At 37.9% G+C, this 288,358-nt stretch overlaps 7 protein-coding genes and 3 gene segments (V, D, J or C); 2 read left to right on the top strand and 8 right to left on the bottom strand.

Annotated features, from left to right (window-relative positions):
• Positions 1–347: 347 nt before the first annotated feature.
• Positions 348–102,816, bottom strand: cacna1aa (calcium channel, voltage-dependent, P/Q type, alpha 1A subunit, a). 4 transcript variants are annotated; one of them, XM_073813988.1, is made up of 48 exons: positions 101,084–102,814; positions 88,864–88,969; positions 88,521–88,660; positions 77,379–77,470; positions 75,908–76,060; positions 75,624–75,811; positions 71,847–71,950; positions 71,247–71,362; positions 70,921–70,977; positions 70,475–70,549; positions 68,531–68,737; positions 68,185–68,297; positions 67,779–67,891; positions 67,264–67,395; positions 66,965–67,037; positions 66,760–66,877; positions 66,593–66,660; positions 66,190–66,296; positions 64,666–64,716; positions 64,041–64,173; positions 63,458–63,960; positions 62,767–63,104; positions 62,524–62,662; positions 62,266–62,395; positions 62,030–62,089; positions 61,270–61,376; positions 47,620–47,719; positions 44,975–45,135; positions 44,754–44,894; positions 44,235–44,436; positions 43,864–44,028; positions 43,202–43,312; positions 41,895–41,978; positions 38,077–38,193; positions 37,895–37,960; positions 37,703–37,800; positions 37,469–37,619; positions 37,221–37,348; positions 33,769–33,865; positions 23,134–23,248; positions 22,766–22,873; positions 19,923–20,026; positions 15,541–15,650; positions 13,701–13,836; positions 12,255–12,371; positions 7,014–7,215; positions 6,636–6,868; positions 348–5,939 (listed from the first exon to the last, which is right to left on the bottom strand). In XM_073813988.1, exons 1-48 carry the CDS (start codon positions 101,353–101,355, stop codon positions 5,331–5,333), a joined length of 7,050 nt encoding a protein of 2,349 aa, XP_073670089.1. In that variant the 5' UTR covers positions 101,356–102,814; the 3' UTR covers positions 348–5,330. The 4 variants fall into 4 exon arrangements, with proteins under 4 accessions (XP_073670089.1, XP_073670090.1, XP_073670091.1 ...); XM_073813989.1 differs by having other exon boundaries at positions 12,255–12,368; positions 101,084–102,812; XM_073813990.1 differs by having other exon boundaries at positions 6,636–6,865; positions 12,255–12,368; positions 101,084–102,810.
• A 4,263-nt stretch (positions 102,817–107,079) lies between these two features.
• Positions 107,080–109,875, top strand: alkbh7 (alkB homolog 7). 2 transcript variants are annotated; one of them, XM_065255687.2, is made up of 5 exons: positions 107,080–107,470; positions 109,093–109,137; positions 109,252–109,425; positions 109,506–109,630; positions 109,729–109,875. In XM_065255687.2, the coding sequence occupies exons 1-5, from the start codon at positions 107,189–107,191 to the stop codon at positions 109,847–109,849; spliced, it is 747 nt and encodes a 248-aa protein (XP_065111759.2). In that variant the 5' UTR covers positions 107,080–107,188; the 3' UTR covers positions 109,850–109,875. The 2 variants fall into 2 exon arrangements, with proteins under 2 accessions (XP_065111759.2, XP_065111760.2); XM_065255688.2 differs by lacking the exon at positions 109,093–109,137.
• A 298-nt stretch (positions 109,876–110,173) lies between these two features.
• On the bottom strand, positions 110,174–116,095 carry gtf2f1 (general transcription factor IIF, polypeptide 1). 2 transcript variants are annotated; one of them, XM_073813994.1, is made up of 14 exons: positions 115,861–116,095; positions 115,309–115,338; positions 114,880–114,929; positions 114,520–114,592; positions 114,231–114,424; positions 113,649–113,819; positions 113,335–113,540; positions 113,031–113,184; positions 112,872–112,930; positions 112,668–112,799; positions 112,462–112,535; positions 112,231–112,372; positions 111,987–112,119; positions 110,174–110,860 (listed from the first exon to the last, which is right to left on the bottom strand). In XM_073813994.1, the coding sequence occupies exons 2-14, from the start codon at positions 115,318–115,320 to the stop codon at positions 110,656–110,658; spliced, it is 1,605 nt and encodes a 534-aa protein (XP_073670095.1). In that variant the 5' UTR covers positions 115,321–115,338; positions 115,861–116,095; the 3' UTR covers positions 110,174–110,655. The 2 variants fall into 2 exon arrangements, with proteins under 2 accessions (XP_073670095.1, XP_073670096.1); XM_073813995.1 differs by having other exon boundaries at positions 115,309–115,366.
• A 4,542-nt stretch (positions 116,096–120,637) lies between these two features.
• Positions 120,638–141,416, bottom strand: ighd (immunoglobulin heavy constant delta). Of its 2 annotated transcripts, XM_065276322.2 has the most exons (14): positions 141,215–141,416; positions 140,729–141,028; positions 140,346–140,642; positions 139,954–140,241; positions 130,911–131,216; positions 130,528–130,824; positions 130,140–130,427; positions 125,383–125,688; positions 125,000–125,296; positions 124,613–124,900; positions 124,015–124,341; positions 123,608–123,925; positions 123,111–123,401; positions 120,638–121,039 (listed from the first exon to the last, which is right to left on the bottom strand). In XM_065276322.2, exons 1-14 carry the CDS (start codon positions 141,276–141,278, stop codon positions 120,876–120,878), a joined length of 3,831 nt encoding a protein of 1,276 aa, XP_065132394.1. In that variant the 5' UTR covers positions 141,279–141,416; the 3' UTR covers positions 120,638–120,875. The 2 variants fall into 2 exon arrangements, with proteins under 2 accessions (XP_065132394.1, XP_073670093.1); XM_073813992.1 differs by lacking the exon at positions 120,638–121,039 and having other exon boundaries at positions 123,271–123,401; positions 123,561–123,925.
• Positions 141,417–143,760: 2,344 nt separating this feature from the next.
• LOC135766894 (Ig mu chain C region membrane-bound form-like) lies at positions 143,761–148,481 on the bottom strand. The segment is given in 5 exon segments: positions 143,761–144,350; positions 144,551–144,859; positions 144,952–145,275; positions 145,998–146,303; positions 148,344–148,481. Coding segments are annotated over 5 exon segments (1,347 nt in total).
• Positions 148,482–179,587: 31,106 nt separating this feature from the next.
• Positions 179,588–220,485, bottom strand: LOC135766833 (sushi, von Willebrand factor type A, EGF and pentraxin domain-containing protein 1-like). The gene is made up of 30 exons (XM_065276310.2): positions 220,355–220,485; positions 218,090–218,377; positions 216,852–217,043; positions 216,060–216,251; positions 215,790–215,981; positions 214,974–215,165; positions 214,702–214,893; positions 212,723–212,917; positions 212,445–212,636; positions 210,628–210,828; positions 210,359–210,550; positions 209,319–209,510; positions 209,050–209,241; positions 207,336–207,530; positions 207,066–207,257; positions 204,350–204,541; positions 204,083–204,274; positions 198,312–198,506; positions 198,038–198,229; positions 196,892–197,083; positions 196,609–196,800; positions 191,244–191,438; positions 190,975–191,166; positions 185,583–185,774; positions 185,296–185,487; positions 183,758–184,084; positions 183,366–183,668; positions 182,973–183,275; positions 181,830–181,984; positions 179,588–180,400 (listed from the first exon to the last, which is right to left on the bottom strand). The coding sequence occupies exons 1-30, from the start codon at positions 220,371–220,373 to the stop codon at positions 180,389–180,391; spliced, it is 5,844 nt and encodes a 1,947-aa protein (XP_065132382.1). The 5' UTR covers positions 220,374–220,485; the 3' UTR covers positions 179,588–180,388.
• Positions 220,486–237,661: 17,176 nt separating this feature from the next.
• LOC135737775 (immunoglobulin heavy constant gamma 2-like) lies at positions 237,662–244,412 on the bottom strand. The segment is given in 6 exon segments: positions 237,662–237,966; positions 238,439–238,593; positions 239,535–239,837; positions 239,934–240,233; positions 240,332–240,877; positions 244,371–244,412. Coding segments are annotated over 5 exon segments (1,284 nt in total).
• Positions 244,413–258,667: 14,255 nt separating this feature from the next.
• LOC135766847 (uncharacterized) lies at positions 258,668–265,489 on the top strand. Its single transcript, XM_065276329.2, has 15 exons — positions 258,668–258,844; positions 258,920–259,034; positions 259,129–259,218; positions 259,897–260,292; positions 260,464–260,568; positions 260,701–260,933; positions 261,022–261,200; positions 262,000–262,093; positions 262,177–262,412; positions 262,733–262,847; positions 263,647–263,764; positions 263,852–263,943; positions 264,347–264,464; positions 265,121–265,222; positions 265,288–265,489. Exons 1-15 carry the CDS (start codon positions 258,773–258,775, stop codon positions 265,464–265,466), a joined length of 2,244 nt encoding a protein of 747 aa, XP_065132401.1. The 5' UTR covers positions 258,668–258,772; the 3' UTR covers positions 265,467–265,489.
• Positions 265,490–271,167: 5,678 nt separating this feature from the next.
• On the bottom strand, positions 271,168–279,930 carry LOC135766908 (uncharacterized). Of its 3 annotated transcripts, none has more exons than XM_065276424.2 (10): positions 279,769–279,930; positions 279,157–279,205; positions 277,760–277,954; positions 277,450–277,612; positions 276,878–276,979; positions 274,888–274,995; positions 272,811–273,209; positions 272,296–272,363; positions 271,834–271,877; positions 271,168–271,396 (listed from the first exon to the last, which is right to left on the bottom strand). In XM_065276424.2, the coding sequence occupies exons 1-10, from the start codon at positions 279,903–279,905 to the stop codon at positions 271,339–271,341; spliced, it is 1,323 nt and encodes a 440-aa protein (XP_065132496.1). In that variant the 5' UTR covers positions 279,906–279,930; the 3' UTR covers positions 271,168–271,338. The 3 variants fall into 3 exon arrangements, with proteins under 3 accessions (XP_065132496.1, XP_065132487.1, XP_065132502.1); XM_065276415.2 differs by having other exon boundaries at positions 279,145–279,205; XM_065276430.2 differs by lacking the exons at positions 279,157–279,205; positions 279,769–279,930 and adding an exon at positions 278,037–278,083.
• A 1,927-nt stretch (positions 279,931–281,857) lies between these two features.
• Positions 281,858–288,358, bottom strand: part of LOC135766935 (Ig heavy chain C region-like) — a 76,437-nt gene continuing 69,936 nt past the window's right edge. Inside the window, 4 exon segments of the C gene segment in view lie at positions 281,858–282,972; positions 283,068–283,370; positions 284,566–284,859; positions 285,012–285,305. Of these exon segments, the coding sequence occupies positions 282,617–282,972; positions 283,068–283,370; positions 284,566–284,859; positions 285,012–285,273 (1,215 nt within the window).

The following is a 288,358-nucleotide window of genomic DNA, read 5'->3' on the forward strand; positions in this document are numbered from 1 at the left end:
CAAGACACCTAACCTCAGGGTGTCTTATGTCCACTCCTGTGGTCTGATCCCTAAGATGTATCAGATAAGGACTGAATAAACAAAAACCTTTCTGTAAGCATTTACGGTCAGAAAAGAGCATTTGAGGTACTAATATGCACCCTTAAGGTACAAATGTGTACTTTAAAAATGACAGCTTTTGTACCTTTTCTCTGAGGGCAGAATTGTAAGCACACAAGTGGAGATGACACAAAGAGCAGAGTTCATCTTCAACACAACAAATTGTGTAAGAAATAGAAGGAAGAGGTAAAAAGGGATCTTGAAAACCACACGCACACACACACCTAGTCCAACTCAAAACAGCAAAATGGTTCTTGACACTTTTATTTCTTTTTTTTGTGTGTGACATCAGTCATGTTGTGTCCTGAACATAGTGTGAAGTGTCTCTCTTTTAAGTTTGCAGAAAAAATAGCTAGAAACAGAAGAAAGAACAGAACTTTCAAATCACACCAAACTTATTTTCCTCCCCAGGTTACGATTGTATTAGTTTTTTGTTTGTTTTAAAAATAGAGCATAAAGGAATGTATTACTTTAAAAAAGATTGATCTGTACTTGTGTGTTTTTCTACAAAATGTTCCTTTTTTATTCCCGCTGTTGAATGCTGTGGCATGCACATAGCACATGCAGTTCTTGAGGTACATACTTTTCTACACTTTTTTGTATCTGAAGAAAGAAAAGGTCTTTAAACTTTTTTTTTTTTTACAATGTGACGCCCACATTGCTTGATGGCATTGTATTTTTACTTGCCACTTGTTAGCAGAACATGGACTGAGGTTGTTAGTAGTGATGAATTATTTGAACAGACAGTGAGAAATGTCAATGATTATCCAGACTGTTGCTTTTCTTTCCTTTTCTTTTACAGCCTCAGACAAACACGCACAAAGTTAAGAGTACAGTTGTGGACCAAATATTGGCACCCTTGGTAAAAACGAGCAAAGAAAGCTATGAAAATAAATCTAAGATTTTTCTTCTTTTTTTTTTTAATAAAAAGAAAACCACAAAATACAATGTTTTATTGAAGTTAAACAATTGAAATAGGGGAAATATTACATGATAAATAAATGTTTTTCTATAATGTACACTTGACACAATTATTGGCACCCCTAGACATTTTTATGAGTAAAAAAATCTCTGAAGCATATTCCCATTGATGTTTAAATTTTCTTAGCACACCAAAGGTGACTAGAAACATGATGTTGTCAAGCAAAAGATTGTTGAGCAACACGTAGTAGTTGAAAAGTGGCTTTAAGGAAATAGTTAAAACCATAAAAACATATATTTTCACAATCAGGGCAATAATAAAGACGTTTTAATCGACTGGAGATGTTGCAAATCTGCCTGAAAGAGGACGCGTGTCTATATCATCTTAATACTCAGCAAGTAAAAAAAATTGATTGGAAAAAGACTCTCCAATGACCACAGATGGATAATTTCAGAAATCAATTGAATCTTGTGGTCAGAAAGCTTAAAAAATTAAATAAAGGAAAATAGGACCACCATCACCTCAAGTTGTTTCAGACACAGTTTAAAGAAAATCCTCTACTCTAAAACCAAAACAAACTCCAGCACAATACATTTGCATACTGAAACTTTAAATAGGACTGGGTTCACAACCATATGAAAGGAAAAGAGTTTATTGTCAGCAGAAACACAAGATAGCTTTTCTGCACACAGGGATTAAAACGTGCTCCATGTCAACAGTTAAATATACACTGTCAAAAATAAAGGTACAAAGCTGTCACTGGGGCAGTACCCTTTAAAAGTTCCTAAAATGTACCATTTAGCTACAAATATGTATATTTGAACTGTCAATATGTACCTTTGAAGTACTAATATGCACCCTTTGGGTACCAAGGTGTACCTCTTTGAAAGGGTACTGTCCCAGTGACAACTTTTGTACCTTTATTTCTGAGCGTGTACCCCAGAATCTTTACTGTGGTGAAGCTACTTTTATACTAGACGTACTGGACATCAGATACATGGTGTCATGGATTATATATATAAAAAAGATAAAAAAGTAAAAACGTGACTTGCTCTGCTAAAAAACCTTATAACGAGTTGTAGATAAATCTTTCATTAAGAAATTGGTTTGAAAAAAACTCAAAATTAACAAAAAAATGGGTCACTAAGCACAAAATCAAGGTTCTGCCATAGCCATCCCAGTTCCCTGACCTGAACCATACAGAAAATGACTAAAGTGAAATAAAGAGGAACCAACATATAAAGGGTCTGGAGAAATTTTGTATGGAGGAATAATCTAAGATCACTTGCCATGAATTCTTCAATCTCATGAAAGATTATAAAAGCAGACTCTGAGCTGTTATCCTTGCAAATAGAGAAGAAAAAAGGATTCAATAATAAAAAAAAATGATGATTTGATTCTCCCCGCACTTTCAAATATTTTTTAACATTGCATTTTTGTGATGTTTTTAAATTAAAGCTCAAATGGAGAAACATTGTAGATTTATTTCCACAGCTTTCTTTGCTCATATTAACCAAGGGTGCCAATATTTCTGTCCACAACTGCATGAAAAATCATTTGCACTATGAATTTTCGACAAACTTCTCTTGATCCTGTACAAATACACAGACCAACACAGAGTTCACAAACATTTTACTCTCACCTTACTCTCAACTCAAACTTTTTATGAAATGTGTGTGCTGAAATACTTTCAAAACTAAATTTCTGTGTAAAGAAAGCACTGCAAACCAACACATTGCAGCTGCATCATGCACTCTAAATACGACATCTATGACATAGCAAAAAGTGAATAAGGCACTGATCTCAGTAATACATCCCTAAGAATGTAATTCATAGATAAACCATTCAAAAAACGCTTAACGAGGGAGATACTGAACCTGGAGAGGCGTAAATTTGCCAACTGTTTCACTCTTATATCACACAACGAATGCTACATCCAGAATCGAGTAAAGTGTGTGCGTGATGATAATACTATGTTAGTAATGCTACATACACTATAATTTGCACATGCTGCAGGTTATGATGAGTTCGGCAGTGTGTCTGTGTATGCTGGGTCACTCCGCAGAGGACGTGGGCCGAAAACACACAAAGATCAGGGGGACACAAGAGACGAGTTTTGTCAGAAAAGGCCCGGTCATTGTTTCACCCATGCAATTTGATGTTACATGTTTCTGTGCTGTGTTACATGTGCAGTTTGATTGGCTGTGTTACATTTCCTGAACACAGAACAGTGCACCATTTGTGACAGACACATAGTAGTACTCTCAGTGTACAGGTCATTGACAAAAACATAAAACAGAAATATGCGAGACCCACAGTCAGAACCAAGACCACTGGCTGCCCAACAATGTGGATCACAGCGCCATCTGCTGACCAAGTAGAGGTAGTGGAGCTCAGTTATCTTTTCATACTTTTGTATCGAATCAACTTAAAAACGGTGTTAAATATCTTTCTTTTTCTCTCTCTCGATATTATTAATATGGAGCGAGAGAGGAGACCTAAAACGTAAATAATCATCCGCAACCTAAATATCTAAAACCCCTATAAAAATGCATATTATTAGTACGATCAATAACTAATCTCTCCTCTCATTCACTCAAATCCAATTTCTTCTCGATACAAAGTGTTCACAGTTACAGAGACTTGAGATCAGACGGAGCATGCTTTCGAACTGTCATTAACGCTCAGTGATATGGCTGAGAATGGGTTTCCATGGAAACAGCTCATGTCACAGAGCTACCGAAGACATTGGTAGAAGGTCAGATGTGTTCCTGTCAATGGATTACAATCACAGAGCTCCACGCACCATCTACACACAACTCACATGACAACATGTATGGCAATGCAGAGAGCAGCGAAGTCAAACAGGCTACAAAAACAGATAGAAAATCAAATGAAAAACATCATCTTCATCACCGTCATCATCATCAATTATGTGACAATCTTTATACACACATTGTTATTATCAACAAAAAAATCATATCTAAAAATGGAAAGGTTCTCTCTCTCTTCTCGTTCACCCAACCCCCTCTCTATCTCTCTCGCTCTCTGCATTAATACCCTGGAAGACACTTGTAGTGCTCGAAGATGTCTTTTATCTGCTATATGTTTGTGTGTATACTGTGTGTGTGCTACTATATCAGTTTTTGTGCAAGTGAACAAATCAACTATCTACAGAGGAATGTAAATGTCTTTAGCTTAAAAATAATTGTGCTATTCATTTATAATTCATCTTTATTTTTTGGTAGTTTAATGTGTCATTTGGCACAAAATGTGTTTGAACTTTGAATGTTACCAATGGCGTGCAAGCACAACTTTTGGAGAAAGAGATGACAGAGAGTAAGAGAAAGAGAGGGTGGGTGTTGATAGGAGAGAGAGAAAACTTTAGAGACATGACAAAAAAGCCAATGATTTTATCCCCCCTTTCCCCTATTTATCAAAAGTTTCTTCATTTATATTTTTTAACTTGTTTTTTTTTCAATCATGCAGGATTTCCAAGGGATTTATTTTCTAGGAGTTCAAAGTAAGCTGGGCAGTGCAACAGAAGATTCAAACTCCAATGTTTCCAATGAGAAGCAGAAGACGAAGCCATAGAAGAAGAAAGAGTGAAGAGCTATTCATTTTTCGCTCCGGTTTTTTTTGTTAGCGATTCGGCTTTCTTGAGTTTGGGTTCTGAAGTGCAGGGTGGGCTTTCTTAACTGTCCAGGTGAGATCACCTCTGCCCATTCCCAAACCACAACTGGGATACAATAAATAACAGTAGATGATAAAACTCATCAATATTTCCCAGCCTCTGGACTGATTTTTGCAATAAACAAATCTCCAGTCAAGTTCTGCAAAATAAAAAGACAGGTGATCCTTCTTTTTTTTGAGTGTTAAGAGAGCTTCTCATATTTCTAAGATTAGCGACATATCAACATTACGGCCTGTCACTTCGCTTAAGGAGGGACTGCATGAAACGTCCTGAAAGTTCAGACATTCCACCTCCTCATCAAAACATAGAGGATTTTCTTTTCTTCAAAAACAAAAGGCTATTCATCTCCCCAGTCTTCATATTGACAGTAAGCAGTCCGTCCCTTTCAGGGAAACACTTGGCAGTGGAGAAATTGAAAAAAGAAAGAATAAAAAAAAAACATGCCTTGATTTCCCTGTGGACATTCAGAACACTGCCTAGTGTTTCCCTGGACAGCGCAGACTCGAGAATATAGTCTCCTGTTTGCTTTGAGATCTGTTATCCGTATGGCGGCAATCCATGTGGAGGGATCCATTTGATCCCATTCTGGCACCCTCCCTCCCCTCTTCCCAGAGGCTAGCACCAATCATCCTCATCAGTTTCACTGTAAGGTTCATGGAGGCCCTTCCTGGGCCCTCTAGGATGGGGAGGTTTATGAGGTCCCGGGTGTGTGGGGGCCTGGTGGTGTGGAGAAGGAGAGGAGGACCGGTAGCCGTTTGGCATACGGCGGGGATGTGGCTGACCCTGAGGTGGGCCACTGTGACGGGAAGTCCTGGGGGAATGGGGATGAGGGTTGCCCTGGACGGGGCTTTGCTCGTAGGACGGAGGCTCGTGGTGATTGAACTCGTAGTCTTGGTCGTCATAGAAACCATCGCCCTCCATGCCCTCTGAAGGGTCGGGGCCCCAGTGCGCGTGACGGGTGGAACCGTGCTGGGGAGGGGAAGGGTGGCGATGGGTTGGGGCCGGGGGATCGGGGCCAGGTGGAGAAAACCGACGGGAGGTTGGGGTGGGAAGTCGGTTCTGCTGGCCAGGAGGGGGGGTGCTGTTGGGCTTACGGACCACGGGGGAATAGGTGACATGGGGCCGGGGCGTAGCAGGGGTTTGGGGCAGCTGACGCCGGCCGCGTCGGGGCGTGCTGGTCCCAGAGGTTGAAGGGACTGGACTCCCGCTTACTGAACTACTGCCCTACATGAAAATTGAACAAGGCAAATAAAACAGAACCACAAAATTAACCACACGACAAGAAGAAAGACAGTAGAAGATGATGCATAGACACAACAGCAGTCAGGGAGGAAAGAGCGGAGTCGTAAGATGACGAGAGAAAGAGAGAGATCGATGCGATGATGAACGACATGGCAAAACAGTAGAGCAAAGCGACCAAATAAAATAAACGACCAAACATTAAGCAACAAATCACAGGGAAAAGAGAACACAAAAAAGAAAACAAAAAGAATTGAATTCTGTTGCAAAGGTGGAAATATATACTTAAATTTTGCTCTCGACAGTTTCGTTTAACTCAATAACTCAGATCAATTTACATTCACATTTATTCACATGACTGGCATTATTTCTGCATCTGCTGACTATCAAATCACAAATTTAATTAAGTAAAAATAATGAGATGATTTATGTACTGTTTGGAAATCTATGCTGATAGCTACTTTGCAACATGGCAGCTGGTTTTCAGCTGGTTAGTAACTTCAATCATTTTCCAAAAGTCAACTTGATCACACAGTCGATTTGTTTCTAGTTCAATCTTTCAGCTTGGTTGACTTAATCAACTAAAAACCGGCTCCCATGTTCCATAACTACCAGTTCAATTTGGATTTCCAGCAGGGCATGTTGTGTACATGCCCTTTACAGTATGAGTGAATTGCCCACCTGTCTGTGAGTTAGGCACTCTCTCCCCTCACTGGGCGAGCGAGACCAGCGACGGTCTCCCTCTCTTGACTGTCTGTGGCTATATTCGTGTCCGTATCGCTCTTTATCGACAGAGCCGTGGTGATGATGGTGGTGGTGATGGTGTTTCCGGTCTTTGGCCCGGCCCCGGTCCCTCTCCTTTGATGACAGGTCTCCTGACTGTGTGGTGGTGCTGAGGTCTGTACCAAGACCTGCTGGTAGAAATGAGATTATTGTATGCTCCAATAACAATCCATCGTATGGCCCACAAATAATAAGGTTGTAGACGATGCTGGTTCTATCCATCATAATCACATTTGACAGCATAAATTGTATTACAGCAGTGCTTTGGTCTCTGACCTGTGTCGGCATCAGTGTAGCGGCTAAGGGAGCGCTCGGACGCGCGATGGCTGCGATCCCTATGCCGATGCCCATGTCTTTGACCCTCTTCTGGGATGACCCTCTCCAATGTGTAGTCATCACCTCTCATTGACCGACCTTGGCGACCATGACCCAGAGACGAAGCTGAGCGCTTCATAGGACTGTTATCAGTGATAGTCTGCTGAGAGAGCAGGCACAGTGCAGAGAAGAGAGAGAGAAAGGGAGCGAAGGAAAAGAGAGGTTTCTGTTTATTGGAAATGAAAGGATTTGGTAGAGTTGAGAAGGGAGCTTCACTTTTGTGGTCATCAATGTATGACCCTGTTTACACCTGGTATTAAGAACTGTCTTAGGTGATCTGATCACAAATGGTGAGACACATTACAACTTTGACCTGTGTCATTGTATGGTTTTGTGAAGTTGAGTAGGCAGTCCTTCACTGTCTGGGGCTCAGTTATGTATTTCTAACCCTTATCCAATATGCGGTATGAGTGATCTGGTTTTAGACTTTGTTTATACAGCTGTATAATACTTGTGATCAGATCACCCAATATGGATTTTAAGACCAGATGTAAATGTTTGATAAACTTTTGTGTGTGTGTTTAATTCGTTTAGTCTGAGAGTTGGTGTGGTTTGATTGTCTATAGCCAGTTCCAGTAAAATTCGCCATTCACAAAATAAACACCATTCACCATGCAAAAAAGGAGAAAGTGATAGCAGTCCGCTTTATGGAGAGACCAGACAAAGAAGAGGAAGCAAAATGGTTTCAAAAGGTTGGGCCTTACATGCATCCAGAACTACGTCTATTAAAGTAGAAGTAAGTGAATTTGCAACTTTCTCTAGATCTTCGCTGATCAACAAGAGCAAAGAAGATCCCAGAGAAACACATTTCTTCAGCAGTCAGCACGAATCTCTTTTTACAGCCATGCACACCATTTTACAGGCATTTTACAAGGAAGATGTGAGGATGATCCAAAGGATGTGCGGAATGGGCAGGTTACAAAACCCAGACCTTTTGCCAGTGGCGGCTGATGAGTTCTTTTTTTCGAGGGCGCACGATGCGAAGTTCGTCACAACATGTATGTAGCCCGTCATGTGTGTGGTTTGTAATTTCAAAATATGTGTCAAGTGAACCTATGTGCATCACTTGTTAAAATAAGTGCCTGCTGCAGACGCGTCTAAAGGGTTTATGATAAAAGAGACACTCGCATTTGCCAGATACTCGCATAATCTCATGCGTAATCAGAGTTTACTGTTAAGGGAGTGTCTTGCGTGTATTTTGTGAACGTGAGCGTCTCTTATATCATAAAAGGTTTTGACGCGTGTGCAGCAGGCACTTATTTTGACAAAACACATGATGCACATGGTTCACATGACGCAACAAACACATATTTTGAAAACACGCGCAATACACATGACACTACGAACACACATTTTGAATTTGCGCCCCTCGGAAGAGCAGTCACCAGCTGCCACTGCCTTTTACCCTAACCTCATTTGATCCTGCATTTACTGTACGAAGCAGATTGTTCGGACCAAGAGTACAAAATGACACATCCACTCAATCATATTGAGCACTTTGTGTAAAAAACTAAGAAATAAAGATGTACAAATAAATCCACTCCTCCCTTTCAGGCTGATTTACAATTTCCCAGCACCTCACAAAAACGATCAGCACATATTGCACAGTTTTAGGGATGTATAAACCAGAATCAATGTACATATGTATTTGGTTTTTGCACATATTTTGTAATACCCAGAATTATTTTCATATGAACAAACAGATAGGACATTTTATGTGCACATTTATACACAAGTAGTGTTAACACATATGCACACATAACATGCAGAGCACGGATAGCAGATAGAAAGAAGCAGACAAGGAGATATGAGTGATTTTTTTAAAGATTACTTTGTTTTTTTTTTAACACATGCTGCAATTTGGGCAGCATTTTTTTTTATCAAAATAATTATAATACAGAAATAATACTGTAATTTTACAACGCCATAACAACATAAGAGTAGAGGGGTTACAGATTAAAGGCGGCGTGCGTGATTTTTGAAAAAAAACTTTGGAAAAAGGAGTTGGGCCGTCTACCAAAACACTTTTAGCCAATCAGCAGTAAGGGGCATGTCTACTAACTGACATCGTTGCCTGGGTTGCGTATGTGTGGCGTGGGTCTATCAATAAAGGTCCAGATTCTACTGGGGTACGGGCGTGCTGTTTAGGTGATTTCAAATGTCAACATGGCTTTAAGAGATCATGCACCCCTCTTTTAAGTGTAGGCCATTGCAGCCCCCATTAAGCCCTGCTGCTAAAAAATACTGATTAAAGTTCATATACTGTAGCAACAATTTATTGACACTTAGCCAAGGACAAAACAGAGATCATGGTGAAAGAGAGTCAAAAAATAATGAGTAAGAAAATTAGGGAAATATTATCAATGCGTTTATCATTTCAAGATTAGATTATTGCAACTCACTATATTATGGCGCTCAAACTGAAGTCTTCGACAAAAATGGTTCAAAATGCGGCTGCACGAATGCTCACAGGCACTGGTAAATCGATCATATTACCCCAGTGTTAAAATCATTGAACTGGTTGCCTGTTTCTTTTAGAATTAATTTAAAGATTGTATTATTTGCATTTAAATCTTTAAAGGGGCAATAAGTAGGATTTACCCCCATCTAGTGGTGAAATTGTATTTTGCATTCAAACGAACAGTGCTCTCTAGCACCTTGCCTTTCCAAATGTGTATTGCAACTACGGTAGCCGTCATGTAATCACTGATCTCCTTGTCCGTTGCTACTGGTTCACGTGTTCTGAATGAAAAATCGTTGTGGAACCGCGTTGGTAGGTTGGTGCTTTTTGTCCCTCTCTGCTATTATAGTTTGTCAATACGGCAGAACAATATGGAAGCCTCCTTGGACTTAAGTAAAGAGAAGAAATTCTAAGCTTACAAAGAAAAGTCAGATCACTGGCAGAGGTCATTTGACACCAATGAGAACCTATTTATGAATAAAGACATTGATTTTGATTAATAAAACACTTAAAATTCTACTTACAGTCCCTTTAAATGGAATAGCTACATCTTATATTGCGGATCTAATTTCTAATTTAGGAACAAAAGCCAACTAGATCCTTACAATCTAAAGCACAAAAACTTTTTTGTTGTTCCTCGGTCCAAGATGAAATCCAGAGCGTTTGCGCGTTTGCAGTCGCTGATCCCAAATTATGGAACAGCCTGCCATGATATATTTAGGGATACACAGACACCCAGCCAGTTTAAAAGCCATCTGAAAACATATTTGTTTTCTTAAACGTTCAATCATAGAAGTGACGAAGATCTCTTTTGGATCCTAGCTAATATACAATTTTTTATGTTTCTTTACATTTTTTTACTTAAATGTGACTATTTCTTAATATTTGTCTTTATTGTGCTATTGTCTGTACAGAACTATGGTCAACATTGTTGTTTAATTCAGTGCCTTATAAATAAATTTAAAATTTGAATATTGTACATACAGTGAGATTATCTCCCCGGTGCCTTCCTTTCCTCCGTGGCTGCTACCCAACCATTTCCATACAAACACAAGACACACGCAAATGTCCATAGAATACACACACAGAAAGCACATAGGGGCACAAAGCAAATTAACAACAGAAGACCCCAGGGATGAGATTGCATCCCACAGAACGAGACAGTGAGGGCAGGGGTACATGCAAAAGTAAATGATGAGAAGATGGGAAAGCCGGAAACAGAAGAAATGAAAGAGAGATATAAAGAGAGAGAGAGAGAGAGAGAGAGAGAGAGAAAACCTGGTTAGACACAGAAGCAGTGAAACAGAAAAGACACTTACCACAGTAGCACACACACACACACTAAAGGACCAGAGGCACGTGTTAGAAATACATCACAACACACAAAATGACACGGTGAGCTACGGTACAGTGATCACAAGACACAGTGGCCATAAAGTGGTAAACTACAAGAAAGCGCACACATACAGTACACACAGCACGAGACCACAGCAACAGCAAACCATTTTTCCAATGTAAATTTGTGTCACAATAGTTTTAGGTACACAAATGTTATAGCAAGACCAAGTACAACACACACACATATCCTTCAGAAATTTTAACTGAGTAGTGATGGGTTGCCTCCAATTAAAGTGAAGTAAAAACTATTGGTTATAAAGTTTATTCTATGGTTTATGGCTTGAAATAAATCAGCTAAAAAACTTGAACAGATGATACATAGGTGGATATCAATTTGGTAGTTTGGACTTTTAGTTAGTTACTCCCCAGCATTGAAACGCACATGCACACACGCAGCCAAAACTGTACAACCCTGACAGAAATGTATCAAACTTATGCAAAAAGCAGATTTTAAAAAATTATAATTTTAACACTACTACAAAATTATATAAGGCTGCAAATATGGTCAATTAAATTTACTACAGTAGCATTTTTACTGAGGTAGGATGTCAGAAAGTTTAACAAGAATTAAACAAAATTATTAAATAAAGAAAAATGCAAGAGGAAAGAAAAAAGAAACCCATAATAACAGAAAATAGAAGAAAAACATTTAATGTGAGGAGAGCGGTCACTAAAATTCCTTCACCTCCTTACCCAGTGATATAGAGGACATTGGTAGACCCCCTCCTTACAAAAACCTACAGTGGCAGCACCATGGTGCAGTGATGGTATCAAATGGTAATACCATGGTATACTGAAATATACCATGGTACTAAATTCATGTGCTATGATATTTACATGGTACTCCAAGGAGACCAGTGTACCACCAAGGTACATGTTTGAAAAACCAAGGCAGTACCATAGTAAATCCAAACCACTATGACAGTTCCATGATGCCATGCCCAAACACCATGGTATTACCATGGTACATTTTGTTTTTTTTGTAAGTATAATCCCAGCTGTCTGAATGAAAGCATCTTTCAAATGCATAAGTGCATTAGTTAAACCTATCTACGATGTACTGTAACATCATAACTAACATTTCTTGTGAAGCACCCTCACGCATGATTAGTCAGCACACCCTTTTTTGTTCGCTACTCCTGTGACTCATTGTTTTTTAGGTCAATGGGCATAAAGGGCAGCAATGGAAAGTGGGCTGTTTGGAGAGTCATGAGGAAAAGGGTAGGATGAATGTGGGGAAAGGGAAAAACACACATGAAGGAATGACAGGATGAGGCGCTCACTTGGTTGTCTGCTGGGAGTCGAGGCATGGAAGCAGCTCTGCCATGGCCTTCCATCGGCAGATAGTGCTCTGTGTCCGAGAACCCGTCCCGCCCCATCTCTCTCATCTCTACTGTCTGCTGAAACAGAGGGAGACCATGCGTGACTGCCCAGGGACAGCAGGCAAGAGCTGACTGCCAGCGGCCTCGGAGACGGGCCGAAGCACAGTGAATGAAAGGAGAACATTTCTCCCTTCAGCTCTCCCTTCACACTGTAAGGATATGCATGAGAACGACAGTCCTGCACAAGGCTATTTACTACATGTTCCTTAAATTGGGTTTGCAAAAAGTACAAACTCATGCTGTTAGTTAATTCAATTCATGCGGGACTTTGGAAGAAGACCAGGAGAGTGAATTGCATAAACTAAGTACATTAGAGGGTTCTTCTTAGCAAATAGAGATATATGAGATGAAGTAAAAAATAAATACATTGGTATATTATTCGATTAACTTCACTATTATTTTTTTTTTACATCGATCGGCAGCTAAAAAAATCTTAGATTATACTTAGCATGCTGTATCGCGTCTTGTACACTCTAAAAATTGCTGGGTTAAAACATGGACATTTTATAGGTTTATTTAAATCAACGGTTGGGTTTGTGCATACTTTGGGTTAAAACAATCCAGCGTATTAAGAGTGCAGTTTTCTAAGACTTTGTATTGCAGAAACTCTCATATTATTGCCTGCTTAAACAATGTTTATTCCTAATTCCTTGTTTGTAGACCGCTTCAGATAAAAGCATATTCTAAATGAATAAATATAAATTGCTGTCATGAATTTGATGAATAGTTTAGCCGGGCAGGAGGGTCTTGCATCCTGACACTACAATGGCACTCAGGGCTGAGGAAGAGTTGAAACATTCTTCCCCAACAGTTGAATATGGATGCATATATTGAATGATATGAGCGTCACCATCAGAAGCAGACGTGTGAGGATAAAATAATATAAACGACAACAAAAACATAAACTAAGGAGAGTATAAAAATCCATATAATTTAGGTTTTATTCAGCAACAGAGGTAACAGCTTTGTTGCTGTCTGCCAGTGAAATGCACATGAATGAGTTGAAGATAGACCGGCCATTCAGGTTTATAAAAACAAACCGTTCCAGCAGACACCCTTTACAAAGACTGCACATATATAACCACTGTTATACAGAGGCAGAGAAAACATTATTGTAATGTCTTATAGCTTTATGTCACATGCTCTAACAGATATGAACAGATTTACCATGGTACTAAACATAAAACTATACATAGTACTATACAGAGTTTACAATTAATATCTGATTTATTTGATCAAATAAGTAATTTTCACATTAATTTCTGCATTATTACTAGCTATTTCATGTGTATGATTAATTTTATGTAGACTACAAACTATAAAAGAGGCTAGACGGGCTCTTTGTACCTGAGATTGTCTGTGGTTATCTTCTGTGTCATCTGGGTTTTGGCCTTCAGGACTCCAGTTGCCTGCTTTCTGTGACATCTCCTGAGCTCGTGCCGTTACCCATGACTGGCTTGACGGGATCCCTTCCTCAACACCCCTAAAACACACCCACATACATCAGATTACGAGCACTCCAAATTCTTTAAAATTTCAAGGCTCTACACTGTAAAAACATGCTACGGTGCTGCGAGCACTCCAAAATCTTTAAAATCTCAAGACTCTACACTGTAAAAACATGCTACGGTGCTGCATGCAAGTTTAATCAAATTGGTTATGCAAGTCCATTGTATGGAGGACTACAAGAGTCATGCAAAATGTAATAAAGAACTTGAATATTTAATAACTACCTGGACAATAAAAAAATAGCAATTAATACATTTGGTTAAAAATTCATTAATTAATCTATAAATAAATAGACAAAGTTACAAAAAAAAATCGTTATGTAACATTTTATTAGGCAATCAAAACTGAGATTATAAAAATAACCTAGAAATGAAATATTAATCCATTAATAAATAGTTCAAATTAATATAACAATTTAAAAAAACAACATAAAACACTCAATAAGTTCATCATGTTAAATTGCATTTACAAATTCTTAATTAAATAATGGAATTTCAAAATGTATTTCAAAAAGTGATTTAAAAAGAGAAATAAATAACTGGATTTATAAATTGAACTACAAATACAGGTTTAAATTAGGCATTTAAAAGCATTTCCGCTTAACATTTCTGTTTTCATTTTCCCAAAGGTTCTCCTTATTCTTTTTGCTATTCGATTTGCTTTTCGTTTTAGCCTCTCTATTTAGCTTTTCCGTGACTCTTTGGGTCCTCATCCAAGATCTAGAAATCTGTGCATGACGTACAATCAGAGCCAATCAGCGAGCTTGTTACATCCACCTGGCCATAATTTGCATTTCTCATTTGACCATTTGCAAGGACCCAAAGAGTCACGGAAAAGCTAAATAGAGAGGCTAAAACGAAAAGCAAATCGAATAGCGGAAAGAATAAGGAGAACCATCGGGAAAATAAAAACAGAAATGTTCAGCGGAAATGCTTTTAAATGCCTAATTTAAACCTGTATTTGTAGTTCAATTTATAAATCCAGTTATTTATTTCTCGTTTTAAATCACTTTTTGAAATACATTTTGAAAATCCATTATTTAATTAAGAATTTATAAATGCAATTTAAAATGATGAACTTATTGAGTGTTTTATGTTGTTTTTGTAAATTGTTTTATTACTTTGAACTATTTATTAATGGATTAATATTTCATTTCTACGTTATTTTTATAATCTCACTTTTTATTTCCTAATAAAATGTTACATAATGATTTTTTTGTAACTTTGTCTATTTATTTATAGATTAATTAATGAATTTTTAAACAAATCTATTTATTGCTATTTTTATTGTCCAGGTAGTTATTAAATATTGAAGTTCTTTATTACATTTTGCATGACTCTTGTGGTCCTCCATACACTGAACCTACTATTTTATGTTTTTGACTGGTATTTAGTTGACATAACTTAATTTGTTAGGTAAAAGTAAAACAAAAACTTATGTTGATTTTTTTTATAGTGTAGTTTTTCACACAATATTGTTGATATTCATAGTTGTTCTAGGGCAGAAATGACGGCTTATGGAAAATAAAGAAATATTCCTAAAAATAAATCTTAAAAGTAATTTAGAAAGTAAACAGTAGTCACATTTTAAAAAATTTGAAAAACCACTGCTATAAACCTTAAAATGAAAATGAAGAATTTCTTAAAAGACAGTTTAGAAGGTGTTAAATTTAACTTACAGATGATTAGCGGTGTGATTTTGTGTGTCAGGAAGTCCAGTGAGTCCCTGCCCGATGTCCTGGCCCGGAGATGGCGGTTCCAGGCGCTGAAACATTAATGGCGTTCGATTCTGTGTAAGATACAACATGGCCTACAGCTGGTATCAGGCAAGCCGATGGGAAAATGGGATTGGGAAAGAAATGGGATGCAGAACATCCCATGTGCAAATGGGGAGGAGATCCAGCAGCGGTCAATCAGGAGGCATTCCAGGAGAATTGTGGGTAAATGGGTGTATCCTGGGTCGTGCTGAATTCATTTACTTTCATTGTCTTGTAAATGAAAAATGTAAGTGAAAAGCTTCTGTAACCAATTGGCTGCTGAGCAGCAGTGATAAATCTTGGTGTCATTTAGTAGCCCTTGTTAATCAAAGCAGCATTATGTATTGATTCTATAAATATATCTAACAGTTAAAATATTAAACATGAATACGGACTTATGTGGCGATAAAAAGATTAAGGCACACTCATTTTAAAGACCCCATGGTTTGACAAATAACATTTTCTTCGTATTAAAACAGGAGGCTTAAGAGGGAATTTTATGACATAGGCAATAACCTTTAGTTAAAATTCTAATCAAAATGATATCTTCAAATAGCAGGGTGTAAAATTTGCTTAAAATCTTTAAGCACCTGTCTTATACTTTAAGCATTAGATTGGGATAGCTGATTACTATCCAAGTCCCTTTAGGAAAGTTGCGCCACTAGGCGGCCATGTTATTAAAGTCATGCAAGACTAAAGTCCTATCTACTTGAAAGAGAGAAGACCTAACATCAACTGTACCACAACTTTTGTTTGTTAAACTGAAATACGCTAAAACTTAATTTTTAATTAAAGTTATGTTGTTTTCACAAATTCACAAGCATACAAATGCTCTTAAAATACTAAAAGCCAAATTCCTTAAAAACTTTAATTTCATGGGGTGTTTATAGATGCTGTTTTTAAACAAATTTTGTGTGTATCACATTTTTTTCAGTGCTTTACATTTTAACCCTTAAAGCAGCTAATTGGTACCACCAGCCAAACATGACACCTTGAAATTTGAAAAATGAATGGAAAAAAAACCAACCAGTTCATTGAAAAACACAAAAGGGAAGTATGTAAAGGCAGGTTTCATATTTTAAAATCTCATGAGACTTAGCAAGTTGAATGAGAGCTGATAAAGTATAGAGATAATCTATGAAAAACATGCACAGATTAATAAATCAGGTAACACTGCTATCTAGTGGATGACTCTGTGCATAGGCTGGATGTGCAAAAGGTCAGCAAGCTCATGGTATCTGCAAAAACTGCTACATCCACATGAAACGTGATGGGTTAGATTGAACAGGGCAGCTCCAAGTCTAAACAACTGAATCACTCTTTGACTTTCATGTGGATGTAGGGTTACGCAGCAAAACAGATCAGGCTCATGTTGCATCACACATTAATATTTATACATCATCTATGAAAACACATTTACAACCAACATAACATACGAAATTTATTCCAACCTGTCACAAAAAACACAACAGTGATTTATTTGTTTGCCTTTAGGGCTCCACATTCAAGTCTCATTCTGCTATTGATCTGCTGGGATGCTTCTACAGTAAGACATACTTAATTCTGAAGAGTAATGGAAATAATTAAACTGACCCGTCAAACATACTAATATATATTAAATGAGCAGCGAGTGACTATAAATACAACCCCACTTTATAAAACGAGAATTAAGTATGTAAATCAATAATGTTGCAGATGAATTATTGATGTAGTGGCCTGTGTGGAACAGAGCAATCATGCGATGCAATACTTTCTAATTGTAAAAATGTAAAAAACCTTTCACGGAGAAGCCGCTTAAAATACTTTTCAGGTTTATTCTATTACTCAATTCTTTTAGAAGATATGATGTAAATGTTGTGAAAAGTGCTGTAAGCTCTAAATGAGAGGAGTTATGAGATAAGATTTATCCTTCTGCTGAATCAGCTTTGATTAGATATAATGGATGTCTTTAAAGAAGAACGACACGCAATGAGATGTTGACAAGCCCAAGAAAGATCCTCAATAGTGCCTTACTAACAAACACAACTGATGTCCTTTAAACAATACAGTTAGATCAAAAGGCATGTAAGTGTGTCATTTCTACCTTATTCTATAACGGCTTAAAATGCAAATAATACATTTGTAGGCTAAAAAGTGTAAACACTGTGGCACTTTTAAAAATCTTCCTCAGTTTATTCGAGCATCCTAACATTCAACCAATAGCATTAGATCGTCGAGGGGTGGAACTAACTGTACAGCAAAAACAATTTAAGATTACAAATTTAAAATGTATCCATCTTTTTCTCAAACGCAGAAGTAAGTAATGTGACGTATTTCCCTTCCTGTGCGAGACTTCCGGTTCAATAGCCAGCCGGTAGAAAACAGTGTAGTGGGAGCACGCATAAAACATGATTTAAACAGTAAATATTTACTACACCTGCCATGTATGAACCAGTGTGAGGATAAAATTAAGAAATGGCTTGAATATATGAAGATAAGTTCAATCATTTCGTGTTGTTGATCGGAGGTGACGGGTTTTCAATGCGCAAATATAAAAGCAGAGAGACCAGTATTTTTACAATGGGAAAGTCAGTCGAGTGTTTGTACATGAAATAAATCAAATGTTTTTTACTTTTCAGGGGCTGGTTTAAAATGTCACAACTGTCCCTCTTGGCGTGACGTTTTTTTAAACTGCAATTTTTAATGAACTTGTTTATGGCGACACGTTGAGCTTTATGCGGTCCGACACAGTCAGCAGTATCTTTCTCATTTAACACATTGTAAGTTATTTGAACAAACCATAATAAACATATTAAACTACTACATGTATTGAGTATTTTTTTGTTTTATGAAAATATTATTACATCGCTTCTTACGCACTAGGTGGAGACATGAGCTTATGAAATTATTTGTTTACTTTTTAAAGTATTTGCTTTTTCATTTAAAACATAACAAAAGTACACTCAAACACATTACGAACTATTATAAACATTAACTAAGCAGATAATGTCATATATATTCTGTACTGTAATCACATTTTTGTAATAATATATAGTAACAGAACAAAATAAATCAGCATATTTTTATCAGCATAATATTAGTTGTTTTTAAACAATTATTGTATTTATTGTTTAATGGTAGTTTCTATGAAAGGTTTTACTGAATGGATTTGTAAATACAGATCATGAGTGCATGTGCGCCACATACAAATTCAGTTCTTGTGCATGGATTATGGTTAAAGCTGCGGTCGGCAACTATTTTGATAATATTTTTTTTACCATATTCACTGAAACCAACACTATGCTCCGATAGAACAACATAAATTAGACTGTTTAAGAAAAAAACGTGCTTCTAGCTCCACCTAGAGCCTGTTATTTTTTTTGCAAAAATCCACCGCTCCCCGTTCATTTGGTCCAATCAGCGCAGGCCGGTTCATTTGGTCCAATCAGCGCAGGGCTGTGTAAAATCTGCCTGTCAATCACAGTACCTGCACGTGCCACAGATCCCCATCCCCCTTACGCGCGTTACAATATCACGTGCATCCGTCTGAAGTTCACCAGCGTGTTGGATTAAACGCAGCGTAATGGCGAAGAGAACTTTCACTAATAAACTTCCGATTCCTCGGTTAACAACCAGAGCTAGGAAAAAACACCAATGAAAAGAAGGAAAAAAGATAGAAAGCGACCTCGACCGTAAATAAAACTAGGATCAATATCGGACCAGCATTTGAAAGGTGGAGGAATCTACGAGATTTTAAACGGTTCAAGCTGGATGCAGAGCTTGCCACATTTCTTCTCTACAGGTAATCGTGCTTTATCAACCATTGATTGTATTTCGGAGTGTTATGTAAGTAATCTTAGTTTCTTGCTAAGTATGCATTCACAATAATACTGGTGCACACGCGCTGACGAGGACGAGCTCGAGAAGGGAGGTTGCTCGATGGTAGTGGGGGAGGGACATGAAATTGTAAACATTTGGAAACTGTTCAATCCTCCAGAGTTGCCGACGGCAGCTTTAAAACAAATGTTTTGTAGAGATTTACTGCATTTGTATTAGCTATTATGGCAACCCCTAACTGCTTCATAATAAATATTAAACAGCCAGTCAAAACGGCACACTTGTGTCCTTCGCAATAGACTACCATTAGCTTTAGTGGCGCACCGGAAGTCATAAACAAGAAAGCTCAAAGATGGCGGCGCCCACATTTACGTCAAGAAACAGGTGGATAGCATTCAGTGGCACTAGTGCTCAGCTTTGAAATGTAGAGCTCCCTTTTATCAGTAGAGGAGAGTTTGTTGCAGCTTACTGAGAGAGAGAGTTCATACCTGATCGTCGTGAAGAGCCTGCGTCCTTTTGGCTTTACTTTGCCTGTAATACTCCATGATCATCATGGCAGCGTAGATCTTTCCTACTGTCAAGTCTGTTGCTGCTGAGAAAAGGACAAGTTACCCTGCACGATTAGACAAGGTGAGATGGACCCTGAGCAAGAGGAATGGGTGTGAGGAACGGATCATGCACACGACAAACACATACTGTATGCACAAACTAGCATGCACATATAAAAAGTGTCCAACTGAGACACATAGAGCCGAAGGTCTTTTCACAAGCAGACTGATTTAAAATGGTTTAATCGTGCGTTATTTCAAGGCACATTTCAAAGTATTGCAAGGATCTAGTCCTCATCTTGACCTAGTATAGAATAATTAGCTACATTTAAAAATGCCCATTTTCCCCCCAAATCAAAGAAATCAGAAAGCATCCTATAGCATATTTTCTGAATAATATAAAGCATATTTAAATTATTCAGATAATATAAAATTATTCAAAAAAGAGCAAAGCGTGCTCTTAAAACTTTCCATCTGAAGAAGTTACCAAAGTATAACTTCATCCTAGGTTTACATGCCATGCTTAGTGGTGCTTATAAGCCACGGTCACCACCTCTCTGCATAAAACAATAAAGATAACATTGGCATCAACCATTTCAGTTCTAAATTAGTACATGCTTGCTGCAAAACTCCTCTTAAACATTCAGTAATACTACTATAGCAGGTTTTGCCAAAAGCTTAATTGCGTTTATTGTACCTCATGCTTACTTACTAAGCTTCTAGCTAGCATTAACTAGCTAGTATTAAGCATTTACAGCATCAATAGGCTCATAGGCTAGTTAGCATTTCATGTTCGAATATATCTCACCAGCAAGCTAGCACACACATTTTATAGTAAGTACAGTTAGTGGTGCAATAAAATATTCATCAAATAATGTTGTTTAGTGTTTACATACTGTAAGGAATCTGAGAACTCCTGGAGTGAAAAGACATCTATAGAGTGTTGATCTATAGTGAGACACCCCCTGATCTCAGGCACAGTGAGCTGAAGAGCCCACAGCAGGTTTAGTAAAGGTAACATGTCCTCAATCTGTTTTATAAGGCGTAGTGTTGACATGTAGATTCAGAGTTTATTATGCACCTTTTTATGCTATATTTTATGCTTATATAATGCTTGTTTATGGCTATTTTCTCTTTTAAAGTGCTTTTCTATTCACAACCTTGGCTGATCTTGTTACATTGCATCATAAATTGTGGGCGTTTGTGCTATTCCCTGATTTGCATTGTAACTATAAATGCTAATAATAAAATGTTTCCTGAAGCTAAACTGATAGAGCACGACGCAAGAAAAAGTAAGGTCAAGGGTTTGATTTCCAAGAAAAGCAGATGCTAATGAAAATACACCTTGAAGGCATAGTAACTTGCTTTGGTTTAAAAAACAAACTAATCTCAAGGAAAGTGATGTTATAGCCACAAAAAATGTATTTGTGTCTTTTTCATGTCAGTCAGCACGAATTTCTATAAAGAGTTTTTCGTGTCCGTGCCACAACTTTCATTTTCGTGTCATTTTATGTATTGTTTTCTTATTGTTTTTCTTATTTTCTCAACATTGTCATTTGGGGTTGGGGTTAGAATCACTTTCTGTTACTTTCTTATTTTTAGACATCTTAACTTAAACCCCAACTCTAGGCGAGAATAGTTTTAAAAGTAAAATGTAGAAACCAATACATAAAAGTACATCCTAACCCAAACCCCAAATCTAACCCCCAACCTCAAGCGACAATGATTTAAAATAGGAAAAAAGATATGAGAAAACAATACATAAAATTACATGACAATCTATTTATAGAAATTTGTGCTTAGTGACACCGAAAAACATTTGTTCTCAAGGCACAAAAAGGCAGAATTTCGTGGCATGGACACGAATAAATTAATTCTGCATCTAGTTCGCGTGAATGGTGCGAATTGAACGCATGAGTTGAAAAATTTGAACTTTGCACAACGCACAGCATTAACCAATCAGGAGCTTGCTCTAGTAGTGACGTGATTACAGGAAGTGAGTCGCAGAAGCCCCTCCAATGACGCGAATTTCCGTGTGAATGTCTCGATGACTAGAATTTCACGTGCGAATGAAGCGAGTAAACTCAAAATGTTCAAGCGGCAAACTACAAGCAGTACACGTGAATTGACGCCTCAAACGCGGCTGGTGTGAACCCACGGTAAGATTTAGGTTTAGGATTGGGTTAGGGGCATTAATTGAAAATATTTTCTCAAACTATTATTTCACACTATTTTGAGGGTTAAAAAATAGTTAGGATTTGAATTATGGGTAAGTTGGGGTATCTTGATTAAAATGTTGATCCAGGACCAACAAAAAACAGTAAACCAGGCTCACATCTTACTTTGTGAAATCATGCCGACCAGGTGGGCTGTGGACTGAGCGCTGGTTGCAATTCACAATCTCACTGCTAGATGCCGCTAAAAATCTACACAGTGGACCTTTAATAATTCTAGTATTTTCAAGTGTTAATGACGCTCATTTTGTATCTCAATGTCATAGCAATGTTAAGGTCATGGGTTCGATACCCAGTGAACATGGATACTGATAAAAAATTGTTATCTAAAATATAGCTTGAATGCCCTTTAAAGTTCACAAAAAAAAGCGTCTGCCAAATGCATACAGTACATGTATATGTTAAGACTCTACACTAAAAGTCTATTTAGGTGAGTTTAGGCCTGGACCATCAGGGGGTGCAGAGCAGTGAGTGGGCTGGCTGAGAGAAGCTTTCCTTGGGTGGTACAAGAGAAATGTTCCAGAAATACCAACCTCATGGGTAACTTACCCTTGTGGGGCGTCACCAGTAAGTCCAGAGTCTTCTGTGAGAGATTGGGCCATATCGCCATCATCTCCTTCCTTAGTTCAGCATCCATCTGGTGTTTATCTATACCTCCTGTTTACACATCAACATGTGCACACATATATACAGACATATTTCAACAAACACACACGATTTTCATTACTGTTTGAACAAAATAGATTCCAACCTAATGTTAAAAAGAAAATGTATGCACATAATCTAATGAATGCAATAATGCATCATTATCTAAATTGCTAACTGCACATAACCAGATGGTCTGGAATGTTTTATATAAAACAGAACCGAATGAGAAATGAATGAAAAAAAAAATAAAAAAATGAGAGGTGCCAAACCTTCCCCACCCTTGGCGATCTTGATGTCCAGAGCGGTGCGGATTAAGGCCATAAGGGTAGAATTAAAGTGCACTGTGTTGTCATCAGCAACCGGCAGATCCATCCGCAAGAGTCTCTGTGGAAAGCCAATCACGGTTGGTTAAAGGAGGAGTATTGAAATACGGGTATGCTTGAGCCTCTGGGTAGGGTGTGCTTTCGGTGTGTGAGAGGGAATGGGAAGAGAAAGTAAGGCGGGATTTTCAGGATGAGCTCTGTGACTCTTAGTACTCTTTCATTTAGTTGTAAATTTAAAAAAAATGACAAATAATGAAGGCCCAGGCAGCAGGTTAGTGGATTTTTTAGGTTATGTTAATATATTAAAGCATGAATCAGTGGTCTAGATCAGTGGTTCTTAACTGTGAGACATTTAAATTTAAAAATGGATTGCAGGTCCGGTCACATTCAGCAGGGAAACACAATGCTAATTGCAAGTAATAAAATGCAATTAACCATATAATTGTAAAAAGCAAAATAAAATAAGCAAAGTAAAATACCGATATAATCATAGTGAATAAAAGGGCTTATCAACTTTAAGAAGTAACAGAAGAATGATATTACAAGCTGTTGTTTGACATCGCACGTTTTTCCAATTTTTTTAAATGTTCCAAATTATTGCACTGCAAAAATTATTTTCTTACTTATTAGTATTTTTGTCTTGTTTTTAGTACAAATATAAAAAAAATTCTTAAATGAAGATGCATTTTCTTTATTAGCAAAATTACCTAAGAAAATAAGTCTAGTTTTGAGAAAAAACATATACAATTTAAGGGAATTTGTGCTTAGAAAGCAAAAAAAAAATTTAAAAAAAAAATCTGCCAATAGGGTAAGAACAGTTCCCCTTCGAGGGAACTCGAGCTGCGTCGCCGAAGCTACGCTATGGGAACGCCCTCTGCGTGATTGCGTCTGAAGCACGTATGTCAAATCAGTCCAATGGTCAAGTGACACGTCATAGGCGGGTGACGTGGGAACCAGGAAGCTATAAAAAGAGCACCCAGCAAGCCAACTTCAGCTCTTTGTGCCTCAGCAAGCGAGTGTGTGTCATTATCATGTCTAAGTCCAAACAAAGTTTTAAGGAGTGTGCTTCCCCGTGTCCTCGTTTCATTACGAGCGAGGACTCGCATCATCTCTGTGTTATGTGCCTCGGGGCACAACACGCACGATCATCTCTTGAGAGGGGTGGTTGTGCACATTGTGATAGGATGCCGCTCCGTACGTTGCGCTCGCGGCTCGCACTCTTCGAGGAGGGTGGGGAGCCGCGTGTTCCCCACGGTTCTGGCCCCGCTGCTGCCGAGGCAGAGCGGAAGCTGCGATCGTGGGGATCACAACTAGATCTCGCGGACGAGCTTGAGACGGGTCTCCCCCTTTCTCAGCCTTCACCCGCGGGATCTAGTGCCCCGTCTCTGGATTCGGAAGCACGCGCTGCGGTTTCTTCCGCCCAGGGTGGGAGCCCAGATTTGCATTTATCGTCGTCCGAGGAAGTCGATATTATGTCTGTCGACGTGGTGGACGCTGAGGAGCCTTCTCATTCGTCCCCCGCGTTCGATGATTTGATGGAGGTTGTTACTAATGCCGTGGCTCGCTTAAAATTAGACTGGCCGGCGGAGACTCAGAGCGCGCGTCCTCAGAGTATGTTAGATGAGCGCTTTTTAAAACAGAAACCTCAACCTTCGCGGCGCAACATGCCTTTCTTTCCTGATCTCCACAGCGAGCTGTCGAGATCATGGAAAGCTCCGTATTCAGCCCGTGTTCATACCCCTCACGCCACCATGTATTCCAACATTGTGGGGATGGGTGAGCACGGATATTTAACGATGCCCCGGGTGGAGCAGACGCTTGCGAGCTATCTCTCCCCCGCTGCGGCGTCATCATTAAAATCGCCTTCGCTTCCCACGAAACCGGTTAGGTTAACCTCATCTTTAGTGGGTAAAGCTTATAAGTCTGCAGGGCAGGCTGGGGCTTCACTGCATACCTTAGCTGTCTTACAGGCGTACCAAGCAGAACTGCTTAAAGATTTAGATGCCGAGGCGGGGGGTACATCTGATTTATTTAAAGAGCTTCGTCGAGTCACTGATGTGTCACTCAGGGCGATTAAAGAAACTGCGAAAGCCGTGGGTAGATCGATGGGAGCTCTCGTAGCCACGGAACGCCATTTATGGCTTAATCTGTCCGAGCTTAAAACCTCAGATAGGGCTTTTCTCTTAGACGCGCCCGTTGCGCCCTCCGGTCTCTTCGGCGATGCCGTTAATACTGTCGTCGAGAGATTTGCGGAGGCTCGTAAGCAGTCGGCGGCGTTCGAACGCTATCTCCCCCGCCGTGCTCTTGATTATAGGGCTGCTGGGCGGGAGCAGCCATCGACATCATATAGAGCATCGCAAAAGCATAGTGTTGCCACTCGTGGTCCCCCTCAAAAAAACTGGGGTTCGGGCGGTCGCGCTCAGACATCATCCAAGCAGAAAACAGACCTGAGGGCTGTTATTATGGCGAGGAAGGCGTCGGCTAAAAAGAAGTCCTGAGGGACGTAGTGTCATATTTCCGAGGGCAGCCCCCAATCGGGGAGAGCCGGCAGTCACCTCACAACACGGTGCCCGTCTCTCCTCGATGCCCTCGGGATGCCAGTGTGTTAACCCCGCCGCGGTGTGTGTTTCGGGGCACAGCGGCTTCATATTCTTGTGTGACTCGTGCGCGGGGCACGCAACACCTCTCTCCGAGGAGGGAGGCATTAATATCACCCAGGTTGAACCCTGCCAGTTTGGTTCAGGGCACCGGGAAAAGTTTAAGCAGTACACAAAAAGCCAGTCTCGAGAGGCTGGTCCCCCTTATAGAAAATTTGGCAGCGTGGAAACTCCTGCCAAACGTGTCTCAGTGGGTTCTGCAAATAATAGAAAAGGGCTACAAAATTCAGTTTTGCAACCAGCCACCCCAATTCAACGGCGTGTTATCTACCATAGTGGGTGCTGGGCAGACTCTAACAATGGAACAAGAAGTAAAAACTCTCTTGTGCAAGGAAGCCATAGAATGTGTTCCTCCTCACAACAGGGAGTCAGGGTTTTACAGCCGCTATTTCATAGTTCCAAAGAAAGACGGGGGGTTACGTCCGATTTTAGATCTACGTCATCTGAACCGGTCTGTTGCAAAACTAAAGTTCAAGATGTTAACTATAAAGCAGATCGTCACACAAATCAGATCCGAGGACTGGTTTGTGACGATAGATCTAAAAGACGCGTATTTTCACATATCTATCCTCCCGCAACACAGGAGATTCCTGAGGTTCGCCTTCGGGGGCGTGGCTTACCAATATCGGGTTCTCCCTTTCGGTCTATCTCTGTCACCCCGTACATTTACAAAGTGCATGGATGCAGCGCTGGCTCCATTACGACTCCGGGGCATCCGTGTCTTAAACTACATAGACGATTGGCTAATTTTAGCCCAATCAGAGAGTATGGCAGCGCAGCATCGAGATGCTGTGCTGACCCACATGAGAGAACTGGGGTTAAGGCTAAATGCAAAGAAAAGCATGCTCTCTCCAGTACAGAGGACAGCTTTTCTTGGCGTTATATGGGATTCAACGACAATGCAGGCACATCTGTCCCCTGCTCGTGTGGAATCCATTCTTTTGGCTGTAGGCAGAGTGAAGTTAGGCCAGTCACACACTGTAAAACAATTTCAGAGGTTGTTGGGGCTCATGGCAGCAGCGTCCAATGTGATACCCCTTGGGCTGCTTCACATGAGACCGCTACAGTGGTGGCTCAAAACCAAAGGGTTTTCCCCGAGGGGCAACCCGTTCCGTCTGATCAAGGTCACGCGCAGATGTCTTCGTGCCTTAGATCTTTGGAAGAGACCATGGTTTCTCTCCCAAGGACTGATGTTGGGGGCTCAGTTCCGTCGAGTTACGCTGACAACGGATGCTTCCCTCACAGGCTGGGGAGCAACTATGGGGAGCCATCTGGCTCATGGATTATGGGGGGCCAGACAGCTCAGCTGGCACATAAATTGCCTAGAGATGATGGCAGTGTTCTACGCCCTGAGATGTTTCATCCCTCACCTGCGGGGCCATCACGTGTTAGTCCGGACAGACAACACGTCGGTAGTCGCGTACATCAACCACCAGGGGGGTTTGCGTTCACGCCCTTTGTACAAATTGGCGCGGCATATCCTTCTGTGGACACAGGGGAAGTTGCTGTCCCTCAGAGCAGTGTACATTCCCGGGTGTCTGAATCAGGGAGCAGACGTCCTGTCGAGACAGGGGCTGAGGCCCGGGGAGTGGAGGCTCCACCCTCAGGTGGTGGAGTCCATCTGGACGAGATTTTACCAGGCGGAAGTGGATCTGTTTGCGTCCAGAGAGACGACACACTGTCCGCTATGGTTTTCTCTCACACATCCAGCACCGCTGGGTCTGGATGCCATGGTTCAGCCATGGCCGAGGCTACGGCTGTACGTTTTTCCCCCGATCGCTCTGCTCCCGGGAGTTCTGGAAAGGGTTCGTCGCAACAACGTCCGCTTGTTGTTGGTTGCCCCACTCTGGCCGAACCGAATATGGTTCTCGGACCTGGTGTCCCTCCTCGACGGCTCACCTTGGGAAATACCCGTCAGGAGGGATCTCCTCTCTCTGGCGGGCGGCTCGATTCTTCACCCCCGCCCAGAGTTATGGAAACTGTGGGTCTGGCCACTGAGGGGGCCAGACTCATAGAATCTGGTCTCTCAGCTGAGGCTGCTGAGACCATTCTTCACTCCAGAGCTCCCTCCACGAGGAAGCTTTATGCCTTTAAATGGAGAGTCTTTACTTCCTGGTGCAGCAAACACCTGCATGACCCTGTGAACTGCCCAATTGGTACAGTCTTGGAGTTTCTGCAGGAAAAGTTCACCGCAGGGTTATCTCCTTCTACACTGAAGGTGTATGTGGCGGCCATCTCGGCTTACCATGTTCCTTTGGTCGGGCAATCCCTTGGGAGAGACCCGCTGGTGGTTCGCTTCCTTCGTGGCACTCGGAGGCTGAGGCCTGTAGTCCGACCCAGGGTCCCAGCTTGGGACCTGGCCGTTGTGCTGGAAGGTCTGTCCATGGCTCCGTTTGAGCCCATTGAGACCGTTCCAGTCAAGTTTGTGGCACTTAAGACAGTACTTCTGTTGGCAGTCACTTCTCTGAGGAGAGTGGGTGACCTTCAGGCCCTGTCGGTTTCCCCTACGTGCCTTGAATTCGCACCGGGGATGGTTAAGGCTTTCTTGTACCCAAGGCCCAGCTATGTGCCTAAGGTACCGACTAATGTGCCACGACCTGTCGTACTTCAGGCCCTCTGTCCTCCCCCATTTAGGGATAGGAATCAGGAAAAGCTTAACTTGGTGTGTCCAGTGCGAGCACTGGATGCCTATGTTCACAGATCTTCTTTGTGGAGGAGGTCTGAGCAACTGTTTGTGTGCTTTGGCTCGCCCAAGAAAGGCCTGCCGGCGACCAAGCAGACACTCAGTAAGTGGATAGTTGAGACTATCTCTCTGGCTTATGAGACCACTGGACGGCCTTCACCTATCGCCGTCAGGGCTCATTCTACCCGGGGTATGGCAGCCTCTAAGGCCTTGTGGCTAGGGGCTTCAATGCAGGATGTCTGTGATGCGGCAGGCTGGTCCTCTCCGCTCACATTCGTTCGGTTTTACGAGTTAGATGTTGGTGCTACGCCTGGAGCCCAGGTGCTCATGTCTTAAGCTGTGCGCGTTTTTACACACAGACAGGCATTTGGTAGTATGGTGTTTTGGTACATCGTTCCCATAGCGTAGCTTCGGCGACGCAGCTCGAGTTCCCTCGAAGGGGAACGTCTCGGGTTACGAATGTAACCATTGTTCCCCGAGAAGGGAACGAGACGCTGCGTCTCCCTGCCATACTCCCTGCATCCCTGTCTCGCCTTGCTTCGGCACAATTTAGCTGAAGTTGGCTTGCTGGGTGCTCTTTTTATAGCTTCCTGGTTCCCACGTCACCCGCCTATGACGTGTCACTTGACCATTGGACTGATTTGACATACGTGCTTCAGACGCAATCACGCAGAGGGCGTTCCCATAGCGTAGCTTCGGCGACGCAGCGTCTCGTTCCCTTCTCGGGGAACAATGGTTACATTCGTAACCCGAGACGTTTTCTAGTTTTTGTCCTGAATTAAGTGTTTAAGAAAAAGTAAAATTATTTCAAGATTTTTTTCTTACCCCATTGGCGTTGTTTTAGGCACAAATTCACTTAAATTAGATATTTTGTTGCCTTAAAACTAGATTCATTTTCTTAGGCCATTTTGTTCACCAAGAAAAAAACTTGATTTAAGAATTTTTAGATATTTATACTGAAAACAAGACAAAAAATACTAAGAAAGTCATTTTTTGGAGTGTGTCTCATTTTATAGATGTCAACATGGACATGCACTGCAAAAAAGGACTTTCTTGCTTAATATTTTAGTGAATGTGTGCTTAAAACAAGCAAAAATATCTGCCAATGAGGTGAGAAAAAAATCTTGAAATAAGTTTACTTAATTAAAGGAAAATGTTCTCACCCAATTTTTTTGCTTGTTTTAAGCACAAATTTACTTAAATTGTATATTTTTTGTCCAAACACTAGACTTTTTTTTAGATTATTTTGCACATCAAGAACATACATTTTGATTGAAGAAATGTTAGATACTTATACTAAAAACAAGATAAAAATTCTACGTAAGAAAGTAATTTAATGCATTTTGGCCTTATATACACTGCAAAAAATTATTTTCAAGAAAAAAAATTCTTAGTTTTCAGTTTAAATTGTTTAAATTAAGATGCTTTTTCTTAATGAGCAAAACGACTCAAGAAAATAAGTCAAGATGTTAGACCAAACATTTTGTGCATAAAACAAGCAAAAAAAATCTGCCAATGGGGTAAGCAAAAAATCTTGAACATTTTACTAAAACACTAAATTCAAGAAAAAATAGCTTACCTCATTGGCAGATTTTTTAGCTTGTTTTATGCACAAAATCACTTAAATGTGATATTTCTGGTCTAAAAACTAGACTTATTTTCTTGGGTAATTTTGCTCATCAAGAAAATACATCTTAAGAATCTTTTGATATTTTTACTGAAAACAAGACAAAAATACTAAGAAAATGTTTTCTTGAAAATAATTTTTTGCAGTGTAGTATAAAACCACAAAAAAAAAAAAAAAACTTAAAAGAAAATGTAAAAAAAACCATACCGCGGGTTAATTTTCAATAAGAATAAACATGTTTTATACGAAAAAAAGATATAAATAATAATACATTTCAAACTTTGATTAATATTTCTTTTTTATACAATGCTGTTATATCGAAGGTGCCATCTAATAAGTTAAAATCTAGATCCTCAGGCAAAACTCCTTCAGAATCACTGATCTAAATGTCAAAAAACTGTCATGCTGAATATGCTACACACCAAATCTGTATTTGCATTAAAGTGAACACTTATTATTTTCCTGTATAATGAATCTGTATCTGCGCCAGTCAAAGAGCTTTTCCAGGAGGAGGTTCAGAATGCAGACCAGTGGATGAAGTAAAATATTAAAACGGCAGCTGTTACGTAAAAACATCTGTGTTTTAAAGTCTAATTCATCCTCCACTGATCTAGGGAAAGATTAAGATATTCCAAAACACAAAAAGTCTCAATTGCATCGCACAGGGTTACGTGTTACCTCACACACCGATGACCCATGTGCTTTCACGTCATTACCGTACCCACTGCTATGCAATCACCCACATTACTCCACGTTTCCCCTTCCCACTCCATCAGAGAAGAAACACTCACCCTCCACCCCCCAGCACGACAACATTTCCCAGCATGCATCATGCAGTCACATGCATCACAAAACAAGCAACGGAGCAGCCAACACTGAAAGCATCATCTAGTTGGGTCATTACAGCTCATTCATTTAGGTTTAGTAGTGGTTGCTGTCATTGAAACGGAGTCATGGGCTACTGGATAAAACAAAAGCTCGATCCAGATTCTCTGGTCTCTCAATGCAAAAAGATGAGTGCAGGTTATAGATTCAGGTTAGAAGAGCATTCTCCAGAAAAAAGAACAAAAAGGAAATGGCTTGTTGAATTTGATGAGCCCTTGAGAGTGAAAATTCGACTACCTACTGTGTGATTAAGCTGGAGGGAAATACTTAAATGTAAATTCAGATGATAAAACTGTTTCAGGAGAAAAGCAGAGATGAGCACCGGAGAAGGAGTTTTGGATTGGGACATGGGAGATGGTGGTGGCGAGAGAAGATGGGATAGAGATAAAGACGAAAACGATTAAATAACACCAAATTTAAGGACAGCTAGAAAACTAGAAAGAAAAGATCTACCACCACACAGGCTGGTCACATTCATTACAGAGCAATCCTGGGTTTTTGGCCCTACGTTTGTCAGGGAGAGATGGTGAATGCAATGGTCATGGTCAGTATGTTTCACTCCACTGAAGTTATGAGACTGGTAGTGACACAGGTAAAGAAGATGGTGTAGGTGAAGGGGGATCTGTCTGGTTGCACTTTACTAAGGGCAAAGAAAAAAGGAGATCCGATCACAGTGCTTTAAGAAAAACTGTGGTATACAGATCTCCTTTTCTGCACATTTTAGCTGTTGTTCAATCAGTCTGCCATAAAAGCTGTCTAAAGGGTAAAATGTTAGTGTAGAAAGGGAAAGAATGATGATAAAAGGGGAGTCTCTTGTGGGAGGGGCGAGTGACCTGGAAGGCGGGGCATGCAGATGATTGGCAGAATGTAAAGAGGAGGGGCTGGAAACAGATTAGAACTGCATTGACAGACGAAAAAGAAGCGAGAGGATTATTTACAATAATGTGCTTGTATTAAATAGAAAACGAATTTTATTTATTGCCTTAATCCTTTTTTTTAAGAATTACTTGGGTGTTGTTGCATGTGTGTTTGCATACGAAAACAGAGAGACAGAGAGCTGGTCCAAAGAGAAAAAGGTCCCTAAAAGAGCGGCATCCACAGAGCTGAGGGACTCGGAGGGTTGAAGCCCTTAGTCCTTCCAACCACTGCTGCACACGAACATGTGGATGTGTATGCGTGTAGGTGTGTGATGGTGTATACTGCACACGCACATGTGTTTCGGTTTTATTATATACAGCGGGATTCAAAAGTCCACATTGAAATGTGGATTTTAAAAGTTTTGAGATTTTGAACATTTAAAACAATTGTATGATGTAAAAATAAGTTGTACTATTTGTAAATGTAAACAAATTGACATTGTTTACTACTCAAGACAAAAAGATTTCATAAAAATATTTATTTTGTTTACACTGAATCATCCTGTCATAATCTATGCTGGATCTAGTTTTGCACAAACCTGTGGAGATCAGGCCAGTTTATGTGCATGCTGTCATTGAAGGGGAAAAACTTTAATGTAAATTTAAAAAGACATTATGCAGATAATATAATCTGCAATCACTTTTGATCCCCACTGTATCACATAAAAAATCACTACTGTACATTAAAGCCTAAGCATTTTACTTTAATGTACAAGTAAATTAATGATAAAGACTGTGGCATTTCTTTCTTTATGAATATTAAAACACCCTAAAATGTATGAGTGTGATTGATCTCTGGACGTGTCTGTGATTTTGTGTCTTCATACGGTGCAAAAGTGCTGAGAAGGTTTGTCCGTTCCCGCTGCCCTGTGGATCAGCCAGCCTGAGTCTAACACCATCGAACCGGGCCCTGCCACCAGAATCACAATAGCGGCCTCCGTCACACGACGAAGGAGGAAAAGAAGGAGATGAAATAAAAAGAGAAAACACCAACAGTACAGACACAGCGCTGGCCGCTCGGTGGCCCTCTACCTTGTAGGCAACCCGTGCAGGGCACTTCTTCCCCAGGCCTAACGGAGGAGACATGTGCCTGAGCATCTCATACATATCCCTGTAACTGATTCTGCCACTGGGCAATCGAAAACAAAACAAAAAACCAAAGAAAATGTGCATGGGAGAGAGAAGGGAAGAGGAAAAAGAATAAAAAAAAGGAAAGAGGAGGGAAAGGGAGGGGTTGGAGGAGAACAGAACAAAAGAAAGATTATTCGGTTGGAGGAAAGGTGTGGATTGGTAAAACTAGGCTGCCGTAGACCGATGATCGGTTTAATTGTGGATTCAAGGGAGGTGGGGGCTCAAATCAGTCTATGAGTGCGTTCTATGCAATCGGGGGCAGGTTGCATAGAAGAGCAGGGGGGCTTCGTAACAGGCAAAAGTCCCGCTGCTAACAGGGCGTTATAATGGAATTTTATGTCAATGCAGTTTCTGTCCCCCTCCACCCAGAACAATGCACGCTACCGTACCAGCTAGGCCTAGCCGTGCCGTAACAGCAAGCAAAACAAAAATCAAAAAATGGTTGATTTTTTTTTTTTTGGCTGATCTTCTACTTAAGGTTGTTTACTTGTTTCATACACGCTAGTGCGTTTCATGCTCCTGTAAGTGTCGGCATTGTCCTGCACATTCTCATTGTCATATCAGAATGCAAGTCGAAATGGTGAGAGTACAAAAACATTGTTGAAAACAAAAGAAGGTAAGCAACATTCATTGCATTCTGGATGCTAGCAGGTAATATTAATTTTTAAGCGGAAGTCAAACCTTGCAGGCCACCCTATGAGGACATTTCTTGCCTAAGCCCAGAGGGGGGTCGATAACTCGCAATAAACTGTACATATCCTTATAATGAATGCGCCCGCTGTAGGAAAAATACAGGGAAGTTAGAGAACACAACTCAGAGACATTGGCAGGAAGAAGAGTACAAGAACAGGAAGTGAACTACAGAATCACACACATACACATTTTCTTATTTGCTAGTCACACGGAGGTACCCACAAATTTGTTAGCTGCATCTGTTCAGTTCGCACACCTCCTTTTCCCTGACCATTCTCCATTTCATCTCTAAGCTCTTTTTCCCTTCATTCTTCGCTTCCTCACTTCCTTCCTTTTGTCAGATTAATTCTACAATCTTAAAACATTTCCTTTTATGAGACAAGTCTTTAATCTTACACAAATGTTAAGATTCCTTCCTCATTCTCTCTGAATATACGATTGACTTGCTGTCGCCCACATACGTTGCTGTCTGCAGCACAACATTAGGATGACAGGCACTGGAATGCAGATACTAGGAAACTTAGCATGTTCAGTAGGAGGTAAGGGGCTGGCACAGTAAGTTTGGCTTGCAGTATGCAGTATTCCAGTGTGGGAGGACTGGGACGTAGGGCATGTAGGAGGGTTTGGGGGATTGATGGATTTTAACAGAGCTGAGAAGCTCAAATCCATGATCCCTGTCTCTCGGCTGATACTGTGCGATACTTCGCTCTGTTTGGTCCACAGTAGGATACAGCAAAGTCAGGTTCTCTACTTTAAAGATTGTGCCATAGGATTTGGCGGGGTGTCTAACTGAACACATAAGAAAGAGCCAGTATGTTCTGTGATACACTGTCAGAAAAAGTGGTCAAGAATGGTCCCAAGCTGCCACTGGGGCAATACCCTTTAAAAAGGTCATAATATGTACCATTTAGGTACAGATATGTATACATTATTTACATGTATTGTACTAATATGCACTCCAATGTGTTCCTCTAAGGTACTTATATAGACTCTTTAGGTGCAAAGGTTTACTTTTTAAAAGGGTACCGCCCCAGTGACAGCAAGTGACCAGTTTTTTGACCATCTTTGTTAGACATTGTACAGAGTGTGTCTTAAAATGTATGGATATACCCAAATAATAGTGGTCTATTCTATAAGATCATAGTTTGTTACATCTAAACTAGTCAAGTCTGCATTTTATTTTATTTTTTATTTTACTTTTTATTTGCATGGATTTTAAAATATCGCATTGACACATCTTCACTGATATTAGATACTAAAAATATTTTATTGAAAAGTTTGTTGACAAACTTTATTAAAGCTTCCTGTAGCACACACAAATCTAGACTTGAAAATATAATGCAATCCTGGAAATAAACAAAGTTATAGAAACATATACACACATTAATAATCTACATTTTGTATTTTTGTTGCCCCCATCTATACCACCAAAAGTGTATTAATAAAATTAGTTAAACATATAGGGGTGGTTTCCCAGACAGGGTTTATCCTAGTTTCAAACTCAAATGTATGTTTAAGATGCTCTAATTTACCATAATAACACCTTGCACTGATAATCCTTAACATACTGTATGTCCCAAGATGCACACCAGTATTGATTTTTTGTAAGGTATGTTTGTTAAAACTACTTAACTCATACCCTGCCAGCATTTTTTGTGATATTCGCAAAAGTTTCACAAAATGCCTTCCAGGAAAATTTTACTTCTAAAAATATATAAACATACAAATATATCAAATAAAAGAACAACAGATCATCTGCTTTCAAGCAAACAGTAAACAAACAAACAAAATGGGAAAAAAGTTTCATCATATCTTTTTTCTGAGTTTATAAACTATTTTCTTCAAAAATAAAAAATTTTGACCAAAAAGCTAAAATAATAGCATTTTGGTGAAGGAAGTTTGTTAGAGATCAGATTCAGAGCGATTATCAAAACAAATAATTTTTTGCTTCATTTTACAAATTGGGTAAGTGCCATCTAGTGGATAATCGTGGTATTACAGATTACTAGGGATGTAATGGTATCAAAAAAAAAAAAACCACACACGGTACGGTAATATCTCGGTATGATGCCCGATTGCCCGCGGTATGGTAATTATTGAAGCATTTACAGGAGGGAAAAACAAATGAAGACTTGGAAAAACTGCCATAAGTGTTTATTAAACAAGACTGAACATTACAATGTACAAAGTGTAGTGTAGTGTAGTGTTTACAATTTTCATAAAAAGGACAAAAATAATTAGACCATGTAATAAAATAAAAAAGTTTCAGTCCAAATCAGTCAAGTTTTAAGAATTGAGTCACTCCCTCAATTGACCTAGTTTTATTTATTTATTATTAATGCTAATGCTTGGTACTCCTTTAAAAACAACGGTTGTGATTGTAGAATCAAGAAAAGATGATGGGTTTGAAGATGGGTCAATTCCTGAAAACAAAAACAACCCAGTAAAAATGAAAATAGCAGCTTAACGTTACTTATTGTAGCTGGACCTAGAGCTGAGGTCAGCTCACTCAATACAGGGGCGCGTTTCCCAATCGGAAGTCTGCAGCCTCCATAGGTCGCATTTGTAGGCTGCATATGTCATGAAGACCGTCTTATTTCAGAACATTAACATTTTTCAAGTTGACTATTATTCTTATTTAATCGTATATTGTTGTAACACGCTTATGACTTGCGAATGTAATACTCAGTTTACTAAAATACACCAGGCATGTAATGACGGATGCAGCCTGCATATGCGACCTAAGGAGGCTGCCTTCTAATTGAGAAACGGCATACACATTCACGGATTTACTCACACTCATTTTTGTATGTCCATCACATTTTGTCCTTTCTCGTTTCTTGTCGCAGCGAACGCAAACTTTTTCCAAACATCAAATTTAAAATTCGCGTTTCTTTTGCTTCCGCCATTGTCGCTCCACTTGTAGAGAGGCATCAGAGTTGCACGCATGGGATTATGGGAATTGTAGTTCCCGCATCCCTCCACTCGCTTCACTTGGCCGGAAAAAAACTACACGTGTTGCCCGGAAGACCTAACGTTTTACGGAATCATGTAAACCACGGTGGTACCAGGAAAATGTAATTCCGCAATTCCACGAAATGTATAATACCGTTACATCCCTACAGATTACCATAAAAAAACATCAGGAACACGTTTTTTTCAGTCAAATGTTTTCTGTTAATTGACGAGATAACTCGTCAATAGCGGGGAATGAGTTAAATGTCCTCATTTAACTGAGGCCTAGACCTGGATTCATCTAAACCCTTTCTGGGAAACTGCCCCATAGTCATTCAATGCATAGTCATTCAACTTGAATATGTGCAGAATGTTAATCATTTTAATAAATATTTAGTATTTTTACCATTAGTATATACTTTCAGACGTTGTGAGTTTATATATTAAATATCCACACAGACACATACAAATACATCCATACTCACCAAGCGGCAGGATCATACTCCGCCCATATCCTCACATACTCGTCCAAGTGATGAGGACCCAGGATGGAGGAATCACGTGTGAGGTACTCAAAATTATCCATGATCACAGCCACAAACAGATTCAGCATCTATACACATATTAAATGCACGTATGAGCAGACGGATGTACTGAATCCAAACATTAGAGTGCCACCTCTCCCTGCAATCATGTTTATTTCTCTTAAACTGTAAATTTCTGTGATGCTTACCAAAAAGGAACAGAGGAAGATGAATGAGACGAAGTAGAGGTAGGCGAACTCGCTCCCGCATTCTGCCTCACTGTTACCAGAGAGTGGATCACACTCCTTCTTTCCCAGACACGACAGCATGATGTCATGCCACGCCTCACCTGTAGCACTCCTGCAAACGCACAAAGTTCAACAGCACTTATTTAGTGTATGTCACCACTACACAGCGTTGAACAATAATGTGTGCGCACACACCTGAAGAGCAGCATTAGAGCCTGGAAAAACGTCCTGAAGTTGTTATGCTGGTTAATAGCACTCTCTGCATCCTCTTCAATTGCAATGTTTCCAAACAGCTGTTGAGCATAAAAAGCACCCCAACATAAACCCAAAAATCAAAACTCGGCTCGTAACTTCTTTGCATCCTCCCACTCGCTTTCGCACACTCACCTGCATGCCGATAATGGCATAGATGAAGAACAGCATGGCGATGAGTAGGCACACATACGGCAGAGCCTTAACAAATAAAACAAGTTAAAATTAATTCAAAAAGCCAGCAGGAGAAACTGATTACGAGATAAAATTGTGTGATATTAGAAGCATGGGTTTATACTGCTTGGTGGGCATTTTACCTTAAAGGACTGGACGAAGGTCCAGAGCAGGATGCGTATGGTCTCACCCTGCCTGAGAAGCTTAATGAGTCGGGCAGCTCTGAAGAGCCTCAGAAAACTCAGATTAATGAAGTTGTTCTGCAAAGGTGGAAGACAAGCAGACAAAGACAGAAAGATAGAAACACAGAGAAATAGAGAGATATGAAAGGGAAAGACAGATAGACAGAAGAGGGGTAAATTAAGAGGTGTGAAAAAAGAGGAAGGGAGACGAGGTCAGTCGAAATATTTGACAACTAAATAAACAAAGAGAAACCAGAAAATAAGGATCAAACTGGCAAGACTGAACAGGCTCATATCCAATGTTAGAAAGGGGAGGAAACTGAAATAGAGAGGAATGGGCAGCAACTCAGACAAATAAAAAAGAAACTTAAACATCCTCGAGGAAGGGAGTGCACAGACCCTAACGTCTCGCTTCAATCAACCAAATGCACTGATCTTTAGATTTCAGGATCACAGGTCAAGTGGAATCATGCCAACGCACGCTTACAGATCACAATGACCAACAGAGGGCACTTGCAAAATAAAGACATGTGCTGGGTTAAAGGACAGATTTTAGTCACGCTGCTTAATTTTTTTTTTTTAAGTCTTTCCCCTTTTTTCCATGGTTATACAGAAACGCAAATTAATCGATGTGTCAGAAACAATAGCTGGGTCACATCCAAATTTGAAGAGAATTTTTTCAATTTGCAAAAAAATGCAAATTAGGTGGATTTCCTAGTAACCTAGCAACCAAAAGTAAAAAAGACACGCTTAGAAAATAAAGACAGGACTGCAGTTTAGTTATGATTGGGCAAGGTATACATTTACTGGCAGTGCTAAACTGAATGCTTTGCACAGAAGAAGAAATGCAGAATTTTTGATGCAGGCATTAGCAGCAAGGGCATTACGATGACGTCGAGCCCCACATATGGGAATAACAATGTTAGCTGATACAGTCATTCGGCAAATCCGTTTCCATCTCCCATAATACGCATTTACTCTTTATCGCATAAGTCAAATCCACCTCAAGCGTAACGTTTTTGCGAATTATGTATTTTTATTCGAAATTTGGCTTTTACATCACTTGTTTCTTACGTGATACTCTTTGATGCGCATAAATCAGGGTGATGGAAACCCAGCTCCTAAGTGGCCACTTTCATGAAATTTACTTTCTTATTTGGTAGTTTGACCCAAAATAAAATTCTGTCATTATTTACTGTTATTAAGTTATTTCTACCAAACCCATACCCCTGCATCAGTTCGTATTCCCAACGTTTGTTAAGATTAAAGATCCACGGATACAAAATATCTGTGCTTATAGTGATATTCGATTACTTAGAACGACATCTACAGATACCGATATATTTCGAGTTTTGTTTTATACAGTGGCAGCTGGTTATAGTCATATACACCTTTATACTTAGGTCATAGTTTTATACTTCTCTTATGAGGGGTGCGATTTCCAAATATGTGTTCAGAGTGTCATGTGTGTGGCTCGTCATTTCAAAATATGTGTTCAGTGTGTCATGAAAACCATGTGCATCATGCGTCATGTCAAGATAAGTGCCTGCTGCACATACATCGAAAGGGTTTGTGAAAACAGATGCACACGTTCACAAAATACTCGCAAGACACTCACTTAACATTACACGAGATTAAGCGAGTATTTGGCAAATGTGAGTGTCTCTTTTACCACCCCCTTTAAACCGTTTAGAGGCGTGTGCAGTAGGCACTTATTTTGACAAGATGCATGATGCACATGACGCACCAAACACATATTTTGAAATGACAAACCAAACACATGATGGGCAAAAATACATGTTGCGAAGAGCTTCTCATCAAACGCCCTCGAAAAATAAGTCAACTGGCGCCACTGGTTTTATAATACATTTTTAAGCATTATACTTAAAGTAGCAATTGTCTTATTTTCCCCGTGGTGACGTATATCCGAATGAAACGGCTTTTGAGATTAAATAAGGCAGGGCTGGATTTGAATTTGTCCATCGAGATCTGATTGGATCGTTTGAAGTTGGGTCGTGTTGCTAATTGCTAATCGCTGCGATCTTCTCCCAGACCCCGCCCACCTGCCCTACTTATGACCGGAAGTGAAGAGAGATCATTTTAAGGAGGGGAGGAGATTTGCATTTTTGATTAAAGATTATGAGCACACACAAATTTTTAAAAAATAATGAAGCTCACAGATAAGTCATTTGTTAATAATACCACAATATAAAAAAAATACATAGTTTTTCATTTCAATTTCATTGCGACTTTAAGAATATAATCTGCCCTGACCATTGGCTGTTTTCATTTGCCGATACCAATTATAGGCCGATATATCATCCCCAATCCAATATGTGACAAAAAAAGTGTAATAACTGTCCTTTAAGCAGCAGATACAAATACAAAGAAGAAATACAGATTAGAAATTTGGTGAGAGGGATTTAACTCCATCTTTACATTTAAATATGACCTATTAATATCATCTTGGTGTCGCCTGTATGTTTGCGCTTGTGTGTGTTGATGTAATTGTGTGTCAGACACATAACAATCACTAATGTTGTCTGCAAAACAAAGGTTAAATGCAACATGCATTAAGGAAACCTGCAGAGAAACATCAAACATTTAAACTATATGTGTGTTTGATTGTTACAGGTCAATTAAAACTCAGGCATGGGTTAAAGGTCATCATGACTTGATCACATGCATCATCATCATCATCACCATCAGCCACATTTAAGCAGATGCATAAGATGCATTACTCAAAAAAAAAAATTACAAACCATCTACATGTAGATGTTGCAGAAGCATGGTTTATAGCAGTATTTTTGGAGGTTGATTAAACAACCATTGTGATTGGTCAGGTCAGGTCATGGACAGACACATAAGTTTCATAGTGCATTTTGATTGGATGGAGTCATCAGAGGGCGAAGCCGCCATAAAGAAGAGAATAAAGAAAGCATGTAAAGAAAGATACAACAAGACATGAATTATCATTGTGCATGTCATATAACACACTTTTCCGTTCAAGTAACGGCTGATTATAACAACAACATATATGAAATAATACACTTAATGAACTTTCAATGTAGCCTGAATTGCTGTCATGCTACAATCAAGGCATACATTGTTTGTCAAAAACACTTTTCTGGAGAGTTTTAATAAACATCGGTGAATATCGATCCTGCACACACAACCAAAGGTGTGACTATACTTGGGATTGAAAGGTGGATATCCAGGGACAGGATTGGGCCTCAGGCTAAGAAACCACTATCTTAATAAAGCATTTCAATCCATAATTTCTGCTAAAGACCGCATGAAAGGCTTTTAAACTTTTCAGTAACAAATATTTCATCATTTGTGTATGTCAAACATTTAAAACAAATGGCATTCAATTTTGTGTCTGTCCAGCTGAGCTGTTGTAAAACCAGTTAACAACACACATATGTGCTCAACATACACAACATTTTACCAATCATTACAAATGTCTACCTTCACTCACTGTGGCTGGATCTTGAAAACATGTTAATATATTAAAACAAACCAAAAATGCACAACAACTAAACACTGGCGTGTGTCCATTTCGGTAGGTGTGCTTGATCTGGCTTGAAGGGATAAATCAGATCACCAACTGGGACGATTACATAAGACTTCTAGAGTCCTTTCACTTCAGTGAGCATGAAAAGATCCTGCCGGGTTTCTCCGTCACATACGCACACTCACAAGCAAACAGGCAGGATACGCAAAACAAACGCGTACATACGCGCACGCAGATGGCTGCACGTCTGCTACTCACTTACCCCGAGCTCCGTCACCAAAATATCAGTGATGCTGCCAAGTACAGTCACACAGTCGAAGATGTTCCAGGCATCTTTGAAGTAATTCTGTGGTAAAAAACACACTGTCAGTCGAGCTACATGGGGATTACGTTTGCAGGGTGCAACCCACCAACAGATTTATCAGATTTATCTTTACTCTTTCGTGCTAATGAAACTGCTTTTCTTTGCTCTAAACTTATGAAAAGGGTAGGTGTCTAAGGGCTGGTGGCACAGATGGTAAATATGAGGGCCTTTTGTAAGCTGTCGTGTAAGTGCCTGCAGGAAAGAGTGCATTAGGTTCCCTCTCTACACCAGCTGCATGGGCACTGATGCTGAGAGCTTGAGCATTCAGCCTGGCTACAGCTATTTCTCAGTTGGATTATGTGTGTGCATGTGACTCCTTTCCACTATCATTTTATTATATTTTTTTCTCTTTATTTCTCACTTAATCTGTCTTTCCCATTTTCCATCTCTAATCACAGCAACATGCCCTTCATATGCCCAACCTTTATATGTGTTTCATGCCTATCTGACTACAAGCATTTGAAAAGTTCAGATGCAAAACCGCTAAGTGCGTCTGACATGTTTTCTTGTAAATTAGAATGTTTTTATCAGGCTCTTACGTTTAGGTTCAGTAATTTCATTTTTATGACAATAAAAGGTTATTAGATAGTTATTGAAATGCCTTATTTTAGTCATTAATGTCACTTTAGTCATTTCATTGGTATTTAACAAATTTGACTGTATTTCGCTGCAAAACCCTCTAAGTGTTTGCAAGCTTATTTGGCACTTCTAAAAAATTTGCTTGCCGTTATTCATCTAATTCATTTTCGTGCATTTAGAGGACAAGGGCAAAGTCTATGTGGTGTTTAGCAGATTTTGACAACAAATCTGTATTTCTGAATGGTGTTAGGCCGGGATTAAGTTAATTTAAAGCCAAGATATTAAATGATCATATAATACATGCTAAGAGCATTCAGTAAATATCATGATATATTTTTTGACTGAGGTGGCGTTAAGCAGCCTTTTCGTCTGAGACCCTCATTTTTTTACACTGCATTTCACTGCTCCGACCATTTTTCGAAAAATAAATAAATAAATAATAACAATAAATATATATATAAATAAAAATAAAACAAATAACACTTTTTGATATTGTTCATATAATGATATTGTCTATAAAATGCAAAGACATTTATAGAATTTTAAGTGTGGCTAAAATTATTTGGGGCCACTGTATATACAAATATGCCTAAATATATTTAAACATGAAGAAGCTGTACACTCACCATTGCTCCAAAGGCAATGATCTTCAATATGCACTCCATGGAAAAAAGAGAGGTGAACACTATGTTCAGGTTGGCTAACACTGCATTATAGGCATCTGATGCTCCATCATACTAAAGACATAAGATATGTAAAGACATATTTAATGCACATCACATAAACACATAAGTGTATAAACCTCACCCAAATCAAGACCCACAATTTTCGTATGCAAACAACCCACCCACACCCACGCACAAAGTGTAATCACATCGCAAAAGCATAACTCTTAGATAATAAACAAAAGCAAATATGTTCAGGTAGATTTAAATCTACTCAGCTAACCAACTTATAGATAATGGAAGAACCGGTGTAATTACACTGTAATAAGTAAAAGTTTCATCAAAAATTTAAGTTAAGTTGAAAATATATTTAAAAAAAATTATTTTAGGCATTTCCCATTGAAGTATCTTTTTTTTTAAGTTGATCAAACTTTTACTTTTTACAGCGTATAGCAAGAACACATTTACAAGACTATAGAGCATGACTTTATAAAATTGACACAATTAATTGTCAGCACAATTACATTTATCAATGCTTCAAACAACATGCACTGTAGACCTCTAAGTAAAATACTGATTTACATGAATAAAGTGAAATGAACTAAAGTAAAGATCTGCCAAACCTTCATCATAAGGACAATGGTGTTAAGGGCAATCAAGGCCATGATGGTGTATTCAAATGGAGGGGACACCACAAACTCCCACATGCGATATTGAAAGGTTTGCTTGTTCTGTGGCATATGGCGTGTCAGCGGCCTGGCATTGATGGCGAAGTCTATACAGGCTCTCTGCAAATAGACAAAGTACAATAAGATTAGTAAAAGACATGCCTAACGTGATACCACCATACAAATGAGATCTGTGTCCACATAAAAAAGATCTATACTGATGTTTAGAAACATTCTTAAGACTACACACAGTTTTGGTCCTAAAGCAGTTTGGTTCTAACCCTGAAAAATCCTTCAGGACCGGAGCTGAGGAGCCCTGCACTCACCTCATTCTTTTCCAGACTATAGTCCTCCATCATCTTGTCTCCTTGCTCCTGGAAGGTGATAATGATGAGAGCCACGAAGATGTTGACAAAGAAGAAGGGGAAGACCACGAAGTACACCACGTAAAAGATGGACATTTCCATCCGGTAACCTGGGCTCGGGCCCTGATTCTCGTAGGTCGCGTCCACTGAATGTTTCAGCACCCTGAAGAGCAGCGAAAACAGGAGGCATTTGGTGGTGTGCTGCTGTTTATCGAGTATATCAATACATATTCTGTACCTACTTCTGCACAGATCCACCTTATTTTTGAACGCGGAAGCAACTGATGTAACATTATTCCTTTATTCCTTTAAGACTTCAGTTTTAATAACCAATGATTTAAATTTAGTGGCTCACCGAAAGTCTTACACAAAATAGCTCAAAGATGGCGCCGCCCACATTTACGTAAAAAATAAGGTGGATCGCGGGGTTCAAAATCTACATATGTCTTTATTGGATTCGTAATTGAGATGCATACTTACTGCGGCCACCCCTCTCCCGTAGATACGGTGAAGAGGGTGAGAAGGGCCCAAAGCACATTGTCGTAGTGGAAATCGTACTTCTTCCATTCCCGCTTCTGCGCCCTCACTTCGTTATCTCTTTCATAGACAAGATATTCGCCCCTAACAAAACAATTATCATTTCAGAAAAAACATGGCAATTTTACTCTTCGTCAACATTTGTGTAAATCTTTTTTTCTCACCTGCAGTCACGCTCAAACTCCTTAGATTCATCGGTACAGTAGAAGAAACGGCCTTTAAAGAGCTGCACGGCCACCACAGCAAAGATGAACATGAACAGCATGTAGACAATGAGGATGTTCAGCACATTCTTTAGAGAGTTCACTACACAATCAAAAACCGCCTGAAAATACACAAAGCAGAGAAAAGACCAAACAAATTCAAATAAAAAATGCACACAATGCATGCGTTTCGTCTCTACACTGTCTCAGACAATGACATGTTTGTCCTGGCAGCTACTGCAGCTTCACTATGCTTTTTTTCTAATTGAAGGGTAAGCTGTGGACTAAGCTGTTGGTTGCAATTTGTAAACCTTACCACTAGATGCCGCTAAAAAACTCACACTGGACCTTTAACTGAAGCAAAACATAAAGCCTGAATCTAGACAAAACAATTAAAATCTGAGAGAAAACAGACAATACAGATACAAAATAACAATAATAATTTGCTACATTTATATAGCGCATTTTCTTTACATATGAATAGGTGGATTTTTCTCAACCCCCACCAATGTGCAGCATCCACCTAGATGATGCGACGGCAGCCATATTGCCCCAGAACACCCGCCACACACACCAGCTTATTAATGGATTGGAGACAGAGTGATAGCCAATCAGTATATATGGGAATGATTAGTAGGCCAATGGGAAGTTTGGCAATGATGCCGGGGCACTCCCCTACTCTACTCTCGAAAACATCCTGGGATTTTTATTGGCCACAGAGAGTCAGGACCTCCCATCCAAGTACTGACCAGGCTCAACTCTACTTAGCTTCAGGTAACCAGTCATGGGCTACAAGGTGATTTAAAAACAAAGCACGCTCAAATGAAATTGAAATGCTGAACAAAAGTTAATCAGAAATTAGACTGGTAACACTTTACTTAAATGGGTGTTTATAAGACTGACATGACACCTTCATATTCATGACATGACATGTGTCAAGAACATGAAGGAGATTTTATGCACATTTGTGACAACTGTCATTAAGTGTCATTTATTCAATTATGTCATTTTCAATGCAAAGATGACATTGTTTAAAATGTCTTTGTTATGACAACTTGACATAAACCAATACATCTGTCATAAACATGACATAGCAGAATAATTATCAAACTTAAGAAACTACCTAGCTTTATGGATTAACATTACATTAAACTGTCATTTAAATGTCATTAAGTGTTAATACTATGTCAAATAATTTTAAATACCTTAACAAAATGCAACAGACATGTCAAAAGATTATACTCCCACAATACATAAAAAACTAACAGAACTTGTTCTTCCTCAAACAGAGGGTTCTAAAATGTTCTGACAAAGAAGAAAAAAATGAACAAAACATGTAATGAATTAATGTAATGTAATTAACTGTTTTTTCAGCGATATGGACCCAACGCTGCATGGCTTAACCCATTATTGTACTGTTTTCATTTAATTTTAGGTGAGTCAGTCTCTAAATGCAATAAAATAAAATTTTATCAATTTAAATTATTATTATTATTATTGAATGATTGATTTTTTTGTTAAACACATGGAGGAAAGTAAAAAAAAACATTATGAACTGAAGAATATTCATGACGTTGTTATAAAACTATTTGATAGAGAATTAACACTTAATATCATTTTTATAACAAATTATATTTATACCGCTGTAGTTGAGGTCAAGAAAAATATTCATGACGCTGTTATGAAACTATTTGACAGAGTATTAACACTAAATGTCATTTTAATGACAAATTCAATATGTATCACTGTTAAAAAGTGCCAGTTATGTTGTCTTGGTAATGTCAAGTTGTCATGACAAGTTATGATGTATTGCTTAAAGGGATACTTCACCGATTTAGCATTCAGCTTTGTATCTGTAGAAACCCGGCAGTATTACTGAATGACCATGTTTCCCTCCATCATTTCCCCCTGAGAGGAGAGATATCTGCATTTTGGTTCTGCAAAAAAGTCCTCCGATGATGCAAAAATCGTCATATTACATCATCGGAGGACTTTTTTGCAGAACCAAAATGCAGATATCTCTCCTCTCAGGGGGAAATGAGGGAGGGAAACATGGTCATTCAGTAATACTGCCGGGTTTCTACAGATACAAAGCTGAATGCTAAATCGGTGACGTATCCCTTTAATGTCAAGTTGTCATAACAAAGACATTCAAACAATGTCATCTTTGCATTAAAAATGACATAATTGAACTATTGACACTTAATGAAAGTTATCATAAACGTGCATTAAATCTCCTTCATGTTCATGATACATGTCATGTCATAATTACTAAGGTGTCATGTCAGTCTTATGAACACCCCTTCAAGTAAAGTGTTACCATTAGACAAAACACAAAACGCAAATCTACAGTGCTTCAAAATGTACACGTAACAAGAAAGGTAAAAGCTAATAAACAAAGATTTGTATGCCAAAGATTTTAACGACAAAAACAGAGCTGGGAACAGATGAGTCAAATGAAACAAGCAAACAAATAAATCCTTCAAACACAGTCTGAAACCAGACCAAACAATCAGCTGGGGTTGCTCAAATACAGCAAAAAAGCCCACGTAGACACAAACACAGTTTGCAAAAACTTGGTCAACACAGAGAGAAACACACAGTACCTTTAGCTTGGGTAGACGTTTGATGGTTTTCAGAGGGCGCAACACTCTGAGCACACGCAGAGACTTGATAGTACTGATATCCTTCCCCTTGCTGCTTCCTCTGCACATCAACATAGACAAACATTAAACACAGTTAGAAAGTAAAACGACATGGGGTGGTTAGCAACATGGGTAATTCATCCTGAACACACAATTTAGTGGCGAGTTAGTAGCTGAGGCTGTAAAACATGCCTGCTACATTGACACTTGTCATTTACTCTCAGCCAAATCAGTCTCTACTTAATGAGAATGTATCCTGTTGTAAAGACAAGCAAGCCTATCTTACAGAACATACAATAGACACATATTCACATGCTCTCAGACACTTGCTCACAGTGTATTGAAAGCTTGCTCAGAGGATGTAATATCCACTGTATTTTCTTTGCCCATGCTGTAACCACCATTGTACCTCATCTCCAAAAACAAAGAAAAAAAACACTAGCTGGTTTCATTGCATTGCCATGAAAATGGCATGAAACGTAAACCAACAGAGCAGGCATCTCCACTTTGGAAATGCCCAGCCAAACCTCTTTCTTTCTTTTTCTGGGGGTTGTCCATTAAAAAACACATATTAAACACGTAAAGGGTCAGATAACACACATTTACTGACTCTAGAAGGGAGGAGCTCCGACTACAAAAAAAATAATTGTTGCACTTACATTTTGAAGTTTAATCAACTTGAAATAAAGATGAATTATTAAGATGAACTCTTTACTAGTCAACATAGTTGAAAATAATTGTAATATCCAGTTGATTAAACTTAAAAATGTAAGTGTAACAAGGATTTTTTTACAGTGTAGGTATTAGCTGGTCCATTATACCAGCTCTGCCTTTATAATGAAAAGAATCATGCCACCCTACAACTAATACATCTAAACAGTTTTTAGCCTGTTTGTGGGTCATTCCAGTGGTACCACGACCTAACCATTCGCTAGATGTGTGTACTGTACAGCTGTGGATGACTGATGTGCAGGTCAAAAGCAAGGTTAATGCATTAAACTATGTAAATGGACTGTTGTTTATTGATTTACACAACTGCAACACAAGCCTATTCTAGAACAATGCAAGGACGCTTTAACATCAAAACTCATTCCTGGTCCTATTGTGAATACTGATGGTTTATGTTTTTCTAAGAAAATAAATGTCTTAATCACGTGTAATAACTTTTAATTAAAGGGACACTCCACTTTTTTGATATTACGTAGTGCCCAAAAAAAGTGCCCTGCTATTGAAAGATACCAAGGGGACTACTTTCAGGCGCTGCATAATATCATTGCGCCTGCTGCAGCCATGGTACAACAGCAAAGTCCTTGATTATTACGCCAGAATAAGAGTATAGTTCCTAGCCATATCTGCCTAGAAAATCTCAACTTTTAATTTTTCGCTGGTCTTAGTACACGATGTAACTACAGAAGAGTCAAGTTTAAAATAGAAAAATATTGAAACTCATAGGTTATTTTGAATGCGATGCTAATGGTCTAATCAGATTCAATGAATTATGCTAAGCTATGCTAAAAGTAGCGCCAGACCCAGAGATCGGCTGAATTGATTACAAAATGTTTAACTCTAGTGTAGCTGAAAAATGAGTGTCCCTTTAACTTTTCTTCTGAAATGTTTCCCTCTGATCTATTCATCTATCTACCATTAAACGCTTTAGGGTCACTTGAATAGTAAAGTTTCTCTTTACATTACAAAAATTGTATCTAAAGGCATAACCTTAAATGTCTCAAATGTCTTTTGTAGACAAAACTATAATTGTTTAAACATACTAGTTTATTTAAATACAAAATAATAAAGAAGCAGTCCAAAAGAGATTGAGAGTTGTCTAAAGTTAATCTCTTTTGGACTGATTCTTTATTAAGTTGTGATAGTTGTGAAATTTCCAGGATAATGTATATATATTTTAGGCACAGAATGACCATACCTAATATGCTAAACAACTTTTACTTTATTTTAAATCTTTTCAGTATCAACATAATTCTCATAGTTACATCTGGGTAATTCCGTAATTTGAGGAATTTCATTCTAATATGTGAATAATCATACCTAAGTGAACCTAAACTTTAGTGTATCTATTATATATATACTTAAATATATATTATACTGTTTTTATACATTAATTATATTTCCATTCATATTTTGTCCTATCCTCTGTTCAGGTCTCAAGGACAACAGGCAGTGCACATTTCCAGTGCCCGGGCTGAATACTGCTCTCACAGCAGATGTGGTTACACACTGTCAAGCATAAACAAGCGTCCATCAGAGGAAATACTGGTGTGGAGGTGACAGACCCTTCCACCCTATCAGCTGTTAGGACTACAGTACATGAGTAGTGGACAGAGTCTAAATGATTCAGCCTGAGCGGCCGTAACCGGCTAAGACAGAAACAGGGGCGGAGCGATAGAAAGAGATGGTGACTTGCAGACAGACACAGAGACAAATCCAAAAAAGAAAGAGAGGAAAGCTGTGTAACTGGCAGGATAAGCATTAAAAGCGAGGGAAAGGGAAAGCAAAAGATTAAGAGTGAGAGAGAGTGAGTGAGAGATAGAGAGACATTACCCGCTGCCTCCGCTGTAGGTGTGAGCAGTTGAAGAGATGAGAGAGGAATCAGACAGACACACAAACACACAGACAGACATGGGGAGAAAGGGAGTTTGAAGGAAGAAATACATTAATATGAGACACATCTACATCGAAAAGAGAGAAATAAAGGATGCAAAGCCTGTGAATTATTACACCCGTGCATGCCTGCAGAGAAAACTCATGTCCACATACATCTGTTTTCTATTTATAGTACCAACAAGTTTGGTACTATAACTTACCAGCCAACTTACCAATTTATAGTACTTGGAAAACTTTTAGCAATATGTAAACTATACCAGCAGGTTGCTTAAGTATCACGCACACTCAAACTATTTGGGAATGATTCTTGTAAACATGCGTGCCATTCTGCATGTGACTTCATTGCTACAGTATGGTGACAACATAAGTCAGCCATGCTGCCTTGTCATGATCCAGTGCTTTAGAGCTCTTATCGTAACATGGCATACAATAAGCAATAAGCACTTTACCTGCAGAGCAATTGAGACCTAAAGCTCTGCTGGAGTCTGCAGATTTAACACATATCTATTTATTCTAGACAGGTGCTTTTCAAACTTTAAAGGTGCACTCTTTGATATTTGGTTCCTGATATGCTGTTTTACATTAAAAATGCTTTGGTGGTGTAGATGCAGCATGGCACAAAAGTTTTCAGAGTAGAAAAAGTTGTCATTATACTGTAAATGTGAGGTGCCATGAGGTGTCATGTAAAAGAAATAGTTTTTAATTGGCTAAGTTACGTTATATATTCCAAACATATTACTTTTGGGGAAGAAATTACTGAGTGCACCTTTATTTTTATAACATAATTGAAAACAGTAATTCTTTTACAAATCCAAGCTTTTTAATCCAAATCCAACACTGTTCTGTGTAATAAACAAAAAGACAATAACCAGACTCCCAGCAGGGCCAAGTCCGCTTTCAGCTCAAGCAGTTCATGAGAACAATAAAGAGTTTGTCAAATCCAGACAAACTGTGTGCCATAAACACACAAAGACCTTCTGAACAAACATCTTTCTTTAGCAGTGAACTACAGCACAATAGACATTGTCTGTCATCTCTTATAATTCTGAGATGAATCCATCATTAAAGTAAAGCAGCTCAGACTTGAGTGTAGTCTATTTCTATGCCAGTAACTTACTCAAACATGCCTTATTTTACCATGCAGTGCAACTGTCTTATTGCATTGTGTTTAATCAATCCTATAAAGCAAAGCAGGGGTAGACCTGTTTGAAAGTCTACAGTACATACAGCAGAACGGGAGAGTGTACATTAAATGGTCCACCAAGCAAAGCTGTAATAACCATTATTAGAAAGTATCCACAGAAGTCAAGTGCAGATTCAGTTCTGTCTGCTAGAATGTACTGTACAGTACAAAGTGTACTTTAAAAATTAGAAATGTTTGATTGGATTTGCTTTAGTTAACAAAAATGTAAACCAAATGACATCTGTCAACGAGTTTTTCTATTCACAGTATGTTTACAATAACTTCAAACTAACTTTTTTTAGATTAGTTTGTCACATTAACTATGGACATATTCCACTAACGCTTTTGTCTTAAAGGCAGAGTGCACGGTTTCTGAAAAACGCTTTGGAAAAGGGAGTCGGGCCAACTACCAAAACACACTTGTAGCCTGGGTTGCATATGTGTGGGGCGGGTCTATCAAAAGAAGGTCCAGATTCTATTGTGGAAGGGGTGTGTTTGTTTAGGTCAGTGGTCACAACCCTGTTCTTAGAGATCTAGGTTTCTCAATATGCGTTCTTCAGCAATCTTGCGTCCTTGTGTCGTCGCTCTACGTCATCATTAACAGTCGAAGTTCAATTTCAATTCTCAAGAACACAAGTACAGAGGACGCATAAAAATACCCGGATGTGTGTTCTTGATATCGAGGATGCAAAGAGTGCAGAATTGCGCGCTGAAATGTGGGGAGGTCAGGTGACCAGCAGGAAGATCGCACACATCTCAATTCTCACAAGTGCGTTCTGTGTTCTCGCGACCCTTTGAGTTTGTTCTTCTAAGGTCACCTGGCAAGACCAGTCTCCACGAGAATGCAAGTCCGTTCTTTGCGTTCTTAGAAATTGAGAAACAACCCTACTTTCCTGCAGAGTGCACCTCCAACCCTAATCAAACAAACCTGAACCTGCCAATCATGCTTTTCACGGCTACCCAAAAATTGGAGGCAGGTGTGCTGAAGCACGGTTGGATCTGAAGTAGGCAGGAGGGTAGATCTCCAGGAACAGAGTTGGTGACCACTGGTTTAGGTGATTTTAAATGTCAACATTGGCTTTCAGAGATCATGGACCCTGCCTTTAATTTGAATTCTAAAAAATTATATATTTTGTTTTAAATGTGTGCTATTGATACATTATGCTTGTGCGGTCTAACTTTATAATTTCTTCTTGGGGCCACTGTAAGTGTACTTGTAGTGGCCAAAAGTGAGGTCCAACTTTAAACAACTGACATGTTTGCTCTTTATTTATATATTTAATATAAGATGGGTTTAACATTTTGTATGCCTGATGCATGTGTTTGAAGCATAAAACTGAAGCACAGCTTTAAAAAGAATTTAGGAAAGGCTTGGTAAAAACTACAAGTGTGCAAATTACTCTGGACTAATGACTACAAAATATTACCGCAACGGAGGATCAATAGATAAAAGTGTAGCCAATGTATGCTGAGCTTTTAAGGCCTTTCTGGCAAATTATTTAGTACAATAAATGTTCCAAAAAGTTTAGTATTGTGTCCATTTTGTACCATGCACCTAATATTCTGTTGGTTTAATCTAACATGAGGGGGCAATAAAAGCAAATGAAGAGTTGGGTTCCAAAACGTGATAAACGACATTTAAAAAAAAATTAGTTTCCATCAAAATGAGTATTTTATCAGGTCAGCATTAAAAAGTACATTCTTAATTTTACGCAAAATTCGATATCCGCCATGTTATTCTGTCATCTTTTCTCCCTTTTTTCCCAAAACACTATAAACGGCAGTCATCCTTCTCTTCAGAATGCAATAAATCCATTTAACCAATCACAGCGCATCATTAAATGCACTGTAAACAACAATTGCGGGATGCATTGAATACACACAGCATCCATAGTTTTCCTTATCTACTTTGTACTTCGTGATCAACAAACAAACAAAAACAATAATACTTTGATGGCATTGCTAAACCTGTGGTGATTTTCTATGGCAGGGAAGAAACATAAGCCACTCGGGCGACAGAAGAAATGCCGGCTGTTGCTTGTTCTCATACGACAGCATCAAGCTTCTGTCATGTTAACACATTGACCCCAGGGAATCTTATGAAAAACTTGATTTTTTTTACTCAAAGTCAACGAAAATCGAGCAGGACTAAAACATTTTACAGCTGATCGCTGTCAAAAAAGTTCAGCGACGACGTCCCAAGGATAACAGCAGCTATGACAGTGTTCTTAATATGACAAAGTAAGTGTTTTATTAATGCCATTAATGTTTTGATTTTAAATCAGTGTATACCACTACTCAACTAAATGAATAGCAAAGATGAATGCACATTTATATATTGATTTAATAGATTTATAGGATTTAAAAAAAAAACTTGGCATAGATTTATTTCACTTTGCGGAAAAATAATCACTTTTTTATAAATCTTTGAAAATCAAATTATGGATTTGAATTTTTATGTTATTACAGTATAACCTAAAAATGCTATGTGGAAGTTTGTATAGCAGAAAATAGTGGTTTTCATCTTGTCACTTGTCCTTGGTATAGAAAACACATTTTTCCCAAATTAGTCAAAATGGATTTATTGCGTTTTGGAACCAAACTCTTCAAATATTGTGTCGAAGCCAACAGTGTAGGTGGCAGCGTTCTGACGTATACTTTCGGTGCCCCGAGTTTGAATCCTGGCTCGAGGTCCTTTGCCTATCCCAGACCCCTCTCTTCACCCTGTACTCTCCTGTCCTCTCATTACTTTACTATCTATCAAATAAAGTCAAAATGGCCAAAAAATAACTTAAAAAGCAAATATTGTACAAATCACTCGGCCACTACTATATTTGTTTTACAGTTCCTCCGGTTGTGTGCTAGTGTATAGACGTTTCATCAGACGCACGTGCGGTGACGCTATTATGCGTATATGCAAAAAAGCCGATCTGTAGTTAAGATTGCATACATTATATACTACACATTTTACACAGATTACCACACATATAACATAAGCTAAGTGTAGTTTTCATACACTTTAGCTATGATTTGAAATAAGGTAATCTACATGTGGTTTATTTTGCTTGTTATCTGAAATAAACTACTCTAAAAGGACCATGTTGTTATTGATTCTTCGTGAAGTTAACTGACTGGAAGTTACGCTTGTTCCATGAAAGCCATTTGTTTATGTTGTTCCTGCTGAAACCGTCTATAGGGAAGTTCTTCTGGCATCTGCTTCTTTTAAATCTACAGTTACACAGTTCCAGTGCTCTCTCTCTCTCACCAGACAATAAATAACTGCCTAATAGGATCTTGCGTTCATCAAACTGGTGATACACATCTCAACTGGACAGTGCCCTTCTAGGAGGTGAGCAGTGTGATTGGCTGTAATCTCATTACAGTGTTATCTTTCTAGGCTAGAACTCTGTCCAGGCCTAAAAGGACTTAATGTATTCTGTACACAAGCAGCCCCACAGACCGCATCTAAACCGTGTATTCATAGACCTCTGTGTATTCACAAATGTCTCTTAATGCCACTATGAATCACTTTGAGGATTGAATCAGAGGAGAGCTCTGAATCACGTGTATTGAATCACAGGATAATCTGCTGATTCATATCAAAGCATACGTCCACTGTGAGTTGTGAGGTTCATGTAATGTTGCATCGTGATCATTTTTATCTGCTGTAAGTCACACTCACAAGTTGTTTGATAACTCAGACAAATCGAATATGAAGGCCCGATGAAAAAAAAAAAGAAACACACGTACACATAGACACAAATACGTATGTTAACACGTGTAGATGTCCACATACTGCAGAATATACCAAGAGTTGATTTGCTGCGACATAAAGTCACCGCAGCTGGCTAAATAACACGATTTTGCCCTTGGCATGTGTCCTATGTGTGAGGTACATTTGGAGAGACGATCGGAAAGACAGATCAGGCTATACTGTAGAAGGAAAGGACAGGCGTGTGATGAGCAGGACAGGCAATAAGTGCAAACAGAGGAGAAAGAGAGAGAGAAAGAGACATTACCCCTCTCCTTCCCCACCGCCTCCTGCACTGTAGATGTTGAGATGATCAGAGATAGAAAAACAGAGGTGAAGCAAGAGACACAAAACACAGACATGGACAGAAAAAGGCACAGGGAAAGAATGGGGGTTTTGAAGTAGGAAAAACATCGATATGAGACAGAGAAAATAATCACTGGCCTGGTTTCAAATATGTTTATATGTGGACACCTAAACTCTAACAACACACAAACTACTGAAATACAAATACAACACATTTATACAAACGGGGTCTAAAATTAGTCGCTTGCCACACCTGCAAATGGGTGCATGAATTGACAAAATGTCATTGTATATATGCACATATATTTAAAAAAGTCACATATGATTAAATATATTACAAAATATATATTTATAACACTATTAAAAATAATATTTGCTTGCGTTGCCTAGAAAAATACAGGAAAACTGTGCAGTAATTCCATTTTATTTATCCAATTAAGGCAATCTATATAGACATTTGGTGCTTTGCGACTTAATTTTGTACCCTATATACAAAAATACAAAAGAACCATGCAAAAATACATACACAAATGATAGGTCACTCCCTGAAATTGAGTACAAAGTTAAAACACAGACACAGAACATATATGAAAACTGTTCCCACGATCACAGCCAGGGGACACCATAGTCACCCCAGAGCGCCTGCCCTTCTGAGATTTCTACTGCCGTGTGCAGAAAGAGAGAGAGAGAGAGAGAGAGAGAGAGGGAGAGAGAGAGGGAGAGAGAGAGAGAGAGAGAGAGAGAGAGAGAGAGAGGGAGAGAGAGAGAGAGAGAGAGAGAGAGAGACATGGAGAGAAATGGGGAGACTCTAACTTTTATACTAAGGGGTATTGTATTTGTCTAAGGAATATGCAGGCAAATCAAAATGCCATTATTTATTCCACTTATATCATGCAGGACTAAAAGGGTGCCAGTCCAGACAGAGGTGGGATTGGGTTGAACTGGTGGTCAGGGGATCAAGTCAAATAAGCTCCTTTAAGAAAGTCATGCTGGAAAATTTTGCAGTAATTTTTTTTTTTTGGCCGTTAACATGCACCTTAGGAATTTAAAATAAAATGTTGAACTACTTCCTGTATAAACTCTTTCACACCACATTGTTTCTATAGATCATATATGATTTCTCAAATATTACAACAAAACCTTATCGCCATTTAATACAAATTTGACTCATTTTTGTGCACAAAATTATTTATAAACACACTATCATTCAGAAGTTTAGGGTCACTTAACTTAAAATGTTTCTCATCATTTTAAACATCTTTTAATCTGATAATTCTGCACATATGTTTTTAAAAGAAGCCATTAAAAGAGCCCACTTAATGTACCCAAGGTACATTATTACAAATTCTAGGCAATTTGAAAAGTTTAGATTTTTATTTGCTTTAGTCATGTATTGTTACATGTATCTTTTTCTAATTCTGTAAAATCTAAAAGACTAAAATGAGTAATGTCTATTATGTTAAAGTCTGTAGTAGAGAACAGCCCAGTCACACGAAATTATGTACCTATAGTCACGTAATTTTTTTTATTCTTTTTCGTGATACTGTCCTGAATTTCCACGTTTTTTCGTGATCCTAACACGAATTTCTGTTAATGTGTCATTGTCACGTATTGGTTACGCAACTGTATTGTCCTATTTTTACCATTGTCGCTTCGGTTTAGGGTTAGATTTCAATCAAATTACATCCTTACCCAAACCCACCTCTAACCCTAACGCCAGGCGACAATGGTTTAAAAATCAGAAAATATAAAAAATAAATCAGAAAAAAATAGTATAAATCAAAAGTTAAAGTGACATACTAACGCAAACACCAAATCTAACCCTAAACCGAAGCGACAATGATTTAAAAATAGGACAAAACAGTTGAGTAACCCATACATGACAATGACACATAAACAGAAATTCGTGATACGATCACGAAAAAACACGGAAATTTGTGACAGTATAACGGAAAGAATAAAAAAATAACGTGACTATAGGTACATAATTTCGTGAGACTGGGTAGCAGAGAAGCATTCAAGAAAGTTTTTCATTGTACTTTTACACGACACATGTAATTAAGGAAGGACTTTAAGGACTAAATTTGTGTTTGAATGAGCTAATAACTATTAGTCTGAAATGTGAAACATTTTCAATGATCCTAAAATCTAAAAGGTAGTGTGTATTTTATACCTTCATGTGCTTTAGTCGTACAGTAACTGATGTGGTGTGAACAGGTTTTGACTTCATATTAACTTGACGGCATTTCTGATTTTTTATGCTTATAAAATGATAAATGTATGTCTTGTGTATGTTCACACAGCAGCCAAAGTCACACAGGTTGCTAATAAAACAACATACACTGTCAGTTTTAGGTCAATAAATTATGACTAACATAGGACTCTTAAAGGTGCAGTGTGTAAATTTTAGCGGCATCCAGTGGTGAGGTTGCAAAATTGCAACCAACAGCTCAGTCCACGGCTCACCCCACGCTTTGAAACGCATAGAGAAGCTATGGTACCCGCTACTGGAAAACATATAATTGGCGGAGACAACTTAGTAAAAAAAAAATTGGCCATTAAGGGCGTCTGTAGAAACATGGCGGCACAAAATGGCGACTTCCACGTAAGGGGACCCTTTGTGTATGTAGATAAAAACGTCTCATTCTAAGCTAATAAAAACATAACAGTTAATTATAAAAAGGTCTTTATACACCCCTGATAATATAGTTTTGTATGTTATTTAGCAATTCTATCAAGAGATCCTTCTAAAAATTACACATTGCATCTTTAATATGAAAAAAATTAATGGTTGTTCAGGGACTGTAGAGGATAAACATACACAGGACCATATAATATTACCATTTCACAGCATTCAGATTCTGGTATTTTAAGAAGGAAAAGCATTGATCTGGGTTCATATTTCTTCCATTCATGATTGCATTTCAGGTTATCTGCCATGTCGCTTCGATTCCCAGAATCCTCTCACATGCTTCTTACCCTGGATCTATAAAAAGCATTTCACATGCATTTCTTCCACCTTTCTGACCTCTCTCTCACGTGACAAACTCTCACAATCACAGACTTGTATCTGGCCTCAGATACTCAACCTGAAACAATAATTCATTACTATTCCTGTTGCTCTTATCAGCTCTTGTGATTGTTATGATAAACCTCATCCTCACTGTTCATGGTTATCCGATAACACCTGCAGCTCTGTATAGCCTTTTAAAGGATCAGAAATGAGTAGCTAAAGTTTCTTTTTATCAATAATTTCATCCGACCTTAAGAATACCACATCTAGAGTAGATGTTTCAAAAATCTGTCGCCAATGTAATGCAAAAACCTTATATGCTCATTTTACATGCAAAACATTAGCCAATCATAACATGGGTTAAACTAATTTATGACTAGTTTCTGGTGCAAAAACTTTGAATAACGTTTAAACTCTACAATACTACAGAATATGCAGCAGCCTATTGATTATGTGACTCAGTCTGTGAAAACCCAGCCAAAGTCTATTTTTATTTACAGTATTCTACATAATGATATTTTAAACGTAGGTTCGGGAGGATGCTAAACATTCAGTCGTCAATCATCAATAAGAGCGCTACACTCACCTAAAGGATTATTAGGAACACCTGTTCAATTTGTCATTAATGCAATTATCTAATCAACCAATCACATGGCAGTTGCTTCAATGCATTAAGGGGTGTGGTCTTGGTTACAATCTCCTGAACTCCAAACTGAATGTCAGAATGGGAAAGAAATGTGATTTAAGCAATTTTGAGCGTGGCACGGTGGTTGGTGCTCAGTTACTGGGATTTTCACGCACAACCATTTCTAGGGTTCACAAAGAATGGTGTAAAAAGGGAAAAACACCCAGTATGCGGCAGTCCTGTGGGCGAAATGCCTTGTTGATGCTAGAGGTCAGAGGGAAATGGGCAGACTGATTCAAGCTGATAGAAGAGCAACATTGACTGAAATAACCACTCGTTACAACCGAGGTATGCAGCAAAGCATTTGTGAAGCCACAACACGCACAACCTTGAGGCAGATAGGCTAAAACAGCAAAAGACCCCACTGGGTACCACTCATCTCCACTACAAATAGGAAAAAGAAGCTACAATTTGCACAAGCTCACCAAAATTGGACAGTTGAAGACTGGAAAAATGTTGTATGGTCTGATGAGTCTCAATTTCTGTTGAGACAGTCAGATGGTTGGCATAAACAGAATGAGAACATGGATCCATCATGCTTTGTTACCACTGTGCAGGCTGGTGGTGGTGGGGTTATGGTGTGGGGGAGGTTTTCTTGGCACACTTTAGGCCCCTCAATGCCAATTTGGCATCGTTTAAATGCCACGGCCTACCTGAGCATTGTTTCTGACCATGTCCATCCCTTTATAACCACCATGTATCCATCCTCTGATGGCTAGGATAATGCACCATGTCACAAAGCTTGAATCATTTTAAATTGGTTTCTTGAACATGACAATGCCCTGGATGTGCATCCCACAAATCTACATCAACTGCAAGATGCTATCCTATTAATATGGGCCAACATGTCTAAAGAATGCTTTCAGCACCTTGTTGAATCAATGCCACGTAGAATTAAGGCAGTTCTGAAGGCGAAAGGGGGTCAAACACAGTATCAGTATGGTGTTCCTAATAATCCTTTAGGTGAGTGTATAAGCAGCAGTCTCCACACCTACGAACTTGGGGCTTGAGTCCGGCCTTAGGTTCCATCTCCCTTTGAGGACGGCATGCCAAGTTTGTTTACCATTAATTATTAAATGGGCTGGCGAACTCATGCAAAGTCATCTGACATAACATAAACGACATTCTTTGAAAACATAACCTTGATATCAACGTGAAATCAATGAATGAAATCAAACTTTAATGCTCCTAATCTCATAATAAGATGAAACTTTAGTCTGGATTTCATAGACACGGTCACATATTTTCCCACGCTCTCTTATTTACCCCTTCTTAATGTTTTTCTTCATCTCTTGTTGAGTTCCAGCAGGATATGTGTTACAGAAAATTGTTAGTGGAAATACCTGATGGGTGTCTGGATGCTCCAGAAAGTTCTGGGCACTAAAGGGTTACAGGTGCCCAGGCAGGGTCATCACCCTCATGAAAATGGGCCCAAGCAAACCCAAAGGGTGCATGGTGTAGCGGGGTGCAGTGCATGGTGGGGCAGGAAGGAAAAGTCAGACTACTGTATGTGGATAGGGCAAGGGAGGGGCAAGAGAAGGAATGAGATGGATATGCTATACCAGGATATACCAAATGCATAGAAGAGGTAGAGTAATGGAGAGAATAAAAATATGATATAGAGAATGATCAAACACTGTTTACACTGAAAGCAATCGATGACTTAAGCTTGTCTACGTTAGTACCGAAAGAAATATATCATGAAAAGTGTCTGTACCTGAAATAAAAACTGGGAGTGTCAACTAATAGCCGAGCCATGATGTGACACGACGTGATGCACTCTTTCAGATGCGTTCAGTGTAGACAGTTTTCACTGATTATCATGGGAGTGATTTATTTTTGATGTGAAGACACAGTAAAAATAGATTTATGAAAGATGTGTGTGAGATAGAGAGACAGCTGGGCTGTATGAGTAGCAGGCTGGCGCTCCAGGGTGGCAGAGAGCTGTGCTGACTGCATAGGCATTTGACCTGTAGGGAATTAGGCATGGGCAGCAGGCAGGGAAGGAGAGAGGTGTGAAGCATGAGCGCTGGGGCCTGCATGACACTTACGTGAAGGCAAACGCCACCAGGGCACCACTAACCACTATAAAGTCCAGGATGTTCCAAAGGTCACGGAAATATGAGCCTTGATGCATAACAAGACCCAAATCCACCATCTGAAACACAGAAAGTGAAAAACACATGGATTTATTTTAAATAATATCGCTACAAATCGTTTGACCTACACTTTTTTACTGTGCATTCACACTAGACGCAAAAAAGGCTGCAAAAACGTAGTTGGACGCTTAAACATTTTAAATTGACTCGCTTCATTCGTGCGTGAAAGTTGACGTAAAATTCTGGTCATACGAGAAATTGACACGTAAATTCGCGTCAAGGGAGGGAATTTTATAGAGCTAAAATTGACTAATCTTACCAGATTGCGAAAATCTGCCAAAGTTCAGATTTTTCAACTCGTGTGGATCACGCGCCAACGCTCAATTCGCGCCTTCCGCGCCATACGCGCCTATTCTTCGCAGGATGTCTATTCTTTGCAGGATGTCTTTGCATTGACTTAACATGTCACGCGCTTGACGCAATTTCTGAATCTGGTGTGAACACACCATTAGACATATATAATTAAAAAAATATATTTTAAATCCAGTAAAAACCCAGCTTGACCCAAATGAACTTAAAATAAGTCTGAAACCTATAACAAGATAACTAGATATGACATAGCATCAGGTTGACACTAAAGCATAGCATAGAATGGTACAATGTGTAATGTACTGTACTGAAAATTATAACCCAGACAAATTGTATAATGTACCTTAATAAGCATCTCAAAGGTGAACACACCAGTGAAGACATAATCAAAATAACGCAGGACCTGCGAGAATAAAAGAGGGACACAGTGTTAAAAATTCTCTCTTTGAGCAATCAAGATGGCAGGATGGGAGGATAGAGATTTATAATTTTTAATAAGGAAACTAGTATGGTAGACAAACATGGACTAAACCACACAGACATAAATAATGGATGCTAAGATGTGGGAATGTCTCTCACATTGTTTCGGGGGGATTCAGGCCAGACAGGATCTTCAGCGGCCAATGCAATACTGCTCATCGCAATGACCAGCAGGATACACATCTCAAAATATCTAAGCGTGACGATATAGTGACACAACCTTCGAAACCTAAAATGGTCACACAAACACAAGTTGATAAAACAGCCTTGTAAATAACAAAGATAGTACACCAACTTACAAACTTTGTTTTTGTCACTTTGTTTTTCTCACAAAACTTTTTTTGTCACTGTACTCACGGGTTGGTTGTAGTTAAGATGAACATTGAGGTGTAGGGGGGCATGGGTTTAGGTCCACCCTCATCTTTATCATCATCATCATCATCACCTTTGGTATCTTCCTTCTTGGGCAGAGGCTCCGTGTTGGCGTTCCTATTGACTACGGACACGTACATGAGGGAAACATCATAAGAGAGATTAGTAAAGAAACACTGTGGAGCATCCGGAAGGACAATTGTCTCTCACCCCTTTCGTTTCTCTCACCTTGTAGGATGGCGTTACTGGAGGGGAACATGGGCGGCATGTCCAAAGCAGTATACTCAGGTTTCATGCCCATATTACCAGTACTAGCAACAATAGTAGTGTTCGAGGAAGGGTTGATGGGAATGAAGCTGCTCTCAGTGCCGGGATGCACCAGGCCGGCAGTGTGGGCACTGTTGGCCAGATTGAGCAGGCTGTCATGTGGGGTGGGCTGCTGGGTGGCAAGCTTGTTGTTGTTCATGGCATTGTCCAGGTCCTCACTGTATTGACTGTCCTGCCTGGACAGAGTCTTCTGAATGGGGCGGGTTGTGGACAGGGTGGGACCGCCGCTGTGACCTTCCCTATTGAGAGAAGAGAGCAATTTTAAAAACTAACCCTGGGAGTTTACTTAGAATGAACTGTGCAAGTGGATGTGCACTCTGCATTGTTATATCACGTGATTCACTAAAAGAAGTATGCAAATTAGGTATTGGGATAAACACACCCTAAAAAACGGCACTGTATGCAACTTTCACAGTGTATTTAATGATCTTAAGGTGTACCACCAGGGATTTGGGGCAACTCAAGAATAACTAACTCCTACTAGCAGGCTAATACCTCGGAGTTGAATACAATCAACAAATGCGTGTACTTAGTTAACAAGTCTTTTGTAGAAAATAAAGTGCATTAAAGTGGCGCGCTAAGCCAAACTTACTTCCTAGTGCGGTGTCGCACCCTCTCCCCTCTTTCTTTCCGGCCTTCGCCTTCATGCCGATGACGTCTGTGTTTACGCTCTCCTCCATCCGCATGTTCACACTCAGTCCCTCTTTCCCTGCCCTTATTTCTGTGTCTCCTCCCTCCGCCCTCTCCCTCCTCTTCTTGGGCTCTGCGGTGCTGTCGGGCCTGGCTGCAGCGTTCACCGTGCTGATGCTTGCGGTGGGACCCTCGACCGTCCCCCTGGTTCTCAGAGCCCAACAGACTCCGACGGGACCCTGTGGAATCTCCCCGTTCCAGGGGCCACGGTCCAGATCCTCCACCTTCGTTCTCTGCATCATTGAAGTTTGACTGTTTGTGCATGAGCTGATTTGAGCGCTGTGGCTGGCCCTCACCTGGACAGGTTTTGTTTGTGTTATTGTTGCGGTTCTCTTGAGGGTCCACGACCAGCGGGCGATCCAGGTGGGTCTTCATATCAGGACGAATGTGGCGGGAGTACGAGACCTGGGGAACACAATGACAGACCGGGAAGGTGAGAGGAGAAGGAGAACAAACATTTCCTTTACTTCTTTTGTTCTTCCTACCTTCCAGCGATCTTCAGGGTCCAGCTCATTGTAAAGAGCCTCTCTGCTGTTCACCAGCGTCTGCCTTCGCAATTCACTGGTGCGCTGTTCCCATATTGACTTACAACCTTTATTGTTTTTCTGTTGCTCCTTACTGCAGGGGACAGACAGAGAGAGAAGGACAAAAGGAAATTTACAGTAAATCTAAAGTTGCTCATTATCAAAAGGGAGAGGTGAGTTTGCAGCAGCTACCACAGGCTGAAATGCCTACCTACAAGCTACCAACAGCTTTAATTTATTAAAGAGGACGACTGCACCGCTTGGGTCAAACTTACAAAACACACACCCACAAAGATAGAACTACAGTATAGTAATTCTGGGAGTGAACACATCACAGGCGCCCAACCCTTGGAGCAAAGCATGTGAAGAAAGTCAAGGAGCTAGAAGGAAAACAGCAGGAGGTGAGAAGCAGGATGAAAGAGAGACGAGGAGCGATAAACCCATCCCTTAACAACCAGCGACCGGAGAGCAGAGCAGTAGGCAGCATAGAGAATCGAGGTGGAGAAGCACATGTTAAAGGAACTGATGGGAAAAGAGTAGTGGGGAGTTTAAAAAAAAAACTGAAAGAGTATAAGTGAATAAATACCAGTCAAGAAAGTGTTCTGTTGCGTCGAGACGCTCAGAGTTTACTGTCACGCTGAGGAGGAAAACAGCATGTGAGAAACATAAAACAACAGACTCTCTCTCTCTTCTTCACACACCCACTCTACCTTCCAACAAACACATTTACGTTGTGGAAATGTTGCTGCAACGTTGTGTTTCTCGACAGTGCTGATTTCTTAAGTGTTGATGATGTTGCATTTATGTGCTAAGGCTTATACAGCATCACGCAATTATGGATCATCCATACTTTGTGTTTTTTTAATTTGGTGCATTGTATTTTTTACCAATGGCATTAATAAAAAAATGCTTATTTTCCAGCTTCCCTAGAGTTAAACAATTGAGTTTTACCATTTTTGGAAACTTTTAGCATGGCTTAGCATAATCCACTGGATCTGATTTGATCATTTTGCATCACGCTCAAAAATAACTAAAGAGTTTCAATATTTTTTTCCTATTTAAAGGGCACCTATTTCATTGCTAAAAAACTATGTTATTTTGTGTATTTGGCAATGTGTTTGCATGGTTTATGGTTAAAAACACATTATTTTCCAACATACAGTACATTTTTTTGTAGCTCCAGATTTCACTCTCTTCCTGAAATGCACTTACATCACCAATCCCGTACCATGAGTGCAACAGGCGAAATAGTCCCTTGGTAATTTTCAATAGCTGGGGACTAAATTAAAATTGCAACTTCTTAATAAAGATAAAGTCTTAGTCCACAATGTAACTACAGAAGAGTCATGTTTTAAATAGGAAAATAATATCGCAATGATAATCAGATTCAATGGATTGTGCTAAGCTATGCTAAAAGTGGTACCGCCAGACCCTGAGATCAGCTGAATGGATTCCAAAATGGTGAAACCCAATTGATTAACTCTGCTGGAGCTGGAAAATGAGCCTATTTTCATAAAAGTGGAGTGTCCCTTTAATATTTAGATTATTTTAGTTAAGTTTTATTTGGGTTAAATCAAATAATTATAAGTGTAAATATTGGATAGTTAAAATTCAATAAAATGTTGTATGGTTGGTAAACCTTAATACAACACAAGTATCAATAATTATGATGATGCATATATTTATTAATAAGTATTTTGCAACTATTAGTGTAGTAGTCAAGCACTGTTTATGCAGTGCAATAATTTGGTTTATTAACATAACTATAAAATATATAAAATTTTATTATACCATATATCTTATCTTACAAACTACAGAACTTCACTCTAGATTAACCATAACCACCTGTCCGCACTTAAATTTAAAAAATAAACATTTAATGTTGTGCATGCTGTATACTGTAAATGTTGTCAAGCCCCTAAATGAATAGCTTAATGTTGGTAACATATTTGAAGATACACAAATATTTAATCTGGAGAGAGAGAGAGAGAGAGAGAGAGAGAGAGAGAGAGAGAGAGAGAGAGAGAGAGAGAGAGAGAGAGAGAGAGAGAGAGAGAGAGAGAGAGAGAGAAAGAGAGAGAGAGAGAAAGAGAGAGAGAGAGGTACTCACGCTGCAATGGAGAGGTTGGCTGCAGACAGTGGGCTGACCTCAGCAACTTCCTTGGCCTTTTGAAGAGCCATCTTCTGATTGGCTGCCTGCTCTTCCTCCTGCTCATCCTATAAGTGGAATATAAAACAAATGTGGCTATGATGTTAATGGTGTAATGAAGTGTTGAAGAAAGAGAGTGTGAGAGAAACATGATAATTCAAAACATTTACATTAGTTGCTTTTGTGACTAAATAGATAAAATAAAAAGGAGCCTAAGTAAAGTTTATCAACAAAATGAAGAAGGTACACCATAACACTTTATGGGAAAACGTCTAAACACATTTCTTGTTCTTACCTTTCTCAAACTTAAGGGAAGAACATTTCTAAAACGCATCACAAATAAAAGCTATTGTCATGATTTTACCTTGGTCAACTCTTGTGCATTGGCTAGATTGTCGACGGCGATGGCCAAGAATACATTGAGCAGAGTGTCTGATCACAACGGGTTAAGGGAAATCATAACATATTAATTACTCATTGGTATGTCTGTGAACATCCAAAAATTACATGTAATGTCCAATGTTTGGATACAGTTGCCGAAGAGTGTGAGAACTATGAAGAAGACTGAGAAGACCATGCCCTTTTTAACTCCACCCTGAGACGCAATCCCATCATACATCACCATGTTCCAGTCTTCACCCGTCAGGATCTGAAAGAATAACAAATGTTTTATAATCCCAAAACTGTGGAAGCTTAAAGAAAAGAAACGTGTTGTTTGACAGGCACACTTGCTCACCTGAAACACGGTCATTATTGCTGCAGGAAACGTATCAAAGTTTGTTGGTGGTGTGCCAGATTCAAAATTAAACCTGAAGAGAAAGATTTGTAGTTGTATTATTGGTACACATAGTGAAGAGAGGACATCATGGTCATATTGCATTCAGACTACTCGTGCAAAAGAACTGGGGGATATGAAAATATGTATTGATCCATGGCTGTTATAATGTATTGAATGGTAATCACACAATTTTCAACACAGGAAGGACAAATGTTATGATTTCAGTGTCAGATCAATAAGGTTTAAGTTCTACTGACTGTCCTCCAAACAGCTGCATGCCCAGCAAAGCAAAGACCACGATGAAGAGGAAGAGGAGGAAGAGTAAACTGATGATGGACTTCATGGAGTTCAACAAAGACACCACCAGGTTCCTCAGAGATGCCCAATACCTGAGAAAAAAAGAGATGGGAAATACATAAATGAAGGAGTTTACTCCTTATAAGCTTACAAGGTAAAGAGTGCTCAAACATTTTATATTTGGCTCAGCAGTCATTGCAAGGCTCACTAAAGTATTTCACTTATTTAATCCATACAGAAATTTAAGATAGCCTTCAAAATCCTTAACCCAATACTAATTTAACATATATGGGAGATCTTGACAGAACCCCCTGAGAAAAACCTAAGCAAATAAGATGTAGGAATATTCTAAGAAGAAACCTCGCCAATGCATTTAAAGACACTTAAAAATGCACACAGCCCTTCAAGATGAAACTTAATGAACAGTAAGTGAGACAAAGGGACGGACATTGGACTCGAGACACAAGAGACTCACTTGGTCACTTTGAAGATCCTCAGTAACCTGAGAGCTCGCAACACACTGATCCCAAACGAGGTTCCTGGCTGGAGCATAGACCAGAGCACCTCGAAAATGCTGCCACAAATGACCTGTCCCACACAAACACACACAAAGACACGCACATACATACAACACACACATTTAAAGCTCATTCAAGAACAATAAGCCACAAAAACAAAGCACCTTGAACAATGGCCAACACTAAGACAGACTTGTTCTTGGTGGCAGTGATTTATACAGACTCTTCAGTTACACAAACCAATTTTAGAAACTGTATTCACATCAATATCTAAAAGAGGTGTGAACACTTGCTGTAATGCTCAAAAGTGGCACGATTGTGTAAGAGAAGTAGAAGAAGAGAGGAGGGAATAGAGAAACTCACAATGCAGTCAAAACAGTTGAACGAGGAGTGAAAATAAGGTCTGGTCCCCAGCCCATACATCTTAATACACATCTCTGACATGAAGATCCCAAGGAAGATGAATTCAGCATAGTCTGGATGCAGGTGTGAGCAGAGAGAGAGTATGAGAGAGAGAGAAAAATTATACATTTATCAATCTGTTAACTATTTTAGAGCACAGAGAATGAAAAAAACATCACAGATTAAAAATGAAGTGGGGAAACTGATACTTCTATGCCTGCAACAACATGATTGTTACCTTGTTAAGAAGCCCAAAACCCAAAATCAGGGCAGAAAACAGACAGAAAAACAGGGTGGACAGACTTACAGAGAAAGTCAGAAAGCAGGTCGGGTTGGTTGTAGTGCACAACAGCCACGCACAGGGTGTTGAGTCCCACCAGACACAGCACGATCCAATAAAACGCCTGGGTTTTAACTATGTGCCTAATGAAGAATCTCAGTCGTCGCTCTTTTTTCCTGAAGGAGGAGCCCTCCAGTTTGGAGCTCTTCAGACTGCCACGTGCGAACGGAGAACCTGACGGGCAGCAGAAAAACAAAATAAAGTATAAAAGATCTGCCTTAAATGGCATCTCAAAATGGTAATATACTATTAAAGCAAGAAGTTATTTAACTTTCACCCAAAGTTTACAAAAACAATCTACCTGGATCCGTTTGGGGTTAAGAGTTAATAATGATCCCTATACAGTACTGTACACCTATACAATGCTACAGTATCTGTACATCTGCACATACATAAGATTTTATTTGAGAATCAGTCAAAGTAAAATATAATAATTCAATTTATGATGATAAACTTACCATTTTATAAAGTTAATGTAGATAAGGACTGATTATGTGAATCACAAAAAAAATACTATGCTGTTTTTTCAAAGGACTGGGTCATGTGTCATATATTTGGTATTTAAAGTATTTTTGACTTCAAAGACTGTATAATTTCTTTAGCAGTATCCTAATAAAAGTGATTTTATTCTCTTGCAAGGTTTGAACCAGCAACATTTTTAGCACAGATGTTTAAGCACTATGGGGCTCTATCATACAGCCGGCACGACGCAAGTGTCTTTTGCTAGTTTCAACCAGGCGCAATGATCATTTTCACGTTTAGCGCCACGTTGTTTAAATTTTTCCCCCATGGGCGTTCTGATCTAAAAACGAGAAGTGTTCAGGCGCACTGCTATTTTGAGGCAACTAAAATAGACTACGCCATTGACCAACTAAAACCTGGTCTAAAGTCAATGGCGCAATAGTGTTTTTGTGATTTAATAAGCGCGTTAGAAATATGCGCCTATAAACGGGACGACAAAGCGGGTTTGCTTATCACACACATGGATGCGGAGCAGCACAAAAAAGCTTTTAAATATATAAAAGTAAAGCATTCAAATGTAAAAGATTATTATTGGGTCTCTTGGACATAAATGATGACCGATTATGAGACGTTAAAAGGCCTAAAGAGCTGCTTCACCTGCAGCCTGGTAAGTAAATAAATGCTTTGCTTTAAACAAATGCATCTATTTTTAAATGTTTTTAAATGCTACCTTACGGATTTATTGTATATGATGACTGTACCTGTGGATATGGTGAGATGAGAAACATTTTTCAGTAATGCTTTAAAAAAACATGCTGCTGTCCGAGTGCTGAAATGGCTCTCCGCACGTTTGTAAATTCTTTATCTCCTGTTTGTTACAAATGAAGTATTTTTAGAGTACAAACCTTTTCTTACATACTTGTAAATTATTTTTTGATTTTATTGATTAGCCATACATTTAAAGCAATTAAAAGCCTGCTCTTTTTACTTCCATGACTAAAAGAAAACGTCTTTTAAATTTAATCCAAAAAATATCACTTTCAATACAAGTGAAAAACAACACAATTATTTAACATTAATGTTAAACTGGGGGTCTTCATCCTCTGCTTAGTTTTTCAGTTTACAAAGTCCGTCATCTAAATAGGGATTAGACAAAGCGCCAGCTCAACTGGCTTTTAAAGGGGATGAGAGCTGAGACTCTTATTGGTTTATTGCACGTTACGCCCAAAACACTCCCACTACTCATTTAAAAACCATTTTTGACCGTGCACTCGGCACACAAACCCTTTTTCCCGCTGTTAAATTAGCAAATGTCGATTCGGACACGCCCATTTAGACCGTGCGCTGTGCACTTGAGACAATGCGCTTAGATTGTTAAAATAGGGCCCTATGCCTTTATCGGCAAAGAGTATATGGATGTCTTTTAATATGTATGACTCTCATGCCCACCTATATCACCATCTCCATCTTCTGCATCGAGCAGGTCTGTTTTATTTTTCTTGATGGTAGGCCTCCTCCTTGATCCTGTGTGCGATATACCACAATGATTTAAACAATCCACAAATACACTGTCTACAACAAATACAACAACACATAACACCTAAGTGTGATAATGATTCAATAAATAACACATTTTTTAAAAATTGTCAAGGAGACATGAAGAAGAGAAACTGCTAGAGTAATGTACAGTAAAAATGCTCATGAAAACTACATGAACTCATGAAGTATACAATATCACCCCTTCAGCAAGGCCAACATGCTATTGATAACTGACTTCCTTTACAAAGGGAAATCAACACTCTGTCCCAATGAGGGAATTCAGAGAGGTGGGGGGGGTTGTTTGGAGGGTGGAGGGGTTTAAAAGGAAATAAGGATGAAAGAGTTCATGTAAATACCATCAAAGGGCATCCGGTCATCTGGGTCATTATCCTCATCGGCCAGAATCACCTCTTCTATACAGAATTACACAGAAAGATGAATATCAAAGATTGATGTTAAACATTATATGCAACTGTTAACATGGCTACTAAGGTCAGAGTTTGTAAAGCATTGCTAAATATAATAATTTTGAGATTCTACATTTAATTTAAATCAACAAGAAATAAAATCACAAAACAACATGCAACACATTAGCAGTAACCATATGAACAAAAACAAGCCTATGTCTGTATTCATGGCTGTAGCCACTATCTGAAGTATTTTATGGCTCTATGACATTTACCTGCTTTGCAGATCCACTCCAGATATCCATTCAGCTCTCTCTCTATCTGCTGCTGACGCCTGAGTTTTAAAAACTCGCTCCTGTTCTCCACACGCTCCCTCTCTTTGGCAAACTCTCTGTATCACAGAAATAAATTCATAAAGAGTTTGAACAAATATTTAATTTAATTCAATTTAATTGTATCACATAATGGCATTATAGGAGCCATCAGCAGGCTGCACAGGATGTGTGCATGATTCAAATGCCTGTCATTCACAAAATTCTACACAGTCCCTTGCATGTTTGTTCAAGACAACTTGATTAAGCCTTAACAACAACAGTGTAGTTTTTCACGTTTTACAGTGCTTAATCCCTTTTCCAATTTTCCATAGATGTTTTCAAATTCAGTGTAGAAAGTCAAATTTCAGCAGGGCCTATGGCCTTTCTGGTCTCTAGACATCGACTTAAAAAGACCACTAACAGACACACAACTAATGCATATTATAAAATGAATATATTTGCTATTTTCACACTTGTACAGCAAAGTGATCTAAATGGAGAACGTACCACGAGTTCCCCCTTGAATTTGAGAATACAGAATACCTGAGAGAATCTCCTTACCCTGACAGCACACCCAGAACAAGATTGAGCATGAAGAAAGAGCCGATGATGATGAGAGGGATGAAGTACATCCAGTTCCATGCACTCCCTGAAGCATCATTGCTCTGTAATGACAGAAAAAGAGGGCCATGAGAAAGACATCAAAACATCCCTCTAAGGCTGGGGATACCCTGATCTCATGAAAATTCGCACATATTTTAAGATTATCATAAAAACAATAACGAAACCCCACCCCAACTTCGCCCCAACTCCAACGTCAAGTGGAAAAGGCCAGGTTGTCGTACGAATAAAAACGAATTAGCCACCTAGTGATGAAATACCGCATGTTCATCTTGTTTTCTTTGCATTTTCACCCAAATACTTCCCACTGCCTTTTTTGGCGAAAAGTATGAAGACAATACAATCTGTGATTTTCCCTTTTTTTAGCATTCTTTAAACAATGGGTCTCCACCTTTTGTGAGCAAGGACTACCACGATGGATAAAACAATTCTTTTTTTTATATAGCCTAAAACATTTTTTTACTTGTTGATATGTTTTATCATTGTTCAAAATAATAACATACATAAAAGAAGCCAAGCTAATATAAAAAATCATAAATAAATATTAAAATTAAGACCATTTATAGAATGTGCTTTGGTGGGCAACTCGCAGACTCTGTGCAGGCAACCATGTCGGAGATCACTGCTTTAAACGCTGTTTATCTTCTTGGGGAAGCTGAAATCTGACTCTACTAACAGAGGATGAGAGCCTCCATGGCATTACCGTGGCTGATATTAGGACATTGCGTACCATGCAGTGTGGAACCTGAGAGTGTCAACCATCTGGCTGAGACTGCTTCATCTGTGGCATGCACAGCTGGGTGCTCCACACCACTGCATCCTGCCACTACAGATAGGAACAAATGGGCGGCCATCTTGTGTGGCATTGCTCCACTGGCTGTCTCAGGGGAAAGAGCCTATAGGCGGCAAAACCCTAGGAGACCCAGATTGACACATCCCACAAGTAGAGATTTACTGAAGCTGATATTAAAATGTAGGCACATTTGGTGGTTAAGTTTTCATTTTCCAGAGCATTTACTTTTTTTAAGTTATAATAGCACACTTCCTGATCATTTTTAAAAGCCGAAACTGCTGAGATCTTCAGATTTTTTTCTTCTTCACTGTTTATTTGCCCACTCCCATTTATAACTCTCAAATCCCGTTCATCTATGCCTCATATACTTTCTCTGTGCCCCTGTTTCTGTCTACTTTGATCTGCCCTACATCTTTCTTTTCCGCTCATTGACTCTCTGCATGTCTGAGATCTCTGAAAGCCCAAGTATGTACTGCAGCTTTTTTACGATTAAATTTTCATAGCTTTTTTTCTCAGCAGCTGTAAGAATAACTTTGAGTTCAGTCTGTTATACTGTATAGAGACAAGTTCACCAGCCTGCCTGTACTGAGAAGAGAGAGGCTGGAGGAAAAGAACAGGGGAAAAAATAAGGGGAGTTAAAATTAGGGGCGAGATTATTAAGAAGCCAACAAAAAAATTTGAAAGAAACAAAAATATGAGTGCCCAGAAAGCATGACTACTTGTAATATCCTTGTGAACCTATATCCTATGAATTATTATTTTGAATAAATAGGGAATCTTTTTAAGTAGTTAAGTATGTCAAATTATGTTGTATTTATAGTAAATAATTGATTATTTGATATAATCTATAATAGAAATAATCTATAAGTTTTTGTATATGACTTTTGTATTATTCTCTCTTTTTTAGATTCACATTAACATTTTATGAATTTGGCATTTGACACCTTTATACAAAGACTTGCAGTAAGGTATACATTATGTGTTACCTGGAATATGCCAATGGTGTTGTAAATTATGTAGGGCTGCCTAATGATTAGTCATGACTATTTGTTTGCAGAATAAGTTTTTGTTTACATAATTATTATATACAGTACACCAACAAATATTATGTATATATAAATACAAACACATGTATGTATAATTATAAGGAAAAATATATTGATATAATAAATATTTAGATTTATATATGTTATAAATCATATGTAAATAAACAATGTTTATACACATGCAAATATTTCTTAAATATATACATGCATGTGTGTGCATTTATATATATACATAATTATTATACACATTACACACACATTTAATATGTAAACAAAACTTTTATTATGTAATTGATAGTCGCGACTAATCGTTAGGCAGCTCTAAAATGATGTAAATGATGCAAAATCACAATGTGTTCTCTATTTGCTCTGTTTAAATAAAACAGCACATACAACTTTAGACAGGTCTGAATTTTGACCTTAAACAGGAAGCAGAAACTTTCTAACTTTTTCGCTTTGAGATCACATAAATACACCAACAAATTTTTCATTGCCAGATCATTTGATAAAATAACCCTTTAATTCTTCCGGTGAGTCTGTAGTGAATAGATTAACGTGTCATCAGGAATGAACTGATCCAGAAGGGAAACATCATTCAATCATGGAACTTAAACACAACGTATACTTGAGTCGCAGAGGGGTGAGGTGGTTAAACTCAACTCAGTTTACTAAACAGACGTCTCTCTGTTCAGAGTGCACAGGCTGCTCATGACTGATAAGACTGTAAATGCACTGCATTGCTTTTCATTCAAAAGCAGAGATTTTGCTTACTATATGTCTGCATGTATAAAAGGTAAGGTGTGAGGATTAGGTAGATTGGTAACTTTCTAAAACATTTCAAATATGCTGATTCAGCAATCCTCTGCGATGGGGATTAATCAAAACTAAAATATAACCATAAATTCGAGTTTACATGTAGGGCCCAATGGTTTCAAGCCCACCAGAGACAAAAGTAGGTAGATGGGTAATCTCAGCATCACATACGAAACCCACAAACCAACTCTGATCGTTCTCTGTAAATCCCATACTAAGGGTGTCACGATTTCGATTTTTAAATCGAAATCGATCGAAATTAAGTCACAATCTCGGACAAAAAAATGGAATCGTCGATGCTGCCAAGCCCCATGTCATGTCCGGTCGGCACGCCCCTGCAAGTCAACCTCCTCTAATTTAGCAAGCTACAGCCAGTATGGCAATGGCAGATGCAGGAGACACCACACGAGTCTTGACATGGAAAACGGGAAAAAAAAAACAGTGGCACAGCAGAATGGTGTCTGTGACAGGACCGGTCATTTCCTTGAACTGATATCTGTTTAAGTTTCACAACAGCTTATTTCAGTTGCTTATGAGTTATGAAAACAGCATTTAAACATTACTTATTGGGGTATAGTCTCACAATACGACGGTAATAAAAGTGCATTTTTAAGGTGCATCTGACAGGAAGTTTAGTTTAATCAGGTATGTGTGTGTGTGTGTACCATATTTTTCCACTGGCAGCATGACTAACATGGCAGGCCATCTCTGGGTTCAAGGTCAGATATAATATTTCATAAAAGTCTAAAAATGGCATAGCATTTTTTTGTGCTTTAAAAAAAAGTTAAAACCAAGAATCGAATCAAATCGTGACATTAGAATAAAAAATGTAATCAAATCGAGGATTTGGAGAATCGTGACACCCCTATCTCATACTGTATTAAAAAATGTCAAGAACTTGATAAATAACAACCTCTACACTTAATGGTTAGCTTTAAACAACTATGTCCGAGGTACTTAGTAGCTAGTAAACTATGTAACAAACTATCTGAATATGAAATGAAAATCCTCAATGGCATGAGCTGATTCTAAAGGGCCAATGCAAAGTTATGCAGCGTGACTTACATAGTATAGCAGGTCGGTCCAGCCCTCCATGGTGATGCACTGGAAGACTGTGAGGATGGCGAACAGGATGTTGTCAAACTGGGTTATACCATAGTTAGGTCCTAACCAGTACGTCTTACAGATTGTTCCATTAGGACAGAGTCGAGAGGGTGGCGCGACCCCGCATGGAAACTCCTCACGGATTTCATCTAATAGAAACAAACACATTTCTCGTGGTTTTACATTGCACTATTTCTGACATGGAATGAGAGTAAACTAGTAAGAAATACTGTATAACTACTTACCAGTGATGATGTCAAAGCATGTGGTGTGGAATTTGCCTATGTAGAACTCAAGACCAATGATTGCGAACATAAGGATGGCAAAAAAGAGCAGCAGTCCAATCTGCAGCAGAGGGATCATGGCCTTCATGATAGATTTGAGCACCACCTGCAGGCCTGGAGGAAGATGAAATAAACACATTGATGGAGGTAATGTTTGTGGTGTGCTATATTCTGCATAAATACTGATATGCTGAAAGACAAAAAACCAAGGTAAGATATACACTGTGCCCAATTACATACTTTAAGTAAACTCTAATACATTAATATTTCAATAAGCCATCGCTCACATAAAACTGTAGACTCATACATTTGTGACCCATTATCACATTTTGAGATTAGAAACATCAAAGTTTAAAATTTCACATTGAGTTAAATTTTTGTCATGGTCTTACACAGTCAACATTAACAATATTAAGGTTATATTTTTACAGAATGTTTTTTTTTTTATTATGCAGGATGATTTTATGTAGAAAAATCACAAAAAAGACTTAAGATGGGTTAACATTTAGGAAAATCAGTAAAAATCCTAGTTTAAAAATGGCTGAATGTGTATAGTAGTGAACTTATACCCTTATAAATAAAGAATTTGACAAGTAAGGGGCTTATTTCCCAATAACTACCGGCTGCCTCTACATTATCCCGCTTATTACACGGCTACTTGCCACATAAGAAAAAAAACTGGACATGAATATGAATTTGAAACATTTTATTGGCATATTTGTTTTAAATTAACATTTTTATCCTTCCGCGAAACTTTGCACAGATGCATAAAATGATCGTAATACCTTATTAAGATCCTCTGCTTCATACTTGTCTCCATTTTTTCTCTTTTAGCCAGTCTTTGAGAAGTTTTAATGCCCATTCTGTATTTTTTTGTGTGTTGGCTTCGTAGCTGTCATGCTCTATTTTGTCAAGTTCAGTCTCAGTAAGCTGTCTGTGTCTTGTCGTGGTTGTCGAGTGTTTGTCACAAGATGGCGCCAAACAGACAGTAATCTTTATTGATCTTTATTGGCGCAGAGCGATTTTACTCGTGCAAGTAGTCCGGCTATGCGTTATTATTTTGGAGCGGTTATTATTTGAAAAGAACGAACCTGCAAATGTCTCAACTGACCAATCAGAATCAAGCATTCCAGAGAGCCGTGTAATAATTAGATTTAATAAACAAACATTCAAGACACATGAGAGATTTTGTGTTACCCACACTGTGAAAAAATGCAGCATGAAGTTAAAACAACTTGGTTTTGCAAAACAATTCAACATACTATTTTAAGTCTTGACCTGTGAATAGTTGACATAACATAAAAAATTAAGTTAAACAACTTAGTTAAACTAGTTCTTATAAGTTATATTCACATAAAATATATGTTATTCTGACGAAAGTGCTGCATTTTTTTACAGTGCAGTTATTATTTATAACCGTTATAATACTCACTGGGAATTCCAGAAACCAGTTTGAGAGGTCTCAACACTCGTACAGCACGCAGCGTCCTCAGGTCGAAGTCCGACCCCACTGTGGACAGGATTCTTAAGAGACAGACAGAAAGCGAGCAATTCAGGGATAATGCCATAAATGTCCTAAATTGCTTAAAGGTTTTAAGATAGACGATGGAGGCACATGTATGTAGTCACTCCAACCATCAACATTACAGTGTGTAACTGTTATGGACACAATGAAAATAAGCAGTGGGCAGTAATGGTTTCAGGCAGGAAAAAACACACTGGCATTCCTCCCGCAGAGACAATGTCAGAAGTCCGAGCGGGACAATAAAGATAAATGTGAGTACCGCTGCTTTCTATTCATATGACCTTTATTTGTGCTGGAAAGTCACTAGAAACAGATTCTCTTTAGTGATAACATGCAGAGAGGAACAAAGAAACAGATCCAGCCAAATCAATACAGCACGGGTGATAGTGAAACACATGACATGGGAATTTTACATCAGCAAATTTGCCATACACACACAGACACAGCAGTGTCAGTTTTAAAACCATGCAAAGCATATTTTAGGAGATAGCTGATGATCTCAGGAGAGCTTCAATGGACACAATATAGAAATAAGAACCTTGATGCATTTCAACCTGTCCAAAACTGCTCCAGTATGACAGTGGGAACAGTTGACAACCATTAATCAAACCAACCAGATCAGATTAACAAAAAATAATAAAAATATCAAACAGAAACAATGGGACAAAAAACGATTGAATATGACTTATAATGACTTATAAATCTGCCCAAGGCCATTAACAGGGCTCCAGACTGCCACCAAATGGTGGCATTTTGCCACCAAAATTTGAGAGTGTGCCACTGAATTTTACATCCAATCGCACATGTGCGACCAGTCAATTTGACCTTTTTTGTGATGTGACACAAAAGTATTTATTAGTTATACAGTGGAAATTAGTAGAAATGTGAATATTTGGTTAGCATGTGGACTTACAGTGTGTGCCCCTAAATTTTCTGGTTGTGCCCCTAACATTTTCAGTTGGGGGCCACTGTGCTCCTAGTGAAAAAAGTTAGTCTGGAGCCCTGCAACTATTAACCTCTTAAGACCGGAGCTTTGGACATGAAGCAGTGTAATTGTCCATGTTTGTGTACAACAGGTTCCAATTACACAGAATTAAATATGGTGCAAACAAACAAAAAAAATTTATAAGGTTAAATAAAGTTGCTACTTGGATCCTTGGTTTCCTTTTCACAAGAAAAAAACTACAAAACCCACTAAGCAGAGATCAGCAAAGAAAGGCAGATGCAGTATCAGGAAGGATGGGTGATGACTTAGTTATTAAATTCATATTAAAGTAAATTAAAGGGGGTGAACAGAAGCCGAATTAAACAGAAAAGGCTGAGAGAACAGAGCAAGAGAAGAGGAAGTAAAGGAAGTTAGCCAGAGAGGGCCAGAGGATGATGAGGGGTGGGGTGGTGGAGTTGAATGAGAGGGAGAGGAAGATGCTGACTGGATGATTTATTCCCATTTCTCTTCACCTATTTATAGACCTGCAGTCTGCGAGCTACCACTGTCAGCTGTACCTGACTTATTATACAACACTATACAACATTATACAACACTTTCTCTACCTGACTCCATCTCACACACACACACAAATACACGCACGCACGCAAATACAAAATCAAGTATTTAATCAGTAGTGATTGGGTATTATTAGTAACTAAAAGGTTTCTGCAAAATATTAAAATAAAGTGCATTTATAGAAGTTGTCTAAGCGTGTACAGAGACCAACTAATAGTAATTAATTTATAAAAACACAGTTCTATCATAATCTAGACTATGCAAAGTTTTATAAAGTCTTTGTTTTCTCAATTAAACTGAATGTGCTTAGACAGATAACCTTTAAAATTGCAAAACATCTTAAACAGTGCTTTTCTAAATCTTCCTTAAAAAGCTACATTTAATTGGGTACATTTATAAAAGTAATAACAGCACATTTATGAAAAACAGACTTTTCAAACAATATGTATGTAATATATTTATAGGTTTTAAGGCCGTTTCACATTGGTGTGATGTGAAAAAGCAGAACAAATAGCCAAAAAACTGTCCCTTACCAAAGATGAAACGATTGTTCGCCTTCAGCAGTTTCACGTCTGTATGATAGGTGGTGCTTATGGACAATATTGAGCTTCATGTGTGCACATGCAGTGCACACAAAACACAAAAGAAGAAGCTAACCCTTCAAGCTTCAGCATGGAGGGCTTAAAGAGCACCTTACATTGCTAAAACAATGTTATTGTGTGTATTTGGTAAGTTTGATTGGTTTATGGTTAAAAAAGCACATTATTTTCCACATACCTTACATTTTTGTTGTTCAAATTAATTTTGTACAAAGCTAATTTTTCTGAAAAGCGCAGTGTCATATGATTGCCCTGAATACATCTGTCGTCAGACAAAAAATGTGACATGGATTGTAGGTAACAGTTTACGTCCTGGGCCGGTTGACTTCTGACATACAGCCTGTAAGTAGTCTTTGTTTTCATATTTAAAGAATTTACTACTGACTAAACCATGACTCAAACATGAGTTTTGTGCAGTGCAGAGTATCGCTTGTTGTTTTTTTTTTTTTACGATTCCAAATACAGACATGGTTTTTATGTTTTAGTAATCCTTACCTTACCAATCTGATTTGTCTTGCTCAAGCCGCCCTGGCAAAGTTGATTGATCAGATCAAATCAGATCAGATCGGTCATCTGCATTTTCCGGACCACATTCGGCTCACATTAATAAGGTAGTAAAGACGATATTGACTGTCAGTTTTGCACTGGAAGCTAATCTTTAAAACATGGTATGGAGCGTCACATTTCCGGCTGACGTCAGAGGTATTCAGGCCAATCACAACATACTGGGAAACTGGCCAATCGGGGACACAGCGCTTTAAAAAAAAAAGAGCATTTTAAGGAATGCAGGGATATCTGCAGTACAATAATTTAAGGTATGTGGAAAATAATGTGTTTTTAACCATAGACCACGCAAATACATTCTATTATACCAAATCATAGACTGTAAAAAAAAGTAAAATGCCTGTTCGCTCTCTTCCATTGGTGAAAAGTGAAGCCGCCAGTGTCCCGATACGGGGCTGACATCTTGGGTCTTGAGTAAAAAAAGATAATTGAAGTGTAATTAAATTGTTTAGTTGGTCTCAAGTCCCACTGAATAACATGGGGGAGGCGGGGTTTATGACCTATACTAGGACCAGTCACTGGGGGGCGATTGAGACGTTTTGGCTTCACTTTTCAGGGCTTGTATAGACCCTTTTACAGCTCACGTGATCAAATAGCCTGCATGCGCGCGCATTTGGGCAACAGAAGTGGTGTTATTCCCCATTGGTTCTAACGTGGTAGCAACTCAGAAAGTTTATTAAAACGGTTTCTCAACATCAAAATGTCCCGTTGTTGCATTTGGTTGCACTAATATAATATACTAATATACGTATATATGTATCTGGCAACTTTATTTTTGGCCATCTGCTAACGTCTTCTATCCACTCCACTATAGTACACGGATCTGGTAGCTGTATTGAAAATGTTGATAAAGTCAATTTTTTAAAAATAACTTACTGTTTGTGTTGCTTCACTGTTGATTCTTACGATACTTCCGTTGCCTAAATGCGCGCGCATACGCTGCCACGTCATCATTGTGTACAAACAGTAAAAGGGTCTATACAACACAAAATAATTTTTTTGCATTAATATACGTGCCCTTTAAAGGAATAGTCTACCCTTTTGCCATATTAAACTATGTTATTACCTCAACTTAGATGAATTAATACATATCTATCTTTTTTCAATGCGTGCACTGTACAGCGCGTCGTGAATTTGTAAGCATTTAGCCGAGCCCCATTCATTCCTATGGTACCAAACAAGGAAGCCACCAAACACTTCCGTGTTTTCCCTATTTAAAGACTGTTACATGAGGAGTTAGTATGGTGCCACAAAATAAAACTTTTTTTTGGTACCATAGTAATGAATGGGGCTCGGCTAAATGCTAACACATTCACAACGCGCTGTACAGTGCACGCATTGAAAAAAGATAGGTATGTATTAATTCGTCTAGGTTGAGGTAATAACATAGTTTAATATGGCAAAAGGGTAGACTATTCCTTTAACATGGCGAACATTCACTCCGAAAATATGCAGTCAATATGGAAAGACTTTTAGGATTAAAGTTGTTTAAAACAAAAAGATAATGTCGTTGATAAAGTAATACAAAAATCTAATTTATATTTTTAAAGCAACTTTTTTTAAACAAATACTTTATTTTATTATATTTTGTTGCCATTAAAATGCATTTCACAAAAATCCTGATTAGTGTTTAAGAAAACAATTTACTGCAGTGTTCTGAGCTTGGTTTATTTAAAAAGAACTAAAGGTGTGTGATCTCAGCAAAGCCCCAAATAACAGGCAGAGTGGAATTATGGGATGGGACTCACAGGTGGTTATACTGTACTAACAGTGGACAGCCCATTGGGAGGCATCTGCCAATCCATCTCACCGCAATCCTGAACACACACTGTGAGCGTGAGATGATGAGTATACAGTCACGAGTGAGAGAAACAGGTGGAGAGCTAGAGGTAAATGAGCATACCACAGCAGAAGAAATACAAATAAAGGTGAAATGGCAGTAAACTGAACACTGCAGCCACATAAAAACTAGGTAGACAGGGGGTCAAACTCTTTTCCAAATAGATAAGTGCCTCTCATGCTGTAAGCCATTTTAGTCATGAGAAAAGGATGTTGGTTTTCCAGAGGTGAAGGTTCTTCTTTTATTTCCAAGTAGGTTTATTGATGATACTGGTCAAAACACTTAACTAATGGATACTGCCACAGCAGTCATGACACATGCACGTTTTCTGTTTGTTTAGAAAACCGATGAAGGTGCATCTCTAACCATGGACCTCCTTACAATACACCATATCACCATAGCAACCGGCGGTTCCTCATTCAGACAGTTTCTACGGTTACTGGGCCCTTCTCATTCATAACTGTTTCCATGGGAACAAGGACCATTTCTCATTGATAGAATCTCAGCATCACTGCACTAACTATAGGCAAAAGGAGGGGTCTGATAGATTTATAAGCAAACACATTTGTCCAATACAATTACTTTTAATTATTAAAAACTATAGCCACAGCGTATGCATAACCATATCTGTTTAGATACTATGAATTAGGCACTAACGCGTTCAAGGGGTGAAAGGGGCTTATGCGCACAGTAAACAAACCGACACATCCATACATTTGCAAAAAAACTGATCAGAATCACCTCTTCAAATAGCTCTCATTTGTTTGCATCTCTATCCCTGAAGGACCATCATAGTGTCCTTTTTGTCCAATCACACCAAGAAAAACACAAGTACATAAGAACAACCATTTATCATTTACTGCATTACATAATTAATGAATGGCAATAAATTATTTAATTATTTAAAATATGTTAACAACATATTGTCGATTTCAAAATGTAATTTTTTCAGACCATGTTTAACATCTTTTAACATACATTCGGACAGGGGCGGATCTACTGGGGTGGCACGGGGTGGCAGTTGCCACCCTAAATAAAAGCATTGCCACCCCATATGCCACCCCAGCGCTTGTATCCTAATATATATAATATATACCCGAGAAGGCTCTTTTAACCAGAAAGGCAATGTAGTTTTTCTCTGCGTGTGTTTAGGGGTGGGAGACACATATCTGACGATGATTGGTGTGTGTGTCTTAGAGGGGGTGGGACAATGATGATGATTGGCTTAATTTCCATCGTTAGCCAACCAGAGGGCAGCAGAGTTCATACACAAGCAGCACGAACAGTCAGTCCGAGCAGAAAGTCTTTTACAGTGTAAAAAAGTCCGCGCAGTCTTGCCAACTTGCCAAACTTTTTAGACCTCTTTAGCGACTTTATTAAAAAAGCGACTAGGACAAATCTAGCGATCTTTTCTGGCGTTGTTGGAGACTTTTGGAAACTACCGTGAAAGGATGCCTCGCCCCATCCAAGGCACGCACACGCAGCCCGGTTCTCGCGCTGCAGTCCATCCCTTCCGAGTCGCACAAACCCGCGACAACAGAGCGATGGAAAGTACAACGAGCTCAAAACAAAGGTAGGGGACGCAAACACAAAGTATAAAAAGCACAAACGTTACTTTTCCATCGTTGAGGTGAAAGGCAAGAATGATTATGGACGTGCAACTTATGCCCATGAAGAAAGAGTCTCTTCATGTCTGTAGCGAGTAATTCTGATCTAATAAAGCACCTCACATCATCACATGCTGCCAAAACATTAGTGGTTTCTCTTTAGTGTCTTAAAGTGATTAAGTTGAGCATCACATCAGCAAATCAGAGTACTGAATACGGTCATATTTTACAGATAAATGTTGCATCAGGATTAAAATACAAAAATTAAACTGTTGATTGCCTGAGGTAGTTGCTTGGTAGTTAAAACAACTGAACTGCAGGTTTGTGTAAGCAGTAAATATCTTTTAAGCAGTTCTTTCTAGAGTTAGCCCGTCATGTCTTATTAGCTACTGCAGCCATCAAAATATTCCATACGTGCATATGAAATCGCTCGTTATGATATAGTCTAATGTTTTTATTTGTCTTCATTAAGGAGACAAAACTATTCAGTGTTGTGTATGTTTAGAAAGCTTGAAAGACAAAACTCAATGCTGCATTTTCCAGGATACTATGAAAAGAAAGGCTGATATCCATTTTTCTAACCTAAAAGAATAGAAAAATCAAATACTATGGGAGTGGAAGGGACAAATAAAACAGAAAAATATGTTGTGGAAGGGAAAGGAATAGATGAAGTCATGAAAGAAAGAAACATATGGATGGCAAAGCGCTAAAAAGAAGTGAAAAGACATAAATCCATCATCAAGTGAGTGAAAGGATTAAAGAAGAGGGTTATGAGAGAAAGAGATGTGTGCCTTTTAAATATGTTTAACATTAATATAAACTAGGCAAACCTATTTTATTTATATAACAGTCTTTATACCATTTTGTTCAACTTTGCCCATCATGGTTACAGTCAGTGTTTTTAGATATTGGTAAGCGGTATGTATTAACTTAGTATTAAGACAAAGGGTGCTACAGTAGAGATGTTAAAGGTAGCTGCTTGGGTACTTTATAGGAACATTTGTTGTTGTGTTTTTTATGTTATAAAAATTTGAGGTCCAGTGTATACACCGAATATAGTATATACAGTATATAATTTCTTGTATCCATGACAACCATGCAAGGACGCTTACTTCATTGCCACCCCTTGTAGTTCTCATGCCACCCCCTTGCCACCCCATAAAAAAATTTCTAGATCCGCCCCTGCATTCGGACTATGTAATGCTTTTATGTCACCATTCCTTTCCATACTTGTCAGTAAAGCATAAAGCATAGGAAGCCCTGTATCCATCACATCGGGAGCGAAAGAAAGACAAGAAGAGAAAAGAAAAGAAAGAAAGGCCATAAATCTGTGTTATATCAAAGGGCCATGCCTGAGGTGTTGAAAAGGAACATATCATTTCATCTTCAAAGTGCCCTCAACTGAAAGACACAAGCCGCCATTTACCTACCACACAGCAGAGACAGAACAGCTGTGAGCAGAAAGAGTGAGCGAGGTATTCTGTGTGTGTGAGTGTGAGAGAGAGAGAGAGAGAGAGAGAGAGAGAGAGAGAGAGAGAGAGAGAGAGAGAGAAAGAGAGAGAGACTCTGTGTTCTTGTGTCTCAAGGCATTGCTGGATGATTGATCATCTGCAGTAGTGAAAAACAGGTTACTGCAGCAGCTCCTGCATAGATTGCATTCATTGGCTTGCTTTGCTTTTCCTCTCTCTCTCCCTCTCTCTCTCCCTCGCTCTCCTTCTATCTATATCTCTCTCTCCCGCTTGCTTTATCAAGCAACCTCCTGTTCTGTTTCCAACCTATTGCTGCTCCAGTTGCATTCTTCTTTTTCTCTTGTGTTGCTCCCCTCCCTCTCTCTCTCTTTCTCTTTCTCTCTCTCTCTCTCTCTCTCCCTAGCTCTCTCTCTGCTAAGGCCTGGGAAACATGGAGAGTCAAACCCAAAATCACGCTGCAATTCCCTCCACCTGCCACATTAGCGGATCTCTTTCACAGTACACTCGCATCAGAATCTTTCCGTTTAAAACAGAAATACCCATACACGCATACATTCAGTTGTCAGAAAGGACAGGTAATCATCCAATTTCAAGGGCACATGAAGCCAGAATAAAGAGAAAATGGCTGCAGTAGACGAACACAGCTACTGTAGCTCTCCTCCCTACTGCAGACAACACACCCTGTGACCCATTTATACAGTCTCTCAAAGATCAACCAGGAGAGTGCTTATTCTGTATATACACATAGTATCCAAAATACTAAGACAATATATACCAACACAGTCAGTCGTTCACCGTATGCGTCCCTATAGCCCTGGTTCCCATTACATTTATGCATTTGGCAGACTTACAGGGCATTACAAGATATACATTTTATCAGAATGTGTGTTCTTGGGATCAATTCCATGAACTTTTGCGCTGCTGACACAATGCTCTACGAGTTGTGGTACAGTTAAGGGATCTACCATGACACTTTGAGATAAACAGATGGAATTGCACAAAAACTTCAGGCTACATGGGGTACAACTGTATCATGTAGTAGTCAGTATTACGGCTGATGTTACAGAACCCATGACTTGATGAATGCTTTATCCACACAATAGCAACCATGCGTTAAACTACCAATAACAGTGAATGGGGGTCATCACAGTTCAGTGTTAGCAATCCTTCCAGCAGAGCTGCATAGAAGATAAATCAAGTTTATAGTAGTAGGTCAAGTATCAATATCTGTCTGATCCAGATTATTACCATGTCTGCTTTCAGTCCTAATTCACCAAAATACAAACAGTGATGCAGTCCAAGATTTTATTTCTTTAAATCCTCTAAAATAAACTCTAATGTACTGTCTAATGTGAAATCATTTTACACTTCCACTGGACCAACTGATCTAGAGCAGTGGTTCCCAAACTTCTCATTTTGCGACCCTTTCAAATAGGTATAATCTATCCTGAAACCCACTGACATATTTTAAAATAGAAATATGAGAAAAAAAATACACATTTTACCTATAAAATGTAGTTTTTATTTTCCTATTTAATTTATTAATAAAATGTAAGTTTAAAAGAGCACCTATTATCCGATTCACGATTTTTCATTTCCTTTGGCGTGTAGTTGTTTGTTAGTATATGTTTATGATATGCAACTGGTACACATCCCAAAGTAAACAATCGTTTCTAACGTAAATCTCTTTTCTTGCACTACAACGAACACAAGGATTGTAGCCATCAGTTTACTTCCTTGGCCGGTTGACGTGGACACAATGGTCATTATCATAATTCTGCCTGCTTCTGAGTTTTGAGCATTGCAGATTAGCGCTTGTTGTTTGTCATTTCTAAGATCACGAATGCAGACATGGTTTTAATATTTTACTATCCTTACATTTACCAATCTGTAACGTTCTGCTCAAGCCATGCTGGCAAAGTTGATCGATCAGCTTGGTCATTTGAATTTTCTGAATCAGATTCGGCTCATACACTATAAAATGGCTGGGTTAATTTTGAGCCATAATAGGTCAATATTGGACAGGGCTGTTTTTACCCAACTGCTGGGAAATTAGACCCCGTAGTTGCATAACAACAACCCAAATAATGGGTCATTTTTAACCCAGCATATGTTCTGTCTAATATTTACCCGTTATGGTCAAAAATAGAACAGCCATATTAGGAGTGTATTGATAAGGTAGTAAAGTCGATATTAACTCCTGTCAGTATTGCATGGGGAGATGATCTTCCAAACATGGTAAGGAGCGTCACATTTTCAGCTGACGGTATTCTGGCCAACCGCAATATTCTGGTTAGCTGGCCAACTGGAGGACACTGCTTTTTTGAAACTATGAGCTTTGTACAAAATCAATGCGTTTCAGGGAGGCAGGGCATAGAGGAGCAACAATAATGTACGGAAAATTATGCGTTTTTTTAACCATAAACCACGCGAACACATTGTATTACACAAAGTAATAACATTGTTTTTAGTAACGTAATAGGTGCTTTTTAATTGAAATTACTTATGGTATATTTACTATATTATATATAAAAATCATTGTCATTGCTAGTCATTAATTGGACTAAACTGTTTTTGTGTCATTCACCACAACAGCAAAGCGACTATGCGTGACCCACAAGTGTGCGACCGACAAGTGGGTCCTGAGCCACAGTTTGATAATCCCTGATCTAGATGACAAAAATACAGACGGGGATAAATATAATAGGTGTGTCAAACCATCAGATTCTCATTGTATTCATCTTTTATTACTTTTCAAGACTTAAATTTCCCGATTTTTCTCTAGATTTTACAGACATGTTTATCATGTTAACACAAAACCTTTCTACACTTTTCAATAACGCGTAAAAACCCTGAACATCTACAGCCCTGTGCTGTCCTCCTATCCCTCCACCTGTAGGTTTCTCTTCTCTCTTTCGCTCTCAGGTGACATTTGTAGTGTGTCCTCACAGCTTGTATCCACAGTGCTGCTCTGATCTGAGCTCACCATGAGCTCATTAGGTCAGGAGATCACAACATCACTCACTGTGCAGTTACACTTCACAGTACACACACGCACGCACACACACACGCACACACACACACACACACACACACACACACACACACACACACACACACGTTTGCACACAGACACATGCAGAATGTGCAACTTAAACCAAAAGCAATGCATTCCTCCATAAAGCTTTCTACATCTGCTTTTTGGGCATTTAAGAAATCAGATTCAGGTGCCCGGATAGCAGTAGGGAAGTGAAACTGTATAAGCAAAGTAAAGTATCTCAGATTTCAACAGTCTAATGCATCCTCCACAACCCAACACTCAAGATAACACAAGACAAACTGTTTTTGGCTGTTATTTGTTTTGCATACTTACTTTAGTGCACTAAAACAAAACAGTGCTGTCAGCAAATGCAATACACAAGTGAATTCCCCCCATGTACACATGCATGATGTGTTCATAACTCACCCAGTAAGCACAACTACAAAGTCCATCACGTTCCAGCCATTTCGTAGGTAGGAGCCCTTGTGAAAGGCAAAGCCCAGAGCCAAGATCTTAATGCCCGACTCAAAACAGAAAATGCCAATGAAATAGGGTTCTGTGTCCTCCTGTGAAAAAGAAACACAAGAGGTGGAGAGAAACAGCACAGTGAGAAATTGTAAATATGACCAGAATGTGAATAAGTCATTTTTTGTGATTTATTGTTTTCTACATAAAATAATTTAACTTAACATTAAGAACATTCTTTAATATTGACTGAGTAAGGCCTGTCAGACATTGAAAACTTCCAGACTAAGCAAGCTGGACTTACCAAGCGCTCTGACATTGGTGTCTTGTCCCCATCCGGAAGGTGCTGTTCCAGGGCCAGGACGATGCAGTTAGCGATGATGGTAGCCAGGATCATGTACTCAAATGGAGTGAGAATCACTGGTTAAGGAAAACTCTAGAAAAAACAACTTCACACAATGCTACTACAGGTAAAAGCAAAGGTATGCAATTCACACACTGTAAAAAATCCAATTAATGAAATGTTGGACGGGCAAAAATATATAAGTTAAACCAATTTTTTGTTTGAGCTAGTTGAGAAGACATATTATTTTAAGTCTAGATAAATCTGTGTTTAAAACATTAAATGAATGGTTATTTTCAAATCCAGTCAACATTCAGAATGGCTACTGTTGACTGAACTAATTAAGACAAATCAGGTTAATATGTGGACTTATGACAGCTATTTTTCCTGACAACAAAATGCTCAAAATATTACTGTTATTTGGTCATAAAATGTAATTGTAAGAGTTGTTCAGGCGTGAATGTATGTGCTTAAAGTTTAAATATGCGGTCGGTTAATAAAGATAGCGTCTATTTAAAAGTGTGCTCGGACACTTTCGGACGGAGATTAGCTCCATATGAGCTCCATATAAGCTCCAGAAAATCACCGGCGCTTAAGCGCTCACACCCCGCCCAGCCCAGCCTCGCCTCGGCAAGCGCATCAGAAATCGACTGCTGGCTCTGATATCTCTGTGGCATTTAAACGTGATTTAATTCATTTTAATTTCTCATACTTAACAATGAAAGGGTTATGTTTTAAATCATATTTTAGGATTGCACTTAATTGATATAGCTGTTGAGTGATGTTTCATATCTTTTACATTTGTTATAACCGGACAGCATACGAATTTGAACTTCAGAGCTGAAGGAGCGGATGGAGAAATAGTCCCAATATCATAACAATCTTAGATAAAACTTCTAAATATACCCGTGTGTGTACCCGTGTGCGCGCCTGCGTGCGCGCGACCCGCTCGCGCGCGTTTGTGTATGTACAGTATGTGCGTGAGTTTTTTTTATTTAAAATGTCTTAACTCGGAAGGATCTGGATCACATGTCATTTCATCTGAGATCAATCCGCACGCAACAGCTGGAATCACTTACTGATTCACAGGACATCAGCCGTTTCCTCAAGTTCACGTAAGGTAAGTGTTTGTAATTAAATGTTAATTTTAGAATATATTAATCGGCAAAGACGCAAATACTCGACGTTTTTGTAATGATATTTTTGTAAAGATATATTTAAAAGTGTGTTATGTTATGTGTCCGAAGTAAAGTGGAGCTATTTTAGTAAAGATAACGTTAGCCTTTAGGTGGTTTACCGGACAGGGTTTAGAACTCGGTCTTTATTATAATTGGGACATTTTTACAAACAAACCTTATAAAATACAATACTGGCGTGTATTTTGAGACAAAACAATACTACGTTACTCATATGTTAAGTGATGTCAGTTATTTTAGTCAGTGATAAGCCCTGTCCGAGAAAACCGCCCAATAGTGTTTAATTATGTGTGATGTCTGAGGGAAATTTGGCCTAACGTTAACGTTATTTTAGGGAACAAAGTATTTCACAATCAAGCTTTATTATATTAAACATGTTATTTATGTATGTGTGTGTGTTTATATTCCTCTGTTTATCAAACCAGAGCTGTGATGATGCGGAGAGGAAAAACCAGAGGGCTGAAGAAAGTCTCCTAAATGGCCCTGGAGATGTTTTGACTGACTTTGGAGTGCTTTTTGGACTGTTTAATGCCCTCTATTTAGAGAAGACTTAATTCTGTATGTTCAGTCTGTATGATAAGTGAATAAGTGAATAAAAAGCTTTTGTTTTCATGTGACTGAAGTTATTTATTTTGTTAACAACACCAGCATAAATTATTTGATAAATAATTTTAAAATGTTATAAAAAATCCCAAATAATAAATATTAATTGAAGTAACACATAAAACATTGAGTGAATACTTAAATTTTAATTGACAGAGTATTTGCTGTAAGATTCAACTGATTAAAACATTTTAGTTGAATGAACTATAAAACTAATTGAGCAAACATACTTTTTTATATTTGAGTCAAGTTTGGGCCAACTAAAAAACATCAATCCAGGTAACACTTTGGAGACAGAAATTGAGTGAACGTAAAATTTCTGTGGAACTAGTTACTAAAAAATTATTCATTGAGCCAACAATTTATTTTTTACAGTGCATGCTCTCTAAACATCATCTCAGACCCCTTGCTCAATCCCAGAATCCCCCGTGGCAGTCTGAAGCTCGGCTTCTGTTTAAAATTGAAAACACCCCCTTATCTCAGCATCAGTGGACACACACAGTACTTTAACCCTTGTATTTCCAAATTCTGACTTTTTGATAAAGCAATGACCATGTGCTTCTCAAAACAAAGTAAATGCACACCCTGCATGGGCCAAACAACATCTTCCACTGTCTACTTGTACGGCTGGTTAAGCCTGTGGCAAATAAGGTGGTATTCATGCCGAAGTAATACAGGCTGAGTATGAGTCAGGCAGATTCTGAATGCTTTAAATGACCTCATAGCTCGTTGCGTATTCACTGCAACTTAATTTGTGTATGCATGTGTATTGTGAACCAGCACAAGCTTAAGGAAACAGTTATTATCATTATCTCACGTGTTCATGTGGTTCAAAAAAATGAGCATAGCGTTAGCATCGCAAAGGTCATGGGTTCGATCCAGTGAGCACACATACTGATAGAATGTATTGCTTGAATGGACCGCAGGTGACTTGTATGAGAATTATCTATTTTTAGATACAGTTATTAAACGTTGTAAATAATAGATTTTATATAGGCACACATTTTATATTTAAATGCCTTAAAAAAGCACCACTAGCTGCATTTTTTCATTAAAGATTTGCGCAAAACTTTAGCATTATTTTCTAAATGTCGACAAAGACTATTGCGAAATGACAGCATTTTCATTTCACTAATGATACAAAGTTTTTCCTCTCGCGAACATTACGTCGACTAATGTTGGTAGGTTTACTAATATCACTTCCACAATCGAAGGAGATATAAGAGTATTATCCAAACCTCTAATGCTAAGGAAAGACGATTATAGTAGCAGCAAGATATAGGTGTTTCTTGGAGGTGATAGTATATCATTTTAAATCAAAAGACAGGAGATGATTCCATTGCAGTTTTGCGAAATACACCTCATGGGAGCGTAAAATAAATTTTTTGCAATTTAAAGAGTAATGGCAACGCAGTTTCTCACGAACAAGAAACTTCTATACTGCACTGCAACTCCAAATAAAAGTCACTTGGCCAACTGGTGAGTATTTTTATATTTGCTAAAGCATTTCAATTTACATTTGGCACTTGACAGTGCTAATTCTGGACCCTGCTTATAGAGTGATAGAGAGAGATCTGGCAGGCTTTCAAAGGCTCTCTACTGTAAAAACCTTTACAATAATACCCGGCCATGAGTCAAGCATTACAACACATTACCACTCTTAATGCTTTTTAATTAGCATTGGCCTGTGCATTGAGCGTTTGTGTGTTTTTCCACATGCATGAACAACCATATCAATGTTGTTACGTATGATCATTCTAGTGTTTGATTTACAACCGTTGCATGTGTGTGTGGCCGGAAATTCTGCCTCTTTTTGAAAGTGCATGTCGGGATGGTAAGATGAAAAGGAAAAGTGGACATCCCGTTTCTGATTATTGAAATGTGTGTGATATAGCCGCAGAGCGGTAAGTGTTTGTGGTGCTTTGAAGACCCCTCACTCACTGGCCTAGTGAAAAGGGGGCTCTCCTTTAAAGAGAGGATGAATATTCACCGCTGTGATCTGTTCTGCCAGAAAACTTTAATTATAAACCCACCTTTTTCTCTCTGTACAGCACTATATATAGCAACGCCCCACAGAGATAAAAGAAAGTGGGAGACAATAAAAGGAAGAAATTGTCCCTTCTTTTCCTCTGTGGGTGTTTGTACCAATTGAGCTACAGGAACTAAATAAAAGGGAAACAAAGATGACCAGTACGCATTCATACTCTCACGTCCGCATGATAATTAATCAGTGTGGCCTGAATATGTTAACCTAACTCGCACGAAACAATTTAGCTTTTGAATCTCACTGCATAAGATAAAGTAGTGACTTTTAAAACATACAAACATCCTAGATCTTTACATTTACTTACTTATTTTTAACTTAATTAGCATTAATTAAAGGCTAATGCAGACCACTGCAACAAATGCATCAACTATTGAGTCTTGTTTGTTCAGTAGGTAAACCCATTTGTTGGGTTGTTGGCTATCAAAAGCAAAATTTTGAAGTGCATCTCCTTACAAGCACACAAATTTAATACACAGTGCTTAACAAATGTATTAGACCACCTGCCTATTTGCCTCAAAAACCATCCAGCATCATGAAGTGTTTTAATATAGACTCTTTCCTTTTTAGAGCTTTTTCAACATTTTACGATTTCGAACAAGAGTGCGGAATGTCAAACTGAATTCACGCTTTTATACGCTTCAAAAATTAATAATGCTTAACATTCAACCCTTAATTTTCTATTGAGGGCTGCATGTAAATAACTTCAAATGGGCACCTAAAATAAATAAATAATACTTCTTCCTTTCTTATAAGAGTAAACAGTACATTTGAAAATTTGATGACAATCCATAACAATTATATTTTAGCTTTTAGAAATAGTACTAAAAATAGTACAAGTCACTTAAGAGCTTACACATACTGCTGGATTGACAGAAACATAAAAAATATTTGGGTAATCACCAATACTGTTAGTTTAAGGCAGTTGTGGCACATACTTACATTCGGTGGTGGTCTAATAAATTTGTTAAGCACTGTTGGTGTACCAACCGCCCTTCAAAAGTCCGGCACTCATCTAGTCAAAATCCATTGTTCTCAAACTCTCCCGGTACAGCATCAATCTCTCATGCATCACGTCAATTCCATTCCTTCATCTCTCCTCCACGTCCCCTCAGCCGGCTGCTCCCTCGCTCCACCTCTCCCACTGAACCTGTGCATTCATCATCTCCCTTCATCAGCCCATCTCCATTCAGCCAAACGCAGTCTGCACCGTCAGCATGGCTGCCTGACGTGCCGCTCGACAGAGAGATGGATAGGGAAAAGATGGAGAGACAAGTTGAGATGAGAAAGGAAAACAATCTAAAATAGGGCAAAAAGATGTAGATGAACCGGCTTTTAAACCCTATGGACCCAATCAAATTCCACAAATCCACTTTCAGGGGTCTGCGTCTAAAACACTGAAGCTGGCCTACCAGCAAATATATCTTTGTAAAATGTGTGATTTTATTATTGGTGCTTTTGTAAATGTAAATACAAAATAGTATATTCCCATTTGTTTTCTGAAATATGCACAAGAAATAATTACAGATGGAAGTTTAACACTATATAATGTAAAGTTGTCTTCTGTGATTTCTATAAAACTATTCACCATTCACTTCTTTAATTTAAGAAAACTCACTCACCTTTGCTTATATATAGCATTTTGTTATACTGAAGTAAATAAATTAAGTAAAGATGTACGGTAACAGCAATTACAAAACAGACAACTAAGAGAGGGAAAAAATTACATTTACATATCAGCGGACATAAATTAGTTAGCTAAGCAGTGGTGTGGAAACTTCATTACAAGTCTGGACAGGTGTAATATAAAGGTTTGAACAAGGATATATTATCCCCACTTTCTCTCACACACTGTTTTTTCACACTAAACTAATTATATACTGAGAAACTGTAGATGTATAATAATAAAGAAATCAGATGACTTTACCTACACTGTCAGAAACAAATGGCCCCTAGCTGTTCCCTGGGCTGTACCCTTTCCAAAAGTACACCTTTGCACTTAAAAGTTCATATTAGTACCTCTGAGCATTTCAGAGTTATATACTGCAACCTAAATGGAACATATTACGACCTTTTTAAAGGGTACTGCCCCGGTTGGGACAAAAAGAGTACATATATACACAATGTATTTACTTTTTTATGTCTATTACATTAGTAGGCCTGAATACAACATTTGCCTGCAAAAATCTCCAGACACACCTTTTTTTCATATAATTCTGCACACTTAATATTTTGGCTAATTTTATAGCGCTTTCAGACACTATTATGAGTAAAGTCTTTGACATATTATGTCCCTATGAAACAAAATTATTGTTGTTTTACATAAACTACCGGTCAAAGGTTTAAAAACACAAACTCCTTCTTTATGTATATTTTTCCACATATATTATATAAAATAACAATAAATTCATCCAAACTATAACACAAATGTAACTGTAGGAATTATGTTGATTACTAAGTATCCAAAATAAATTAAAACTCTGTTATATCTTATCATCTGGGCCCGTATTCATAAAGATTCTAAGAGTCCTCTCAGAAAACTCATAATTAAGCTTAAAAACTTTCACGTAGGAGTCTTAGCTTAAGAGTGATTCAGGACTGATCTGAGAGCAACTTTGAGTAAGGAAAAGACAAAAACTTTTATCTTAGTGAGGAGGTGGGGTTGAACCCGTAGCTATGTGTGACACAATCTTTTGAAGACTGTGATTGGTTGGTTGTCCAAGAAGGAAGAAAAAGAGTGCTTTTAAGTATAGGATCTATTAAATCAATTTAATAATTACAGGTATACTTTTACCTATATATATATATATATATATATATATATATATATATATATATATATATATATATATATATATATATATAATTTATATATATATATATAAAATAAAGTATAAACTTTTATACTTTTATCTATTATATATATATACATATATAAGTGCTGTTAATGTCATCCTTAACGTATTAGATAGGAAATAAACAGTGACACAAGGTTCTGTCAGTTTGTGTGATTATTTTGCCTTATAGACGTCTGTATCAGACCTAAATCATCTATGCTGCATAGTTGCATTTTTTCTAGCTACTGAATCTGTTACTGTAGTTAATGTAGTGATTATTTTTATTTCTGGCGTTATATTATATTATTATGTGTCTAATAAGATTGGTCACAAACATGATACCTGCACAATCTAATGTGTTGTATGTTATTAACTTACTGTCATGCATTGTGTGCAAAATTTTTTGTCTCCCTCTTCATGTTTTGTCCACTTTCCTGGTTGCTAAAAAAAACTCTTAAGCCTCTTAAAAGTCCTCGTCCGTGCTCCTAACAATTTAATTTCTTTTAATTTTAAGACTAAACGCCCACATTTCTAAGAATTATCTTAGAATTGCTTCACTAGGAGCTACTTTTTGCATTAAGATTCTTTGTGAATACGGGCCCTGAAGTGTAGTCACCCTTTGCTTAGAAATTGCAAAACCGTACTCGTGTCATTTAGTGTATAAATATGATAGCCTTATATCAATAAACTGATGTGCTCCAAAACATTTGTTTTAGGATCAGTGAGTTGTACAACATCATTCTGCACTTTAGCTACTCATCAGATTCCAGGTTGTGAGGTAAACTAAACTATACTAGGTATTTTAAAAGAAGAAAGGCCACTCAAAATGTCCCACCCTAACTTCCTTTTTAAATGGAAATTACATTAACGCATCGAACAAAGCTGAGAATCTCAAGACACTTCATGGGTCTTTAAAGGTCCCATTTTTCCAGTGTTTTTGCAGTTATGATTGTGTTTATGATGCGCAATATTTTTAAATACGCCGTATTTTTCCACACAATTTACTTTTGTCTAAAGTGCTGTTTTCAAGGTCCTAAAAAGGGGCTTATGTCTTCCTTGTTCCTTCCTTCAGAAAAACTTAACGAGTTCTGATAGTGTAGTTTAGTATGTTGTGATTCAACAGCAGCTTAGCTTAGCAGAGCCTTTTATGGGCGGAGGTTAGTCAAAAACTCTTATTTTGACGTCATTCAACCGGGAGCTATAGTCCAAACCAGCTGTTTGCTGTAGGCTTTGAAAGGGGACTTCTATTAAAGAAAATATATTGCTTGACATTGAACTTTGAGTTTAATAATTTTGCAGCTATTATTTATGCTCTAACAGCAACATTACACACTAACTAAAGTTTGAAAAATGGGATCAGGAAAAACAGGGCCTTTAAATCTATTTCACAAGTCTCAACAGATCATCCTCAAAATCAGAACAGAAATTGTGATAAAAGTCAATTTTGGCTCATCAAGCATTCCCTACCGCTGCTAAAGATTATCGAAGAGTTGCAAAATCCCATACAAAGCAGTGCTATCAAAATGGCTGACTAGACACATCTGAATGTATGCGCTTACAGAAGTCGAATGAGTTGAAGAAATCAAATGCTGTTGCACACTAATCCACTATCACAGTACATGAATGACTCAGAGAGCATGTCACTCAGTCAGTCAGTGAGAAAGTGTGTGTGTGTGCTATGCATTTGCATGTGTGTGAATCACTGGTACGGTAATTAGCCGTAGTAAATGGCAGAACGCACTACAGAGCGACCCGAGAAACCCAGCCAGTGAAATGTAAATACGTATTGATTCCTCATCTGGCTGTAAGGTCCCAGGCTGTTTGCTTTTCTAATGCTATCTCTAGCATTCTAGAGCTGCAGTTTGAATAATTTATTAAGTAGAAACAGGGGCGTTTTTTCCTCTTAATGCAGCTATAAAAGATTGGCCTGTAGTTACAAGCACTAATACTCTCTCCATCTCTTCCCCTCACTTTAATCGCTCATTTACCCTTCCTTTACCCCTTGCTTCTCTAAATGCTCATTCGGTCTGTTAGGATTGCCATTGATACTGTGTGTGTGTGTTTAAGTAGTAAATGTATTACTGGACAGTACAGTATAGGCTAATAGCTTATGCTCTCCTCTATAAATATAAATCAATCTCTTGATATCATTCATTAACTCGTGTTCGTTTATGTACTGCAAGGTTATTTTGAAGTAAATGTGTTTTTGTGCATTTTAAATGACCCTCTTTCCTCCTTCCCAATCTCAAACTACAGTTGAATCTTTCATCAACCTGTTGCAGGACTAGTCAGACCTCCGCTAAAAAGTAAGCCAGTTTGGGTTGGGTCTAACATAGATAATTTATCACAATAAAAAACATCTCAGTAAATAATTTGAACTGTAGCAGTAACACAATAGAAATAATTGAGTGAGCATTGACTTACAGTAACATCCATTCTGTGTGCGTACAGACTTACAGCACTGAAACATGTGAAAACTGTATTGGAAACATTTGGTGTAACAATATCATCACACTGTCAGGTAAAACACTTCACTACCCTGCGCTAGCAAGCGAGTGGGTGCGTGCGTGTGGTTGAGAAGAGGCAGCAGGTGGAGGTGTGCACAAATGAAAACAACATTAACAGCAGCAGCACCTGACTGTATAAACACCAGCACGAAAATTCAAGCCAGCATTTTTTCTCTCTCAGTGCCCGAAATAGCTTTCTCCCAAGTCAGCATCACACACTCATACCACCCAGCCTCGGAAATGAATAATTTACTACTAGAACACGAGATACAGAGCAAGAGAATGAGAAACCCACGAGAGTCAAGAGGAATGTTGGCGTATGACACAAAAGATGCCAATAAAAACGCATTCCACTGAACTGACTACAGATACTGTATATATCAGCATACGCCATTTTGTTTATGCTATTGATGTAGATCACTATCTGCATTATAGAACTGGTTTGGATATGGATATGGGGGGGGGGAAATGGGCTATTGATGGTAGCACTGATTGGTTTGCAGCATCTGTGCAGTGCTGGGGTGCAACATTACAGATGACTAAACTTATTTAGACTGAGACATTAGGAAGAACAAAACCACCAGATTGGGTGGATATAAATCTCTCTTATATGGCATTACACAACTGGTGCTCTTAATTTGCTAATGTGTTTTTACACACCGTCTACTGTATAAGCATATTAGACACCAAATGTAGGCACATCAGTCCACTCAACTGAAGCTGGAAAGATTTGGGCACGGAGAAGAATGTCAAATAAATTTACTCAATTTCTGATTTAATATAATAATCATATATAGATCCCCCATATACTTATGTAAATCAACTATGTATAAAAAAATCACTTATTGTTGTCCTTTACAATCATGCCTATTAATAAAGTTAATAGAGAGAATGGAAACAGGGAGTGGGTGACAGAATGATAGACACTTGTGTGAATGAATAGGGTTATAGGCTTTAACCTCCTGCTGCCCAAATGGAAAAGAGGAGCCGAGGGACCAATCTTTTACAGCCCATACACTGATGAGACACTGTGAGTAACAGAAAGAGATGGATGCTTTAAAACTGTCAGTACTATTCAGTCTGTACTTCACGCAGCCTGTGTTATTGATTCAATCATGTCACGTATATTGCTAAATAACCAACCTTTGTCATAATTTTGTTTAGGTAATAGCCATATGGTTATTGTAGCATTGTGATATTTTTGCAATTAGGTGGTTATGTGAGCCTCTAGCATGCCCTCGTCCTAATGATTTATATGCAATGATTTATCTCTCTCTATCACTATCTTATTCCAAAGTGATTTTTTCTAAGATCACAAATATTTTCAGATGTGTAATTTTACATATCCTGTACTTGCACGTGCATAGAGTTCACATACAATCTAAACCCCCCTAATACTCTGAAATACACCATTTGTGTATCACACAACCACATGTTGTGCATGTTAAACATTGTAAACTAGACTAGACATATAAGAATAGGTCTCAAAAAGCTACATGTTACACAATCAACTGTGCCAACCTGAACAATTTCTGCTGAACAAACAAGAGTACTTGTTGTACATTTCTTCTGCGAACAGTTGGCAGTATGCAGTTATACAGTGATGCCTATCTGGCTATCTTTATGCATACAACAGAGATCCGACTTCAAGGTGCCGTAAAGACAGGTGTGAAGGCATTGAAAACTGCTTTTATTTTCGGCCAATATTATTTTTTGCCTGACAGTAACCACAGAATAAAGAGATCTGCATAAGAAATCTGCTTATGATAAAGGGGGTTTGGTATGTCAAAGAATCAATATATGTATGTGTGTAATACTACATACAGTATACCAGACTGTACAACAACATTTTGAAATATTGACAAACACATGTTAGATCTGGTATGGTCAGCATCCAAGAGCACAAAACTAGCTTCATTTTAAAGCTGGCAACTATGAATAAGTTAAAATCTGTATAAAGTGAAACAGATGCTGGTCATAACCAACCAGTCCTTTGCTTAAGAAAATGAGGGGATAGATGAATAAAGAAAGGATGGGGAAGAAGGGAATAAATAATTTAGATTCTGCAGACTCAATGTAGATCACTGCCTCTACACATGGATGAATACTGGAAGGGCTCACGAATCAGATCAGAGTAACTTTTTCCTTTCTATCTATATGTCTCCCTCTGGTGTCCATTCAACCATTCTTTCTACTCTTTAAGCTAATCTATTTATAGCACAATGTCTCAACATCATTAATTTGCTTCCTGTCTTTTGTCACTCTTCTGTAAAGAAACACATGCAGACCACGGTTTAATGATCAATTCAGATTGCAGACATTCACATTGTTAATATTACAGCAATGTCTCTTACTGAAAAGAACACAGACATGTTTATATATGGTTAGATGCCTATGTTCTGTATGTTACTACCATGACTGACGCACACATGTATCCACGCATACACATGAAGCATGCGCAGATTTTCGCAATATTTTTCTTCAGTATTTGCACTCAGGGGTGCAGTAGGAACAATATAAACACACATGTCAAATATTTTGCAAGTTCCCTTAGAAAATGGCAAATGGTGTCTGTCTCCCCTCCCTACATCTCTCCCCAGCCTTTTCACCATCGTTTTCTCTCGCGCGTCAGCGCAAGCTGAAAGACTGCACATGCTGACATCAGCAAGCCTGCGCGAGACACAGCGCCGCCCGCTGTCGTCACACAGCTCACCTCACTACCGTACGTAACACACCGTTACTCCACGAATAGACTCAATTCATCATGCCAGGAAACAACTTATAAATAATCTCTTTGCTCGTGTCTAAAAAGCTTGAATTAGAATTAAATGAATAAAATGATAAAATCAGCCACAGCACAAAACCACCCCCTCCCGTGCATGTTTTCACAATACAGTCATTTAACCGACACTAATGGGATTTATCGTTTTAGCACAGGTGACATTACACACAAGTATACGATACCTGAAGGCCTAAAGGGCTTTTAAAGGATATGGCCATTCGGTGATCTTTTTAGCGTATTTTCTCACAAAGTTGTCCTCACTGAAGATGAACAGAGATCGGTTGACAGTGAAGCAGTTTTGCCGCACCGGTATAGGGTTGTACAGGGCCATAGTTCTGGCTCGTTGGGCCATTGACTGCTTGTACACTCTCTGCTGAGCACCCGGCGGGCCGCCCTGCCTGCTACCGCCGCGGCCGGGGCCCCCTTGAGCGTGTCCCGGTCCTCCGCCATACCTGGACGGCACCTCATCACCGAACCGAGCCATTCTATAGACACCAAATGCCAGTCTTCACGAAGCAGGAGAAAGAGGGGTGAATGTTCAACGCGACCACACCACATTACAACCCATCTGCTTTAAAACTAAATACGTGTATAACTGGAGTATACATTTGTCTTCCTGGGTTTCATGTGGCGTTTGGGATCCAGGAGATGACGCTTATTCTTAGGGCAGAGGAAAATATTACAAAAGCAAACGAGCGAAAAACAAGCCAACGAAATAGGCTAAGCGTGCCTTATATTATGTAGTTCACAGGTTCGTTGCCCTTTTCAACATAGGAAATGGTCCATCCTTACTTTATTTTATGTCCAAAATCATGCCCGACATATTTCCATGGCAATGTAATTATTGAATAAATATCTCGGTTTTTGATGCTCCATTCTCCTATTTTCCAGAACTGTGTCTTTCTTGCTCCAGTGGATCTTCCTTGGAAACTCAGGTTGTAATCATCATAGCCAGTATCATTTATACGAGCTAGGTGTAATAACCTCAAGTGAAGAATAATGCAAACATTTATAACAATCATTTGAGTTCATTTTCAACGATACATTCTAATGTTTACAGTATCAGCATCTCTTTAGAAAAGCAAAAATATGGTATAAATCGAATTATTTATTTATTTAGTAACATCCGCAATATTTGGCACGGTGTATCTATATTCTGCCTTCCTCGGTCACCTCTCGTTCACGTTCACTCGCATGCATTTGCGATCTCCACTACAAGACAGATCTGTGATTTTCTACGTAAATCCATTTTCCTTCTTCTTTACGACATATGTTTAAAGTCGGATGCAAAAATGAGATCACAAGGATCGATTGATTTTTTTCTCACTGGTAAGGTGTCATCTTTTTCGCCAGGGCCATTACTGGCATCTCAGTGCAGGACCAATCCAACCGTCATAAAATCCAATGAAGGGACACACAAAAAGTAAAACCATCAATCGTGAGCGGACAGCGGTGACATCTCCGGGTTCCCATTGCCGCTCTTCTTCACGAGGCTCTGGGCCGTGTGCGATCTACTCATCTTCCCCGAGCGAGGACAATCCGTTCACGAGAACGCTCGGATCCCTCTTTTCCTTATTTCTCTCAGTGTTGAGCTGTCTGTTAGCCTCGTTACTCTTCGTCAAGCGCCCCTGTGAAAAAAAAGAGGGGGAGGAGGCAGTTGAGGACGAATGTGGGGTGGGGGCTCTCAGGATATCAGTTTGTGAAACACAACCCGAAACAGCTCCGATCAGTTGGCAAGCTAAGCTAAATAATGAGCAACTGATCAATTCTCCAAAGCTCTGGCCCATTCATGACGCACACACACCGCACTGATTCACTTATCCCTCTCTCCATTATGTACCTGTACCTTCTACCACCTACTGTAGGCTACTGTATTAACCCAAACCTTTACCGCATAAAATATCGTCGGCTTGTTTATTCGACAGATAAACGAGTTATAATCGGGGTTGAGCAGTTATACACAACATAAACTGGCAGCGCGTTGCCAAGGTAGTCGGTTTGTGGTAGTGGTCGGGGATGTGCGCGCTGGGAGACAGATGCGCATTCAAACGTGCGTCTCTCGGGAACGGGTCCGCTTGCGAGTGCACACAGGGCGAAGACCGACAGGCTATTATTAGAAGCAGACATATCGAAATTAATAGACGGAGATTTCCCATCAGTACAGCTACATCTGACAACTCTACCTCTTTACCAACACACCCACTCGACACTTTTTTATTTACGAAGCTGGCGAGTCTTTTTATGCAGGCATTTACATTAGGCTTCATTTATGCTTTTGGCAGACGCTTTATTTACAGTGCAATCATATAGGGATCGAACCCACGACCTTTAGTGCTGCTAACGCTCTACCTACTGAGCTACAATAACCAGACGATAATCCATAAATATACATCACTACCGTAAAGTTATTGCCATAGAGGTAATATTGAACAATAAGGATGTTTTAGGATGAGTGAGTCTTATTCAAGAGCATGACTTAGGACGCGGCTGTTTTAAATCGATAGACGTGCGCGACCTTAACAGTGTCCACCTATCCGATATCACAGGAAGCGGTGATCAGATGATATACAGTACGTTTCCACCTAAGTGTCCTAATGGCACTTTCTTATACAGTTGGTAGTTGTGATAATACCCGTTTATCCAATGGGTAGTGCGTTTTTCCCATTTGCAGTTTGGTTTGGAAATAAGCACAGTATCAGCGAAAAACCTGAAAGGAGAAAGTTTCTTCTGCATCTCAGCTCGTGCCTTAAACTTGCGCAGTGAGCTCTTCACGATGTAAACCAGCGCGCGCGTGTGATCCGTCAGCTCGGAAAGCCTGAGGTCAAGAGCTTCAGCAGACACCAGCCCTCAGGTTCAGTCAACAGATCAGACTGACAGGCGGTCATGTATCCCTCATATGGCTCAGAGGCTGAAATAAATTAGATTCTGTATGAAATTAAAAATTAAACGTTATCGGGGAACAAAACTGGAATTTGCAGATGAAAGTGTAATTATTTTTTATGTAGGCCTATTCCACGTCACTTACTCAAATTATTTATATCAATGCACACAGAGAATCATTGCTTAATGTCCTTAAATTAAAACTAGTCCTTCACAAATACATGTACCCTACTTTACAGTTTGATTCGTGGTTTAATCTTTCACAAAGCTCAGTTGGGTACATCACTGATCCAATGAAAGCGTCTTGCAGTCACCGTGCCAATGTAGCTGTCCATGGTTCTGAAATAGTTTACACACACAAAAAACACTCAATTAAATACAAAAATCATTAGCCTATTTAAGTGTAAGTGTATTTGCAATATTCAGCTATAAAGCCTAGTACACTAAAGCAGTGTTATGGATAATACTCTATGTGTATGCATATAAACATTTCTGTTTAGGTATTAATTATGAATATGGTCTCTGATGTGTGCTGTAATCCTAGTGCCAGCATTGTCACACAGCTGGAGTTCACAGGGCGATTGCTTTTGAATGTCAAAGCCTTTCTCACACTGCCCCTCCCTCAGTGCATTATTAAAGCACGCCACACTAATCTAACACAGCGGCAGACAGAAAATGTTTTTAGTAGTGCACCAATATATCCGTAAAAGGCAAATTGCGTAATAAATCTCATTGCTAAAGACACAGTCACACATGCACATTCAAATACAGTTGCAATAAAGAATTCTGAGGTTATAGCTGTGCATTTGGAGCAGAAGCTGAACCCAGTGACTCATAAAGCTGAATAATTCATATACATTATGTATACCAGGTTCTTTGCTCCTGATTTAATTTTGAAAGATCAGAGGCAAAACCCTCTAAGTGCGTCTGACTTGTTTTCTTGTAAATTAGCATTTTTTTATCAGACTCTTAATGGATTCTGACAACAAACCTGCATTTCTGAATGGCCTGAGGCCAGGATTAAGCGCGTTTGAAGCTAAAGTATTTGATGAAAGTGTAATAAATGCTGAGAGCATTCGGTTATTATCATTATCTCATTTTGACGGAGGTAGCATTTAGCGGCTTTTGCATCTGAGCTCCTCATTTATATTCTAGAAAGAAAGTGTTTGGTTAAAAGAACAAGCACCTTAAAGATATGGCCCCTAGTGTGTCAAATACAATAAATGTGCACAACACAGAAAGAAAGAAACAGTTTCTAGTTACAAACAGTTTCTTGGGCTGCTTTTACTCACATCTTGTAAGAAACTTAATATTTTAAACTTTTCAAACACCAACAGCCTCATATCACACTGGTCCTCTACATAAAGGGTCTTGTCTGGTGTAGGTAAAATAAATTTGTAAAAAGTGTACAATTATTAAAAGCTCTTTTTATTCATCACTCATTTACTCACTGTCATGTTGATTATAACTTTGATTTTATTTTTAACCAGGTAACCTTTAAGTTTTTCGACCTTATCACCATTGTATTAAACAAGAAATTAGTAGCAATCAATACATGTTTGTGTTATTGTCTCAATATATTCTACTTTCTACTAGCAGGGAATCGAACTTATTTATAAGTCTGTATTTACATTACAATCAACTGGGCAATATATATTTATTCGACAAATGCTTGAACCTTAAAGACTTAAATGATTTCCTGTGTTCTCTAGATCAGCTGCTGTCAATCATTAAACCAACTGAGAAAAGACGCTTGCAGTAAGACAGGCTTGGAGGGCAGCCAGACTGGCCTTTTGGAAAGTAATATAAATTTGTTGCTGTATGGGTGTTAATATTCCTGTTGTATGACTAGGACAAAGACATCCACAATCACCTTAGTTTAGTGCACTGTTAACACACCCATGTGCATTACATTTGCCTTTCATGCATATATTCTAGTCTTGATTTTTTTTAAAGAATGCATAAGTGCATTTCTTATGTAACATGAGACACTAACAGAATGTCATTAATATATCAATCAGTAAAGTCATATGACCCAAAGGTCAACCTATACACCCATGCAGATGGTGAAAGATCGAGATCCAAAGGGAATTAAACTCAGTTATATGATGCTAAAATTTTAAAGTGCGTGAAAATCTGCCAACACAGACCAAGTATTGCAAATGTATTTCAATGAGAAAACAATTCCAAATCAGCAACAAACATTTTAATGTAGAACCTCGAGAATTATGACGTAACATGACATTTGAGCAAATGATTATAGAAGTGTATTAGTGTATGCCTGTTTATAAAATGTTTATACAGAGAAACAATAAAATAAGTCATTTCATAAGGGTATGTTCTGATTTGTTTTTCTCTTTGCCATATCTTAATCTATGCTGTAACGTGGATATATGGCACGCTCCCCAGAGCAATGTATCAGCACTCCACATCTTACTGCCTATAAATCTCACCGACTTACAGACTGCTTAATGCCCTCTTACTGCCACAAACAGTGCTGCCTGACCATTACAATTACAAATAATTACCATCATTACAGTCTTTGAGGCTAATTGATGAGGGAAACCAGTCAATGTGGTGTGTGCGCGTGTGTGAGAGAGAATAGATCAAATACACTGTACAGGTCAGTATGAAAAGCAGGTATACACTCTAATAAATGGTGGACTGTGTCTAACTTAGGGTTGGGTATAATATGAACATTATATAACACAATCGCAGGGTTTTAAATAACCTAATTCAATCTGGCAACAGTTAGGTTTGTTCATATACCAGCATTTTATAGAGTAAATTACCTTATAGAAACATGATTTTAGTCGAGGCCAAAATAGGAAAATATGGAAAAAAGATGAAATACTGAAATATTCCTTCTGTCTGTTTTTTTCAAGCAATATCTCCAAAAATATAATAGTCGCGTAATGCCCTCTAGTGTTAAAAAGCGGAGTTGCTGGTATACAGTGTATATCAGTTGTCCAAACGAGGCACCCTCAATTGTAATACGTTTAATTTAAAAAACTTAATGCCTTTATATGCATTTGCGTAACGAATGCATCTAGATTGCTCTAAAATAACGAAGTATTCAAAAAATTTACAGACAACTGGAGAGATGTCGACTGAATTCTAAATGCCATTGCCGTTAAAATGAGCGTTTACATCACCGTGTTCTCCATCAATAAACATTGTTACTGTTCGCAGATCATAAATCAGTCTAAAACTCGTGTTTTCGCCATTTGTTTTAAATGTAATGATATATTGGCACTTTACCGTTTACCAGTGTATGTATCGCCAGACTGAAAGTAACCCAAATACTTCAATTCCCAGAATTCTTAGCGATGTCAAAATGGCGCCTTTGTCAATGACAGCATGACACCGGGAATACGCTAAATATTGTTGTGGATATCTTGATTGTTTCAAAGAGTCATCACACTGCCCACGACATAATGAAAGTACTGATTAGAGTGGCAAAACAAGCTCAAAGGACATCGCTCCAACACCTCATATTTTCTAGGTTTGCATCAGACAGTTCACCGCTAGCAAAAGGCCCTGAAAGCACAGAGGAGTGTAAGTGGTTGTGTGGGTCGTCGCAGGAGATTTTGACCGCAGTGCGCGGACAGGTTGAAGTCAGGGAGAACTTCATTAGTGAGGAAGAGGAGGATGCTATTTTTAAAGAAGTAGAACCAGGACTTAGAAAAAAGCGATATGAATTTGACCACTGGGATGATGTAAGTAACGTATATTGGTCCTTTTAACTATATTGTACTTTAAGTGTTGCAACATCATTTCATTAGAAAAATCTATTGCTGCTACTATGATTTGTTGTCACGTGCTGTTCATGTAGTGTGGGCACTCAGTCATGCTGTTATAAATCCTCCCACATAATTTAGTTTTAAATCTGATCTAACAGACCTAACTTACCTGTAATTTTTAAGTGAATCCAAAACATTAAAGCAGCTGTAAACGGTTGTGAACTGTGTGTGAACATAGATAGATATCATAACAAACTGTGAAGAAGAAAAATGTAACCGCGGCTTGCGCCTGATAGCCAATCAGAATTTTTTACGGCGCATCGCTGCCAATAGCGTAAGTCAGAGGCGGGACTTAATGTTTGGGAGGCCTGTTCAAATACATTTTTTTTATTTATTAAATGAATGTACAGAATTTACAAATTATCAAGGTAGACATAGTCAAAGTAATACACAATAAATCGAACAATATTTTGTTTAACAACATGCATCGCTAGTGCGCTGAGCAGTTGCGCAGACTGGTCGGTGTATGACATCAAAATACTCTCGCGCGGTACTTTGATGTCATACTCCATAATGATCTGCACAGCGTCGCATCATTTTTTTCAATTTAAATTGGTTCTCGTAGAGGCGCACGAATCACTTACTTGAGCATCTTAAATTTGGGTTGCTCAGGTGTCGATATCATATTCATGTTATAGGAACTACAAGTGATGAATCAATTGAACCAGGAAGTTCGAAACACCACACGTTGGCGACACCTGCTGGTCAAAATAGTGTAAAAGCAGATCTTGCATTTTACACTTTTGATTCAGTTTTTAAAAAAGATTTTACTTAATTAAGACATGAGTAAAAGTGTATTATGTGTTTTAGTTTTATTTAGGGCAAACAAATCATTAACTTCCCTTTTAATAATGCACATTTTTGTCATTGAATCTGTCTATAAACAAAAAGTAGACAAAATCGTAGTGTTATTGGTCAGAAGGATGAACTTGCATAATAAAGCTGGCCCGAGTTAACCTAACCATATTACCAACTCCCCCTAGTGGTGAATCATCGGATATTTAAAACAGTTATGACGTAGAAGCCTCGTTTGCTAAAATCACGTGACTTGGCCAGTTTGAAACACGCTTCGAACCAATGATTCGAAACAAACGATTCGTAAAAGTTTTGAAGCCTCATGAAGCAGTGCTTCAAAAGTGACCATTACTAATAGGAACACGGCGACTTTTTGGGACTTTAACTTATTCACAGTATCCCCCAGAGTTAGATTAGTCCATACATACCTTTCTCATCTCCATGCGTGCTGTAACTCTGTCTGATGCACCCACCGCTAGCCTTGCTTAGCACAAAGACTGGATGTAAATGGCTCCAGCTAGCATTTTTCTCCCAATAAGTGACAAAATAACGGCAACATTTTCCTATTTACATGTTGTATAGTCACAGCGTGAACAAAAACAAGGTCATATGAGACAGCCATTTTTCAACCATAAACATACTGGGAACTAAATTCTTAAAAGGCAAAGCACTGCTACTTGGGCGGAGTTACCTGAGAAGCCCCATGGTGAGGCTTCAAGTGTTGTGCTACATTTACTTTTTAGGTGGGTGCATCAGACAGAATTACGGCATACACAGAGATGAAAAAGGTTTGTACGGACTTATAAGTTAAATAAGCTAAAGTCACAAAAAGTCGACTTGTTAGTTTCTTTAGAAACTAATGGATTACTTGCCTTTATCACCTACTATTAATTGCCATCCAGGCCATCCACGGCTATAAGGAAACAGAGCGCCTCCAGTGGGGAGATGCTTGTGAAAAAGTCCTAAGACGGGTCAGAGAAGTTGCATTTCCTAAGGGCAGTCCACTGCTTGGGCCTGTTCATGTTCTTGACCTGGACAAAACAGGCTACATCAAACCCCACGTCGACAGTGTGAAGGTCTGCCTTTTATCCACAGTTATATGTTGTTTGAACAGCTTGCTCAGCTTCATCTCAGTGTATTTTCCTCTATTTTTCAGTTCTGTGGGAGCACAATTGCAGGATTGAACCTGTTGTCTGACAGTATTATGCGACTGGTCCCAGAGAATAATTCAACAGACTGGGTGCACTTGCTTTTGAGTCGTCGTTCACTTTATATATTGAGGTGTTTTACTTCATATTTTCGAATTTAATTTCAAAGGTTGAACCAAAATTGTTGTTACATATTTATTAATACAGATTAAATTTTTCTTTCATTAACAGGGATGATGCTAGGTTTAAATTCACACATGAAATCCTGAAAGATGAAGAGTCCTTTTTCTCAGGACAGAAGGTCCCACGGCATCGGCGCATTTCTGTGATTTGTCGAAATCTGCCAGTTTAAAACAATAAAGACTTGACTAAACTGTGCTGCTGTCTAATTAGGCCTCAAAGTCCACTTTCAGATAATGTCACACGGTAACCTTGGTCAGTAAGATGACACTTATACTGGAATAAGGCCACAGAATGTATGAAAACTGATAACAGTTTCTTTTTATGTGGCTCACTGAAACAGGTGGCCAAAATGCTACTGTGGGATTTATGATGGAGATTTATAAAGAAAATTAATGAGGTACAGTCAATAAAAGTGTTACTTAATCAATTCCATATTCCATTATAGGTTCTTTTGTACCAGAAAGGTGCATTTAAAGCAAATAATAAAACAACATTCAGACCAAATTCAATTTATTACTAAGATGAAACACCTGCAAATAAGGTGAACATTTTACAGCTTTTAACTACACTGTAGGAAAGCAAAATTATAATAATGGGGAAAATACTGTTAAACCCGATTTAAAAAAGCAGACTAAATAAGTTGTTTTCCATAAAAGACCCCCTTCTTCCTGAACATTGACGCTGACATACCATCATTCTGTGGTATTCAACTATTACCACTGTGCTAAATCTCCTGGAAATGTGTATCCATTTACAAAAACTCTCAATGTTACCGCTTCCTATCTTTTCCTCCACCAAGGTTCTCATCATCTATTACTTCAATAAGTTACACGAGTTAAAGACTACTGTAAAGAAATGTTGGGTGGGAAAAAGCAAAACGACAGCACAAAAAAATATTCTGACCAAGCAGGGTTTTCTTTAAAGGAGAGGCTGCTTGGTGATGGACTAAAGCAACTGCACTCAGCTCTTTTAAGTTCATTCGGTGAGGTAGAAATGCATCTTTTCATTGATGTTCTTCCTCTCAGGGTTTAGCCTCTTTAAGATCTGGGCGAGAACATTGACCGTCTGCTCGCTGCTGAGGCCTGTACGCTTGGTCTGGAACTTCTTCAGCAGATCTTTAGTAGTCATGGGCTTCCTGATGAGATACCTGCGTACGGCATCCTCCGTCAGCTGCACGTCACTGAAAGAAGAGTGGTGGAATAGATTTTATTGCCCAAATTTAAACATAACATGTGGTTCGGGTGATTGTGGCCGTGTTTATATGCAGAACAGAAATTTATTATACTCAGTTTCTACTCATTGTATAGTGTGTACAACTACAAACTTTTATCAATTAATTTTTTTCATTAAAATTTAATCAACAAATATTAATATTGTGGTTACTGGCTGGTGCTTTATGTCCCTCCCCTAATACTCTGATTGGAACCCTGAGTAATGCAACACTGACAAGAATTTTATTTAAAACATTTTTAACTCTGCTACTAGTTCACGGGTTCACTTTAACACCGGGTGGGGAAATTCTGGTCCTGGAGGGCCACAGTCCTGCAGAGTTTAGCTCCAACCCTAATCAAGCCTCTTTGGGTTGACTGGTTGGATCACATGACCATGCTCCTCCTGATCTTAGTTAAATAAACTTCCTAAAAAAAACATGCACCCGCATAGAATAAATGCTCAACATCATCACAGAAAAATACTTTGGTGGACATATGGGCTGTGTCCGAAATAGCCCCCTATACCCTCAATCACTACTCCCCTCATTAAGGGCGATTTATAGTCGTGCGTAGGTCCTACGCCGTAGGCTATACGTAGCCTGTGCGTAGCCTGACGCGCACCTCACAAAATTTCTAACAGCGGGTCGGCTCTACGCGGACCGCAAGCGCTGTGATTGGTCCACCAGAACCCCTCCCGTCAGGTTAAAAAACTGCGTCATAGGTATTTCCGTTTGAGACGGTGAAAACAAAGATGACCCAAGTTGAGGAGTGATTTAACTCAAACTGCAACATAAGTCACTGTTTATTTACTTCCATCATGGTCTTCTCAAATTATACACAACAAGTTGCTGTTTCTTCTTCGTTTGTGGGTTAACTTGCTTAGCTTCTTCTTCTGTGACGACTTCTGCTGCTACTGTGGTTACACGCGTGATTACTGCCAGCCAGCGGTTTCGCGTGTGTTTGCACGTCAACGCGGACGGCGACGCAAAAGTATAAATGAAAACCGACGCGGATCCTACAGGTTAAAGGTGATGTCCAAGATTGGGGTGAAGAGAAAACTGAGGACCGTCTTTGATTATTTTAAACATTAGGTACCTGGCGCTGGGGGTGGATTTCCCTGATGTGGGCTGTGGAGTACTCTTTCCAGAGGAGCTCTGAGGGCTGGGCTCCATCTTCAGTCTCTTAGCAGCTGGAGTCTCTGAAGTGGACACCGCAGTCTGGCGCTTACCTAAGACATAGTTAAGACTCTAGTTAGGATGACTGTAACTAGAGCAGTGAAAAGAAAATACAGGGAATGCAGATATATCCAAAATTGCAGTGTTTTAGTAAGTTAGTGTACCCTGCTCCAGTTTGGTAGCAGCGGCACGGAGAGTGCTGGAAGTGGCAGCGTTGTCGATAGAAGGCGTCCCTGGTCGACTTCCTGTTTTTGAACTACCAGCCGAGCCACGGCCGGCCCCTCGCTTGGGAGGTGTGCGTTTCTTCTGTAAACGCGAACATAAAGCGAACATGTAACAACTTACAATTTAAGAACACTTACACAGACACACACACACAAAATATAGGCCATTACCATCATAAACAGCGCTGAAGCTGCCTCTCCCTCAATATCGCTGTCCTCCGAGGTGTCAGATTCTCCACTACTGTCTGGAACAACAAACACAATGTGTTTCTTACTTTACCTGCGTGTTTCACATTTACAAAATGTAAAAACACAAGGCTAAACAGCCACCAGTATGAAGGGCAATGAAAACTAAGGCAAAATAAGACAGCTCTTACCTTTCTTTTTCTTCTTTTCCACCTGAACTGGTGTCTTCTTCCCATCTTCCTCCTCTTCTTCCTCCTTTGCTTCCTCTTCATTCTTGTTTTCCTCTTCACTCTCATCCTCACTATCAGTAGCTTCATCAATCCCTGGGGAAAAAAACGAGAGCTTTACATCATTCTCGTTTCAAATAATATTTTAGAACCAGGCTAGCCACCAACCTTTAGGTACATCTTCTCCTTTATTTGGCTTTGTCTTCTCTTGCTCCTCATCTTCAGAGCTGAAGCAAAGATGAAGTTTTTTGTTAGCAAAATTCAAGAGATATGTTTTTTGACAAATGGTGGTTTGTATGTGGCATGAATAACTGTTCTTGAAGTCACCTGCTCTCATCAGACATGTAGTCCACCTCCAAGCCTTCAAAGTCACCGTCATCACTATCCTCAAAGCCTTCCAAATCGCTGCCCTTTTTCTTCTTCTTCTTCCCCTTGCCTTTAGGGCCCTTTTCCTTCTTGGCTTTTGACTTGTCCTCCCCATCTGCATTGAAAGAACAACGGTTGCTCAGAAAGTCTTATTGTGCGTTGCGTCTTGGACAATGTGAGTGTCGAGAAGAGTTGAAATCAGCTCAACTTTTTGGAATTTTGGGATGATCTGTGTGGTGCGACCCCCTATAGACCATGTACTCACCCTCTCCCATGCTTCCGTCGCTATCATTGCTGCTCATTTCCAAATCATCCTCCAAGTCATGTATGCGCAGGTCTCCTCCCTTGCCTCCCTTCTTTTTCTTTTTCTTCCCCCCTTTCTCTCCCTCTTCATCATCATCGTCCCCTCGCTCCTGTTCTCGGAGACGCCGCTGAAGCATGATACTGAAGTGGTTCACTACTTTGTTCCTCCTGCATGAAAAATAAATATTATACTTGATCCCACTTTTTTCAAACTTCTACTTATATTATAGCACAAAAAGGGCCATTTTAACATGACCAACTACAACCATCCTTCACCTGTCCCACTCTTCCTCTGCCTCCTCGGCTGTGAGCGTTCGGTGCTTTGCCTGTGGTGTGAAGTTGTACCAGGCATTCACGGGAAACGCCTCAAAGGCGCCATCAGCAGACTGCGTGAAAATGTAGTAGGAAGCATTCTCCGTCACACCGCCTTTTTTCAGACCCTTGAATCTGAATGGATGAGAGAAGAGATAATAACTTTTCTTTAAAAATTAGATTATTGTAAAATAAACAACATTCTGACTACCACCCTCAATGTGGAATGGAGTAACAGGCCAAAAACAAATATGCCTTGTACAAATTTGCCAGCTTCAGTCTGGATTTTGGCTCTATCAAATGAACCAACGCATATGGAAAGATGACACCAGCCCTTACAAGGACTTCAGATCACGCCAGCCTTGAACTATTAACCATAATTTTCTGAAGGTTTATGTGTATTCTACATTGGGTCATTTTGTAAAATTGCTTTGCAATAATGTAAACTGTGAAAAGCCCTATACAAATAAACGTGAATGGAAACGAGCTACAGAAACAGCATGACAAAGATCCGGTAAAGAAAATGGCAATAACATTGCATAGTACCTTCTTCCTGCCTTGCCATTAACTTTAAGGATCCATGGCTGGTCTTCTACTTTGAACTCCTTTGTAATAATGCCATACTTCCTCCTCCGCGCTTCCTCTCTCTGTTTCTTTCCAAACTCGCTACCTGCTGCCCCCTCTGCAGTCTCCTCCTCTCCATATATACGTCTATTACTCATATCTCTCTCCATACGGGCCTAAATACAGGCAGAGATATGTAAAAAGAAAGAATGAGGGACAAAGAATAAAGCAAAAACGTGCATGTGTGAGTATCTGTAACATGCATGTTTACCTGAGTCCATGTGGAACAGCTGACTTTATCACCAGCATTGAAAGCCATTATGTTGTATTTTTTACTGGTGTTTCTGTTGGAAAAATACCAAGATCAGATTTCAATTTATTTCATAACAAAGCTCCTATTGATGGTCTAGTTCAGGGTTCCTCAAATCCTTCCCCGGAGAGCCAGTGCCCTGCAGAGTTTAGCTCCAACCTTGATCAAACACACATGTGCAAGCTAATCAATGTCTTCATGATCACTAGAAAATCACAAGTGATGCTTAACTTTGCAGGGCATTGACTCTCCAGATTAGGATTTGAGGAATCCTGATCTAGTTGAAAATATGTTTGAAAAAAATATGGAAGTCACTCATACTTTGGCACTCGTACAGTGTACTCCGTTGTAGTGGAGGAACTACTGCTTCCCTGTAAAGAGCAACATAAAACTGTACTTCCATGTGTTTTAGTCACACATTATGTTTTTAAAAAAGAAAATTATGTATTGGAAAAGCAAAACCCCAAAATTAAAATTAACCCATAATTTACATACCCTTAAGGCCATGCTTGGTGTACAGGCTGACCTGTGATTTAATGCTACACTTAAATCACTTAAGAAGAAATTTGGATGGATCGTTGTGCTTTTTGTAGCTTAAAAACTGGGGCACTATCCAATTCCATTATAAAGCTGGAATAAACCAGGATATTGACTGTTTGAGTGGCTTGAGGGTGAGTAAAATATTGGCTAAATTTAATTCTGTTTCTACTGAGAACTGATCATAACTTTAAATTGATAATCCAAACTTACCAGTGACGTCATGACTGCACCCTTATTAACCTGCCAATAGATTAATGAGGTAGGTAAACTGTTTCAGGCAATAAGAAATACAAATGCACGATTTTACAGCTTTGAGTTACTCTGCAAATCATGGCTGTCTTTAGACCACAAAAAAAAAACATAATACGTAGTTTACTGTGAAAAGAGTAAAATACAAATCTTTTATCTGAAGTCCAAAGACTTACTTACAGAGCATTCAATCCACATTTAAGTTAATCATTTTTACCTGGGAATCAAACACAGTGCACTAACAATTAAGATATAATCCATTACGTTTGCGTCTCAGGGAACACACGAAACATAACATATGGATTGAATGGACATGGGTCTTTGGACATTGGATAAAAGCATCTGTCAGAATGCAAATTTCACAATGAAATGTAACGATGCAATTAAAACAAGGCCGTTTTCTACCAAGCCTCATGTGACTTATTTTAAGTTATAGACACTAAATTAATATTTGCATGAACCTCCCTTAAGATCGTTAAATGTAATTTGATGTAAAGTTTGAACTGAGCTTACCTTTAACTGGCTAACGTTTACTGGAAACCATTCGATGCTCTGGTGTACTTTTCAATGCTCAAACCTTAAATTACCTTGTACAGCAACTGTCGTCGTATCTTAACCTCAGTTTTGAAAATAATAAATATCGAATTCAACTCTCAAAGAAATACATGTATTAGCAGTGAATCGGAGAGGATGAACGCAGCTCACAGCCTCACACTTCCACAACTAAAAGTCTTCTTCTATGGACAGTTGTCGTTAATTTCAAGGACACTTACCGCCATCTACTGTGCGGAAGGGCGTACTGCATCCCTGAACAAATTAGACACGATTGAGTCTATGTTTATCTGCAAATATTTTTCATTCTTAATCTAAATGCTAACCTATGTTGAGTTGTTGAAAATAACCCATCTTTTTAGAGTGCAACCCACATAGAAACCAGTGTTATTATGTAGTACTCATTTTCCAACTACTTTTTGCAAGTTTATTGAACTAATTAATATTTTGATTAAAGTCAACGTAATAATATAGATTTCAATGAATGCGAAAATAGTAGTATTTTGAGGAAAAGCCAAACAAATGAAGCACAAAAAAATGTAAATAAATCAGCATACATAGACATAATTAAAATAGGTAACATTAAATGAAAAAAAAAAATACTAGTTAATGTCTTCTGATTTATTAATTAATTTTATTAAAATCAAGTTGAATTAACTAATGGTATTACTCAGTAACTTACTGTTTTTTGGAACAGGTAACTTATTTTTGGTTTGTTGTTGTTTTTAATTCCGTGACATGAGAGCATAAAACATTTATTCAATCAACATGCCCACTCAGTTTTGTTTTGGGCAGCTTTAAAGTGCAACATAATTCAATATGGGACGTGCATAGGAATTTTGAGGGGCAGTTGCTCTCTGACCTACAAAAAGGCCCCCCCCCCCAAAAAAAACTCACTGGCTATATGAAGGACTGAGAAACAGGGTCTTTATTAAAATATACACAAAGAAGTAAAAAACTAACATGCAGCACTCAATCACCTTAACTACTAAAATAATAACACAGAAAACATCACTTGAGTCATTAAATTCCCTACATCAATATCCCGCCCTGCTAAAAAAACAATAGACACCATGACAGAAATTCTATTGGTTTTATTGGGAATTGTATTGGTTCTAATGGAATATGGCCCAAAACACAATACAGTAGTGGTTTTAATGGTGAAAACTAATGATTCCTATTGGTTTTTTAATAGAAACCATTAGAATTTTCTTTAATGGTTTTATTGTTTTTTCAGCAGGGCGATCAATATCCTATCAAGTCAATTTAGTAACTGAAAATGTGTTAATCTGAAAATTTATGGACATACGCATCTCGGATGTCTAGGGGGTGAGTTAATCATGGGTTAAATATATTTTTTTGGCTGAACTATCCCTTTAACCATGTTGAATAAAATAATTAATGTGATGCATTACTTTAGTCATTCATTCTTCTTGCTAAAACGAAATGTGAGAAACTAACTTTCAGCAGACAAGTTTGCCTAATGCCAAATATAAAAAAAGAGGAGAAGGAATTAATAAAAAGCCTTTATTAAGTATGGCTTAAATCATGTTAAAATTGGAAAGCCAACATGTTTCAACCAACAAGTGGTCTTCTTCAGGGCAAAGCAACACCCCTCGTTAGAAAACATACAATAAACTAATCATGTTTGAAACAATCAATTTGACAGAATAAGGTAATCAGGTGTAAAAGATTGGGAAACCAAACACATAAACAAAACACATCAAGAAATAAAAATATCCAATAAAGCAAAAATATGAGTAATCTGGAAATGAAAACAAAATAAGTAACAAATATGAAATAATAAACAAAAAACAAAAAGTTGTAACATCTAGCTGGACGTCAACTGGAGGTCTCTACAGTCTGGGTCGTTAACGGTTTCATGCTGTGACCCTAGATTGAGTTTTGTCACCAGGTCTGCTCTGACGCTTTCATCAGAAGATCCTAATCTCCTGATAACACACATTTCCAGACCTATCGACTCTCTCTGGCTGTTTTATTGTGCCAATCTAAGCAAATTAACACCTCAAAGCAAACTTCAAACCGTGAGCAGAGACGAAGCAGCCATGACACAAAAATTTGTCTGTCTAAGATCACAGCTAAGACCAAAATAAATTGGTTTAAATTGTATATTATATATTCTTGTATTGCATGTTTGTATCTGTAATGAACCACTTTCTTGTAACACTATAGGGATGATTTGTTCATTTTAGCATGTCTCATAATTCACATTCATGAGATTACTATTTAATGTGTGTTTCAAACCATACCGTGTTAACACTCTTAATAATCCCCTTTTCCTTTCCTGATCAATGATGTGCATCATCTTACCATAACTGATATCAAACTTGTTAAATATTAATCCAAATTATTATTTAACAAAATCTTTAGCATAGTCCATCTATGCAAATGAGTCTGGTAAAACAAAGACAAAGTTTTCCTACTCTATCAACACCCTTTTGGATTGGTCATCTGAACTTCAAGGGGTTGGTCTAAGCTCAGGTTAAGAGGCCTGCACCCCAATTCATCGATGCTCACAGCACACAGTTGGCCTACAGTTCTCGACGACACGCCGTTCACGGCGTGGAGCTGAGCTCCCAGCTCAGTTTCCTGCTGTGGGACCCCTATCCTTCTAGTTTCGGGCATCCGCCACTTGGACAAACTTCGAACAAACTGAACAAATTAATCGCCACAGATTAACCAGACCAACGGATTAACCCCAAAAGGAACAACTCCTATGGACACCTCAGGACTCCGTCACGTGACCACAAACTCAGGAACTCTCTTCCAAGCACCCACAGTTGGACGTGCACATGCGCATCACAAAAGCCAACGCAAGTTCATTCGGTGTAAAAGTTATTGCCCCTTTTTAATTAAGGTGTTTCTCAGAGTTCTGATGGTTTGTGTAGAAGTTAAGTCTATAGTGATATTGCCCTTCTTTTACTCTCTCTCTCTCTCTTAATTTTCCATTCTTTCTCTTTCATATATGTTTCTCGTTTGTTTGTTTGTATATATAGTTAGTCGTTGTCAGGGGCGTCAGTTTGTGTTAAAAAGTGGTGGGGACAAAAGATCAGATGAAAAAAATATAAAATGTAAATGAATTTGTGCTTAAAACAAGCTAAATAATTTGCCAATGGAATAAGAAATAATTTCTTAAATTAAGTGGTTATGAAAAAAGTAAACTTATTTCAAGAAATTTTTTCTTATTCCATTGGCAGAATTTTTGCTTGTTTTAAGCACTAATTTACTTAAAGTTTATATTTTTTATCTAAAAACTAGACTTATTTTCCTAGGTCATTATGCTCATCAAGAAAATACATCTTAATTTAAGAATTTTTAGATATTTTTACTGAAAACAAGACAAAAATACTAAGTAAGAAAGTCAGTTTTTGCAGTGCAGTCAACAACACGAAAACACTCAGGAAAAACCCTCAATGAAATTCATTGCATGTGTAAAAGAAAACACATCATAAGCATACAACACAACATATGACCCTGGACCACAAAACCGTAAGTCGCACGGGTATATTTTTAGCAATAGCCAACAATACATTTACAGAGAGAAGAATGTAAAAATTGGAGAAACTGTGTCAAGAATTTGTTCAAGTTACTGATCGGTGCATGCATGTTTTTGGGTCATTTAGAATCAGTAATAGTTTATTTTGTTTAAGTTACTTTTTTTGGGATAATGTAATTTTTTTCTTTCTGTATATAAACGGCATTGCATGTTTTATTTTGTGCAAATAAACCTTTAACATGTCTTGGTTTGCTTGATTTTTCAGAACATTTTAACCAAATGCTTTTAAAAAGTGGTGGGGACAAAATCAGCCATTTCAAAAAGTGGTGGGGACATGTCCCCAGCGTCCCCAGTGTAAATGACACCTATGGTCGTTGTGTGTACTTCATTTGTAGTTAATAAACCGGTTTTGCATTTTCACAATTGAATTGTTTCTGTGTTCAATGCTCATGAAATTAAAGTCACTATTTCTGCCTTTTGATCCAGCTACAAGCTGCGAGTAGCACTGTATATCAGTGAGAAGGTTCATTTTAAAGGCCATGAAATTAAAATTTCTTAGACGTTAATATACGATTATGGATATATGTCTTCGGTGGACGAACATATTAATTAATTGTTATTATTAATTCTGCTACGCCAGGTAAAACCTGATAAATTTGTATAGTTAATTACAGTTAATAATACATAATATTCCCTTTGAGCTAAAATCTAAGACTCCCTTGGGAATCCCCGTAGTATTTCGGTCGGAGGTTCATAGAGTTTCAAATAACATTATTCCCCTCCTCCCGCTGAATCGCTACAAAGTACAAAGCATAGTCATCAAAAGAACATAGAAAATTCATCATAAAAAACATTTAAACTGTATGTCCTATTTTATACCTGGATAACGAAGCGCATCCAACTGGTGGATCCAAAATGTCTCCCGCTGGTTAAGTCTGCAGATCCTATCACCCACTCTATCCAAAGGTCTAACATGCTCCAAATGTTTTAATAAAGAATCATTCTTATTGTGCTTATAGGTAGAAAATGAAAATAACCCAGCATTTTTTTTTAGAGTGCAACCCACATAGAAACCATGGTCATACAATGTTTTTACTGTAGTAAATCAGTGGTTAACTTTAAGGGAATTCCTAAATGCTAGGACTAGATTCCTAGATGCTACTACATTTTTTTGTTTGGGAATAAACTATTTTAGAAATGATTACAGGAGGGCGATTTGGCTTTTATTTGGAATTAAAACATTCTTTGTTTATTGTACCATGTTGTTGTTTTATTTGAAAGCATTTTATCATTTTAACATTTTTTTCATTTATTTTATTACTGTACATAATCTTTGCAATGCTTAGGCAATGAATATTCACAAATCAAGATGCATTCAAAACATCTGTAATCAAATTAAGATCCTAAAAAGCAAAATCATCTTAAAAAAACAAGAAACGACAGAAATTGGCATTATTGCTCATGCAGTCTTCACTCTGACCAGTGTCACTGTGCATCCATAGAAGAGAGAAAAGAGAAAAAGAACAAGAAAGGCACAGGCCATTTTCCAGGCGTCCTCTAAAGATTCCTGTGTAATAGATTCATCCTTGTTTTCATTCATATAAATACCCTCTTCCAATATTTCTGTGAAAAACAAACAAAAAGAAAATAAGTTTATTTTTTTATTTAAACTAAAAATAAAAATAAATTAAACTGGTTACAAGCATGTTGTCCTCGTCCTTATGATAGTGATTTACCAAACTGTAACCTTATCCCAAACTCTCAGAAGAAAGGTACATAAACTGTCACTTTTAAAAAGATACACATTTGAACCTAAAGAGTGCATAAAAGGTACAGTCAAGGGCGTAACTTTGGGTCTACCATGGGGGGGGGGTTAAACATGCGGCATATTTATTTATTTATTGAATCATTTTCTTGTGGGTAACATGCTAATTTGCCGTTCCTGTATTAGAATTACATTGTGATACCTTTACTGATTTAGATTACTTAACGTAAATGCAGCTGTTCACACAGAAGTGACACCATAATGACACAGTAGTAAAATTAAGTGTTTAAGCACTAGCCAGCGGTGGCAGTTTCCACATTTTTTGTTTGTTCAATATTTTTTCAAAAAAGAAACAAGAACTTAAAGATTAAAGAACTTAATCAATTTCATCAGTGTATTGGCACCTACATGCAGCAAATCTATTATGCACAATTCGACAATACAGGGTGGCACACTGAAGTGCAGCTTGCACCTTTATTCAGAACAGATTTCACATATTGTTGGGCATCACCAAAACTCACCATCCACTAACAAAATCTAAACAAAAGCATGTAAAAGAAGGCCTATCTGTAAATCACATTTAAGGTATGTTACAACATATTATGCTGCAACTTAACACACATACCATTCAGATAAAAACACCAAACACCTGTTTATGTCTCTGTGTAAAAGAAATGAACTGTGCACACACTGACTTTAGTAAAGAGGTCCAATTTGTCCTGATGTATGTGAGGCACTGCAACATGGTTCAGCCTCTGCTGTGTCACAGTTGTGTGTAACCTGGGGGCTGTTTACACTTGGTATTAAGATGTGTTTTCATCGATCAGATCACATGTGGACGAGAGAGACACATTAAGTTTACACCTGGTTTTTAAAACTGTCTCTTTTTTGCACTTTCGACCGCTTCTGTCCTGAATACTGTGAGGGGGCGGTCTGTGAGACGGTGAGTCTCTCTGCTGTCATTCAAACGCAAGCCGGAGTAATTATGAGTTTATATGGACGCGAACTAATATTATGTCGGAGTCCACTGCTTGTATAGCAAGTAAACATGCTGCACAGTGTTTTTTACGTGTATATGTTAGAGCTTTCTCTGAATTTTCGGCTCAATTGATGAAATAGGATTGCGCAACTTTCACACGCTTTCAAATTGAAACTACGGAGATCAGCTTTAGTTTTATCAATGAAAGGCTAAAAATAGCACTGTTAACCGTGTGTTCGCGCAGGATTTTTCCTCTTTTGAAAAATCGTTGTCTGGCTCGACTGGCTGCCTTTCAGTGTCCTTTTCATCATGCACCGTCAACTTTCTCCAACCATTCATCTCAAACACTGCGCATGCGCAAAAATAGTGAATAAACTTGGTAGAGAAAGCGGGTTGGGTAATACCAAGTAGCCGGTGCGGTGGGCGGGGGGGGGGGGGGGGGGGGGTACATTACAGACAATTTGAAATATAATACTATCTTTATTGCTGGCAAATGAAATTAATAAAGAAAACGAACAAAAGTGTTCATTCGGAATATTTCCTATTTATTTTAATCTGAATGATGTGATGATATTGGGGGGGTATATTAGCTGGATTTGATTTTTGCGGGGGTCATGACCCCGTAACCCCTGTGCAAATTACGCGCATGGGTACAGTATTGGTATGTATACATATCTGGACCTTAATTGTTAGGAACTTTTAAAAGTGTACTCCCTGCTGAAAAAACAGCATCAAACCAGCATGGACCAGCATGGGAATTATGCTGGTCTATGCTGGTTTAGCTGGTGATCACCAGCATACCAGCACCAAAACACAACATAATGGTCTTGCTGGTATGCTGTTCTTTTCAGCAAGGCTGCCCAAGTGAAGTACCTTTCGTCCGAGAGTGCAGTTCTAGGCACGGCCTCTCATGTTTCTTTGATCAGTGAGATTACCAGTAGTTTCATTACCTGGTTTGGAGATGTTAAGCAACTGGGTACCAGTAATATGAGTGACCCTGCATCTGTACACCTCTCCAGGTGCCCATTTAGCGGGTAATAAATGCAGATAACTTTGGATGGTAAATTTTCCGTCAGGACCTTTTGCAGGATCGGTAATCAGGACACTTTGATTAGACACCTCATCAAAGCCCAGCAGCCAGGTGATGGTGATTTCAGATGGACTGAAACCAAATGCCAGACACACCAGCTCATTTGAACCCTGCAGCAGCTTTGCAGATGGAGCAGAGTGGGTCAACGAAGCTAAAGGACATAAACAAAAAACATGTTATGCAGGACAAGAGTAGAGAGTGGTAAAATGTAAATGGTATAAGGCCCAGTTACAAAAAATGATAAAAATTGCTTTATAAGCTCTTGATAAAATATATTTTTTAAGAATTGCAGAAGTTATAATGGTAATACATGTAAATTTGGATAGGACAATAGGACCACCATAGGATGACACAAACCATACAAGTCCTCCAAAGTAGCAGTGATTGGATTTTTAGATGACTCATGAGAAACAACACATGAGTACACGTCCTTCGTCCACTGTGAAGCAGACAGTATTAAGGCACTGTATATTGAAAAATCCTCAGCTGCAGTATGAGCAACCACAGGACTGTTAGTAAAGCGAGACTCATCCAACTGCGTGCCATTCAGTTGCCATTGCACAGAGATTTCAGATGGGAAGAAACCAGTGATCGAGCAAAGAAGACTGGCATCTTGAGACACAAATAGATCACTGTCAGAGGGTTTGAGGATCCTCACAGTAGGTTCTTTAGGGTCTGTGGACATGATAGGAAAATTATAATGACTGAAAACATTTGCAGTGTTGAGGGAGACATATGATATGAAGGACCGTGTGAATGCGTACTTCTGTTTTTTGAGATGTTCTTTTCCAGTGTGTCTTCAGAGCAAACAGGTTTAGCTTCACAGGTGAACACACTATAATCATGCCATCTGCTAACCGGAACCTTCAAAATACTCTGCATGCTTTGAGTCCCATTTGCATGATCTTGATGCTGTTGTATAAAACCTTGCATTTCGGAACTATGTCCATCGACTTTCCACTGGATTGTGAAATCCTTGATACGATGACCAATAACCAAGCAGGTCAAAAAAATGTCAGTCATAGATCTCACATCACTGAGGGAGGGACCTAGTAAATAGACATCTGCCATCTGACTGCTCTGGTTAGCCACTGAAGAGGAAAATGAGATCTTTACTGCATGGATTTTAAAACTTTATTTTAACTTTAACAAGAATGAACTTGAGAATACTCATTTGTTTAAGAAACAGGGAACATTTCACATGGTTAGTAAGGACATTGCATCACACTGCACTATATCACAAATGTTAAAAATGCAAAAAAATATACTGTATATATTTTTTATCTATATTTATCTACATATTTAGTCACCCAATAACAAAATCTTATGTGTAGAAATGCAATGGTTACTGACATATTGTACCTGAACAAATATTGATGCTTTTGTTAATAGCATTGTGCTTATCAGTAATTTCACATGTAAATATCACCCCTTGATTCCAGTCTTGTTGTGGCACCAACATCTCACTGTACACTTTCAAACGTCCATCTTCACCTATTGTGACATCTACAGCTGTGTCAGATGTTACGTTAAAATTTAAAAACCATCTGATCTGTGGGTGAAATCCTGTCCCAGAACAAACCAGTTTCTGAGAATTCAAACTCGATTCACCAACACTGGGAACAACTGAGAGCTCAATAGTAGGATTATCTGAAAAAATACATCATCATTATTAAATGCAATGCAGTCCATAATCTTTTCCAGAACTGTTGAAATGACAGCGAAGAAAATTTGTTGCATATTTCCTACCAAAAATGTTTCCTGTAGGTTTTGATGTCCATTGTTTGGAAGGACTGTGAACTTTACAGGTAAATGTTTTGCCCTTCCTTTGGTGGTCACTGGGTATTGTAAAGTCTGTGGTCAGGGACTGAATGTTTTCAGAAGAAGCCACATCTGCACAACTGACTTGTGAGATATCAACACCACCTGACTGGAAGGTGATGCAGACTTCACCAGAGGGAAGATCTCGTACAACACACTCCAGTACAGCACTGCCTCCTGTGAAAGACCTTCTGATCACCACAACAGGATCTTTCTGTATATTAACTGAGGAGAAAAATAGGTTTGAACATTTTGCCTCATTAAATGTTTAGCAGTGTGATAAATTGGCACAGATCATCTTAACTGCTTACCAGGTTCAATCACAGGTTCCTCTACTTTGAAACATGGATGTGTAGCTTTACAAACAATTGTTTTAAACCCCAACCATTCTTCTCTGGAGAAAGTCTGAATGCTCTTAATAATCTGTGATCTGCTGGACAGAGGTGATTTGTATGTTTCTGTATTGGTAGCACTTCTTCTTACACCATTTACCAACCATGACACCTCAGTGTTGTATGGTGCTTCAACAGAACAAGTAGCTGTGACTGTCTTCTCCTTCATAATGTCTCTGAGATGGGGTTTCTTTACTTTTATCAAAGGCTTGGATGAATCTTGTGCTGTACAGATGAAATTGTTTTCAATTTCAGTAAAAATCTTTTTCAAACTTTTATGTATTCAATCATAGGATTATGTATATAGAAATGGTGGTTAATCATACAACACATTTGAACAATTTCCTCAGAGTTGTGGGTAGCTTTACAATTGTACATTTTGTTCTTATTCTGACGTATAAAAGTAAAGGTTTTCTATTTCTTATCAGCATTCTGAAGCCTTTTATATGGCGTAAAGTGCTAATCTTGTGCTTATCCCTAAACCACTGTACAGTAAGTTTGTCAGGGTATTAATCATTTACTTGGCACTCTAAGGGATCGATAACACCAAATGCGTTTATGGGAGTTGCAGGCGCCTTTTTTGAATGATTTTCTATTGGCAATGAGCACTCTTTACACTGTTTATGCGCGATGAAGGCCAGCACCCCAACGTTATTCATGTTTTTTCATTGTAATATATAATATATAGCAATACATAAAGCCGTGCCGCACTACTCTTTTTTTAAAGTGACCAAAAAAAAGGCAGTACTGCGCGCCTTGTGTTTCATATGGTTACACTCTTAAGCATGTTTATTTTTAAATGGGTTTACAGCAATGCCATAGAAGAATCCCAAAATACGCAGCATTTTTTGTCAAATCAACATATTTTTTTGTTATTTTAACTTTTAAAATCAAGTTGAAATTGTTTAATAAAATTTTTTATGTTATGTCAACTTTTCACAAGGCAAAACTTAAAATAGTAGGTTCAACTGACTTGCAAAACAAAGTTGTTTTAACTTCATGCTGCATTTTTTACAGTGCATTTTGACAAAGGTTCTTTAAAGAACCATTTCTTTCATACGTTTTTTATAATCTTAAGAACCTTTTATCACCTTAAAGAACCTTTTGGGAAACAGAAAGGTTCTTCAGATGTTAAAGGTGCTTTAAAGAATCATTTAGACAGAAAAGGTTCTTCAATGGCATCCTAAACCACTTTTATTTTTAATAAAAAAAAAATGGTGCTAAATAATACAAAGTTGTTCAATGGCTCGTAATCACAAGGGAACCATTTTAGTGCTACACAGAACCTATGTGGAACCGGTGAATCACCTGTGTTGAACCATATTGTGCTACAGTATGTAAACCATAAGTGATGCAATAGTCATGCTTTGGCACCACTTATCGTTCTCCGAAGGTGATATTTAGCGCTAAAAATTGCTCCCCTATGATTGCAAGCTTGTAGTACTATTAAGTATTAAGCACCACTTTTTAGAGTCGGTAGTTAGGACATTGCATCGCACTGCACTATATCACAAATGTAAAAAAAAAAAAAACATATATTTGAATCATATTGCAGTACAACTTCTGAGATTTATCTACAGTGAGGAAAATAAGTATTTGAACACCCTGCTATTTTGCAAGTTATTCTCCCACTTGGAAATCATGGAGGGGTCTGAAATTGACATCGTAGGTGCATGTCCACTGTGAGAGACATAATCTAAAAACAAAATACAGAAATCACAATGTATGATTTGTTTAACTATTTATTTGTATAATACAGTATTTGAACACCTGAGAAAGTCAATGTTAATATTTGGTACAGTAGCCTTTGTTTGCAATTACAAAGTTCAAACGTTTCCTTTAGTTTGAGCTACCTCCAAAGATTCTCTATTGGGTTTAGGTCTGGAGACTGGCTAGGGCACACCATAACCTTGATATGCTTTTTACAGAGCCACTCCTTGGTTATCCTGGCTGTGTGCTTCGGGTCATTGTCATGTAGGAAGACCCAGCCTCGACCCATCTTCAATGCTCTAACTGAGGGAAGGAGGTTGTTCCCCAAAATCTCGCAATACATGGCCCCGGTCACCCTCTCCTTAATACAGTGCAGTTGCCTTGTCCCATGTGCAGAAAAACAACCCCAAAGCATGATGCTACCACCCCAATGCTTCACAGGAGGGGTGGTGTTCTTGGGATGGTACTCATCATTCTTCTTCCTCCAAACACATTTAGTGGAATTATGACAAAAAAGTTCTATTTTGGTCTCATCTGACCACATGACTTTCTCCCATGACTACTCTGGATCATCCAAATGGTCATTGGCAAACTTAAGACGGACCTGGGGCCTCATTTATAAAAGTGCGACATAGGAACTATCCTACATTTCATCTAAGACCATTTCTGAAATGATCGTACGTGTGATTCAGAGAAAAGGAGCATTCGCAAAAAAAAAACGTGATTTATTGGATGCGTTTAGTGGATTTGAGCGTACGCACGGTCTAAGATCAAATCTGTGCGTAAAAATGCTTTATAAACGAGGCCCCTGGACATGTGCTGGTTTAAGCATGGAACCTTCCGTGCCATGCATGATTTCAAACCATTACGTCTTAGTGCATTACCAACAGTAACCTTGGAAACGGTGGTCCCAGCTCTTTTCAGGTCATTGACCAGGTTCTCCCGTGTAGTTCTAGGCTAATTTCTCACCTTTCTTAGGATCATTGAGACCCCACGAGGTGAAATCTTGCATGGAGCCCCAGTCAGAGGGGGAGATTGACAGTCATGTTTAGCTTCTTCCATTTTCTAATGATTGCTCCAACAGTGGACCTTTTTTCACCAAGCTGCTTGGCAATTTCCCAGTAGCCCTTTCCAGACTTGTGGAGGTGTACAATTTTGTCTCAAGTGTCTTTGGACAGCTCTTTGGTCTTGGCCATGTTAGTAGTTGGATTCTTACTATGGGGTGGACAGGTATTTATGCAGGTAATGACCTCAAACAGGTACATCTAATTTAGGATAATAAATGGAGTGGAGGTGGACATTTTAAAGGCAGACTAACAGGTCTTTGAGGGTCAGAATTCTAGCTGATATACAGGTGTTCAAATAATTATTTGCAGCTGTATCATACAAATAAATAGGAAAAAAAATGATAGATTGTGATTTCTGGATTTTTTTTCAGATTATGTCTCTCACAGTGGACATCACCTACGATGACAATTTCAGACCCCTCCATGATTTCTAAGTGGGAGAACTTAGCAGGGTGTTCAAATACTTTTTTTCTCACTGTACATTTTTACACTGCAAAATCCCGGGAGTTAAATTAACACTGCTCAGTGTTTATATAGGTCCACTCTCCAGAGTGTTAAAAAAGTAACACCGGAGAGAGTTAAAAGCAGCAATCTGTGACTTTATCCTCTCTATCGCCATCTCTGTTTGAAAAATAAAATTGCATTTTACATCTTACTTTTAAATCCTACTTGAGTTATTTTCTTAACTTAGGTTTAGATGTTGGCTGTTTCATTTAAAGTCACCATTATTGTGATCAGTGGTTGTTTTAGTTGGACTTGACTCTTGACTATTAGATTGTTAGTTTTTTCTAACTGCTATATCTTAATGTGTTTAAAACACATTGTTAAAGCAAAGAAAAGGTTATTGTGTTATTGAATATTGATGGATAAAACAAAATGTCAAACATAATCATTTAATGAACAGATTTATTAATATAGTTTTTCCTCCCTCAATCAGAAGCATCATTTTCTATTTATAATAAATTACTACTGTTCAAGGTCCAGAACTCTCATAGCAGTTTGACATTCTAAAGGATTTTGATAGTGTGCACAAAAACATTAACCGCCGAACAATGTAGATACAAAGACATCAATAATCGGAGTATGAATCTCAACAATGGTGACAAAGCATATGGTAAAAAAGTTCATTATTTATTCATGCCGCAGTGCATTCTGGGAGCTCTAGATGAGATTTGTAATTTGTTAATACCCAGCATGCATTGCGGTATGAAGCTTTTCATTTTATTGTCACCATCATTGTGATTCATACTCTGATTCTTGATGTTTAAGTGACTACATTAGACTGCAGTTAATCTGTAAGTGTCAGTGTTTAAAAATGGTTCAGAATGAAAAACTGCTATGAGATGGCTGGATCTCTTACTACAGTATCATATTATTGACAGAAATAAATACTTCTAGTAAGAAATCACTGAAGAAATCATTATTAAAGAGTGTTATTTGATAGTATATCCTAACAACCATTATAATCATAGAAATGCACTAGTGTCTCCTCTTTGGCCACCACAAACATGTTTTAAACACATGTAATTATAACAGCCAAAAATAGCTGAAAAGCTAAGACAAATACTCAAGAGTCCAATTAAAACAACCACTGATCACAATAATGGTGACTTGAAATGAAACGGCCAACATCTAATCCTAAATTAAGAAAATAACTCTACAAGTAAGATCTAAAATGCAATTTCAGTTTTCAAACAGAGATGTTGATAGAGAGAATAAAGTCACAGATTGTAGCTTTTAACTCTCTCCGGTGTTAGTTTTTTAACACTCTGGGGAGTGGACCTATATAAACACTGAGCAGTGTTACTTTAACTCCCAGGATTTTGCAGTGTAGTCACCCAATAACAAAAACTTATGTGTAAAAATGTAATGGTTACTGACGGATTTGACATATTTTACCTGAACAAATATTGATGCTTTTGTTTATAGCATTGGGCTGATCAGTAATTTCACATGTAAATATCACCCATTGATTCCAGTCTTGTTGTGGCACCAACATCTCACTGTACACTTTCAAACGTCCATCTTCACCTATTGTGACATCTACAGCTACGCCAGATTTCACTTTTGAGTTTAAAAGCCATTTGATCTTTGGGTCAAATCCTGTCCCAGAACAAACCAGTTTTTGAGAATTCAAACTCGATTCACCAACACTGGGAACAACTGAGAGCTCAATAGTAGGATTATCTGAAAAAATACATCATCATTATTAAATTCAATGCAGTCCATAATCTTTTCCAGAAGCTGTTGAAATGACAGAGAAGAAAATTTGTTGTATATTTCTTACCAAAAATGTTTCCTGTAGGTTTTGATGTCCATTGTTTGGAAGAACTGTGAACTTTACATGTAAATGTTTTGCCCTTCCTTTGGTGCTCACTGGGTATTGTAAAGTCTGTGGTCAGGGACTGAATGTTTTCAGAAGAAGCCACATCTGCACAACTGACTTGTGAGATATCAACACCACCTGACTGGAAGGAGACACAGACTTCACCAGAGGGAAGATCTCGTACAACACACTCCAGTACACCCCTGCCTCCTGTGAAAGACCTCCTGATCACCACAACAGGATCTTTCTGTATATTAACTGAGGAGAAAAATAAGTTTGAACATTTTGCCTCATTTAAAGTTAAGCAGTGTGATAAATTGGCACAGATCATCTTAACTGCTTACCAGGTTCAATCACAGGTTCCTCTACTTTGAAACATGGATGTGTAGCTTTACAAACAATTGTTTTAAACCCCAACCATTCTTCTCTGGAGAAAGTCTGAATGCTCTTAATAATCTGTGATCTGCTGGACAGAGGTGATTTGTATGTTTCTGTATTGGTAGCACTTCTTCTTACACCATTTACCAACCATGACACCTCAGTGTTGTATGGTGCTTCAACAGAACAAGTAGCTGTGACTGTCTTCTCCTTCATAATGTCTCTGAGATGGGGTTTCTTTACTTTTATCAAAGGCTTGGATGAATCTTGTGCTGTACAGATGAAATTGTTTTTAATTTCAGTAAAAATCTTTTTCAAACTTTTATGCATTCAATCATAGGATTATGTATATAGAAATGTTGGTTAATCTTACAACACATTTGAACAATTTCTTCAGAGTTGTGGGTAGCTTTACAATTGTACATTTTGTTCCAATTCTGACGTGTAAAAGTAAAAGTTTTCTATTTCTTATCAGCATTCTGAAGCTTTTTATATGGCGTAAAGTGCTAATCTTGTGCTCATCCCTAAGCCATTGTACAGTAAGTTTGTTAGGGTATTAATCATTTACTTGGCACTCTAAGGGACCGATCACACCAAGGGCCCTATCTTGCACCCAGCGCAATTGACTTTGTCAGTGACGCATGTATCATTCGTATTTTGCACCTGCGCACAGCTGGTTTTTCCCTCCACAAACGCACGTCGGCAAACTAGGGAATGAACTTGCGCTCCCTGGGCGGTTCAGCGCAAAAAAAGAGGCGTGTTCCGGCGCAAACCATCCCTGATGCTATTTTGCAGTTTCAAAAAACAATTGCGCCACTGACCAGAAAAAAAAAGTTTAAAGTCAGTGGCGCGTTGCGCGTGGTTCATTATGCTATTTTAAGGGCGCATGCTTGACCATAATGTATAGCGTGCACAACGCGCATACACTTTGCATCTAATCTACACAGATGCAACAGTTATTTTTGCAAGTCATAAATTGTTACACAAAAAAATATTAATACACGAGATAAGGGGAATCATAGTGGTGAGCATTGTGGTGATAGTTTTTATTTATTGTGTGGCTGCGTTAAAAAATTATAATGCAAATAACGATTAAAATATTTTCATAAGTTAATAATAATAAGTTTGTTGTGTGGCTGTATTACGTTTATTTTATGTAAATAATAATTAAAATGTTTTCACAAGAAACCTTAATGTATGTGAACTTGATTTGTAAGAGTACTTTGGGGTTGGACCTTGCTTGCGTTTCTTGGGTCCGATTTCAAAGCCCCCAAACCCTTTCAGCGGTGAGGGTGGACGCAGCGATGTCCTCTGCTGGCGTCAGGTCCTGAGGCAGATCCACCTCCCGTTACACGGCGTGCCCGATTTATGCTGACAAGCTTGGGATTCCCCCGTCTCCTGACATCATTGTAGCGCTTGGCGCAACGATATGCCAGCTGATGAGACTGTGGCTATTTCCTCTCACGCCTGTTTAACCTAAGCTGATTTGGGCGGGTTTCTCCCATCCCCATACAAAATAACTTCTCTGTCATTGACTGCTCTTACAAGAACGTCTGTCTCCTCGGCTGTGAACCGCTCCTGGCGTACGCCTGGTAAATCCGTCATAATAATAGCAACCCGCCATGGAACTTGCGCCCTTGCGTTTAAAGGGAATGTTGGATAGCATTCTGATTGGTTCATTTGACGTTACGCCCAAACCACACCTATGAATAATGAACCTACTTCAGACCAACCTCTTATTGATTTGCGCCCGGCGCAAGAGTTATTTCTCACGCCGGGAAAATAGCAACAGCGCCCAAGATCCGCCCACAAACTCACTTGCGCGTTGCGCTTCGCACTTGCGTTTCAGATCGTTAAAATAGGGCCCCAAATGCGTTTATGGGAGTTGCAGGTGCCTTTTTTGAATGATTTTCTATGGGCAATGATCACTCTGCACACTGTTTATGCACGATGAATGCCAGCACCCCAACGTCATTCATGTTTTTTCATTGTCCAAACGAATGAGGGGAGAGGCGGGCCATCCGTTGTGGGGATGGAAGTTTAGAGTTGCTTGGGACAAACGGACTGAAATCACTTACTGTCTCCTGCATGTTTGTGCACCTCTCACCCTTGATCAAGCTCAGAGCAAGCATCCTCTTTTTAAAGTTTCTGCTTTTATGACAGTTAATGGCAAAAGAGCACTCATACTTCAATATTTGATTGACATGATAGCTGCCTCGGTGGTTGCCTAGCAATATATAACGCCAAAAAATAATGTAATAGTGACCAAAAAAGGCAGTGCTGCGCGCCTTGTGTTTCCAAACGTTTAAAACGCGCTTGGTGTGATTAGCCCCTAAGAGGATTTTATAACCATCTTGCCTGCTCAGCAGAGTGAAACTGGGCTTAGTGACACGCTGTTCTGTTAAAACATTACTGCATGAATTTTAAAACTATGACTTGTTAATACTTATTAGTTTGAGACACAGGAAACATTTCATATGGTTACACTCTTAAGCATGTTTATTTTTAAATTGGTTTACAGCAATGCCATAGAAGAACCCCAAAATACGCAGCATTTTTTGTCAAATCAACATATTTTTTGTTACTTTAACTTAAAAAATTAAATTAAACAATTTCAACTTGATTTTATATGTTATGTCAACTTTTTACAAGGCAAAACCTAAAATAGTAGGTTCAACTGACTTGCAAAACAAAGTTGTTTTAACTTCATGCGGCATTTTTTACAGTGCATTTAGACAAAGGTTCTTTAAAGAACCATTTCTTTCATACGTTTTTTATAATCTTAAGAACCTTTTATCACCTTAAAGAACCTTTTGGGAAACAGAAAGGTTCTTCAGATGTTAAAGGTGCTTTAAAGAATTTAGAAAGAAAAGGTTCTTCAATGGCATCCTGAATCACTTTTATTTTTAATAAAAAAAAAGGTGCTAAACAACAAAAAGTGGTTCAATGGCTCGTAATCACAGGGGAACCATTTTAGTGCTACACAGAACCTATGTGGAACCTGTGTATCACCTGTGTTGAACCATATTGTGCTACAGTATGTAAACCATAAGTGATGCAATAGTCATGCTTTGGCACCACTTATCGTTCTCCGAAGGTGATATTTAGCGCTAAAAATTGCTCCCCTATGATTACAAGCTTGTAGTACTTTTAAGTATTAAGCACCATTTTTTAGAGTCTGTAGTTAGGACATTGCATCGCACTGCACTATATCACAAATGTAAAAAAAAAAAAAACATATATTTGAATCATATTGCAGTACAACTTCTGAGATTTATCTACAGTGAGGAAAATAAGTATTTGAACACCCTGCTATTTTGCAAGTTATTCTCCCACTTAGAAATCATGGAGGGGTCTGAAATTGACATTGTAGGTGCATGTCCACTGTGAGAGACATAATCTAAAAACAAAATACAGAAATCACAATGTATGATTTTTTTTTAACTATTAATTTGTATAATACAGTATTTGAACACCTGAGAAACTCAATGTTAATATTTGGTACAGTAGCCTTTGTTTGCAATTACAAAGTTCAAACGTTTCCTGTAGTTTGAGCTACCTCCAAAGATTCTCTATTGGGTCTAGGTCTGGAGACTGGCTAGGCCATGCCAGAACCTTGATATGCTTTTTACAGAGCCACTCCTTGGTTATCCTGGCTGTGTGCTTCGGGTCATTGTCATGTTGGAAGACCCAGCCTCAACCCATCTTCAATGCTCTAACTGAGGGAAGGAGGTTGTTCCCCAAAATTTCACAATACATGGCCCCGGTCACCCTCTCCTTAATACAGTGCAGTTGCCCTGTCCCATGTGCAGAAAAACAACCCCAAAGCATGATGCTACCACCCCAATGCTTCACAGTAGGGGTGGTGTTCTTGGGATGGTACTCATCATTCTTCTTCCTCCAAACACGTTTAGTGGAATTATGACAAAAAAGTTCTATTTTGGTCTCATCTGACCACATGACTTTCTCCCATGACTACTCTGGATCATCCAAATGGTCATTGGCAAACTTAAGACATACCTGGGCCTCATTTATAAAAGTGCGACATAGGAACTATCCTACATTTCATCTAAGACCATTTCTGAAATGATCGTACCTGTGATTCAGAGAAAATGAGCATAGGCACAAAAAAACGTGCATACCCCTCTTTTCCAGATGTGTGGTTTATAAATCACAAATGATCTTGAAATTGTGCGCAGCTGAATGCTTTTAGAACTCCGCCTTGTAAATGCCCCTTATTTAATTCATAAGCATATAAATATTAAATTGTCAAAGGCCAAATTCTCTGACTGCTACAATGGCGAGTGGTAAGAAAACATATTTGTTGTTGTTTGCTTAAGTTTTTAATATTTCTTAATTCTAACATGGAAACTTTATTGACATGACTCGAGTTAAGGTGATTATTAGTGGACCTTTCAATTCACGGATTTCATTTAAATATAGTTTTACATGTAAAGGTAATATTTGTGTCTTTAAAGTTTTGTTTCAGTTTGCCATACCTCCTGCACGGCGGTGTAAAAATAAGATATTTTCGACTTTAAAATTCAAAAATTGTATCTTAAACTGTTTGAATATATTCCATATGGATTAATTTGGATTCACAGATGTTTAACATTAAAATCGATGCATGGGAATAATTTATATGAATGTTTGAAATACCCACCATTATTAAATGTCGCATGTCCCTTGTATATCAAGGCTTTACAATTTTGTTCCTTTCACGTCGTTTTAAGCATTTGTGACCAGTCACAGAAAGTAGTGACACAAGTCGGATCTGGAGCATTTTGAGTTATTCACAGATTCTGAAAGTGCAGTTTCTAAGCTTTCCAACGATGTGTAACACTTGCAAATCTGATAAGATTTGGAGAAGTTGTGGCCATTTGAATATAACACATTAAAGAAAGAGAATGCGGAGATGAGGTCAAAGCACAGCGAGAGCGAGTCGAAATTAAACTACTCCGTAAGATTTCTTGAAGAGCTCGCGCGATACTTTGACGTCATCCGACTGCGGCGCCGCATAAAGTCAGTGACTTTACGACTGACGTACGATGCGGCTGACTGTTATTTGTTGCGCCCCAGCTTCTTTTATTTTTCTTTTTTTTTGTTTTTGAAAAAAAAATTAGCAAACATGTCTGAGGAACAGGGCAGCCCTGACTACACTGCACTACAGTCACGTGACTTCACGCTCGAGCCGGAAGAGAAGACAATGCTGAATAAATTCGTAATTCGTAATCGTAATTCTTGCAATTTTTGGACCAAACTGTATTTTCAACGCTTCAACACATTCTTACTGACCCACTGATGTCCCAAGGACTACTTTGATGATGTTTTTATTACCTTTCTGGACATGGAAACCGTACATAGATTTTCAATGAAGCTCTCGGACTAAATCTAACGTCAAAACATCTTAAACTGTGTTCCAAAGATGAACGGAGGTCTTCCGAGTTTAGAACGACATAAGGTAAAGTCATTAATGACATTATTTTCATTTTTGGCCGAACTATCCTTATTTAGTAGTCACGCCATGGGCGTAGATTTAGGGTGGGACGCTAGGGACATGTCCCTACCAATATTCAGAGAAGACTGAATTGTCCCTAGCAATAATTTCGACCAAACAATTAATCTGTATTCATATATAACCACTAATGTCCGTCTTGTTCTTGTGTTTTCTATTTTTTACTTATTATATTTTTTGTCAGAAATCATTTAAATTAGATTAAAAATCTTTTGCAATCCCGTTCTGTAAAAATAACGCTCTATGTGGTACAGAAACGGTTAACAGCTTTCGTTCTCTGCAATGCCCGCCTCCGTAAGTCACATCGCTAATATGATTGGCTTTGCATTTCTTTAGTCCCGCCTCTCTAACGCACATTGCTAATATGATTGGATTAGCATTCTTGAGTCCCGCCTCTCTAACGCACATCACTTTTTGATGGGCTTGTCTTTACTCGCTACGTGTGATAGGATGGTTTCACTTTGTACAACGCGCCAAAGTTCACTCAACATGACGCGCGTGATTATTCGGGCTACAGGTAAGTGAGGAAGAAAGTATTATTATACCCACTGTAACTCTTTCATGCACAAAAAAGTTGTGCCACATAATGATTCAAGGACAGTGTTTTCACCAATACACGACAATCCCATGTTAACCTGAGGAGTTGCAAACTTGTGTCAACCTTTTATAAATGGGGTGGCAAGGTTATTTAGAGGGTCCCTAATCCATGAAAGAAAAAAACCCAACATGGTAAAAACATGAATTCATGTCATGATTGCTGAATACTTTCATTACTGCACTGTGGTCATTACTTGCACAGATGTAGACATAATGTTGCATTTTAAACAAACTATTTTTTTCACACTTAACTGTCTGTTAATGAAAAGAAGATTTAATGTGAACTACAGAAACGTTAATAAACTGTGTTCAGGAAACAGCATGATATATATACCTACTTCAACACTGGGATTTTTTGGCAAAATTAAGAAATTAAGAATTAAATATTAATTGCATATTCTTCAATGTTATAAAGTTAATATGGATTCATATATGTTACAATGTGATTTTCTTTTTTTGACAAAGACTTAAACAGCTACTGTTTATTAGGCTCTAGGACATAACGAATTGTTTATTATAGTACATTAAATTTTGGATGGCACGGGGGTTGCGAGTCAGATGTCACTGAGTAAAGTGCATACTGAGTTTTCTGTTGTTTATGTCGGTGATAAGTAAACGGTGATAAACAGTTTTTGCGATGCGACCATTTTATTTATGTCCCCACCAATGCCAGAATCAAACCTACGCCCTTGAGTCACGCTGTTCCCTTTGGGGGCGGAGGCGAAAACACAAGCTTATACAGTATGTAAATATACACACAGACAATGATGACCCCCGCTGCACGCTAGAATCTCCGGAAAAACAGGCCGATTTCAACCGCAAAATGTATTTTAAATATACAAAAACTGCTATCTCAAACATGGAGAGGCTTCTTCATGATCTCAAACAACAGATTCTGCAATAAAATGAAAATCACAAATTTTGAAAAAAAAAATTTTCTCATTTTCTCGAAACTTGTGCTGCCAATTTGTGTCACTGGTTTCCGTGACGGGTCACATTTAATACAATAGTTTTTACTTTCAATTAATAAAGCACATGTTCTGTAATATTTACTTGTGCGTTAAACACTGCGAAACAATTTTGCTATATTTTTTAATATTTTTTGAAAAGATGACGAACTAGAAAATTGTTTCCTGAACCTATAGCTTGGGCACCACCTTTTTGCATCATAATAGGACTACATTTTAAAATATCAAAACAGGCCAACATATTTTGATTAAAATATATTCTAAAACCTTGTTAAATTATTTTGGAGTAATAGGCCTTCTCCTATTGGCCATCCACAGTTCATTCTTGTTCATTTTCTGTGTGCATCATTGTTGCATGTTTTTTTTAATGTTTCGATTCTGAATAAACAAACAGTGCAGTTTACATGCTTTGTCCTTCTTGCATTAGTTCATTAGATCAAGATAATTCTGAACAGATGTTAAAGTTTTGAATATGCATATCTGCAATACTGCAATATTGCCACAAGGAAACGTGCGTATGTCAAGTCGAAACCTGACGTGGAGGTAAGTACTTTTCCACGTCAAAGACGAGTTTTATTGGATGCGTTTAGTGGATTTGAGCATACGCACAGATTTGATCTTAGACTGTGCGTATGCTCAAATCCACTAAACGCATCCAATAAAACTCAAAGAATGCTTTATAAACGAGGCCCCTGGACATGTGCTGGTTTAAGCAAGGAACTTTCCGTGCCATGCATGATTTCAAACCATTACGTCTTAGTGCATTACCAACAGTAACCTTGGAAACGGTGGTCCCAGCTCTTTTCAGGTCATTGACCAGCTCCTCCCGTGTAGTTCTAGGCTAATTTCTCACCTTTCTTAGGATCATTGAGACCCCACGAGGTGAAATCTTGCATGGAGCCCCAGTCAGAGGGGGAGATTGACAGTCATGTTTAGCTTCTTCCATTTTCTAATGATTGCTCCAACAGTGGACCTTTTTTCACCAAGCTGCTTGGCAATTTCCCCGTAGCCCTTTCCAGCCTTGTGGACGTGTACAATTTTGTCTTTAGTGTCTTTGGACAGCTCTTGGGGTGGACAGGTGTCTTTATGCAGCTAATGACCTCAAACAGGTGCATCTAATTTAGGATAATAAATGGAGTGGAGGTGGACATTTTAAAGGCAGACTAACAGGGCTGCGTTCAGCCCCGACAAAACGTTGCACAACGTTTATTAAACAGAAACGGTGATGCGTTGAACGCCCTGTTGTGATGACGTAAGAGTTGCAACTACGGTAGTTGAGAGGCCATTCTTTGTGTTCTTTTTTAAATGTTTCTGAAGCCTGATGAAATCGTTATAAATGTGTGTTTAATACTGTAAAATACCCTCGATGTTACAGTCACTGACCTTGCCGTCCAGAATGAAAGACAACATTCAAACTTGAACCCATTGAGCGAGCTGTCTCTTTACTACCGCGTGGTTTTATACATCTTGCCCCTGATTGGGCCGACATTTCTGACACACCCACCAAACAAGAGAAAACGCTTTTAAAACCTGTTGCATTCCGTTGCACACCGTTTCCAGGAAACATGTCGTTCAACCCGGAAACCGTAGCAAAACGTTGTGCACCGGTGTGAGATTGAACGTGCCCCTGGTCTTTGAGGGTCAGAATTCTTGCTGATAGACAGGTGTTCAAATAATTATTTGCAGCTGTCTCATACAAATAAATAGTTAAAAAATCATAGATTGTGGTTTCTGGATTTTTTTAGATTATGTCTCTCGCAGTGAACATCACCTACGATGAGAATTTCAGACCCCTCCATGATTTCTAAGTGGGAGAACTTAGCAGGGTGTTCAAATACTTATTTTCCTCACTGTACATATTTAGTCACCCAATAACACAAACTTATGTGTAAAAATGTAATGGTTACTGACGGATTTGACATATTTTACCTGAACAAATATTGATGCTTTTGTCAATAGCATTGCGCTGATCAGTAATTTCACATTTAAATATCACCCCTTGATTCCAGTCTTGTTGTGGCACCAACATCTCACTGTACACTTTCAAACGTCCATCTTCACCTATCGTGACATCTACAGCTACGCCAGATTTCACTTTTGAGTTTAAAAGCCATTTGATCTTTGGGTCAAATCCTGTCCCAGAACAAACCAGTTTCTGAGAATTCAAACTTAATTCACCAACACTGGGAACAACTGAGAGCTCAATAGTAGGATTATCTGAAAAAATACATTTTTTTTTCATTATTAAATGCAATGCAGTCCATAATCTTTTCCAGAACTGTTGAAATGACCGCGGAGAAAATTTGGTGCATATTTCTTACCAAAAATGTTTCCTGTAGGTTTTGATGTCCATTGTTTGGAAGGACTGTGAACTTTACATGTAAATGTTTTGCCTTTCCTTTGGTGATCATTGGGTATTGTAAAGTCTGTAGTCAGGGACTGAATGTTTTCAGAAGAAGCCACATCTGCACAACTGACTTGTGAGATATCAACACCACCTGACTGGAAGGTGATGCAGACTTCACCAGAGGGAAAATCTCGTACAACACACTCCAGTACAGCACTGCCTCCTGTGAAAGACCTCCTGATCACCACAACAGGATCTTTCTGTATATTAACTGAGGAGAAAAATAACTATGACCATTTTGCCTTATTAAATGTTTAGCAGTGTGATAAATTGGCACAGATCATATTAACTGCTTACCAGGTTCAATCACAGGTTCCTCTACTTTGAAACATGAATGTGTAGCTTTACAAACAATTGTTTTAAACCTCAACCAATCTTCTCTGGAAATAGTCTGGTTGCTCTCAAAAATCTGTGATGTGCTGGACAGAGGTGATTTGTATGTCTTTGTATTGGTAGCACTTCTTCTTAAACCATTTACCAACCATGACACCTCAGTGTTGTATGGTGCTTCAACAGAACAAGTAGCTGTGACTGTCTTCTCCTTGATAATGTCTCTGAGATGGGGTTTCTTTACCGTCACCAAAGGCTTGGATAAATCTTGTGCATTAAAGATCAATAGTTAGTTTTCCATTTCAGTAAAAATCTTTTTTGAGATTTTTACTAAATCAATCATGTACATAGCGATATATTATATTAAATGAACTTTCAATAAAATACAGTTGAACCAGATTATACATTTTGAAATCTGTTAATTATTTGTTTTATTAAATACGCATTACTTACCCTTGCACAAATCATAGTTTTGTTTGATTTCTTCAGAGTTGTGCGTGACTTTACAAGTGTACATTTTGCCCTGATTCTGAGCACTGATAGCTAACTGACTTATTAAAGTAAAGCTTTTCTCTTTCTTATCAGCATTCTGAAGCTTTTTATCTGGCGTAAAATGGTTGACCTTGGAGTTATCCTTAAGCCACTGTACATCGAGTTTGTCAGGGTAATAATCATTCACTTGGCACTCTAAGACGATATTTTCACCTTCTTGCCTACTCAGCAGAGTAATACTTGGCTTAGTGACACGCTTTTCTGTTAAAATAAAGATGACATTCAGTTAAATGCATGGGAAATGTACAAAATGTTTAGTAAAGAGCTTTAAAGAGATGTTACATCTATATCGTATACAAAATATTTTCCAACTGTAAAATATTGACAGTGACAATAATTATTGTTTTTAAAATTAAATTATTTACATAACAAGAGTTCTTAACATGGACAAAAGTAGAAGAGAAAGCAGGTGGAGAGAGGAGTCATGCTTCACAGAGCAGAACAAATAGCAGATGGAAGCGTTAAGTAATACACAAGCCCAGAATAAAGCTGAAATAGCCACCAAAAGCAGAACTGAAAACCATCTGCACAGGAAGACACCTGGCCATTTACATAAAACGATTCTTCTGTTATACAATGTTCCTTTGAAAAATGTAAGATGTGGGGTTTCAGTTCAGGGTTTCTGAACAAAGCCTTGCAAACCTAGTGAGATGTGTATTTTACATAAATAAGGAAAATATTTCAATATTTCAAGTCAATGGCCTGTAAATGATTGTGTGCCTAACTAAATGTTACTCTTTCAATAGCCTGTCATACATGGTTAGAGCAAAAAAAATGTCATACTGTAGGATAATCATGTGCTATTTGATTTATTAATGCAGATCTAAGTGTTACAATTGTTTGTGAATGAATTTTGTGAAATAAAAAAATACACAAATTAAATGGTTTGTTTTTTATTTAAGTAAAAATTGAAACAACACAATCACATATTTACAAGTGAAAACAACGTGTTACATAGTCTTGTTATCCTGAAAATCAGAGGAACTGATTCATCCATGCCTTACTTACATATTTCTTTCATTTCACCTGAAATTATAATAGGACAGCAATTAGAACAATAAAGGTATGCAATATCAATACTGAATGAAATAAAATCTGTCTATAAGATGTAAAGAATTTCTCCCTGCTTAAAAAAAAAACTAAATGATATAATGAAAATCACAGCAATCCCATCACCATGCCATTTACAGCATAATATCATGTTTACTCCAAACTTAAAAGTCCTAAACTATTTCTTTATCCTTAACACATCTTTAACTAAACTCAACACAATCAAAAGGTGTGTATACCTTAACAAAAGTAGCACCGATGCAGTAGAACAAAGTGATAAGGAACAAGAAGACAAAAGTTACAGCAGTGTTTGCAATGTTGCTGTCATCCGTGTCAACTGGGTCGTATATGGGATGCTCTATCCACCCAACCAATGCTAAAAGGACACAAAACAACACAAATTAGGGAAATCCGAGTCTTCAACAGCGGGGCTGTCTTGGGGTTTTAGGATTTCCGCAATTATATTTGGATTCTAAACAATACTTTTGTGAAATAATGAAACAATGCCTTAACTAAAACTTCAATATCAAATTAAACACACCGATGTAACACTACACACATATAGCAAATGTTTATGCAATACTTAATTTTAAATAAAAGTATAACAGGGATCCCTGTTTAAACCACAGAGGGGTCCTCAGAATTAAATAAGAGTATAGTACATCCTTTTCATCACAAGTTAAATAATAAAACCTTCTATTAACTGTAATGTTTTTAAAATGTATCCTCATTTGTTTATCCTCACATAAAATTAACAGTTGATGGGTCATGGCGACTATGAAAACTATGAACTTTGATTTAATCTTTTGAAACAGAGTTTTATCTAGCACACACCTTGAGTTTTACACATAATTCAATATAAAAAAGTTTAAAAGGTGGCCCTGACGTTATTCAAAGTTTTGAATGTATCTTGGCATGCAACTGATGAACCGAGGTACAGTAAATATTATTAAACATTTGTAAACATCACTGTATAGTTTGAGCATGTTGTGTCTGAATAATTACACTAAACAGCTTTTACAAAGAAAAACACACAGGCCAAAAAGTAGACAATCTGCACACATTATTAACATTATTTGCACTTTCTACATTTTGATATTTTGCCAGCAAGTGGTGTTTTTTATTATCTGAATTGTGTAATTGTAAAAATATTGTCTTTTTAATATTTACTTTTACATCATTCATTATTCTGTTATCTAATTTACATATAATCTTTCAGTTTAAATATAATAAATAAGAATTTAATTCATGACTCAAGTATGTTTTATTTATATGATATATGAACTTTCTAATTATTATTATTATTATTTTTTTTTTTTGACACAGTAAGCTTGGACAGACAGTGACAAAAAGACATACATTAAATACATAAGATGACATATAAACTGAACAGGCCATATGCTTAGGTTTTTTATTAACTTTTTTCTCCCAATGTGATAACAATATAAGCAACAGGCTACAAACATTAATGACACAGACACTTACAAATATGGACATGACATTTAAAAATCATTCAAAAACAGAAAATAAAAGAAAAAAATTAGGATAAACATGTAACAGGCATAACATGCAGGCAGACACAACATTTATATTATGGTCTAACCCTTGCAGCATATTGCAGGATTATTCATACTAAGATTAAATATACTGGGTTTATCCGAATCATTGGAAATAGATCTTGTCAATACTTTCAAAGTCTCATCAATGCTTTCATGGTAGACTACACAACTATACACTGTACCATCTTTCCACTTGGAAGAGTCAAGTGTGAGCTGACTATAGACACTATAGGTTTTATCGTTCAGTATTGGCGTGCTAGTGTTTTTTGCCATGTACTCAAAAACAGATTCATCATCAGCAAGCCAAGATACAAACACCTCCATGGGGTAGAAGTCCTTCACATAACATGTCAGGGTCACACTTTCACCCTCTCTCTGCTCTGGGGGTGCTAATATGTAAACAGAGGGTCTTGTGTACGGATGTGCACCTAGTAATACGAGATCACAATTAGGGTCAGAATGATGTACAAAAAGTATTTTTGTTTGCCAAGCTTAATATTCATATCAGCTTTCATGAAAGGTTACATAATTCAGCTATAATTAGAATATAAGGTGTGGAAATGATACAAAAAGGACAACACAAGAAAAATGTTAAAGAAAAAATTTGAAGAAGAAAAAAAAAACGTACCGTTTTCTCTGACATACACAATCTCTGTGGGCACTCCTGAAGATTCGTGTTCAATGATACACAAAAATTCTGTTCCATTGCTCCATTCTTCAAAACCTATAGTGGCTACACTTTCAACAGTTTTCTTATCTGCAATGTCTCCAACAGCAGAACTGATGACACGTCCGGATTCTTTCATTTTAATTTCCATTTTTTTGAACCCAATTTCTCCTGAAGCTCTGCATGTCAGAATTCCACCTTTGTTTTTCAACATGTCCTCCCAGGATGGAGCGATGAAATGAGCAGAAATACATGAATCTGTGGAAGAAACTATAGCAAACAGACAGACAATAGATTTAGAAAGAGGTACAACATAAAAGGAGACTTCTTAAAACATTCACGGTACTCAAAAGAAAGCATACCTGTGTTGCCAATTTCTTTCACTTTATTTCCAGCCTTGTGCTCGAACACGCACTTAATGTTGTGTCCAGGCTTGGTCCAACGGTCAGCTTTTAATTGCAAAATGCTTGTGGCGGTAAATAGAGTTACATTGGTTTTCTTCTTACCTAAGCATTCATCATTATTTCCTTCACTTGTCACGTCCTTATCATCATGAAACCACTTAAACGAGTGCTTTTCTGGGGAAAAGTGCTTGGCTACACAGATGAAAGTAGCTGTTCCACTGTCTAATTCCTCATTTGTAGGAGTTGTTAAGTACACAGATGCAGGCTGATCTGGCTCTGGGACTGGCAACATACAGGAGAAGGCAAAGAGGCATGAAAAGCGACAGAAACAGCATGACATGCTTTATTCAGCAAGCAAACATGTAAATGAAATTATATAGATCAGCATTATTTCACATTGACCTAATATTTGTATTTTACTGTCTTTTTAAAATCTCTTTAAAACTCTTTAGGAATAATATCTGGCTTACATAAATGTTTTATTTGGCAAAGTGAAATATAATTGACTCTCGATTAGACACATTTGTGATGTGTTGAATTGCTGCTTTATAATTTTACAACTCTTTACTTAAATATGTAGCCTCCTTGCTCATATATGTATACTTAAATAAAAGTGTAAATTCTCAAACATTCACTAACACGTGACAATTTCTTCCCAACACTCTTAAAAATAAAGATGCTATAAAGAGCTTTTCTTGCAACTGTCACAGAAGAATCATAGCCTATTGTTAAACCAAAAACCTTTAGGAAGTATTTCTTTCTTATACCTTGTTTACAGTCTGTTAAACCTTATTCCACTATAAAGAACTTTTGTGCCACAAAAAGGCTCTGTGGATGTTCTGTATAGAACCTAATACATTTATACCTTATACCTTTATTTTTAAGAGTGAACGTGAGATGAATGACAGCAACACATAACAGATAAAATAGCCTACATAAAGTGTGACTTAAAAAAGGACCCCCACCCTCGTTGTCGTGTCGTATAACAGCAGAGATTAACTTACGGGCTCGAGCGACACCTGTTTCGCTTACTCCGGCAGAATTTTCAGCTTTGCATTTGTAAGGTTTATCAGGAGTAAAGTCGCTTTTCTTCACAAGCAGATGGCTGATTTTGGTGTAACCTCCCTGGTGTCCGATTGTTGGATACTGCACAAAATCATTCACCGGATCTCCTTTAAAATCTGTCCATGTAATGGAGAGCGAGTCCGCGGGCGAGAAACCTTTTGCAATGCAGCCGACAGTCAGGAAGCCATCAGAACCGGAACCACATTCAGAAAGGCCAAAGAGAGACTGTGGTTTTGATGCCTGAGCTGTAGACACATCACATTTTTATTTGTTAAACACATTCACAACTAGTCAAGCGTACATTTTTTCACAAAATATCTCGTGATACGTATGTTATATTATTTTTTTATAAAAAGTGCATTCGCCTACTATTTAGTGTTTTTTTCTGATACAGAGTAAACTTACTTTAATTGCTTAAATTGTAAAAAGCTAAAATAATTTATACATAAACTATACATTAAATTTACATTAATGTATACATTAGTAAGAGGAAATGAATACTGCATTTCTCGCAGTTTGTAACTTTATTGTAGGCTATGAAACTATAAAATATAAATTAGCCTACACTTTGCACAACGATAAACAAATAATAACACTACTTGCACAGTTGGGTTGCTGAAAGCAGTTGGGGTCAATACATTGAAAAAAGGTAACGCTTTACCTTTAATAAGATTGTATTTGTTACAATTAGTTAATGCATAGCTAACATGAGCTTACAATAGTATAATAGTACATAACACTTGTACATTATTTTTTAATCTTTGTTCATGTTAATTGCGGCATTTACTAATACCTTTATAAAAATCAAGCGTCATAACTATTAACATTAATGAATGCACTAACATGAACTGACATTAACTAACATTAACAACAATTAATACATGCCGAAAAACGATTTTTTTACTATTTGTTCATGTTAGTTAATGCATTTAGTAATGTTTATGTTATATATTTTAAAGTGTTACCAAAAAACAAAACGCTGACTTACACAGCAAAGACCTCGAAAATAATCAAATTACAAAATTACATTTTAAATAATTTTAGGCAAACATCTTGGTAACACTTTTGTATTTGTTAATGCATTAGCTATAATGAAAAATACTTTTACAGCATTTATTAATTTCATATTATTTTCAGAATTAAGTCATACATTCACAAGTTGTAGCAGTTAACATTAGACTTAATGCACAATGCCTACCATGAACAATAATATTAACATTAACTAACACTAACAAAGATGAATAAAAACAGATTATAATAAATTGATAAATGTTCATTGTTAGTTCATGTAAGTTAATGGATTAATTAATGTTAACAAATACAATCTAAGTGTGTGTTACCAAGATCTGTTAAAATGTCCAATTACGCCAGTGTTCGGGTTCTTTTTAAACAATGTAAAACATTTATGTCGGCCTAATTAAAAAGTCATATCAACATTTTACATTACTCATAAAACAAGTTGGAATCGCTCAGCCTATTTTGAGAAGTCACTAGTCCAAATTTAAAAGGCCAATTTTTAAAGACATGTTTAACAGTGAAACAACGTATCATGAAAAGCTTATACACTCTAAAAATATTGGGTTATTTAAACACATAATGGACAACATTTTTAGAGTGTATTTTTCAATCAGCTCAAAGATTCAGAATATAACATATGATATAGTGCATTTAATCATAAACGCACCACATTCTTAAGCATTAAATTTTGCTTTTCTGTTTTTTTCTAGAATAGTAGTTTGCTGTATTTTTGCCAATCAAGTAATAATCGCAAATAATGAATATGCATATAAAAATAATTTGCCGTATTATATTAAACTTGTAATGTTTCCATTTTTTTCGCAAAACGGCCATACTATTAAAAACTTTTGAAACGAAGTTTGCAATATAATAAACATAAGATAAATCGCAGACAACAGAAATATAAAAACTACTTCAAGCACTATTCTTCAAGCACGTATTAGGCCTATATATATTTTTAATTTCAAAAAACATAAAACCTACTGTTTGTTACGGTGACTTTCGTGCCGCTTCCCCAGTAGTCGAAAGCCCAGTTACACAGTATGCATTTATAATATTTTACGCGGCACAAAATTGCACCGAGTGTAATGCGTAGAATGAGCTGTAACTAGTTAGAGAAGCAAACTTGAAATGACTGATCCGGACTATTGTCTTATCTCTAAAGTCACCCGAACACATTTCATTTTTTAGCAAAGTGATTTTTGGATAATTTACGAAATAAATTAGAATGTAAATCAAAACACCCATTCCGTAAAAAAATGTCTTACCTGACGATACAGTGACCATGGTTCCTTTTCCCCAGTAGTCAAAAGCATTGTCACACTGACAGTATTAACCCAATATAGTGTACAAAAACTCCCTGTCTACTCTAAAAAAAAATGTTGGGTTGTTTCAATCCATTGTTGGGTCAAATATGAACAAACTTCACTGTTGGGTTATAAATAACCCTATGCTAAATTGTTGTTACCCAACCATGTGTTGAAACAACACAACATTTGAGCTGAAATAACCCAGCATTTTTAGTGTAAACATGATTGATTACTTTGCTTACTTATTTAACCACAATCGAGCGATCAAAATGTGTTACTGTTTGTTCCCTCAGGTAAATTTAGTAATTAAACATTTCTTCGGAAATATTTGATATGATTTGTAATTAAAGTTCTTACCAGATGTCACTGTGACCGACGTTCCTTTTCCCCAGTAGTCAAAAGCATAGTCACACTGACAGTTTTAGCCCAATATAGTGTACAAAAACTCCCTGTCTACTCTAAAAAATGTTGGGTTGTTTCAGTCCATTGTTAAGTCAAATATGGACAAACTGTTGGGTTAAATAACCCTATGCTAAAATGTTGTTACGCAACCATGGGTTGAAACAACACAACGTTTGAGTTGAAAGAAACCAGCATTTTTACAGTGTGGAAATTATAATAATTGATTGATACATTTCCTTACGCATCTTAAACCCACAATCGAGTGATTCAACCATTTATAGGCAATTAATTTAGAATAGGGTTTGTTCTTGGAAATATGTAACTGCTTGTTCAGTTAAATTTAGTAATGAACCATTTATTTGGAAATATTTGGTAAGATTGGTAATTAAAGTTCTTACCAGATGTCACTGTTACTGACGTTCCTTTCCCCCAGTAGTCAAAAGCAGCATCACAGTGATACTTTCAATATATCCAATGTATCAAAAATTCAATTCAAACATTTCTTGCAGGTTTGCTGATATTCGTAATTGAAAGCTTATAATATTAAACATGAAGAGTTTATTTATTATTTCTTAAATACTAAAGTTGCGGATTAATGAAGTTAAATAATATTAATAACATTCTGATCGTAAACTATTGTTGTTTGGTTTCATTAACAAAAAGTAAACTACATATGCCACTGTTTCCTTTCTTGTTTCCAATAAGTTAGCACGGCTGAAAGGCAATAGTCTGTTTCCATAAGATAAACTCTAATATGTTTATTTTTATCTTATAGCCTATTTTTTAGGTCTATACCTGCAAAAAAAATGGTTCTTACTTTGGCCACATTTGCCTGCTAATCGAAGTAAAAATGATTACTTAAAACAGGTCCACATGTTATTTCGAAGTAAAACTTTATGTCTGCTTTTAAAATAAAATAAAGTGAATAGCCAATAGAAATATAACGATAACTTACCAGAGGAAACGGTGACTTGGGTTCCTTTTCCCCAGTAGTCAAAGTAGTAGTCACAGTGACTAATGCCTTAGGATTACTGACCAAAAACTCACAACAAGCACTGGTGAATGTCCATATGATCAAAAGTTTTTTTTTTCATTTTATTCTGTTTTTTATGTCTGTTGACGTACAATACAGGTGCAGGAAAACTATATATTTTTTCGGGTCAAATGTTGTCAATGTCAGTTCAAGGCTGCATATCTTAGCATGATATTTATATTACCCAAGTAATCCATACATACAAAGAAACCAAAACAAATAAGTTTAGAAATTAATGATGTGTAATAATGTGAAATGACACAGGGAAAAAGTATTGAACACATGAAGAAAGGGAGGTGCAAAAAGGCATGGACAAGCCAAGACATCTTAAAACTATCAGTAATTAAAAAGCAAACCAGCCCCTGTTAGTGCAAATTGATATCAGCTGGTTTAGTCTCAACTTATGGCCTACAAAAAGGTCTCATTTCCAAGGTCTCACAAAAGACAAATCTCATGTTGGGTAAAAGCAAAAAGCTGTCTCAAGACCTCTGCAACCTTTTTGTTGCAAAACATATTGATGGCATTGGTTATAAGCACATAAGCTTCTGAATGTTCCAGTGAGCAATGTTGGGGCCAGGGCAATTCAAGATATTTGGAAGCCCTAGGCAAAATTTATGTTGGAGGCCCCTCACACCCCTCAAATTTTCAGAATAATCTGAGAAAGTGTTGTTTTCTACCCTGTAAGAATTCATTTAAGCACTACAGTGATTAAACGTGTTTTGCCCATTACTTTTCTGCTTTTTTCAAGTTAACAAATTGATTAAATTGATGTTAGTATGTTTACTAGGACTAGATGTTAGAATCCCTTGATAATTAACAAAGCTGTTGTTGAAGATGTCCTCTTGAGTGGGGTTGGATTGGGGAAAACCGCCTGGTGCCTCCAATACAACACATCATCAGTTGTGCTTTCTGGCCTCATTGGGTGTTTCAGCCTTTTACCACAATACACCCTCACCCGAGGCTGGCCCACCACAGGCTGATCAGACCTGGGTGTGTGTCGCCGTGGAGGCTCCATGAGGTCATTTGGCTGCCCATACCGTCTCCTTCTGCTTCAGCCATAGCCAGTGACTGCTTCTTTCGGCAGCAATTGCGAGGTCTTTGATGTTTTTTCGCTGAGCCTATCCTATGATTCCATAGTAGCCTTATGATGGAACTAGCAACAAACCCCCTGCAGCCCACTTCCACTGGACGCACGCTATATCTTTCAGCTCCGGTCCTCTGCTTCGGCAGCCAAATCTGCAACCTTTTCCTTTCAGATGCCTCTTTGATGGCTTTCTCCCAAGGGACTGATTTGGACCAAAGGACCAGGTTGGTCGCTGCAATTTTCGGTGGGAAGGTGAGCCTCTGATCTAAGTCTACCCACATTTCCCCGTCCCGGGCTGTGTTCAGTAGGCACTAGTCTGGAGGTGATTGTTTTGTCAACCATTTTTCCCCTCCCGACGAAGGATTTTGGTTGCCAGAAGGTAGTCTGGGCTTCCCAGGTCATGGCGTTAACGGTAACCCTTTTACTCTTCAATGTAGCAGCCAGGCACTTCAGCACTTGGCTGTGGCGCCAGGTGTATCTGCCTTGCGTAAGGCTGATCTTATAGCCCACCAGGATGTGTTTCAGGTTTGCTGGGGCAAGACACTGGAGGCAGGCTGGATTCTCTCCAAACCAGACATGTCGCTGGGTTGGTTGGAGAGGGCAGGACATCATATGATAGTAAAGCTCAACATATTGGCCTCCATTTTCCACAGTTTGCTCCACAGTTTGCTCCACACCTTCCCAGTCCAAAAAACTACAGATGAACACTTCCTAGAAAACATTTATTGTTTTTTATATAAGCTGGGTATGAAGAGGAATTCCCCTCTTACTGAACCGATAAAGTTATCAATATGTATTTCAATATCTTTTTATACCTTCAATATCCAAAAAAAACTTTTTTTCAAGAAATATGCATAATGTTTCATGATTTGAAAACTAAAATAAAGTTTAGAGGACTTACAAGATATAAAGACAGTTTACTTTAGGTAACTCCAGTTTTTTTACTGTTTGACTTTAAATACAAACTTTTTGAACTTGACTATTTTGATAATCCAATTCAAATATCATGCACACGCATTCAAAGTCTCTAAACAGAGTCAGCAACGCTCAAGTTTGATCTGTCCTGAAATGACATACACAGAACAAAGATATTTTTTTTTTAAACACATTATTTCAAAATACCTGCATCATGTGCTGAACTGTCTTTGCATGCCGTAACAATTTAACAATGAATACCTGGTAAAAGGATGATAACAGTGTAAGATATCTGGCTACAGATTCCTAAAGGTAAAATAAAAATGCATGATGCTGTGTCAAAAGATACAACATCATGGGGTTCATTTCTAAATATAGAAAATACCCTGAACCCTTTACAAACATTCCTTAAATATCCAGAGAGAACAAAGCATTGTAATAATGATAGGAATTTGGAACTGATTGGGTGTTGTGAACTTAGGGGATGTAACTACTCTTAAAACAGTGGGTGATTGGTTTACAGGTCTAAGGTGGGAGTTGTCTCCCAACATTGGGTGAAGTTTGCTTAATTTATTGTTACACTTTAACATTGCATTCAGTTTTTATATGAGCGAGACCATTATATCACATGCACTGGGACATTTCAAATTATATGAAGACCAGTTTCAGATTCTCTGTGCATGTAAAATGTAACATTTCATACACATGTCACAAGCCAGGGGCTGGCTACTAGTGATTAAGCCACGCCCCTTCTAAACTTCCACCTCGAGGAGGTCCCCAAAACCAACCCAATGACCAGACAACAACGAGTACAAGTAAGTATAAAATATCCTTTATTTATTTAAATAGTTAAAATATAGGGGAACTTGGGAAAGGGGGAATTAAAACTATATTCAGGATCCGCCCTCCAGGGGGGCCACGGCCAAATGAATGACTGAGGGTGGGGGGTTGTACGTGGGGGAACCGGCTCCTGCCTCGGGTTCCCTCTACCCGTGGCGCGCTCCTCTTCCTTCCTGGAGGCAGAATAAAACACAATGAGTGCTGGTATGGGTCTTTTTTTCTGTCGGTGTACCTTTACTTAGCGCACGGCGGTGCACCGCCTACTTCTCACAGATCCTTGCTCGTTGACTCACTTGCCTTCCTTATTCTCTCTCTCTTCGCAGACTCCAACTGGGACACGAGGACACAGTGAATCGACTTCAAGACGTTCGCTCACCTCTGCGCTGGTTACAGCTTCTAGGTAAGTATGGCTCTCTCCACAGCTCAATATCTCAGTGTTCACGTTGGCTCTCTTTCTCTCCACAGACGGCTGCTGGGATACAGGGACACAGTGAATCGTTCTCAAAACGTTCGCTCACCTCTGCGCTGATTACAGCTTCTAGGTAGGTATGGCTCTCTCCTCAGCTCAATATCTCAGTGTTCACGTTGGCTCTCTTTCTCTCCACAGACGGCTGCTGGGATACAGGGACACAGTGAATCGTTCTCAAGACGTTCGCTCACCTCTGCGCTGGTTACAGCTTCTAGGTAGGTATGGCTCTCTCCACAGCTCGATATCTCAGTGTTCACGTTGGCTCTCTTTCTCTCCACAGACGGCTGCTGGGATACAGGGACACAGTGAATCGTTCTCAAGACGTTCGCTCACCTCTGCGCTGGTTACAGCTTCTAGGTAGGTATGGCTCTCTCCACAGCTCAATATCTCAGTGTTCACGTTGGCTCTCTTTCTCTCCACAGACGGCTGCTGGGATACAGGGACACAGTGAATCGTTCTCAAGACGTTCGCTCACCTCTGCGCTGATTACAGCTTCTAGGTAAGTATGGCTCTCTCCTCAGCTCAATATCTCAGTGTTCACGTTGGCTCTCTTTCTCTCCACAGACGGCTGCTGGGATACAGGGACACAGTGAATCGTTCTCAAGACGTTCGCTCACCTCTGCGCTGGTTACAGCTTCTAGGTAGGTATGGCTCTCTCCACAGCTCAATATCTCAGTATTCACGTTGGCTCTCTTCCTCTCCACAGCTCTCACGACTCACTCACTTTCCTGTCAATCAGCAGACATAACAGGTTATATGGAAACTTACAGGGTGGCGAGCTTACGTTGGCTGGTTCTGCAATGCGGCGATTTAGCAATGATTTGTAATGGGACGCCGGGGGCCAAGACCCTCTCGGCGAACTCGTTGGTTGACAGAGGGGCGAGAAAGCCACGCCGGCACACCGGGTCGAGCGCTACCCTTTCCTCGAGACCCGTTGGTCAATCGAAAACTGGACCGGGGCGCCCTTTCGTCGAGACCTCGGGCCAGCGGATCCCTTTCGCCTCTACTCTGTGATGATGAAAAGGACACAAGTAAGGTAACAATAGTAGGTGTAATACTCACACACACTGCCACTCGCACAGTTCTTCGCCGCCACTCTGTAATTCTGTGAAACTGAAAACACACTACAGCATTATTGTACAGGTATTCTCTAGCGCCGTTCTTTCCTCTTCGTCGTCCCGGGACGAGTGACTGAAGGCGGGGTTACGTCAAACAAGACACAGCACTCACACTGCAATACACGGCATTACACAGCACCACTTCAAGTGAAAATTTCCAAAGACTCACCCACCACGCTCAGTGCACACAATAGACACCCGTCCTCTTCCACTTCGCTCTGGGCGAGAATAGGGAGATGGCAGACGGCCTAGCGTTTGTTTGTTGTCGTCGCTGTAGCTGCTTTCACACGAGACCTTCGGCTCACCCACCACGCTGGTACAGGGGTAGGGCCACTCAATCTCTCTTAAAAACACTCAAACGATGTATAAGTCAAATAAGTACAAACACCTACTTCAAGGGATTTGGTTACTCACAATCTCTGTCTTTCTTCGTCCTAGGTTGTCTTCACGCTATAATAACTCCAGGGTACTAGACAGGGCGCTTTCCAGCCACCAACACCACTTTCCCACAGATGTATACTCACAACGGTAAGTTTTTCCTCTCCTTCCGTTTCTCTCATCCAATGTCAGTGTCCGTCTAGCACTTCACCTATAAGGTCTTCGATATCCTCATTTACATCGATCTATGATCCAAACATGGAGAGAGAGAGCAATACAACGATCCAAATATAGCGTATCCGGCGAGCCCAACTCGGCGCTACAATACACACCAACACAACAGTGGATAACATCAGCCAAGACTGTGATTTAACTTGTCTTTAAATACTCCCCTGGGTGTTGTTCTCCTCCAATCACCCGGCGCTCCTCTTAATAGCTCCCAGCTGTGTGTAGTTTGGCTGATTACAGCGTTCGCGACGCCACCGGATGTCCGGTGTTTTCTCTTACCGGTCCGGGCGGAAACATCCGGGCGGAACCAAAACTTCCCAATTTTTGGTTCCGCCTAAAAGATCGTCACTCCTGTGACACACAGTTTAGAGGTGAGATTAAGGGCGCACTCACACTATCCAAACCAAACCGCGCTCGGGCGCGTTTGACCCCCAAAGCCTGGTTTGATTGACTAGTGTGATCGCTCTGATCCGTGCCTGGGCGCGGATTGATTAATCGCGCCGCGGCCGGGTTGCAGAGGTGGGCCGGAACGTGGTTCACTTGGGCTCAGGCGTGGAAGGCTGTGGTGTGAGCGCAATCGCGTCTGAGCGCGATTCAAAAGGTGAAGACGCCAGTTGCGCGCCCACTCACCTTCATCTGCCTCCGTAAAAAAACTTTTGATTCGCGCAGCAGGGTTACAGGAATGTCCGAGCTGCACACGTGACAGATCAACTAAGCAATATGATGACATGTGAGAGGGCTGTCTGTAATCGCGCACCAAACGACTCCAAATAAAAAAAACACAGACTTATCATTACGGTGGGTTCCAGTGTTAAGCAGTGGCGTGTTTACCCACCACGCAAACCACGCAATTGCGTGGGGCCTCACGGGCTTGGGGGGCCCCCTACTGGCCACAAGGTGTGGGAAAGTATGTCACGTTTATTCAGACCCCGAATCTAAGGTACGGATAAAGCACGCGCGAGCGAGAGATGTGCGAGTATGCACGTAGAATAATATTTGCGCTCATCCTCGCGAGGGCACATATAGGCTACTTCATGAGCGAAACTCTATGGGAAAGCGCACCTCTGCTCATCGCGCACAAATGCAGCCACACAAGTGCTGGAATGAGCGCTCGCTTGACTCTCTCTGTGCTCTCGTAACTGCACAACATTCACTCGATGGTCAAGTTTACTTTAAAGACTTTGGGCTTCACACTTGTGATTGGTGGTTCGGTTTGATGACACGCATCTTTTGTTCCACACTCGCACAGGTATAAACATGATAAAGACACCACGCAGGGGTTTAACTCAGGCCGAAAATACATAAATCATATTCTGTATCTCATCATTCTCATTAAAATATCATCTTTAGTGTATTTCTAGTCTATATGCTTGTTGTATCTCACAGTAAGTTTGTTTTTGTAATATAAACATTGAGTTTTATGTGATTCCCATCCATGAATTCAAGCAATAACCAACTTACAATGTTGTTTGCTGGTGTTTGTTAGTTCAGTTTGTTAGATCTTAATCTTAATCTAATGCTTCCTCTTTTTCCTCATTTAGTCTTTTTAGTAAGATGTCAGACACTGAAGTTGAAGTATTAATTACATTGTTTTAAATACATCCTATAAGACATTTGCAAGCAAAAGATATATCTGAGAGGGGCATGAAACATTTTTTTAAACCAAGAATTTTTGTCATACCAAACTAACAATTTAGTGTTATTTAAAGCAGTGTAAAACAAAATAAACCCGGTTTATATATTTCACTTAAGTCTATATACTGAATATTATTGTTGTGCAATTCAAATGAAAAACCTTGGGCAATGCTGGGGCATGGGGGGCCCCGGTTCTTGGACTTTGCAAAGGGCCACCAAAATGGTAAATACGCCACTGGTGTTAAGAGAGCGCTTTACTTCCTGGTTTTTCAAAACAATCGCATCTTAATGACGAAAGCGCGCCCGGACTCGGATCGATATAAAGTACAGTGTGAGTGCGTGCACCTGGGGGAGTAGGGAGGGGTGACAATCGCGCTGGGGCATGGTTTGGTTTGGTTTGGTTTGGATAATGTGAGTGCGCCCTTAAGGTGCTCTGGGCTAAGAACAATGAGGAGAGGGGGAGACTAGAAAAATATCTAATCTTGGTGAGGTGTGACTCTTCTGTCTCCACACAGGGGGGTTTCTGAGACACATTCTGTTTAAACCTGGGGCCTCATTTATCAAGCGGAACAGTTTTACACAAAGTGTGGAATTTATCAAATTGCACTTATACGTAGAAATGTGTGTAAATATACGCATACCTCGGAGCATGCTTACGCACAGAATAGTGGTAGAATAGCGATACTACACAGGATCATCCCCAGTGTGTAAAGAAGTGTATTTATTATCCATAAGTAGGTGTTAAAAATGATTAGTGTTAATATAGTAACAGCAAATCAGTGTTGAAGTTAATGATTAATTTGTGATTTGTTGTCAAATTAGTGTCTACCACTATAAATGAAAGGTCTGACAAATGCTTGACACAGTGCAATGGCTTATCTTGCTTTATTAGAAGACTTGACAAACCATCCATTCCACCGGGAGTGCGTTTTCAAAGATAGCGCCGATGATGCTGGTTATATGCGGCTGTCCAAGGTAAAAAGTTTTTGTCTTTGTCTGTCCTCCTCTAGTTGCACTGATTTCACGTCGGTGTGTTTTGACGCAGTTTTTTTGCTGATAATTTAATGTCAAACCACTTTTTTATTTCTAGAAGTGTTCTCTCCTCATACCCAATGGAATTAACCACACTGGTAACATTTTCCCATCCAGATTTGTTTTCTTTTTTTAGTCATTCCTTGCGCACTAACCAAACAGTATGTGTTATTAGGGTTCAACCTTATCCACCGGTAACTTGATTTCTTTGTCTGTAAAGTTCCTCTTTTTGGCTCTCTTTGCCGTTAGTGAGGGAAAAAGCACAACCACGTGACTTATAAAGGGAGGCGTTTATATGTCACCATATGGTTCATTGAAAGCGTTTCGGAATGCAAATTACCATGAACGTGCACGAGCATTGTGCTTAAGAACAAGTGGGATTTATCATTAAGGATTACTTACTGATGTGCGTACGAACCACGTGCCCACGTTTGATTAATCCCGATTTTTTTGTGCTTACACACATACTAAATTTCATTCATAGGTCAAGATATAGAACATTTTCTACGCAATGTTGATAAATGAGGCCCCAGGTATTTAAATCCATCACTTTTGTCCACTTTCGACTGCTTCTGTCCTGATTACTAGGAGACGGTCTATGGAGACAAAATGCAAAATGAAACTATGAAAGATGCGGAGATTAGCCGCTTTAGTTTTATCAATGAAAGCCTAAAAATAGCGCTGTACACTTTGTGTTTGCTCCAGAAGTCAGAAAAAATGTAAAACATTGTGCTCAGTACCTCAGATTAGGTAAATGGGCGGAGAGAAGTCTCGTGTGGCTGTTTGACCACATTTGACCACATGTGCGTTTACACTACAAAAACAATCCGATCGTAAGTGTCCTCTGAATGTGGTTGAAAGTGGACGAGCTCAAAACATTTTGAACACTGTTTACAACTGTCTTTAGCGTGGTCCACTTATGATCCGATTGAAGAAAACACATCTTAATACCAAGTGTAAACAGCCTTTGATTTTCAGATGTTGATTCAACAGGAATTAAATGTTTTTAGACAATGGTTTCCTCTGCATTCAGTCATTTGGTTCCAGTCTTACAGTTACCTTTTGTCAGGATTTGACACCAACCTTACAACATAACTTTAATTTTTTCAGTGAGTAGGTTCTCCATGGTAGACAGCATGGATGTAGTAATAATTCAGTAGACCTATTATTCAATAGAGGTCTTCATTCTTGCTCCTGGGGACCCACTGTCCTCCAGTGGTTTAGTGCAGGGTATACGCAGGTATACGGCGTATTTCCACTTCTCTTGTAACTAATCCAATCGCATGATGTGAATAAACACAAATATAAACGAACACTCATTAATTACTTATGCGATAAGAAGGACCGAGGCTCCGGATTCCTTTGAAATATGATTCGCCTGAACGCCATTGGGCTAGGTTGCCGTCAATTTGACAATGCTCAACGCAATTGGATTAGGGAACTGTCAATCACTACCTGGTTTACTGCCTGCCATCATTATTAGGAAAGATGAAGCGAACTACTGAAACAACTACATATAATTTTTCCAGATTTACAAACAACCTCGCAATGCTACATCCCTGTTTTTAGCTAGCAGTTCAAGCTGACGATAGTAATCAACATCAGTGTTGTTGCCAGCAGCTCAGCTAACGATTGCCAAGCGCCCTCGTCCGGTCCATCCGCCTCCCACACCCCAAGTCAGAGAGGATGAAGACAGAGATGTAGCCTGTCCCGCTACAGTTTTCAACGAAGACGTCAACCAAAGTGAGCACTTTTAAATAACAGGAACTTGTAAATTACTTATCGCAGGGCTCGAAATTTCAATTTGCCCGGCCATTGTATGTCAAAACTGCACACGACAATAATGACAATTAATAAATCTGTTAAAAAAAAATTGGACTTCAGAAAATGATCAAATACAAATAAGACAATAAAGTGAAATACAGAGGGATCGTTAATTCTTAGATAATACAACCACACAAAAAACGCACAAACACGCACAAATACTGTACACATTGCTGGAAATTTGTTAGAGGATGGGTGTTATACAGTAAATGTGAACTTTCCAAAATTTTAAACCAATATCTTTGTACAACAAATGAGTCTAAATATGCTTGCAAAGTACTGTTAATTTAAAGTTGTTTGATGTAAAATAAAAACAGGGTTAAATTCCATTGTTAAACAATAAATGCCAGTGAGCATCCAGAGAAACAAGAAAATTATAATGTTATTTTATCTGTTAATGCTTAGATGTTAAATAATTGCACCTCAGTATCAGGAAGCACCTGCATACTGATAGGAAGAGACCTATGAGTGTGCGTGCGGATGTGAAATTACTTGCAGTAAATGTTTAAAGTTTATAAGTATTCCTGTAACTAAGTGGTAGAGCATTATGTTAGCAGCACAAAAGGTCATGGATTTGATCCCAGAAAACACACATAAAAAATGTATACCTTTTCATGATGTCAGATAAAAGGTAAGCTATTTCACATAACATATGTTAATTTATATTCCACAATACAGAATAAAAACATAATATACAAAAATACCCCAATTTAAAAGTTAAAATTCCCCTGGATTATTAATACTGTTTGATGTTAATCAACAATTGATTGTTTATTGTTTTGTTAACAAAAGATACAAACATTTACTGACACTCAAGAAGACAACACAATACTTTAAGAGACATTGTAAACTTCCGAAACAGAATAATTTTTTTGTAAATTGATATTGATATTTAAATATCTACAGAGAATATGCTAATGAGTTTTTCTACTGTGTACACATGTGCGTCAGTGTCTTTTTTAGATGTCTTTCCACCTGTGTGTTTCTGTGTGTGGCCAGTATCTCTGTCCCACGTATGGTCACGATTGTTGTTTCATGTGTTTGGGCATTTAGCACGCTGAGGGGCTTTCATGGATGGGTCATGGGTCAGTTCGTCCGGCAAGTTTTCCGGCATCCAATTCACTTCAGTGAAAGATGCTGATGCCCACACCTTGTGTGCGGAGGTTACGACCCTACTGGCAAAGGGCCTGATAGAACCGGTCCATCCATCTAACATGAGGTTGGGGTTTTACAGCCCTTACTTCATAGTACCCAAAAAAAGGCTGTGGGTTATGAACGATCTTGGATTTGTGTCATCTGAATCGCACAATACACAAGATGCAGTTCAAAATACTTTTGCAGAAATGCATTTTCCAATGCGTCTGTCCCTGAGATTGGTTATCAGCCATCGACCTGAAGGAGACCTACTTTTATGTCTCAATTCTCCCTCGACACACACTGTAAAAAATCCAACTTTAAAATGTTCATTCAACAAAGAACATTAAGTAACTTGAACAAAGATTTCTTTGTTGAAGGGCGTCAATTGATTATTTTGTGTTCACTGAATGAAAAGAGCATAATCATTCAGCTAACAAATATTATTTTGTTGACATTGGAGTCACTGACTGAAAGGAAACGTCTCCGTTACTGATGAAACCCTTGTTCTCTGAAGGATGGGAATGGAGACGTCATGTCGCCACATCCTGCATGCTAGTCTTCATTGGCTCTTTTTTAGACACATGAAGCAGATTGGTCTCTGTAAGTGAGTTCCCAATTCATTGGTCATCAACTTGACATCTCCGTTCCCTTCCTTCAGGGAACAAGGGTTACATCCGTAACCGAGACATTTGGTTTCACAGAATGCATATGCACTAATCTTTAAATGCTGATGTTAATGTAATGGATTCACAAGGTTCTTCCCTCACTCACCATCCACAATCTGCATCGCCTTTAATCACCGCCACCTGTCACTCATTACTCACCAGCACTAATTAAGTTTCTGCACAACACACAGGCTGAATCCGAAATCGCATACTAACTGTGTAGGTACTGAATTTCACTGGGTACCTACTTAACGTGCGCTAAGACAGTACGTACGTTCGCGTTAAGTATGGACAGCATTCGCCATGTTGACATTATCATGCGACATATAACGTAGTAGACTTGTTCGAGTTTATACGGAACCACAGGAACCGACAGGAGATTGACATCACAATACCGCGAGAGCAACTCGAAATCAGACTTCTCCGTGTGATTTCTGGAATTGCTCTCGTTGTACTTTGATGTCATCCACCTGTTGGTTCTTACAGCGGTGCATGAACTCGAACAAACCTAATAACAGACATGAAAACGTTTGTGTGTGTATGAGGGACAGGTGCACTAACACCAGAATTGCATCAGTAACATGACAACTCTACTACGGTCTCTGTCAGTGTTACAGATATATTACATAATTTTGTAGTGGACAAAAATAAGTAAAACAAGCAGATTGTAATTTAATATCTGTTGTCAGATGACAGCTGTGCTTGAATACAAACTAGACAATGCAGGCAATTATTATATACATTTTAGTGAAGCAATCTCTTGTATTTACTTAAAAAAACAGGAAACATGAATAAAAAATGAATGAATAAACTATCACAATAAATGAAAACGTATAGAAGTGAATCCCATATGATACAAAACTTTATTCAAATGTATTTTTCTAACAAACCATCACATATTTACTGTCATCTCAAAACAGCCGTGATAATTCTACAGCTTTATTTTCATGAATCAGCTGAGCACTTTGTGGTAAATCTTGGGTCTGTGCGTGAAGTCAGGGTGCTGAGGAACAGCCCTGTGTAACGTATCGAAATCACCCGATTGGCTGGTCTCCGGTCGATTGCTTTTGCTTTCCCTGCTGATTACTCGCCGCTAGTGGTTGGAACGAACGAGCCCTCATCACCACCTATTGTAATGGTCTGAGTCCTGAACTATGTCTTCAGCTATCTGCTGATTCAATGGGACTGGAAAGTTTAATTTAAATTGCCATCAAAACGGACAACCGCATGCATTCCTGCCAGTCTGAATACAAATTCTTCCAAATCCTCCGCTAGCCAGAGTCGGACTCTCCGGGACCAGTACCCATGCAAGTCGATACTACCAGGATCCCACTGTGAGAATGTCAACCGCGGCTGACCCAGGATCTGTGCTTAGACTGTGCTAACAATGGGCATTTAATCTGAGAGTGCCCCATCCGTCCTCCACAGGGGCGCCGCTAGCAATTTTGGGCCCTATGAAAAAATAGGGGGTCAGGCCCCCACCATACCCATTTCGCACCGAACATACAATCCAACCTACTGTAGCTATTCAAAATCTTTGCCTGTAATTTAATAATACAGAACTATTTATTTTGCTATTGTTTTGACCACAGTTATCAGTATTTATAGATACCTAAAATGTCTGCAGCTAAGATAATTTAAAGTGCAATGTAAATTTAATTGAAAAATACAGTACATTCAATCAAATATTCAGAAAAAATGCAAAATTCTTAAAGATTAAAGATAAATGTGACCATGCCTGTGAAAACCCAGCTGAAGTATTTCTTTGTAATTTACTGTTTTCCACATAAAATCATCCTATATAATGTAAAGAACATTTTGTGAAAATATAAACTTGATATATTTAATATTGACTGAGTAATGTCATGTCAGCGATTAAAATCATAGTGAAATTAATGCTTGAAATTAAACTGTGATGCTTTTTATCTCACAATAAGATTTGAGACTTTTCTGATATTCACAGGCAGTCTCAGTGACATACTGTATACTTGAGCTGTTAGGCCAGTAAGGCCGTCCCATTTCAAAGGATGCTTAGAATGAAGCCTCAAAATGCGTCCTCATTTCTCCGCGCTGTTAAGGATAGAACGAATGGATCCTTAACAGCCGAGGATATTCCAAGAGTCATTGCGCGTCTGCAACGGCTGCATACAATGGGTGGATATTCTAAAATAAACAATTAAAACCTTTATTAAATAAAAGTGTATTTATCAGAAAACATTTTTTCTTGTCACTGTTTTAGTATTATAAGTTATGTTTTGTGTTAATAATATTCTTTTTATGTTGCGTATATTTATAAGGTTGATTAATTTGGTATACTGTTGAATAGTTTAATATACATCAACGTGTCATATTTCTAAAATAAATTAATGATTTTTCTGATGTCATATTTATTTTAATAAGTCAGAAACGTGCAGGTGGGCGCGTGCAGCAGGTGACGCTAATTATGGGTCCTCCGAAGGTTAGACCGTCTCATTTCAGTTCTCTTCGCGAACTTCTGAGGCTTCCACCTTGAAAGACCGAGTGCTCACCTTTTAAGGTCGAATGCTCAAGGTTGCAGCCCTTGAATTGGGACACAGCTATAGAGGGGAAGAACTAAGTGTGTGATGAGATCGTAACAAGGCGTGGTGAGCTTGAACCTGCTTACATCACAAGGCATTTTTTGGACCCAACATCCAATACAAAAATGAGGGCAGCACTCAGACGTTTTTACACCAGTATTGAAACACTTTATATCCAAATGTCAAAAAACTTACTAAAATTAATGAACAGCACTAATAAAAACCCATTCTTACAGATCATTAACTAAAAAAAGTTGGTTTAGGGTTACTCTTTAAAGGAATAGTCTACTCATTTTCAATATTAAAATATGTTATTACCTTAACTAAGAACTGTTGAATCATCCCTCTGTCATCTGTGTGTGTGCACGTAAGCGCTGGAGCGCGCTGCGACGCTACGATAGCATTTAGCTTAGCCCCATTCATTCAATGGTACCATTTAGAGATAAAGTTAGAAGTGACCAAACACATCAACGTTTTTCCTATTTAAGACGAGTAGTTATACAAGCAAGTTTGGTGGTACAAAATAAAACATAGCGCTTTTCTAAGCGGATTTAAAAGAGTAACTATATTTTATGGCGTAATAGCACTTTTGGGAGTACTTCGACTCGGCGCAGTAACACCCTCCCTCTCCCATTATGAGAGTGAGAAGGGGAGGGGACTTTTCAGGCGAGTCGAAGTACTCCCAAAAGTGCTATTACGCCATACAATATAGTTCCTCTTTTAAATCCGCTTAGAAAAGGGCTATGTTTTATTTTGTACCACCAAACTTGCTCGTATAACTACTCGTCTTAAAAAGGAAAAACGTTGATGTGTTTGGTCACTTCTAACTTTATCTCTAAATGGTACCATTGATTGAATGGGGCTAAGCTAAATGCTATCGTAGCGTCGCAGCGCGCTCCAGCGCTTACATGCACACACACAGATGACAGAGGGATGATTCAACAGTTCTTAGTTAAAGCAACACTATGTAGTTTTTTTACCTTTAAATAATGTCTCTAAAATTATTTCAGTGATAGAACAACTTTTAACTGGACAAACTGTACTGTTGCTGCAACCTGAGCAGCCTCCTAGCTGCTACAAGCACACTCTGAAAGTGGCGGTGGAGGGTAGGAAACACAGCCCCGCCCCTCCTCCTGCCTGCAAAAGAGTGTCTGATACCATGCACTGTTGCGCTTTTCAACCACATGGGGGAGCTGTAAGTCATTTTTACATGAAAACTACATAGTGTTGCTTTAAGGTAATAACATATTTTAATATTGAAAATGAGTAGACTATTCCTTTAAGAAAACAGCTATACTGTTATGAAATGATTCGGGGCTCTAAAATGAAATGAATGACAACTATAGCAGATTACGACATAGATTTCCATTGATTTCTTAAACCTGTTGCAAGTTGAGAAGCTTTAATATACATAACTGGACTAGTTTAGCCTTAGTTGCATTTCAGTTTTATCACAACCAACTCGATTCACGACTGCATAAAAATACTTCCTTGGCATATTGCGTTACAAAACTAGTGTGTAACTGATCGCATTTCTAGTTTATGTTAATTAGCTTATACGAGCTACGTTAATTAAACAGCTTATAAGGGCTGACTTTGCGTTAGAATCATAACACAAAACAGAGAACGTAAATCCCCTTGTGTTTTTTTAAACTGAGGTGAGAGCGAAGACTTATAACAGTGGAAAGAAAAATACATTGTATTGATCCAGCGTCACATTGTGTAAACTGCATTTATAGTAAGGAAGTGCACATATGCAGATATCATAACAAATAGCAGTAAATACACACACCTTGCTCTCTTGTGAAGTTCACTCCGCACTGTGAGACCGTCAATTGAAGACGGCGCTAAAACGCAGAGTAAAGACGGGCCGGAGCTAAGAGGGCTCAGCTTAATAAGGGGGTTGCTTGTGCGGCACAGTCCTTGGCTGGGGCCCTCAAAAGTTCATGGGCCCTTAGAATCGTCCTAACTTTCCCCCCCCTTACGGCGCCCCTGGTCCTCCACAATTGTGCTATTGTGATTTATCTGTTACAGTTACCGCCCTCTCGACTCTGGGTCAGCTGGGAACATTATCTCTGCCAAGCTCTGATCAAAACTCAACACCTAAAAAGAACGTATTCTCCAGAGACATAAATTCAATCTGTGAAGGGTAAACCACTCAATCTACAGTCTATTCAACATCGCACCAGTGAAATTGTTTTGTCAGTGGAAGTGTTACATCAAGAGGCCATAAAGTTTCTGGTCCTGGAGAATTCCACTGCAGACATAATCCTAGGAAGGCCCCCGGTTAATACAACATCATCCGGAGCTCTCTTGGTGAGATAAAACGTTGGGGTGATCAATGTTTTCCAAGTTGTTTACCTCAGTCCAATAGATAATGTGTATGTTTCCAATTCCCCAATGTATTCTGAGTTTCAGGTGTGTTTTTTCCCAAGAGTCTCCCACCTACCACCTCCTCGGCCATGGGACTGTGCGACCTCCTGCTGGGTGAACCAGTGCCTAAAGGGAAAATGTATTCACTCACTTCACCCGAACAGGTAGCCATGGAAAATTACATCACTAAAACTCTGGATCAGGTATATATCAGACCATCTTCCTTTCCTGCTGCTTCCCATATCTTTTTTGTCTCAAAGAAGGATGGTGGTCTCTGACCCTGTGTTGACTGCCAGCCATTGAATAAGATCACCAAGAAGTTTCGCTATCCCCTTCCTCCTGTCCCGTCAGCCTTGGAACATCTAAGAGGTGCCAGCATTTTCACTAAACTTGATCTAAGAAGTGCATATAATCTCATTCGGATTTGTAATAGTGACGAATGGAAAACAGCTTTTGTTACCCCTACCGACCACTATGAATATTTGGTCATGCCGTATGGTTTGGCCCCCTCTGTTTTCCAAGATTTTATGCAAAACATCTTCCAAGACCTTCTACATCGGCATGTCTTAATATACATTGATGACATTGATTTATTCCAATAGCCCTGCTGAAAACATTTGTCACGTCAAGAAAGTTCTGAAATGGTTATGTCAACATACTCTTCACGTCGTGACCGACGAATTGGGAACTCGCTTAGAGAGACCAATCTGCTTCGTACTCTACTAAAACGCCAATGAACTTGGCATTGAGATATTTGCATAATGCTGGCGCCGCCCCGCCAGGTGCGTATATAAGCCACAGGTGCAAATATGGAAATTAGCTTCATTTCGCTGAGAAAGCCGGAAAGTGTGACCGGCCGATAAACAGCAGGGAGCAGCCCTGTGGCGACGGGACGTGATGTCTCCGTTCCCTTCCTTCAGGGAACGAGGGTTACATACGTAACCGAGACGTTCCCTTTCAGTCGGTCACTACGACGTCACGTCGTGACCGACGAATTGGGAATCCCTACCAAAACGCCACTGAGAGCTGACCTCTTCCAGTGTCTGCGTAAAGCCCTCCGGTTCCACTTAAGGATAAGGAGAATTAGGTTTTAAGGCAGAAGGCCGGGCACTAGATGTTCCTTTAACCCCACAGTAGTGCTAGCGACTGGGAAGCGCCCTATCTGAGCGGTATAGGGACGCTGCGGAAGCCACCGCCCCGTTAAGGGCTATTGGTGGGCGAAAGTCAACCGTAGTTGAGGTATAAATGACAGCCGTGGCTGTGTAAGCAAAGCAGTGCTCTGCTGAGGGAAACGTGGGCTAGTAGGATTAACCCCACGGAAAATACTCACAAAGGAACCCGGTGGGACGCAATGTGGATGCCCGAGCCAAACACAGGTTCGCGAGGATGCAGCTAGTGAGAGGCTGGCAGCGGATGCTCCGCAACATCAGGCTGCCAAGGCAGCGGAGGAAGGCAAAACAAATTATTACGCGTTTTTGCCTTGATGGCCTTCCATACTGAGCTCAGTTTGGAGCAGCAGTGGGAGGCTGCAAGCCGACCTGCGAGCCTGTTCTCTGTGCTTCCCCTAACGAGGAAAGGGCACGAGAGGAGACAGGCTCGACACGAACACTAAAATCTAATGAACGTATTAGGTGTCGCCCAACCAGCAGCTCTGCAGATGTCTGTTAGCGAGGAACCACGAGCGAATGCCCAAAATGAGGCAACACTTCTAGTAGAGTGAGCTCTCAAATTAAATGGACAAGGAATGCCCTGCAGATTATAAGCAAGGGCGATAGTATCAACTATCCAATGAGACATCCTCTGCTTAGTGACAGCTTTCCCTCTCTGCTGACCACCATAACAAACAAAGAGCTGATCTGAGGTCCTAAGGCTTTGTGTGCGATCCACGTAGATGCGTAACGCTCGTACGGGGCATAATAAAGCCATGGTTGGGTCTGCCCTCCTCCGGGGGGCAGCGCTTGCAAGCTCACCACCTTATCTCTGAAGGGAGTGGTGGGAACTTTGGGCACGTAGCCTGGTCTGGGTCTCAGTGAGACAGCAGGACCAAACTGAAGGCACGAATCGTCAACAGAGAATGCATGTAAATTCCTTACTCTCTTCACGGAGACCAATGCTAGCAGGGTCAGAGTTTTCATTGACAAAAACTTCAGACTCGCAGACTGCAAAGGCTCGAACGCGGAACCTGTAGTAGGGCTTCAGCACCATGGACAGGTCTCAGGAGGAATAGAGGGAGGGCGCGAGGGGTTTAGCCTGCGAGCGCCTCTTAAAATCTAATAACCAAATCATGCTGCCAACTGATCTGCCGTTAATAAGCGAGTGATGAGCAGAAATAGCGGCGATATCAACTTTAATGGTGGAGGGTGACAGCCTACCATCTAACCTATGTTGAGGATATATAAAAGCACAATGTTAAGCATTCTCTGGGGTCCTCGCGTTGCGAAGAGCACCAGGTGACGAAAAGGGTTTCATTTAAGCGCGTAAGCCCGTCTTGTGGACGGTGCTCGTACCGCGTCGATGGTGTTAGATACCGCTTGCGATAAATCACCTAAACCTTGCGCGCACTCAACGACCATACATGGAGATCCCACAGGTCGGGGCGCGGGTGCCATAATGTGCCCCTTCCTAAAGAAAGAAAGTCCTTCCTAGGGGAATTCGCCAGGGAGGGGCTGTCGCGAGGAGCGTTAACTCTGAAAACCAATTCCTGGTCGTCCAGTATGGGGCGACTAACGAAAGGCTCTCCTCGTCCTGCCTGACTTTGCACAGTGTCTGTGCAATTAAGCTCACTGGAGTGAATGCGTATTTTCGCGTCCCCCGCGGCCAGCTGTGTGCCAACGCATCCACGCCGAGGCTGCGCACGACCAAACTTCTTCCAAATTAGCTGGACCGTCTGGGGGTGGAGTCGCCATTCACCGGGGCGCGCAGCTCGGGAAAGCGCGTCTGCCGCTGTATTGAGCGAACCCGGGATGTAAATGGCACGAAGGGACCTCAGATGCTTCTGACTCCAAAGGAGGAGATGACGAGCGAGATGCGACAGGTGACGAGAGCGCAAAAACCGCCTTAACGGTAAATAACGCAACAGTCGCAATGTTGTCGGTGTCGGCTAATACATCCTTCCCTCGCATCTCCATAGCGGAGCGTACAAGTCCCAGATATACAGCGCACCGCTCGCGGCAGTTGGGGTGCTATGCACACCCCTGAGACTGCAAGCCCGTCATACGTGGCTGCTCATCCCGTGCTGGGGGCATTGTATGTGCTACAGAATGCCAGGAGACCCGACTCAGGGGCATATCTTGCTATCAGAAATGCTGGGTCTGCCACGGGGTAAAATTGAAATGACACAGGTGTAATGGTTACACAGTGTATGCCGTTGCGCCACGCTCTCCTCGAGACTCGATCGTAAAACCAATGCTGAAGCGGTCTCATATGAAGCAGCTCGAGCAGTGTCACAGCCGCAGCATGCTGTCATATGTCCAAGAGCTTCTGAAATTGTTTCAGAGGGACCGCGTACTTCCCTCGAATTAAACCGAGGCAAGTCAGAACTGACTGGTTGCGCGCTCTTGTAAAACACGCCAATAAATCGATCGAGTCTATTTCCAAACTGAGAAAAGGATCCTCTGCACGGGGCAAAGTTGCTCTTTTCCCAGCTGACCTGATGACTTAAACGAGCGAGATGCTGAAGCATTAAATCTCTGTGTTCGCGCACGTTTGCCAAGAACGAGCCATTATAGTTGACGTAAATATAAGCAGAATGCGAACAACGCTCTCTCTCTCGGAGATTTAAATGCCATGACTAGCACTTTCATGGAGACACGGGGAGAGAGAGACAGCTCGAATGGTGTACTTATTAATATGCCCACCCCACGAACGCAGAGCGAAAAACGGTCTAGGCGAGGGGAGATGGACACAAAGTACACGTCTACAGGTCTAAGGCTGCAAACCGATTTGAATATTGAAATACGAGCCTCGGCGTATCATCCTAAAGGATCACACTTGTAGAGCCGGAGCGTAAATAAATCGGTCGTAACCCACCGCGTATTTTGGGTAATATGAGATAAAGGCTGGAAAAACCTTATCATCATTCTCGGTAAGAGGGACCGGCTCGAAATGTCCTTCGCCAGCAGGACATCGACTTTTGCACGCAGTACATGTGCATCGGACGCTTTCGCTATAGTGAACGAATGCCCGAGAATTTGGGGGAGTGCCGGTAATTGTATTACGTAACCGAGGCGGATAGTGCGAAAAACCCAACGAGACGGGCTGGGAACTGAAGCGAAGCATCCCGGGACCGTACGAGGAGAATTAACGACACTACCGAAGTACCCGCGGTGGGGCAGCGAAGCGAGACAGGTGAGACTGCCGGTGCGTCTGCCGTGACAGCATAAACATCTACAGTATGTGTGTGTGTGTGACACTGACCTGAGCCCGCTGAGTGTGACGGTCGTCTGGTCTCCTCTGCGGAGAGCGCAGACTCCGATGAGGGTGCTGGTGGTCCGGTCTCCTCAGTGGAGAGCTCGGACTCCTCAGGACACCTGCTGGCGATAGAGGAGAGGTAGAGTGAGCAGGTGTACGTCCACGGCTCTCTCGATCCTCCGGAGACCTGGAGAGGAAAGAGGAATGCACTCTTATGTGTGGTTAAGTGGGTACCGGCTGGACAGCCGGTGGAACATATGCAAACCAAGGATTTTCCACCCGACCCTCTACCGGGGGAAGGAGCGAATCACGGTCTCCTGAAGAGTGATCCTCTGCCACTCCGGGTCGCCCGTCTCTGGCCACTTAAACTCACGATTTTCACGGGAAGCGGCTAAGCGGGCGGGGCGAGCTGCTGACGACCGGTTCCCCTGCGCTGCCGAGATGGGGTCCGAGGAGGAGAACAGAGGTGGCCGCCGCAGGACGCCGACGGCGAGAGGCAGACTGAGGAGCCGGCGTTGGTGGACCAAGGGCAGCTCTCATCCGCCGGGGCACGACCTAGGAGATCGCCTCAGTCTGCGCAGCGGAGCTGTACTACTCCCCGGGCTCGCCGAAGAGGCCGGTCTGTGAGACAGGAGCATTCATGAAGTTGTTCTGTCATATAAGCCAGACACAGCCAAAGGTGGCGATCTTGAACACTGTGGTGGACATCGCACGACTGAAGGTCGCGGCTTCCCTCGTATATCTCTAAAGCCTTCGCTTGGTGAACCTGCAGTACGTTAATGCGTGCAGGGCTGAAGCCGCGTCTCCGCATGCCTAATGGGCAGCGCCCGTAACCGGACGACTGTCTATACAAACACGGGAGGGAAGGGTTGGGTGGTCCCTCCAGGAACGCAGCTGCATCGCAACCCCCCGCTCCACTGAAGGGATCCCCCTTAGCGGCTCCGTTAGTGAGGGAGATGAGGGGTGAAAGCTGAACGGCCGAGACGGCCGCAAATCACGTCAGCTCTTCGTGCCGTCGGGAAAGGCAGGCACAGGAGGTGAGGACCGTAGAGGCCCGGGCAGCTCCGAAGTACCAATCATGTGGGCGGGACGGTTCGGGCGGAGAGGGATTAACCCCTCCAACTCTACCGTTTCCGCCGCTCGAGCAGGCACGGCCGCAATCTCCGGGACGACTCCGCCTCGGAGGGAAAAAATGGGCACCCCTCTGATGCTGCAGAAGTGACGGGACCAGAAGGAGGTCCAATGGATTCGGCAGAAATCGCAGAACACGACTCTGCAGTCTCCACCGGAGCCTCAACCGGCTGAGGATGAGAAGGCCGGTAGGTGAAGGACGCATCCTCCGTCCTACTCAGCGTAGTGATGCGAAGAGCGTCCTGCGAGCGCTTGACAGCCGCACCATGACGGCGTTCAGCACTGCAAAGGCGCGGACGTCGTTCCCATAGAAACTACAGTCGTCTCCGCAATCCAAGAGGGTTATGCTCTCACAGAGAGAACAAAAGCTCTCCACGAACGCAGCCTCGGAGTGCTCGATGCCCAAGCACGAAGACAGCGCTCGTGACCGTCACTGGAATCCCTGTACTTCTCGCATCCAAGATCGCACAGAGGAAAAGCTATCCTGAAAAGGACGCTGATCTCCGAATATACGAGAGAGTGGCTGTCTTTAAAAAGACACAGAGCTCTCACGTATCACTCTTTAGGGAAATCACTCTTTAGGTGCTCAGCTGATGATGCGCACAGGGAGAGGCAACGCACACACTAAACTCAAAACAAAAAATATGCAGAGCAGTGGAATACTGCGAGTGTCCGCTGTGTCAGTACTGCTTGTCAATCAACTTCAGCAACCGTTCCCAGAAGAGCAGAGAGTAGCTTCTCAGTAGCAGATAAAGCCGGCTTTCGAAGCGAAAAAAGCTAATTTCCATATTTGCACCTGTGGCTTATATACGCACCTGGCGGGGCGGCGCCAGCATTATGCAAATATCTCAATGCCAAGTTCATTGGCGTTTTAGTAGAGTACGAAGCAGATTGGTCTCTCTAAGCGAGTTCCCAATTCGTCGGTCACGACGTGACGTCGTAGTGACCGACTGAAAGGGAACCAAAAGTTCTCTCAAGCTGAAAAAGCTTTTCAAACTATGAAGAAGTTTTTTTGTACAATGCCGGTCTTAGTTCATTCAGACCCTGAGAAGCCTTTCGTGATGGTAGTTTGTTGGAGTTGGAGCCATCCTTTCCCAGCAGCACGTTAGCCTATCCAATCTTCATATTTGTTTTCTTCTTACACAAGTTTAACATGGCGGAAGCAAATTATGACATTGGTAACCATGAACTTTCGCAATTAAGTTGGCTCTCGAAGAGTGGGGACACTGGCTAGAAGGTCCCTGACATCCCTTCACTGTGCTGACTGAAAATCTCCAGTACCTTTGTGAAACAAAGAGGTTAAATACCAGACAAGCTGGCTGGGCACTCTTTTTCACATAGTTTGATTTCACTATTATTTACTGTCCGGGCAATAAGAATTGCAAGGTTGATGCTCTTTCCAGACTGTACCCTCCTGAACCTATCCTCCCTGATAGTGTTTTCGTGTGTCCTATGGAATTGAGAAGACATGATCCTTGAGACTCAGGATGTTCTGCCAGGTCCTGATACAAACAATTATGTACCATTACTCCATCAGATTTCACTTATTACTAAGGCACATAACTATGTAGGCACTGGTCACCCCAGCGTCCAACAAATCCTCTCACTGCTAAAAACAGCTCTTCTGGTGACCCAACATGACACTGGATATCAGAAAGTTCATGAGTGGATATAGGGATTGCGCCATCTCCAAGACTCATCGTCATCTTCCAACTGGAAAACTCTGTCCTCTTCCAATCCCTTGTCGTCTCCAGTCGATTTTGCTACAGATTTCCCAGCCTTACAAGGTAACAGATGCATATTCATTGTAGTCGATCGCTTCTCTATAATGATCATTCTAATACCCCTTAAGGGTCTGTCCACTGCAATGGAGACTGCAGAGGTACTTTTCCAACATGTGTTTAAATACTTTGGCATACCTGAAGACATTGTATCTGACAGAGACCGTCAGTTTATTTCTAGAGTCGGAAAATCATTCTTCAATTGAACCTTCTGCCTTCTGGGGGTACTGTAACATATTTCCCTCACTCACCATCCACAAATCTGCATCAACGCCACCAGTCTGCCCACGAGGCTGTTTGACCGACATGTCAAACAACCAATCACAGTTTGTTTCGTCTAGCATCACGTTTCGGAGTCCCCAGAATAACGAGCCGGCTGGCAATAAGTCAGTTATTGAAAATAACCAGCTGCAACTGAATAGCATCTAAATAAACAACATTAGTCACCATAGAACAACGTTGTGCACTTCATCAACAGGCACACCAGTGCGACGCTCCCGTCATCAGCTCATTTTTATTTTAAAGGACACACCCCAAATGGCACATTTTTGCTCTCACCTACAAAGTGGCAATTTTAACGTGCTTTTGAGCTTTTGATTTTGAGGTAAAACTTTAAATATGCACTCAGTGGACACCAAAGACTTATTTTACATCTTAAAAACAATTCTATAATATGACCCCTTTAACACTTTTGTGAGTCAAAGAAACTCTGGCCTAGTGTTAAAAAATTACTATTTTGTAACTTTGATAAGTGTGGAGCTTTATAAACTCTGAAAAAGTGTTGAAATCAACTCTGTGAGAGTTAATGTAACACTGGACTTTGTGCTGTGCGAAAGAGCAACAGTTTAACATTGACAAAATAAAACAAAGTTTTGTGGCGGCCCCCTTTCAAAAATACATTAATATTAGTACCATAAAGGTGTTATTGTGTATTATGTTGTGCTATCTGTCGATTTTCTGTGCTTTTCACTGCTTCTATTAATGTAAAGCTGCTTTGAAACAATTACCACTTGTGAAAAGCGCTATATAAATAAAATTGAATTGAATATTATGACCTTTTTAATGGGTATGCCAGTGACAAGACCCTTTTCAAACTATAACTTTCTAATGGTGTTCTCACTTACCAGATTTAATGCAGTTGTGGGCCCTGAAAACTTACATAACCATGCTGTAAAAAGGTGATTGACCCTGCCATTAATAACCAAATTACTGGCTGTTGTGTGTGGAGTTTTTGTAAGGGCTTAAACTACTGTGCTCCCAGTTAGACACAGAGGTACACACCATAACAAAAACGTGCACTGTAAAAAATGATGTCAAATCAACATATATTTTATATATTTTTCATATATTTTATATTTTTTTTATGCTACTTTTTATGTCATGCTTTAGTCACTTCTTTTACAGTCATTTCATTTCCATTATTATCAACGTTTTTATTTTATTAACAAATATAATTTTTTTCTACCTATCAGTTTTGAAGTAAACAAGTGAAATATGTTTAAATATTTCAAAATCAATCCATGACTTATTTAAAATAAATAAATAAATAATGACAGTAATTATGGATCATTGTGGTTAAAGAAACACTGAGTTACGTGTAACATTACCCATAGTTTTTATGGTTGAGGTTTATGAAGGGAAATATTTCACTGTGCCACCCCCGTATACACAGTGGTAAATACAATCTCAAATACTCCTCACAGTGCACTTTTCCACAAACTCTTGCTGGACACATCACATTTCTCTGTTTGCTGCTGTAAGTTTATATTAACACTTTTAGATTTTCAAAGTCTTGTTTGTGCTGTTTAAAGTATTTTTTCTTAACTAAAACAGCCATTGTCTTGGAGTTGACAGATATGAAATGAAAGAAGGCTTATTTTAGATTGTTTCTCAGGTTTTTGTCACAGCTTTTATCACTGTGTAGTTGTTAGCACAATGATCTTGACCATAACAAATACACAAATATTTATATGATTCATTACAACATAGACTATTTTTTTTTAATTACTATTACAAATTAACAAATTATAGAAAAGCCATTTTTATGACCATAGGGTTACTGTAACTGAATGACTAAACTATCATTTGTAAATAATGGGTTTTAAACAAATACCATAGAAATATGGTTACTAGTAATAAAATTAAATAATGGTTAATTTGTAAAAGACGCACATTAAAAAGTGTATAGGTAGGCTACTCTATTAAATGCAATTCCTGACACAGTGGAAGATTTTGTATTTTTTGGACCTTTCTTGCTACTTTGTTGATGAGTTTAGCTAGCATATACAATATAATAATAATAATAATAAATAAATTAAACTTTAAACAAATTAAACAATTAAATAATAATTCACTGAAAAATCAAAAGTGTGTACTCATTTGTACAATTTGGAAAGCATTTCTGTGTCTCTTTGGACAATTTTGAAAAAAATGGAAGTGAGAAAAAATTCCTTCAGTGCTTTTGTTCAGCATTATTTTTTTTAAATGTTTTACTTTCTAGGGAAACGATTCTTTACAATTGTTTAGATTATTGTTGCAAATGAATATTTGGTATTAATATTTTGTCAAATTTGGCTAATCTGCTGACATTCCAGCTGATAACTATCCCAGGCTTCTTTAACGTGGGGTCGGCGACACCTAGAGGCTATATCAGGGTACTGACATGTTGTTCGATCTCAAACTAATTTCCAATTTCCATTAAAAATAAAAAGCCTTGAAGTGCAACAGTCAAATTGTTATTTTTATTGAACAAAATACAAAACTGAACCTAAATGAAAACAAAGCCCACGAGGGGGTAAAACAGGAAGCTAGATAATAATCAGACATGATTAGACATGATTGCAAGACTAGACATGATTGCATTAGTTAGATTTCACAATTTTTATAAAAATTAACAATGGTTTTAGTAACCATACTTAACAAATGCAATCAATGAAACAAAACACATGCTGTCATAGTAATTTATTTCATTCAATGTGTTTATTGCCTTCTAGAGGAGAGTTGGGGTATATCCACAATTACATGTAAAAAGCAACATGCAAAAATGTGAAATGAAAGAAACTAACAAAAACAATATTACCCCAACAAAATTAGGCCATAAATTGTGTCACCTCTACAACAAAGAAAAAACAATGCTTCGTTCAGCAAGTGATACACAAAAACTTTAATTTTTAGAATATTTAACTATAGCAACCATCTGTCAATTTAACCTCAAGAATCAAGATAAATAAAAATAAAAATAAACATATAAAGACACATTCATAATATTATGTGATTTCCAGCACAAAACAGGATTCAGTCCTGTTTTCACTGTCCTCCCTAACAGTCACAAACTGGTCACTCCCACCATCAAAAAATTATTGTTCCTCTTTAGGAGGAGTCACAAAACCAGAATGTGGTGAGTCGCATTAAGCAGGGGCGAAAATTTCATCTTAATGTTGGGGGGGGGGCAATAAACATAACATTTTTCAAGAACAATTTTTGAAGGGGACACCAATATTACAGGCAAAATTGTACTTGCAAGGAAATGTGTACAGATAGAAAACGTTTCTCTTTCTCTATGAACGGACGCAAATTTAATTTTAATACACATGAATGCAGAGGTGGAAAGAGTAATAAAATATTCTACTTAAGTAAAAGTAAAGTTACTTTAATAATATTTTACTTAAGTAAAAGTAAAGTTACTGGTCTTAAAATCTACTCAAGTAAAAGGAAAAAGTAAGTCATATTAATTCTACTCAGAGCGGGGAGAGGTTTCTAGTATAGTTCAAAAAGGACAAGGGAATATAAATCTCAAACTAGTTGTTTTTTATTGTAGGAACATCTTTACAATTAAAGTGCAATAACAAAAAGTTAATTAAACAAAAAGCTTTTTTATAACTAAGAAACATTTATGGAATTATATAATGATTTTTACTGGTGAGTTATGCACTTTTGAAGCAAAAATAATATGAGGTCAGCAGCTAGGAAATACAATCACCATAGTAAGGTTGTAATTGATGTATTGCTGGTAACATACATTATGTTATAACTATACCTAGTTTAAATGAGCATATCATGAGATGAGTGCCATAACACTTTTATCATTTACACGTGTATTGTATTCTAGCTTCCCTGACCTGTGTACGTGATGTCTTTCAATCTCTCGCTCTCTTACTGCAATGTCTAATGACCTGCGCATTTCCGAGGACATTCTTAAGTTGTTTGACTTGATGCGAAGCTGCTGATAGACCTCAAAGGATAATGCGCATGTATTAAAAACGTGTCGTGCAAATTAGCGGTAAAAACCCGGCTCAATGAAACAATCGCTTCGCGTCAATGGCCAGGGGTTTCTTTCATAAGAATTGAATTGAGGGTCTGCATTAGCCCGCGCCTGTCTCAATACAATACAATACTTTAAACAAAACATACTTAAGTAAAAGTAAAAGTACAGAATAGATTTTAAACCTACTCAAAAAATTAAAAGTACACAAAAAAAACTCAATTAAAGCAACGTGAGTAAATGTATTTGTTACTTTCAGCTCTGCCTCACCTCGCTCCGCATGAATGCATAAAAATGTTTTCTTGTTCGTTTATCTGCTTCTGTTCTCATAAAACGAAATATGTTCATGTTTATATGTTCAAATAGTCCCGTTTTAAAACATATGAGGTTAAGTGATGGGAAACGTTGGTTTAGGTATTTGCTGATTAACGCGTCGGCTCCGTACACTTCTCAACCACCCGACTGTGTGGTGCTAGCAGTGGACCAAACCACAGTGAGGCAAGGGAGGGGGGAATCAAAATGTTTACAACGTTTTTTGTTGTTGCCCCGTTTGCATTTATTGTTTTACTTCTTACACAATTATTTTAAGTATTATAAATCATTAAATTATTTTCAATACACATATTTTAATGATATTTTAGAGGGGGGGCAACCCTCAGATGGGGGGGGGTCCTGTCCCCCCCGACCCCCCCCCCCCCCCCCGGGATTTCCGCCTACAGAAGGCAATGGCAACTGTGCTTTATAGTGTAAAAATACCATAAAGTGAAATTTTGGGGATTTTAGGATTTGCGATGATCATCATTGCAATAAACAACACAATGTACATCTGTATTTTGATTGGATATTATGACAAAGAACCATAAAATAAGTGAAGCATAAATAAAAACATGATTAGTTTTTGTAAGGGAGAGCAATGTAGCAGAGAAAATGTCAAGACAAAGACCAATGATATGACATCAGCACATGGCAAACAAAGATCATAGCTATGTGCTCCAACACAAAAACACAAAACAAGCACAATGAGAAAGACACCAAGCACAAGAGACACAGAGAGTTTACTGTAGAGCCCACCACCAAGGAAATAGAGACAAGACTTTAAGGAGTCAGGATCCAAACATCACATGCTTACACGAACATGCACCACCACAATATTTAAGAAATTAGACCAGTGGTTATATGTGATGTTTAAAAAGATTGCCTACCACTGGAGGGCGCCAGCACATAACTTTCAGGTTAAAGCATGAAGGCAATTGTGTCGAAGGAAATTACAGTTACTAAAACATTAAACCCCAATCTCTGCACAAAATTCACAGTGGCCTAAACCCATTTGGCAAATCATGCACTCTTTTAGCAAAACTTTTATTATTATTAATGTCTTAATAATGTCAGTAAACAGTGGTCAATAGGGCAGACATTTACAGTAGATGTTTTTATTTTTTCTCTCAGCATCAAATTATAAACTCACAAAATGCTGACAGTCAGTTTTTTTTCCATTTAACTCAAGTAACAATAAAGAAATAGAAATTCTAAAAATTACACTTGTTATTTGTTTATTTAATTATTTTTTATATTATTATTTTTATATTCTAAGATTGAACCCTTGTAATGAGTGTACTGTAAACTAATAGACTATAATAATAAAATATATAATTTATGATATTTAAAATTAAATATAAAATCAAAAACTTTAAATTAAGCATTTACTGTGCTTTTTTTCGATTTTATTGGTAATTAGCCTTTATAAAAAAAAAAAAAAAAAACGCAGAGAAAACATTTCAAACTTTTTAAGAACTGCCATCAGTTTCACTTCTGCAGGTGTGAGAAGAAAGAGGAAGAAAAAGGGCCTGAATTCTGAGACCGAGCACTTTCACATCTAATTCTGACTACTGGAAACACCTCAGTTAATTCCATTGGGACGTTATAGTCAAATTAAATTCATCAAGATTCAGTACAGAAATAACTGCAGTCTATGCACATACTTGAGCTATATAGTTTTGCAGATATGCTATTATATTAGAAAGATTATTAAGAGTGAATAATTCTTTTTTTTTTTTTAAGTGTACCTTTTTATTAACTTTGTGTGCTACAGAAAGGTTGTGTGGATGTTTAAGCCACCTTATTGAACCATACTGTCTGACAAAAACCTTTTCAGGAACATTATTTTTAAGTATATTCCGTTATTCATCCCTGACACCTGTTTTAACTAACATATTTTTTATTAGATATCTCAGTTTTCTGGAGGGGTAAACCGTTTGCAGATGCTTTGTGTGATGTGCATCTGTGCAGAACGAATGTTATGCTTTACTGGTCACCCTGTTTCCTGGAGATTAAACACCAAAATATAGAATAGAGGTTAAAGAAAGTACATTTCTGTTACAGCTTTTCTAGGAAATATTTTATTTGTACACATTTTCTGTTCTTACACTGAACAACTGAAAGATCTGAAATAATTTGCATATATATTACAGCAAACAAAGCTTCAAGGACAAAACCTTCACTTTTTTCATGTAGACTGACAAGTACTGAAGAGTGTGACACTGACTGCATAATTTTCCATATCTCCAAAAACACAAATAATGTAATTTAAACAATCTCAATGAGTTTGCTTAATGATGACAAAAAAAAAATACAAAACAAGAATGAGAGAAAAAAATGAAATTCACAATAACAATGATCATAAAAAATAAATAACCTCTGAGTCTTCATTTACGGTACTTTTTAAATTATTTTCACTGCTGCATCTAAAAAACAAACACACAACATTTAAAATCATTTAAAATAAACAAGACACTTCAATTACTTAAAAACCCAGTATACAGTCCCAGCAAGCGATTTTGTGTTTAAAAGACGTCCACCACAGCCCAGATGTGTAGACTAAACAAACTCTGGGCTGTCAGTGGAAATGTACAACCCCAAATCAGAAAAAGTAAAAAAGGAATGGAATAATTTACAAATCTCATAAACTTATGTTATCTATATTCTATTGTGAATAAAATATATCAAATGTTGAAAGTGAGACATTTTGAAATTTCATGCCAAATATTAGCTAATTTTGTATTTCATAAGAGAATTACAAAAAAGTTGGCAATAAGACAGGTGGCAATAAGAGGCCAGAAAAGTTTTAATGTACTGTACATATAAGGAGAAGCTGGAGGAGGACCAATGTTTAGGAATAGGAATGACTTCTTAGAGACACTTCCACTCTGAGAGGCTCTTTTTTGATACCCAATCATGTTGCCAGTTAGCCTTAAAAGTTGCATATTGTTCTTTCAGCTGTTCTTTATATGTAAATTTAAATTTTCTGGCCTCTTATTGCTACCCGTCCAAACTTTTTGGGAATGTGTAGCTCTCATGAAATCCAAGATGAGTCAATATTTGGCATGACATTTCAAAATGTCTCTCTTTCAACATTTGATATTTTCACATACTTAATACGTTTTTATACAGGTGTTTTTTAGTTATTTTACAAAGATAAACTGTATAAATACAGAGCAATTTAATAAAATAACTAATAAAAGCCGTATATTTACAGGGATTGACCTGAAAAGTAGTTGTATTTCATGTATTTTCACATAATTTATCTGTTTTTATTAACAGTAATATTCTGTAATTTAATGAATTAGGACTGTAAAAGATTCTCTGTATTTTTACGGTTTTTGTATGTAATTTTGAAAAACATTTTTTTTACCGTAATTTGACGGAATTTCTCTGGCAACTTTGCTGCCAGAGATTAACCGTTTTTTTACGGATTTTTTTTTACAGTGTATGTTATCTATATTCTATTGTGAATAAAATATAAGTTTATGAGATTTGTAAATATTCCATTCCTTTTTTACTTACAATTTCTACAGTGTCCCAACCTTTTCTGATTTGGGGTTGTAATAAAAGTGTAACCATAGCCCTAAATAAATAAATAAATAAGTGAAACCAAACACCTTGTAATCATTGTTGACTTTGTCTACATGATGGAATATCATACATCTCATAAATTATTTAGGCAAAAACGACATGGCTAGAAGTTGCTTACTCATAACCAGACTATATTGGTCTATTAACCTAGACAGTAAAATGATGGCTATTGCTTGCTGAGTTGTACAGCAGTAACAACCAGAGTGGATCTTCTTCATGTGAAATGTTCTGTACTTTATTTAATAATATTTGACAGATTACCTTAGATAGGCTGATAAGAGCGCTGTAGGTCAGAGAAAAGAGGAAGAGGAAGATGAATGAGGTGGCAGTAGACCAGAGACTTCTGAACTCATCCTCCTCAGAAACAGATTCATTACAGTGTAATGCAAAGCCTGTCTCAGGTTCTGGAGGCTCATCTGAGGAAAACACATAAATGCACATGAACAGTATGAACATTACACATAGTGTTTAATACACATATCATACATCTGATTTATCCTACACTTAAAACTCAATAACTTTTACTAAACCTTGGTTGTGTTACATTAACACACAGCTGCCACTGAACTTGATGAAACACCAAAATACCAACACCAGTGTCCTCATGTAACACATTTGGTCATAGTGCAACAGGCTAACCTTTACATGTGCATTTTTATTATTAATTATTAAGGATAATTAAAGTTACAGTGTAGCATTTCACCTCATCAAAACACCTTTACTCTATGTGTTTGGTTAATGTAAATATTCAGCAGATTTAAAGATTGCACGACTCTGTACGATTTTTTCTGATTGGAATGAAAGTGGCATTACTATATGTGCTTTGTTTCCAAATTATACACATTGTCAAACCTCCAAAAAAGCTAAACTAAATCATGCAAACACAGATTTATTTTAAGTATGAAATGTAAAAGAAGACAAAACAAAGAAACAATCAACATTAAAACAAACATTTGCCAGAAAGTGCTTTAGTGTAAAAAGCATCTTAGGTTTCATTGAGTATGAAAACGACATTAGACTGCATTACAATAAACAATGACACAACAATAAACACAAAACAAAACATGAATCGGCATAACAAAAACAGTATCACACATTTACATAGGTCATCATAAGTCTTTGCTTTAAAAAGTTTAAAATATTTTTGTCTTATATTTGTTATAATTTCACCTGACATGATTTTGGTGTAATTTAGCATTGGTGTTTGACCCATGCAGTACAGTGATACAGACATGAAGAACAAAACACATGACAAAAGATCAAATGTACATACTGTAACATAATAAAAACAACAGAACAAAAGCGTGTCAAACCATTTAACTGAGACAAAAACATAATCACATTGAAAATATCATTAACTATAATCAGCAGGGCAAGCAGGGCAAGAAGGACATGATGGTTTACTTTTGCTTGCTGTTATTATTAATGGTGATCTTGTATTGTCCATGTTGGCATGCACGACTGCGCAAGAGATCGTAGATTCTTCGTATTGTTTATCAGACACTTCAAATAAGCTGATGACAGATGTGGAGTCCTTTTGTTTGATTGGAGCACTGGTATAACCTTCTTTATATTCTTCTTCATTACCTACTCTCCACATAATATAAACATCACCAAGTTGAGGGCTGCTGACCTCACATGCCAGAGAGTGGTTTGAAGGGTTTGTATTGTCACTGTGTTGTTCATAAATGACAACACTGGGTTTCTCTGAATGTGAATTGAAAGGCATGATAATTAATTATAAAACAATTCAAGTATCTAGAAGATTTTAATACTGTAATTCAATTGTTGACTTACCTCCTTTATTAAAAGTGATCTTCTGCGTTATGTTTTTGTCATTGATGGTACAGGTGACCATTTTCCCATCAAACCATATATCTCTATTAACAGTGACATTGTAGATTATCTGAAACTGTGAATTGTCTTGTGATTGTATTTCAGCTTTATTTAAGGTTAAAGCTTCTTTTTCCACTTCACATGACACAGATGCATCTTCCACTGCTTTGTGTTCATTTCCAGAAACAACAGCTCGCAAGATCACATCACTTAAGAGGAATATGTCTCTCTGTATTGGTGACTTCAGGGTCAGTGAGAGCATTGCTACAGAGGAGTGGGAGAAAATATTTTAATGTCAGAACTGTGTTATTTATGTGTATTAAAACAAACATAGTACCCAAAAGAAAGCATACCTGTGTTGCTCATTTCTTTCACTTCATTTCCAGCCTTGTGCTCGAACAAGCACTTCATTTTAGTTCCAGACTTCTTGGTCCAAATGTCAGATTTTATTTGTAAAATGCTTGTGGCGGTAAATAGAGTTACATTGGTTTTCTTCTTACCTACACATTCATCACTTTTTCCTTCACTTTTTACCTCCACATCATCATGAAACCACTTAAACGAGTGCTTTTCTGGGAAAAAGTGCTTGGCTACACAGATGAAAGTAGCTGTTCCACTTTCTAATTCTTCATTTGTAGGAGTTGTTAAGTAAACAGATGCACGCTGATCTGGCTCTGGGGCTGGCAACATACAGGAGAAGACAGAGAGGACATGAAAACCAACAGAAACAGCATGACATGCTTTATTCAGCAAGCAAACATGTAGATGAAATTATACGATATGGATCAGCATTATTTCACATTGACCTAATATACAGTATTTGTGTTTTACTGCACTGAAAATAATGACGTATTGAGTCTTTAAAATTACACAAAATAAACATGTATATGCAACACAAAATATTTATATTTTTTGTGTGAATATGATTTAATTGACTAGGCTTAAAATGTTTTGTTTGAATGTTGAATGAACACATTATTCTCACATTGATTAAAAAGTTGATTATTGTTAATCAACCATATTGAAACAACCCAATATTTTTTAGAGTGTAGGCTAAATAGTTTAACTTGCTACTTTAAGCTTACGTTGGTTGTGCACGAAAAACAAAGCGTTTCAGTGTTAAACAACAACTGGGATTTTTAATGTCACGATATTGGTGTAGTGGTCTAAGGCTGCTCACGGCAGTGCGTGTGTATTGTAAAGCCTGTTTCAAACCATAGCCCAATATTTGAAGTAGCTGTTTAGTAGGATCATGATATTTTGGTTTGCATACCATTGCATAAATGACTGCCTGACACAAACTATTATTATATTTATGATATTAATCAAATTATTAATTAGTTAGAAACTAGTTATGAATACAGTACAGGTGCCATCAGTTGTCTTATGACTGACTTGTTTGTCAGTGTTGCTAATGCAAAGTAGGCCCTTTGTTACTGGCTCCATATGTCAGATTTTTGCATGACTCAATCAGAGTCAATGTAATTGTGAAGAAATAGATCAAATAGTCCAACTGATGGAAGGTTTGTCAAGAAATTTCATGCTCTCTTGTAAAAGTATTTTTAAGTATTTTCAAAATACAGTACTTTATTTTGATACATGTTGTGGCTGCTGTATTTTGTATTTCATTTTAATACACTTAAAACTAAGGTATTTGGTTTTATTTTAAAATATATTTTGATGTATCTTTGCCCAACGCTGCTTGCAGTATTGATCTTTTGTCATTGGAATAGATTTCTGTTACAATCATGTTTTTAAATTAGCAAAGTTCAATAAAAATAAAAATTATTTTAAATTGATCCAAAAATTGGCCTATACTGTACATTGGTCCATTGCTAATGAAAAGTAGTTATATTTGCATTACACGTAAGTTAGCATAATTTCTACTCACGTTCACAGGTCGGTGGTTTGCTGGTCCATTCTGTGGTAGCAGTGCAATTTGTCGTATTGGACCCCTTCAGTTCATAACCCTCCTCACATGAGTATACACATACAGAGTCATATGAAAACTTTCCATTGGGTTCAGAACATTGGACACTACCATGATCTGGAGTGATGATGTCCCCCGGTTTGCATTTTATAACTGAAAGAGTAGAAAATGGGCACCATCATATAAATTCACAGAGATTAGAGCAGATCTATCAGTAGACAGTATGGGAAACACCTAAGCCTTCTTACTTTCACAGCTGGGTTGTGAATCATTCCAGAATCCTGTGGCTCCACAAAGCAGCGTAGATGAGCTGGATGTTTGTAACGTGTATCCTTCTTTACAAGCAAACTCACAGGTGGATTTGTAGCTAAATTTGCTTTTGAAATCATAACACTTCATTGCCCCATTGTTTGGTGTGATCAGCTTTGAACATTGAACAACTGCAAACAAATGTACAGACATGTTAATAGAGACTGTTAAAAATGAAAAGGAAAGATGCAATGATAGCATTTTTTGTCTGATGGTGATTTAAACAAACAATACTGGGGCAGGGATGGGCAGTATTTTTGATACATGTATTTCCAATATGCATTTTAAATACAAAATAGTATTTTGTAATTTGCATTTGATAGGGTTGATGAAAATGCTGTCCTATGTTGGATAAAAATACTTCAGTGTTTTGTATTTTTAAAATACTGTAAAATATAAGAATGATGTAAATTGCCATAAAGGGATTCAGCAGCCAGAAGAACTCTCTCAGACAGACACCACATTATTTAAGAAAGTAAAATTTTGTTTTCGTGTTTTTTTTAGGAGCCCAGGCTAAATAATTTAGCTTGTTACTTTCAGCCTGTGTTGGTTGTGCACGAAAACATAAAGCGTTTCAGTGTTGAACAACAACAACTGGGATTTTAATGCCACAATTTTGGTGTACTGGTCTAAACGTACCTACTGTATAGCAGCAGTTTTTTCTGTAAGCCACTCTATGACACGGATACGAGCACAATCGCGCGCGCGCGTGTGTGTGTGTATGGTAAAGTCTGTTTCAAGCCATAGCCCTATAGTTGAAGTAGCTGTTAGTAGGATCATGATATTTTGGTTTGCATACCATTGCATGAATGACTGCCTGACACAATATATTATTATATTTATGATAACAATCAAATTATTTATTAGTTAGAAACTAGTTGCTATGAATATGAAGCAACTTGTCATTTTGACAACCATCAGTTGTCATCTTATAAATTACTTGTTTGTCAGTGTTGCTAATGCAAAGTAGGCCCTTTGTTACCGGTTGCATATGTCAGATTTTCTCATGACTCAGAGTCAATGTAATTCTGAAGCAATAGATCAAATAGTCCAACTGATGAAAGGTTTGTGAAGAAATGTCATGCTCTCTTGTAAAAGTATTTTTCTTGTATTTTCAAAATACTGTAAATTATTTTGATACAAGTAAAACTAAGGTATTTGTTTTTTATATATTTTGATGTATTTTTGCCCAAATCTGCTTGCAGTATTGAAATTTTGTCATTAAAATAGATGTATGTTACAATCATGTTTTTAAATTAGCAAAGTTCAATAAAAACTAGATATGCAATTCCCAAGGAATTACCAGTGCATGAAAATGCAAAAAGTTGATTGACAGAAATGTAAAAGAAATTTAATCTAGTAGTTTACCTGGCTGTTGACATGTTTTAGTGTGAAGCTAGCATGATTTAAAAAAGTTATCATGATGAAATATGGTGCTAGCATGATTAGCATGATTCAGCATGACGTTAGCATGATGCTAGCATGATTAGCATGAAGCTAGCATGAAGCTAGCATGATTAGCATGAAGCTAGCATGATGCTAGCATGATTAGCATGAAGCTAGCATGATGCTAGCATGATTAGCATGATGCTAGCATGATTAGCATGATGTAAGCATGAAGCTAGCACGATGCTAGCATGATTAGCATGAAGCTAGCACGATGTTAGCATGATTACCATGAAGCTAGCACGATGCTAGCATGATTAGCATGAAGCTAGCACGATGCTGGCATGATTAGCATGAAGCTAGCACGATGCTAGCATGATTAGCATGAAGCTAGCACGATGCTAGCATGATTAGCATGAAGCTAGCACGATGTTAGCATGATTAGCATGAAGCTAGCACGATGCTAGCATGATTAGCATGAAGCTAGCACGATGCTAGCATGATTAGCATGAAGCTAGCACGATGCTAGCATGATTAGCATGAAGCTAGCACGATGTTAGCATGATTAGCATGAAGCTAGCATGATTAGCATGAAGCTAACATGATGCTAGCATGATTAGCATGAAGCTAGCATGATTACCATGAAGTTAGCATGAATTTAGCATGAAATTAGCATGATCCTAGCATTATTGGCATGATGCTAGCATGATTAAGATGATGCTAGCATGATTAGCATGAAGCTAGCATGATTTAGCATGAAGCTAACAAGATTTAACATGAAGCTAGCATGATTTAGCATTAAGTTAGCAAGATTTATTATGAAACTAGCACGAAGCTAGCATGAAACTAGCACGAAGCTAGCATGACTTAGCATGAAGCTAGCATGAAGCTAATATGACCCAAAGACCCAACCCCCATGTCTCTATGATGTCCGGATCCAGAGATATAAGGCTTTGTTTATTATGTTGCTAGGCTGCTCATATTTGGTTGCTAGGGGCGTGGCTTAATACCTCAATAAGGATGGTTAGAGACTGATTGGATGCCTGAGTAAAATGAGCCCACCCCCATGTCTCTGTGTCACTGTGCTGCAAAGATATCCATCTGGGCATTTTATAATGGCAGTCTATGGGAGATGTTGCTAGGGTGCCCAAAATGGTTGCTTGGGGCGTGGCTTGATAGCTCAATAAGGATCCTAAGGGACTGATTGGATGCCTGAGTAAAATGAGCCCACCCCCATGTCTCTATGACACTCCGCTGCAAAGATATCCCATCCGGGACGTTTTTAGTTCCTTATATGGGCATGATTCCTGCCCCATTATAAGTCTATGGGGAAATTTGGGGACCTCTTACACCCCAGGGGTACAACTTACACCCCATTGTGAGGTATGTTCTTACAGAGCCTGCCAGCCTCTTCAAATGTGGCAAGTCACAAGTTTCTGTGAAATCCTAGGTCTGAGCTACGACTCGTCAAAGTTTGTCGCAATGTTAAGTCTATGGGATTTTTCGGCTGCTTTTTCGCCCCTGGGGCGAAGACCGTACCCCCGATCGCTTATAAAAGTCATAGCACACTATTCCCGAATAGTCCGCACGTTTGAGAGTTTGAATGAAGTTTCTAAGTTAAACGGTTCGAGCCGTATTAATTGCGGAAATTTGGTTGGAAGAATAATAATAATAACTAGATAGGTACATTTCCTGAAGAAAATGTGAGTGGTGCTTGCCGTGGCAAATTTCAGGGGACAATTTATGATTATACTCCAAGCCAAAAGTAAAATGGTCCAACCCCCGTGTCTCTACGATGTTCTGAAGCAGAGATATAAGGATTTGTTTACTCTGTTGCTAGGGTACTGTATTTGGTTGCTAGGGGAAAATGGCATCCACTAGTGATTACCCTCCGAGTCACGAGTCAAACGGTCCAAACCCTGTGTCTCTATGATGTTCTGATGTGGAGATATAAGGCTTTGTTTACTCTGTTGCTAGGGTACTGTATTTGGTTGCTAGGGAAAAAAATGGCACCCACTAGTGATTACATGCCGAGTCACAAGTAAAATGGTCCAACCCCCGTGTCTCTACGATGTTCTGAAGCAGAGATATAAGGCTTTGTTTACTCTGTTGCTAGGGTACTGTATTTGGTTGCTAGGGGAAAAAATGGCATCCACTAGTGATTACCCTCCGAGTCACGAGTCAAACGGTCCAAACCCCGTGTCTCTATGATGTTCTGATGCGGAGATATAAGGCTTTGTTTACTCTGTTGCTAGGGTACTATATTGGGTTGCTAGGGGCGTGGCTTGGGAGTGGCCAATGATGTCGCAAATTATTACGCTCTGAGTCACAAGTAAAATGGTCCAACCCCCGTGTCTCTACGATGTTCTGATGCGGAGATATAAGGCTTTGTTTACTCTGTTGCTAGGGTACTGTATTTGGTTGCTAGGGAAAAAAATGGCATCCACTAGTGATTACCCTCCGAGTCACGAGTCAAACGGTCCAAACCCCATGTCTCTACGATGTTCTGATGCGGAGATATAAGGCTTTGTTTACTCTGTTGCTAGGGTACTATATTTGGTTGCTAGGGGCGTGGCTTGGGAGTGGCCAATGATGTCGCAAGTTATTACGCTCTGAGTCACAAGTAAAATGGTCCAACCCCCGTGTCTCTACGATGTTCTGATGCGGAGAAATAAGGGTTTGTTTATTTGGTTGCTAGGGTGCTCCAATTTGGTTGCTAGGGGCGTGGCTTGGGAGTGGCCAATGATGCGGCCAGTGATTACCCTCCGAGTCACGAGTAAAACGGTCCAACCCCCGTGATTCTATGATGTTCTGATGCAGAGATATAAGGCTTTGTTTATTCGGTTGCTAGGGTGCTCATATTTGGTTGCTAGGGGCGTGGCTTGAGAGTGGCCAATGATGTCGCAAGTTATTACGCTCTGAGTCACAAGTAAAATGGTCCAACCCCCGTGTCTCTACGATGTTCTGATGCGGAGAAATAAGGATTTGTTTATTCGGTTGCTAGGGTGCTCCAATTTGGTTGCTAGGGGCGTGGCTTGGGAGTGGCCAATGATGTCGCAAGTTATTACGCTCTGAGTCACAAGTAAAATGGTCCAACCCCCGTGTCTCTACGATGTTCTGATGAGGAGAAATAAGGATTTGTTTATTCGGTTGCTAGGGTGCTCCAATTTGGTTGCTAGGGGCGTGGCTTGGGCGTGGCCAATGATGCGGCCAGTGATTACCCTCCGAGTCATGAGTAAAACGGTCCAACCCCCATGATTCTACGATGTTCTGATGTCAAGATATAACTGTTTGAATTTTATGTTGCTAGGGTGCTTAAAAGTGGTTGCTAGGGGCGTGGCTTAATAGCTCTGGGACTATCCTGGTAAATTGATTGGATGTCTGAGTAAAATGAGCCCACCCCCATGTCTCTACGATATTGTAAAGCAAAGATATCCCATCTGGAACTTTTTTATTCCCTTATATGGGCATGTTTCCTGCCCCATTATAAGTCAATGGGAATTTTCGGGTGCCTCTTACACCCCAGGGGTACAGCTTACACCCCAATGTGATGTATGTTCTTACAGAGTCTATCACCCTCTTCAAATGTTGTAACCTACATGTTTCTACAAAATCCTCAAGCGGAGCTATGACCCGTCAAAGTTCGGCCCAATGTTAAGTCAATGGGATTTTTCGGGTGGTTTTTCGCCCCCCTTTCGAAAATCCTGCACCCGATCGCTTATAAAAGTCATAGCACACCTCTCCTTAATAATCCGGTCGATTTGAGCCCTCTTTCATGGGACTGTGGCAAACCGTGCGGGCATAAATGCAAGCACCACTAATAATAATAATAATAATAAAAAGCCCAGTAAGAACAGTACAGCGCATTTTCAATGCACTGTAATTAAATAATTATTTTAAAGTAGTTAAATTTGCTCTACATACGTTGAAGTAAGTTCTACTCACGTTCACAGGTCGGTGGTTTGCTGGTCCATTTTGTGGTAGCAGTGCATTTTCTAGTATTGGACCCCTTCAGTTCAAAACCCTCCTCACACGAGTATTCACATACAGAGTCATATGAAAACTTTCCATTGGGTTGAGAACATTGGACCTTGCCATGATGTAAAGTGAGGACATCCTCGGGATTGCATTTTACAACTAAAAAAAGGGTACAGTGATTAAAACTTATTTGCTTGACTTCAGCTGGCTACTTAACTTCAAGTGAGCTTTCTTACTTTCACAGCTGGGTTGTGAATCATTCCAGTGTCCTGTGGCTCCGCAAAGCAGTGTAGAGGAGCTGGATGTTCGTAACGTGTATCCTTTTTTACAAGCAAACTCACAGGTGGATTGATAGCTGAAGTTGCTTTTGGAATCGTGGTGACAGTGCATTGTCCCATTGTTTGGTTTGGTCAGCTCTGAACATTGAACAACTGCAAACAAATGTACAGACAAGTTAATAGTGACTGTTAAATATGAAAAGGAGAGATGCACCGATAGCATTTTTTTTTGTCTGATACCGATTTAAACAAAGACTACTAGCTGATTGTGATATCATACTTGCAGTCAGGGATGAGCAGTATATTTGATACATGTATTTCAAATACGTATTTCAAATAAAAAAAAAACAATTATTTTTAAAATACTGTAAAATGTGAATGAGAATGATGTCAATTGGCATAAAAGGAAAATAAATGTTGTTTGCTTTGGGTGTCAAAATGATTCAGCAGCCAGAAGAACTTTATATATTTATGTATATAATAAGTTTCAGTTGTTTACATGATGTAAAATCAACGGATATAAAATATTTGCGACTTATTGACTAAACTGTTTGCTCACAAAGGCCTGTAATGTTACTGGAGTTATATGCTGCCTTTCAAAACTTTAAGAATTACTGAGGGGAAATGTATTCATTTAATTCCATAAAAGGTGAGAAAGATTATTTAATGTAAATATAAATTATGTAAAATCAACATAATAATAATAATAATAATAATTTTGTGACCTATTGACTAAATTGTGTGCTCATAAAGGTCTGTGCTGGAGTTTCCTGCAGCCTGCAGACAACGTGAAACATTACCGAGGGAGAACTTTATTCATGAGGTGAGGAAGATTATTAAATAAATATATTGTATAGATTATAATGTGTATATAGTGTTTTTGCTTGTATATAAATATGCGAGTAGTTGACAAATTATGTGACTGTGTCCAATGGCAGTGGTTCTTAACGTTATTAATGGAGGCCCACTGTCCTGCACATTTTGTATGTCTCCCTTATTAAACACACCTGATTCAAATCATCAGCTCATTAGAAGAGATCTCCATGAACTGAACTGAGTCTGTCAGACAAAAGAGACATACAAAATGTGCAGGGCAGTGGGCCTCCAGGAATAACGTTTAAGAACCACTGTCCTATGGTGTGACAGCAAAAATGTATGGAAAAACTCTTATGCCCATGGTAACCCCATGGTTCAGACCGCATTACAGAAGTATCACTGTGCCAATGGAATTATCTCCGCTTTTAGCTGAAAATATGAGAGGTGATAACTGATAAGAGAACAAATGAAGTAGTGTTAATTTTGTCACCTATTTTTAATTTAGTCTTAGTCTTAGTCTTGTGCATATCTTTTTTTGTTAGTCAAGTTTTAGTCGACTAAAAGTCTCATCATTTTAGTCTAGTTTTAGTCAAAAGACAACTCAAGGCATCTTAGTCAAGTTTTAGTCGACTAAAAGTCTCGTCATTTTAGTCTAGTTTTAGTCAACTAAAAGTCTTGTTATTTTAGTCTAATTTTAGTCAAAAGAAGACTTAATATATCTTAGTCAAGTTTTAGTTAAAACATTTTTATCTTTTTAAAAAGAAATTATTTCTGATAACCATTTTAGTCAAATAGGGTTACACACATCTCAAATATTGGTTACACTTGTTGAATGATTTTTGTTGAATGCAACTTTGTTAATGGCGGTGACGTATCTCTACTGCGTGTAAATTGCGTCACCATTCATTCAGTGATATGGGCGATAGGAAAGCACCCAGACAGCGATCAGTAACTAATAATAAGCTTTTGTCCTCACAATATACTTTACATTCAGAATACTTGAATAATATAAGGTACATCAACAATGTTGGTAAATAGCGAATGTGGATCAGAAAGACAAGCCGTCTAAGTTACTGAAGACAACAGGTACACGAGAATATGACACAAAAACATCAACACAATGCTGCATAACAATAAACTTTTTAGCTGTTTGTGAAATATTAATCATAATGTGTGTGGGCTCATTTTACACACAAGACTTTTACGGTACATTCACACGGGGCGTAAGCGTTAACGCTTAACGGAAGGCTTGTCTGAAGCGTGGCCAACAGCCAATCACTGTGGCCGCAACACAAGCTCCGGTCTTCCATAAAGGTTGGCTGGCTTTGCCTAGGTTATTTGCATAAGGCGATATGATTGGCTGACGCACGCGTTGCCGCTTGAAAAGTTGAGAAATGTTCAACTTCTGCCGCGAGCAACGGCACTGACGCGGCGCCGACGGATCCACAATTCAGTTCGCCAACGCTTGACGTCACCCATTAAAAGTGAATGGGAAGCGTCAACGCTGACGCCCCGTGTGAATGCGCCGTTACTGACCTGATCGCGTATGCCTTTTCAATAGTAGAATCGCACTGCGTGTGCGTGCAATTGTTGAAAAACCATATGAAGATTACAAAAATCCGATGGAAACATATCAATATTTCTCATATATGTTTGTAGACTAACTGCTAATGGATGTTACATTGTGAACACTTAGCATGGAGATTTCAGCAGCGCGAGCTTGTCTGGAGTTATGACAGACGCGCAGTTTCATAATAAGAGCACGCAGTCTTTTTATGAATGAATTCACATTTAAATATGACCTCATTGCATACAATGTAGTAGAGACGATTGAAGACGAAATGAAGAGAGATTTTATCTTAGTTTTTATTTTATGCAAAACATTTTAGTCTCGTCTTTTTTCGTCAACAAAAATGCATGTTAATTTAGTCTTAGTCAGCGTTTTTGCATATGTGTGTACTCTTGTCATTGTTTCGTCTTAGTCATGGAAAAAAAGGTCGTTGACGAACATATTTCGTCTTGTCTCGTCTGACGAAATTAACACTAAAATGAAGGTAGGATGAAACGTTTTTGTTGTTGTTGTTGTTTTTGTTTGAAAGCGGATGGTCTGTTCTTTCATTTGATATTTTATGTTTATTTAAAGAAGAAAATATTTCTGCAGTGCATTAAACTAAAACTGGGTGGCAACTTGCAAACGCTGACGGGGAAAGAGTTAAGCATGCTTCCAAGCATATTTGATCATCACTTCAACAGTTGCACGAGATAAATGTTAATGTGTAAATTAAATTAAATGAATGTTGATTTATAAAATAAACACCACAGTCTTAAATCATATTTTCATTGTGTCTTTGCTGCGTCTGTGTTGGTTGTGAACTGTGCTCTGTTGCAGCCACACTTGATTCTGAGGAACTACTTTGTTTTGCGGAAGAGTAATATTTGTACTAATATAATTACAACTTAACTGTGTTTTGTTTTATGAAATCCTGCTATGTATATGAAGTAACAGTTTTATAAAAGCAATAAGTCCCGCGAAGCAGTGGGGTTACAGTGGATTTTATAACAGCTAAGGGGTTTTTAAAATGCACTGGTAACCCACTGCTTCTTGGGGCTTATTGCTTTATTAGAGTATTATAAAGGTTTTAAGACATAATTGCTGTTTAATTTTGCAGGATAACGAGAAGAGGTGGGACTTGAGCAGCTTGTGATGGCTAAAATGTTACAATCTTCTACTATGGGTGACAGCCAAGGGGATGCTAGAATTGTTATACTGTAGGGGCCTTAAAGGTGTTCCCAGTGCATGCTTTATCCTCCTTGGATTGGATCTATTCATTGAAATCTCCAGTATCCCAGGCATCTAAGTATATCTTTTGAGGTGTTTCAGAAACTTTTCTTGAAGCTGGAGTCGTCAAAGTTTATAAACAGATTACAATACCTCAAGTCGAAACTGCTGTCTGATGTTCTGATGTGAATCAATGTAGCAGAACACAAACATGGATACTTTCGTAGTCAGGAAAGGTGGACAGTTTGCTTTAAAGACTGTAAAGTACTTTTTAAAGTTTATACTTTTACAAATACACCATTAACCTCTTGATGCGCACTGATTTGTGGGCGGGATGGCGTCAGTTTTTTAAGCTGCTAACAATATCTATAAAGCCTACTGTCTACAAACATTAATAATATTAACATTGCTATACATTGTTTAAAAATAGTCTGTTTCAGATGTGTGAATAACCCATGAAAACTGTCTAACAGAATACATCCAATGACTATTTTTGTCCACAAATGCGTATAATCCATGAAATATAAAGTCTGTTGTTTACATCAGATTTTGCACGGACATCTTGTAATAGAATATAATATACAATCTGTGGACTTTTTACGTCGTAACACTTTATATGAGATTACACTTTAGGTTCTAGTAAAAACGTAAACCCGCTTTCAAACTTTGTTTTGAAAGTAGACAGGAGAATACTACATAATATCCAAACAGCGCTGTCAAATATCGCGACGTCATCTGACTCGCTCGTTCCTCCAATGACTTCATGGAAAATATTGATAGACAGAACATGTAGCCCATTAAGATAACGAATCCAACGATCCTTGTGTGTGACGTTTTACTTCATGGCATGGAAACTACATTTTAAATGCTAATATAAGGATAAATAATAAGAACGAACGTGTATGCATTGTGAACAAAAACTTTTATTTTGGGGCTGGCACTTAGAAAGGGCTCTAGTCTTACAAAATCCCTTGCAAGAACCTCATTTTTGGGCCTATTGACCTCAAATGTGAAACATAACTTATTTAGACTTGTGTATTTGGGATCATAGCATTTCTAGGTTTCACACACATATTTAGCAAACATTTGTTTTATACCAATGTACTTCAGGCTCTCTAACGTTCTAATTTTTAACTTAATAATTATATAATAAATAATTTTGAAACCTGGAAAATGATGCTCAAAGTGTCTTCTTTCTAATGATACCATAGTTATGTGTATACTCTTAACGGTTTAGTAAAAACAACCCTTTTAGTGAAAGTAGGTCTTTTCATGGTTTGGGCTAGAGTGGGGGTGCTTTTCAAGAGGTTAAAAATTTGATGTTTTCCTGCTTTTTGACTGCCATAAAATAAGAATTGATTCACCTTTGTCTGTCATTCTAATCAGATAAAATGAATAATACTCAATATTATTAATAGCTTAATTTTAAATCATGATGTTAAATCAAAATAGTATAATTGAGTAGTATTTGCTGTGTAGTGCTAGTTCTTAGTCCTGTATACACAACATTTTTCTTTAAATGTAAATTAATTTTTATTTGCAAAATGCAGTTTACCTTTTTGAATGGGTTAATATTAAGGTATTTATGGAGTAATTCATATATTGGTTTGAAATTAGCAAAGAAAAAAAAATCTTTAAATTGATCAAAAAAATTGCCTATACATCGGTCCATCACTAATGAAAAGTAGTTATATTTGCTTTACATAAGTTTATGTAATTTCTACTCACGTTCACAGGTCGGTGGTTTGCCGGTCCATTTTGTGGTAGAAGTGCATTTTCTCGTATTGGACCCCTTCAACTCATAACCCTCCCCACATGAGTATTCACATACAGAGTCATATGAAAACTTTCCATTGGGTTCAGAACATTGGACGCTACCATGATCTGGTGTGGTGATGTCCCCCGGTTTGCATTTTATAACTGAAAAAGTAGAAAACTGGCACCATTATATAAATTCACAGATATTAAGATCTATCAGTAGACAGTATGGGAAACACCTAAGCCTTCTTACTTTCACAGCTGGGTTGAGTATCATTCCATTGTCCTGTGGCTTTACAAAGCAGTGTAGAGGAGTTGGATGTTTGTAACGTGTATCCTTCATCACAAGCAAACTCACAGGTGGATTTGTAGCTAAATTTGCCTTTGAAATCATAACACTGCATTGCCCCATTGTTTGGTGTGATCAGCTCTGAACATTGAACAACTGCAAACAAATGTATAGACATGTTAAGACTTAAATATGAAAAAGAGAGATTCACAGATAGAATTTTTTGTCTGATACCGATTTAAACAAAAGATACTGTTCGTTTGTGATATTGGATGCTTGTGAATACTTGCAGTCAGGGATGGGCAGTATTTTGGCTGTATGTATTTCAAATACAAAATAGTTTTTTGTATTTTTTTATTTGATAGGGTTGATGAAAATACTTTTGTATTTTGTATCAAAATACTTTAGTGTTTTGTATTTTTTGTAAAATATGAGAATGACTTTAATTGCAATGAAAGGAGAATAAATGTTGTTTGTTTGGGCTCCAAAATGATTCAGCAGCCAGAAGAACTCTCTCAGACTGACACCAAATTATTAAAAGAAGATCCATTTTGTTTTGGTGTTTTAATTTAAGTAGCCTAGGCTAAATAGTTTAGCTTGCTACTTTCAGCTTATGTTGGTTGTGCACAAAAAACATAAAGCGTTTCAGTGTTAAACAACTGGGATTTTAATGCCACGATATTGGTGTAGTGGTCTAAACTTAGATGAAGTAGTTGTTTAGTAGGATCATGATATTTGGGATTGCATACCATTGCATGAATGACTGCCTGACACAATATATTATTATATCTATGATAACAATTAAATGATTATTTAGTTATAAACTAGTTGCTATGAATATAGGTGCATCAGTTGTAATCCTTTGAACGATTTGTTTGTCAGTGTTGCTTATGCAAAGTAGGCCATTCATTACCGGTTCCATATGTCAGACTTTTGGATCTTTTGTCATTAAAATAGATATATGTTATGATCATGTTCTTTAATTAGCAAAGTTCAATAAAAATGAAATAATTATTTTAAATTGATCCAAAAATTGTCCTATACATTGGTCCATTGCTAATGAAAAGTAGTTATATTTGCTTTACATAAGTTGAAGTAATTTCTACTCACGTTCACAGGTCGGTGGTTTGCTGGTCCATTCTGTGGTAGCAGTGCATTTTCTCGTATTGGACCCCTTCAGTTCATAACCCTCCTCACATGAGTATTCACATACAGAGTCATATGAAAACTTTCCATTGGGTTTAGAACATTGGACGCTACCATGATGTAAAGTGAGGACATCCTCGGGATTGCATTTTACAACTAAAAAACAAAAATGATACAGTTATTAAAACTTATTTGCTCGACTTCAGCTGGCTTCTTAACTTCAAGTGAGCCTTCTTACTTTCACAGCTGGGTTGGGAATCATTCCAGTGTCCTCTGGCTCCGCAAAGCAGTGTAGAGGAGCTGGATGTTCGTAACGTGTATCCTTCTTTACAAGCAAACTCACAGGTGGATTGATAGCTGAAGTTGCTTTTGGAATCGTGGTGACAGTGCATTACCCCATTGTTCGGTTTGGTCAGCTCTGGACATTGAACAACTGCAAACAAATGTACAGACATGTTAATAGAGACTGTTAAATATGAAAAGGAGAGCTGCACCGATAGCATTTTTTTTGTCTGATACTGATTTAAACAAAGACTATTGGCCGATTGTGATATCTGTTGCTTGCGCATACTTGCAGTCAGGGATGGGCAGTATTTTTGATACATGTATTTCAAATACGGATTTCAAATACAAAATAATATTTTTTTATTTGTATTTGATAGGGTTGATAAAAATGCTTTCGTATTTTTTATTAAAATACTATAGTGTTTTGTATTTTTAAAATACTGTAAAATATGAGAATGATGTCAATTGCCACGAAAGGAGAATAAATGTTGTTTGTTTTGGGCTCCAAAATGATTCAGCAGCCAAAATAACTCTCTTAGACGGACACCACAAGCAAGATTTGGTTTTTTTTGGTTTGGTTTTTTCGTAGCCTAGGCTAAATAGTTTCACTTGCTACTTTCAGCCTATGTTGTGCATGAAAACAAAGCGTTTCAGTGTTGAACAACTGGGATTTTAATGACACGATATTGGTGTAGTGGTCTAAACTTACCTATAGCTGCAGCTTTTACTAGCCACTCTACAACAATGATACGAGTACAGTCGTGTAAAAAAAAAAGGCTGCTCACGGCAGTGCGTGTGTATTGTAAAGCCTGTTTCAAACCATAGCCCTATAGTTGAAGTAACTGTTTAGTAGAATCATGATATTTTGGTTTGCATACCATTGCATGATTGACTGCCTGATCACAATATATTATTATATTTATAATAAGAATCAAATGATTAATTAGTTAGAAACTAGTTGCTATGAGTACAGTGCCATCATTTGTCTACTTATGAATGATTTATTTGTCAGTGTTGCCAGGGCCGGCTCTAGCCCTTTGGTTGCCCTAGGCAAGACTGAGTTTTAAACAAGCTAAGTGTAAAAAAACACCATGTGTGTTCAATGTGTGTCTGTTTGTTATCATGATTTTATATGAATATGTTATTTTCATTGCCACTACTGAACATAAACAGCCTAGCTACAGTATAGCTCGTGATAGCTTAGTATTGTGCATTGGACGTTTCATTGCTTTCACTAAGTAAATTTATTTTGTTTGACATCTTAACACTAGGGGTGTGACAGATCACAAACTCACGGTTTGAATCACATTGTGTTTTTTGAGGCACAGATCATTTTTGGATCAGCAAGAAGGGGCTGGAAAAAATCTAAAAACAAATAAAGAAATTACAAACATTTATAAAGAATAAAGTTGCACATTAAGTAAGGTTTAAAATTAGCATTAGTTACAGAAATCATATCAAATGAATAATAACACTATCTTTATTGTATAAATTAAATATAATTATAATTTTTTAAATCTGCAGAAGTGATCTCCTCTTCGTCTTGGGTTGTTTGATTAACATTAATGAAACAGACTTAAGTAGGTTACTGTCTCTTTAAGAGAAGCTCGGACCTGGTTTTTGACTCTAATCTATAAATTAAATAAAGACATAAACACATTTTTTTATTAGAAGAAGAGTACTGTGTAGATCATTTTTTTTCTATGCGCCCTGTCAAGAACAAAAAGATTTTATGTTCTCTTGCTTCTTAAAATGCGTCTCTCCGTGTGTCCACTTTTGAGTGCCCTTCAACGCGCACACACACACACACGCACGCACGCACGCACGCACGCACACACACACACACACACACACACACACACAGGCGGAGGGTGAATTCCAAATGGCGCAGCATATACAGAGGCTCCACATAAAAACATTACATTGTTTTTCATTGCTCTGTTCACCAAATATATTTTAATGGACTACAGTATGAAACACAGTAGCACATATCTCTAAAGTTTACACATCAAGAGTTCTGATCTTTGAGGGGATTCATATAACCTTACTGTTGAGTGTTACCCATGTGCAGGGCCGCATTAATGCATGGGCTTACCTGGGCTTAAGCCCAGGGCCCCGGGCTGGGAGGGGGCCCCCAGTGATTGTGTAAAAAAATAACAACCGCATTTTATAATAAGTTGATAGTCCCTTGCGTATCATCTTTGCTTTGAATGTCCGTACATGAAACCAGTTTCTGCAAAAAAATCTCTCACTTACTGAACCCTGCAATCATTAGTGAGCTTTATTTTTAAATTTCTGTCTGAAATCCAATAATCCATTATTGCTTAACATTTTTAAAGGCAGCACACAGAAACAACTTTCTGATAAAGTGACCTTTCAGGTGATGAACGAAGATGAAACGGAGGATACATTTTTATTTTGACCATTTTATTTTTTTGTTAAAATGAAATGCAATATGTATAAACATTCGTTAAATGATACCTCATAAAATTTAAAGCCACGATGTACAGAACATCACACAAAGATATAACGAAAAACAACAAAGTCAAAATTAAGTAAGGTGCAGAACGTTTGCAAATGCCTAAATGTGCAGGGGAATAAAATGCAAGCCACAAATAGTTACATCTTTTTATGGTTAAATTGTTTAAAATCACTTGAATGTTAACATGTACAAGACTTTGAAACGTGCAAATGATAAACTTTTCCCTATTTAAATATGCGTATTAATCCGCAAATCACATGCGAGCCGAATAAAGGATCAACTGCGATCCATCACAGCACTGATGAAAAGACTTACCTCTATACTGGGCTTTCTTCTTATCTTCTTCCTTTCTCAGTTTTTCGGCCCTGTGCGCCAGAGGATTTAGTAGACCGCTTCATTTTAGATCAATATGCCAGCAGCTGAGCACTTGCCTAATCTAACGCAACCCCCCCCCCTCCGCGACACCATGTGGCGCCCGCGCCCCAACACATTTGTTGCCCTAGACCAGTGTTCTACACTCCCAACCCTGGAGAGCCGGTGCCCTGCAGGGTTTAGCTCCAACCTTAATCAAACACACCTGCAAGCTAATCAATGTCTTCATGAGCACTAGAAAATCACAGGTAGGTGTGTTTGATAATCAGTGTTCGAATTGAAGGGGGTCTGGGGGGGTCCCGGACCTCCTATAAGCCTTAAGGACCCCCCATAAAGCGCAAAAATATAAATTAGGGGGGTCCCCTGGTTTTTATTAAAATTAAAATACTACATGAATTTTAAATTCTTATGTTGCATGTCACAAAGCGAAACTGTCTTTATTTGTCCCAATTTCGCAATAAACTAATTCAAATGACTTCTGTCTGAAATAAATAAACTCGCAAGTGCGCCACATGCTGTTTTCAGGAGGAATTGACAGACAAACAGTGGCAAAGCTATCCTCTCTGTTGGCTGACCGAGTCACACAAAATATTTTATTGGGAAAGCAGAAGAAATCACGCTTAAATGATAATTAATGATAGTCTCTTTAATACTTAACACCAGGGCACATAAATTCCACTTGAGCGTGTTTGTGACCAACCCTCATTGACGACAAGCACACATACATTGACAAGTACATAAACCCTGCGCGTGTTTGCTGTGATTGTTTTTAATGATAGAGAGATAAATAAAACTTATCGCTGAGTTAAGAAGATCTTACTTGTAATTGTCATCTATGTGACGCGACAGTCTGCACTCAGCAGCACATCATCATTTCAAATCGTTTATAAGACGACTGCTCTGGTTATGTTAAATATGAAGTTTACATTGCGTTGTAAAAATGATGAAATTATCTTCATACGTGCTTAATTCATTATGAGAACGTATTAATACAAGCTTTTTTATTCTGCTATAATATATTACAAAATATACAATAATATATGTCATTTCATATACAAACTATAATTCTATCTTGACATGAACATTATCTGCTTCATGTTGGTCCAGTTTAATTCAGAGGACTCATTGCTTTGGTGTATTCATTTTCATTGTAAGCCTTGTAAGCCTTTAAAAAGTAATTATTTTAGATGCAATTTTGTAATATTTATAATTATCTAATATAATTTTTAAAACATTTAAAATCATTCCTCAGAATTCCGCAGATTTTTCCAAAACATTTGCAGAGATAAAGCAAAAAAAGTCTGCAGATTTCGTCTGGCCCTGTTTATCGCTCATATACCCATCATTCAGAAATAAATAACTATATTTATAGGAAGTATCTTTTGCATGTGTTTTTTAAACCTTGCAAATGTTAACATGCAAGCGATTTTAAACAATTTGAGCGGAAGATGTTAAAGTGGGCTGTTTTATGTGCGCAAAGACAATGACGCGCACACATACTTAAATGGACGCAACACTCATAAGCGGACGCATGGAGTCGCGCGTTTCCTAAAGCATGCAAATACAAAATTATTTTGAAATACCATAGTCTTGGCACCTATTCTCATAAAAACATTCAGTTATTTTTAAAGTGAGTGCAAACAGTTCAGAAAGAAATCAGATGTTTGTGTTGGTCTGAAAGTAGCAGTTCTTATCTGCTTATTTTGTGTCATTTATATTAATTAAACAACAGAAAACAAAGAAAAATCACTTCTGTATCTAAAAAAGATTAATTATACGATGAAGAAGACAGTTATTATTCATTTGATTCTATTTCTGTACCTAAATATATCTTACTTTATTTGTAACTTTGTTCTTTTCTATTTTTTATGCTCATAATTTCTTAATTTGTTCTTATGTTATTTTCCCACTCCCAGTTTTGCTGATCTGAAAAGTATTCGATATATGACTCAAAAAACGCAATGTAATCCATTTAACCACTACTATATAGTAAAATTATGTAATTTAAGAATGAGGTCCACCCTATTTCACCCCTATTCTGCGTAAAATTTCTGGCCTTGCAGTGTTTCACACTAATTAATTTGAGGGGGAAAATTTTTAGAGGTTGAGTTAAGGGTAATTTGGGGTTTCTTTGATTAAAACCAGGATCAGATGATTGTTGATCAAGGACAATCACATCTTTGTCAAATCACAGCGACCCTATGATGAGGGGGTGGGGCTTGGCCAGGGGGTGGGGCTTGGCCAGGGGGTGGGGCTTAGCTAGGGGACCCCCCATAAGCTTTGACATAATTCGAACACTGGTTTGATTAAGGTTAGAGCTAAACTCTGCAGGGCACCGGCTCTCCAGGATTGGGAGTGAAGAACACTGCACTAGACAACCGACTAGTTCGCCTATAGCAATGGCTGGCCCTGAGTGTTGCTAATGCAAAGTAGGCCCTTCATTACCGGTTCCATATATCAGATTTTTGGATGACTCAATCAGAGTCAATGTAATGGTGAAGTAATATGTTAAATTGTCCAACTGATGGAATGTTTGTGAAGAAATGTCATGCTCTCTTGTAAAAGTTTTTTTTTTTTTTAGTATTTTCCATATACAAAAATACAGTTTATTTTGATACACTTAAAACTAAAGTATTTTGTATTATATTGTAAAATATATTTTGATGTATCTTTGCCCAACACTGCTTGCAGTATTGCTCTTTTGTCATTGAAATAGATTTCTGTTACGATCATGTTTTTTAAATGGGAAAAGTTCAATAAAAAAAAAAAAAATATTTTAAATTTATAAAAAAATTGGCTTATGCATTAGTCCATCGCTAATGAAAAGTAGTTATATTTGCTTTATACAAGTTAACTTAATTTCTACTCACGTTCACAGGTCGGTGGTTTGCTGGTCCATTTTGTGTTAGCAGTGCAATTTGTCGAACTGCACCCCTTCAGTTCATAACCCTCCTCACATGAGTATTCACATACAGAGTCATATGAAAAATTTCCATTGGGATGAGAACATTGGACACTGCCATGATGTAAAGTGGTGACATCCTCAGGATTGCATTTTACAACTAAAAAAAGTACAGTTATTAAAACTTATTTGCTTGACTTCAGCTGGCTACTTGACTTCAAGTGAGCTTTCTTACTTCCACAGCTGGGTTTTGAATCACTCCAGTGTCCTGTGGCTCCGCAAAGCAGTGTAGAGGAGTTGGATGTTTGTAACGTGTATCCTTCTTCACAAGCAAATTCACAGGTGGATTTGTAGCTAAATTTGCCTTTGAAATTGTAACACTGCATTACTCCATTGTTTGGTTTGGTCAGCTCTGAACATTGAACAACTGCAAAAAATGTACAGACATGTTAATAGAGACTGTTAAATATAAAAAAGAGAGATGCACTGATAGCATTTTTTTGTCTGATATTGATTTAAACAAAGACTACTGGCCGATTGTGATATCTGTCACTTGCGCATACTGTACTTGCAGTCAGGGATGGGCAGTATTTTTGATACATGCATTTCAAATACAAAATTGTATATTGTTATTTTTATTTGATTGGGTTTATGAAAATGCTTTCACATTTTGTATCAAAATACTTAAGTGTTTTGTATTTTTAAAATACTGTAAAATATGAGAATGATGTCAATTCCCATGAAAGGAGAATAAATGTTGTTTGTTTTGGGTTCCAAAATGATTCAGCAGCCGGAAGAACTCTCTCAGATGGACGCCACATTATTAAAAGAAGATACATTTTGTTTTGGTGTTTTTTTTAGTAGCCTAGGCCAGAGTTCTGCACGGGTCCATTTTTGGAGACTCGCTCCCGCCCGTACCTGCAAAGTTCAGTACCAGATCTGACCCGTCACCCTTAATAATTTCAAAATTAATTCCGCACCCTCCAAGACACGTTAATATTTGCCTCGTTACCCGACCCGTACCCGCACATGCATAAATCACACACCCTAAAATTATTCCAATTAAAGTGCTTTTTTTATCTCGTACCTCTCTCAACATCACAACAGCGTCATGAATGGGCTAATGAAACAGGCTAAAGTGCGCTTTGTTTTGCGCCATTCAAGTAGCCTACCATCGACACCTAAATATGGAGCATGATAACTATACACAAATAGATCTTTTAATGGAAAAAAAAAAAAAGAAAAAATACAACCTATCTACACAACCCCTGCTGTGCTCCTACAAGTCTCGTCTAGAAATGCTTTCTAAGAGAAGACGTTCCCAGCTTCTGGCTATCAAATGCAAAACTTTATGCAACTCCTGCAATGCTCAGTCCAACTAGGCTACGAGAAGCATCAACAAAGGTTGCGCACTGTCGCAGTGGTGGTGACGTGATGGGTTAAATGTCATATGTTGCGTGTGCAATGGTAATTTAGACATACAAATATTGCACAAATTTTCATTCGCGCTACTACCCGCCGGCACTGAGTTAATTATCTGCCCGTGAATTTTAGGAATGTCACAATCCACCCATTTTAGACACTTTTATGCAGGTATCCGTGGGTACCCAACCCATTGCAGGACTCTGACCTAGGCTAAATAGTATACCGGTAGCTTGCAACTTTCAGCCTATGTTGGTTATACATGAAAAACATAAAGCGTTTCAGTGTTGAACAACAACAACTGGGATTTTAATACCACGATTTTGGTGTAGTGGTCTAAACTTCCCTATTACAGTCTACGTGAGCCTGCGCGTGCAGTTTGGCAACAGAAGTGGTGTTGTTGTTCCCCAGTGGTTCTAACGTGTTAGCAACTCAGAAAGTTTATCAAGACATTTTCCAAGCATCAAAACGTCTGGTTGTTGCGTTTGGTTGCACCAATATAAAATACTAATATACGTATATATGTGTATCTGGCCACTTTATATTTGCCTTCTGCTAACATCTTCTATCCACTCCAATAGAGTACACAGATGTGGTAGCTGTGTTAAAAAAGTTGATAAGTCAACTTTTTAAAATAACTTTCTCTGTCTGTGTTGCTTCACTACTGATTCTTGCCATACTTCCGTTGCCAAGATGCGCGCATACGCTGCCACGTCATTATTGTGTACAAACAGTAAAAGGGTCTAGCAGCAGCTTTTACTGTGAGCCACTCTACTACACGGATGCAAGTACGATTGCGCAAAAAAGGCTGCTCACAGCAGTGCGTGTGTATTGTAAAGCCTGTTTCAAACCATAACCCTATAGTTAGAGTAACTGTTTCGTAGGATCATGATATTTTGGTTTGCATACCATTGCATGAATGACTGCCTGACAAAATATATTATTATATTTATAATAACAATCAAATGATTAATTAGTTAGATACTAGTTGCTATGAATACAGGTGCCATCAGTGACTTCTTATGAATGATTTGTTTGTCAGTGTTGCTAATGCAAAGTAGGCCCTTCCTTACCGATGCATATGTCAGATTATTGGATGACTTAATCAGAGTCAATGTAATTGTGAAGCAATAGATCAAATAGGCCAACTGATGGATGGTTTGCAAAGAAATTTCATGCTCTCTTAAAAAATTATTTTAAGTATTTTTTTTTAATACAAAAATACAGTAGTTTATTTTGATACATGTTGTGGCTGCTGTGTTTTGTAGTTTATTTTGATACACTTAAAACTAATGTATTTGGTTTTATTTTCAAATATATTTTGATGTATCTTTGCCCAACTCTGCTTGTAGTATTTAACTTTTGTCATCCAAATAGATATCTGTTATGTTCATGTTTTTAAATTAGCAAAGTTCAATAAAAATAAAATATTTTTTTTAATTGATCCAAAAATGGTCCTATACATTGGTCCATTGCTAATGAAAAGTAGTTATTTTTGCTTTACATATGTTGAAGTAATTTCTACTCACGTTCACAGGTCGGTGGTTTGCTGGTCCATTTTGTGGTAGCAGTGCATTTTGTCGTATTGGACCCCTTCAGTTCATAACCCTCCTCACATGAGTATACACATACAGAGTCATATGAAAACTTTCCATTGGGTTTAGAACATTGGACCTTGCCATGATGTAAAGTGAGGACATCCTCGGGATTGCATTTTACAACTAAAAAAAAATGGTAACGTGATTAAAACTTATTTGCTTGACTTCAGCTGGCTACTTGACTTCAATGAGCCTTCTTACTTTCACAGCTGGGTTGTGAATCATTCCAGTGTCCTGTGGCTCCGCAAAGCAGTGTAGAGGAGCTGGATGTTCGTAACGTGTATCCTTTTTTACAAGCAAACTCACAGGTGGATTGGTAGCTGAAGTTGCTTTTGGATTCGTGGTGACACTTCATTGCCCCATTGTTTGGTGTGGTCAGCTTTGAACATTGAACAACTGCAAACAAATGTACAGACATGTAAATAGAGACTGTTAAATATGAAAGGGAAAGATGAACCGATAGCATTTTTTTGTCTGATACTGATTTAAACAAAGACTACTAGCTGATTGTGATATCATACTTGCAGTCAGAGATGGGCAAGAATGCAAGTAACAAGTTGCAGAACATGTGTGCAAAATGTCCAAAGTCCAGGGGAACAAAACACAAGCCAAATAGTTAAATCAGATAACCCTGAGTGATTTATAAATAAAATTAAAATAAATTATCAAAATAACAAAAATAAAGACAGAATTGCCAGCTATGTCTTTTTAAATGCAGGAAAAAGAGACAATGATTTATTAAACATCTTACTATATGGATGTGTAGCCCTGTCACGTGGGTTCTTATATTTATTAACACATTTTTAAAATATATTTATTGAAAGCTACCTCCTCACATATTATTTGCGTAGGATCATCATAATGATAATAGACTTTATATTAATATATTGGGAGAAAGCTGTTATATGTGAAAACAGATAATGTTGTCCAGGCAATGATGTCGGTTAGAAGACACACCCCTTACTGCTGATTGGCTAAAAGTGTGTTTTGGTAGTCGGCCCGACGCCTTTTTCCAAAGTGTTTTTCAGAAATTGTGCACTCCGCCTTTAATGCATGTTAATCTCTTTGAAAGGAAAACGCAAAACTCAATTTGACGTATATTCTATGAGATCACACACAGGTACTATTGATACGCATTCTCATGTGATCGTGTTGGAAATGATCGCGCACGCGAGAGAGCACTTCTGTTGTGTGTCATTCAGAGGGATTCTGCCAAACCCACCTTTACTAATTGCAAGTTAATCGATAACGAATTGTGATCAGATTGTAGCTTGGCTACCTTTTATTTGGCTGTAGGCTGAAATTATATTCGACTCACCAAGTGGCTGGTGGTTGTGGATGTCTTATCTGCCAGTGCTGAAATCTACCAGTCCCGCATTTGGCGGGTGTTATGTCAAGCCCTATCACAATATTCTCATACCTCCTTCTCCTTCTCTTTTTTAACGTCCCTCATTGACCAGCAGTTAAATATAGTCTGCTGTGCAGAGCTTATCTTCATTTTTGGTGCTACTCTTCCATTTAAATAACACTCACGTTTCTTGGGCGTCACCAGTTCGATAGAGGGGGAGTATTTTTATGTCTGATTTATTATGACAAACTCATATTTAATTAGGGTGATATTATTATTACAAATAAATGAATTATAAATATTTTTAATTTGATCTACTGTTGTTTCATATTGAAATATTGGGAGATTGCAACTGTCTGATTTGAATATTGGGGGGGTTACCTCCCCCCACCCCCTCACAAACTAAGAGTCTGTTTATGATCATGTTTTTTTTTTTTAAATCAGCAAAGTTCAATAAAAATAAAATAATTATTTTATATTGATCCAAACATTGGCCTATACATTGGTCCATAGCTAATTAAAAGAAGTTATGTTTGCTTTACATAAGTTAACGTAATTTTTACTCACGTTCACAGGTCGGTGGTTTGCTGGTCCATTCTGTGGTAGCAGTGCATTTTGTCGTATTGGACCCCTTCAGTTCATAACCCTCCTGACACGAGTATTCACATACAGAGTCATATGAAAAATTTCCATTGGGTTCAGAACATTGGACGCTACCATGATGTAAAGTGAGGACATCCTCGGGATTGCATTTTACAACTAAAAAAATGATACAGTTATTAAAACTTATTTGCTTGACTTCAGCTGGCTACTTGACGTCAAGTGAGCTTTCTTACTTTCACAGCTGGGTTGTGAATCACTCCAGTGTCCTGTGGCTTGGCAAAACAATGTAGAGGAGCTGGATGTTCGTAACGTGTATCCTTTATCACAAGCAAACTCACAGGTGGATTTGTAGCTAAATTTGCCATTGCAATCGTAACACTGCATTACCCCATTGTTTGGTGTGGTCAGCTTTGAACATTGAACAACTGCAAACAAATGTACAGACATGTTAATAGAGACTGTTAAATATGAAAAGGAGAGATGCACTGATAGCATTTTTGTGTGATACCGATTTAAACAAAGAATACTGGACGATTGTGATATCTGTTGCTTGCGCATACTTGCAGTCAGGGATGGGCAGTATTTTTGATACATGTATTTCAAATATGCATTTTAAATTCAAAATAGTATTTTGTAAATTGTATTTGATAGGGTTTATAAAAATGCTGTCCTATTTTGCATCGAAATATTTTAGGGTTTTGTATTTTTTTAAATACTGTAAAAATGAGAATGAAAAGAGGAGATGGGGTGGTTGATGGATTCTGAAGACTGTAGAGAATCCTTAGGTGAGTTTGACTGTGATTATTTATGGACTTTCCTTCATGCAGATTGGTTAGATATGTTGATTACTGATTGTAGACAGCTGGAGGCAACTGAGTAGTTTATTTGACATGTACCTTCTGAACTACGTTAATATAACATCATCTGATGGAAGGTTTGCAAAAAAATTTCAGGGTCTCTCGTAAGTTTTTTGTTTTGTTTTTTTCATAATACAAAAATACAGTAGTTTATTTTGATACACTTAAAACTAAGGTAGGTTTTATTTTAAATTATATTTTGATTTATCTTTGCCCAACTCTGCTTGCAGTATTGATCTTTTTGTCATTGAAATAAATATCTGTAACAATCATCTTTTTAAATTAGCAAAGTTCAAAAAAAATAAAATAGGCCTAGTTATTTTAAATTGATCGAAAAAGTGGCCAATACGTTGGTCCATCGCTAATGAAAAGTAGTTATATTTGCTTTACATAAGTTGAAGTAATTTTTTTCTCACATTCACAGGTCGGTGGTTTGCTGGTCCATTTTGTGGTAGCAGTGCAATTTGTCGTACTGGACCCCTTCAGTTCATAACCCTCCTCACACGAGTATTCACATACAGAGTCATATGAAAACTTTCCATTGGGTTTAGAACATTGGACGCTACCATGATGTAAAGTGAGGACATCCTCGGGATTGCATTTTACAACTAAAAAAAGGGTACAGTGATTAAAACTTATTTGCTTGACTTCAGATGGCTATTTAACTTCAAGTGAGCCTTCTTACTTTCACAGCTGGGTTGTGAATCATTCCAGTGTCCTGTGGCGTTGCAAAGCAGTGTAGAGGAGCTGGATGTTTGTAACGTGTATCCTTCATCACAAGCAAACTCACAGGTGGATTGATAGCTGAAGTTGCTTTTAGAGTCGTGGTTAGGCCTACACTGCATTGTCCCATTGTTTGGTGTGATCAGCTCTGAACATTGAACAACTGCAAACAAATGTACAGACATTTTAATAGAGACTGTTAAATATGAAAGGAAAAAAAAATAAAAAAAAATGTGTCTGATACGGATTTAAACAAAGAATATAAAGAATACATGGCAGTTGTCATATCTGTTGCTTGCGCATACACTCTTAAAATGGATCTGTTAAAAACAACACATTAGTGTTGAATTAGTGTTATTTTTTAACACAACTTGTGTTATAGTTTAACACAAAATCAACACAAAATGACACATAATGTATTAAAATTACACATAATGCGTTAAAAGCTTAACGCACAAATATATGTAAATCCTTTCTAAGAGTGTATTTGGGAAACTGGACAAAAGATGAGAAACCTGTTAAGGATACAAGTATTTATATTGCCGTACCACTCATCTCATTACAATATGCTCTCCAGATATAACTTATTGTGTGTATCTTATGCCTAGAATTATTTAAAGGGGCAGTGTGTAATTTTTAGAAGTATCTCTTGACAGAAATGCAAAATAATATACAAAACTATATTATCAGGGGTGTATAAAGACCTTTCATAATGAACCGTTATCTTTTTATTACCTTAGAATGAGACGTTTTTATCCTCATACACAAAGGGTCCCCTTATATGGAAGTCGCCATTTTGTGCCGCCATGTTTTTTACAGAAGCTCTTAACGGACAAACGTTTTTACTAAGTTATCTTCAACAGTGATATGTTTGTCCTGTGGCAGCTACCGTAGCTTCTCTATGCATTTCAAAAGCAAAGGGTGAGCTGTAAACTGAGTTGTTGGTTGCAATTTGCAACCTCACCACTAGATGCCACTAAACTTTACACACTGCACCTTTAAAGGGATTGTATAAATCTTTGTTTCACAACTTCCTATTCTGAAAGTTTCATCATGTGCATGATTATATGTACAGCAACTGCATAGAGTTAAGTCTATTTAGTATTTTTCAGAAAAGCAGTTATTTTGGGAAAATGTGAATAATTGCATTGCAGGCTGATTCAAGGTGTGCCCTACATTTTCAGCTGGCACTCCTAAAATTTTCAGTCAGGGGCTACAGTGCTTCTAATAACAAAAAAGTTAGTCTGGAGCCGTGAATGACTAGAGTTTAATTTTTTTTTTTTTTTTGGAGGGGGGGTAGATGGGCACTTCAAATGTGGTCACCCTGGGGCACTAAACTGTGATATTTTGGGCCTGACTGCAGGCATCATTCCGAAAACCAAGGGTACCATGGGTCTGGAGCCCATTCCAACTAAAACAATAAATGTTCATGATTTCATTTGAAAGATCTAACAAAATTCTACCTTCTGCTTGTTTTCGTGCAAATATCTAATAAAATGATAAAGTTACAAGTAAAATCATGTGATTAATAAGCATTTTCGATCACATACTTTCTATTGTAATTAATGTATAAAATTTTTGTAACTTTCTCAATCCTCAACTGATTTTTACAATCCATGTGACTTTGTATTATCTTTGTCTTTGTATAGGGAATTTTCTGCTCTTTTAGTCATGTGATAAATTTTGAACTTAGGGGTGTTTGAAAATTTTGTTATCGGTCCATTGCTAATGAAAAGTAGTTATATTTGCTTTACATAAGTTGACGTAATTTCTACTCACGTTCACAGGTCGGTGGTTTGCTGGTCCATTCTGTGGTAGCAGTGCATTTTGTCATATTGGACCCCTTCAGTTCATAACCCTCCTCACATGAGTATTCACATACAGATTCATATGAAAAATTTCCATTGGGATAAGAACATTGGACACTACCATGATGTAAAGTGAGGACATCGTCGGGATTGCATTTTACAACTAAAAAAAAAAAAAAAATGGTACAGTGATTAAAACTTATTTGCTTGACTTCAGCTGTCTACTTGACTTCAAGTGGGCTTTCTTACTTTCACAGCTGGGTTGTGAATCATTCCAGTGTCCTGTGGCTTCGCAAAGCAGTGTAGAGGAGATGGATGTTTGTAACGTGTATCCTTCTTTACAAGCAAATTCACAGGTGGATTGGTAGCTGAAGTTGCCTTTGGAATCGTGGTGACACTTCATTGCCCCATTGTTTGGTGTTATCAGCTCTGAACATTGAATAACTGCAAACAAATGTACAGACAAGTTAATAGAGACTGTTAAATATGAAAGGGAGAGATAGAGACAGAGCGCAGTTTTGCTAATTTGAAAACCACGCCCACCAAGGGGGAGAACAATCCAACCGTCTCCATTGACTTTGTATTACGTGAGGCTGCCTCCTTGTTATTTCTGGCTTATAATAAAAAGCAAAATAATGCCTAAAAGCTGCTGTGTGACAAGGTGTACAGCTAACAAGCTAAAAAAGCAGAATTGTGTTTTTATAAGCTGTCAACCCCAAAAACGAGTATTTAAAGACACAAAAGTGCATCAGAGATTATGTTCCCTCCAGTGGGCGCAGTTCTAATAATAGTAGTATATGAAAAGTTTCCTGTATCCATTTTTGTGTCTTTAAACGCTTCTTTTTTGAGGTCGACAGCTTATAAAAATGTATTTCTGGGTTTTTTGGCTTGTTCGCCCTACATCCTGTCACACAGCAGCTTTTGGGCATTATGCTTTTTGTTATAAGCCAGAAATGACAAGGAGGCGGCCTCTGGCAATACAAGTCAATGGAGAAGGATGGATTGTTTTCTCCCCCGGTCGGCATGGTTTTCAGGTTATGACGTGTTGCGCTCCGTCTCTATGCACAAATAGCTTTATTTTGTCTGATATCGATTTAAACAAAGACTATTGGCCGATTGTGATATCTGTCGCTTACGCATACTTGCATTCAGGGATAAGTAGTATTTCTGATACATGTATTTCAAACACGTATTTCAAATACAAAATAGTATTATGTAATTTTTATTTGATAGGGTTTATGAAAATGCTTTTGTGTTTTGTATCAAAATACTATTGTGTTTTGTATTTTTGTATTTTTAAAATACTGTAAAATATGAGAATGACGTAAATCGCCATGAGAATTAATGTTGTTTGTTTTGGGTACCAAAATGATTCAGCAGCCAGAAGCACTATCTCAGACGGACACCACATTATTAAAGGAAGATCCATTTTGTTTTGGTTTTTTTTTTTAAGTAGCCTAGGCTAAATAGTTTAGCTTGCTACTTTCAGCCTATGTTGGTTGGTTGTGCATGAAAAACAAAGCGTTTCAGTAATGAACATCTGGGATTTTAATGACACGATATTGGTGTAGTGGTCTAATCTTAACTATAGCAGCAGCTTTTACTGTGAGCCACCCTATGACACGGACACGAGTATGATCGCGTGGGTGTGTATTGTAAAGCCTGTTTCAAACCATAGCCCTATAGTTGAAGTAGCTGTTAGTAGGATCATGATATTTTGGTTTGCATACCACTGCATGAATTACTGCCTGACAAAATATATTATTATATTTATGATAAGAATCAAATTATTAATTGGTTAGAAACTAGTTGGTGCCATCAGTTGTCTTCTTATGAATGACTTTTTGTCAGTGTTGCTAATGCAAAGTAGACCCTTCGTTACCATATGCATATGTCAGATTTTGCATGACTCAATCAGAGTCAATGTAATGGTAAAGCAATAGATCGAATAGTCCAACTGATGAAAGGTTTGTGAAGAAATTTCATGCTCTCTTGTAAAAGTATTTTTAAGTATTTTCAAAATACAGATGTTTATTTTGATACATGTTGTGGCTGCTGTATTTTGTAGTTCATTTTGATACACTTAAAACTAAGGTATTTGGTATTTTATTTTGAAATACATTTTGATGTTACGATCATGTTTTTTAATTAGCAAAGTTCAATAAAGTATATATTTTTAAATTGATCCAAAAATTGGCCTATACATTGGTCCATCACTTTCTACTCACGTTCACAGGTCGGTGGTTTGCTGGTCCATTCTGTGGTAGCAGTGCATTTTGTCGTATTGGACCCCTTCAGTTCATAACCCTCCTCACATGAGTATACACATACAGAGTCATATGAAAAATTTCCATTGGGATGAGAACATTGGACGCTACCATGATGTAAAGTGGTGACGACATCGGAATTGCATTTTATAACTAAAAAAAAAACAGTACAGTGATTAAAACCTATTGGCTTGACTTCAGCTGGCTACTTGACTTCAAGTGAGCTTTCTTACTTTCACAGCTGGGTTGTGAATCATTCCAGAGTCCTGTGGCTTCGCAAAGCAGTGTAGAGGACCTGGATTTTTGTAACGTGTATCCTACATCACAAGCAAACTCACATGTGGATTGGTAGCTTTTGGAGTCGTGGTTAGGACTACAGTGCTTTGTCCCATTGTTTGGTGTGGTCAGCTTTGAACATTGAACAACTGCAAACAAATGTACAGACATGTTAATAGAGACTGTAAAATATGAAGGGGAGAGATGCACTGATAGGATTTTTTTGTCTGATACCGATTAAACAAAGACTACTGGACGATTGTCATATCTGTTGCTTGTGCATACTTGGAAAACTGGATAAAAGATATGAAACATGTAAAGGATACACTCTTAGAAGGAATGTGTTAAAAACAACACATTAGTGTTGATTCTGGGACAACACACTAAATGCGTTGTCCCAGAATCCACCCATCTCTGTGTGATTATTGAAACAACACATTTTGTGTCACTTTTAACACAACTTGTGTTATATTAACACAAAATCAACACAAAATTACACATAATGCACAAACGCACAAAGATGTGTAAAAAAATTAACACATCCTAAGAGTGTAAATTCTAAGAAAGTATGTGTTTATTTTAACACATTGTTTTGTTCATTTTCTCAATCCTCAACTGATTTTTACAATCCAGGCATCTTTGTAAAGGGAATTTTTTGCTCTTTTTAGTCATGTGATCAATTTTGAACTTAGAGGTGTTTGAAAATTTTGTCACTGGTCCATTGCTAAAGTAGTTATTTTTGCTTTACATAAGTTGATATAATTCCTACTCACGTTCACAGGTCGGTGGTTTGCTGCTCCATTTTGTGGTAGCAGTGCATTTTGTCGTATTGGACCCCTTCAGTTCATAACCCTCCTCACATGAGTATTCACATACAGATTCATATGAAAAATTTCCATTGGGATGAGAACATTGGACACTGCCATGATGTAAAGTGGTGACATCCTCAGGATTGCATTCTACAACTAAAAAAAATGGTACAGTGATTAAAACTTATTTGCTTGACTTCAGCTGGCTACTTGACTTCAAGTGAGCTTTCTTACTTCCACAGCTGGGTTGTGAATCATTCCAGTGTCCTGTGGCTTCACAAAGCAGTGTAGAGGAGCTGGAATTTCGTAATGTGTATCCTACATCACAAGCAAACTCACATGTGGATTGGTAGCTTTTGGAGTCGTGGTTAGGACTACAGTGCTTTGTCCCATTGTTTGGTGTGGTCAGCTCTGAACATTCAAGAACTGCAAACAAATGTACAGACATGTTAACAGAGACTGTTAAATATAAAAGGGAAAGATGCATGCACTGATAGGATTTTTTGTCTAATACAGATTTAAACAATTGTCTAATACAGATTTAAACAAAGAATACTGGCCGATTGTGATATCTTTCGCTTGAACATTGCAGGCAGGGATTTGCAGTATTTTTGATACATATATTTCATACACATTTCAAATACAAAATAGTATTTGGTAATTTGTATATTGATAGGGTTGATGAAAATGCTTTCGTATTTTGTATCAAAATACTTCTGTGTTTTGTAAAATACAGTAGTAGATAGATGTTGTGGCTGCTGTATTTTGTAGTTTATTTTGATACACTTAAAACTAAGGTATTTGGTTTTATTTTAAAATATATTTTGATGTGTCTTTGCCCATCTCTGCTTGCAGTATTGAACTTTTGTCATTGAAATAGATATCTGTTACGTTCATGTTTTTAAATTAGCAAAGTAACATAAAAATAAAATAATTATATTAAATTGATTCAAAAATTACATTAGTCCATTGCTAATGAAAAGTAGTTATATTTGCATTACATAAGTTGAAATAATTTCTACTCACGTTCACAGGTCGGTGGTTTGCTGGTCCATTCTGTGGTAGCAGTGCATTTTGTCGTATTGGACCCCTTCAGTTCATAACCCATCTCACATGAGTATTCACATACAGAGTCATATGAATACTTTCCATTGGGACCAGAACATTTGATGCTACCATGATGTAAAGTGAGGACATCCTCGGGGTTGCATTTGATAACTAAACAAAATAGTACAGTGAATAAATTTGTATTTGATAGGGTTGATAAAAATCGTTTCCTCTTAAGTATTAAAAGACTTCAGTGTTTTGTATTTTTAAAATAATTTAAAATATTTTGTAAGAAGTCTACATAATGGTATCATAGAAATGCGGCCTCTGATTGGTGCCTACTGAGAAGTTTGCCCAGCCCCAGACCAGAAAATTGATTTGAAAGGTGATGGTCAAACGTGCAGGCTGCCAGCTTTTCATCTTTTTTTTTTTTTTTTTTTGCATATTTTGTTCTAATTTTTAATAGGGACATTTCACAAGACTTTTTTAAGATGTCAAATAAGTTTATTTGGCATAGTATTTCTGAAAAGAAAATTGACTCTCAATTAGACAAATTTGTCATGCACTGCTCTATAATTTTTACAACTCTTATTTAAATAAGTACTTGCTCATATATGTATACAATTGACTATAAGTGTAACTGCTCAAACATTCACTGACACGTGACAATTTCTTCCTAACACTTTTAAAAATATAAATGCTATAGCTCTTTCCAGCAATGTCACAAAAGAATCATATTTTTAGGCAAAAAATCATTAGGAACTATTTCTTTCTTACCTAGTTTATAGTCTGTTGAACTTTATTCCACTATCTAAAAAACCTTGATGCCCCTTACGAAAATTAACCATGGTTTTATTGTGGTAAAAGTGTAGTAAACATGTTTTTGGTGCATTGATTACTATCAGCAAAACTATGGTTTTACTACACTAACCATGGTTTAACTATGGTTTTTGAAAACCATGGATGTCAAAACCATGGTTATTTTGTGGTTACCGTTTTACTACAGTTTTTTGGATAAAATTTTTGTAAGGGGCAACTAAAAGGCTCTGTGGGTGTTAAAGTTTCTTTACCTTACACATCATTTTATAAACCTTTATTCTTAAGAGTGAACGTGAATAGAATGACGCAACACATAACAGATAAGATGCATAAAGTGCGACTTAAAAAATGACCCCCACCCTCCTTGTCGTGTAGTATAACAGCAGAGCTTAACTTACGTCTTTTAATCGTTGGAGGAACAACTGCTTCGCATTTGTAAGGTTTATCAGGAGTATAATCGCTTTTCTTCACATGTAGATGGCTGATTTTGGTGTAATCTCCCTCGCGTCCGATTGTTGGATACTGCACAAAATCATTCACCCGTTGTCCTTTAGGATCTGTCCATTTAAATGTGAGCGAGTCCGCGGGCGAGAAACCTTTTGCAATGCAGCCGACAGTCAGGAAGCCATCAGAACCGGAGCCACATTCAGAAAGACCAAAGACATACTGTGGTGCTGATGGCTGAGCTGTAGACACATCATATTTTTTATTATTTAAACACATTCACAACCTGTCAAGCGTGTTTCACAAAATATCTCGTAATGCATGTTATATTATTTTGATACAATGTAGGCCTAGTATAAAAACAGCGCTTTATATAATTTTTTTTGCAGAGTGCAACATTTTTTTTGACTGCTTTAATTGTAAAAAAGCTCAAATAATGTATACATTAACTTTACATTAAATATAAATAAACATTACATTAACTATAGTTGAAGTAGGCTATACACTACTAAGATGAAATTAATCATACTGCAATTCTCGCAGTTTGTAACTTTATTGTAGGCTATGAGAATAAATCAAAATTACACTTTGCACAACGATAAACAATAAGTAATAAATAATAACACTCCTCGCACAGTTGCTGAAAACATGTAAAAGACAGGATGAGATCAATACATTGAAAATACACGCTTACTAAGGTTGTATTGGTTAACAAATATTAAAGCAGTAGCTAACATGAACTAAGAATAAACAATACTTTTACAGCATTTATGAATATATTTTTTCATTTTAATTTTGGCATTTATTAATACATTTATAAAAATCAAGCGTCGTAACTGTTAACACTGCCCCATAAACTAACATGAATTAACTGTAACATTAACAAAAATATAGTACATCCCGAAAACTTTATTGATTATTGTTTGTTCATGTTAGTGAATGCATATACTAATGTTTACGTATATATTGTAAATTGTTACCAAAAACAAGAAACTGAATGACACAGCAAAGACCCCGAAAATGATAAAAAAAAAATACAATTTGAAGACATATTACAATTTAAATTGTTTTAGACAAACATCTTGGTAACACTTTTGTATTTGTTAACATTGCTTAATGTATAGCTTTAATGAACTAACAATGAACAATACAATGACAATGACAAACATGAACTATAACACTAACAAAGATTATAAAAAACCAGATTATAAAAAATTAATAAATGTTCATGTTAGCTAATGAATTTTTTAATGTAAATGTATTTATGTTTATTTAGGCCTATTGTAAAGTTTTACCAAGATCTGTTAAATTGAACTAATGACGCCAGTGTTTGGAATACTTTTAACACTGTAAAAAATATGTTATCCTTATCAACGTCTGATAAGTCATATCAACATTTTAGGTTACTCCTAAAACTAGTTGGAAATGCTTAACCTATATCGAGAAGTCACTAGTCCAAGCTTAAAACAGGTTGAAATAAATTACACCCAATCTGATTAAACTTAAAAAATAGGCCAAATATTTTAAAGCTACATTTTTACAGTGAAACAACATATCATTAAAGATTCAAAATAGGCCTATGTGCTATAGCGCATGTAATCATAAACGCACCACATTCTTAACATTCTTTACATTTAGCTTTTCTGATTCCCCCCCCCAGAACAAGAAAACATCGCAAATAATAAATATATACATAAAAATCATTTGCCGAATTATTGATATTGAATTTGTAATGTTTCTTTTTTTCCTGAAACGGCCATGCTATTAAAAACTTTTGAAACGAAGTTCGCAATATAATTAACATAAGATAAATCGCAGACAACAGCAATATAACAAACTACTCCAATAACTAAACGTAAAATATATTTTTATTTCCTAAAAAAATATTATAAAACATTAAACCTACTGTTTGTTACTGTGACTTTCGTGCCGCTTCCCCAGTAGTCGAAAGCCCAGTTACACAGTATGCATTTATAATATTTTACGCAGCACAAAATTGCAACGCTCAGTGTAATGCGTAGAATGAGCTGTAACTAGTTAGATGAGCAAAACTTGAAATGACTAATTCTGACCATTGTCTTATCTCTGAAGTCACGCGAACAAATTTTGCTTTTATGTAAAAAACATTTTTTTTTTTTGCAAACTGACTTTTTGGCTAGTTTACGAAATAAATTGGAATATAAATCAGTACAAGCATTACATAAATAATATTGTCTTACCTGACGATACAGTTACCATCGTTCCTTTCCCCCAGTAGTCAAAAGCATAGTCACACTGACAGTTTTAACCCAATATAGTGTACAAAAACTGTCTGTGTACTCTAATATATGTGTTGTTGTGTTGTTTCAATCAATTGATGGGTCAAATATGAACAAACTTCACTGTTGAGTTATAAATAACCCTATGCTAAATTGATGTTACTCAATCATGGGTTGAAACAACACAACGTTTGATTTAAAATATCCCAGCATTTTTATAGTGTATAATTTTCTTATCTTAAACCCTCAATCGAGCGATTCCACAAATTCTAGGCAATTAATTCAGAATATGGATTTGTTTTTTGAAATATGTTACTGCTTGTTCAGGTAATTAAACATTTCTTTTAAATATTTGGTAAGATTGGAAATTAAAATTCTTACAAGATGTCACTGTGACTGACGTGTCAATATCAATATCATTATATCCAATGTACCAAAAATTCAATTCAAGCATTTCTTGCAGCTATAGTTTAGCACGATTAGACCGATATCCGTAATTTAATGCTTAATTAAAACATGAATCATTTATTTGTTTCTCACAGACATAGAGTGGCGGGTTAATAAAGTTGCATAATGTTATTAAAATTATTATGCATACATGCTCAAAGTTGGTTCTTAATTTGGCTACATTTGCCTGCTTATCAAAGTAAGAATGATTACTTAAAATACATTCACATATTATTTTGAAGTAAAACTTTATGTCTGCTTTTTAAATTAAACAAAAATAATAGCCAAGAGAAATAAAACAATAACTTACCAGAGGAAACTGTGACTTGGGTTCCTTTTCCCCAGTAGTCAAAGTAGTCACAGTGACTGATGCTTCAGTATTACTGTCCAAAAACTCACAAGAAGCACCAGTTAATATCCATAAGATCAAACTTTTTTTGTTGTCAATGTCAGTGCAACCAATAAGATGATTAACTACACATCAGAGAACCATAATAATGCACCAATGAGAAAATGTCCAGAAGAAATCATTACAAAATCATTCGGAATATTTTTTTGTCCACACTGCACATAATTTTTAACCTTGTACAGAAGTCCTAAGTATGTTACAGTTTTTTACAATCACTTTGCTACTATTTTCAGAACCTTGATGTCATTTTTTACAACTCTAGACACAAAACTCACAACCAAAGATCAAAATGCAAATTTTTCAAAACTCTTAACTCTTTTCTCAATTGCTTGGATCCAATACACATAAAACTTGGATCATTTGTTCATTCAACCAAAATCACATGTTCAATATGACACAACTTAACATCAAAGTACTACTGTTTCAAAAGGCTATTCACACATTACATTTCAAATAAGTGTCTATTCATTTTCTTACAATGATCTAACTATCAATCAATACAACTGCCCAAAATGATAAGTAACTGTTGCATTATTCGTAATAGTTGTATGGAAACAGACAAAGAATCTTCCATGTTTACTGAAAATCATGAAAGTTTCAAGATAATGAGGTTCATTGTAACCAATAAGCATGGGGCATGAACCAATTATCACTGTACTGTATAGATGCAGGCCCTTGTAATTGCTTGTCCAATTCTGCCAACTTGTTACTGATGATTGAGTGCAGATTGTGAAATGATGTGACCTATGTTGTGATTGTACTGTAGTGTTTTCATCAATACATTACAAACTTTGTTCAATGATTCCAATGTGTCTGTCGTATTCTCTCTACTACTGCAGAACTTTTACAGATATGTATTTGCTCTACATGTACCATAATGACATCTGTAGCACCAATTTTGTTCTACAATACTTAATGATTGTACAAACAATGACTTAGTGAAACTATCAGTTGCTTGTGTGTGGGTGATCTATAGTTATGTTTCCATGGTATTTCACAGTAAATTTGTGTTTTGAAACAATGATTGTGCAAGTGCAAGATGTCTTTAAAGATGTGAATGCACAATGCAATGTTTTGAACACTAGACAGCCTGTGTTACAAGTGATTACCGTTTTGAGTTTTGTATCTAGAGTTGTGAAAAATGACATCAAGGTTCTGAAAATAGTAGCAAAGTGATTGTAAAAAACTGTAACATGGGCTGCTCAGAAGATGTCATAAAAACTATTTTATAAAAACTGTAATTCTGGGTCTTCAGATTTTTCAACAAAGACTAAAAAAGTTTTTTTTTTTACCTATAATGGGTAAATATTGTACATAACACACCGCTGGGTTAAAATTGATCAAATGCTGGATTGTTTTAACCCAATTGCTGGGTTATTATACCCCATGGTTGCATAACAACAACCCAACATTGGATAATTTTTAACCCAGTATTGTCAGAGTTTTTGCTTTGTAATATTTTATTTTGACCACTAGATTTCGCCCTTGAGCTCTGATGTCTTAGTAATTAGTTAGATTGTTTTCACATGTGTCTTGTTTGGTGCTGTGTATTTAAGATGGCTCTCTCCCTGTAGCTCTGCTTGGTTATTGCATTTTCCTAAGACAGTTACTGCCGTAAGTTTACTCTTGTTCTAAGTAGTTTGTCTCTGAGACTGTTTTCCCTTTTGGAAAATTTTGCTTTCTTTGAGACTGTTTTCCCTTTTGGAAAATTTTGCTTTCTTTTGTATTAGATATTCCTCAGTTCTTTTTTGTTTTACTTCTTTGATGTTAGGGTTTTTGGAACCTTTTTCTTTTTATAATAAATTTCTTTGGAATCAACCTAAGAGAGCGTCTTACTACTGGGTTCAACATTCTCCTGTGTCTTAGTGGTGGAACTTTAGACTTTCACACCAGAGACCCGGGTTCGAGGCCCAGTCCTGATAGAATAACCAAGCCATATAATGAAACCAGAAGCGCCTAACCCTCAGGAACTCTTTGCCACTGTGGCTCAGCATGAATCTACTGTTCAACGCCACGAGACAGCTCTAGCTCAGCAGGAGACTCTGATGGCCAAACACTCACAGGTCCTGTCTGATCTCATGGCTTCTATCCGTCAGATTTTTGACCGGCTGCCTTCCACTCCAGTCACTGCTCAAACTGCAGCCTCTGTACCTCTTCCAGATTCTCGAGTGCCCTCTCCTTTGTCTGAACCTCGCCTACCTCCCCTGCAACGTTTCTCTGGAGATCCCAGCGCTTGCGATGGGTTCCTGACTCAATGCTCCCTCACATTTGAACTGCAACCATCTTCCTTTCCCTCAGATCGGGCCAAGATTGCATATGTTATCACTCTTCTTTCCGGTAAGGCTCTCTCCTGGGCAACAGCAGTCTGGAAGGCACAGGCCCCCTTCTGTTCAAGTTACTCTCTGTTCATAGAGGAGTTCAAACGAGTCTTTGACCACCCCCTCAGCGGTCGACAAGCCTCTAAGAAACTTCTCACCCTTCGACAAGGTAATTGCAGTGCCACTGAATATGCCATACAGTTTCGGACCATTTCTGTGGGGAGTGGCTGGAATGACGAGTCCCTCATGGTGTGTTTTTTGAATGGTCTATCTGAGGCGATCAAGGATGATCTGGCCTCAAGAGAACCTGCGCGTGATCTTGAGACTCTTATCGATCAAGCAGTTCGGCTGGATAATCGCTTGAGAGAGAGAAACCTGAACCGTTCCTCTGTTTCCACCCTGTCTACCAGTCCTACACCTGTTCAAATGCTACCAGGGCCCCAGGATTCCTCTGAACCTATGCAGCTGGGTAGGACTCGACTGTCTCCTTCAGAACAAGACCGTCGCATGAGAGAGCGCTGTTGCCTTTATTGTGGATTGTATGGTCATTTTCGTTCCAACTGCCCAGAACTCTCGGGAAACTCCCGGTCCCGCACAGGCATGGAAGGACTGTAACGGGAGTGACACGCACTACTTCTCCTTCCAACTCTGGGTTGTCGCTTCCTATCACACTCACTTGGGGAGACCAAAGACACGTACTCCAGGCCTTGATTGATTCCGGCGCAGCCGGGAATTTCATGGATATTTCTCTTGCTAAAAGTCTCCAGATCCCCACTAATCCCCTTCCTGCTCCGCTAACTGTGACAGCCTTGGATGGAAGACCATTAGCCCCTGGAGAAATAACCCATCTCACCTCTCAAATTTGTCTCTTTACTAACCAGCACCAGGAGAGTATGTGCTTTCACCTAATACAGTCTCCTGAGTTTCCTGTTATCCTGTTCGACCATGTATAGACTACAGGGGGCTTAATAAGATCACTATTCGTAACCGATATCCCTTACCACTAATGGTCACAGCTTTTGGAATTCTTCAAGAAGCTTCCATCTTCTCTAAGCTCGATTTGCGCAATGCCTACCATCTTGTGCGCATCAGACAAGGAGATGAGTGGAAGACCGCATTCAACACACCCACTGGACACTACGAATACTTAGTCATGCCTTTCGGTCTCACTAATGCTCCTGCAGTCTTTCAAGCCCTCATTAATGACATTCTCAGGGATATGCTCAACAAGTTTGTGTTTGTCTACTTGGATGATATCCTCATCTTCTCAAGTTCCCTCCAAGAGCATGTAAAACATGTCAGTAAGGTCCTGAGACGGCTTCTTGACAACCATCTGTATGTAAAGCCGGAGAAATGTGAGTTTCATGTGACCCACGTCCAGTTTCTAGGGTTCATCATCAAGCCTGGTCATATACAAATGGACCCTCAAAAGGTTAAAGCAGTTGTTGATTGGCCATCCCCCTCATCGGTTAAGGAAGTACAACGTTTCCTTGGCTTTGCCAATTTTTATCGTAAGTTCATCCTGAACTTCAGTTCCGTAGCAGCTCCTTTGTCTGCTCTCACCAAGGGGAACACAACTGGCTTTAATAAAATGTGCCCTGGCACAAAGAACCTAAAACCTGATGCATTGTCACGTGTTTATGTAAACACTCCTCAAGAAGACCCAATTACACCTATCATTCCCAGTTCCAAGATAATAGCTCCTATTAGGTGGGAGCTGGAAAGTACTGTGAAACAAGCCCAAGCCAGAGAACCTGACCCAGGAGGAGGTCCTATTAACTGTCTGTTTGTCCCAAAAGCAGTCCGTTCCCAGGTCCTCCAGTGGGGCCACAGCTCACGCCTCACTTGTCATCCTGGCACTTCCCGTACCCTTGAGTTCCTCCAGAGACGGTTTTGGTGGCCTACTATCAAGGAGGATGTCAAAACATTTGTTAATGCCTGTCCCACATGCAACCAAGGTAAAAAGTTACTGCTGATTTGATCATAACCCATGTTTTTCGAATCTTTGGCATTCCACAAGACATAGTCTCTGATCGAGAACCTCAATTTTCCTCTCGCTTCTGGCGGGCGTTTTGTCAGTCTTTGGGGGCATTGGTGAGTCTATCCTCTGGGTTCCACCCAGAGTCCAATGGGCAAACAGAGAGGCTTAACCAAGATCTCGAGACTACCTTAAGGTGTATGGCGGCTAACAACCCATCCTCTTGGTCTTCCTTCATCATGTGGGCAGAATATGCTCACAACTCCCTTCGCTCCTCTGCTACAGGCATGTCCCCTTTCGAGTGCCAGTTTGGGTATACTCCTCCACTATTCCCTGAGCAAGAGGTGGAAGCTGCTGTTCCCTCTGCCCAACAGTTCGTCAAGCGCTGCCGCCAGACATGGAAAAAGGCCAGACTCAAACTCCTGAAGGTCTCTCAGCAGTACCAGCACCAGGCGAATCGCGAACGCAGTATTGCCCCCACCCTGCGCCCTGGCCAAAGGGTCTGGCTCTCCACTAAGAACATTCCCTTGCGGGTGGAGTCTCGTAAACTTTCCCAGAGGTTCATTGGACCCTTCAAGATTTCTAGGAAAGTTAACCCTGTTACTTACCGTTTATACTTGCCTAAGTCTTTAAAGATTAATCCCACTTTTCATGTCTCACTGTTAAAACCTGTCTTGTCTTCTCCTTTTCTTGTGAAAGGTAAACCTCCCCCTCCTCGTATCATTGGTGGCCAGCCAGCCTACACAGTCCGCCGAATACTGAAGGTCCGTCAAGTATGTGGGTCCCGGCAGTAACTTGTGGACTGGGAAGGCTATGGTCCTGAGGAGCGCTCCTGGGTCCCTACCAAAGACATCTTAGACCGCAAGCTCATTCAAGAATTTCATGCTCGTGAATCCAGTCATCCTGGAGGGAACGTCAGGAGTCGTTCCTAGAGGGGGGGTCCTGTCAGAGTTTTTGCTTTGTAGTATTTTATTTTGACCACTAGATGTCGCCCTTGAGCTCTGATGTCTTAGTAATTAGTTAGATTGTTTTCACATGTGTCTTGTTTGGTGCTGTGTATTTAAGATGGCTCTCTCCCTGTAGCTCTGCTTGGTTATTGCATTTTCCTAAGACAGTTACTGCCGTAAGTTTACTCTTGTTCTAAGTAGTTTGTCTCTGAGACTGTTTTCCCTTTTGGAAAATTTTGCTTTCTTTGAGACTGTTTTCCCTTTTGGAAAATTTTGCTTTCTTTTGTATTAGATACTCCTCAGTCCTTTTTTTTACTTCTTTGATGTTAGGGTTTTTGGAACCTTTTTGTTTTTATAATAAATTTCTTTGGAATCAACCTAAGAGAGCGTCTTACTACTGGGTGCAACATTCTCCTGTGGCTTAGTGGTGGAACTTTAGACTTTCACACCAGAGACCCGGGTTCGAGGCCCAGTCCTGACAAGTATGGGGTCATTTTTAATGATCGAGGACAGTGGGTTCCCAGAAGCAGAATTGGAGGCCTCTGCTATACAAATATAAGGACACTATATCACATCTTAATCATGCACAAAACTAAAAAAAAATGTTTTGGCTTCATTGTACAGACTACATAAATCACTGTTCTCAGTGCATACAACCCTGCAACAACTACTTTACTAGCAGAGCTTAAAGTAAACAAAACATTAATAGTTGAACTATTCATACAACCAGCAGAATCTTTATAGATTCAAAGCAGAGTTTTTATCACAGACCTCGAAAACCTGTCTGCAGCAGTAAAAGATAATGCATGGAGGGCAGATTTAGGACACACATACAAATATTTATCTCATTTGGTAGCCTACACAGATTAAGAAAGAATGATAAATTAAAATGAATAGAGTTAAGTCTGACTTCATTTCAAAATCCGATTTAACAGGGGTTATTATTCAAAACAAGTATAGTGGATATTTGCTGCTCCACAACATTGTCCCATGACATTATTACAAACACTGAGATAGAGACCACAAGACAATTTGCGAAAACAATACGGCACCCAAAATAAGATTACACAGTTATAAAAATAATGTAGAATGGAAAATAATTCTCAGATAATACAGGCACGCTTGAACACAGCACACATGAACACACACGTACCCCCCCCACACACACACATGGATAGCCACACGGATGCACAGAGTCAGGTATGTGTGGTTTACGGGATAATTACATAAACTCAATGGTTTTATACTGTTTAAACTGTATATTCTATTCCCCTATACCCTGCCCCAGCCCCTAACCATAATAATCAGAAAAACATGTTAGTAGTCATTAATTTATGAAAAAGTACAATCTAGTATGTTTATTAAGCCATTCAGAAAGTGTTGTTACTGCATTATAAACATGTTTCATACACTCTTCATGTTCCCGTAAACCACATATATACCAACCTACACGCACGCACGCACGCACGCACGCACGCACACACACACACACACACACACACACACACACACACACACACACACACACACACACACACACACACACACTCATGGGACTCTTTCTATCAGTATGCAGGTGCTTCCTGGTTATACTGAGGTTCAGTTAAACATCTGACTAAGCACCAACAGATAAAATAACCATGGCCCAGTTCCCCAAAACGTTCTTATCGCTAATTAGTTCTTAACCCATTCCTTAACCTTTCTCTTAACTCTATGGCACGATTCCCAAAACGTTCGTACGATAAGTATATCTTTTGTAAGTCACACTTTCGTAAGGCTAGTCTGGACCTTCGTAAGCTATCTCTTAGCGTTGTTTGAGCGCACAATGCAATAGCCACCACTGTGCAGCAGTCTTTAGAAATTAGCGCAGCGCAGTACAAGTCAAACTATGGTATGTTGACAATGTTATGGCTCAACAATGATTTTATGTTATGGACAGTTTAAGAATTATAATACAATATGTTTGCAATGGATACAGGACTATTTATGCAGTTTACTTTATTTAGTATCATAACTAATGAATCAAAGACGGCGCCAGTGTTGTGTCGAAGTTTGTTTCCCATCAAAGTCTGTTCCCTCTATGTTAATAGCATTTTCATCACAATGCATTTATAATTTATTTAGAAAGATTAAAGATTTGAATTGGTTATACTAAAAAGCAATAATATCATGTATTCTATAATACAATTTATTAAATATTTCATACATTTGACAGTTTTATATTAGGGTATTTCTTCTAACTTAAAAAGTTCTGTTTGCATACTAAATATATATTATACATATAATATGATTCATACTGTAAAAATAATTGACTTATCATTTAGAACAATAGATAAATTACATAAATGCACACATCTCAGTAGCCATTAAAACTTTCAATGTGTATAAAGAATAAACATATAAAAACGCTATAAAAAACACTACACTAAAGGGAAATTGTGGGAACAGACTTCGACACAACACCGACCGCCTAACTGTTTAGTCCATGCCAATTTTTTTATTTGGCAACACTTAAACCCTTTATGATGTGGCTATACTAGAAAAATTGCGCCTCCCAAGACAACTGCTGGATCTTCTCAGACCATATTCTTTATCTAACTCTCTCTCTCTCTCTCTCTCTGTTCATTGTAGATTCTTTTTATTGAAAACATTAACCAATGGGGCAAGCAATACCGCATTAAACAAAAGTAACTAGCTGCTTGCCAATCAATTCTGATTGTTAAGTACCTTACCATTAGTATAAAAGTGTATTACATATTTTTTAGAAGTCGTTAAACCCATGTCAAAAAGCGGCACAAGTGGCACAACGGGAAAAGGATGGTGGTTGATTAGCGATACCCGGTTCGTCTACCCGTATTATTACTGACAATTTGATAACTTAATTAATAGTCTATATTTTACGGATAACTTAAACTATGTTCAAATAAATGTTACTGGAATAATTTGAGTAATGTTCCATTTGTATATAACGTGTTGTCTTTCTTAACGCTGTAATTCACCTTCGCGTGAAGTGGAAAATCAATCCCTGAGCAATCGATCCCAAATAGTTCAGCACCTTCACTTGGGACAGCGCCATTGCTACGTCGAACTAAGAGGCAGCGTGTTACAGTTTTTCTGAATTGTTAAAACACATTTTTTTGAAACCATCACTCATTTTCTCAAAACCTTAAACACAAATCCCAATTTTAAACAAAATTCACAGAACCCCTGACTCTTCCAGCAAAATCAAACAATTCCTTCAAAACCATTTCACTTGTAATCAAAATCAAACTAAGCTTTTAAATCAAACACACATAAGTGTCATGACTGCTGGGTGATCGATGGCTGTGTGTGGGATATGTGTGTGTGTGTTGTTTACCTGTGGTGCCGGTTCCTCGTGTGTTCACTAACTCCGCCCCCTTGTTTCAGTAATTGTTCACCGGTGGTGTCTCGTTTACCTTTTCCTTTATATTGCACGTAGTCTTGTCTTTCGTTGCGCGCTCATTTGTTTTATCACAGTCTTGCTGCTCTGCCTTGTCTTGTCGGACACTTTCTGTCTCCTCCTCTTGTTACCCCAGGTTTGGTTTTCGGCGTCCGGAGGCTCGTCTTCGGCCGGACCGCTTGCTTGTGGATTACTGGAACTCATTGACTTTATTTGTCTCTCGGAGCAGCTGGTTCGCTTCGTTTCTAGGCGGTACACCAGCTGTCTCTGTTTCTCATCGGCGTGTATCATCACCCGTGAGTGGAGTACACCATTTCACCATTGTGGATTACATTGACTCTAATGACTGTTGTTTCTCGGAACCGCTGGTTCGCTTCGTTTTTAGGCGGTGACCAGTTGTTTCCGGGTGGCTTCATCTACATCAGGATTTCACAGTGGATCTACCAGCAACTTTGCTCTCCAGATCTCTCATTCTATTTTTCTCAATAAATATTGTTAACTTGCACTTGACTCCGAAGTTTTTCCTGACAGATGAGCGCGCCACTAATGGAGTCAGCAAGTTTGGAGAGTCTTCACCAGCAGGGGGCGGCCATCGATCAACATTCCTCATTATTGTCTGCTGCGGCCAGAGATTTCAGTATTTTATCTGAGCAACTTAAGGAGCTCAGTAATCGCTTGGACCAAGTGACTCCTCACTATGAAGCTCAAACCACATCCGGAGGAGCCGTTTCGACTGAACGGGAGCCACACACGGCAACACCTTCCACCTACAACGGCGATCCCAACACCTGCAGATCCTTTTTGCAACAATGCTCTCTCGTCTTTTCGCTCCAACCCCGTCGATTTTCTTCATCCACTTCCAAGGTGGCCTATGTTCTGACGTTACTCACGGGAAGAGCGAGAGACTGGGGTATGGCCGCCTGGGGGGCTAAAGCTCCATTTACATTTTCATTTGAGGAGGAGATGTTAAAATTGTTTGATCGGTCACTGAAGGGAGACATGGCAGCGGCTGAGTTGGTGAGATTACGGCAACGTTATGACTCTGTCACTGACTTTGCTATCAGATTTAAGACTCTCGCTATTTGCTGCAATTGGAACGACGCGGCATTAAGAGCTCAATTTCTCGAGGGTCTCACACCGGGCATTCAAGACGAGATTGCACTGAGGGAGCCACCCATGTCACTGGAAGCTGCCATCGATCTTGCTCTGAGGGTTGAGTCTCGCCATCGGCAGAGAGATCTGCGTCGCTCATTTCGCCATCTGATGTCGGAACCAGGGGAGACCGTTTCAGAGACGCCCTCCGAGGAGCCTATGCAGCTGGACAAGTTTCGTATCTCTGCTGGTGAGAGAAGTCGTCGTCTGTCAAATGGCCTCTGCTTATATTGTGGCAAGCCGGGGCATCTGGCGGCTTCATGTCCGGTAAAAGGCTCACTCCCGCCGATGAACCTGGGAGTCTCGGTGGGCGCATCGTCATTTAAATCTCCCATAAGCAGCACTACTCTACCTATTATTATTAACTATTTCCCGTCACAGGCGTTGCTGGATTCCGGTGCGGAGGCGTGTCTTTTGGATGCTGGGTTGGCCAAGTCCTGGGGTATCCCATTCATTCCTCTCTCCTCTCCTTTGTCTGCCTGGACATTGAAGGGCCAGCATATGGCTGTGATCACGCACCGTACACCCCCTGTGAGTTTGTTTGTTTCTGGCAATCATCGTGAGGAAATCGAGTTTTACATCTTAGAGGATTCTCAATCACCAGTCATATTAGGTCATGACTGGTTATCCAAACATAATCCTCACGTTGATTGGCAGAACAATGTTGTGTTATCTTGGAAGTCTTCGTGTTATGTTTCTTGTCTTGGTCCTGCTCCTTCTCTTGTCTCTTGTTCTGTCTCGCAGGTTCCGGCTGTCGATCTCTCAGGGGTCCCGGCGGAGTACTCGGATCTGTATCAGGTTTTCAGTAAATCCCGGGCCACTTCTCTGCCTCCTCATCGGTCGTATGATTGTGAGATCAAACTTCTTCCCATCACTTCTCCGCCTAAGGGTCACATATTTTCCCTAGCTAAACCAGAAAGAGAGGCTATGGATAAATACATTAATGACGCTCTTAAAGCCGGTCTCATTTGCCGCTCCTCGTCTCCAGCTGGTGCTGGATTTTTCTTTGTAAAGAAGAAAGACGGGTCCCTACGTCCGTGCATTGATTATCGAGGGCTGAATGACATTACTGTTAAGAATAAGTACCCCTTGCCATTAATGTCATCAGCATTCGAGTTGTTACAGGAGCGCGCGTATTTACCAAGTTAGATCTGCGCAACGCTTATCACTTGGTACGAATTAAAGAGGGCGATGAGTGGAAGACAGCCTTTAATACACCCTCAGGACACTGGGAATATTCCGTTCTGCCGTTCGGTCTTTGTAACGCTTCGGCTGTCTTTCAGACCATGGTCAATGAAGTGCTGGGTGACATGATTAACAGATTTGTCTTTGTGTATCTCGATGACATTCTCATTTTTTCTCCCTCCATGCAGATACACACTTAACACGTTCGCATGGTTTTACAACGGCTTTTAGAGAATCAACTATTCGTTAAGGCGGAGAAGTGCGAGTTCCACAGGAAGTCGGTTTCGTTTCTGGGTTTTGTTATTGCCGAGGGAGAAATTCGTCCCGATCCCGCTAAGGTTAAGACGGTTGCCGACTGGCCAGTACCCGACACTCGGAAGGAGCTTCAGCGATTTCTGGGGTTCGCCAATTTTTATCGGCGTTTCATCAGAAATTTTGGTTGGATCGCTAAGCCTCTTACCGCTCTCACTTCACCTAACGTATGTTTCCGTTGGAATAGAGAGGCTCAGGAGGCCTTTGATGTGTTAAAATCCCGGTTCATCTCTGCGCCTGTCCTCTCTTTTCCCGATCCGGCTAAACAATTTATAGTGGAAGTGGATGCTTCTGATGTCAGGGTAGGCGCCGTTTTATCACAGCGATCATCTATTGATGGGAAAGTACATCCGTGTGCTTTTTTCTCTCACCGGTTAAACCCAGCAGAACGTAATTACGACATAGGGAATCGGGAGCTGTTGGCGGTTAGACTCGCTTTGGGTGAATGGCGTCACTGGTTGGAGGGAACCTCGGAGCCCTTTCTGGTCCGGACGGATCATAAGAATCTTGAGTATATCCGTTCGGCCAGAAGACTAACATCTAGGCAGGCTCGTTGGGCACTCTTCTTTGATCGTTTCAACTTCACCCTCTCGTACCGGCCTGGCTCGAAGAATACCAAACCTGATGCTCTCTCCCGTCTGTTCGAGAAGTCCGATTCGGAGAGGGCGGAGACCATTCTCCCGGAGGGGAGGGTGGTCGGCGCCCTCGTATGGGGAATCGAGCAGCGGGTGAGAGAGGCCGGTCGGGAGGGGGAAGTTCCGGAGGGGTGTCCAGCGGGTCGCCTATGGGTTCCTGAGCGGTTACGTTCCGATGTCATCCGGTGGGGTCATGAGTCCAAGTTTGTCGGCCATCCAGGTATTCGGAGAACGTTGGCTGCCGTCCGTCAGCGTTTTTGGTGGCCTTCTATGTCCACAGACATCAGACAGTTTGTATTAGCCTGTTCGGTTTGTGCTCGTAACAAAGCATCTAATTTACCACCCGCTGGTCTGCTTAAATCTTTGCCCGTGCCCTCCCGCCCCTGGTCTCATATAGCCCTTGATTTTGTCACCGGCTTACCGGCATCTAGTGGTAACACTGTTATCCTAACTGTGGTGGATTGCTTTTCGAAAGCGGCTCATTTTATTCCCCTGCCCAAGCTTCCTTCTGCAAAAGAGATGGCTCAGGTTTTGATTAATCACGTCTTTCGGTTACATGGTATTCCGACTGATGTAGTGTCAGATAGGGGTCCTCAGTTCATCTCTCGTTTTTGGCAGGAGTTTTGTAGACAGATTGGTGCTACAGCCAGCTTGTCTTCTGGTTATCACCCGCAGACCAATGGGCAATGCGAACGGACTAATCAGGATCTCGGTAGAACGCTCCGCTGTCTGTCGTCACAATATCTGAATACCTGGTGCGATCAGCTTCCGTGGGTTGAGTATTCTCATAATTCTCTTCCCGTTACCTCTACCAATTTGTCCCCGTTTGAGCTTTCTAACGGTTATCAACCTCCCCTGTTCCCATCACAGGAACCCGAGGCAGCGGTTCCGTCTGCGTTAGCTTTCGTGCGCAGGTGCAGACGCACTTGGAAGAGAGCTAAGACACTCTTATTATCCAATTCCAGACGAACCAAAGCTGCGGCTGACCGTCATCGGCGACTTCCACCCCGTTACGTTTGTGGTCAAAGGGTATGGCTTTCTACCAAGGATCTGTCTCTCCGTGGGCCTTCTCGTAAGCTGGCTCCGAGATTCATTGGGCCATACAGCATCTCTAAGGTCATTAATCCGGTGACGATAAAGCTTAAGTTACCTCCTTCTCTTGGTCGGGTTCACCCTGTTTTACATGTATCCAAGGTTAAACCTGTGATGTTTGCTCGCTATAACCCTCCTGTCTCTGCCCCTAATCCCCCCGCCCCTCGTCTAGTGGATGGTGCCCCTGTCTATACTGTTAAGAGGTTACTAGACTCCCGCCGCAGGGGCAGAGGATTTCAGTATTTAGTGGATTGGGAAGGATACGGTCCTGATGAGAGGAGCTGGGTTCCGGCTCGGGATATACTGGATCCTGGGTTGATCGAGGACCTCCGGCGGCGACAGGGTGAGTCTCCCAGTCCGTCTGGTGCCGGTCGTGGAGGGGGGGCTACTGTCATGACTGCTGGGTGATCGATGGCTGTGTGTGGGATATGTGTGTGTGTGTTGTTTACCTGTGGTGCCGGTTCCTCGTGTGTTCACTAACTCCGCCCCCTTGTTTCAGTAATTGTTCACCGGTGGTGTCTCGTTTACCTTTTCCTTTATATTGCACGTAGTCTTGTCTTTCGTTGCACGCTCATTTGTTTTATCACAGTCTTGCTGCTCTGCCTTGTCTTGTCGGACACTTTCTGTCTCCTCCTCTTGTTACCCTAGGTTTAGTTTTCGGCGTCCGGAGGCTCGTCTTCGGCCGGACCGCTCGCTTGTGGATTACTGGAACTCATTGACTTTATTTGTCTCTCGGAGCAGCTGGTTCGCTTCGTTTCTAGGCGGTACACCAGCTGTCTCTGTTTCTCATCGGCGTGTATCATCACCCATGAGTGGAGTACACCATTTCACCATTGTGGATTACATTGACTCTAATGACTGTTGTTTCTCGGAACCGCTGGTTCGCTTCGTTTTTAGGCGGTGACCAGTTGTTTCCGGGTGGCTTCATCTACATCAGGATTTCACAGTGGATCTACCAGTGACTTTGCTCTCCAGATCTCTCATTCTATTTTTCTCAATAAATATTGTTAATTTGCACTTGATCCCGAAGTTTTTCCTGACAATAAGTCTATAATATAAAACACTACAGAGCATCCATTAGACACTACCTTAAAAAAATGGAAAACACAACATTCAGGACATCTGCTGACAGAAAAATACATGTTTATTGTACATAACAACACACTTGACAAATACTGTTAAAAATCTCTATTACTGTAATCACAAGTTTAGTTCAGTGAATATAGTGAATACTTTACTGTAAGTACTGCAAGTAATAGTAAGTTTTCAAAATGACTGTAAGCAGCACTTGTATTTTGTAAAAAGTCAGCAATCCAACTGCAAATTTTGCCAATTGCATCGTCTCTGGTGTCCTTTTCTTCCTCATACTATTCATCTGCCTCTCAGACTGTTTCCAATTCACACAATTGGTAAAAAATACCATTAGATAAAAGTGTGTAGAATTTTGAGTTGTTGTGTTTACTCGATGATAACAGTGTTGTAGTTGTGTTCAACTTTTGCCTGCCTGTGTTTAGCATTTATAAAACAACTGCATTGCAGTGTGAAATGTGTGTTTTAGTGAGAAGTTTGTGTTTAGAATTTTGCAAAAAGAGTGCATGATTTGATGTGTTTAGGCCGCCATGAATTTGGTTCAGAGATTGGAGTTTAGTGTTTTAGCAATTCAGAAAAACTGTAATAAGCTTCCTAAGGGACACTTCATGGAACACACTTAGGAACATAAACAACTTTGGTAAGATATATCTTTTTGAGTCTTCTTAGCGCGCTAAGAGTGAGCGTTATCGGGGAACCGGGCCCATATCCTTTTCTTGTCTCTCTGGATGCTCACTGGCATTCATTGTCATCAGATTTTTCGTATAAACGGTTTTATTCTGTCAGACGAACTCATAGAATGTGTCAGTTCTGCTTTTCTGTCTTGCACAATGGATGAGAAGCGCAAGTTGCAATGGTGCGAGGTGTTGTGTCGCCTCGTGTCGCAGTGCGTCCAGACGGCTGCAGTGTGTGATGCCTTTGCAAGCTAACTTAGATTCACAAAAGGGCATGCGCAACACGTTTTGATTTCTTAATTATGGGTGTCGGTTATAATTTCTCTGTACATAACTTCAGCTCCATCTCAGTCTCGCTTAACGCGCGTAAACAACAGCGTGAGCATGACACTCTGCTACCTGTTTTGCTTGTTTCTTTTGCCACTTTATGTGGTTTGTTCACAAAGTGGCAGAAAAGCATTTGGCAAACAAAAATGAAAGCAATTGACAAATAGAGACAGTAACAATTGGCAAACGCTTTTTAAAATGGCCATTTAAATGTATGTACTTTCTATTTTTTGTTTTACTTATCTATGTTTGAAATCATGAATTAAATAGCGAGTTTAAAAAATGACACTTTATTTTTCAGTTTAAAATGGTTTTCAAAATTACAGTTTTATTGATCTATTTAACTACATTTTAAAGCATGAATTTAAGAAACTTAAAATGTAAATATGTCTAGTAATTTAATAGTGTATGATTTATTTCCATTTTTATGTTTGAATGATTAAATTGATTAATTGATTTCTGATTTCATAAACCAAAAGTCATCCATAAATTAACCAGTGTAAATGAGTGTACTGTAAAATGATAATAAAATATACTTTATAATAGATAAAATTAAATATAAAATTTAAAAAAGCATTTACTGTGCTTTTTACATATTTTTTTGGTGATTAGCCTTTGATCAGTGTAAGTTAAGAATAAATTCAGAGAAAGAAAACATTTCAAACTTTTTAAGAACTCGCTTCTGCTTGCTTCTGCAGGTGTGAGAAGAAAGAGGAAGAAACAGGGACTGAATACCGAGACAGAGCACTTTCACATCTAATTTTGACTACTGGAAGTACCTCAGTTAATTCCATTGGGACGCTTTAGTCAAAATAAATTCATCAAGGTACAGTACAGAAATAACACAGTTTTGGTGCAGTGCACATATTTGAGCTATAATTTTGCACAGATGCTATCATATTATAAAAATTGTTAAGAGTTAATAATTCTTAAAATAACCAATTTTTTAAGCTTTTTATGAACTTTGTGTGCTACAGAAAGGTTCTGTGGATGTTTAAGGCACCTTATTGAACCATACTGTCTGACAAAGACCTTTTTAGAAATATTATTGTTATTCTGTTATTCATCCCTGACACCTGGTTTAAGTTAACCAAGTTTTCTGAAGGGCTCAACATTTTGCAGATGCTTTATGTGATGTGCATCTGTGCAGAACGAATGTTATGATTTACTGGTCATCCTGTTTTCTTGAGATTAAAAACCAAAATATAGAATAGAGGTTAGAGAAAGTACATCACTGTTACAGCTTTTCTAGGAAATATTTTATTTGTACACATATTCTGTTCTTACACTGAACAACTGAAAGATCTGAAATAATTAGCATATATTTTACAGTAAACAAAGCTATTTCTACTTCTACAAAACAACCTTCACATGTGGATTTATTAATTATGAGTGCATAATTGTCAATATCTTCAAAAACACAAATAATGTAATTTCAGCAATGAGCTTGCATAATGATGACCAAAAATACAAAACAAACAAACAAATATAAAACAAAAGAGAAAAAAACAAATTCACAATGATCACAAAGAAAGAAATAACCTCTGAGTCTTCATTTTCTTTTTTAAATTATTTTCACCGCTTCATCTAAAAAAACAGACAACAATTATAATAATTAAAAATAAACAAACACACTTCAGCTACATAAAAACCCAGCATATTACTTGTACAGTCCCAGCAAGTGATTTTGTGTTTAAAAGAAGTCTAGCCATCCAAACACAGCCCATATGTATAGACTAAAACAAGGCAAACTCTGGGCTGTCAGTGAAAATGTAATAGATGTGTAACCATAACCCAAACATAAATAAATGAAAACAAACACCTTGTAATCATTGTTGACTTTGCCTACATGAAGGAATTTCATAGATCTCACAAATGATTTAGGCAAAAACGACATGGCTAGAAGTGGGTTACACATAACCGGACTATAACCGGGTCTATTAACAGAGATGGTGAAATTATGTCTATTGCTTGCTGGGTTGTACAACAGTAACAGTAATCCAGAGTGGATCTTCTTTATTTGAATGTTCACTTTATTTAATAATATTTGACAGATTACCTTAGATAGGCTGATAAGAGCGCTGTAGGTCAGAGAAAAGAGGAAGAGGAAGATGAATGAGGTGGCAGTAGACCAGAGACTTCTGAACTCATCCTCCTCCAAAACAGATTCATTACAGTGTAATGCAAAGCCTGTCTCAGGTTCTGGAGGCTCATCTGAGGAAAACACATAAATGTACATGAACAGTATGAACATTACACATAGTGTTGAATACACATATCATACATCTGAGTTATCCTACACTTTAAACTCACTAACGATATTAAAACCTTTGTTGTGTTATCACACAGCTGCCACTGAATTTACTTATTTTCATTTTAAATGTGCACATGAAACACCAAAATACCAACACCAGTGTCCTCATGTAACACATTTGGTCATAATACAACAGCATAACGTTTGTTTAAATGTGCATAAGTACTGCATAAGTAAACACTGTAACTTTAATTAACCTAGACATACTCAAAACACATTTTCTCTGTGTGGAGATACAAGTGGAATAAGTCTGGAATACAAGTGGCATTAATATACGTGGTGTGTTTCCAAATTATACATATGGCTTTGAGATGAATCATTCATACCTTTTTCAACCTCTAATAAATGCTGGATTAAATCATGCAAACACAGATTTATTAGTAAAAATGTAAAAGAAGACAAAACAGAAAGAAAATCAACATTAAAACACATACAGTATATGCCAGAAAGTTTGATTGAGAAAATTATAACATTAGACTGCATTAAAATAAACAATGACACAACAAACAAAACAGCATAACAAAAACGGAATCACACATTCACATAGGTCATCATAAATCTTTGCTTTAAAAAGTTGAAAATATTTTTGTCTTATATTTATTATAATTTCACCTGACATGTTTTTGGTTTATCATTGGTGTTTGACCCATGCAGTACAGTGATACAGACATAAAGAACAAAACACATGACAAAAGATCAAAGGTACATACTGTAACATAATTAGAGCAACAGGACAAAAGCGTGTCAAACCCTTTAAGTGAGACCAAAAAATAATCACTTTGAAAATAACATTAACTATAATCAGCATGGCAAGCAGGGCAAGCAGGACATGTTGGTTTACTTTTGCTTGCTGGTATTAATAATGGTGCTTTTGTATTCTCCATGTTGGCATGCAGGACTGCGCAGTAGATTGTGGATTTTTCAAATATTTCTTCAGACACTTCAAATAAGCTGATGACAGATGTAGAGTACTGCTGACTGATTGGAGCACTGGTTTTACCCTCTTTATATTCTTCTTCATTATCTACTCTCCACATAATATAAACATCACCAAGTTGAGAGCTGCTGACCTCGCATACCAGAGAGACATATGAACTTTTTTTGTTTTTACTGTGTTGTTCATAAATGACAACACTGGGTTCCTCTGAAATTGAATTTAAAAGGAAAGATAATGAATCATTAAACAATTCAAGTACAGATGTCATAGTCAATCATAAGATTCATTTAATTGGTGACTTACCTCCTTTATTAAAACTGATCTTCTTCTTTATGTTTTTGTCACTGATAGTACAGGTGACCATTTTACCAGCAAACCATTTATCTCTTATAACCGTGACATTGTGGATTTTCTGAAACTTGTCTTGTGAATCTTTTTGAACAGCATTATTTAAGGTTAAAGCTTCATTTTCCATGTCGCATGACACTGAGGCATCTTCCACTGCTTTATGTTCATTTCCAGAAACAACAGCCTGCAAGATCACGTCACCGAAGAGGAATATGTCTGTCTGTATTGGTGACTTTAAGGTCAGCTCTAACGTAGCTACAGAGAAGTTTGAGAAAATGTTGGTGTCATGCATTGGGATTACTGTAGGTTGGCGAAAGATAGCAAGTGAGCTGTCATACAATATAATTATTTACCTTTGAAGTTTTTAGTCTCATGTTTCACTTGGCCCATGTACGTGACCTCACAGGTGTATTCAGTATGTTTGTTCCATGTTTCACTGCTAACTGTATAAAGACTCCGTGCTGTGTAAAGACCTGTATCTTCATCCTGAGTGTAACCCAGTGTTGTTAGCTGCTGAATATTGGTTTTATTTTCCTTCAATTGTACAGTGATGGGTTTGGGGTGGAAGTCCTCAATAACACACATGACAGATGTACTTTTCTGAGTTATTACAGGGACCAGGCTCAGGGTTGGTGCTTGGTCTATGACTACTTTACATGTAATGTTTTTACCTAATTGATTTCCTGTAACAGTGATGTGACTGATTTTCAGTGATGTTCCATTCCTTTCTACTGCAGGGTGTTCAACAAAGTCAGTCAGGGCAGTTCCATTTTGATCAGTCCATTTGAAACTGAGTGGTGTGCCAGGGGAATATTCAGAGGCCAGACAGCCATGCGTTTGGGTCGCTGAAGTAGTACACCCAGACATCCTGAACAGCACAGGTTTTTTAGGTTTAGTACCTAAAAAGACACAAACCACAGTTTATTACACACAGACATTACTGAATCCAACCTGTCAAAATCTTGAAAATATATAGCTACTCTAATAAAAAGGCTGGGTTGTTTCAACCTTTGGTTGGGTAAAATTGAACATAATACAAATTGCAGGCTCATTCATGTTAGCTAATTGTGCATTGACTAATGATAAAATATTATGCTTATTTTAAAGGGATAGTTCACCCAAAAATGAAAATTCTGTCATCATTTGTTTACCCTGTCGTATTTTTTCCTTTGTGTTCAGCAGAACACAATTCTATTTTATTCTATTTATTCAACTGGTGATTTACCTCCTTTATCAAAGTGGTTCTCCTGCTTAAGAACATTATAAGAACTTTAACTAAGATGAAATGCTGTAAAAGCATTGCTGGTTGTTGGTTTACATCAACACACGTAGATAACTAATGTTAATAAATAGAACCACACTTGCAAGTTATGTTTTTTAATATTGAAATTTATAAGCTGACGAAAATCCTTTCCATGTGATGTACCCTATGAGAATATATAGTTTCAAACATATTCATAAATATATTTCAAAATATACAAAAACATTCAAAAGTATATCTCGAAATGTATTTATATAAATATATTTTCTACCAATATATTATTCGACCACTTTTTGTGTATATAATGTTAATAACAACTTTAGAGCATTTAAAAATACCTTTTGCTCTTCATATTTTTCAGTCCAATAAATTAAATTTCAAGAAAAACTTTATTTGTTGTCTGTCCTGCAAAACTCATATGTTTGAACAGAATGTGTTTTAATACAGCGCCATCCAGCAAGAAAAAAAACATTAAAGAAAAACCAAAACAAAATTGCAACATTATATATAAATCATTGCATAATATGTAACATTATGCACTTGTTTTTATAAGCCTAAATGGCTATTGTAATATTAGAAATGTATTTGATTGCCCCTAAAATATAAATTGAAATATAAGTTGAAATATGAAGGTTAAAACTAAATATATTTTCAAATTCAAAAATGTATTGTATTAAGCTTTACTTTCTACAAAATGTATTTAGAATTAAAACATGTTTTTGGCCAGAGAATATACTGTTTTGTCATGTGAAAATGTTTAAGGATTAAATAATTTTCAATTAGTATTGAAAGACTTCATCATCTACATTATAACATTAACACGCTTTGAGGTTGGAATACTAAACTAAACGAAAAGCTTTTATGAAACAAACCGTTACAGAGTTTACCGTTAAAGAGTTTGTACTATCTCGTGAAATATCGCAAAAAGCAAACATACAGTATGAATTAGCTAGCGTTTATATTACTATAGCTATTATCATAATTATTTCATATTATTGTTAACACAAAGATAAATAGAAACACAAAATCACATTAATACATTTATACATTATAATACATAAATCATCATTATACCTTAGATTATCATAATTATTTCATATAATTGTTAACAAAAAGATAAATAGAAACACAAAATCACATTAATTAGATGGATAAAGGGACTTACTTGTGACGGTCACTTGTGTGCCTTTACCCCAGTAGTCAAAATAACCATCACAGTGATATACAGTAGTTTAAAGCTACTGCGCATAAGCCTAGTTCTTAGTATTTAAGCCTATTAGCCTCATTGAGGACAGAGAAAACGGGCTTTAAGAACTGTACTAAAGCAACTAAAACTAAAAATGTATTTTAGCTTTTGAATTTTTTTTTTAAGAATGCTGCATTACACTGTAAAAAAATTCCGTAGAAATTACAATGTTATTGCAGCTGGGTTGCCGGTAATTTACCGTAGATTTACATTTATGTAATTTACTGGCAAGAATTTGTTCAAAGTTCAATCAATTTTAAATATTAACAAGTATTTATCTTTACAGAATAAAATTATACAATAACAGCCTCATGCAAAGCATTCTGGGAACCAGAAGTCATCATCAACCTTTTTCTGTTTTTTGCTTCAGATTTTGTTTCCCAGAATGTTTTGCTTGATGCTGTTTTTTTAGTTTTCCTCTGTAAAGACAAAGACTTGTAAATGTTAAATGTTCATTTAACTTTGAACAAAATGTTGCCAGTTAAAAACATAAATTAAAATCTACGGTATATTACCGGCAACCCAGCTGCAATTTCTACGGAATTTTTTTACAGTGTATTTTTAACCCAGCCTTGGGTGAAAATGGACAAACTAAACCCATTTGGTTGTAATTTAATTTCCCTGGTTGTTACAATCCAAAATGTTGGGTCAGATATATTTTTGTGGGGGGATTGAACCCATTTGCTGTGCTTGTCCCTTTTTGATTTAATGGATTGAACATTTTTTAAGAGTGTAAATTTATTAGCTCCCTTTAAATTTTTAAGTTAAAGCAAACTTATTGTGCAAGTCATTTTAACTTAATATTTTATTTTTTCGATGCTTTAGCTTATTAAATTAAGTCAAGCAATTTTAATTTGTTTTTCATGAGTTTCTGTAAATAATAAAACAAGATTTTTTTAAATAGTATGTAAAAATGACCACAATAAGTTTGCTTCAACTTGAAAATTTATGCAAGATTTTTTTTTACAGCAAATCCCTCTGTTTTAAAATAAAAACTCTTTTAATATTGCAGTATATGTTTTTTATTTATTTATTTTAAGAGAATTAAGCTGGGTAACAGAAGCAGACTCTATGACTTTGTGACTCTAAAGACGTATGTCTTTTTCGTCCTTCCCAGCACGAATTCCAATAAATGGCTTTTCGTGTCTGTGCCACCACTTTATCGTGTTATTTTATATTTTGTTTTCTCATCGTTGTTTCCCATTATTTGACCATTGTTGATTGGTGTTTGGATTAGAATCACTTTCTGCCCCAACTCCAGGCGAGAATAGTTTTAAAAGCAGACGAAAAACATGTAAAAACCAATGCATAAAATTACATCCTAACGCAAACCCCGAATCTAACCCTAACCCCAAGCAACAATGATTTAAAAAATAGGAAAGAATGATGAGAAAAAATATAAAATAACACTAAAGAAAGTCGTGGCACAGACACGAAAAGCCATTGATAGAAATTCGTGCTGGAAAGGACGAAAAAGATATTTGTCTCCAGAGTCACGAAAAACAGCGGAAATTTGTGTCAGCAAACACAAATAAATTAATAAAAATTTTCGTTACTATAACACAACCCCCATATAAAAATAACAACCCATATTACCCATATAAAAATAACAAAATAATGAAAACAGCAGGAAACTCCTGTTGTACAGGAAAACTAAGTTTAGGCTAACTGATCATGTTATAATAAACAATATTCACATTATTTTTAAATATTCAGATGCTTATAAATATCGCCACAATGCTATAAAAGAATGTCTCCTACAAATAAGAAACAACAGGGTAACATGAAAGAAATATAATGTTTAATTCTGACATTAATATATTTAAACTTTTAAACTAAATGTTTAAGTAATACCAAATAGAGGTGAAAGAAGTAAATTACTTACTTGTGACGGTCACTTGTGTGCCTTTACCCCAGTAGTCAAAACATCACAATGATACGTCAGACATTACAAAATGTGCAAAAACTTTCATCTTCAAGTCTACTAATTTGTAAAACCATTTGTGTGTAAAATTTGCTAAAGTGATGGCAGTTTATACGTGATATATTTGTTTCAAATACAATAATCCTAACTTTAAAACAAATATATCACTTGTAACACTGCCATAACTTTAGCTTTTTTTTACACAAAACTGTTTTACACATTTCTCAAAACGATGTTTAAAGATCTTATAACAATTAACAGCCATTTAAACACTTTTTCTAATTAACACAATTGTTAATTTGTTATTTACACATTTTACATAATTTTAAAACAAACAAAATTTCCATTGTCTAATGTAGCATGTTTTCAAATTACATCCTATTTGCTTGGTTTATGTTTAGTAAATGCAGTGTACTATCATAACTTCTTTGTGCATAAAAGGGGTCATGTTCTGTATGAGTAATAAAAGAAAGAGTGAGGGGCATAAGTGAAAAAAGAAAATGAAGAGATGTATTGTAAACCTTGTGAAAAATAAGTAGATAAGCAGAGAATGAAAAAGGAAAGAGGATGATATTCCTACAGTACAGTAGATCTCGGAGTTGACATTAAAAAAGTTAAGGGAAATGCTACAGGATACAAGTGGACATTACAGTCAGTGTAATGTCAAACAAATAAAATAACCCCAATAAGTATCTTAATAAGTATCATTTACAGTATTGACTGACAATTTACTCTCTATTACTATCAGATCTGGCAAAACATGGTACATTATCGTCACTGATAGCTTTGATATAATTAATACATTTGACAAATATTCAAGTCTTCGTGAATTGTATTTTAATTTATCTAAACTCTGTTCATTTCTAAATTTGACAATTGTTCATATATTTATTATTATATATAATTATATATTATTCATATATAACAGCCTATATTTATTATTCAGCACCTGAAACACTGATAGGTTGATTCTGATGTGTGCACATGCCCTTCAGAGGATAGTGCCCATACAAACAATTACAGTATGCCCTGCATAACATCATACAGGCCTATACTCCAAAAATAATTCTCAAACTTAACAAAGAAACCTTAACAGATTGTATGTGGCACATAAAGACGTCATGCATCCAACTAGTTTATTATACTGTACCTTTGCCCATGTTTAGCATAAGAATCAAACTAATTAAAAATGTAAATCAATAAGAATGCATTAAATACTACTAGTTATTCCTTTTGAAATAAGATGCATTCCCTGCTTCAAAGTCAAGGCTTAAGCCTAGTTCCATACTCTTTAAATATGTCACATTTGATCTGTAAATCCAGGCCTATATAAATTTTTTGTATATAACATAAAGTTATTCCTTTACAAGTCATGTAACATACTAATTACTTACATCTACTAAAATGAAGAGAGAGTTTTCCTTCTCTTTGAAGTATTTCATTATCAGTAGGATGGCTGATATGGCTTGTTATTGTTTGTTGGAATGGCTTCAATTTCTTTGAAGAGAGCTTGGACCTCGGCATTCCATTTTAATGTCTGTTTTTGAAAGTAATTCACAATCCAGATGAATTTTCCATTCTGGCATTCACTCAGGCAACTGCTTATGTCAACACCTGTAAGTGTTTCAAAATGATTACATAGTCCTCTTTAACCTGATAAGGAACACTGTGCCGTACACGGCACACCCCCTCCCTTGCACGTGAGGCTGCATTACGTCATTGTAACTTTGAAGCATTAAATCTTCAAAATATACGGTCATGCGGCACATTGTTGTAAAGCTTAGACTTTCGGGATTCCATTAAGCGCACACAGAAAGCATAATATGATTTTTAGCAGTCATAAAACTGTAATCTAGTTGTTAGTTACCTGAACCGGGCGGCGCCGATTTAGGATATTTACTTACCTTCAAAATCTTTCCTTTATCCGCTTCGGTGAAATTGTCCAAAACAAATTGTTCATAAATCCCCAAAAGTCCAAGGAAATGGAATATCCAAGCCTTTTAATCCAAAACGATTTGTTCATCTCACAATCTTGACGTTTCTGACCGAATTTCGATATAAATAGTGTATACAATAAGTTCACTAACAGACATTCATTCGAATCTCACTTTTCATTCATGATTTATAATGAATATATTCGGATGTCATGTTTATTGTGCAACGTCTGAGGAACAAATGCGCCCCCCCTTGTGGAATTTCAGCCGTTCCATAAGAGGCTACGTAAATAAATATGGCAACTCCAGTACTATGTCACTAATGACAGGAGGGGGGCATAAATTAATCATTTTGCACTGAGCAATGGAAGTATCTTTCATTAGTTTGTCCACATCAGACAATTCACAAGACCTTGCCTCCAGATTGAAACATTTCTAATAAAGTCTGCTTCTTTATTTCAAGAGAATCAGAGATCTCTCCATCTGGCATGGAGGTAGGTTGCCAATTAATGCATTCGTAACTTTACAGCGAAATATTTTGGCTGTGCTGTTTTGTTCTTGATCTCCTGTGTTGGTTCTTTTTGGTTGACGGATCCTGTGTGCTACATTGTCTCTATTAACATGTTCTACTCTGGTTCTCAGTTGTCTCTGAAGTGAATTATAGCCTTTCCCAAGTTGTTCCCCTTCCTCCGTAAAGTCTCCAAATGATAGGGGAAATTTGGAAAAAAAAATCTTGCCACTTCCCCACAGTCAGTTAAGCTTGGGTTTGGGCAAAATTCCCTTATGGCTGCTACAACAACCCTTATAAATTCTATTCTTGGTCCAAGTGGAGCCTTGTCATTATTGGATGTTGCATGAAGAAGTGCTGGAGGCATGTTACAAGCTGATGAACTGAGTCAGGTGTTTTATATATGGAGACATCTAAAATGTTCTCGGAGGGGGGCCCGAGGACTGGAGTTTAGAACCAGTGACCTAAAGAATACCTATCCTTTGCCGTTGATCTTTTACGCCTTTGCGAGGTTGCAGGGAGCATCCATTTTCACTAATTAATTAATTCCTTACATTTATATAGCGCTTTTCTCAGTACTCAAAGCGCTTTACATATGAATGGGGGAATCTCCTCAACCACCACCAATATGCAGCATCCACCTGGATGATGCGACGGCAGCCATATTGCGCCAGAACGCCCACCACACACCAGCTTACTAGTGGAGAGGAGACAGAGTGATATAGCCAATTAGTATGAGGGATAATTAGTAGGCCAATGGGCAAGTTTGGCCAGGATGCAGGGGCACACCCCTACTCTTTCAAAGGACATCCTGGGATTTATAATGACCACAGAGAGTCGGGACCTCGGTTTAACGTCTCATCCGCAGGACGGTGCTTTTTTTGACAGTATAGTGTCCCCATCACTATACTGCGGTGTTAGGACCCACACAGACCACAGGGTGAGCACCCCTGCTGGTCTCACTAACACCACTACCAGCAGCAACCTGGTTTTTCCCAGGTGGTCTCCCATCCAAGTACTGACTAGGCTCAGCCCTGCTTAGCTTCAGGGTGCAAGCTGTCTTGGGCTACAGGGTGATATGGCTGCTAAACTGGACTTACATAAATCTTATCATTTGGTCTGCATTAGGAAGGGGCATGAATGGAAAACTGCTTTTAACACCCCAGGCCTGGGCATTTTGAATACTTAGTTATGCCTTTTGGCCTTTCTAACTCCCCAGCGGTTTTCCAGGCACTCATCAATGACGTGCTGAGAGACATATGTTTACCTAGATGACATATTTATTTTTTCTTCGTCTCTCCAGGAACACGTTCAGCATGTCAGATGAGTGCTTCAGAGACTGCTAGAGAATAGTCTTTTTATCAAAGCAGAGAGATGCGATTTTCAAGCACATTGGCCCTCATTTATCATTCTTGCGTAGAAACGGGCGTATATGTTGGCGTAAGATTATGCTTACACTCCTCTCACCGCCTGATTTATGAAACTGTGCGTACCGTTGATATTCAGGTGTACGCAATATCTGCCCTTCATAAATGCCGCGGCTGAAAACGATCGTCATTAGAATAACAAGCCCATATAAATTCAATTCTCCGCCTCCCCCACGCCCTCATTTTACGCCATTGACACACGAAAGACGGCAAAGAGAAACCGGGGAAGTGAAAAGAAACAAAATTGTTTTATTTGGGAGTTTAAAGAGTGGGATTAAAGACACATTCATAATTGGATGACAATTTGTTATATTCTTATTATTATTTTTATTATTAATATTGATATTTAGAAGAATAATTATTTCTTATTATTTACTGTTGCCTACATCTAAATTCTATGTCTGCTTAATGGTTCAGTTATTTTTTTTTTTTATAATATTTTCAAATTATGTAGTAGCCTAACTTTTGTAGTGTGTTGTTCTGTATTTACATACAGTTGTTTGTTAGCTGTATCTTAGATCCAGTTTGATACGGAGCTCCGGATATAATTCAAATTAACAATTTGTTTCCACGACATCCACATGTTTTACTAAGCTAATTCATAATTTGAAGTAATAATTGTAATAGTAATTACGAAATATTATAATAATTAATTCCAAGGAACAAACTGTTGAATATTGGGAACAAATTCTACATTTATGGCCATACTTTAGACTAAATAAGAAAAAGAAGTGTCCATAATGTAGCATAAAAAATAATTCGTGGCCATAATTTTGTCCGCATGTCATCATGATCGGATTTACGGCTCCATTCAACACAAGCATTTTACCTTACCTCATCTGTATTTATTTATCATCGAATAGTATGTAACTAGCTTACCTTTTGATGCATTACCATGTTTTTGTAGCACATCCTTGTGCTTTCTTGCAATGTGCCGCTTCAGATTCCAGGATGAATATTTGCTAACTCTTTACAGTCTCTCCGCAGTCCCTTTCAATTTTTTCTTCCTGCTCAATCTTAACTTTGATTTTTACTTTACATTTATGTATAAGGCTTGAATTCCATAACTTATTGCTAGACGTTTTTACAGATTATCGAACTAGCAAATTATCAAAGGGCGTTCTGGGTTCAACGAGCGGTGCTGAGGGAGCGGAATTTTCGGAAAGGCGCTTTGATGGTAATATTACCGCACCGCTCAATGCTCCGCTCCCACTAAGCTCCGTTCACATGCTCGCTCTGAAACATCAGGTAAAGCGCACAGGCTCTCAACTGAAGGAATACATATGCATACAAATAAAATGCTTTGGTAAAGTCTCACAAATTAAACATTGAACATTGTTTCATAAAAATAAACACTGAAGTTTATAATTACTATGTCTTTTTTTTACATTGGGTCATAATATATCATATATTTTAGTTTGTCAGTGCGTTTTGTGGTGTTAGGAAGTGTTTGCGCATTTCTGCACTAACTCAAAATGGCGTAGGATTTGAGCGTGCCGTACGCCAACGTCCATATTGATAAATCTCAAATTCACCGTGGTTTTGGGTGTACGCAAGGTGTACGCTGGAAATTTGGTGTATGCACTTTTGATAAATGAGGGCCAGTCTGTTTCTTTTCTAGGATACATTGTTTCATCTGAGGGTTTACGTATGGACCCTGACAAGGTTAAGGCTGTGGTGAATTTGACAAGTCCAGATTCTTGTAAGGCCCTGCAGAGATTTTTGGGATTCGCCAATTTTTACCGGCATTTTATTCGCAATTTCAGCCAACTAGTCGCATCCCTGACCACATTGACCTCACCCTGAATGACAGCTGAGGCTGTGTCTACCAAACAGAAAAGCTGCTTTGTTTCAGCTCCTATTCTTATAACTCCTGATCCTTTACTTCAGTTCGTGGTGGAGGTCGACGTGTCAGAAGTGGGAGTAGGTGCAGTGTTGTCACAACTTTCTCCTTCAGATGACAGGGTGCATCCTTGCGTGTTTTTTTCCATCGCCTATCATCTGCCGAACGTAACTATGATATTGGTAACAGAGAGTTGCTGGCAGTCAAGTTATCGTTAGAGGAGTGGCGTCAATGATAAGAAGGGTTGCCGGTACCTTTTATTGTTTGGATGGACCATAAGAACCTGGAATTTATCAGGACAGCCAAAAGACTTAACTCCAGGCAGGCGCGGTGGGCACTGTTTTTCTGACATTTTGTCTTTACTCTCTCATACCGGCCTGTTCTAAGAACATCAAACACGATGCATTATCTCGTATTTTTTACCCTTCCGAATGCCCATCTACTCCCATGTGTATTTTACCTAAAACTATTGTAGTCTCTTACATGGGAGATTGAATCGCAGGTCAAGAGAGCCTTAGAAGGGGTAACGCCTCCGCCCGGGTGTCCACCGAACCGTTTATTTGTACACTTGCCTTGAAGATTGTGTTAGAAAGGGGGTGTATCTAAAACTGACTTGAAAATGTTTGGTTGTTCCCACGTATGTACTGTCCAATGGAATTTTCTAACTTGATTGACAATAAAGAAAAGCATTTGGCAAAAAAAGAAAAGCAATTGACAAATAGAGAGAGAAAAACAATTGGCAAATGCTTTTAAAAATTGCTATTTAAATTTATGTACTATTTTATTGTTTATATATATAAAATGGTTTTCAAAATCACAGTTTTATTGATCTATTTAACTACATTTTAAAGCATGAATTTAAGAACCTTAAAATGTAAATATGTCCAGTAATTTGTCAATTTAAAGTGTTTTATTTATTTCCATTTTTGTATTTGAATGATTAAATTGATTAATTGATTTCTGATTTCATAAGTCCTCCATATGAACCCTTGTGAATGAGTGTACTGTAAGATGGTAATACTATTAATAATAATAATAATAAAATATATACTTTATAAAATATAAAATGAAATATGAAACTTTAAAAAAAGCATTTAATGTGCTTATTAACGATTTTATTGGTGATTAGTCAGTGAAGTTAAGAATAAATGCAGAGAAAGAAAACATTTAAAACTTTTCAAGAACTGCCATCAGTTTCACTTCTGCAGGTGTGAGAATAAAGAGGAAGAAACAGGGACTGAATACGGACACAGAGCACTTTTACATCTAATATTGACTACTGGAAACACCTCAGTTATAATTCCATTGGGAGGTTATAGTCAAATTAAATTCATCAAGATACAGTACCGAAATAACTGCAGTCTTGGTGCAGTACTAAATCTATGCACATACTGAGCTATATAATTGTGCACATATGCTATTATATTAGAAAGATTTTTAAGAGTTAATAATTCTTAAAATAACAAATTTTTCGTACCTTTTTTGTGTGCTACAGAAAGGTTATGTGGATGTTAAAGGCACCTTATTGAACCATACTGTCTGACAAAGACCTTTTCAGAAATATAATTTTTATTCTGTTATTCACCCCTAATGCCTGTTTTAAGTTAACACATATTTTTTATTAGATATCTTATTTTTTTGGAGGGCTCAACAATTTCAAATGGTCAAATGCTTTGCGTGATGTGCATCTATGAAGAACGAATGTTGTTTTAATGGTCACCCCGTTTTCTTGAGATTAAACACCAAAATATAGACCCTTTTACAGCCCACATGATCAAATAGCCTGGTCATGCATTTAGCAATGGAAGTGGTGTTGTTCCCTAGTGGTTCTAATGTGTTAGCAACTCAGAAAGTTTTATACTTTTTTTAAACTTTATTTAACAGGTTAAAGTCTCATTGAGATTATAAGCCTAAGGGAAACCTAGCCAAAACAGGCAGCTGCCAAAATAAAAAACACATAGTTCAACAACTTACAACATAAACAACTTGCAATTAGCAACAATAACTTGCAAAAACAAGTCATTTAAACAACAAATACAGTGCAAGCACATACTCATACAACTGGTACAGACTGTCAGCTCATTTCCCATATAAAGTGCAGATGATCCCAAACTACTCAGTATTACCATAACCACGTCGCAATGCTGTTAACGATCTACAGCCACACTTCCAGGGCTGGACTGGTAATCTGGCATACCGGGCAAATGCCCGGTGGGCCGACGTCCTTGGGGGCCGGTGAATATAATATGATTTTTTTTTAATTGGCCAACGACCGGCCTCATAAAGCAGGGACAGCGTCTCATTGGTTGATTTTCCATACTGACACTGGGCTCACCCAATCATCTCTTAAAAAGCTACACCCCTCTGTTTCTTGTGTCAGATGGACAGAGAGCGATGATTTGACAGAAGAAACAGAGAGTGATACAGATGTATCATACATCTCACACTATTTTTGCCTGACCAGCCCATAACACTCCTACATTGCGCAACGCAGCCTGTTGCTTTCTTTCTTTGTTTTAATGTGATTCATTAATGATGCTAAAAGGCATGGTGGCAATGTACTGCAAAAGTTAGCGTAAGATGCTTTTTTTTCGGACAGACTGGCCCATGAGACACCTTATCAGCAGCCCATTGGTTCTTTTTATTTGACATTTGGCTAACACAATCACAAATTTTAGGGCATTTTATGAAGCATGCAGAGTTAGTGTGCGTCTGTCAAAATAAGAGACAACCGAGAAGCGAGTTGACGTGCGGTAAGCAGAACTGCTTTTAAAACACTGTCGTTAGATATCCTCTTGATAACACGCAGTCAGTGTGGGCAGAATTATTAGATTGCTACATCAAACTTTTGATCACAGTTTTTATCAAACATATTTTACTAATTCCAAACCAAATTAATATTAAAAACTACTATTAATTTAGTAAATAAAGCATTTATAAGTAATACATTATAAATGTTAATGATGGCTGACTGGAGAAAAAAGCACCTTATATTCACGTGTGCAGAATTATTATGCACATTTTCTTTTACATGTAAAATTGGCCAGAAATGTTTAACACACACACACTGGACATTCATTATTTGATGTCCAAAAGAAAGATGCCATGCATGGAAATCGCAAAATTGAGGTGTGACCATTATACAAGAAATCCTGATTCGGGCAGCAAGAGCATAAAATAGGATGAAAGGAAAAGATATATACAAAATTAATGTTGGTTATTAAAATTACTGTGATTTGGAAATGGTAAAAGGTGTTCAGAAAAAAAGTGATCAAAATATTCTGCACACACTGTAATGGGACTCATGGCTCTGCCGCGAGACTGCGACTTCATTGTAACATTTATCACGTCTCAGTGTTATCATAAGGTGTTCAGAATGGTTATTTTAAACATTGTGCACTCACTGCCTAATACTATTATTTTTAAAACCTGCAAAGCCTTTTACAGTGCTTACATTTTTGTAATATCACGTGTCAGCTCTTATACTAGAGTCAAGGTTGCACAAAGAATTGTGATCCTATGTAGTGGGCCGGTCTGGGCTAAAATGCCAGGGACAATTTTTTGTCCCAGTCCAGCCCTGCATACTTCACATTTAGGCTTATGTAAATTAAAACAAAGCTAACTTACCTTTAAAAAAGCTGAAGGCGGCGTGTGTGAACATTAAACTTCCTTAGATTTGAAAATTCCGCCTCGACCTTGTTGGCCCTAATCTCCAAGTTTGAGCCAACTGGTGTTTGCATGAAGTCAGATGGAGCAGGCGGTGCTGGTTCATTCTAAATGTTCTAATATCCATTTTTTACGCGATCCATAAAATGCTGCGTAAAAACACCTAGTTTCAAGACACATTAATATGCTAAAGACGTAAAGACGCATGAGATGCCGCAATACAACCAATCAGAGAAACTGGTTTATTTTAATTAATAAAAAACATATATCAACTATATTTTCCTCATTTGATTACATTAAAAGTCATGAAACATTCAATGTTTAATTTTTTAAATTATTCTTGATATATATTAAATTAATAAAAAACTGTATAAGGGGGCACAACAACCCCGTTTCTCGGATCTAAGGTTTTTAGGGCTTTATGAACCTCTAAAACAGAATGGTCCTGCCTCATATCCACTGAATTGCCGGTGGCTTGCTAGCTTCGCACATACACGCACATGCACATTTCTCCGGATAGAGACTATGGCATTGTTTGTGAACAAAATTAACATGTTGTTCGTTTGGAATTTACAGACGAGTGACCGGCTCTGGGTAAGTGCAACAAACAATGTTAGCATGTTGTTTGTCTGGCACTTGGGGCAGGTGACCGGCTCTGGGTGAGTGCACCGAACATCTGGGCTTTCCAGCTGGACATTGCTCATGGATGCACTTGCTCTGTGACTATAGGAGACTGTCCTCCTCCAAAATACGACCCAGTATGTCGTATGTGCAAGCCGCTTAAAACGACCTACTGTTACGTTTTAAAGTTAGGGCGCCCTCTAGTATCCCTTTAAATAACGACAGTTTCGTTTGTCATGAAATGGCGTTTGACTGTCATTACCAATCAAAATACTATTCGTTTTATAATCGTATTTAATCAAGATTATAATACAGGAGAAGTTGTGTAATTAAAAGTTATATATGTTTTTATGATGTTTTTAAATATCTTGGAAAGAAATCAGCCACATCAATAACTCTTATCACATCAAATGATTAATTAAATTATAAACCTTTTGTAAGAAAAAAAAGATAAAAAAAAACTAATAAAAACGGATACAGTTTAACGTTATATCATATAATTATTTGTAACGTATTGAAAATATAATATATAATATAATTATACATTTTACATTTGCAAATGTATTTATATTATATATTATATTTTAATTATTCCAAGTTGCGCTGAATGAAAATAAATAATAAAAATAAATAATTAAATGAACCAAGAGGAAGTTGAAGGAAACGACGACGAAGAAGAAGAAGGCAGGCGTGGCTAGGTGTTTTCCTGACGGACGAAGGTAAAATGTCTGTGTTGTTTTTTAAAATATGTATTTGTAGTCGTGTTGATAGTTTGCAATTCATGTGGAGCTAAGCAAGTGCATCTTGGCGTTTTAATTACAAGTCTGTTGAGAATAACATTTTACCCATTAAGAAGCTAGCCCGTTATTACTTTGCTACCTACAGTAACGTTATCTTGCAGGTGCTGCTAACTAAGCTACCTCAGATGCAAAATCCGGCTTCTTAATTAACTAGCAAAGCACGATTCTTTATGGTGCTTACCCTAACTTATACGGTTAATTTATAACTAAAATAAAGTTTGAATTATTCATATGTAACGTTACCGAGTTCTATGTCGTGTAACGTTACTGCAATGTCTGTCATATTGCCACAATAAATTTCAGTATCCCGAAGGTGTTTTCAGCATATACACTCTAAAAATGGCTGGGTTATTTTTTAACCCAAAATGCTGGGTTGAGTCTGTTGGGTTGTTTTGCTGGGTTATTTTTTTACATTTTAAACACTTTTTGGGTAGTTTCAGTTTTCTGGTTGTTGGGTTAAAACTGCTGGGTTATTATACTGGGTTGTTTGAAGAGGCTCACGTGCTTCGCGCCTTGGATGTTTGAATGTGCTCAGCAACGGTCGTCGTGAAAGGACAGAGTCACTGGAAGCAGTTGTTTCAAGGTAAGTTTATATGTTTTTGTAAACATTTCATGAATATAAACAAGATTATAACATTTTGCGAGACAGCAACGTGTTAATTTATACAGACTAAGACGACGGGTGTAATTTAGAGGAATGACGACTGTTACCTCAGATCGCCATTTACACAAATTGACTCGAATAATCGTTCTAAGATGTTTAATATGGCATATTAATAAAATTAATAAAATCGATGTTACAAAATCCCCATCATACGGTTGATTACGTTAACTCATGACAATTTCTGTAAGCCTTTAACAAAGCGAGTCAAAACCGGTACCGAGCCGACCTCCGCAACGTTTCGGCTTTTTGTGTCACACACGCGCATAGTTTTCCCAGCTTAGCAATAGCGACACTATTAAATTAAAGTTGATGACAAACGAGTTGCTTTCTTGTCATTCGATATGGAAAGACAGACCGCGAGGCGCGAGCACAAGTTAACTTAACCGGCGGCGGAGAATTGCGGAGCCGGCGTCTACTCTGTCACTGAGAGGCAGGGACAAGCAGCACTTTCACTTCACAGTCGGTACGGCGGGTAACGCGTCGATAAATGAAAACGAAACAGCGTTTCCAAGAACCGGTGTCTTATATGTATATTGCTTGTTCCTCTCTTTTAAAATGAAACAATAATTTAACGTTAAGTGTTTGGACATGAACTTGAATACATAAACGCATTTGTCACCAAGGCACTGCGTGTCACTGCGTGTACAGTTTAACAAACATTTATATGTGTTATATGAATGAAGATGTGTTATTGAGTCGTATTTAGTTACTATTTTATATTAATTTTATAATATTCTTGGGTTGTCTCCTGTGATTTCAAGTTTATATTGACCAACCCTCTGATCTGTGGCTGATACTGTATCAGAGATGTTATGTTTTTAGCAGAGATCAGATGTGATGTTGTTTTCCCATTCTTTTTTTCTAGAGTGTGCAGAGTTTTTATGTCCATCCATTAATGAGGCTAGCAAGGCCTTCATACAACTTCAGCCAGTAAGTATAACATTTAATAACTCCTATTTAAAATGTATTGGGAATGTCTTAATTATCTGCTGCATTTTAGTTCTGCAGCACTTTCTTCTTTATAGTCAGATCATCCTATTTGTCAGTCTGTGTGGTTTGCAGCCTTTGTTGTTGGCACAACAGTTAAAGGAGTGTAACACCAAAGTCTTATGCAAACCGACGACAGGCCATTGCATTTTTGGGGAAAAAAATCTCACACGTGGTGGTAATGCGGCCAGGGATGCAAAAGAAAGTCTTATAATTTTTATAAAATGTATAATTCACTTGGCCCACATGGTTTTCTGAACACTTAAATCTGATCATTTAGTTCAGACCACTAAAAGTTTTTTCCTCTTTTGTAGATTGCAACAAATGTGGTGGAAGTTCTTCTCTGGACAGAATCCTCGAAATCCTTTCCTTTATTTCCTGGCAATGGGAAACATGCAACAGATCTCTCAATCTTTTTTCTCTATCAGTCTCTCTGATGAAGCCAATACGGAAGTGACTTAAACTGCAATTCGGCCAAGATGGCGACGGCACGCACCGCCTACTTTAGGCTTCAAAAATGCTCTTCACAACCAATGGGTGACATCACGGACACTACTTTCATATTTTTTTACAGTCTATGGTTTAAAGGCATTTTACGTGCTTGAAAATAAATACCCCAGGCAATGTGCATCTACTGTAGTCTGTCATTTTCCAAATGGATGAATCCTCTGCTGTTCGGTTCCTTTGTACATCTTTGTTCGTGAGGAGTAACTTTAATAAATGAAGTATTTTTAGTCAAATACATACCATACTCTGAAACTTGGAACATCTGTTCTGTAAAAAACTTTACACATCTGTAAATGATTTTACTTTTAATTTAACAATTACATTGTTTATTTTCTTACACTGCTGCAGTTTTGTTTATGTACATTTCATTTCATTTATATATTGTATATACTTATATACAAATTCTGTCTTAAATTCAAACAAATTGATTTAACCTGTTACATTGTTACTTCAATGTGCATAATTTCTGATATTTAATAAATATATTTATACTTGATGTCAGTAAGCAGCAGTCCTTTAAATGATTTTGCAACTGCCAACTGTAAAAATTTAAGAGTTTGTAGTTATTTTGAAGTCAAATAAACATTTATTTGGTGTTCGCAATGGTCTTGATTTACAATAAAGCACATGATAAAAATAACCCAGCAAGAATAACCCAAACCCAGAATATTAATCTCATAAGTGGTTAAAATGACTACACGTTGGGTTTTTTCAACAACCCAACCTGCTGGGTTAAAATGTGTTACCCAACGTGTTGGGTTACTTTAACCCAGCATGTGTTCTGTCCAATATTTACCCAGCGCTGGGTTGCCAATTGGGTTGTTTTTAACCCAACCATTTTTAGAGTGTATAATAATATTATCAGGGCATAACAGTTTAACAGCTTTCTAAATGATTTAAATTCAGGGTATCAATTCAACCTGGAATATTACATTTTAAAGAATTAAAACATCACAGATGAATTAATTACAAAATCAGGTTCATTATTATAGCCTATTTTAGACTATAGTCAAAGACAATAAATAATAATCATTAGTAAATTCAGATTTACAGGCACAGTTTGGCATGGACCAGTCTGTGTAGTTGTTTTGATTGGTGCACTCGGAGCTTGTGTACACTCTGCTTATTCCCCTTTGACCCTGTTTAATTCCCGTTTTATTCATTTACTTTGTATTTATCTAAATGTAACTTTCAGAAACAAGTTGAATGATAGTATAACTAATCATCTCATCTCTTTGTTTTCAGGTTTTTGTACCCATCCTTTATCAGTGAAATATTTTACAAATCAAACGGTTCTTTTAAGAGCCTCTATCTGTTTCTCTCCTTTTTCTTGTGTTTATCTCTCTCCCTATTTGTATTTCTTCATACCTTTATCCTTTCGTTATTTATCTTTAAAAAATCGGCAAATGGCATCTGAGGCATTCAGACAATGGCTGGAAGCAGCAAAAACCTTGGCAGATGAGTTTGAAACCACAAATGTAATACTTTTCATACATTATTTTCCTAAGAAAATAGCTCTCCTTATGTCTCCCTCATTTAGTTTTTACTTTCAGACCAAAAAGAAAAGAAAGCAAAAGGGACCTAAAGTCTCCAATGTTTCCTGGAGGAAGAGAGACCAGCATGGGAACATCCTACCACAACGTGTTAGGATTATGAAGAATCGATCTGGTCAGTAAATTGTACAGGCATGCTGTTGTCTACAAGTGTTTATGCTTCTGGTCAGAAGTAATGTTTTCTATAGCATTGTATTTTGTGTTTGCAGTGAAACCCTCTGGCACTAAGGTTTCAGAAGTTGAGGAGCTCTCTGAAGTTGAGGAGGTGAATGAAATTCAACAGGAGGTCCCAAATCTTGGTAAGCATATTGAATTGAAAGCCTAAATAATATCAGCCTTAATATTTAAATGTAAAAACTTCAAAATTAGGAAAGTGTCAAAATGTATGTAGTGACCATTTCCGTAATGCACATGAAGTGATAAAGCCATATAAGAAATTGCAGTAAAACTTTACTATAAGTTTCATTACTTAAACTAGAACTAACCATGTGCAATACATTTGTTACTGTGCGTTTACACCGGCGAGAGCGTCAAAAAAAGCTCCGGCTGCCCTGTCAACGACGCTATAGAAAAACTGTGGACGCTCTAATGCTCGAATGCATTCTCTGAAATCCTCTCAAGCAGAGGTTGCTGCCGAACGTTTCCGCCTTCCGATTTGTTGCCGCCAAACCGTGTCATAGCTCATTACCATAAAGTTGAGCTGATTTCAACTCTCCTTGATGCTCACCCTGTACATGACACGCCGTGCCGGAGCTCGTCGCCACTCTCATTAAAAAATGAATGACTTCTGGCCACTTTGATGCTTTCGCCTGTGCGGTGTGAACGCACAGTTTCTGTATACACTAATGTTTTCTTAACATTAGCTTATGAAAATACAGTTGTTCTTTGTTTGTTCATGTTAGTTCACAGTGCATTGATGAACCTTTTTTATCTTATTATTATCATTATTATTAGTATCTTTTTTATTATTAATTTAGATCAACATCTTCAGAGACTAAAAGACCTGGTAAATTCAGTCACTGTCACTGCATCGGTGGAAGAAGACACAACCACCATGTCTGCGTGGACAAAAAGACAGGCTATCTCTGAAAAAAAATTCAAGGCTGCGATGCCAGAAATTTTAAATTGCATGTTGACTGCAGAGACTGTAAACCAGCATTGCTGTGAACAATGCAAGATGACTGATGCTGTTGTCCGGTGCTTGGACTGTGTTCCCTCGGGAATTCAGTTTTTCTGTTCCACATGCGACACAGAGATCCACAGAAAAAATGTTTTGCATAACAGAGAAGTTATGTTTGATGGGTTTTTCAATCCTATTCCACCAACATCCTTTGTGGTGGTTTGTGGTGACCAGTATCACCTCAATGAACAAGGTATGTTCAGATATTTTAGTATGTCCTCTTACCGTGTTTTCATAATGTTCACTTCATGTACAGTGGTACTATAAAAGCTCTGTCTGCTGTTTCCTTTATCTGTTTTTTTATTTGTTTAGTAAATGTGTAGACATTACTGATATTACTTTCTAAAAATGTGATTTACTGCAGTGTGTATGCTTCCAATTCTTCCGCCACTGCAAATCTGCTCCTGCGGTCCAAACCAAGACCTCATAATCACCCCAGGAAAGCAGACAGTCTTGGTGACAATCAATGGTATGTCTTTTCACTTCCTTCTACATTTTATATCCCACTAGATGAAGTTAAGCATAATAATTGATTACTATTATTATGTTGTCATGTGCTGTACAAATACTGGTCAAATGGTTAACACATGTTTGTTTTAAGGTCCATACAACCTGTGCCTGCCTAGTGTATGCTGTCCACTGTGTTCTACTAAATGGACTCCTGGAATTGGTGACTTGCTTAAATTTAGATATTGGCCAGCAACCACCAGCTGCCAAATGCTGTTTAAGTTTGATGTGTTCACATCATTCGAGCAGATGAAGTTAGCTAGCCCATCCTTATCCCAACAAGCATTCCTCAAAATGCTTGAGCATCGATCTCTTTCCACTGGTCGGGTAAGGGCTGTTTTCATTTAGAATGTTTCTTAAATTTCAGACTTTAAAATCTTTTATTAACCAAAACTGTTCCATTTTTTTTTTCCAGATGGGTAGTATTTGTGGCAATACGTTTAATAGAGTTTTTCAGGAGTTTGCCTTCTGCAGTTATAAAAAGGAAGATCTGTGCTTGATGGAGCCTTTTAAATGCCCAGCATGCACACCAGACATGCTGGCTATATCTGCAGACGGCAATAGAAAACATTACAGATTCAAGAAATCCAAAGGGTCAGTGGAATTTTTTATTATCGTTTACAATTTAGATATAGGATGGCACACTTGTGTACTTTTTTAGTCTTTTTTAGTCTTTTGGTTTAGCCAAGAAATACAGTGACAGACTGTCCATGCGGCAACTCACGGCTCTAGACCCCCCATGCCATGACCCTCTAAAGAAAAACAAGTATAGCTATTGGTTGGATGGACTTGATAGTTATTTATAGAGAAACTATGCTGCATCTTATTGCTATAACATGTAAGTTTCTACATACATACAATTTCAGTCATGTCCTGGCATATGAACATATTTCTTTAATATAAAAATGTTGGCTCTTAGCATCATAAAAACAATTTTGAGTTTGTTGGTAAAAAAATGATAAAAGTACACTTATATTTAAAGTTCAGAAATAACAAAATGTGTAAATTGCATGATTGCTTGCTTAATATTCAAATAATTTGTATCCAAATTGGTACATTTTAAAAACTGTTTGCTTGTAACATTAGAGTTCTATGACAATAATATTGTACATTGTTTAATAACTTTTGTCTCCCTTCTGTAGCCTTAAGACATATACTAAAACTTTAACAATGTTATTTATTTTTGTACTTGATACAGTATGTTTTTAACTTCTTGCACAAGTTCATGCCATAGGACAAATTAAAGCTGATACCCTAAACACAGTGTTCAGATCAAATTAATACTGATTAAAATGCGTGGCACGTTTCTGGTTAAATTTCATATTAATTAAGGTAAATGCAACATTTATGATTATTTAATTGTGTTGTTGATGAAAAATTTCTTATTTAACAGGACAGACGAACCACCTCTTTTTGATGGACTGTTCATCGCACAAGATGCCAAAGTATCTGCCTTTGTTGAGCAAATAAGAAGCCAGATGTGTAGTGTAAGGATTTATTCAACTCTATTAACCTTAGCTTTTAAAAACTTGTCCTGGTATTACATGTACCATATTGTTTTTACTTTCAGAGGACAGGTCATGATGTCTGTGGGCCAGCAACATTTACAGCAGGCAGAGAAACATCACAGAAATCCCGGGCCAAGGTGGATGAAGAGGGCCTTGAAATAGCGGTGTGCAGACATGGAATCTTGCTGCAAGGCTTGAATCACTATCGTGGTGAAATATATGCCTACCCAATGTTCCTGCAGAAGGAACTGGCACAAGCTGCAAATGTGACATTCTTCTGTATGGACATTGCTTGCAGGTAGATAGCCATTGCCAAATAACAACTAATGTCTTACAGTTTGTAATCTATGCCATGCATGAGAAAAACACCATGTCTAGCTAAAAAGAACACATTTAATATATTATGGACTTAATATAAGGTTAATATGGGTACAGTTTTATCAGTTTACATCTACCACAGATTTTCTTGCAGATATAATGCAATATTACTATTCATATGACTACATGGTGTTCATGATTGTTTACAGGAATTGTACATAGGTAGTAACATTGGTCCTGGTTTGTCTCCTTACCATTTTTGCCACGCACCTCATAAACTAAGCGTTTTTCCCATTACAGGTATTGGCCTTATTTGGAAAAGATGGCAGAGAAGTTGCCTGAGCTCCAACCACTAACCATGATGAAGCCTTTCCTTTCCGTAATGCATGCTAAGGCCCACACTGGCAAATGTGAGGTACAGTGTACAGAGTTAAGTTTATGTCACAATGGACCTGTTTCACAGACAAGGCTTAGACAAAGCCACGATTAGGCCTTAGTTCAATTAGGATATTTAAGTTACACTATAAATGTACACTAGAAAAGTAAAAACATTACTGGTGTACATCTTGAGACAAAACAATGACTCTGACATGTTTTAAGATATGTCAGCGCAAGTTACTTTCCATTAAAACCACTCAAACATGCATTTTAGTCTGAGACTAGCTTAAGCCTTGTCTGTGGAACTGGGGAAATATGTTTCAGGAGCATATCCTTACGGCATCAGAAAAACATTTGCTGGATTTCTATGTCTTTCAATATGCATGTTTCAGAAAAGGTGATGCACATTAGTGATATACTTGCAGTGGTTGCCAAACCTGTCCTGGATGACCCCCAGCTCTGCATTTTGTACAGTATGTCTCCCTTTTCTGACACACCCAGTTCAGGTCCAATTCAAGTCTCTACTAATGAGCTGATGAGTTAAATCAAGTGTGTCATATCAGTGAGACATCCTCAAGGATAAGTTTAAAATAACTTATTTAGTGTGCGTTTTGGGTAATATACACACAACACTGATGAACTTTTAAAACATTATTAACATTACAGTTAAAATTGTAATTGCACAACTGCTGTTATGAAAGCTTTGCTTTCATGATAATTCTACCTAAGATCATTAAAATAATAAAATTTGCTAATGGCACCAAATTCATTGAGGATACACCAACTAATAAATAAGATTTTAATGACAAATGTCTTGATCTTATGTTTTGGAGCAGGTTAGGTGGGGTGGTAGAAGCCAAGATGGTGCAGGAAATACTGTCGGTGAAGAGGTGGAACAGGTCAATAGTTTCCTTTCAAGGGCAGCTCTTACTACAAAGTACATGACCAAGTCAGGTTGGTTAAAAAAGAAATAACCCTTGTGTTGGACACATAATACTAGATTGTACAATTAATTTGTTCTTATCTGTTTTGTTTTAAAAGGCAGAGCAGATATGATAACTGTGCTTGCCATGGCATGGAACAATAGGAAGGTGGAGAGTCTTCACAAGACACTGGCAAAAAGATTTGTCAAAGTAAGAAGGCTACACTGTATGTTTTAGGTCCTGAGGTGTTTTCTGGGCCCTGGAGGTGTTTTGACATAAATTTGTATTACATGGTCTACAGACGTTAAACTGGTGTCGATTACCTACAAATATTAACTTCACATTTTTTATAGTACAAAGATGTTTCAAAAATATGTCAAAAGACAGTAGGTACTTGATGCAGTAAATCAATTTTGACTATAGATGTTGTTTGTCATTTACTTAAAGCACCATGATCAAGGAAGTGATTCTTCTAGGGCAAGGCTCAGCCATTGCATTCTAGCTGTGCTGACCCCTGAGAATTCCCCAAATCTTGACTGCATAATTTTTGGTAGTGTGGGGCCGTGTTCACTAATTTTGTAGTGATACTAGTAATTTTTATTTTTTTAAATAGACTACACAGAGGGCTGAAATGGAAGCAGCCAATCTTGAGAGTCTCAAGCAGGAGTTAAACATCTCTGAGGAGGATGCAGATCGGTGGGTGTGTGAGGTGCAGCAATGGGCAGCAACTGGTATGTCATAATTGCGAGTGTATACAATGGTTCCGTATTTTCCAGACTATAAGTCGCTCTGGGGTCGCATCAATTAAAAATGCTTCATGAAGACGAAATAACATATATTAGTCGCAGTAGACTATACGTTGCATTTATTTAGAAAATTATTTCACAAAATCCAAGCCGAAGAACAGACATTTAATCTGGAAAGACGAGTTATTCAACTAAACAATAGCAGACAGAACAGCAGGCTAAATCTGTGTCTGTACGTTAAACGTGACATTATCAGTTATTTAGACGATCAACAATAGCATACAGAGCATACCTGAGAGGCTGAATAGGCGATATTAACAGAACAAGCCAGCATGCATCAAGTTCGCAGGCTCGTCATTCCACATCACTAAATTCATTAGATTACATAAATACAGGAGCATCATATAGCAGACTATTGCGGCTGTAGACTGTAATGTTGTCTCTTGCCTCTCATATGTCCAAATTAATTCATTCTGACTTACAAGGCGCACCTGACTATAAGACGCAGCACCGGCCAAACTATGGAAAAAAAACACTTGTAGTCCGGAAAATATGGTACTTTTTCCATACATTTGGCTACATTTCTGTGGTGATACTATGTTTTCTGTAATGTTTACTTTTGGCTATTTCTGTTTTTCTAGAGAGAGACAGTACTCCCGGTAGCCAGGAAGAGCTCCAGAAAGAAATTGATGAGATCATTTATTCGATCCGAAGAAAGAAGCGTGATCTGTATCGACAGAATGGTATTTGGTACTTTTACTCAGCTTGCTTTTTTTCTTTTTCCTAATCACTTTTTTTAACCTTACAGACAGCAACCAAACAAGGCAGCGCAAACGGAGAAGACTTGGTGAGCTCAAAAAGACACTCCGAGAGAGGATAGTGCAGTACAACACCCTTCCTGGCTGTGAAGAGAAAATTGACACAGAAGCAGCATGCTGTCTCTCTGATGATTTCATTCTGCCTTGGGAAGCACAAGGAGATGGTTAGTATTGTTGTATTTTTGTGCTTTTTTTAATTCATATAATTCAGTTGATTCAATGAATACCAGTCAGCAATTTAACACTTTTATCCTAACACTAATATTTAATATCCTACATCATGCAATATGTAACACAGCCAACTAGAGCTGTGCAAAAAATCGACTGCGATTATCATGCGCGTGTCATCAGTAAAGCCGGTTCAGTGATTAGAAGTAAATCGGCATCAGCTGCTTTCAGATGGAGCTGCATTTATTACACAGACCCGTAGTTCACCGAGAAGCTAGGCAAAATCGCATAGATAATCGGAGTCGATTTTCCTCGATTATGAACCCGATTTTGCCTAGCTTCTCGGTGAACTACGGGTCTGTGTAATAAATGCCGCTCCATCTGAAAGCAGCTGATGGCGATTTAATACTAATCACTGAACCGGCTTTACTGATGACACGCGCATGATAATCGCAGTCGATTTTTTGCACAGCCCTACAGCCAACACAGTATGTCTTAAATTAAAAGCACACATCTTGATACTGCTATTAGCATTTCTTTAACTTTATTTGTTAAATTGTAGTGTTTTGCTTCAGTTGTTATCATTTGGGTGTTTTGGCTGCATAATTATATTTATAATTTGGGATGATAGGATATTTTATAGGGCATTATCTAGATTATTACCCTTATACATTTTCCTTGTTGGACAAGTTTATTTATCAATATTATTATCAAGGCACACAAAATTATTAATGAAGAGCACTGTGCTAGGCATAAAGCTGAAAAATTGAATGTGTTTTAATTTTTTTACCTTCCAATTTTATTTAAACAAAGGTTAGTCTCCGCTTGAAGAGGCGGCTGTTTGACCAAGTCATGCTGGCCGAGCGCATGGATGAGGAGAAGATAATAATAGTGAAAGAGATGACTCAGCATTATCAACATCTTAAAAATACATTGGACCAACTGGACACCTTCCTTCGGGAGATTAAAGAGGACATCAAGATCCATAGTATGTATTATAAATGTTGTTGCTGTTGTTGTTTTAATAATGTCAAAATATGTTAATGCCTGTAAGCAGGATATTTGTTTCTTGTAAATATTGCTTCAAATCTAAAAGTATTTTTAAATCACCTCTTAAAAAAAGTGTTTAAGTTTTGCTAGCTGTTTTTCTATTTATTTATTCATTTATTGCACATTAATGAACAGTAAAACACCAGAGTTGGGCACTCAAACTGCAGGGCATTTTCCCCACTATATAGTTCCTGAAATGCTGCTTGATTATCAATGTCAGTTTTCTTCACTTTTTACTTTAGATCCACCAAGAGAGCTGACTGAAGAGGGACACAGGGGGCTGCACTGCTGTATCTTACACAAGCGGCACATTCTGCAGCAAAAACTTGCAGCAGTCGCCAGCACCTATGGCAGTGTCAACACAGACCCTTCCTTCTTCATGCTGCAGGAAGATGCTGAAGAGGAGATTGAGGACAACAGCAGCTCAGAATTTTCTGAAGATGAATTTGAAAGAATTTTACATTTTAAAGCCGCAAACATTGGAAGCACTCTTTAAAATTTATTTAAATATTTTTCAGATTTATTAAACAAAATAATAAGTAAAAGTCATTCTAAACATGAGCTACTGTGTTTGTTGTTTTTTCTTACACCAACATGTTCTCATTTTCCTCAAATTTGGATATCAGAAGGCTCTACATTAGCCATGAGCATCTGTCACTATTGTGACAGAGACACAGCTAGCAAAGCCTGCTTACTTTGATCCTTTCATATTTCAGATTTTACATTGGGCAGTATGTTGCAGTATAACTGTTACATATGTTATTTATTGCATATTGAATACATATTTATATTCACATTTTGGTTCTAAAGGTAATATATTTCATATTAATTTGTATAGACATTTAATATTTAATCTTAAGTTTTATATTTTTATTCTTCTAAAGCCAAATTTTCACATGTTACCACACTGAAAAAAATGATTAATTGAATTTAATCAATTTTTTTAAGGTAAGTGGTTGCAATCAATTGATTTGAGCTACATTTAAACAAAAAAGATTAGTAAAGTAAAATAAAATATAAAACTTTTGTTTAAATGTAGCGTAAATAAATTGATTGCAACCACTTACCTTAAAAAAATTGATTAAATTCAATGAATCATTTTTTTCAGTGCATTAACTACAATAGTGATCATGAAAATACAAAATACTTATGTACTCATTAAGAATTTGTGGAATACAATGTCTTTATATTTTATATATTGTAATAGATCATGGTGCAAAATAACAATATATATGCCCTTAACAATATCAATGTGATCATAGTGCCCTAAATGCTGATACTGAAGGTTATAAAATAATAAACAATGGCATTTTGGTGAGATGTGGCCAAAGCAAGATAATAGTGTTCATAATATATAAAAGTTAATGTAAACACCATTCATATTGCTTTATTTTTTGCACCAAATAATACAACAATTATATACAAATAAAATGCCTGTGAATCCTTGTGTTGCAGTACAACAAATATGTGTACTAGCCTATGTGAAAATTAAACTAGATGTATCATCAGTACTTAGTTTTGTAATTCATTAAACACCTTTGCTAAACATGACACACAATTCTCTATGTAATACAACAATCTAAGAGGAAGTAACTTGATTTCCTTTTTTAAACACAACCAAACAAAATACCACACTAATTCATCAGTGCCTCACGCTTTTCACATGTCCAAGCACTCATTGCTTAGCTTAACACCAACCCATCGTGGCTTTAGAGTAGGCCTAAGATCAAGTTATAGTTTTTGAATGGATGTAAATAATGATTCAGATTTATTTGTCACATACATACAATGCAGTGAAATGTTACAGACGGCTCCGTGCTACTCAACCCAAAACAAAACAGTAACAAACTAGAATAACAATACAATCAGGATATCTGGATGTTATTGCAGATCCATACATACATACACATGTACACATACACATACATATACCTACGCATACACCTACATACACATACATACATACATATACATACACATGCATATATAGACACATATACATACATATTCAAATACATACATACATGTGCATACTTAAAGTGCCTACAAACTACCATTTAGATACCGGACGGCCTACTCAAAGAAACTCTTGCTAAGTCTCTCAGTACTTGCCGCCAGTGTACGGTATCTATGTTTTGAATGTAGCGGAGTGAATAAACCATAGTCAGGGTGGCAATGCAGAGTAAGGTTAGTTGTATAGGGGGGCCAGCTAGAGGATGAGGCAAAAAGGTTTACAAGAAAACCTTAGAAGAACATCAACATTTCATATCACAGTGTTTTAACATATAAACACACATACTGAGGGTCACTGTTGTACTGTAGGAAAACACATTAAGGTCAGACACACACACAACATACATTCACCTGCTGTCTCTCAGGCTGTGGCACATCCACATGTATCTCACAGCCACTGCTGTCTGTCCGTCTCCTAATATAAAAATTTGTGTTTTACTTCATGGCTGTACATTTTTTATTAAGTTAGTGTATTTGGTGAAGTAGAGATCTCTTATAGATATTGTGGCAGTAAAGGAGGAAGTGCATCTCTGTCTTGATCTCTCCTGTCCTACAGCGAACACCCTTTGCTCTCTGGGTAACCAGCTCTTTATGTTTTTGCCGGTCTCGATGGCTATACAATTTGATCTCTCACTAAAGTCACCATGATCTTAAAAGATCCTCATAATGTTGTCACAGTGTGCTTAGGTCACAGTATGAGGTCACTGCACACTCACTGTGAGCTCATACTACCCCATAAAGGATATGACAAGTACCAGATGTCTCTCAGAGAGCTAATATAGGTTTACTAAATGAAAAACATGTTGCCGAGACATCCTTTAATTGCAAATGATATCTGCCAATAAAACAAAAAGTGAAAGAGACATGATTGACTCTGCATTTAACCCATCCACTGAATAGTAAATCCATTCACTGCAAGTCATGAACACACACAAACGCACATAGACACAGGGCAACTATAACTGCAATACCCCAAAATTCAATCACTTCCTGCCAGCTGTGAAAATCGAACCACCAAACTCTGGGTTACATCCCAGTCTGACTCTCTAATCACTAGGCCACAATGCTTGGATAAAACAAATCTGTGAATCCTGGTCACTTTTACCTCCAATATGTGTGAGCTTTCTAAAACCTTTATTTAGGCTTCTTGATGCCATAATGTTGTTGTTATTGTTGACATTTTATAGCTTATGTATACACATTAGGCAACACACCATATGGCTGTATAAAATGCTGTGTAGAAAGTGTCCTAAATTTGATCCTATGATAATTCCTATAATATTTCTTAGAAGTTATAGGCAAGACAGGTGACGTTCTACTCTTGGGCCAACATTTTCCAGACATGTGTGCTGCCCTGCTATAGCAGAGTGTGTGTGCATTCACTGTGCACTATGTGAAGTCATGGCACCCTCATTGTGCACTCATACTGTACCATGAACTCAACATTCTGAAATCACAATTAATGAACTCACATATAGCTCACACTCTGATTATCACCGTATGTGAATGGTGTAATGTCACTGTGATCATTGTGTCATCTCACGTGTTGACTGACTGTGCTCACTGAGCCTGTATTAACATTATTATTGTTGTTGTGGCTGTTGGTGTTGTTTCAGTCTGATGGCAGTCATTAGCCAATATTGTTACAGAATTTGCCCCTTAAATATTCTGTAGATAGATAGATAGGCTATGTGGAATTGGGGTTAGGGACATTTTAGTGGTGTATGTGTCTGTCTCTCTCTCTGTATGTGTGTGTCTTTCTGTGTGTGAGTGTTTACTGTATAAAAACTATGGAGAGTCCCTACAAGGATAGTGAACCAGACATGTGTGTAGCCTAATAATAATTATTATTCATTACATTTATATAGCACTTTTCTGGACACTTAAAGCGCTTTAAATATTAAAGGTGGACATTCAACCACCACCAATGTGCAGCATCCACCTGAATGATGCAACCGCAGCCATATTGCACCACACCAGTTTATTGGTGCAAAGGAGACAACATATGTGTGTGTGCTTGTTTTGACCATACCTGTAAGGACCAATTGTCCTCACTTATAAGTTGTTGTACTTTACAATAGTGAGGACATTTGACTGGTCCCCACTTGTTAAAAGGGCATATAATCAGCCAAAATGTTATTTAAATCTAGTGCGTGAAGATGTTTCTGTAATATGGGTAGGAGCAGAGGCGAGGTTAGGTGATTCATAACAGATGTAAATTATTGACTACATTGTTCAGTTATCTCAAAATCCAGAGGTGTATATGAATGGTGAGGGGCATCATTTAACGAAAAGTTTTGTTCTGGTATTAATAGTATTTAATCCCTGTCTTCCTTGTGTTCTTACCTGCAGAGAAAGGAAATGCCAGCTTCAGTTGTTTGCTCATTTGGCAAGGTCCAAATATGTATTGGTCTATCTTTCATACACATATTTTAGATTTAAAAACCCATCTTGACTGTGAGCTAACATGTGCTTTATGGTAATGAATAATAATAAGAATAAGAATCTGGTTTTATCAGATTTTTTAGCAGTAAACATCACTAAATACACTTAGTTACAGTGAATATATATTTGGCCTTAAAAGACAAATTATAAACAATCTTTAAAATGAAGAGTATAGGAAGATAAAGAGCCAGTGACATATTGTTTTTAATGTTGTTTAGTCATCAAACACACAACACAGAATGACTATATGCTTTACAAAGCAAGCACAAAACAAAACAAAACAAAACAAACATACTGTATATCAGAACTCTGTAACTGTCATAAAAGGCATGACACATCTTCACACAACAAACACACACACATCTTCAGGATAAACTCTGAATGTTTCCACTTGGCTCCCAGGAGTTCTTCCACTTTTTCCCACTGTAAGACAGCAATAGTGTTACTATAGTCACATTATTTATTTATGTTCATTACTAGGATACAATAAATACCAACTTGTCACTGTACAATAAGACATGTAGGTTTTAGGTATGCATGCGTTCTATTTTTTAATATTCCATGGGGTAATGATGGTATGATCATAATGATGGGAAAAAAATCATTTTTAACCATACATTTCAATTTATTTTATATTGAATGTACTACACTGCCAAACATTATTACATTGTTATGTGACTTGCTTGACAATTTGACTTTAGTGTCACTGATCGATCTTGCGGTTAAAGATGAATAAATGTTAATGTAAAGTTTATTATCTTTATGTTATTGTGTTTATATAAATAAATGTTTTTTGTTGTTGTTGTTGTTAATTCTGTTCAATTTTCAACAGTACAGTAAACATCAGATAATATGCATACCATCCAGAGCAAGGATGCCACTGAACCAACACCTCCGTATGGCCCTTAGCAAAAACAAAAAGAAACAAGAAGTTAATGACATTATTCTAACACATACAGTATAAGTTACACTTTTACTAACAATAATACTGCTAAATGGTAAAGACAACATTATATCCAAGTGAAATCAAAGTAATATTATTAGTCAGTGGAACTAAGTGTAACATAATAAAACTAATGGATTTTATAAAATAAAACTTATGGGATATATAAAACATGGGACCAGTTTTTATTTTTTTGTCAAACTACTTAAATTGTGAAGTAAAATATTACTTTTTAAAATCCATAGTTGAACATTTTAACATGAATTATTTGAATACCTAAACCCTACATTATTATTTAGTATATTTGGCAATGTTTACAACACACAGCAAATTGATATTGTTATTGTCAATGTGTTTTTTTTTCCTTTTTGAAACAAACCTCCCTGATTCTTTTCCTTAATATTTTTTTGTAGGGGAAACTGGTTGATTCTTCATGCATGGGGCATTCTGTAACAAATTAAAGGATGGTTATTATTTGTAACAGATATAAGTAAAACATAAAGTCCAACAAACATCTTAACATTACCATGAGTGTCATGGATAAATAAATTTTTTCAAAGGACAATTAGACTTTTAAAAAGTTGTTAATGTAATCATTTTATTGTTTTTATCCAAAAGGGCTTACATTTGAAGCACTCAGATCAAAGAGGCAACAAAAAGGACAAGCTTGTGTTAAAATAAATAGATAAATAAATAAATGTTGCAATATGTGCAAAAGAAAATATTACAATATGTACATTTGTAGAATTCAAAAACAGTCCTTTTCAAAAAACTATGAGAAATGCATTCTTACAATTGACAAAACTGTTTCACAGTGCAAAATCAAGCATAGTTTTTATTTATATGTCAAATAAATAAATAAATAAAAACAAAAATTAACAAATTCACACATACCTTTAGGGTCTGCTTTCCTCTTTATTTGTCCTTTTTTCCGGGAGGAAGATACTGGGCTTAGACTGCCTAGCTCAGTGGACAGTTTAGAACAGGTAGAAAGGGTAGAGGTTGGTGGCAGAGGAGAAGCCGGGGAAGAAGATACAGAACTAGACTGAGAGGACTTGAAAACATGATGAGTCTGGGGGGACACCAGAGGAGCGATGGATAAAGGCATAGGAGAGGGGGTGGTAAAGGAATCAGGAGAAGCCAAAAAGGAAGATTCAGGAGGAAGGAAAAAAGTGACAGGCTCATGCGTAAGCTCTGAATCAGAGTCTGCTGTGGAGGCTGCTGGTGGAGTCTGTGTGCTGTTTGTTGCAGAACTCTCTACCATGCTGCTTGCTGCTTTATCTGCGTTTGCCACTGTTGGAAAAATACAATTGTGAAAAGTTATGTAATCAACACATTTTAAACAAATCTATTTAAAGTCTGGAATACACTATACAATTTGTAACCTCTTTCCAGGCACAAGAAACTAAAATGCTCAGGAGACACCTAAACAATAAAAACAATTTCACAGACAGGGCTTAGACCAGGGGTCTTCAAGAGTTTAGCTCCAACTTGCCTTAGCAGACCTGCTTGAAAGTTTCTAGTACACATAATTAGACCTTGATTATGGAAATAACTTTTAGCTAACACAGAAATAGCTTTTAGCTATTTCTGTGTTGTTGATCTTGTTCAGGTGTGTTTAATATGGGTTAGAGATAGACTCTGCAGGACAGTGACCCTTCAGGACATAGTTTGGAGACCCCTGGCTTAGGCTATGTTTACATTAATGCGGTTATCCTTTAAAACGCGTTACTTTTGCTACGTTTACGCCTTTCATCTACACTACACCACCGTTTTCGACCCTCATAAACGGATTCGTTGCAGACCCTGTTTTAGGTTGAGAACTCAGACGTTGCGCTGAGTGTAAATGTAGATGGAGTCTTATGTGAACTAACAGCTGATGTTAACGTGACAGCGCATCATTTTCAAGGTAAAAATTATTTTTATTCAGGTAAATGGAGGTTTGCAATGGAGGTTTTGCCAGAAATAGTAAACATCTACCAACCAGCTATTATAAACACTATGTCAGATTGTTTTAACATGTATTCTTATAAATAATGTCTGTTTTACATTTATGTTTGAGTATTGTTAGGTTTGAATATTGTTGTAATGTTGTTGTTGTTTTGTTTAAATTTAGTCAGCTTATTACAAAAGATAGACTGTAATTTTAAACGCCATATAGGCGTTCTAATTTGTCTCCTAATTTAATCAATGTTTTGTTGATACGTTTTGTGAATATAAATTAATAAAAACAATAAACTTAACAACGTCATTAATATTTAATGCTCCTTTAGCCGCTTGAGCTTTTAGCTATTTCTGTGTTGCTAGCGGAGGACGTGCACATACCTCGCACACTTTTAAAAATTAATGCAATAAGCATTTCTCTTACTATGTTTGATTGAAGTTTGCATTTGCTGAAATTTATTTTTGCTTCAAGTTAGTTTAGTACTGTTCACTTGAATGCTTTCTTTTTAAATCATAAAGACCTTTCTGTTTAGTTATAAAATCAAAATTAACCTATTAATCATATTAATATGTTGCAGGGGCAAGCTAAAACAGTATAAGACTTTCCCAAACACATTTTTATAGGTTCAAAATTAGTGTCTGTTGTAGTTGCCAGCAAAGGACCCAGGTATTATTTTTTTTCAATATCGCACACCCATAGGCTGCATAAATGTGCAAAGGTAAGCTATTATTAGAGTAATAAGTTATTTTACACTTTTATGTGCATGCCCAGTTACGTGATTGGTCATGTTTCATGCGTTTATGGTGTGGATGAAGATTATTTTTAAAATGCCAGTATAAACGAGGATCGTTTTCATTTTAAAATGCTGTTTTAAAACGCAAATGCTCTAATGTAAACAGGGCCTTAGACTACACCCGGATTAGGCTATAGTTAAATTAAGGGATTTAAGTAGCTTTTATAAACTTGCCTTAGTAAAACAACAACAACAACAACAACATGTCAGTTCTATTGAATGAGACATTTTACCATTACAGGTGGACAGAGGTGTGGAGTCTGTTGGTGGAGTCTCTGTGCCATTTGTGATTGTGACAGAACTTTCTCCCATGCCGGATACTTCTTTATCTGCAATAGCCACTGTTGGACAAAAGAAAAGTGATGTGCATTGTGAGACAAGTTTCTTTCAGTTACAACAGCTCAAACAAGCATTTTTTTCTGGGACTGGCTTAAGCTTTGTCTGTGAAACTGGAGGGAAAGTGTTATTAAATTGTCTTAAACATGTCTTAAAACATGTTTCATATCCTCCTGTGGGATGGAATCATAGCCTTAAGCTATGAGTCTGTGCCCATCATACACTACATTATTTTCTGTGAAATCTTACTTCCCAGATTGTGTAGGCTGACCCTGACTTTCGGCAACTAGCATCAATTTCAGAATCAGTGTAAAAATATGTGTGTAAAAATATATATATATTAGCCTGGGTTTTCCCCATGCTGCCTTGTGCACAAATTTATTCACGCTGCAAGTCTAGCATGGAGACCATGGACCAAATTTTCCCCTCAAATTGGGAACCAATCACAGAACGGGGAGGGGGCAGCAAAACGATGACAACGTCTTTGCGACACACACAATTGGATATGAGCTATGTACAGGTGCATTTGATAGACATCTGTAGCCCCCAATAAACGGCTCTGGGCATTCATAAACCACGCCTCAAATACGAGAAATCCATATATATATATATATATATATATATATATATATATATATATATATATATATATATATATATGAATAAATGTAAGTAATGGAAATGTTAAATAAAAAATATATATATATTTTTTTGTTGTTGTTTTTAAGGATGAAACATTTATGATTGTAATTCTTAAAGAGATCACCCCAAAAAATTTGTTAAAACAAAAAAAAGATATTTTGAAGAAAGTTTGTAACCAGAACACTTTGGGCCAAAATTGACTTTCATAGTAGTTTTTCCTACTGTGAAAGTCAATAGTGGCCCAAAGCGGTCTGGTTACAAACTCTCTTTAAATATCTTTATTGGCATTCAGCAGAACTAAGAAATGTATAAAGGTTTGGAACAACCTGAAGGTGAGTAAATGATGACGAAATTTTTATTTTGGGTGAACTATCCCTTTAAGTAATGTACACACCGGGACGAATATCGTGCATGATTATCGCTGATGTTTAACGGCTTGTGACTGAACAAAGGGCACCAATGTAAGTGTGCACACCGTTGCGAAAAACGGCAGGGATACTTTTTTTTTAAAAATGACCTCAGGTTTGTTTTTATTTGATGCGCAGTATTAAAAACTGGTGGACCAATGAAATCCCCACTTTTGCGCATGCCTGGAGCTGCTAAAGTTACAGTAAAACATTACTTGGTGGCACTCAAACACAAAAGGGTCTTGTCTAGCACACATTTTACCAAGGTGACAAGAAAGAGCCCTACATACTAAGGGTGCTCTACCAGTTCTTGGACACACCAATAGACGTTTATTATATACATTTTTATTTCGGTATTTTTATTAATTTTTTTATTTTACCTTCGAGAAATATAGTTAAGAAGAATGTCTTTTTTATAAATATGTTTATTTGCACTACTCTTCCCTTGCACTACTGTCATTGTAACTTATTTGCACCATTGTTTCTGACTACCATCTCCTCATAACATGTATATGCCATATATACATTTTATATCTGTATTTTTATCTTCTTTCATTTTATTCATATCATAAATATGTGTTTTTCGTTATCAATCAGCACAAGCACTATAACTGTCAGGGAGTGAATTTGCACGTTCACTCTGCGAATCACCAGTAAAAATCGCTTGGGTATGAACACAAAAAACGTCTGAAATTACACTTGCGATAAGCATGCACGATAATTGTCCTGGTGTGTATGGGGCTTTAAGGTCTGCCTTTGGACAGATACTAGTATTTGGTGCATGACAGGTAATAGGACCACAAAACTGTATGCTGTACAAAAAAATAAGACATTTTACCATTACAGGTGGACAGAGGTGTGGAGTTTGCTGGTGGAGTCTCTGTGCCATTTGTGACAGAACTTTCTCCCATGCCGTTTACTTCTTTATCTGCAATAGCCACTGTTGGACAAAAGAAATTGTGGATAGGATAATAACAATAATTCAATAATAATACAGCTCAAATAAATACAATTAATTAAGTTTAAGTTCACCTATGGGTTGTACTGTATTTAATAATGTAATATCAATTTGACATGATCAAAATAATACAAAGCCCCACTTAAGTGTTCTTATGTAATTTCAAATATCTAAAAATGATACTTCAAGGTTAAATGTATAAAAATATTTATAAATAACACCAATATGTGTTGTAAAATGTTAGTCCGGTTGAACAAGACATTTTTAAATAAGAAATAATGCTACAAACATCATGTTGTTCACATGTTAAAAAATTTTTTTTTAAACCTAATGTGAGGGAAAAAATGAACTCTGCAAATGTATGTATTGTCGATAAAACCTATTACTAATGTCTTTAATGTAAAGTTTATTCTGCAATATGTTAAAATTTTGTGCACATTTGTGTTTATTACCATTAAGAAGACTTTCGTATAATCTCTTTATAGTAAGAAAAGCGTCCTGAGTGTCTTCGGTCTCATTCTTCCATGGGCAGAAGCATTCAGCAGAGAAACCATTTGAGGTTCTCCTGGCAAGGAGAAGGACTGGGTACCTCTCTAAAAGTTCCCACTTGTGGAGCTGGAATGAAATTGAGACACAATCATAAGACTAAAAACGGGATAAATAATTACAATTTCACAGGCATGAAACACACACACGCGCACGCACGCACGCACTCATTATTTACTTATTATTTTATGACTAACATTTGAAAGATAAACCTACCAGAAGATTTGTTGAATCATAAATTTTGTTCACACTGCAGTTTTTTTTTTGTCTGTCTATCCATTCCTGGGAAAGCTGTTTCTTTTTTTTCTCAAGCATTTGCTTATATGGCTGTTTGGCCCTACAGTATGGACATGTTTTGCTGGCTACTCCAATCTTTTCCCTGCATGTGTAGCAATCCTTTAGAGTAGGCATCTGTAAAAAGAAACATACGGTAAATGATGATTAGAACACAGCATGCTATGTAATGAGGGCATAAGAAATATTTTTTTCACACCTAGTATGTTGACAAGTCACCGTCTTCGAAAATATTGTCAAGAGTTTGTTGTTATGCCCCCTAATACTGACTAGTTCTACCTGTAAGACATTCGTTCATCTTCAGAACAGAAATTTTTATTTTTTTGATGAAATCTAAAGGTATATGATCCACACATAGGCAGCAAAATCATGTGACTACAGTGGTTCAACCTTAATATTATGAAGAGACCAGAGTACTTTTTGTGCAATATAACAAAACAAAAATAACAACTTCATTAACCAATTTGAACCATTTCCATACATCAGGAACTAATGCAGGCATCCTTGCTTACGTTCGAATGTCAACTAAATATTGCCCGAAGCAGAGCCCAAGAGCAGCATGACACATGTACAGTATGTGATGCTGAGGCAAAATTCGGTCAATAATGAGTCGGCAGTCGGATGTAAACGAGGAAGCCTGCACTGAGTTTACTACGTCAACTATGTATGACAGTTTAAACTGCTGAATAAAGTCTTTATTTTTTTTGTTTTAGCACACCAAACGTATTCTCATCGCTTTATAACATTAAGGTTCATCCACTGTAGTCATGTTGACTATTTTAACCATGTTTTTAACTACCTTTCTGGATGTCAAAGGGTGCAATGGTGTTGTTTCCTATGTGTGCATCAAATACCCTCAGATTTTATCAAAAATATCTTAATTTGTAGTCCGAAAATGGACGTTCCACATTCATAAGAAGTTTGTCCATCTTCAGACCACAAATTAGGTTAAATGACAGAAATTTCAGGCATGTCACTCATCTCATTGCAATATGTTAACTGGATAACACTGGATATAACTTATTGTATAGTTTAATAGAATAATGTATTTTGGTTATACAAATCAAGTACAACCTAACTATAGTGATTGTTTTACTAGCTGTAGACCAGCATACTATGAGAATCTCTATGGCTAGTTTAATAAGACATGTTGCTGATACAGTTTTGTACTTTTTCTTGTTAACTAAATCTTTTGGGGTTTCTTATATATGGCTTCATGCATATATAGATATATATAGATGAATGTGACTGTGTTTTGTTAATTTGATGCATGATTATGTTTAAGTGGATCAAAAACATCACATTACTTGGTTAATCACCTTTGGTGTCTGTCTTCTAGCGTTATTTGTTCTGTTCCTAGATTTGCACCTGTATAAAGGAATCAGAGGGAAAAAACAATGTATTTGCATGATCGAGTCAGATAAGCGAAATATGTGTGGCACCATGCACGTTTTCAAAATGTGTGCACTTTTACATGGTCCCTTAACCACAACGTTTCCAATTTCGAATCAATATTGCAAGATACTAACTTTACTAAATGATCTAACCCTAAAAAATGTTAAAATTATGGGAAACATACCTTGTTGATTTGAAACGCGACGAATACTGAACAGACGACAGAATTATAACGTTATAGGCCTAACGTTCTTAATATTTGTCCAATGACAAAAATCGATCTTTTTCGAATATTTATTGTGACGACGTATTTTAATAAAAGCAAAGTTCAATGTCACTTATGTTCGTAATGTTTAACTTTTGCATTTATTTATTTATTTGTGATATTTCGTAATGTCCTTTTACTTTATTCCCAAGTAGCATAACGTACCTGAACAACTACATCACCACAAACAAAGATGAAACAACACAAAACGCCCTAGCATTATTATTTTGTTATCAAATTATTAGATTATCAAGGTTCACTGATAACATACCTGTAATCCTCGTTTATGGTAGAGACCCACAATGCATCAAGACGAAGAGGCTGTGGCACATCTCCCGCTGCCGGTAGGGGCGCTATTTTATGATACGCTATAGGTAGTCGTATTTGAGCAAAGGTGCATACGACCATGTTAGTCGTATGAGTTGGAGAACTTGTTGGACTATAGTCCCGTTCAGACTGCGTGGGCGCTGGCAGAGGACATGAACTTAACATGAAATTTATTCGGTGACTTACTCTGCTTACAAAGCCTTTTGGTTCTGAATAACTACTTTGTGCCCAAGGAGAGATTTTGCTCTGACTTAATGCATTAAATGTCGACGGATTTGTTACATAATGTTGTTAAACAGAGATTGTTGATTGTTTTGTTACTACATATGAAGAGTTTGGATCCAAAACACAATAAATCCATTTTGACTAATTTTGGTAAAAACATGTGAACAAGAAAGTGACAAGATAAAAAACACAATTTTCTGTTACAAACTTTCACATAGCATCTTTAGGTTATAAAAACATAAAAAAATTTAAATCCATAAATTGATTTTTGAAGATTCATTATAAATGAACAAGTTTTTATTTTCAAATGCTATAAATCTATTGAATCAATATATAAATGTGCATTCACCTTTGCCATGTTATATTAATTTAGTTGACTAGTGGTATACACTGATTAAACATCAACTTTCCTATATATTGCGACCACAGTCCCAACCCGCCAGTCGTGAGCCTCGAACCGGCTCGGCTTACAAGCCGGCACTCTAACCACTAGGCTACAACTGCCCCCCATTTAAAAAAAAAACGAGTTACTGCCAAAATCAGTATTGTGTCAGGTCAGTTTTAAAAAGTAAATTCTCAATTTTATGCAAAATCCAATATCCGACGTGTTATTCTGTCATCTTTTCTATTTTTTTCCCAAAACAATCGCCACTCCTCCTTTTCTGCAAAATTCTTCCATTGCCAAAATACATTGTCACATCATCATTGTGTACAAACAGTTACAGTATGGTTAGAGAAAGTACATTTCTGTTACAGCTTTTCTAGGAAATATTTTATTTGTACACATTTTCTGTTCTTAAACTGAACACTAAAAGATCTGAAATGATTTGAATATATTTTATAGTAAACAAAACTATTTCTACTTCTAGAACACAACCTTGACATGTGGATTTATTAATTATGACTGCATAATTGTCAATAATATAACAAATAATATAATTTCAGAAATCTCAATGAGCTTACATAATGATGACCAAAAATACAAAACTAAGAAAAATACAAAACATGAGAGAATTTTTTTACAATGATCACAAAGAAAAAAATAACCTCTGAGTCTTCATTTTCTTTTCTTGAGATTTTTACTGCTTCATCTAAAAAAAAAACAGACAATAATTATAATAATTTAAAATAAACAAGACACTTCAATTACATAAAAACCGAGGACATTCCATGTACACTCCCAACAAGCGATTTTGTGATTAAAAGACGTCCAAACACAGCCCAAATGTGTAGATTAAAACAAGAAAATTTTGGGCTGTCAGAGGAAATGTACAGTAATGGATGTGTAACCATATCCCAAAAATAAATAAATAAAAAACAAACACTTTGTAATCATTGTTCACAAATTATTTAGGCAAAAACTACATGGCTAGAAGTGGGTTTCTCATAACCAGACTATATCGGGTCTGTTAACCTAGACAGTGAAATTATGGCTATTTCTTGCTGGGTTGTACAACAGTAACAGTAATCCAGAGTGGATCTTCTTTATTTGAAATGTTCACTTTATTTAATATTATTTGACAGATTACCTTAGACAGGCTGATGAGAGCGCTGTAGGTCAGAGAAAAGAGGAAGAGTAAGATGAATGAGGTTGCAGTAGACCAGAGACTTCTGAACTCATCCTCCTCCAAAACAGATTCATTACAGTGTAATGCAAAGCCTGTCTCAAGTTCTGGAGGTTCATCTGAGAAAAACACATAAATGCATGTGAACGGTATGTACATTACACATATTGTTTAATACACATATTATACATCTGAGTTATCCTACACTTTAAACTCAAAACCATTTGTTTAACCTTCGTTGTGTTACATTAACACACGTCTGCCACTGAATTGACTTATTTTCATTTTGAATGTGCACATGAAACACATTTGGTCATAGTGCAACAGCGTAACCTTTGTTTAAATGTGCATAAGTTCTGCATAAGTAAACACTGTAACTTTAATTAACCTAGACATACTCAAAACACCTTTTCTTTATGTGTTTGGTCAATATTCAGAAGATTTCATTCTAGCTGGAATACAAGTGGCATTACTACACGTGCTGTGTTTCCAAATTATATGGTTTTGAGATGAACCATGGATACATTTTAAACCTCTAATAAATGCTGGACTAAATCATGCAAACACAGATTTATTAGTAAAAATGTAAAAGAAGACAAAACAGAAAGAAACGATCAACACTAAAACACATATTTGCCAAAAAGTGGTTTGGTGTAAAAGCATCTTTCATTGAGTATAAACATAACATCAGACTGCATTAAAATAAACAACAGGACAAAATATGAATCAGCACATCAAAAACTGTATCACATATTCACATCGGTCATCATAAATCATTGCTTTAAAAAGTTTTTACAATTTTTTTCTTATATTTATTATAAATTGACCTGACATGTTTTTGGTGTAATTTAGCATTGGTGTTTGACCCATGCAGTACAGTGATACAGACATGAAGAACAAAAAACATAACAAAAGATCAGAGGTACATACTGTAACATAACAAGAGCAACAAGACAAAAGCGTGTCAAACCATTTAACTGAGACAAAACATTGAAAATATCATTAAATATAATCGGCAGGGCAAACAGGGCAAGGACGACATGACGGTTTACTTTGGCTTGCTGGTATTAATAATGGTGCTTTTGTATTCTCCATGTTGGCATGCACGACTGCGCAATAGATTGTGGATTTTTCAAATAGTTTTTCAGACACTTCAAATAAGCTGATGACAGATGTGGTGTCCTTCCGACGGATTGGAGTACTGGTATTGCCCTCCTCATATTTTCCATGATCTACATTCCACATAATATAAACATCACCAAGTTGACGGCTGCTGACCTCACATGCCAGAGAGATGTGTGACCGGTTTGTGCTGTCACTTTGTTGTTCATAAAGGACAACACTGGGTTTGTTTGAATCTGAATTTAAAAGGGAAGATAATGAATCATTAAATAATTCAAGTAAAGATGGCATAGCCAATCACAAGATTCAAATCATTCAATTGTTGACTTACCTCCTTTATTAAAACTGATCTCCTGCTTTATGTTTTTATCACTGATAGTACAGATGACCGTTTCACCAGCAAACCATTTATCTCTATTAACAGTGACATTGTGAATTATCTGAAACTGTGAATTGTCTTGTGATTGTACTTCAGCTTTGTTTAAGGTTAAAGCTTCTTTTTCCAATGTGCATAACACTGAGGCATCTTCCACTGCTTTGTGTTCATTTCCAGAAACAACAGCCTGCAAGATCACATCACCGAAAAGAAATATGTCTCTCTGTATTGGTGACTTCAGGGTCAGCTCTAGCGTAGCTACAGAGGAGTGTGAGAAAATATTTTAATGTCAGAATGGTGTCATTTATAGTGGTGACAAAATTGTGTCATTAGGTTGGTGACATTTGGGAAAGATTGCAAGCAGGGCCTGAAATTAACACCCGACCATGCGCCAAATGCGGGTGGATTTTGCAATTGGCGGGTAACACTGTCAATCTACCAGCCACATTGGCGGGTAGCCAATGCGAATCAGTGATGCGCGGGTCAATGTATAAACAACCCACTCCCGACCGACATTTTCAACTAACCTGCCAGGAATTGTTCAAAATAGTTTTTAAACCCGACCGACTGACCGCGGCCCGAATATCATTAAAATATTTGTCTGGGTAACCGCCAACCGCTCATTTCTTATCAACCTGCGCATATCACTGATGCAAATTGAGTGATTCATTGAGAGGATGCGACTGCTGTTTCGCAACGTTCATGCGATTGGAAAGAAGATGACGAATAGGGTGTGAGACTGTGTTGATTAAACTGTTGATGAGATGGGATGAGAATGCAATGGTGACATAGACTACAGTATAATCACAGTTGCACAGATGTGTAGTGCTGCTGTGACGGATCAGAACTCTTGGATGTGTAAACTTTAAAGAGAGTTGCGCTACTGTGTCTTATACTGTAGTATATTAACATACATTTTGCGAATAGAGTAATGAAAAACAAACGTATGTGTGGCGTTTATGTGCGCAGTTTGTGCCCCCTCTGTCTCTGTGTGCGCGCGCGGGTTTAAGGGCACTCAATAGGGAACATCGGAGAGACGCCTTCCTCAAAGCAAGCGTACATAAAGTCTTTCTGCTCTTGACAGGGCACATATAATAAACAAAATAATCTCAACAGTATTCTTATTCTAATAAAACATTTCGTTATGTCTTAACTTAAGTGTGTGTATAGAGACTAGAGAGTCAAAAACTGTGTCTGTGCTGGTCTTAAAGAGACAGTAACCTCAATTAACATACTTAAGTCTGTGTCATTAATGTTAATCAAACAACCTAAGACAAAGAGAAATTCACTTTTGTAGCTCTAAAAAATTATTATATTTAATTCATATATTAAAAACAGTGTTATCATTCACTATCCAGGCAAAAAAAAACTGGCTGGTAAAAAGTCACTGTGGCAAGTGGTCAAAAAAGTTAACTTCAGGCCCTGATTGCAAGTGAGCAATATGATTATTTACCTTTGATATTTTTTGTCACATGTTTCACTTGGCCCATGTGCGTGACATTACAGGTGTATTCAGTATGTTTGTTCCATGATTCACTGCTTACTTTGTAAAGACTCCGTGCTGTGTAAAGACCTGTATCTTTATCCTGAATGTAGTACGGTTTTGTTTGATTGTCCATAATGATATTATTTTCCATCCATTGTACAGTGAGGGCTTTGGGGTGGAAGTCCTCAATAACACACATGACAGATGTACTTTTCTGAGTTATTACAGGGACCAAGCTCAGGGTTGGTGCTTGGGCTATAACTAAAACAACATATATTCTGAGACAAGGAAACAACTATGTGGAAGACATTCAAAATTTTAACTAAAGAAAGTATACCTCATTTTCTCATTTGCTTCATCTATTCATTATGTTTGTTTAAATGTTTTATAAAAATGCTAATGTCTGTAATTACCTCTTGGGAATGTTGCATTAACAGTTTCTGAAGGGTGCACTGCTTGACATGTTATACTGGTTTGATTTAATTGACTTCCTGTAACAGTGATGTGACTGATTTTCAGTGACTTTCCATTAATTTCTACTGCAGGGTGTTGGACAAAATCAGTCAAGGTGTTTCCGCTTTCATCGGTCCATTTGAAACTGAGTGCTGTAGCAGGAGAAAATTCAGAGGCCAAACAGCCAAGCGTTTGGGTAGCTGAAGTAGTACACTCAGACATCTTGAACACTACAGGTTTTTTAGGTTCATCATCTGAAAATACAGAAACCACAGTTTATTACACACAGATATTCCTGAATCCAACGAGTCAAAATCTTGAAAATATATAGTTACACTCTTGGGTTGTTTTCGCTGGGTAAAATTGAACATAATTAATACAAATTGTATGCTCATTCATTTGAGCTTATTGTGCATTGAGTAATGATCAAATATACACCAGATTTTATTGGGATACTTCACACTAAAATTCTGTCATAATTTGCTCACCCTCATGTTGTTACAAACCTGTATACATTTCTTTGTTCTGCTAAACACAAAGGAAGATATATTGAGCAATGTTTGTAAGCAAACCGTTTTTGAGCCCTATTGACTTCACAGAAATATTTTTCCTACTATGGAAGTCAATAGGGCTCAAAAACAAATATTTGGTTACAAACATTGCTCAAAATATTTTCCTTTGTGTTCAGCAGAACAAAAAAATATATTCTATTTATTTAGTTGTACCTCCTTCATCAAAATAGTTCTGCTACTTAAGAACTTTAAGATTGAATGCTGTAGAAGTATTGTTCATTGTTAGTTTATGTCAACACATGCATTTAACTAAAGTTAATAAATATAACCACACTTGCAAGATATGTAAGATATGTTTTTGTAAATGTTAGTGATGTTACGTTCGTGAACGAATCGTTCTTTTTGAACGAATCTTTTATGTGAACGAATCGTTCTCGTTCACGCCATCCATTGACTCATATTTCTCGTTCACTGAAATTTCCCTCCCTTCTTGAGGAGCACGGACAAATGATGCGCGGCTTTCTTTCCGCCTTCAAAGAGTGACAAAACTACGAGCCAATGGCAATCGAGTATAAGCTGTGGCCGAGCATATGATTGGCTCAACGTACTGAATGAATACGCCCTTCACTGACCGAGCCGCTGTTTTGAGTCTGAACGAACGAGAGAGAGAGATAGAGAGATCGCGTTCTTAAACAAACTGAATGACTGGTACAGGTTACAACCTAATGAATGAGAGAGATCGTATAGATAGCGAGTGCAACGTAAACAATCTTGTGAAAGAATCATGTGGTTTTATTTTAATAAAGTTATAGTAACCATGTTTAGGCGGACTATTTACCTTAATACAAATGATAAGCAAGGTAATTACTGTTGAAAAAATTGGTATTTCTGTTTAATATAGTTTTATATGTCTATATAGTTTAATCCACCCTTTCACCGAACTTAAATCAGTCATCTGCGTCTGAACGAAGTCTTGAACGACATGACCGAAATTATATGATTCGTGAACGAGGATCTGATGACTGACTGAACCAGAGGAGGCATGCACGGGAGTCTTTATTTACAACAAATCTAGATTAGATGTACTATGAATGTACGTGTGTCTTAATATATTCGGTAACTTGATAAAATTATGCTTAGTATTTCACAATTTGAGCTTTATTAAAAACTAATGAGTTTTTGCAAAAAGTCATTCATTGTCTTATAACACATAATGACACACATCTTCGCCACCTATTGGCGTATTTTTGTAAAATTAAGAAATGGTCACTGAACGAATCAGTGAACGAGTCTGAACGAATCATTTTGGTGAACGAACTGAAAATGAACGAGTCACCTAAATGAACGAAAATTTCCATCACTAGTAAATGTTTGTTTCTTTGTAATATAGAGATTTACAAACTGACAAACATCCTTTCCATGCGATGTTCACTATGTGCAAAAATATAGTTTTAAACATATTATTAAATATATTTCAAAATATACAAAAAATATATTTCTAAATGTATTTATGTACATATATTTTCTATCAATATATTATTCGGACACTTTTTGTATATTTTTATAAATATTTTAAAGCATTTAAAAATACATTTTGCCACTAATATATTTCAGTCATGTCACATTAGAAGATAAAATGATTGTTGTCTGTCCTGGTTTAAACAGAATGTGTTAAAACGTCCTTCAGCAAAAACAACATTAAAGAAAAAGAAAAACGAAATTGCAACATTATAAAAAACTGTAACAAAATAATATTTTAAAAAAGTGAAAACTAAAAGTAAAAAATTGACTCAACATATTGCTTTTAAAAAATTCTCCCCAAACAAAATATGCATTGTGGTAATTAATACTTGGGGTAAAAATATAAAGGCCATAGTTATATTAGAACATTTAGGTTTTTACAAACAACCCTTATAAAAAAAACGTTACTGGTGTCTATCATGAGACAAAACAATGGCACTTATGCATGTTAAGATATCAGTGCAAGAGGATTTTAAATTAAGATTAATATAATATAATTAAAAATAATTATTTTCTTATGTCCAAACATCTAATGAGTTGTCCTTAACTTAACAGATCTCTTTGTTATACACTTTGTGTTGTTTTAACACATCTTATGTTGTCCCTTTTATTTATTTGAACTCAAATTCAACACGAAATGACACATGATGTGTTAAAATAACACATAATGTCTTAAATAGGATAACACAAACAATGTGTTAAAATCAATACATCCTTTCTTAGTGTGTGGTAAAATTAGAAATGTATTTGCTTGCCCCTCAAATAAATTTTTAAATACATGTTAATATATGAAGGTTAAAACTAGATATATTTTCAAATTCAAAAATGTATTGTGTTAAGCTTTACTTTCCAAAAAATGTATTTAAATTTTAAACATGTTTTTGGCTGGAAAAATGTACTGTTTTGCTGTATGGGACAATATTTGAAGAGTTTCGTTGCAAAACAAGATAAAATTTTTGTCAAAGCATGTTTATTATTATGTTAACATGTTATTATTTTGTTTTATTGTGCTACTTAGGTGTATTTTTTAAGTTATGAATGTTTAAATCAAAACAAACCAACTGCAGTTGAATTGATATTAATTGGAATGCACAACCAAAAACGACATTTCTGAAAAAATTCTCTTTGCAACGAAACTCTTTATTTAAAGATTAAATCATTTTAATTTAGTATTGAAAGACTTCATCATCTACATTATACAATTAAAACACTTCACTTGCACTGTGGGAATAATAAACTGAACGTATGCGAAAAGCCATTGTGAAATAAACCTT

Source organism: Paramisgurnus dabryanus, chromosome 3, assembly GCF_030506205.2.
Source record: "Paramisgurnus dabryanus chromosome 3, PD_genome_1.1, whole genome shotgun sequence".
NCBI classification, from domain to species: domain Eukaryota; kingdom Metazoa; phylum Chordata; class Actinopteri; order Cypriniformes; family Cobitidae; genus Paramisgurnus; species Paramisgurnus dabryanus.

Coding starts and splice junctions, on each gene's coding strand:
- cacna1aa (XM_073813988.1), bottom strand. CDS start 101,355: ATGGCTCGGTTCGGTGATGAGGTGCCGTCCAGGTATGGCGGAGGACCG. Junction 64,717..66,189: donor GCCAACCTCTCCATTGCAGC/GTGAGTACCTCT, acceptor TTTCCTCCTCAG/CGTGACAGTAAACTCTGAGC. Junction 5,940..6,635: donor AGTGCCTAACTCACAGACAG/GTGGGCAATTCA, acceptor ATTTTCATGTAG/GGCAGTAGTTCAGTAAGCGG.
- alkbh7 (XM_065255687.2), top strand. CDS start 107,189: ATGAAAGTACTGATTAGAGTGGCAAAACAAGCTCAAAGGACATCGCTC. Junction 107,471..109,092: donor AATTTGACCACTGGGATGAT/GTAAGTAACGTA, acceptor TTTACTTTTTAG/GTGGGTGCATCAGACAGAAT. Junction 109,631..109,728: donor CGTTCACTTTATATATTGAG/GTGTTTTACTTC, acceptor TTTCATTAACAG/GGATGATGCTAGGTTTAAAT.
- gtf2f1 (XM_073813994.1), bottom strand. Junction 113,820..114,230: donor AATGGCAAGGCAGGAAGAAG/GTACTATGCAAT, acceptor TCATCCATTCAG/ATTCAAGGGTCTGAAAAAAG. Junction 112,536..112,667: donor GGAAAAGAAGAAAAAGAAAG/GTAAGAGCTGTC, acceptor TTGTTGTTCCAG/ACAGTAGTGGAGAATCTGAC.
- ighd (XM_065276322.2), bottom strand. CDS start 141,278: ATGTACACTTGTAAAGTCACGCACAACTCTGAAGAAATCAAACAAAAC. Junction 141,029..141,214: donor AAACTATGATTTGTGCAAGG/GTAAGTAATGCG, acceptor TTAATGCACAAG/ATTTATCCAAGCCTTTGGTG. Junction 130,825..130,910: donor GGAACCTGTGATTGAACCTG/GTAAGCAGTTAA, acceptor TTTTCTCCTCAG/TTAATATACAGAAAGATCCT.
- LOC135766833 (XM_065276310.2), bottom strand. Junction 210,829..212,444: donor CAAACCACCGACCTGTGAAC/GTGAGTAGAAAT, acceptor ATTTGTTTGCAG/TTGTTCAATGTTCAGAGCTG. Junction 183,669..183,757: donor GAAAGAAATGAGCAACACAG/GTATGCTTTCTT, acceptor ACTCCTCTGTAG/CAATGCTCTCACTGACCCTG.
- LOC135766847 (XM_065276329.2), top strand. CDS start 258,773: ATGGCATCTGAGGCATTCAGACAATGGCTGGAAGCAGCAAAAACCTTG. Junction 259,035..259,128: donor GATTATGAAGAATCGATCTG/GTCAGTAAATTG, acceptor TTGTGTTTGCAG/TGAAACCCTCTGGCACTAAG. Junction 263,944..264,346: donor TGGCAAAAAGATTTGTCAAA/GTAAGAAGGCTA, acceptor TTTTTTAAATAG/ACTACACAGAGGGCTGAAAT.
- LOC135766908 (XM_065276415.2), bottom strand. CDS start 279,905: ATGGTCGTATGCACCTTTGCTCAAATACGACTACCTATAGCGTATCAT. Junction 277,955..279,144: donor CACCAAAGGTGATTAACCAA/GTAATGTGATGT, acceptor TTCTTTTTACAG/ATGCCTACTCTAAAGGATTG. Junction 276,980..277,449: donor ATACGAAAGTCTTCTTAATG/GTAATAAACACA, acceptor TTTGTCCAACAG/TGGCTATTGCAGATAAAGAA.